The following is a 230,000-nucleotide window of genomic DNA, read 5'->3' as shown; positions in this document are numbered from 1 at the left end:
GGTAACGCATTATTTTATGATCATTTTAAATGATGTTAACATTATTACTGTTAATGCCGCTTCAATGTGATCTGTGAGGAGAATTCCCTTCCCTGCCATAAATCAATGGTCAAATTATTATCTATGAAATTCAGAGGACCTGAAGAGGCTGCTCTTGAAATTTTCATTGAGGTTGGTGGTTATTATGCAGTCATTATAAGGATGAATAATCCCACTTAGCCGTTTGGAATCAGTTTGATAATGTCCAATGGTTAGTGCATTTACGTGTTGAAGGGTAGCATGTAAAAGGTAAAAAACAATACATAAATATTGACCAGCATGGCAGATTTTTGCCATTTGATTCTTATTCCAGCCCACAAGTAATAGTAATGGTTGTTAGTAATATTAGTGTTATTATTAGTCCTTCTATGGTTGCAAGGCAACCAAAGTTAAATCACATCTTTAAACAGAATTATCTCTTCACATAATATGGAATAAGGAATCTGATCGTTCTAAATTGGGATATAAATCAAGCTAAGGTCATTTTTTTAGTATAGTGATTTTAGCTCTATCTTCCTTCCTTCCTTCCTTCCTTCCTTCCTTCCTTCCTTCCTTCCTTCCTTCCTTCCTTCCCTCACTCTCTCCCTCCCTCCCTTCTCCTCCTCTTCTTCTTCCCCTTCCCCTTCTCCTTCCGCTGCTGCCGCCTCCTCCTCCTCCTCCTCCCCCTTCTCCTTTCTTTCCTTCCTTCCTTTCTTCCTTCCTTCCTTCCTTCCCTCCCTCTCTCTCTCCCTCCCTCCCTTCTCCTCTTCTTCTTCCCCTTCCCTTCCCCTTCCGCTGCTGCTGCCTCCGCCTCCGCCTCCTCCTCCTCTCCTCCTCCTCCTCCTCCTCCTCCTTCCCCTTCTCCTTTCTTTCCTTCCTTCCTTCCTTCCTTCCTTCCTTCCTTCCTTCCTTCCTTCCTTCCTTCCTTCTAAGATTACTTCATTTAATCATGTGGGGGGGGAGGGTTTAGTGTTAGCTATTTTGTTGTTATTATGTATTTTGAAAAATATAAAGTTAACTTGGGTTGCCTTGCAACAGTAGAAGAGCCACGGTGGCACAATTTGTGCTCAAGCAGATCAGTTCTAGAAGTTTCTCATGCTTGATCACATTCTGGCCTAGTCACTTCTCCATTGGTCAACCTAAATGCAGAATATTGTCAAACCATACAGTCATACCAATTCCAGGTATCAACCTTATCCCTTTTCAAATGAAAAACGAAATACTTTTTCAACCCACCAGAATTGTAAGTGAATAGGGCAAGAATTCTCCAACTCAGCCAGCACCCCATCAACCATACCTCGCCTTCACTAGCATAATCACTCATTGCTTGGATACCTAGCTGGATCACAAAGTATCTTAAACTACAGATGATGGATGATGATGATAGCTATTCCGTTGTGTCTGACTCTTGGCAATTCTATGGACCAGGTTTCTCCACATCTTCCGATCTTGCACTGCTTCTTTGAGTTGTTCTGTGCTCTGGCTGGTGCCAATTTTGATGGTGTCCATCCATCATGTTCTTTGAGGCCTTGTTTTCTTTTACCTCTAACTCTTCCAAACATAATTGCTTTCTCCAGTAAAATTGCTTCTCCTCCATTGAGGAGGACCCAGTTGTTTTATTTCCTGGAGCTTGTTTTTATTCAGCTTAAAAAAACTCTGTGCAAAGAACTGACTTGGCAAATTGGGGTCAGAAACAATGGAACTGAGATAAGCTTAGCACAATATGGTCGACAGCCCATGCCTTCGATTCTAACAGCTGCTGTGTTTTGTTCCAGCTGCCTCTTTTTCTGGATTCTGTTGTATTATAGCCCAAAGCAAACACACATTACAGTAAACTCCCAATTAGTCTTCCAGCCACTACCAGCTTATAAATCAGCACCTGGGGGGGTCACATGTTTAACAGGTGACTCTAGTTTTAAAGGAAATGGGAAAGAATCTACCCGGATCATCCCACAAAATATCAGATTTTGTTGTGTTTGTATATTTTGTATATTTATTGGGGCTGGAAGGTTTCAGCTCTTTTTCTGTTAGGACGCAGAACCAACTCTGCAGTCTCAAGACCAGGGATGAAATGTAAAATCTGTTACTACCGGTTCTGTGGGCGTGGCTTGGTGGGGAGGGGGGTAATGTGACTGGGTGGGCATGGCCAACTTTTTTTTAAAAAAAACTTTTCAAAGCGTTTTTTTGAATGCTTTGAAAAGCCTCTGCCGATCAGGAACTCAGCTGGGATCGTCAGAGACTTTTCAAAGCAATTTTTTTACCACCTCTTCAGCCAAGAGGTTGCAGAAAAAAATGCTTTGAAAAGCCTCTGATGATCCCAGCTGAGCCGCGCAATCATCAGAGGCTTTTTTTTTTTACTTTTAAAAGCATTTTTTCATCGGAAGAGGTTGTAGAAAAAATGCTTTTAAAAGTTAAAAAAAAAGCCTTTGATGATTGTGCGGCTCAGCTGGACATGGTGGGGTGGGGGTGGGGGGGCGCAAGGATTTTTGCTACCTGTTCTCCAAACCACCCACCACCATTGCTACTGGATTGGGCGATCCGGTCCGAACTGGGAGCATTTCAACCCTGCTCAAGACTAATAACATTGGTAATGTAGAAAATTAGCACCCACTCCTCTCCTAGAAGAATGAAATATTTTGAGAAATATTAAAAAAGGCAGAATATTATATTTCCCTAAAGGAGAAACATGCTCTTGGAAAGCAGCCCACACCTTCCTTAATAGCCCCAGAAGGACTGGGCCAGCCTATCTACAAAACAAAAGACCTTCATCTTGAGGGTGATGGGATTAAGACATGGCCCTTCAGGAAATGCAGAAGACACAGAGCTCACAATCTCCCAAGGATATTACATCACTCAGCAAACTTCAACCAAACCTGGGAGCTCAGACAAACATGACCCCATAGGAATCTGACAACAGCCAATAGAATACATGTTCTTTCACAGGAACAGGAAGTTCACGTTCAAAGCCCAAGAGAAAGTATCAAAAAAAAAAAAAAACCCACTCTCAACTCCATTTTGTCAGCTGCCCAGAACTACAAACCCACATGGTTCTGCTTCATCATTAAACCATCTTTCCAATCACCCTCCATGTTTTCAGTGTCTTTCTCCTGGCTTGGAACTGAACCAGATGGAAATTTCTCCAAACAGTAGTATCTATAATAAAGCACAGCAGTTGTGTGCATTTTCTGTTTTCAGAAAAAAACAGAAATTGTCACTTCTCTCACAAACTCTTGAAGATCCTTCACAGTCCAGGTTAAAAAAAAAAACACTTTTGAAGATTCAGGTGTCTAAAACAAGCAAAATCGATTGCCTAAAAAGAAAGAAGTATTTTTGAGGTATTTTTCACAAAGAGGTCAAACTTTTTTTTTTCTTCCCAAGCTTTAAATTCTGTAATCCTTGTGCTAATGGGGATTTTATTTCCCTGTTACGTCTAGTCCCTTTTCCCCCAAAGGAGCATAACCATCAATCATTTCATCTATGGATTTTTAGTACATCTTCACCACTCACTGAAGAACTTACACTCCAATATTCAATTATTATGAAAAGCATTCACCGATGGGAAAAAAATGTATATATAATGTAAAGGAGGTGAAAAGAAAATTAGTCTAAAAGGAAAATGTGCTGGTAGTCCTTAGAAAGCCGAGAAAACTGTTGTCATAAATATGCTTATTGTTTTCAAGATTGTCACTGAGGGCTAGACTAGAAGGCAACCAAGATTACACAATGAAAGCAATAACTGAAGGTTTGCCTCATCACAATAGGACTACATAATCCTTTGTATCCAGCAGAAATATCTGCAATTGTACATAGACAGATACGGAATAACAGAGTTGGAAGGGATCTTGTAGGTCATCTAGTCCAACCCCCTGCTCAAGCAGGAGACCCTGTCCCATTTCTCACAAATGGCTGTCCAGTCTCTTCTTAAAAGCCTCCCCACAACTGGAGACCCACAACTACTGAAAGCAAGCTGTTCCACTGGTTAATTGTCCTCACTGTTAGAAAGCTTCTCCTTAGTTCTAGGTTGCTTCTCTCCTTGATTGGTTTCCATCCATTGCTCCTTGTCCTACCTTCAGGGGCTTTGGAGAATATGTTGACCCTCTCTTCTTTGTGGCAACCCCTCAGATATTGGAACACTGTTGTCATTTCACCCCTAGTCCTTCTTTTCATTAAACTAGATATACCCAATTCCAGCAACCATTGGTGGCGCAGCAGACTAAAGTGCTGTTAACGCTCTCTACATGGGGCTCCCCTTGGGGTGCACCCGGAGGCTCCAACTGGTGCAGAATGCGGCTGCACAGGGGATTATGGGAGCGACAGGGCGCTCCCATGTGACTCCTCTCCTGCGCGAGCTGCATTGGCTTCCGGTGGACTTCCGGGTGCGCTTCAAGGTGTTGGTGATCACCTTTAAAGCGCTCCATGGCTTAGGGCCAGGGTACTTACGGGACCGCCTTCTGCCACCAATAGCCTCCCACCGGCCGGTTCGCTCCCACAGAGAGGGCCTCCTCAGGGTGCCGTCGGCCAGACAATTTCGGCTGGCGACCCCCAGGGGGAGAGTCTTCTCTGTGGTGGCACCTACCCTATGGAACAATCTACCCCCAGAGATACGAGTGATCTCCGACCTCCGGATTTTTCGTCGGGCCCTAAAATCTCATTTTTTTCAGCTAGCCGGTCTGTCCTGATTTTAGGGTTAGTTTTAAAATTTTAATATTTATTTTAATTGACAAGTTTTAAATTATGGGCCAAATTTATAAATTATTTTAACTTTATTTTTAACTGTGATGTTTGTATAGATGTTTTTTATCTGGCTGTTCACCGCCCTGAGTCCGAAAGGAGAAGGGCGGTATAGAAATTCGAATAAATGAAATGAAATGAAAGTAGCACCAGCTGTCTGCAATTACTGCAAGTTCGAATCTCACCAGCCTCAAGGTTGACTCAGCCTTCCATCCTTTCAAGGTAGGTAAAATGAGGACCCGGATTGTGGGGGCAATAAACTGACTTTGTATGAAAAAGAACACCGCTTAGGGGGAACCGAAAGCCCAACTAAGCAGGTATATACAAAAGTATGAAGGCTATTGCTTAACGCATTGTAAGCCGCCCTGAGTCTCCGGAGAAGAGCAGCATATAAATTGAACCAATAAATAAATAAATAAATAAATTCTTTATATGTTTTAGCCTAATCGTATTTGTTACTCTTCTCTGCACTCTTTCTAGAATCTCAACATCGTTTTTATAGTGTGGTGACCAAAACTGGATGCAGTATTCTAGGTGTGGTCTTACTAAGGCATTATAGAGTGGTATGAGTACCTTACTTGATCTTGATTGTATCCCTCTGTTAATGCAATTTAGGGTTGCATTGGCTTTTTTTTTTTTTTTTTTTTGGTTGCTGCCGCACACCACTGGCTCATATTTAATTGAGTGTCTACTAGGATTCCATGATCCCTTACAGTTACACAAAACAGCATGTGTGTCAGTGTTCCAGCACTGACATATGAAAGGAGAGGAGAAGCTTGAACTTTTGCCTACTTAGTTCCTTTGAAGATTCTGTTTCCTCGGAGATGGGAGGAGGGGGGGACATTCCTGTGGTCTGACGGAGATGGGATGAGGAGAGTGGCTTGGAAAATAGCCAATGAGACGCAGAGAATTGGGGATCAGAAAGGAAGGGCTTGGGGGGCAAAGGTCAGTGCTGACCACAAAAGAGCCAGGGACAGATCACTATGCTCAATAAAGAGAAAATTTCCTCAAAGATCGGCAGTTTGGAAATTCATTTATTTTGAGATAGCATCGAAACCCGACAATGTGGCTTTTTCACAAAATAGTAGTCACAGGAGTTATGATGAGTGTCTAAGCATCAAGATCAGGTGGTCAACTGTAAGGCTGCTCTCTGTCCTCCATTACCTCATCCTGGTCTCCAAAAATGAGAATCTCCATAGAAACCAAGATCAGAGAGCACTAAGCACCCCACAGGAAGATTTACTTCCAAAGTTCTAGTTGGCTCTTTAATAGATCAATGCGGCCATGTTTACTCACTTGTGAAAATTTCTATGGATGCCATAACTGCTGGCCAACAGTTATGAATTTATGGGAAGTAGGCACAAGCAGGAGATCTAGCCCAGACATGGGGCAGGTTGTCCACACATTAAGATAGAAAAAGTCAACACAATGCTCACAATAATGCAATCAAAACTCTGCAATAGACATAAAAATGGACAGAGCTTTGATTGAACATCATGGGTACTATCTTGATCTCTCTTTTTTTTTAAAGCATACCTATTGATGGAAGGAAACAGTTCAATAAAACTGTATCTTAATTGGCTTGCTATAAGTCTGGCTGAGAATTTATTTTTACGGTTTTCAGGATTATATGTTTATCCCTGGCTAGCGTTGAAGCTGCTTTCTGAAAGGGTGTACTCCTCACTTCTTCATCTGACCACTTGCCTAGGGCATGACGAGTGATTAGCCATGCTAGGGACTAGGACATTGCACTGACCGTGTCAAAACATTGCTTACATTTCATTGTTAAAAGTTCTAGAGAGCTTGTGGGCAGCTCAATTGAGAAGAAGACGGTCCCTTCTGAAGTAAGACAGGAGCCCCGCTTGTCTTTCCCTCCTTCAAAATTCCGTTCGGAGCAGTTAAAGTTGTTTGAGTCAATATTAGTTCCCTGTAGCAGATGCCCTTATTAAATATTAAGCACTGTAGATACTGATCGCATCCATGAAACACATCTAAGTCCCTGGAGCCAGGCAGAAGCAAATGTCTTCCAGGCTCCATCTTCCCAAACTACAGAATACTTGATGAGAAACTGGTCCAGTTTCGGTGTTAAATAAACCAAGACCTTGTTGTGGGAAATCTGTCTGTCATCACATCATCCATGCAGCAGAAACTTGCTGCTGTCTTTCCCTAAACTCTTTTCTGCTGCGTTAGTGGAACAGGTTCTCTGGTTTGCAGGCATCATTAAAAACATGTTTGCTGGATTAGGAAAAAGAATCATCTAGACCAGCGATCCCTAACCTTGGCGGCTTGGCTGGAGGGGGAGGGGAACTGGGCTGTGTGAATGGAGGGCCGATATGCCCACACACCCCCGTCCTATTAGCAGGCCAGCACGCATGCGCACGGAGCTCAACTGCAAGCTCAACTTTCTGCTCGCGCAAATGCACTGTGCACACTCGCTCACCCACTAGTTCTACAGCCCGGTTCCGAACAGCTCAAGGTTCTATAATGGGCTTCAACCCCAGAGGTTGGGGACCCCTAGTGTAGAGCACAAATCTTGGTATCCATCTGAGTGGACTTGAAATAGCTTGAAGTAGATCTACACTGGTCTTCCTTGATTTCTTTGTCGGTAAATATAAATTCAACCCAAAAAATAGTTTGTTGCAAAAACGACTACCCTCGAAGGCTCCTGGATTGGGGCTGAAAGGTGAAAGCGGAAGCGGAAGCAGTATGCTTTGTCCCATATTTGGGAAAACCAGATTGCCCTGATAGACCAGTCTAACCAGAAAAAACACTTTATCTCTCCCCTGGTATAGCCAACAAACCGAGGCGAACCTGTGGCTTAGAGGTTAATACATCTACCTAATATGCAAGTAGCCCGGGTTCGAATCCCAGAAGGGCAGGAGTGAAATCCAGCAGGTTCTGACAGGTTCTGGAGAACCGGTAGTGGAAATTTTGAGCAGTCTGGAGAACCGGTAGCGGAAATTTTGAGCAGTTTGGAGAACCGGTAGTGGAAATTTTGAGTAGTTCGGAGAACCAGCAGTACCACCTCTGGCTGGCCCCAGAGTGCGTTGGGAATGGAGATTTTGCAATATCCTTCCCCCTGGATTGGGGTGGGAATGGAGATTTTGCAGTATCTTTCCCCTGCCACGCCCACCAAGCCACACCCACCAAGCCACACCACACCCACCAAGCTACGCCCACAGAACTGGTAATAAAAAAAATTGGATTTCACCACTGCAGAAGGGTAATGGCTAGCTGATGAAAGCTAAGTAGCTTGAGATCTGTACTACTCTCCCTTTATTTCTTTGTCGGAAAATATAAATTCAACACAAAAATAGTTTGTGATGAAAGCTACTGCGTGCGAAGGCTCCTGGATTGGGGCCGAAAGGTGAAAGTAGAAGCAGGTTGCTCTGATAGACTGGCTTCACCAGGAAAAAAAAAGACTTACTCTGAATGGACCAATGATACCACAACACAGCTGGTCCTCTAAATAATTTACTCCCTGCTTTTAAAAGCTAGGAAATAAAAAAAAAAAAAGATGGAATGTAAAAACTTTCCCCTGGTTGATTAAGAGGAGCACGTTTTATCATTCAATCCGTGTCATGATTGAAAATAGGTATGAGATTGTAAGAAGTTAGCACCCACCCCTTTCCTGGAAGAGTGAAATATTTTAGGAAATATGAAAAAGGCAGAATATTATATTTCCCTGGATGAGAAATGGAGAAGCATATTTTGAAGCAGCTCCCACCTTCCTGCCCCCCACCCTTTGTCAATGGGCCATTAAGGCCTGGGCCAGTCTATTCTACATAACAAAGATCTACCTCCTTCAGGCAGAGCCATAGTAGGAATTGCCAAAGATCCAACAAAGATAGGATTAGCCCTCTACCCATCTAGCAACAGAAACTCACCACATGTGACCTGGGAAACACATGTGACCATCAGCCAGCAAGGCTAGCTAAGACCCCCACCCCCTGGGAGTCTGACAACCAATCAGGATACTCTTTCAGGGCCCCAAGAAATGCAGAGCCAGAGAGAGCATAAAACCTGGGGACTCACTGTATCTGCCCCTTTTCTGTTCAGGAACTCAAGCCATGTGATCCTGTCCACCATTAAACCATCTTTCCAAGCAGTCTCCATGTTTCCAGTGTCTTTTTCCCCACTTGGAGCAGAACCCAGAAGGATATTTCTTCCTACAAGATGTAATTGGTGAAACGGATCAAGTATTCTCTTGTAAAAAAAAAAAACATCACTGATGATCTAATTTCACCTAAGAGTGTGGGGAGGGGGTTATTTGGGGAACTGGGACAACTCTTGACAGGAAACATTTTAACATAAAATTTGATGTTTTTGAGATAAGAGAAAAAAGCCTTTTCATAACATTCAAGGCTGCATAAACAGAGGGCTAGAATCAACATGAAGTGTTAATGCCATTTTATAATGCCTTAGTAAGGCATTATAAGGCACTTGGACTACTGCGTTCAGTTTTGGTTGCCACGATGTAAAAAAGAAAGAGTGCAGAGAAGAGCATCAAAGATGATTAGGAGACTGGAGGCTAAAACATATGAAGAACAGTTGCAGGAACTGGGAATGTCTAGTCTTATGAAAAGAAGGACTAGGGGAGACATTTTTTTAAAAAAAAATTATTTATATGCCGCCCTTCTCCGGAGACTCAGGGCGGCTTACAATGCGTTAAGCAATAGCCTTCATACTTTTGTATATTTATACAAAGCCAGCTTATTGCCTCCACAAACTGGGTCCTTAATTTACCTACCTTAGAAAGGATGGAAGGCTGAGTCAACCTTGAGCCTGGTGAGATTCGAACTTACAGTAATTGCAGACAGCTGGTGTTAATCACAATGCTATCAGTCTGCTGAGCCACCAGGGACATGATAGCAGTCTTCCAATATCTCAGGGGCTGCCACAAAGAAGAGGGAGTCAAGCTATTCTCCAAAGCACCTGAGGGCAGGACAAGAAGCAATGGGTGGAAACGAATCAAGGAGAGAAGCAACCTAGAACTAAGGAGAAATTTCCTGACAGTGAAAACAATTAATCAGTGGAACAACTGGCCTCCAGAAGTTGTGAATGCTCCAACAGTGGAAGTTTTTAAGAAGATGTTGGATAACCATTTGTGTAGGGTTTCCTTCCTAAGCAGGGGTTTGGACTAGAAGACCTCCTAAATCCCTTCCAACTATGCTATTTTGTTCTATTCTATTACAACCTGGAGTTATTCAATGATGCTAAAGTGTCCCCAGAAAAAAAAAAAGAAAAAAGCAGAATGAAGGTCATGTTCATATTATATCCATCCAGCCCCACCAGAATGGGGAGGCACGCTATGTTGTAGGACCCATCGATTAGGGATGTACATCTGTTGGGGTCATGAAAAAGGGTCTTTTCAGTGATGGCCTCTTTTCTATGGATCACCATTCCCCATGAGATACAATTGGCCCTCACCCTGTTGTTGTTCCAAAAGGCCCTGGAGACATAATTTGTGGTCAGCAGGGACCACGAATGGAAATGGAGATGATCAAATGATTGATTTCATTGTGTTGCTGCTGTCGTGGGTCGGCAAGGTGGGGTTTTATGGGTTTCCATATTGTGGGTTCTTTTCACATTGTAAACTACCCAAAGGCACTTTGGTGTGAATTGGGCAGCCATATCAATTTGTTGGATAAATACATGCTCTCAAAGTGCAGTATGTGCTATTCATTTGGGGGGAATTGGAGAAATTAATGAAAGATGAAAGATAATGAAAGATAAGGCCAGCTGTGATTAATAACAGAAGCCAGAGGCTGTTAATATTATCATATCCTGCTTCTTGGGTTCTGACAGATATGTAGATGACCCAGCATGGAATTGAAAGCTAGACCAACTAAGCCTTGGGTTGAGTGTTGAAAAGGTTTTCTGATGTCTTCTCTACAAGAATTGCCAGAGCATCTTGAGCCAAGCAAAGAAAAGTGGATCAGATGCCCAAAGCACCAAAATTTATCATTTGACCTTCCAAGGACATTGAAATCTTGGATGGAGCCCTCTTAGTCAACCCCCAGAAGATGATAAACATTGTTTAATGTTACTGGAAGGTAAAATGAATCTACAGAAAATGCTTTTTTTTCCTTTTCAACAAGTTTGATGAAGCTGCTTGGATGAGCAGCAAAACATCTCAAATGAACCAAAAATTAGTCCGGTTCCCATGATTTAACCTTTTTAGATGTTTTAGGCCTGCATGATTAAAAGTCTTCATTGACATATGGCAATGTATTTTGGGGAGGAAAACTCCAATAATGAGAAGGGAAGGGAAGGGGAGGGGAGGGGAGGGGAGAGAAAGAGAAGAGAAGAGAAGAGAAGAGAAGAGAAGAGAAGAGAAGAGAAGAGAAGAGAAGAGAAGAGAAGAGAAGAGAAGAGAAGAGAAGAGAAGAGAAGAGAAGAGAAGAGAATTCTTTATTGGCCAAGTGTGATTGGACACACAAGGAATTTGTCTTTAGTGCATACCGTATTTTTCAGAGTATAAGACACACCTTTTTCCCCCCTAAAAGGGGGTGAAAATTTAGGTGCATCTTAAACACTGAATGTAGCCCCACCCACCTACAAGCCCCCACCCTTTGGCCTCTGTCTCCCAGCAGTTACCACCTTGCAGCAAGCAGCAAGAAGAAACAGCTCGTTTCAGCTTCAGCATAGCCTAATTAGCACAAGTTTATTGTTCCTTGGATCGGCCTCCCGACTTTCAGCTGTTTTGCTCTCAGCTGTTTTGCGCGGGCCTCTGCTGCTTGCTGCAAGGAGGTAAATTGCTGGAGCAGATTTTTTTTTCCCTTGTGCTAATCAAGCTATGCTGAATACGAAAATGAAAGTAAAGCAGGCTATTTGCTGTTTGCTGCAACGAGGCAAAATTGCTGGGAGGCAGAGGCAGATTTCTTTTTCTTGTTTTCCTCACCAAAAAAAGGTAGGTGCATTTTATAGTCCAGTGCATCTTATACTCTGAAAAATACGGTAAGCTCTCAGTGTACATAAAAGATATAAGTGATAAATCATGATCATAGTCATCATTTTGTTGGGACTTTCCAACAACTCGCTGCCAATTTGCTTGCTCTGACTGATGAAGGTGCTTGGATGAGCAGCAAAACGTCTCAAATGAACAAAAAAATAAATAAATAATCCATTTGCCATGATTCAAACCTTTAGACACCATTGGCTGGACGATTGAGACTCTTCAACAACGTAGAAAATGCTCGTATTGGCTGCATTTTGTTTTGTGTCCACGAATGGGGGCTGTGGGGAGGGGATTCCTGAAACAGTAAAATAATGAAATAACTTCATATCCTGAGAGAAGGTATTTCCTTTTCTTTGTTTAAATCAAGTTTTTATTATTATTTTTTAAAAAATTATACATATCATTGTATGAATGGCGTGATGTTTGAGTATCATACATTTCAATACATATAAACATATCCCTAATGATTACATTCCGTTTTCCTTATTTCATATTATTTACCCCTACCTTTTACACAAAATTTTAATTTTCATATAAATATTAACTAGTATGCAATAGCATTGTAGGAAGTTGGCACCCACCCCTTTCCTGGAAGAGTGAAATACTTTAGGAAATATGAGAAAGGCAGAATATTGTATTTCCCTGGATGAGAAATGGAGAAGCATATTTTACAGACCAAGCAGCTCCCACCTTCCTGCCCCCCACCCTTTGTCAATGGGCCATTAAGGCCTGGGCCAGTCTATTCTACATAACAAAGAACTACCTCCTTCAGGCAGAGCCATAGTAGGAATTGCCAAAGATCCAACAAAGATAGGATTAGCCCTCTACACAATAGCAGCAGAAACTCATCACATGTGACCTGGGAAGCACATGTGACCATCAGCCAGCAAGGCCCCCACCCCCTGGGAGTCTGACAACCAATCAGGATACTCTTTCGGGGCCCCAAGAAATGCAGAGCCAGAGAGAGCATAAAAACCCGAGGATTTACTGTATCTGCCCTTTTCTGTTCAGGAACTCAAGCCATGTGATCCTGTCCACCATTAAACCATCTTTCCAAGCAGTCTCCATGTTTCCAGTGTCTGTTTCCCCATTTGGAGCAGAACCCAGAAGGATATTTCTTCCAACAGCATCTAAACCGATGTGCTTTAGCATCCATATTATCTTCCGTTATAGTTTCAATAGGATAGCCCTCAAGAGAAAAAAAATACGAAATTGTCCGTCTGTTTTGTTTTCTCCTGTACACCATATTTCACCCATTTTGACAACATCCCTCTCCTTTCCTCTTCTTTCTCCTCCCTCTCTTCTCTACTCCCCTCTCCTTCTCTCTCCTTCCCTCCTTCCTTCTCCTCTCCTTCCCTTTCTCCTAGAGAAAGTATTTTCAACAGTTCAACACCACTTAGTACTGCGCCGTACCAGATAACGTCTAAATTGCATATCTTGAGATCTTTTCTCACATCACTCAAGAACAGCTTGTAATATTAACCACAATTTCCCCGCTCCATTTCTCTTGGCTATCAACCATATGGTGGGAAAATGAGGTTTAATGCATTCAAAAGCTTCCAAAAATTATAAACTTTCAACAGGGGAGGTAAAATTAAAAAAAAAAAAAATGACTGCTATAGATTGGTACGTTTGTATACTATTCATTTCATTTAATTTTTACTCACTTGGCCTCTGAGGTTAAATCGAGGGTTGTTTTATGCTGGGGCTACCCACATTTTGAATCTGATAGATTAGCAAGTGCCCTACAAGTAGACCTCGATTTACGACTGGTCGCTTAGCAACAGTTCCAAGTTACGACGGATCCCTCAAAAGGGACTTAGGATCTGGTTCTGAAGTTCGGATGGCTGAGCCTTCAACGTCACATGACCGCATTGTGGGAAATCAGCAATCAGCCGGCAATCCTGGCTGTCTGCAGTGTCCTATGGTCACATGATCACAATTCATGACTTTTTTTTTGCAAAAAAAATGACATTTGTTTCCAGTTTTCAGCCAAAACATCCCGCAGCAATGGGTTTACTAAATGACTGCGGCATTCATTTAATGTCTGTGGGTTGACTTAATAACATGGTGATTCATTTAATGACCACCGCAAAAAAAAAGATCATAAAACCACCTTTATGATTGCCATGACTTATGACCATAATTGGCAAGCTTCATTGCGGCCATAAATCAAGGATTACCTGTAAACCCAACTTCACAAAAATACAGTTACCATCTTCAAATAACCTCTGTGCCCAAATGACTGAAATGTATGATAACATAATTACCTGGTTCACACAATATGCTTTGCTAATGCAGACATTCCTACAATATCTTAACAACAAACTATGACACGAGATTTGTCAAAACTTGTCAGAGTATGAATATTCATGGACTGGAATAGATTAGCCAATGGGGACTGAATGGAGACATGGTAACAAGGTCAACCAATGAGGCTTGTTTTGGAAATATAAATTTAAGGAAGAAGTTAAGGCGTGGCTTAGGCAACTGAGTCTGTGCAGAAGCTCTGAAACAGAAACTAAACAAGTCTGGGCTTGCTTACCTGCTCTGAGATCTAAATTAAACTGGCCTTGTCTGCTCTGCTGAAATGAAACTAACTGTTCTCTCCTGCCTTGTGTTCCGCCTGTAACATCTACCACATTGAAGAATCAACTATTGGTATTGTAAAATTTACTTCATCTGTTATTATGTATATAAAGAAGTTAATGAATCCAGCTGAATCAGTTATCTGTGCGTGCTTCTGGATTTGATTTTTGCAAGAAACTCTGATAAAACTTCATGTGAATTGGTTAGCCTGCTTTTTTCTCTCAACTTTTCATACTTTCTTACCTGCTTAAAAGAAAGAAAATGCACATTTTTATAGCCTACCCGTTTGACAGCAATAGCAATTGCACTTAGACTTATATTCCGCTTCATAGCTCATTACAGCCCTCTCTAAGTGGTTTAGTCAGAATCTATTCTTGCCCCCAACAATTTGGGTCCTCATTTTACCAACCTCAGAAGGATGGAAGGTTGACTCAACCTAGAGCCAGTCAGAATCAAACTGCTGGCAGTTGGCAGAATTAGGCTGCAATACTGCATTCTAACACTGTGCAGGAGGAAGGAAAGAAGCTAGGAAGGAGGGAGGGAGGGAGGGTAATAGGAGGGAGGGTAATAGCAATAGCACTTAGATTTATATTCCACTTCATAGTGCTTTACAGCCCTCTCTAAGCAGATTTACAGAGTCAGCATCTTGTCCCCAACAATCTGGATCCTCATTTTACTGACCTCAGAAGGATGGAAGGCTGAGTCAACCTTGAGCCGGTCAGGATCGAACTCCTGGCAGTGGGCAGAGTCATTCTAACCATTGGGGCCACCAGGCTCCTACAATGATAAGGGTGATTATAATGCCCATTCTGATTCTCCAAATTTTTTGTTTTCAAATTTTGCTTGTCTGAGAAGTGTGTGAGTCAGATTAGATTCCTCCCATTGAAACTGGGAGAAGTTGAAGGTTTGATTCCTGACCCCCCCCCTTACTCCTTTTGAGTTCAGATTATAGAAGCCAACGTAACTGCAGTCTGTTCATTTAATAAGGGATCCATTCTTTTCATACAGATACATACACATCTATAGCACAGAACTGCCTTCTCTCCTAAGAACACTCATTTCTTAAATGACACTCAGCAGCTCCAAACATAATATTGCTCGGCTATAATTTTATCTGCTGCAGAACGAGAAAGGCTGAGAGAAACAGCAGTCAATAAGAATATTTAATAAACACAACCAGAGCCGGCAAGAGTACAACTGAATTCTTGCCAACTTGTTATCCTTAAGGGCCCTATTCCATCCAATTTGCGCCCCTTAAAAACTAATTTTCTTTCGTTTTGTTTTAAGTGCTCGCCCTTCCCTGCCGTTTCACAACAATCACCTCTCCAAGCAAACAAGGCAGGGGAAATAATCAACAGGAAAGCAGGCGGGGAGAAACCTGCGAGAGGACACTGTTGAAAGGGGAAAGCCATGTGCAGCACAGAAAAAATAGCAAAGAGGAAAGCAATTTGCTGGAGAGACTCCTTGGAAAGGCAGACTCTGCGTGCGTCGATAAAAAAATCTCAGCGCAGCACTCCAAAACTTTAATAAAACAGCAGAGGGAAATCAAGAGGCCATATCTGGAATACTCTGTCCAGTTTTGGTTACCACATTATACAAAACATGTTGAGACTTTGGGAAGCGTGTAGAGACATAAGCAAAGATGATTAGGGGTCTGGAGGCCAAAACATACAAAGAACGGTTGCAGGAATTGGGTACGTCTAGTCTAGTGAAAAGAAGGACACGTAATAGCTATTTCCTTCCATCAACAGGTGTATCCACCAGGTATGCTTTGAAAAAAATGGTCCAGATAACACAGATTGTACGGTTATAGAGACTAAATCGATTTTAAATTTAATAACTGCAGCTAGACTTTTAGTGGCGCAATATTGGAAGAAGGAAGATTTGCCTACTAGTGAAGAATGGACATTAAAAGGAGCGAATTTGGCAGAAATGGCGAAGATTTCGGCATATTTGAAAGATCACTCACAAGAAAGATATATATCGGAATGGAGAAGATGGATTGATTATATTCAAAAGAAATATCAGATTAAAAAGTATCAAATAGCTTATGAATGAACAGAAAAATTAAGAGTATTGATGCTTAATTAGTAAAAGGGGAGTTAAAGTGTGATGGGGGGGATAGGAATCCTTAGTGTATTAGCTTAGTTTAGCATATGATTGTCAATTGAATACCCTGTATTTTGTTATGGGAAGTTCGGGGGGGAGGGAGGGAGGGAGGGATAGGGAAATACTTGTAAAAAAAAATTTTTTTCTTTCTGTAAAACTCTTTAATAAAAAAAAAATGGTCCAGATAGTACCCATGATGTTCAACCAGAGCTCTGTCCATTTTTATGTCTATTGCAGAGTTTAGATCGCATTATTGTGAGCATTGTGTTGACTTTTTTTATCTTAAGGGGTGGACAACCTGCCCCATATCTGGGCTAGATCTCCTGCTTGTGCCTACTTCCCATAAATTCATAACTGTCGGCAAGCGGTTATGGTATCCATAGAAATATTCACAAGTGGACAAAAATGGTCACGTTGATCTATTAAAGAGCCAACTAGAACTTTAGAAGTAAACCTTCCTGTGGAGTGCTTAGTGCTCTCTGAGCTTGGTTTCTATGGAGATTCTCATTTTTGGAGACCAGGATGAGGTAATGGAGGACAGAGAGCAGCCTTACAGTTGACCATCTGATCTTGGTGCTTAGACGCTCATCATAACTCCTGTGACTGCTATTTTGTGAAAAAGCCACATGCTATTTTGTGTAACTGTGAGGGATCATGGAATCCTAGTGGACAATTTTTTTTTTTTAATTTGATTTATATGCCGCCCTTCTCCGGAGACTCAGGGCGGCTTACAATGTGCTCAGCAATAGCCTTCATCCTTTTGTATATTTATACAAAGTCGGCTTATTGCCCCCACAAACTGGGTCCTCATTTTACCTACCTTAGAAAGGATGGAAGGCTGAGTCAACCTTGAGCCTTGGCGAGATTCGAACCTGCAGTAATTGCAGGCAGCTGGTCTTAATAACCAGCTTAATAACAGGGTGCCTTAGACCACTGTACTACCAAGGCTCTTCATCTTGATTCAATCAATCAAATATGAGCCAACAGTGTGTAGCTGCAGCCCAAAAAGTCAATGCAATCCTAAATTGCATTAACAGAGGGATACAATCAAGATCAAGTGAGGCACTAATACCACTCTATAAAGCCCTAGTAAGACCACACCTAGAATACTGCATCCAGTTTTGGTCACCACACTATAAAAATGATGTCGAGACTTTGGAACGGGTGTAGAGAAGAGCAACAAAGATGATTAGGGTCCTGGAAGCTAAAACATACAAAGAACGGTTGCAGGAATTGGGTATGTCTAGTCTAGTGAAAAGAAGGACACATAATGAACGTACCTTCCGTAAAGCCCTGAAGATGTTTTTATTCCACCAAGCCAGCCTAGCCTAATGGTTTTTAATTGGGATTTTAAATTTTAAGGATTTGGGGGGTTTTAAATTGGGAAGCTAATGATTTAATTCTTTTTTAATTATCTTAACTTTTGTATTTGTATGTTTTTTTAATTTTGGCTGTTCACCACCCTGAGTCCCTTCTGGGAGAAGGGCGGTATACAAATTAAATTAATAAATAAATAAATAAAATAAATAATAACAGTGTTCCAATATCTCAGGGGCTGCCACAAAGAAGAGGGGGTCAACCTATTCTCCAAAGCACCTGGAGGCAGAAGAAGAAGCAACGGATGGAAATCAACGAAGGAGAGAAGCAACCTAGAACTAAGGAGGAGTTTCCTGACAGCGAGAACAATTAATCAGTGGAATGGCTTGCCATCAGACGTTTTGGGGGCACCATCACTGGAGGCTTTTAAGAAGAGATTGGGCAGCCAGTTGTCTGAAATGGTGTAGGATCTCTTGCTTGAGCAAGGGGTTGGACTAGATGATCTCCAAGGTCCCTGATAACCAGTGGTGGGATTCAGCCAGTTCGCACCACTTCGGGAGAATCGGTTGTTAACTTTCTGAGCAGTTTGGTAAACTGGTTGTTGGAAGAAATCATTAGGGCAGAGAACCGGTTGTTAAATTACTTGAATCTCACCACTGCTGATAACTCTGTTATGCTGAGAGAAACAGAGATTTTTTTTAATGAAATTTCCTTTTTGTTTGTGACGGTGGGAGTGTAAATTGTTGTGGTTGTTTTTGTTACTGCAGCTAATGGGTGTTCCCAAGGGATAAGAAGAAGGCCACTAGTAAGCTCAGAATTGGGATGCTCACCACTGGAGTTGGTTGATGGGATAAGAAGACTTTATCCCCATGTTGTCTGTCTCCTTGGTTCTGGGTTTTGATGTAGTTTTAAATTTTTAATGTGCATTAAAATCTTCAAATCCCTCTGTTAACCACACTTTTAAATTTTTAACTGCTTCTCTATTTATCTTTTTAAGCTCTGTAAGACACCCAGATTTGCTCTTTCGGGGAGATGGGTGACATCTGAATTAATTAATTAATTAATTAATTAATTAATTAATTAATTAAAATGTGGTTAATCCAGCTCCAAAAACCTAAAAAGGACACCGAGTTTCTTCTAAACAGTTTCCTTTATTGTTCCTCCCCATAGTCAAAAATCTTGCCAAAGTAAAGCAAATAAGTGCATCACTAAAATATATATTTATAGGGTCCTCCGTGCCCTCTGAAAGCTTGGTAGCTTTTTTGCAGATGTTTCATTACTGAAATGACCAATGGCTATATCTCCCATCACAAATAAGGCTGCAAAACAGAGAAGACCCCCCCCCCCCATTGCAATCTTGCTCTTCTAGCTTCAGATTTTTCCTTAATTATTTCTCTGCAATCTCCTTTCACTCTCCTGCCCATTTTAGGGACATCGCTATGGAACCTATTCGGTGGTGAAATCCAATTTTTTTTACTACCGGTTCTGTGGGCGTGGCTTGGTGGGCGTGGCTTGGTGGGCGTGGCAGGGGAAGGATACTGCAAAACCTCCATTCCCACCCCACTCCAGGGGAAAGTTACTGCAAAACCCCATTCCCACCCCACTCTGGGGCCAGCCAGAGATGGCATTTGCCGGTTCTCCAAACTATTCAAAATTTCCGCTACTGATTCTCCAAACTGCTCAAAATTTCTGCTACCGGGTCTCCAGAACCTGTCAGAACCTGCTGGATTTCACCCCTGAACCTAATACCCTAAACCCCCATCATCACCATCAAGAATCCTTCCCTAAAAACTCACAATCATGTGAGGGCTACAGGCCCCAGCCACTCATAATAAAGATGCTAATAATTGCCAGTAACTGTGCAGTAATTGCATGTTTTGTATGCTCCATAGGGTGACTCCTGGGCCTGCCTTGAATTAATGGAGTTCAATTAGAGGGCAGAGATTCCCTGATTTCTTGTAATTGTTTGCCTTGAGACTCCCTCATCAAGTCTAAAGAGGCAGCGATGCCCCAACATGGCCCAAATTAGATGCAAAATGAGCACTGGTTCGCTCAGTTCAATGGATTACAGCCGTTTACATCATAACTGGGAAGGTAAATTCTAAAGGGAGAATAGATCACATCAACTCCCGTTGTTCGACTGTCCTCCAAGGGATCCTTACAATAAAGTTGAGCATCTACAATACGTTTTTCTTCTGATCCAGTCGCGCGCTCGCATTTGCGAACCGGTAGGGAAGGTGAGTGAATCCCACCTTTGGATTGGAGGCTAAAATATATAAAAGCAGTTACAAGAATTGGGTATGTCTATCTAGTGCAGGGGTCTGCAAACTTAAACAATCAAAGAGCCATTTGGAGCCGTTTCCCACAGAAAAGAAAACATCGGGAGCCACAAAACCCTTCCTGTGCCTGACTATTTCTTGAGCGGCCACAAAACTAGCATATGTAGTTGAAGTAAGCGTTCTGTTTTCTTCTGAAACTTTTCTTTTCTTGGATTTATCCATGGTTGGCCTAAATTGCGTGCCAGCGGCAGGGGTGGGTTCTAAATTTTTTTACTATCGGTTCTGTGGGCATGTCTTATTTTGTGGGTGTGGCTTGGAGGTCATGTGATTAGGTGGGCGTGGCTAGCTGGTCAGAGTCATTTCTGGAAGTTCCTCGCACTTACGACCAGTCCTCGCACTTACGACCCAACTCATTTGTTTGCTTTTAACACTGATCAGCTGTAGGACGGCCCTTTGAAGCCCCGTGGCAAGAGTTTAAACAGTTTTTTTCCCTCTAGTCATCAGCTGAGACTCAGGAGGCAGCAATAGATTGGGGGTGGGACCAAATAAAAGGTAAGAATAACATGGGGGGTGGGAGGGCGGTGGGGGGGAGAATCAGTTCGGTGACGTCATATCGTCACTGCTACCGGCTCGGCCGAACTGGACCGAACCGGGAGGAACCCACCACTGGCCAGCGGGTGTCATACATTGGTGGTTGTGATGCATATTTTGAGTGACAGGGAGGGATGAAAGAGCCACATGCAGCTCCAGAGCCGCAGGTTGCTGACCCCTGATCTAGCGAAAAGAACGATGAGAAGTGATATGATAGCAGCGTTCCAATATCTTAGGGCCTGTCACAAAAAAGAGGGAGGGTCAACCTATTCTCCAAAGCACCTGAAGGCAGAACAAAAAGCAATGGATGGAAACTAATGAAGGAGAGAACCAGCCTAGATCTAAGGAGAAATTTCCTGACAGTTAGAAGCAGTGGTGGTATTCAGCCGGTTCGGAGCGGTTTGGGTGAATCCGTAGTGGCGACCTAAAGGTGGGCCCGCCCACCCACCCCAGCCATCCTATTTAATCACACTTTCTAAGCAACATGCATGCGTGCAAGCTGCGCACGCGATATTTTCGGTGCACGGTGAACCGGTGGCAAAATTATATGAAACCCACCTCTGGTTAGAACAATCCATCAGTGGAACGACTTGCCTCCAGAAGTTTTGGGTGCACCAACATTGGAGGTTTTTAAGAAGAGATTGGATAACCATTTGTCTGAAGTGGTTTAGAGTTTCCTGCCTGAGCAAGAGGTTGGACTAGAATACTTCCAGAGTCCCTTCCAACTCTGTTATTCTGATTTTTGTGAAGGTGAAATGTAAAATACACTGAGTATTTTGCAAGAGAAGTGAGAGTCAGATATAGTGTATACATACATACACGCGGTGACTCAGTGGCTAAGACGCTGAGATTGTCAATCGAAAAGTCGGCAGTTCAGCGGTTCCCTAGTGCCCCGTAACAGGGTGAGCTCCTGTTAACTTGTCCCAGCTTCTGCCAACCTAGCAGTTCGAAAGCTCGTAAAAAATGCAAGTAGAAAAATAGGGACCACCTTTGGTGGGAAGGTAACAGCATTCCGTGTGCCTTTGGAGTTTAGTCACATGATCATGGTGACGTCTTTGGACAGCCCTGGCTCTTTGGCTTTGAAATGAAGATGAGCACCGCCCCCTAGAGTCAGGAATGACTAGCACATATGTGCGAGGGTAACCTTTACCTTTTACCTTATATATGTATACCAATCCAATAGACCCTGCCTTCATTTTCATCAGTATTTTTCAACCTTTTGTGTTGCAAATGGCAGTGTCAAAAGCAGGGAGAGACAGCTGCTTACTCCGGATTCCAATCTATATCTTAAGCCGGCAATCAAAGATTTATTGGAAGCTAATTGTGGGATCATAAGAACTCCAGAAGTGTTGAAGATTCGTATTGATTTATGTAAGGAGATTTAGAGTGTCTTTTTTTTATTATTATTGCAGAAGTTGATAATTTAAGTAGCAGTGACAGACATGGGCGTAAATCTTGGTTTTCCAGACACTGAGTCTTAACTTCTGCACTTGATTTACTCAGCAGAAGATCCGCAGGAGTGACATGACAAGCTCAGTCTCTATTGCAGACAAGGATGAAGGTATATATGCATAGAACATTTGTCTACTGCTCACTGAAGGACACAGAAGTCAACACTCATATAGTATGTAGGTCTACTGGTAATCCTTGACTTACAACAGTTCAGTTACTGACCATTTGAAGTTACAACAGCACTGAAAAAAGTGACTTGTTCATACTTATGACCATTGCAGCATCCCCATGGTCACATTATCAAAATTTGGATGTTTGGCATCTGACTCATATTTATGACAGTTGCAGTATCATGTGATCCCCTTTTGTAACCTTCTTACAAGCTAAGGTAATGCGGAAGTCAGATTCACTTAACAACCATGTTACTAATTTAATAACTGTGGTGGTTCGCTTAACAACTATGCCAAGAAAGGACGTAAAACAAGGCGGGATTCACTTAACAAATGTTTCACTTAGCAACAGAAATGCAGGGCTCAATTGTGGTTGTAAGTCAAGGGCGACCTATATTTGGCCATTCCCTAGACCTGTGACGGCGAGCCTATGGCACGGGTGCCACAGGTGGCACGTGGAGCCATATCGGTGGGCACGCGAGCTCAGCTCCAGCACACATGCATCTGCTGGTCAGTTGATTTTTGGGCCTTCTGGGCCCATCAAAAGTCAGGAAACACACTGTTTCTGGCCTCCGGAGGGCCTCTGGGGGGGTGAGGAAGGCCGCTTTCGCCCTCCCCAGGCTCCTAGAAAGGCTCTGGAGCCTGGGGAGAGTGAAAAACAGGCCTACCGGGCCCACCGTGCCATCACGTGCCAAAAGTGGGGGGAGCATGGGGGGGCGGGGTACATAGAATTATGGATGCGGGCACCACCATGCTCCCCACGCTTTTGGCACGCGATGGCAAAACGGTTAGCCATCACTGCCCTAGACTGTCTTTGACTGTCAACTGACATTTTTGTTACCCTGGGAACCACTGATTTTTGCACGTCCTTTACAATGCAATTATGTACACAATGCAGGGAAAGCTCTACTCATCCAAAATCTTCGTTTCAAGACGACACTGAATGTCAGATTTATTGGAAGCTAATTGTGGGATCATAAGAACTACTGAAGGATTCCTCTCTACCAACTGTTGCAAAGTTCTGCACATTACCAGTTGTAAGTCTTAGGACCTGGTTATCTACGGGACCGCCTGCTACCACCAATAGCCTCCCACCGGCCAGTATGCTCCCATAGAGAGGGGCTCCTCCGGGTGCCGTCGGCCAAACAATGTCGACTGGCGGCCCCCAGGAGGAGAGCCTTCTCTGTGGGGGCACCTACGATCTGGAACGAGCTCCGCCCGGAGATACGGAGGATCCCGGATCTTCGCACCTTCCATCGCGCACTTAAAAAGTTTCTATTTCATCAAGCTGGCCTGGCCTAAATCTTCTCCTTTTTTAAATTTAAATTTTAAACACAAATTTTAATCTGTTTAATTATGGGGTATTTTAAAATTCAGCCTAAATTATTTAATTTGTTTTAATCTATTTTAAATTTCTTATCTCTGTGTTTTATCCTCTGGCTGTTCACCGCCCTGAGTCCTTCGGGAGAAGGGCGGTATAGAAATTTAATAAAATAAATAAAATAAATAAATAAGTCATTTTTACCAATGAGGGTTTAATTTTGAATGTTTGTGGAGATTCTCAGTCATCCAGGTTGTAGTTTTTCTCCAACGGACTTTTTCAAAAGGTAACTGGACTGTTGTTTTGTTTCTCTCCCCTGCGGAAGAAGAAGAAAACGTTTAGCTTCTCATCCAAGAAGCAATTGGTCGTTTCAAATTATTACAGATTTTTACTTTATTCAAATCTGTTCATTTGTTTATTCAAATAAATAAACCATTGAGTATCATTTATTCAAATTATTACATATTTGTAATTACAAATCTGTAGTTTGCGATTTTGAAAAGTCCCTAAATGAATGGTTGTAATTCAAGGACCATCTGTATAGATTGAACAAATAAGAGAACTGTATGCAAGTAGTCCTGGACTTACAAAGTTCATTTAGCGACCATTCAAAGTTACGACCGCACTGAAAAAAGTGACTTACAACAGTGGTGAAATCCTCCTTGGATTTCACTGGTTTTCTGCCCATGCATTTGCAGTGCACGCCAAATGCATGCTGCATGGGCGCATGCACGGTGCACACCAAAAGCACGCTGGGTGTGCATGCACATTGTGCACCAAATGCGTGCTTCACACGGAAAAAAAAAGACTTCACTAGGTAAGTAGAACAGCGAGGGAGGGAACAGCTGTGCCGCGCGATTTAGCTTCACTAGAAAGCAGGATTTCCTGCTTTCTAGCGAAGCTAAACTACGTGGCACAGCTGATCACCAGAAATACCGGTTCGGACGAACTGGTAGCTTTTTTTAACTACTGGTTCAATTGAACAGGTAGCTTTTATCACTACCGGTTCTCCCGAACAGGAGCGAAGCAGTAGCATTTCACCCTTGACTTACAACCATTTTTCACACTTACGAGCAATACGGCATCCTGATGGTCACATGAGCCAAATTCAGATGCTTTGACGACTGACTCACTTTTATGACGGTTGCAGTGTCCTGGGGTCATGCAATCTCCTTTTGCAAACTTCTGACAAGCAAAGTCACCGGGGAAGCCAGATTCACTTTACAATTGTCTTACGAATTTAACAACTGCCGTGATTCACTTAACAACTATGGCAAGAAAGGTCGTAAAATGGGACAAAGTTCCCTGGACTACTGCCTCGCTTAGCCACAGAAATTTTGGGCTCTATTGTGGTCGTACACAATAGACTGACTTTTTTGCCAACCCCTCGACCAGTTTATTCCTCATGTTCCGTCTTTACTATTACCTAATCACAATATTCACACCAATAACCAATCTTTTCTGTATGCCAGTGATGGCTAACCTTTTTGCTGTCGCGTGCCAAAAGTGGGAGCGTGCGGGGAAGGGGGTCACGCATGCGCGTGCCCATACCCATAATTCAATGTGCCCCACCCCCCTGCGCATGCATGTGCAACCCCCCACGATCCCCCACTTTTAGCATGGAGGGCCCGGTAGGCCCATTTTTTGCCCTCCCCAGGCTCCAGAAGCTTTCTAGGAGCCTGGGGAGGGCAAAAACAGCCTTCCCCACCGCCCTGGAGGCCCTTCGGAGGCCAGAAACAGCCCATTTCCCAACATCTGGTGGGCCTGGAAAGCCGGAAAATCAGGTGACCAGCATGCACATGCACGCTGGAGCTGAGCTAGGGCAATGTTTGCATGCCTTCAGATATGGCTCTACGTGCCACATGTGGCACGCGTGCCATAGGTTTGTCATCACAGCTGTAGGCCATTCCACCTCTATTTATTAATTTAGCCTTCTTTCTCTCTCTACTTCTGAAAGTCAAAGAATAAAGACAGAAATGTGCAGGTCTGACTTATTAAAGGTGCTTTTAATAACGGTGTATTTTTTTTTCCCCTCTTTCTTCAAATGTTTCAGGTAAAACTCATTCTGAGATAAAAGTCTGTCATCAGTGAATGAGAATTACAGCGGGCTTAATCGATTCTGATATAATCACATTTCTTTTGAGGCCTTCCTCCCTCACCCTTTTTACCCCCCTTTCTTTCTAATCCTTCCAGGCTTCTGTTTTGGAGAATAGAGGGGGGGGGACCCTTTTTTCAGTGAGGTATCTTGTGGTGACTATAGCAGCAAATGAGAAACTTTATCTTGAAAACTTCCTTTGTCTACAAACCTCTTGAGGGAAGCGGGAGTCATTGGTGGTGGCAGCTGGAAAAAAAAATATATTGTTCCCAGATGAATATTTCCTTCACCTTCAGATTTATCAGCCTAGGAAATGCCACATTTCACAAACAGGGAAATAATTCTGTGCTGTGTTGTGTCCGTTTATGTGTGGGCCTTTTATGGCTGTTTGCAAACCCGTTGGAAAAATACAGGCAGCCCTTCCACGTACGATAGTTCATTTAGTGACTATTCCAACGGCACTCAAATAAGTGACTAACGACCAATTTTCACCCTTACGACCTTTGCAGCAATCCCAGAGTCACGTGATCAGAATTCTAGATGCTTGGCAACTGACTCATATTTATGACGGTTACAGTGCTCCGGGGTCATAGCGATCAGCTTTTGCAACCGTCTGACTAGCAAAATCAATGGGGAAGCCAAATTCACTTAACGACCCTGTGACTAACTTAACCTCTGCAGTGATTCACTTAACAACTGTGGCAAGCAAGATCGTAAAATGGGGTGAAACTCACTTAACAAATGTCTCACTTAGCAACATAAATTTGGGGCTCCATTGTGGTTGTAAGTCAAGGACTACCTGTGTTAGTCTCTTGCTATTCTTACTTCTGATCTGATTTTAATATTACCTGTTTGGTGTTGTGTTTTGCTCTGGTGACTGTAACTGAAATCTCGTTGGCCTATGAATCAACAAAGGTCAACAGGAAATGGTATACATAAAATGAAAAGGCATTTCATTTTAAATTGGCTTTTAAATTGGGTTTTAAAATGTTTTTTAGATAAATTGGATGTTTTAATTTGTTTTCTGAGCCTAAATTATTTAATCTGTTTTTAATAGTTTTTTAACTTTTGTATGTCTTTGTATTTTATCTTGGCTGTTCACCGCCCTGAGTCCTTCGGGAGTAGGGCGGTATACAAATATGATAAATAAATAAATAAATAAAGTTTTATTACTGTGTTAACTATTACTAACAATCTGTATACAGGTAGTCCTTGAATTATGGCCACAATTGAGCCCCAAATTTCTGCTGTTAAATGAGACATTTGTTAGCGGGTTTGGCCCCATGGTACGACCTTTCTTAGAAAGAGAAGTGTTCACTGTAAATATTTTTTCCAGTGTAACAGACTATTTTTAGTAATTTTTAGGAAGATGAAGCTGACTTCCAAAGATAGGAAAAACTGTATTAATTTAAACCTTTTTTTTTATTTTAAGCACACTTTAATAGGTCATAAATAACCATGTTCCCATTACTGCTCACTCCAATGAGATATTTAGATTCTGGCTTTTACCTATTTACCGAACGGATAAAGCAAAAACGTTTTTCATTCACAATTGAAGATGAATGGATTTGACCGTTGACCATTTTCTGGATTATACCCAAAGATGAACAGTAAATTGGTCAGACACTTGGATGAAAGGAAGTACCGTAGATCATGAAATCTACGTATAATTAGTAGTGCCAAGTCCACTTGTTATCAGCCATTTCTGACTCTATAAAGCAATGGTGGGTTTCAAAAATTTTTTACTACCGGTTCTGTGGGTGTGGCTTGATGGGTGTGGCTTGGCTTGGTGGGCGTGGCTTGGTGGGCGTGGGAGGGGAAGGATACTGTAAAATCTCCATTCCATCCCCAATCCAGGGGAAGATTACTGCAAAATCCCCATTTCCTCCCGATCAGCTGGGAATCGGGAGGCAGAGAATAAATGGGGGTGGAGCCAGTCAGAGGTGGTATTTACCGGTTCTCCGAACTTGAACCCCATCCCCTGCTCCCTCTGATGCAGCTGCTTAGTGAACATGTGGGTCATGCTACACAGGGTGCCACAGGGGTGGGGGAGACCCTAGTGACATGTAATAGGAGAGAGAGGTGGGGGCTCACTGTAGCATGCCTGTAGTCAGCCATAAGGGTGAATGACCATGGGGGCACTACAGTGGCTATAACTTCAAAACAGAGTTGTAAGTAGGTTTGGGGACTCTATCATAATTTTGAATGGTTGCTAAGTGACCAATCATTAAGTGAAGACTACCGATAGGTATATTTTGTCTATGTATACTCAAGAGATATAGGTACAGGTAGTCCTTGACTTACAACCACCATTAGGCCCCAAATTCCTGCAGCTAAATGAAACATCAGCTTTGCCCCATTTTATGATTTTTCTTGCCACAGCCCTTAAGTGAATCACTGCAGTTCTGAACTTAGTAGCATGGTTGTTAAGTGAATCTGTCTTCCCCATTGACGTTGCTTGTCAGAAGGTCCGCAAAAGGTGATTGCATGACCCCGGGACACTACCACCCGTCATACATATGAGTCAGTCGACAAGCATCTGAATTTTCAACACGTGACCATGGGGATGTTGCAATGGTCGTAAGTGTGAAAAACCGTCCTGAGTCACTTTTTTTGGTGCTGTTGTAACTTCGAACAGCCATTAAATGATCTGTTGTAGGTCGAGGGTTACCTATAGCTTGTTGTAAAACAGTGGCATCAAACTGGCGGCCCATGGGCCGGATGCGTCGCGCAGAGGCCACGCCTACCCAAACTCCACGGTTGGGAAAAACGTTGTGAAACATCATGTGACAGCAACGTGACACAGTGAATTTGACACCTATGTTGTAAGAGGTAATGTTGTGGCCTGTACGTGGCCTGTGCAGCTAGTAGCTGATTCGAACAGCAAGGAGGCTGGTGTGGTGCTGCGCCACCAGCCTGTGCAGCTGGCACTCAAGTCGGACAATGAGGAGGCTGGAGAAGATGTGGTGCCAAAGGCGGGGATTCAGCCAGGGCCTTCAGAACCTCCAGAAGCTCCTTTAAGTGAATAGGACGAAGAGGAGGAGCCTCTTCTCGATGCACAGGTGCGCAGAGCTGCCAAAAGGCAGGAGTGGCTCCTCAGGAGGAGGTCTCCTCGAGAGTAAGGCTTGGGGCTAATTGGCCACTCCCTTAGCCTATTTAAGGAAGAACACAGAATGAAGCAATTTGCAGGGAACAACTTAGTTCACATACCTTCGTGACTTGATCTTAGTTCTTTGCAAATTGCTTCTGGGCTTTCTGCCAACCATAGTAAGATTAAGATTATTTATTTTTTGGATTCTTGCAGGCTGTTAAGGAAGTTAATTAACAGCCTTTGTTTGAAGAAAAAACTGATTTTATTTTAGTAAACTAAGGTTTAATTTAATTTAATTTAATTTAATATTTAAATTTAATCTCCCGAAGGACTCAGGGCAGTGAACAGCCAGAAGTAAAAAACATCAAATACAAAATTTAAAACAATTTAAAAATATCTTAAACAATTTGGCCCAACAGTTAAAATCCCCCATTTAAAAATTCAAATTAAAATTACACAATTGGATTTTGTACAGACTGTGTGTGTGCTGCGTTCTTTGGGGTCCATAGCTGGGGCAGAACAGGTAAGCAGCTATGGCATAAGTAGATATGGTAGATAGCTTCCACTTATCCACAAATCTTCCCCAGATTTGTAATCTGGGGTATGGATCACACACACACACACACACACACACACACACACACACACACACACATATATGGGTAAGGCTTTCGAAAAAAAATAATGCAAGGATTAATACAAAGGATTTCTTCCAATGTTGTTAAACACTTTAAAAGCTTAGCACGCTTAGAGGGCTGTAGAAGTTCTCCGAAGAACAGCATTTCCAACAAATGTTGAATCCAAGCAAGAGACTTGATTTTTATTTATGTGTTTATTATTAAGTTTATTTGTCACCTGTCAGATCTGCCATCACACCACTTCAGCCCTGATTTATTTTGGTGGCAGTCTGCCATAAAGGATGGGGAGGGTGGAATGGAGGGATATAGAGAGGGGGGTGGGATGACAGGAACCAGAGAGACCACAGTTGAATGATCCAAGGAAACAGGCACGGGAATGGAATAGGAATGCTCATCAAAGAGGTGCCAAACTTTGGGAACTGTTACCAAAACAACCAATTTGAACTTGATTGGACACTAACAAGATGACCCAGGGGAAGGGCCTGAGAGAAGGGAAAATTAGCAGGTTTATGTGGGAATCCCCCAGATCTGGCTTTGCTTATGCTGTAACCACTTGGCTTTTAGTAAAAGTATATCTTTCACTCAGTGGTGAAATCCAATTTTTTTTACTACCGGTTCTATGGGCATGGTTTGGTGGGCGTGGCAGGGTAAGGATACTGCAAAATCTCCATTCCCACGCCACTCCAGGGGAAGGATACTACAAAATTCCCATTCCCTCTCCACTCCAGGGGAAGGATACTGCAAAATCCCCATTCCCTCTCCACTCCTGGGGTAAGGATATTGCAAAATCTCCATTCCCACCCCACTTCGGGGCCAGCCAGAGGTGGTATTTGCCGGTTCTCTGAACTACTGAAAATTTCCGCTACCGGTTCTCCGAACTGCTCAAAATTTCCACTACTGGTTCTCCAGAACCTGTCAAAACCTGCTGGATTTCACCCCTGCTTTCACTACAAATGGAGTCGAGGGTCTTTCTTTCCTAAATGCCCAAACTGGGACAGGCCTGACACCACCTATCTCACAGTTCGAAGCAGCTCTGAGTGTCTTACAATAAGACGTTCAATAAGATTCATGAGAAGTCGGGCAAAGTATGAAGATATAAAGATATGGAAAATATTTGCTACAGATTTCTTTGGCGGACAATTTGAGTGATCCGTTTCCTGGATCCTTCTCACTATCGGGAAGAGATCCACCTTTCTTTTATTATGGATTGAAGATATTCTTCAAATTAAGTAGGGTAGCTAAGACAACATTTTTCAAGGTTTCCCATATCTCTAAAAGAACTGCTGACAGCTGACTGCATTAACCCAGTGGAATAGGGGGATCTTAAAGACGTTAAATAAAGATTTGCACATTTAAATTGAACTGTGCATATATAGCCGTGTTTCATTCATAATTTGATTTTAAAAAATAATGAACGTGTATGCCCAAACAGTCTCCTTCTCCATCCACTCAGCAGTGCTGACCAATGCAAAATGTGACATATTGAAGCAATTTACAGCAATCAATCCTTAATGGATATATATTCCTTCTTGACCTGCCTTTTTATATATACTGTATATACATATTTTCCTACACTGAAGGTTGGAAGCGCAATTCGTCCCCACTGCTGTCAGCTAAACTGTCAATTATTTATTCAGCTCCATCAAGCTTTCTATCAAACCAAATGGCGTTGGTTTACTCTTATCAGAAATCAAATTGCTAGGTTTACAGCAGTGGCCAAAATTGTGGAAACCTTTTGGGGAAAGTGTATTTTTGAGGTTTGATGGTTAATAACACCACTTTTGTTTTGGAGTTTCAAGATAATCCTATTCCACTGCTGGAATAGCCTGGGAATAGCCCAGACCTTAAACCCAATTGAAAATCTAAGGAGCCGACTAAAGAAACTCGTTAGTCAGAAGTGACCCAGCAATAAAACCCAGTTAATAGAAGCCATCATTCAATCTTGGTTTCACATTAGAACAGTTGCAGAACGAAAAGACTTGGTTCACTCCATGGGAAGACATTGTAAGGCCATAATTCATGCTAAAGTTTACCCAACTAAATATTAACTAACATGGTGATCATTTTTGTATATCTCTTTTTTTCTATGGTGATCATTTTTGTATATCTCATTTTTTCTACATGTTTCACTTTTCTTCTTTATACTGTAACTGCTATTCTCATTGCAAATCCTTCATAAAAGTTATCACATTACATTCTTGATTAAATTATCTTTCCATTGATATATAATTTTATGGTACTACTCCCCCCAAAAATGGTGTTATTAGCTGGTTTTACAAAATCCACTGTTCCCAAAACGTTTCCACTACCAATTTTGGCCACTACTGTATATTATAGGTGTTCAATGCCAACTATTAAAAGATAGACAATCTGTAGAAATCTGCATTAGAAAAAGCTACATATATCGCTGAACAAGATTTACTCTGAGGAAAATATGCGTAAGTTTTTAGTTGCATTTACTTATTAGGGGTAGCTTTGGCTTCTGACCACAATTGGGACCAGAATTTCCATTGCTAAGTGAGGTGGTTGTTAAGTGAATTATGTCTGATCTTACTACCTTTTTAGTTCAATTGTTAAGCGAATGACCGCATTTGTCAAATGAATCGTGAGGTTGTTAAGTGAACCCAGCTTCCCCCACTGACTTCGCTTGTCAAAGGTTGGCTGGGAAGATGGCAAACGGTAGTCACATAACTGAGGGACACTGAAACTGTCAGAAGTATATGCCAGGGGCCTGAAATTTGATCATGTGACCCAGTGGTGAAATCCAATTTTTTTTACTACTGGTTCTGTGAGTGTGGCTTGGTGGGCGTGGTGTGGCTTGGTGGGTTTGGTGGGCGTGGCAGGGGAAGGATACTGCAAAATCTCCATTCCCACCCCATTCCAGAGGAAGGATACTGCAAAATCCCCATTCCCGCCCCACTCCTGGGGGAAGGATATTGAAAAATCTCCATTCCCTCCCCACTCCTGGGGCCAGCCAGAGGTGGTATTCACTGGTTCTCCAAACTACTCAAAATTTCCACTACCGGTTCTCCGAACTGCTCAAAATTTCCACTACCGGTTCTCCGGAACCTGTCAGAACCTGCTGGATTTCACCCCTGATGTGACCTTGGAAATGTCTGTAGAGATGTTTCCCAGTGTTTTCTTTTCTGTGGGAAACGAGTCCAAATGGCTCTTTGAGTGTTTAAGTTGCAGACCAGAGGTGAGTTTCAGCAGGTACTGACCAGTTCTAGAGAACCGGTAGCAGAAATTTTGAGTAGTTCGGAGAACCTGTAGTGAAAATTCTGATTGGCCCCGCCCCCATCTATTCTCTGCCTCCCAAGTCCCAATTGATCGGGAGGAAATGGGGATTTTGCAGTATCCTTCCCCTGGAGTGGGGAGGGATTGAAGATTTTACAGTATCTTTCCCCTGCCATGCCCATCAAGCCACATTTTATTATTATTATTATTATTATTATTATTATTATTATTATTATTATTATTATTATTATTATTATTTAATCTTTAGTGAGACTCACAGCCTTTGAGGCTGGTTAATAGCTCAGCAGCTCAAGTCCTAACCAAGGACCTAGGAACTGTTAAGGTATCGTCGGAGGATGTAAGCTGTTCCGAGTAAGGTGGTTTTTTGTAGAGTCAAAATGTTCAAGTCTGGCAAATTTAGAATTTCTAAATAGCGGGGTAGCCCTTTGGGTATTGCTCCAATTATTATTATTATTATTATTATTATTATTATTATTATTGTTGTTGTTGTTGTTGTTGTTGTTGTTGTTGTTGTTGTTGTTGTTATTTCAATTTATATGCCGCCTTTCTCCGAAGACTCAGGGCGGCTTACAATGCATTGCAATATAATGCATATATATGGTATAGTCTTTTAGATCTGCTTTCCATTGTCCTGCATTTAGGCCTTCTTCTTGATATGCTCTTTCCATAACTATTTGTTCAAATTCACTAACCAAATAAATGCTGGGGTTATGATTAAAATTGAATTCTGCTCATTTTAATGACTCTACTTCAAGGGTGACCTTATCTAAATCTGATCTAATACTATTAATTCTGAAAAGATCTGGTACTGCATTTTTAGTGCACAGAAGAAGCGAACGAGAGATCTGAGGAACATAGGGGGACGTTAGAAAGAATAGAGTTACACGCAGTCTTTAATCTGGGTTTGCTGAATTTCACAGGAAAGACTTTCACAGCACTCGTTAAGGAATTGCATTGCTTACATAATAATATTAGCGGACTGAAAAAGTAATTACTTCTGGCTTCTTCTGGAATATAGTACTTTAGCTGGGCTTCTGTGCATCAGCGGCACACACAGATTAGACAGCAATGCAGTCACTTTTAATGCTCCCCAATTGATGCACAACATCTTCCAGTTACTAAACAGTTCATACATTCAGAACTGATCTCTGGAAACCATTAAACTTCCCAACAATGCACCAATTCAAACTCTCCTACTACCAGTCGTCATTGGCATCCTTCAGTCTCAAGAGACTATAGTATCGTGCTCTGGAATGAGGTCCTAAAACAGGTCCTACTACCAGTAGTATATTTGAATATCAACACTTCACCTTGAGTGTTAAGGATATTGGTGTTGTGTTACCAACCAGCAGAGTAAATGCACAAGGAAACGTTGCTGAGAGCAATGAATAAGAGATATGCAAACTGGTTTATCAAAAGCTTACTTTATAGTAGAAAAACAGTCTCATAGTCTTTAAACAAATTCCAAGTCTTTGCCAGTTAAATCAGTCCAGTAGTTACAGAATCTTCTTACCAAACAAACATTAGTTGGTTAGAATAACAAACTCACTCTGGTTCACAAACCACGATGGTTGCAGATCCATCCAACAATGATAGCAGATAGCAACTCCTCACACTATGGTAGCTTATCATATCAGCTTCATCATCAATGGCAGCATATCATAGCAGCTTCATCATCAACTGAATACGTTACAATACCTTGCTTAAATACTCTCACAATCAGTCATTACCTAATTACAGCATGACTCAGCATTAAAGCCTTAAAGTTACAAAATAGATATTCATATTAAAGTCACAGAACACATATATTGCCTGGACAACTTGTTAGGCTCAAACCATATCCTAACATTGATAAATTTTGATGGTTTTAACCATAGTTTTAAAAGGAGGAGGAGGAGAGAGAGGGAGATGGGAAAGGGGGGAGGAGGAGGAGGAGGAGGAGGAGGAGGAGGAGGAGGAGGAGGAGGAGGAGGAGGAGGAGGAGGAGGAAATTATTAATATTGGGAGAAATTATTTTATTTTGGAACAGAATAGCAATAGCACTTAGACTTATACCGCTTTACAGTTTACAGTCAGCCTCTTGCCCCCAACAATCTGGGTTCTCATTGTACCCACCTTGGAAGGATGGAAGTCTGAGTCAACCTTGAGCCTGGTGAGATTTGAACTGCCAAATTTCAGGCAGCCGGCAGTCAACAGAAGTAGCCTGCGGTACTGCACTCTAACCATTGCGCCACGGAGAAGGAGGATTGTAACTGATCAGATGTTGAGCTATGCAGTTCTGCAAAAAACAGATATAAATTCAACATTTAGTAAATGATTTTCACCCACATTACTTGATTGATTGACTGACTGATTATGTGATATCATTTTCACTTCTAGTGACTACATAATTTTCCCCCTTGATATTGTATCCCTAATCTGCTCTTTCAGTTTCCCAAAGACTCACCCATCAACTCTGCCACTTTGTCCCTCTCCTTTATTCCTGCCATCCTCTTCTACTTTTTCCTTCCACCTTTTCTAGCCTTCCACTCTTTCCCAGAGACTCTAACTCTTCAAACAACTCGATTTTTTTCTTACAGACAGAATATTGAACTAACCACCAGAGCCTCTTGCAGTATAAGACCTGAAAGCAAGAAGGGTGTGAGAGAAACTGACACCTCTGTGATGAAAGAACCGGAGACACAAAAATGAAGGTTTGAGGAAAGGAGGCTGCTAACAAGGAAGGAGATACTCAAAGCTGCATCATTATTTTTACAATATTGTTTCTGTTATTCAGCAGGTTATAATCAGCCTTCCACAGCCTTCCAGTGGCAGGATCAATAAATAAATGAGAGATACTCCTTGATATTTTTTATGGAATTCAAGCCAATAAACACACACACACACACACACACACACACACACACACACACACACACACACCATATATAACTCAAGTTTACTGACAAATGGGGAAAAAAACGGAACAGGCAAAATAACAGAGTGGGAAGAGACCTTTGAGGTCATCTAGTCCAACCCCCTGCACAAGCATTCCAGACAAGTAGCTGTCCAATCTCTTCTTAAAAGACTCCAATGATGGAGCACTCACTCATTCCAAAAGGTTAATTGTCCTCACTGTTAGGAAATTTCCCCTTAGTTCTAGGTTGCTTCTCTCTTTGATTCGTTTCCATTCATTATTTCTTGTCTTGCCTTCTGGTGCTTTGGAAAAACAGGTTGATCCCTTCTTCTTCATGGCAGCCCCTCAAATATTGGAATACTGTTATCATCTCACCCCTAGTCCTTCTCTTTATTAAACTAGGTAAAGGTAAAGGTTCCCCTCGCATATGTGCTATTTATTTCCGATTCTAGGGGACGGTGCTCATCTCCGTTTCGAAGCCGAAGAGCCAGCACTGTCCGAAGACGTCTCCATGGTCATGTGGCCGGCATGTTTAAATGCCAAAGGCGCACAGAATGCTGTTACCTTCCCACCAAAGGTGGTCCCTATTTTTCTACTTGTATTTTTTACGTGCTTTCAAACTGCTAGGTTGGCAGAAGCTGAGACAAGTAACGGGAGCTCACCCCATTACGCGGCACTAGGGATTCGAACCGCTGAACTGCTGACCTTTCGATCGACAAGCTCAGCATCTTAGCCACTCAGCCACCGCATATCCAATTCCTGCACCTGTTCTTTATGTTTTAATCTCCAGCTCCTTCTTCTTTTCTGCACTCTTTCCAAAGACTTGACATCTTTTTTTTATAATATGGTGATCAAAATGAGAAGAGTACTTCAGTCCTCTACTCCACTCCTCTACTCTACTTATGCCACCAGACTTGAAATTCTGGGCTTGGACAATCTGGAACTGCGCCACCTGCAGTCTGATCTAAGCATAGTACACAAAATTGTCTGCTACAACATCTTACCTGTCAATGACTTATTCAGCTTCAACTGCAATCATACACGGGCAAACAATCAATACAAATGCAAGGTAAACTGCTCCAAACTCGATTGCAGAAAATACGACTTCATCAACAGAGTGGTCAGCGCCTGGAGTGTTCTACCCGACTCCGTTGTTACAGCCTCAAACCCTCACAGCTTCAACCTCAAACTGTCTACCCTGGACCTCACCCCATTCTTAAGAGGTCCGTAAAGGGGGCATGCATAAGCGCACCAGTGTGCCTACTGTCCCTCTCCTTATGTCCCCATTTATCTGTACTTACTTCTTTTGTGTATATTTATGTTCATACCTATACTTGCTATCTTGTACATTTTTGACAAACAAACAAAGAAACAAAAACAAATAAATAAATAACTGGATGTCAACGAAAAAGTTTTGGATTTGGGGATCCAAAACTACCATGTTTTTCAGAGTATAAGACGCACCGGAGTATAAGATGCACCTTAGTTTTTGGGGAAGAAAATAAGAAAAAAGCTGATTGGCGGGTGGATTGGCCTCCCGGAATACTCCCAATCAGCTGTTTCCAGAGGTGAATTTTAGCAACAGTTTCTTTGGTTGTGAGCTCTGTGCCTTTCGTTTTTTTCTGCCTTGAAACTTCTGAAACTCTGTTTCAGAAAAAACTTTTTTCTGCCTCTGAAAGCCTCCGAAACAGAGCTTCAGAAAAAAAAGGCTTTTTTTCTGAAGCTTCTTTCAGAGGCTTTTATTCTGAAGGACTACCTGTACTCTGTTCAATCTTCTTTCTCTGGTATTGGTATGTAGATTAGCCTCTTCCAATCTGTTGGTTATTGTGTCATTCTCCAGATTTGTTAGCATAGTTTGGTTAGAACCTTTATTGATTCTTCTTTTGTTGCTTGCCATATTATTTTAGATAAAAGGCTTCTTTCAGCCTCTGAAATCTCCATTTGTGAGGCTGGGCGGGGCTACATTTGGAGTATAAGACGCACCCAGATTTTCACCCTCTTTTTTGGGGGGAAAAAGATGCGTCTTATACTCCGAAAAATATGGTAAATTCCAGCCAAAAGGTTGGAAAGTTTTCAATGAGATAAACCTAGTCTATCAAAACCAGTTAAGACAGTGGAGAAGAAGGCGATGTGGCATCATTTTAGAAATTTGGTAGCAAATTCAACAGTTTTGCTCTAGGTTTCCTTTCAATTGGCTTAAAGAAAAGGAGATCAAAGCAATTGGAATGTGATTGCTCCCTTCGCCACTCTGAATTGGCCTAAAAATAACTCTAGAACATGAAATATTGAATGGGCTGTTCAATCGAAGCCTGATTTTAGGATAAACAAACATCCTTAGCGTCCATCATTACATGCTCTAAGGAGGGTTGATTAGGGTTTATTGGAAGGTAAAATAAGCTGCAATTGATAGCCATTCTTAAAATTACAGTGCTGCAAATCCCATTTGTATGGATGAATATACGTAGAGTAAATGTGTTCTCCAGACTTTTCTGTTGATAAAAGGAATAAAAGAAGAGAGAAAGAAAATTTCCACCATAAAATGCTCGTACGCACCAGAAACCAGCAATCCTCAGGTGTTGTTTTCTAATGATTTTTGCACAACATACTCTACGACGTAGCAATACTATTTGGAGATATAAATTGCACAACTCTCCCTTACTGTTCTGCCCCAGCTCCAGATTTCTGAGGATATTGACACACACCAACGGTCCTTATCAAATTTATTAAGTAGCAAGAATAAACCAAAGTCTGGCGAAGGTTGGCAACCAGCCCAGAAAGCAAGATACGATAAGACTTTTCCAAAAATGCTCTGATGATAATTACAAGTTGTTTTCAGCAAGAAACTTACTAACCGTGTGTGACTTAAATAGGCTAAGGGAGTGGCCAATTATCCTCAAGCCTTACTCTCGAGGAGACTTCCTCCTCCTGAGTAGCCACTCCTGCCTTTTGGCAGCCCTGCGTGCTCGAGCATTGAGAAGAGGCTCCTCCACTTCGCTCTCTCCACTTGAAGGAGCCTCTGGAGGTTCTGAAGGCCCTGGCTGAGTCTCTGCCTCTGGCACCACATTCTCTTCAGCCTCCTCACTGTCCGACGCGAGCGGCAGCTGCGTCGGCTGCTGGCGCGACACCACACCAGCCTCCTCGTCGTCAGGATCAGCCACGATCCGTGAAGGTGTTGGCGGGCCACAACACTTTCTCTACCTTGCTTCACATGTACATAGAGATACACCAAAGTATGTGCAACAATTTGGGGTATTCAAGAGTGCACCAGGAGTATCTGTCAATAGCTATTTAATTTCTTTGCCAGGGCCATACAGATTTCCTCCACAGTTGCAATTCACTGCCAGAAAAATTGGATGTAAATAGGGACACTACGTCAAAAGAGACGTTATTATCTCATTAGGAGCCACATTTAAGCCTTGTAGTTTTGGCAAAAAATCAAGCTGTAGACCAGGGGTGTCCAACACTGTTTAACCTAAAAATAAGGAAAATTTTCTGACAGTGAGAACGATCAATGGAACCGCTTGCTTTCAGAAGTTGTCGCTGCTTCATCACTGGAGGTTTTCAAGAAGAGATTGGACAGCCGCTTGTCAGAAATGATATAGTTTGGACTAGGTCTCTTCCAACTCTGTTATTCTGTTCTATTTTATGGACTTCAGCTCCCAAAATTCCCAAGCCAGCATGAAAAACGGCCAGGCTTGAGAATCTGAAATAAAGTCCTCTCAAAATTGCATTGCAATGTTTCTAAACAGGAATGCCTGGAGTCAGGTCTCAACTCTCAACCATCCAAGAGCCTTGGTGGCACAGCAGACTAAGTGCTGTTAAAGTAGCACCAGCTGCCTGCAATTACTGCAAGTTCGAATCTCATCAGGCTCAAGGTTGATTCAGCCTTCCATCCTTTCGAGGTAGGTAAAATGAGAACCTGGATTGTGGGGGCAATAAACTGACTTTGTATAAAAAAGAACACTGCTTAGGGGGGGCCAAAAGCCCTACTAAGCAGGTATATACAAAAGTATGAAGGCTATTGCTTAACGCATTGTAAGCTGTCCTGAGTCTCCGGAGAAGGGCGGCATATAAATTGAACCAATAATAAATTGAACCAATAAACTCAGCACCATATGGGATCTCAGCCTACACACTTGGAATACTGCATCCAGTTTTTATTATTATTTTATTTTATGTATTAATTTTATTTCTATACCGCCCTTCTCCCGGAGGACTCAGGGCGGTATACAGCCTGATTAAAAGCACAAAGACAGACAGAATTTAAAATAAATTAAAATTATTAAATGATAGGCTCAATTTAAAACCGCAAATTTAAAATCCAATTTTTAAAACCCAATTAAAATCTTTACCTTGATAGCCCAGCCTGACAGAACAACAAGGTTTTGAGGGCACAGCGAAATACACAGAGATCAGAGATTTTATGAATTTCTGGGGGCAGCTCGTTCCACAATGGTCTCCACAATGGTCTCCACAATGTAAAAAAAAAAGATGCTGAGATTCTAGAAAGAGTGCAAGAAAAGCAACAAAGATGATTAGGGGACTGGAGGCTAAAACATTTGAAGAATGGTTGCAGGAATTGGGTATGTCTAGTCTTATGAAAAGAAGGACTAGAGGAGACATGATAGCAGTCTTCCGATATCTCAGGGGCTGCCACAAAGAAGAGGGAATCAAGCTATTCTCCAAAGCAGCGGTCACCAGCTGGTGGTCTATGGACCACTGGTGGTTGGTGAGAAAATTTTGGTGGTCCACAGAAAAATTATTTGCATTTTTTATATTGCACTAAGTACTACTTATCTTTTTAAAAAACTCATACTCTGTTTCCCCGAAAATAAGACATCCCCTGATAATAAACCCAGTTGGGCTTTTGAGCACATGCTCAAAATAAGCCCCCCCCCTGAAAATATTTAAACATGTGTGCAGCCAGTCCCTGCCATGTCCTCTGGTTAGGGAGATAGAACTGGAAATCAGGTAAAATGGCAAGAGCCCCATCTTGCTCCACACGCCCCAAAATAATAAGACCTCCCTGAAAATAAGTCCAAGTGCTTATTCCGGGGTTCAAAAAAATATAAGACAGGGTCTTATTTTTGGGGAAACACAGTATTAGTGGTCCGTGGGATTTAAAATTATGAATTTAGTGGTCCCTGAGGTCCAAAAGGTTGGTGACTCCTGCTCCAAAGCACCTGAAGGCAGGACAAGAAGCAATGAATGGAAACTGATCAAGGAAAGAAGCAACCTAGAATTAAGGAGAAATTTCCTGACAGTGAGAACAATTCATCAGCGGAACAACTTGCCTCCAGAAGTTGTGAATCCTCCAACACTGGAAGTTTTTAAGAAGAGATTGAATAACCATTTGTCTGAAGTGGTGTAGGGTTAGGGTTAGGGTTAGGGTTAGGGAATCAGATTTAGGAGAAATAAATGATAATGATTGGAAAAATATTTGGAATAGAAGAGTTTATAAGAATATGTCAGTTAGAGTTAAGGAAAATGGATATAAAGTGATATGGAGGTGGTACTTAACACCACGTAAACTAAATCAAATAGATGGTAAATATACAAATATTTGTTGGAGGTGTAAGAAAGAGGTCGGAACATATAAACACATGTGGTGGGATTGTGATAGGGCACAAAAAATATGGGACTTGGTGTTTAGAGAAATTAGAGCTCTTTTGAATATAAATTTAGATATGTCACTGATAATTGCATTATTGTTGCTGGTGGAACAATGGGATATAAATGGAACAAAAAAAGGAAATGATTGTAAATTTGATAATGGCAGCTAGATTAGTGATGGCTAAATATTGGGGGCGAAATTGGGATATTCAAAGAAATGAATGGTATAATGAAATGTGGAGTATGGCAACAAATGATAAATTAACAACAGAAATTAAATTTAAAAAAGGGATGATTAAAGCAAACAATTATAATGAAGTATGGGGGGATTTTATAAAATCAGTGTTGGTGGAAGGCAAAGGGAATAAACCTACTCAAGAATATATGTTGTTTTGGAGGGGATAAGGGCACAATTAGAATATATGGTATAACTTTTAGCTGTTATAGAAGAAGAAATATAAGGGGGGAAATGGTCTCCAGGGATGTGGGCGCACTGTATTATTTGTATTTTTTTTTCTTTTTTTGTATTTAGATGTGTACGTATATGTTAAATAAATTACTTGTATTTAAAATAAATAAATATTTTAAAAAATGGTACAGGGTTACCTGCCTGAGCAGGAGGTTGGACTAGAAGACCTCCATGGCAGTGGTGAAATCCAAATTTTTTTTACTACCGGTTCTGTGGATGTGGCTTGGTGGGCATGGTGTGGCTTGGTGGGTATGGCTTGGTGGAAGTGGCAGGGGAAGGATATTGCAAAATCTCAATTCCCACCCCACTCCAGGGGAAGGATACTGCAAAATCCCCATTCCCTCCCCACTCCTGGGGGAAGGATATTGCAAAATCTCCATTCCCACCCCTCTCTGGGGCCAGCCAGAGGCGGTATTTGCCAGTTCTCCAAACTACTCAAAATTTCCGCTACCGGTTGTCCGAACTGCTCAAAATTTCTGCTTCCGGTTCTCCAGAACCTGCTGGATTTCATCCCTGCTCCAAGGTCCCTTTCAACTCTGTTATTCTGTTATCGTAATCTCAAATAGTCCATCACCATCCTTTCAAACAAAGAATGTTAGATTTGCTGTATTTTCCTATGCTGCCAACCCTGAACCTCAAGGCCCTTTTCCTACCCGAAGCAATTAACCCCTCCCCGCCAGATATGCTCAATTATATTACCTTAGATATGTCCCCTTACTCGTTGGGGCAAACGCAATTATCTTTACCTTCCAGTAATTAACCAGAAAATGGTTATCGGGGCAGCTTTAAGTGAAGATTCTCAAGGCTCTCCTGAGTCCAATTGAGACCTGTGATATCTCTGCATCACCAGCATAAAGTAATTAATGACAAGCTATATCTAAGCAAAGCACGTTGGGCAGGTACCTGACTAAAAATGAAATTTGGGAGTGGGGACAAACAGTAAACAGGTCTCCTTAACTGCTTCCTGAGTTTGGAATAGAATTAGAGATTTGCCCCTGAGGGCTGCATCTTCTATGTCTTCACAGGGAGCTTGGAGATGAGCAAATGTTTCCTTATGGGAGAAAGCTCATTTTTTTCCCTGTAAGATTTATCTAAAGGTGGACTTTAAAGTTCATTTAAAGAAAGGTATGTAAATGCAGAACCACCTTGATGTACTAGGATGTGGTCTAATGTATCCTACATCTGGGTTTACTAATTTTTGTGTTCCTATGATAGGTTCTTTAACAGATACAGTTTTACAGATTAACAGAGTTGGAAGTGACCTTGTAGGTCATCTAGTCCAACCCACCACCCAAGCAGGAGACCCTACACCATCTCTGACAAATGGCAGTCCAATCTCTTCTTAAGAGCCTCCAGTGATGAAGCTCCCACAACTTCTGAAGGCAACTTCTGTTCCATGGGTTGATTGTTCTCAATGGCAGGAAATTTCTCCTTATTTCCAGGTTGAATCTCTCCTTGTTCAATTTCCATCCATTATTCCTTGTCTGGCCTTCAGGTGCTTTGGAAAATAGCTTGACCTCTTGCTCTCTGTGGCAGCTCCTCAAATATTGGAAGACTGCCATCCTGTCTCCCCTGGTCCTTCTCTTCAGGTTCTATAGGAAGCTTGAACTGTAGTTGAATGTTCTGCTCTAAATCGGCTTGTTCCTCAATCAGACAGTTCTCTTCTTCCGACCAGCCCTAAGGTGTCTAGTCCAGATTTCAGGCATACAAGATTTGCTGAAATGGTCTTAGCGTGCTTGAATAATTATTCTTTTTCTGGGCTCATTCACATTTTTTAAAGATTGAAATGATGATAGTGGTACCCCAATAAATAGAAATTCAGACTGTTTTATAGGTAAAAGGGGGGATGAGTATTAAGGCAATGTAAGAATGCATGGGGGTTTTTTTTGCCATTAAGTGAATTAAGTTATTAAGTGAATCATTGTGGTTGTTAAATGAATTCCATGGCCTTTGAGTGAATATGGCTTTCCTTGGAAAGGAAACTGTCTGGGAAGAATGCAGATGCTGATCACATGATCCATTGCAACCATCATAAATACATGCCAAGCACTTGAATTTTAGTCATGTGACCATGGTGAGGACCAGTAGTAAGACCCTTTCCAGTGCTGTTATAACGTCAAATGCTCATTAAATGAATGGTTGTAAGTCAAGGACTACTTGCATTAGCCACCCCTCCCAGCTTTGTTTCAGAAGTAGAAAGAAGAAGAAAGGAGAAGAAAAGGGAAGAAGAAAGAAGGGGAAGATGAAGAAGAAGAAAGGGAAGATGAAGATGATGAAGAAGAAAGGAGGAGGAGGAGAAAGAGGAGGAGAAGAAGGAGGAGGAGGAGGAGGAGGAGGAGAAGAAGAAGAGGAGGAGAAGGAGGAGAAAGAGGAGGAGGAGGGACAGGAGGAGGAGGAGGAGGAAGAAGGAGGAGGAGGAGAAAGAGAAGAAGAAGAAGGAGGAGGAGGAGAAGGAGAAGGAGAGGAAGAAGAAGAAGAAGAAGAAGAAGAAGAAGAAGAAGAAGAAGAAGAAGAAGAAGAAGAAGAAGAAGAAGAAGAAGAAGAAGAAGAAGAAGAAGAAGAAGAAGAAGAAGAAGAAGAAGAAGAAGAAGAAGAAGAAGAAGAAGAAGAAGAAGAAGAAGAAATCTTAGTCAGAATTGCAGGGAATATATTTAGATTCCCCAATATCACTGCGGGTTTTTTCTGTGATTAGTAAATTATGCCGAGGTCTTAAAAAAAAAAAAACTTATGCAAAATAATGTTATGCACATGAAAGGGTTGTGTTTAATTAGAATAATTTCTAAGGCTAGTTGTTTAGAAAATAAAATTCGGTTCCCTGCAGATTAACAACGCCACCAGAGAGCCATTAAAACAGCAGCAGCGTCGCGTAAAGCAAAAGAGCGCCGAGTGTTTCATTGACGAAATGACTCTTTCTCTGCCTTCCTTCATTTTTACTGCCTGAAACGCTGGACCGCTTGGCCTGCTGCATCGAGAAGCATCGCCTCGATTAGGCGCCAGACATTCACTGTATTAATCATAATCCAGGACACCTTTCAGAGAGCAACCAACGTATGTTAGAGGATCAGATTCGGTTTGAAACGGCATTTTTTCTTATTTGAGCAACTTGGTGCGGAGGGAAATCAAGAGGGGAGGGTTGTGGTCGCTCACAACCAGTAGTGGGATTAAAATCCCGTTGCTACCGGTTTGCTCGCATGTACAGAGACATCCAGGCAGGTGGGCGAAGCCTCCCGCCATCGCTACCAGTTCGTTTATCCGATCCGGGGCAAACCTGTAGCAACCCACCACTGCTCAGAACCACACGGTGGGGGAGAAGGCATCCGTCCTCATCTGCACCCTCGCAAGGAAGAGGGACCGAACGGCCTCCTTGATGGGCAAATGTAAACTAGTGGAGCTCAGCTTCCCTGTTATTGGCCTGTGGGTATTAAAAAATACAAGAAGCGTGGGAGGTTTTTTTACCCACTTCTGATAGAGGCTGCCAAATGGGTAGTATTTCAAACTGAATTGCAAGCAGTGGTGTGTGTGTGTGTTTGTCACTGTGTCTTGTGTTTGTGATATAGCTTCCCCCTCCCCTGCTGTATTTTCTGGCTGTTGCGCAACCAGCATCAAAGGAATCGAGAGAAAATCCATTGAGGAAGTACTAGTCTGTCTGTCTGTCTGTCTGTCTGTCTGTCTGTCTGTCTACCTACAGTATCTATCTATCTATCTATCTATCTATCTATCTATCTATCTATCTATCTATCTATCATCTATCATCTATCTATCTATCTATCATCTATCATCTATCATCTATCTATCTATCTATCTATCTATCTATCTATCTATCTATCTATCTATCTATCTATCTAGCTCTATCTCAATCCATCCATCTCTATCTCTGTTTATCTCTCTCTTTTTTCCCTCTCTCTCTCCATCCATCCATCCCTCTATCTCTATCTCTGTCTCTGTCTCTATCTCTATCTCAATTCATCCATCCATCTCTCTACTTCTCTATCTCAGTCCACCCACCCACCCATCTATCTATCTATCCATCCATCCACCCACCCACCCATCCATCCATCCAACCCATCTATCTATATGTCTGTCTGTCTGTCTGTCTGTCTGTCTGTCTGTAGTCCCTGATTTACGACCACAATTGAGCTCAAATTTTTGGTTACTAAGCGGACAGTTGTTAAGTGAACTTTGCCCCATTTTACAGCCTTACTTGCCACAGTTGTTAAATTAGCTTAGAGAGGGCTGTAAAGCACTATGAAGCGGTATATAAGTCTAAGTGCTATTATTATTCTCCAGTTGGACTCAACCCATTCCAGAAGATGCTTTGGGTGATTTTCAGTGTGAGCTGATGGCTGGTGACGTATTTTCTCTGACTTTGTTTGAATACTGTTCCATTTGAACATAGACTTACTCCATCTTTTATAACTTTCTGGAAATCAGTGAAGGTAGTCTTGTTCTGGAAGACTTTTGATGTTAATTAGATGATGTTCTCTGTCTTTGGAATGAAGCTTTGGAATTGTATATATGGTTCAGTAGTGAATTCCACTTACCTTCGCTACCAGTTTGGAACTGGGGGTGCACGCGTGTGCGGAGTGTCCATGATGATGTCCGGGTGGGTGGGCGGAGTCTCCGAACCGGGGCAAACCGGTAGAAACCCACCACTAATGTGTTTCCTCCCCCTCTTCCTCCTCCTCCTCCTCCTCCTCCTCCTCCTCCTCCTCCTCCTCCTCCTCCTCCTCCATAGCTCCCAGACTTTGTAACTCTTCTTGCAGAGGTCCTTAAATATCCTTCCTTCATGATTCTTAGAAGATCTTGAAAGTTTTATTTCATCAGGCTTTCAATTCTAGTTAAAGTTTACCCACATCCAGCTTGCAAGAAGGCTGATTTCTTATTAGGGTTGCTTTTTCAGAATTTGGATTGATTTCTATTGTTGCTTTTACCATTTTGACTTGTGGGATTTCTCACAGAATCTTTTTGGCCTACAAAAACGGTAAAATCCATCTATCAATTGTTTTTGTTACCATTGCTGGGAAGGTTTTTAATTTAATTTGATTTCTTTCTTTCTTTCTTTCTTTTAAATAATTGTTTAATTTGATTTACCCTGGATATATTTTATGTGCATTTGTGTTGTTAACTATTGGAGAAGTAGCGGAACACGGCATCAGAAACCAAGAAGGAAAATAAATAAACTGGCATTTTCTTGCCGCCCGTGTTTTACAACTAACCTATTGATTGTGGTATAGCGTAGTGTGATGTGATTGTTCTGTGTGAATATACGTGTGGGGAAGCTTATTCATTTAAAGGCTACATCAAGATGAAATGCACTCTAGAATGTACAGGAAGTAAATAAAAACTTCATTTGGCAAGGAATTATCTGCCCCCCCCCTTTAATACTAAACAATAAAAAAGAAAAACACCCTAATTGAAAGATAAATTTGAACTTTTCAGGCAAGTCAGCAAAAGAGCAAACAAGCAACAGTGACAATTAATTAATCTGCCTTTTACTGCTTAATTGTCCCCCATCAGATCTCTATTGGGGGTTCATAATCCGGTTTACTTAATGCAGCTTAAAAATAAAGGGTTTCTTCTTATTAGTTTTTTAATCCCACTTTTATTTTGACTGACTCAAGACAGTCTAGCTCCGTGATGGCGAACCTATGGAACGCGTGCCACAGGTGGCACGTGTAGCCATATCAGTGGGCACGCCAGCTCAACTCTGGCGCGCATGTGCACACTGGTCAGATGATTTTCGGGCCTTCTGGGCCCACCAGAAGTAGGGAAACAGGATGTTTCCTGCCTCCGGAGGGTCTGGGTGGGGGTGGGGAAGGCCCATTTTTCTTTCTCACCTGGCTCCAGAGCCTCTCTATGCATCTGGGGAGGGCGAAAAGAGATGCTCTGGAGGTTGGGGACAGCAGAAAATGTCACTTCCTGTCCAACCAGGAGTTGGGAAATGGGCCGTTGGAGGCCTCCGGAGGGTCTCCAAGGAGGTGGGGAAGGCTGTTTTCGCCCTCCCCAGATGCATAGAGAGAATCTGGAGCCAGGTGGGAAAGAAAAACGGGCCTACCGGGCCATCGTGTGCCAGGAGCGGGGGGCAGGGGGGTTGCGCACGCAGGGCGGGGCACATAGAATTATGGGTGTGGGCATGCATGAGCACGAACCTCCCCCACCCCACCCCCTCCTGGCACGTGATGGCAAAAAGGTTAGCCATCACTGGTCTAGCTAATGTTCCTACTTCCTATTTTCCCCACAACAACCACCCTGTGAGGTGCGTAGGGCTGAGAGAGAGGGGGGGAAGGGGGATGGAGGGAGAGAGAGGGGGGGAAGGGAAGGATGGAGGGGTTGGTCCAAAACCATCCAGCCACCTTTGGTGTCTAAGGGAGGACCTTAGGTACACTGCCTGGTCTTCTAATTCCAATCTTAACTACTACACCAAATTAGCTCTCTTGAGTTATGTTGAATGTTATTGAATGCTGACAGGTGTGTCTGTGTTGTTTTTTTACCAATATTATGGAAGAGGTTTGCTGTTGCCTTGGGTTAGTTGGTTAAATCATGGTTGAAGTAAGATGGGTTTGTGGCTGGTTGCCACCATATGTATGCCCAAGGTTAGTCTTCTTCTTCTTCTTCTTCTTCTTCTTCTTCTTCTTCTTCTTCTTCTTCTTCTTCTTCTTCTTCTTCTTCTTCTTCTTCTTCTTCTTCTTCTTCTTCTTCTTCTTCTTCTTCCTCTTCTTCTTCCTCCTCCTCCTCCTCCGCCGCCTCCTCCTCCTCCTCCTCTTCTTCTTCTTCTTCTTTTCTCCTCCTCCTTTTCCTCCAACTCCCCTTCCCCCTCCTCCTTCACCCCCACCCTACCTCTGCCTCTCCTTCTGCCTCTCCCTCTTCCCCCTCCCCTTCTTCTCCTCCCTCCTTCTCCTTTTCCTTCTCCTTCTCTTTTACTGCTTCAGGTGTTGAAGAAGATACAAAGTTCTGTCTCAACACCCAAATTGGTAAAACAAGAAATAACAAAGAAGAAGAAAAAGTAGACTAATCTTGGGCATGGATATGGTGTCAATCAGCCAACAATCTATGTTAATAGAATAGAATAGAATTTTTTATTGACCAACTGTGATTGGACAAAGAAGGAATTTGTCTTGGTGCATATGCTCTGTGTACATAAAAAGACAAGATACAAGAATCAGAACGTACAACACTTAATGATAGTCATAGGGAACAAATAAGCAATCAAATCATACTAGGAAACAACATAAATCATAAGGATACAAGCAACAAAGTTACAGTCATACAGTCATAAGTGAGAGGAGATCCGTGATGGGAACGATGAGAAGATGAGAAGATGAATAGTAGTGCAGACTTAGTAAATAGTTTGACAGTGTTGAGGGAATTATTTGTTTAGCAGAGTGATGGCGTTCGGGAAAAAATTGTTCTTGTGTCTAGTTGTTCTGGTGTGCAATGCTCTATAGCGTCATTTTGATGGTACGAGTTGAAACTGTTTATGTCCAGGATGCGAGGGGTCTATAAATATTTTCACAGCCCTCTTTTTAACTCGGGCAGTATACAGGTCCTCAACGGAACTTAACTGCAGAGCAAATCAAAAACATTACGAATTTCAACCAGTCACGCACTCAATCAATCAATCAATCACCCAGAAGCTTCCCCTAGAAACTTATTCCCGCATTTTAGAATTTTAGGCAGAATAAGGCCCTAAGATCTATTTTCTTTGCTATAAATGTTACTAAAAATTAAAAAAAATAAAAAAGAACCCCAAAGGAGAACAGTTCATTTAGATAAGAGAAATCCATTTTCACTATTTAAATCTTTGCTTGACTTCCTAAAAAGAGTTAAATGTAGGAATTTTGTTTCCATGGGAAAATGGCAGCTTCGGCTTGGAGAGAGAAAGGAAAGGATTCAGGTTGGGGCCCATAAATCCTGTCTCATCTCCTCAAGGCTTTCTAGTATGAGATGGAGGAGGACTTAAGACTCTCCAATTCTCATCCATCTTTTCAAGGGGACGATCTGCTTTGGCAAAACCAGGTCAGAAACAGAGTAAAAATAGAAAGCTATGAGTAAGCAGGCAGGTGTCTGTGACAATAATGTGACAAGCCTCTTTATGTCCATTTCCTTGAGAAGGCTGGCTGTCACCAACTGAAGCCCCAGATAGGCTGCAAAGCTTCAGAAGGAGACAGTCATTCAGAAAGGGACAATTGAATAACAGAGTTAGAAGGGACCTTGGAGGACTTTTAGTTCAACCCCTGGCTCAAGCAGGGGACCCTATACCAGTGTTGGCAAACCTTTTCGGCACCGAGTGCCAAAATGGGAGCGCATCCGCGCACAAGGGGGAAGGCGGAAACTGCAAGAGCAGTTCCCCGGCGCGCATGTATGCGTTGGGAAGCTCAGTGTTCTGTCCCCGTCCCACACACACACACACCAACAGACGTTCAAGAGTTAAAGACTAAACCAGCCGACAAAATCCTTTTCCTTATGATAACAGAACTTGGCAACAACCTAGTGGCTGCCTGCCAAGAGTTTATTACTTACGAAGAGGAGAGATAACTTCTCCCCACTTCTGGTACATCAAAAGAAACAGCTCAATAATTACAGAGTCAATCAAGTCCAGAGATAATCCAGCAAAGTCTATAACAAAAGTCCAGCAATGCAGAATGGCGTGGAAGCTTTCAGCTTTGTTCGTCACAAGGTTTGACTGGCCACCACGCTCCCTTTTATATCCTGTGGGGTGTGGTCCAGTGACTCAGCCTAATCTCGGGCACGCCTTTTCTTCTGTTGCACGCGCTTATCTCTGTGACGTTGGCGTGGATCCAGCCAAGACTCATTTCCCTCATCACTGTCCACCTGTGGCTGTGTGGACGTGCTTGGCCCCGGCCCTATCTCTTGCCCTTCGGCGGACACCGAAGGCATTGCCAGAGAGGAGGGTCCTGGAGAGGGTGGCCTTGCCAACTCCTCTCCTTCACTCTCGGAGTCCTCTCCTGCCGATGACACAACACTCAGCTTCCTGTTTCTGGCATACGCATGCACGCGTCACCTGGTCTTCCAGTTTCTGGTACACATGCATGTGTGAAGATCAGCTGGCCAGCACGCATGCACATGCCAGAAACTGGAAACTCAGCTTTCTGGTGTGTGCATGCACTCCAGGGAGCTGCTCGTCCAGTTTCTGGCACTCCCGTGCGTGCGAACATCAGCTGACTGGCATGCATGTGTGTGCCGGAACCCAGAAGAGCAATGGGTGATGGCTGGCATGCCCGGAGAGATGGCTCTATGTGCCACTTCCAGCACACACGCCATAGTTTCGCCATCCCAGCCCTATACCATTCCAGACAATTGATTCTCCAATTTCTTCTTAAAAATCTCCAGTGATGGTTCGTGGGAGTTCGAACATTTCCATATTTAATTGCAAAATCAGGTTTGCACTGAGGACAAATCCAGGCCTACTATTAATTTTATTTATTAATTTTATGGACGGTCCTTGGAATTCCATCACTAAGTGATGCATTTGTAAAGTGGGGCAGCAGCACATGACTTAGTATCGCTTAGTAACGCCAGCTCCAGTTCTGGTTGTTAGCTGTGATGTCACGTGATTGCAATTTGCGTTTTCCTGCTGGCTTCCCCATTGACTTTTGCTTGTTGGGAGTTGGCTAGGAAGGTCACACATTACAATCTTGGTACCACTTGGATGCTGTGATGGTCTCAGTTTCATATATCTCGCAGTCATTGAATGAGTGGCCAGTAAGTGAGGGCTACCTATAAAAATATTTATTTAGCTGTTAGCTTTTGGGGAAAAAATAAGGGATGCTTGATGTTTTTTGTTTCCTTATAGACGCAAACATTTTATTCTCTTTTTCTTTTAATTGTTTTTAATCACCAATCTCATCTTTGGAATCCACCTTTCAAAAGCAATAACGTTAATTAAAAAAATGTAAAAGGCCAACGACAACATCAATAAATCGGGGATTATATTGCTACGTATGCAATTATATTATCCGTATTCTATTTCTTCCCTGCTCTGCGTTCACTTTTTCTAATTGTTCTTTTTTTTAACTTAATGAATGAAAATAAAATTGTACCAAAAGAGAGAGAAAGAAAGATGGAGAAAGTGGGATCCTTTAGATTTCCTTTAGTTTTTAAACTAAAGAAAGAGAAACTTCTGTTTTTCTATATTGTCCTGCAAAATGCTTGGGGATTTTTCTAAATATTTTGGAGTTTTTTCAATGATAATGGCAGGATGGAAAGGATTGTTTTCTGCACCTATACAGGTAGACCCAGTGGTGAAATCCAAATTTTTTTACTACCAGATCTGTGGGTGTCACTTGATGGGCATGGTGTGGCTTGGTGGGGAAGGATACTACAAAATCCCCATTTCCTCTCCACTCCTGGGGGAAGGATATTGCAAAATTTCCATTCCCAGCCCACTGTGGGACCAGCCAGAGGTGGTATTTGCCGGTTCTCTGAACTGCTCAAAATTTCTGATACCGGTTCTCCAGAACCTGTCAGAACCTGCTGGATTTCACCCCTAGGTAGACCTCAAAAGGTCATCTAGTGACCAAAGTTACAAGGAACACTGAAAAAAAGTGACTTACGACCGCTTTTCACACTTACAATTGCAGCATCCCCATGGTCACATGATCAAAATTTGGACCCTTGGCAACTGACTCGTACTTATGACAGTTGCAGCGTCCTGGGGATTTTGTGACCTTCTGACAAGCAAAGTCCATTGGGAAACCAGAATCACTTAACAATCGTGTTAACAATTTTGGGGATTTACTTAAGAACCATGACAAGAAAGGTTGTAGAATGTGGTGAAAACTCACTTAAGAAATGTCTTACTTAGCAACATAAACATTGGGGCTCAATTGTAGTCATAAATTGAGGACTAGCTGTATTTATATATGTGTGTGTAAAGAAAGAAGCAGACATCCTGCGAGCTCCGGAACTTAAAATTTTAAAATTTAAGTTCCAGAGCTCGCAAGATGTCTGCTTCTTTCTTTACTAATATACCTGGAACTCGTATTTTTAGCATAGTTTGTTTTATATATATATATATAATTTATATATATATATATATATATATATATATATATATATATATATATATATATATATATATATATATATATTTGCACTAAAGAAAATCGGAAGTCACCACTCTTTATTTTCCTTTTGCACTTTTCTCTTTCTTTTTCTTAGTTGCCTAACTCTTGTTTTTTTCTCTGCTTTTTATTTGATAAGGAAGCTTAATTAAAAAAAAGTAAAGAAATGAATCTTTGCATTTATTAGTCTCCAGATTACAGGAGGGAACAGTTTATAGCTCTGTTATTCCCAAGGCCTGTTTCAAAAATCAAGCAAATGAAAAAGAAATGAAAGTGCTGGAGGGATTCAAAATGAGGATTAGGGACCACCCCTAAACACCTCCAGATTTCATTAATAATCTCCTAATCCCCAGATTTCAAGCACAGTTTGTCCAACTCTTTGTTTTTTGGATTAAAAAAATATAATCAAACTGGAATTAGTTATCATTGCATCCGTTTTGATAACAGCTCAGTAGATTAGTTTTTATATCCTGGCATTGATTTTATTTATTTTACTATTTTAATTTAGTTTAATTTATTTTTCACATTTATTGGTTTGTGTGTAACTTGATCCAGCCTCTTTATCTAACATCTGAGGTTGTGTCCCTAGTTTAACAACTTTCTGTGCTTTCTGCACCCTTAGCATTCTTGAATAACACACCTACACACTCCTGGCCTCCTCTGACTTCTTTGAGATTAGAATATATATTAAAGCAAATTGTAGAAATCATTACCTCTTGTTAATACTAATTATATCTCACCTAAGACATTTTGCTTCTTTCTGTAAATTAAATATGTCCCTCCAGTTAGAAAAGCAGCATATTATGGGACAAAGGCAGGGGTGGGATTCAGCCAGTTTGGACCAGTTCCCCCGTCTAGAGGGCCTTCGGAGCCCGGGGGAGGCTGTTTTCGCCCTCCTGGAGGCTCAAGGAAAGCCTCTGGAGCCTGGGGAGGGTGAAATTGCCCCCTCCCCCGCTGTGGTTCAAGAAGCTGACTAGGTCACACTCCCATGGCCACGCCCACCCAGCAACTGGGCAGAGAACTGGTTGCTAAAATTTTTCAATCCCATCCCTGGACAAAGGTTCTTATCTAGTCCTTTGCTGCTAGTTTTCTACTTGCAGGAGTCTTTTTAAGATTATATCACTTCTCGGTAACCTTAAATGTACTTCTACCTGCATGTGTAGGTATTTCTATACATCTAGTACAGTAGGTTATTTAAAAAAAAAAAAAAACATGCATCACTATTTTGAAATGTGACTTTGGAAGCTGACCTAGCAAAGATTTCTTGACCGTAGAATTTCATGCCAGAATGAATCCGTTCTTGCTGTTCGAAGCCATTAACATCAGATTTCCTGGGTTTCTTTTTCAAGATTCCTCTTGTGCACTCCCAGCCCTCTGAATCTCATTTGATGGAAGCATTTTCTACCAGGACTAAGCAAATGGTGCTTTTATTATTTTATTTATTTATTTATTAGTCATATTTCGATGCCGCCCACTCTCCGAGGACTCTGGGCGGCTTACACCAAAGATAGTATACTAAATAGCATATTGCCCCCTAACAATCTGGGTCCTCATTTTACCCACCTCGGAAGGATGGAAGGCTGAGTCAACCTTGAGCCGGTGAGATTTGATCCGCTGACCTGCTGAACTAGCAGTCAGCTGAAGTAGCTGCAGTACTACAGTCTAACCACTGCGCCACCCCGGCTCTTCTGCTTGCTACAAACTGGAGCATACCAGGCAGGAAAATATCCTTGCCAATCATGGGCAGCTAGTTTTCTAATTGCAGAAGTCTTCTTATGCATTTATGACCAAATTGTTTCTGGGTTAAATTTGCACTTTAACATAAAACAGGCCAGAATTCTCTTCAAAGATCTCTGCAGTTCAATGGTTTAAAAAGTAAGGTTCTACATTTAGGCAAGAAAAACCAAATGCACAGATGCAGAATAGGTGGTGTTTGGTTCAACAGCAGTAACTGTGAAAGGGATTTTGGAATCCTAGTGGATACTCACTTAAATATGAGTCTGCAATGTGCTGCAGCTGCCAAAAAAGCCAACACAGTCCTAGGTTACATTAACAGAGGGATAGAATCAAGATCACATCAAGTGTTAATACCACTTTATAATGCCTTGGTAAGACCACATTAGGAATACTGCATCCAGTTTTGGTTACCACGATATAAAAAAAAAATATGTTGAGACTCTGGAAAGAGTGCAGAGAAGAGCAACAAAGATGATTAGGGGGCTGGAGGCTAAAACATATGAAGAACGGTTGCAGGAATCGTGTGTGTCTAATTTTATAGAAAAAGAATGACTAGTGATGGCGAACCTTTTTGGCACCAGGTGCCAAAAAGGTTGCGTGGAAATATCATGTGCATGCGTGCTCATGCTCGCCGGGATTGCGCTCTGGAAAAACTGAACTTCTGGGTTCTAGCATCAGCTGGCTGGCACGCATGCGTACACGAGTTTTCGGCATTGCAGCGCATGAAGGACAGCTGATTCTTGTGCACGCATGCACACCAGAAACCTGGAAGACAAACAGACCAGGCTGTGCATGCTGGGCGACATGGCTTCACTTGCCACTTTGGGCACGCATGCCATAGATTCGCCATCATGGATCTAAGGGGTCCCCACAAAGAAAAGGGGTCAACCTATTCTCCAAAGCACCAGAAGGTAAGATAAGAAGCAGCAGATGGAAACTAATCAAGGAGAGAACCAATCTAAATGTCAGCTTTCGATGTCATCTCAAATAAATTGCACTCCCAAACAATTAATCTTTGCTGAAATATTCCATTTATTGAGTACGACAGATCTGACCCCGACTTCGTCGTAGCCGATACTAACCCTCTGACCCCCAAACCCTTCCCTTTCCGTTCCCCAGTTCTCATCTTCTCATTGGCCATCTTCCAAGTCAGTCTCCCCAGCTTCTGACCTCATCCCACAGGAATGTCTCCCCTCCCATCCCATCTCCTAGGGGATATTATCTACAGAGAAAATAAGTAGGTGAAAAGTCAAGCCTCGTCTCCTCCTTTTTATGGCAGCATCAGAATGCTGACACTAAAATTAAGGAGAAATTTCAGGACCGCGAGAACAATCAACCAGTGGAACAACTTGCCTCCAGAAGTTGTGGGTGCTCCAACACTTGTAGGGTTTTAAAGAAGAGATTGGACAACCATTTGTTTGAAACGGTATACGGCTGTGATGGCAAATCTATAGCACGTGTGCCAGAAGTGGTACTCAGTGCCCTCTCTGTGGGCACGCGAGCTGTCGCCCCAGTTCAATTCTGCCGTGCATGTGAGTGGACCTCCTGCCAGCCAGCTGGTCTTCGGGTGTCTGCCATGCATGCGTGAGTGGTTGGGCAGGTGAGGGGGGGTGACCATGCATTCATGGGGGTGGGTGGGATGCATGCAGGGGGCCATGCATGCATGCACGGGAGGGCAGGGACCGTGCAGGGGGTCACGCACATATGCACGGGGGTGGGGTGCATGCATGGGTGCATTCATGCATTGCATTTTGGGGGTTCGGGCATGCGCGTGCGCATGTGCGCATGTGCACATGTGTGCATATGCGTGCTTTGGGCACTCGGTCCAGAAAAGGTTAGCCATCACTGGTATAGGGTCTCCTGTCTGAACAGGGGGTTGGACTAGAAGACCTCTAAGATCCCTTCCTGTTATTCTGGTAGCTTTTAAAACCCTTTCCTGGAGGGACTTAAAAGCAGTTGAAAAAGCGGGGAGGGGAACTCAAAGGAGAAAATTCTTTCATTTGTCTGAAAAAGGCAAGATCTGATCCAGGTCTCTCACGAACCTTCAGCAAAGGAATATATTCTCTTCGAGAGTAGATTAAGTCAGCCCCCACTTTTTTTTAATTGCTCAGAAAGAAAAAGTACTTTGGGGGAGGATGCTTTGAAGTTACCGTGGGGGAAAAAAGAAGGAGAAGCAGCCGATTGAAAGTAATTTGACTCTTCCGGCCATCAAAACATCAGCTGATTTGCCCTGAATTCACTTCTCAAGCATCCATTAAATAATGGTTTATTATTATCCTCCCCACCCCCGGAGATGTGGTGGGGAGGGCGAGAAGGGACAGACGGCATCTTAGTTACCTTCCTACCATTAGCAGTTTCTCCACCTTCCTGCTTTCAATCTCTTTGCTTTTATAAGGAATTAAAAGCTCTTTGCCCATCCTAAAGGGAAAAAAAAACACGTTTAACCTTCTGTCATAATTGTCTTCTGTTGATACCGCTTGCAAATGTAGGCAGGAAAGAAACAACAAAAAAAAAGGCTTTAAATCTTCCTTTTATCAAAAGGAGAATCCTTTTGCCCTACTGGAGCTTGGAGGAAGGAAGGAAAAAACAGCCATTTTTTGTGTTGTATTAATTTGTTGGGCTTATTTCTTTCAGGCCTGAAAGGATTATAAACCCTACCGTGGTCCTATTTATTTCATTTTATTTATTTAAAATTGTGCGGGTCAGAAGGAGGGCTGAGAAAATATCTGCAGGCCCCTCACATCCTGGACATAAACTGATTCAATTCCAGACAACCATTGTATGCCAAAACAACTAGATACAGAGACAGATTTTTTCCCCTCACGTCATCACTCTGCTGAACATCTAATCCGCACAGTATTGTTTTATATTTAAGAATATTTAGCCATGTGGTGTGGCTGTGGTATTATTATTATTAGCCTTCTTATTATCTCCTTTACTACCCTCTCTTATTGGTAGTATTAATATTATAATTATTATTACTCTGTTGAATAGAATAGAATAGAATAGAATAGAATAGAATAGAAAATAGAATAGAAAATAGAATAGAATAGAAAAGAAAATAGAATAGAATAGAAAATAGAATAGAATAGAAAATAGAGTAGAATAGAAAAGGAAATGGAGTAGAATAGAATAGAAAATAGAATAGAAAAGAAAAAATAGAATAGAATAGAATAGAATAGAATAGAATAGAATAGAATAGAATAGAATAGAATAGAAAATAGAATAGAATAGAAACGATTTATTATGAAACATGGAACAGATGGTATGATTGGCTGGAAAAGGAATCTAAAATTAATGTATAGCAAAAGAGAAGATATTATAATGGAATGTTATATTTAATGTGTAGTAGGTATGTATTGTATATAAAATGTATTGATTATATGAATAAATATGTAACAAACAAAATGTGTATGTATATTGGCTGAAAGATAAATTGGATATTACTAAAAATGCCAGTATTGGAAAGCTGTAAAAGTATAACTAAGATTTTAAGATGTAAATGTTGAATAAAAACAATTTTAAAACAGAAGAATAGAATAGAATAGAATAGAATAGAATAGAATAGAATAGAATAGAATAGAATAGAATAGAAGAGAAGAGAAGAGAAGAGAAGAGAAGAGAAGAGAAGAGAAGAGAATTCTTTATTGGCCAAGTGTGATTGGACACACAAGGAATTTGTCTTCGGTGCATACATTCATCACGAATAGTAAGATACAACACTTAGTGATTGTTATAGGTAGTAAATAAGCAATCAAATCATATTAGGAAACTAATTAAAGCAATATAAATCATAGAGTTACAAGCAACCTGTCAGGTTATAGTATAAGTAGGAGGAGATAGGTAATAGGAAGGACGAGAAGAATAATAGTAATACAGTCTTAGTAAATAGTTTGACAGTATTGTGGGAATTAAGAAATGTGTCCGACATTTGCCCCAAGAGCCGTCTTCATCTGTTTTGTATTTTGGGGATCAGCTGGCCAGAATAGCCTCTGAACGGATACAGGACAACCAGTTTCATCCAGTCAAATCAATTATATAGGTAGTCCCAAAGATGCTTTTTCAAAAAGCAACTGGACTTTCTGGTTTGTTTGTTTTTTTCTTTGCACTTCTTATCCAAGAAGCTTCTTCACAGCTGAAGAACACCAGGCCAGCTAGGTGGTTGTGCTTTGTATGCTGTTACTCACATTTTATGCTGACACACACACACACACACACACACACCTATCCCCATGCATTTTCAGAAATCTGCCCTGCTTTGAGGGTCCTTCTTCCTGGATATCTTCCCTCTGCCTTCCTTCTCCTCCACCTTGCCCCCAGCCCCTTCCCCAGCTATTTGCCTCCCCTAGAAGGACCACACCCTCATCACTTTATCCCATCCAAGCCTTCCTTGCAGTCCACCCAATAACTTCCATCTAACACCCCTATTTGTACACAGCTACCCTTAGGCCAGTATTTCTCAGCCCTTGGCAGTTTGAAGATGCGTGGACTTCAACTCCCAGAATTCCCCAGTCAGCTATGAATTCTGGGAGTTGAAGTCCACGCATCTTCAAGCTACTAGGGTTGAAAAACTCTGCTATAGGCCATCTGAAAAGTCAGTGGTGCTCCAGATCCAGGCTTTTGGGAAGAGAGAGGACTGGGCCCATCGATAAATTTGTCTATTTATTCATTATTATTTTATTTTTTAAAGGTTTACCTGTTTGCCTCGAATCCTCTTGTGATTCCATATATACCTATGGAGCCAGAGGTGGACTGAAGGCAAATAGGTCATATGTATGTATAAATATTTATAGGAATGTATATTTTTCTGGATTTTTAAACTGCAGGCCTCCATGTTGCCAAGAGGCCTTCTCAATGGCCTGACTAATTCCAGTCAGGAAGGGGCATGGCCTTCCTTTGCAGGAAGAGTTCAATAGGAGAGGGAAGGCCCTCTGCCTCAGTGGCTCCGCCCCTTTTTTCCTCCTGCTGTTCCTGGAGGAACAGAAATAACTGGACATCTGCTAGCTGGCCAAGGCGGTTGGTCATCCTTCTCCATCCAGCCTTGGGTCATCTTTTGGGGATTATTGAAGTACTTCGAAGTGATTTTGGGGTTCAGGTTGCGCCATGAGCATACCATCCAAAGTTTTCTGGTCCGGCCTGGCTTTCTTCCTGGTGCTGGTCTGCTTTGGGGCCTGTCTGCTGGTCTACATCAAACCTACTCAGCTTTGGTTTTACCTCAAACTAAGCCAGGATAATTCTACATCAAAGCAAAATGTGTCCTTCAATCAGGATGAATTTCAAAATAACGAAAGCAACGTCACTCTCGTTCTGCTCTGGCTGAGTCCTTTTGGGTGCAGATCGAGCCCGTTAAATTGTCTGGACCTAAACATTTCTGACTGCCACATCACCATGAATCGGAGCATGTACAATCAGTCCCACGCGGTCGTCTTTCACCACCGAGACATTTGGTGGAATCTCAGAAACCTCCCTCAGCAACCCAGGCCTTTGTTTCAGAAGTGGATCTGGATGAACATGGAGTCACCCAGCCACTCACCCCCCAAGCTTGGATTGAACCGCATGTTCAACCTAACCCTCAATTACCGCCGGGATGCAGATATCCACATACCTTACGGCATGCTCACCTTTAGCCCAAACGCCTCTCGGGCAGAAGTGCCCCCGAAAGACAAACTCGTATGTTGGGTAGTCAGCAACCGGTATCCCCAGGAGAGAATTCGATATTACAAGGAATTAAAGAAATATATTAAAATTCATACTTATGGGAAATTGTTTGGGCGCCGTCTGAGCTGGGAAAAATACTGGCCCATCATGTCTTCTTGCAAGTTTTATCTGGCTTTTGAAAATTCTATCTTTAAAGATTATATTACTGAGAAGATTTACACCACGTTTTTGGCTGGAACTGTACCTGTGGTGCTGGGTCCTCCCAGAGAAAATTATGAAGATTTCGTCCTACCTGAGTCTTTCATCCACGTGGACGATTTTGAGTCACCTAAGAATCTCTCAGAGTACCTTCTGATGCTCGACCAAAATGATACGCTGTACCTAAGTTACTTTGAGTGGAAGAAAGATTTTTTGGTCTACCGTCCTAATTTCTGGAAATCACACTTATGTTCGGCTTGTGACTATGTCAAGAAACATCCGGAATACAAGTCTGTTGGAAATCTACAAAAATGGTTTTGGAATAATAGTTGTGATGATTTTTTTCCTGCACGCTACAAAAAGAAAAATCTGTCAGGATTACCAACCCGAAATAGAGCAGGTATATAAAGAAATACAAATTCTGAGTATGGAGTCTTTTTTTTTCTTCTGAATATGGAAAATTATTTTCCTTAAGGCTTGGACATGTTAATCCAGATAGTACATGGATAACCTTATCTTAGTATGTTATCTTGTGTTAAAAAAATGTTATTAGATAATTTCTGCGTTTTTTTCTTTGAAGAGATGATCCCCAGCTCTCGACTTTGGCTTTCAAACCTATTTTGTTGTAATTTTAAACAGGAATTAAAAGCTGCTAAGATGGCTCTATGTTGTTTTCCCTCATTTAAACATTCCACACCCCATCATGTGATATGGTAGCATTTTAATCATACATTTCCTCTTCAGGGTTGCAAATTTTGCAATGTGTTCAGGTCAGTGGTGAAATCTAAAATTTGTTACTACCGGTTCTGTGGGCATGGCTTGGTGGTGGTGGGGTAATGTGACTGGGTGGGCTTGGCCATTTTTTTTTAACTTTTAAAACCATTTTTTCTACAACCTCTTTGGCAAAGAGGTTGTAAAAAAAATGCTTTCAAAAGGCTCTGACGATCCCAGCTGAGTTGCCTAATTGGCAGAGGCTTTTTTTCTTTTAAATGCCTCTGACGATCAGGCAACTCAGTTTGGATCGTCAGAGGCTTTTAAAAGAAAAAAAAGCCTCTGCCGATCAGGCAACTCAGCTGGGATCATCAGAGGCTTTTAAAAGCATTTTTTCTACAACCTCTGAAGAGATTGTAGAAAAAATGCTTTTTTCTACAATCATTCTGCACGATCATCAGAGGATTTTTTTTTTAACTTTTAAAAGCGTTTTTTCGGCCGAAGAGGTTGTAGAAAAAATGCTTTTAAATTTTTTTAAAAAAAACCTCTGATGATTGTGCGGCTCAGCTGGGCATGGGGGGGGGCAGGGATTTTTGCTACTGGGTCTCTGAACCACCCGCCTCCATCGCTACCGGATCAGGTGATCCGGTCTGAACCGGGAGCATTTCAGGTGATCCTTAATTTACGACCACAACTGGGCCCAAAATTTATGTTGCTAAGCGAGACATTTGTTAAGTGAATTTCTCTCCATTGTATGACCTTTCTTGCCACAGTTGTTCACCGCAGTTGTTAGGTTAGTAACACAGTTGTTAAGCAAATCTGGCTCTCCCACTGACATTGCTGGTCAGAAGGTGGCAAAAAGTGACCACATGACTCTGTGATTCTGCAACCGTCATAAATACAAGCCAGTTGCCAAGCATCCAAATTCTAATCATGTGGCCATGGGGGATGCTGTAACAGTTGTAAAAATGGTTATAAGTCACTTTGCAATTTTTTGATGTAATTTTGCATGGTCACTAAATGAACTGTTGTAAGTTGGGAACTACCTTTACTTAGATGGAATATGAGCAGTAACTCACTCACCTGGTGTTGTGGCCCTTATGCGGCCTGTGCAGCTAGTAGCTGATTCAGACAGCGAGGAGGCTGGTGTGCTACGCCAGCAGCCTGTGCAGCTGGCACTCGAGTCAGACAATGAGGAGGCTGGAGAAGATGTGGTGCCAGAGGTGGGGATTCAGCCAGGGCCTTCAGAACCTCCAGAAGCTCCCTTAAGTGAAGAGGACGAGCCTCTTCTCGATGCACGGGCGCGCAGAGCTGCCAAAAGGCAGGAGTGGTTCTTCAGGAGGAGGTCTCCTCGAGAGTAAGGCTTGGGGCTAATTGACCACTCCCTTAGCCTATTTAAGGAAGAACACCGACTGAGGCAATTTGCAGGGAACAACTTCGTTCACATACCTTCGTGTCTCGGTCTTGCTTATCTTATCAGGTTCCTGCAAATTGCTTCTGGGCATTCTGCCAACCACAGAAAGCTTTCAGTTATTATTCTTTGAATTCTTGGCGGCTGTTAATGCAGTTAATTAACAGCCATTGTTGTAAAAGACTGATTTAATTTAGTAAACTAAGGTTTGAACGGACTTTGTGTGTGCTGCGTTCTTTGGGGTCCATAGCTGGGGCAGAACACCTGGGTGCATTTAAAAGTCACAACCTAGACGCAACATTATTTCATCCTGCATCTCTGGCATGGCATGGTTTTATGCTGCTCTTCTCTGTCAATATTCGCCATCTTGCAACATCTGATTTCCTTTTCAATCTGGTTCCATCATTTTTGCAATGCATCGCGAGCCAATTACACAGTACAACTGTGTTTATATTGATTGGGGGGTTTTGTCCTGGCAGGGCCACAGAAAGAAAAACGAGAGGAAAACATAGGCAGCAGAGATCATGCAATGAGCTCAACGCTATTTATGACCATTTACACAATAGGATGTATTCAAGGGAACTTCCATGCCGTCATATAAACTGCTTTCTAGATTGTCTTCCATTACAGGAGGCTGCTGAAGGCTACGTGGGAAGAACAACATCGATCTATGCCATAGTTACTGGCTTCAGAATGGTGAGCATGAATGCGTCATCAACACTCCATCCCTTTTTATGCGCAGGCAATGCACAGCCAGTTTGGCGCAACGGTAAAGGTGCTGGCTTAGAAACCAGGAGACCGTGAGTTCTAGTTCCACTTTAGACATGAAAGTGATCTGGGTGACTTTGGGCCAATCACCAGGAGACTGTGAGTTCTAGTCCCACTTTAGGCATGACAGCTGGGTGGGTGATACTAGGTCAGGGGTCTGCAACCTTAAACACTTGAAGAACCATTTGGACTTGTTTCCCACAGAAAAGAAAACACCGGGAGCCACAAAACTTGGGTGGGCATGGCCAAGTTGACGTCACTCACTGCCACCAATCACATGACCCCCCCTAGCCACGCCTACCCAGCCGAACATTAGGGCAGAGAACCGGTTGTTAAAAAACACTGGGAACCACAAAACCCTTTTGACATCTCTCCCTCCCCCCCTCTTCCCTCCCTTCTCTCTCTCCCTCTCTCTGCCTCTGCCCCAGCCGCTTCTCCATCCCCCCCGGTCGCCCTTACCTTTTCAGGCCAGGCGAGGAGTGACTGGGAGGGGAGGGCGAGGGGCGGGGCCAGCCAGTGGTGGTATCACCCGACAAGGAGCCACAGCAGAGGGCCCAGAGAGCCGCATGCGGCTCCAGAGCCGCAGGTTGCTGACATCCGTACTAGGTGAATCTCCGGTGGACTGTGAGTTCTAATCCCGTCCTTAGGCATAAAAGCTGGTTGAGTGACTTTGGACTCTCAACCCAACCCATCTCAGAGGATTGTTGTTGCTGAGAAAATAGTAGGAAGGAATATTAAGCATGTTCACCACCTTGAGTTACTTAGAAAGCAATAAGTGCAGGATAAAAATCAACTAAAGGCATACAATGCACAAAGGATGGGAGTGGGCTTTGATTGCCAAGATTGTCAAGAAACTTGTGACTGTCACTGTGGGTGCCTCAATAGGAAAATGATAGTTTATTTCCCATTTTAGGTTAATCCTTGGTTTTAATTGTTTGGACGTAAACCGTTTTTAAATGGTTATCTTTCCCCTCGTTTGAATGGCTGGCGAAATGATTTTGTGAGTAGCAAAGTAGGACATAGTAAAACAACACAATTTTAGGTGGGGTGGAATAGGACACAATTAAACCTGCACTACGGAATTTGTATGGATCAAAGTCTTTATTGGTTTGGGACGGAGGAAATAGTCCAACTATTTGTCTGCTTAACCTATAAATGCAGAGTTTCTGCATTCAAGAGGAAGAGTTATTTTGGCCTTTGACGTGCTGGTTTTGTAAAAAACAAAAAAAAGGTCATTCCATGATAAAAGCTATATTTCATTGTTTTTTTTTAATTTAATCCAATTAACTAGCTATTAGAATTTTTCTGCATGCGTTTCCCCTTATTGCCACATTAAAAATGGTACAATAGTCGTTTAGGGACCGTTCAAAGTTACAACGGCACTGGAAAAAAAGTGACTTATGATGAAATGTTTCACACTTATGACCGTCGCAGCAATCCCCATGGTCACGGGGTTTACAGTCGGATGTTTGACAATTGGTTCCTATTTATGACGGTTGCAGTGTCCCGGGTCATCTTTTGCGACCTCCTGACAAGCAAAATCAGCGGGGAAGACAGATTCACTTTACGTCATTACAAATTTAACGACTGCTTGCGATTCACTTCACAAATGCGCCAAGGCAAGTTGTAAAATGGGATGAAACTCGCTTAACAACTTTCTCACTTAACAACATAAATTCTGGGCTCAACTGAAGTTGTAGGTTGAGGACTACCTGTACTTGGATGACGCTTTTGGAAGCGCTGTCGAGTTTTTATCCAGGATTTTGAGGGATCGCCTACACCAGTTTGGTATTGTGAGGAAGGCCTCAGGCTAGAAACTGGGAGACTGTGAGTTCTAATCTTTTCTTTTTTTTTTTTTTAATTTGATTTATATGCCGCCCTTCTCCGAAGACTCAGGGCAGCTTACAGTGCGTTAAGCAATAGCCTTCATACTTTTGTATATTTATACAAAGTCAGCTTATTCCCCCCACAAACTGGGTCCTCATTTAACCTACCTTAGAAAGGATGGAAGGCTGAGTCAACCTTGAGCCTTGGCGAGATTCGAACCAGCAGTAATTGCAGGCAGCTGGTCTTAATAACAGGGTGCTTTAAACCACTGTAGTACCAAGGCTCTTGGCTAATCTTGCTTTAGGCTCAAAAGCAGATGGATCATGTTAGGCCAATCACACTCCCTCAGCCCTAGGAAGGAGACAATGGCAAGCCAAAAACTTTGCCAAGGAAACTGCAGGGACTTGTCCAGCCAGGAATCAACACCAACCCAAGATACACATACACACACACTCACACACACTCACACACACACACACAAACACACCTTAGGTTATCGGTCCCAGGGGTGAAATGTAAAATTTGTTACTACCGGTTCTGTGGGCGTGGCTTGGGGGGGTAATGTGACTGGGTGGGCGTGGCCAACTTTTTTTAAAAAAAAACTTTAAAAAAAAAACTTTTCAAAGCATTTTTTTCTAATGCTTTGAAAAGCCTCTGCCGATCAGGAACTCAGCTGGGATCGTCAGAGACTTTTCAAAGTATTTGTTTTACCACCGCTTCAGCCAAGAGGTTGCAGAAAAAAAGGCTTTGAAAAGCCTCTGACGATCCCAGCTGAGCCGCGCGAACATCAGAGGCTTTTTCTTTTTTACTTTTAAAAGCATTTTTTTGTCGGAAGAGGTTGTAGAAAAAATGCTTTTACAAATAGGAAAAAAAAGCCTCTGATGATCGTGCGGCTCAGCTGGGCATGGTGGGGGGAGGGGGCGCAGGGATTTTTGCTTCCAGTTCTCCGAACCGCCCATCACTATTGCTACCAGATCGGGTGATCCAGTCCGAACCGGGAGCATTTCACCCCTGGTCGGTCCCCAACTTTGCGGCTTGGCGGCCCGGCTGAAGTGGGGGGAGAAAGTCACTGGGCCGCGCAAGTGGCGGTCCATCACACACACACACACAGCTTGACTCACGCACGCACATGCAGCTTGACTGCAAGTTGAGTTGCACGTACATGTATGCACACACGCGGGCCTGTCGCTCGCATGAGTAGAGTTGTGCAAGCGCACGCACATGCGCCAACCTGCAGCCCAGTTGAGAATAGACCACAGCCCAGTAGTAGGCCGCAGCGCGGGGGTTGGGGACCTCTGCCTTTAGGTCTTCAGAGGATGCCCTCCTCACCTGCCATAGTCACACTACTGTTCTGATTTGGTTCTTTAAGTCAGGAGTGTTCAAACTTGGCAACTCTTATGGCTCGTGGAATTTCACTCCCTGATTTGAATTGAAGTGGCCAAGTTTGGGTACCCTTGTTCTAAGGCAGGGGTGTCAAACTCAATTTCATTGAGGGCCACATCAGGGTTGTGTTTGACCTCGGAGATGGGGGGCGGTGGGCGTAGCTAGGATGGGCGTGGCCAGCTCAATGTCACTCGTGTCGGGAGCACCTGTGGTGGCCAAGTGCTAAGGCAGGACTTCCCTCAAACCCTCCTTCACTCTCATTATAATCTTCCTTCCTTCCTTCCTTCCTTCCTTCCTTCCTTCCTTCCTTCCTTCCTTCCTTCCTTCCTTCCCTCTCTCCTTCCTTTTCCTTCCCTCCTTTCTTCTTCCTTCCCCTCTTTCCTTATTTTTCCTTCCTTGCTCTCTTCCCATCTTCCCTTCTTTTTCTTTCTTTTTCCTCTTTCCCTTTCTCCTTTCCTGCCCCTTTTTGCATGCTCAAATGCAAAACGGGAAACATTTCTCCTTTTGTTTTGTCTTTAGTTTGTTTTGCTAGCCCTTTGCCCGCAAAAACTGATGTCAATAAACTCCTTGAAATAACAATAGTCTTACTCATTTTTTACTCAAAATTTCTTACTCAAAATTTTTGCTGGCAGAGGTCACCCCGAGAATTGTTTTCACCACGATGGCCTCCTACAGCCCTCTGCCAGCAAAAAGGGAGCTCGGGAGGGCTGCGCGTGGCCCTCCCGAGTTCTGTTTTTGCTGGCAGAGGCACCGTGGGCCAGGCCTTTGCTGTTTCCATGGCAACCCCGCTGGCCAGATCTAAGCACTCCATGGGCAGGATCTGGCCCGCGGGCCTTGAGTTTGACACCCCTGCTTTAAGACAATGCTGCTACTATAGTGCAATTGCAGATAGTGGCAAGGAACAGAAGTACCGAAAGCTAAATAAATAAAAGTCAGCCTTAATTTTTTTTTTTTAAAAAAAAATCACAATTCTTTCTAAATTAAAAAACACAAATCGCTTTCCCTTCTCTTGTGTTTTGAGGATGGATTCAAATGTGTGTGTTTTGTTTTTTTTAACCAAAGCACAAAGTTGCTTCCCTTACATCAAATGAACTGCTGGTTGCTACAACTACTGACCAAACTGTTTTTCTCCTGGGGACAGAAGAGGAGAAGATGAATGTAGCTACAGACCCCGAGACCCAGGGGTGAATGGGACAATTTCCCCTTTCCAATTATGTTAGCTCTCTCCGGGCTATAGACCATTTTAATTCCTGTCTTAATGACATTTATTAGCGCAGCACAACCCTACTCAATGCCTGGTCGACGGTGCAGCTTTTAAATTACAGGACAACCATTGTATTCAGCATTTTAGAGCAATGGTTTTAAGGAGGAAGATGAATATTTAAAAATACGTATCCGGGAAGCAGAATCCGTCCTTTGGTTTCAAAAGGCCATTCTTTGGCTCCACATTTTTATGGCTTAATCTTCTAAAAGTATTTATTTAATATTACATAAATATAGAGTGGTGGTGGAGGGAAGGAACTTCTTTAAAGCAAAGCGAGCTGCAGTATAGAAGAGGGTTTTATGCAATCTTTTCTTCCATCTGGTTTTACTGCAGTCAACTGAGGACATGACAGTGCGCTTAAAGGTTTTGTTTTTTTTTAAAAAAAGAATTTCTAGAATCAAGCTGTCTCCTTTAAATATAGCCGAAATTTAACCTGCTATACGAACTTAAACTTAAAAGACTTAAGATCCCCTTTAGGAATACTGTTTGATGCATTTTATGGGGTGTCACTGTGAATAACGGTGCAGAGTTTAAATCTGACACAAATCCAAAAAAACCAGACAAAATAGACAAATGATTAGACTCAAAATGTAGAAATAGCAATAGCACTCAAACTTATATACTGCTTTACAGTGCTTTGCAGCCCTAAGTGGTTTACAGAGCCAGCTTTTGCCCCCAACAATTTGGGTCCTTATTTTACCGACCTCGGAAGGATGGAAGACTGAGTCAATCTTGAGCCTGATGAGATTTGAACTGCCAAACTGCAGGCAGCCGGCAGTCAGGAGAAGTAGCCTGCAGTACTGCACTCTAACCACTGCACCACCGAGGCTCAATAATTTCTCCTTTGTAGGATCAGTCTTTAACAGAGGTCTTCAAACTTGGCAGCTTTAAGACTTGTCGAATGAGGATCAAACTTCTGGCAGTGAGTTCAGTTAGTAGTAGCAATAGAAATAGCACTGGTTGTTTAATGGAGGAACTCTGTCCTAAACATTTAACTAAATGTTTCTGTTATTAGGAGTGCCAGCAGCCCCGGCAAAAAATCTCTCTCTCACAGCAGGCTAACAAGTCTGTCCGGCAGGGAGATGAATAGTTGTCTGCCACACCTATTCATCTCCACCACCTGCCTTTTATTCCCAGAGCTCAGGTGGGGCTTCATTAGCAGTGGTGGCTCTTCCGTCACAAGGACCGGCCCATAGATTTCCACTGCTCTCCTCTCCTCTGCCTTCTGTGCATCCACGCGTCAGGCACTGGACCCATCTGTTCCTCCGCTTCCTCATCAGCCATCTTTAGACCTGGGGGCTGTTGACTCTCCATCTGAGGGCTGATGGATGGCCCAGGCTCTGCCTCTGTCTCTATCTCTGCCACATCCATTCCCTCTTCCCCTTCTGAGCTCTCGGGTTGCCTTGATGCCTTGAGATCCTGACTCCCATGCCTCCTCCTCATCTGATTCGGCTGCTGGAGGGGCTGGCGGCCGACAACAGACTTGCAGAAAGATTACATGGTCCTGAGAAAGGGGAAGCATGAGAAAGAAACTCAAAGATAACTCTACCTACACTTTATTCAGTTTCAGCTGGTAAAATGGGTCACACTTGGGAGAGGCTCTCAAGATTCTGTTATTCTTACAATCAAGGACACTCCTGGAATCTCTGCGGTGTCTCTATTTTGAACTTGCCTATCTCAAGGAGCTGACTATTCCATTGGGAGAATGCAGTCCGAGAACCGTGAATGCAGAAATGTTCAGCACAGTGCAATGTGATATGAGTCCAGACAGGTTAGGCCTAAAAGAATTGACTAGGATTAGACACTCTGTATTATAGAATCACAGAGTTGGATGGGACCTTAGATGTCTTCCAGTCCAACCCACTCAAGACAGGAGACCCTATACCATTTCAGACAAACAGTTGTCCAATTTCTTCTGAAAAACTTGCAGTGCTAGAGCACCTACAACCTCTGAACCCAATGATTAATTGTTCTATCGGAAAATGTTTGCTTCTCTCGATTAGTTTCCATCCGTTGCTTCTTGTTCTGCCTTCAGGTGCTTTGGAGAAGAGGTTGACCCCTTTGTCCTTATAGCAGTCCCTTAGATCAGTGGTCCCCAACCTTTTTATCGCCGCGGCCCGCTGAGCGCGCGCAGGGGTGGGGCCACGGCCCAGGAGCCTTTGCGCAGGCCCATTGCGCACGGCCCAGGAGCCTTTGCGCAGGCCCATTGCGCACGGCCCAGGAGCCTTTGCGCAGGCCCATTGCGCACGGCCCAGGAGCCTTTGCGCAGGCCCATTGCGCACGGCCCAGGAGCCTTTGCGCAGGCCCATTGCGCACGGCCCAGGAGCCTTTGCGCAGGCCCATTGCGCACGGCCCAGGAGCCTTTGCGCTGCAGCGTTCCTGTCCCCTGGCCGCTGCGCGGCCCGGTGCCAGGTACTCCACGGCCCGGCACCGGTCCGCGGACCGGGGGTTGGGGACCACTGCCTTAGATAGTGGAACATTGCTTTCATGTCACCCTGAGTCCTTCTTTTCATTAAAGTAAGGTAAAAGGTAAAGGTTTCCCTACACACGCATGCTAGTCGTTTCCGGTTCTAGGGGTGCTGATCATCTCCGTTTCTAAGCCAAAGAGCCAGCGCTGTTTAAAGAAGTCTCCGTGGTCATGTGGCTGGCATGACTAAATGCCAAAGGCGCACAGAACGCTGTTACCTTCCCACCAAAGGTGGTGCCTATTTTTCTACTTGCATTTTTTATGTGCTTTCGAACTGCTGGCAGAAGCTGGGACAAGTAACGGGAGCTCACTCTGTTATGTGGTGCTAGGGATTCGAACCGCTGAACTGCCGACCTTCTGATTGACAAGCTCAGTGTCTTAGACACTGAGCCACCGTGTCCCTACCACGTCCCTCATTAAAATAGATATGTCCAATTCCTGCAACCGTTCATTGTATGTTTTAGCTTCCAATCCCTTAATTATCTTTGTTGCTCTTCTCTGCACTCTTTCCAGAGTCTCAACATCTTTTTTTTATATTGGGGTGACCAAAATTGGATGCAATATTTCTAATGTGGTCTGACCAAGGCATTATAAAATGGTATTAACACTTCCCATAACACTTCACTGTAACGGAAATGAGTAAGACCATTGTTATTTCAAGGAGTTTATTGACATTATTCTGACTTCTCCTTCATATTAGGAAGACTAGAAGTTCAGAGGTCATTCTGAATTAGCCGGCTTGTTTTTAACTTTAGTTTTCTGAATTAAGGAAGGGGAGGGGGAGAATCTCACATAGCTTCAAACCTTTTCTCGCTGTGAAAGTCTCAGATGTCCGATTCCCATCCCAGAATCATGGGCCACCCATTCAAGGTCGGGTCTTGATCTCCTGACCATAGTAGGGCCATGAAATCCTGGTGCCAGGTTTTGATAAAAATGGTGGAGTTATTCGTTGAGTTTCTGCATGGAACCTAGATCGGGGTCGGCAACCTTAAGCACTCAAAGAGCTACAAAGGTCCTAAGCAGAAGCCCCCCGTTCAATTCTGGAGCCAACTGGAAGTCTAGTTACCCCACCATAGAATCTGCTCCTAGCGTGGCGTTTTTTCCTCTGCCGACCAGAAATCTAGTTCTCCCACCATAGAGTCTCCTCCTAGCATGGCATCCTTTTTCCTCTACCTGTCCTAACTGAAAGCCCTATCAATTGTGGAGCCGACTGGTGACAGGGAGCTGCAGCAGAGGGATGAAAGAGCCACATGCGGCTCCAGAGCTACAGGTTGCTGACCCCTGACCTAGATATTGGGTATTTGTAGAAACTGGCTGGCTATGGGGTATCTTTGCTGTGGTTATTAAGGAGTTCCTGGCAGTTTGTAAGATATTTGAGTATTATTTTGCTTGCTATGTAGATTTTTTACGCTATGCTTTTCAATCAGTTTGCTTGAGCTAATCATAAAGCATCAAATCCCTTTATTTACTGGAGTGTTCATTGTCTCTGGATTCAAAAGAACCAATTCTCAAGACACCCGATCACTGTGTCAACTCTGAAGCTGACCTGACCAGAGCCATTTTGGAGTTTCTGTGTTGCCATACTGGAGCTGAGAGATAGGGAAGGGGGAATATAGAGAGCTGGGGTTTGTAGTCAAAACAAAATACTTTTTCTTGGGAACCAAGGACATTCTCACACCTGGTCAGAGAGAGAGGAGGAGTGAAGTTACCAAGCAACTGGACGGCACCCTGATTGGACCATGTGATTTAATGTTTGGGGAAGGAGAAAAACTTTTACTTTTAATTTGGTGAAAACCATGGGGACCGTCAGAGTTGGTTTTCATCAGATCTGTGCCAATATGATAGATCCAATAAAACTATTTTTTGAGGAATCTACAACCCTCGGAATTTTGTTTGCTTGGAACCCTGACACACTGCTTTTAACACTTGGCAAAACACACTGTAAGTCAGAAGATCACACAATTTGCTACTGAAGGCATCAAAAACGAAGGACATTTTTTTTTTCCACAATCAGGATGAATATGGCCAACACACTATTTGGATACTGCGCAGTCAATGACCAAGTATCAATTAGACTTTGCAGGTAACATTTTAAATAGTACGGCTATCCAAGTTTATGCTCCAACCATTAAAAGGCAGGAGAAGTTTGGAGAGCGTTATGTCAAATTCAATCTGAAATTGACAAAACATGCAAGATATACTGCTTGTGGTGGAGACTGGAGTGCCAAAATTGGAAATAGTCAGAAGCAAACAGTTTGACAGTATGGATTAGGAAGAGAAAAAAAAAATGAAGCAAGACAATGACTTAACAACTCCTATCGATCTAAAGTGTTTTTTCGTTGCTAACACCGTTTCCAAACAAAATGATCCCTATATAATAGACGCTATCAAATCAAATCGAGTGTATTATTGATACAAGGAGCTGGAAGAACTCAATGGTAACAGCAAAGAGAAAGCCGTAGTAAGACCACATCTAGAATATTGCATACATTTTTGGTCACTACGGTATAAAAAAGATGTGGAGACTCTAGAAAGAGCGCAGAGAAGAGCAACCAAGATGATCAGGGGACTGGAAGCTAAAACATATGATGAATGGTTGCAAGAACTGGGCATGACTAGTCTAGTGAAGAGAAGGACCAGGGGAGATATGATAGCAGTGTTCCAATATTTGAGAGGCTGCCAGAGAAGAGTAGCTATTTTCCAAAGCACCTGAAGGCCAGACAAAGAATAATGGATAGAAACTGAACAAGGGGAGATTCAACCTGGAAATAAGGAGAAACTTTCTGACAGTGAGAACAATCAACCAGTGGAACAGAAGTTGTGGGAGTTTCATCACTGGAAGATTTCAACAATAAGTCTGATACAGTTCCAGACAGGATTAAGAAGTTTGGACTATTAGTGGCTGACCGACATGGAAACAAATAGTTGTCAGCTACACCTATTCATCTCTGCCCCCTGCCTTTTATCCCCAGAGCTAGGGTGGGGCTTAGCTAGTAGCGGTGGCTCTTCCATCCCAAGAACTGGCCCATAAAGTCTTGGTGCTTTCCTCTCCTCTGCCTTCTGTGCATCCATGCGTCAGGCACTGGGCCCAGCTGTTCCTCCTCTTTCACATCAGCCATCTTTAGACCTGGGGGCTGTTGACTCTCCATCTGGGGGCTGATGGACGGCCCAGGCTCCACCTCTGTCTCTATCTCGGACAGCTCTATTCCCTCTTCCCCCTCGGAGCTCTGAGATTGCCTCTATGCTGGCCCCCACTCCACCTCCTCATCTGATTCGGCTGCTGGAGGGGCTGGCGGCCGACAAGCCACAACAATACGGAAAGCAACAGAAGATCCAATAAAGGGTCCAAGCAAACTAGGCCAGCAAATATGGAGAACGACACAATGGCCGACAGAAGAGGTCAATCTACCTATCAAAACTGAAGAAAGAAGACTTAACAGAATGTATTGTACAATTCTTAACTTCACTTGCTAGCAAAATAATGCTCGGGATTGTCTGATGGCAGCTTAAGAGTCCTACATGGAAAGGGAGACGCCACATGTTCATGCCAGCTTTAGAAAAAGTCAAGGAACAAGACACAACATTGATGATCCCTGCTGGATGTCTGAGAAAACCTGAGGAGTACCAAAGAGGAATCTGTATTCATATAGAGAAAAAAGATCTTTATTCATATCAATCATGACAAGTTGTAGAAGGTTCTTAGGAAACCAGGAATTCCAGAACACCTTATTGTCCTCTGAGGAGAAACCTTTGCACAGGACAGAAAGTCCTGTGGACTAAGAGCCGAGGTGGTGCAGTGGTTAGGGTGCAGTACTGCAACTACTTCAGCTGACTGCTAGTTCAGCAGATCAGCGGATCAAATCTCACCGACTCAAGGTTGACTCAGCCTTCCATCCTTCCGAGGTGGGTAAAATATTGCCCCCAGATTGTTGGGGGCAATATGCTATTTAGTATACTGTCTTTGGTGTAAGCCGCCCAGAGTCCTTGGAGAGTGGACGGCATAGAAATATGAATAATAATAATAATAATAATAATAATAATAATAATAATAATAATAATAATAATAATAATAATAAAATAATAATAATAATAATAATAATAATAATAATAATAATAATAATAATAATAATAATAATAATAATAATAATAAGTTAAAGTCTAGATGGACATGGCCAAAACAGACTGAGCTCCAGATTGGCAAAGGAGTGTGAGAACGGTGTTTATTTTCCTCTTATTTATGCTGGGTATAGTTTATGGCAAGCTAGGTTGAAAGAAGGTGATGTGGTTTTAAAATTGTTATTAGACAGCTAAACACAAGTGAGCAGGATTTTTGGTTAACTGAATTTCTACCAACAGCATGGCATTAAATATTGGGTTCCCCATCCTTTCTCTCCATGGGATTTTGTATCTAGAAAGCCTGTTGACATTTAATCAAAGTCTTTTCTGCCTCTTGTTTACTTCCTCTGACTGCACCCATAGTAGACAACCACCTTTCTACAATAGGCAAGTTTGAAAGAAACAATATCCCGAGTTATTCTTAAAGAGTCGTTGAGTTGAGTAATGTGAAAATTGAAGTCATCCATCTACGAAAAAGTTTCATCATTGAAGAAGATCCTTTCGCGCAGGACAATTTTTTTTCTAAAAAAACCCGTTTATTTACATCTCTACAAAGGTACAATAATAAGTGATGAAACACTTTGGAGTTAAAACAAAAATCCAGAAAAGCTATTTTGTGTTACAAAGTTTGTGAGGGGGTGGGAAAAGGAGCGGTAACATAAATATCGTACTGGTGTTTCATCTGCAAACTGGCTATAGTTTTGGAGGCACGTTGGTGAAGGAAGGATTTTGAAGCTGTCCGTATCCATGACCGAAATCCCTGGAAAACAGCAGAACAATATAGAAATTAATAATGATTGATGCTTCTCTTGAGACGTTCATGTTGCAAGGATGGAAAATAGCAATTAGAAAGAGTAATAATTTGTTTGAGGAAACTGAGAACGAACAGCAAATTAACACGGGCTTGGCTTTACCGTTTGGCAGAAATAATCTACGACTCAAAGCTTAAAACAGCAGGCTATGCATTAAGAGAGACCTTTAAATATTTCATGCTTCAAATGTAAACAAACGGGGATATGTCAAGAACAGGGCTGTCATTATTTTGACTGCCTGCGACTTGAATTGTAGCGTAACACAGCGGTCCCCAACCTTCCTGGAACCGTGGAGTGGTAGCAATGGCAGCAGCGGAAGGGAGGGGGGAGAGAGGGATGGTTTCGTGGGCGTGTCTGCCATTTACACAAATGGAGCTTCGCGCGTGCGTGTACTTGCCCACCACTCGCGTGGCTCAGTTCTCAACAGGCCACGCTCCAGTACCGGGCCATGGACTGGGGGACCCCTGACATAACAAAATCAGTAACTTGACTTTGACTGGAACTTACAAAGCTGTATGTAAAGCATGAGCTACCTATATGTGCAAAAAATCAATTTACAGTGGTACCTCGGTACTCATCGTTAATTGGTTCCTGGAGGCGCAATGAGTACCAAACAAATTTTTCCCATAGGGAATAATGTGGTGAGTCACAAGGCAGCTGAGACTGACAAGTTCTAACTTGTGCATTGATTACCAAACAAACAATGAGTACCAGGACAAAATTTTCACATTGAAATGGGTTGAATACCAAATTCGATGAGTTTCAAAGCAGTTGAGTACTGAAGTACCGCTGTACTTCAGGTTTTATAAAAATACATACATACATACATGTACTGTATGTATGTTTTCAGAACAATTTCACTGGAGCCAATTTCTAGAAATTAAAAGCCCAATATTTTTTCAGAACAATTTCATTGAAGGCCACTTCTAAAACATTAAAAGCACGGTGGACCTCATTAATTGATACGATTGTTTAACTTCTTCTATGTTTTGCCTTACAATTCGTTTTATCACATTGTTTCGTCCAGAGTATTTGGTTCAATTGGTTAATATTTTAAAAAATATATGCAAGAGAACTCCGCCAATAGGTCAGGCAATCCCTAATTTGAAATTATTTCGGCTTTAAGTTCTATATTCTGTTGCTACCATTTATTAAGCAAAATAGTAAATGAACTACATCATTAATCAGAATAGTGAATGGACTTTTCCTCTTATAGTTGTAACATTCAGACATGCAGAAACGTAAACTCTAAATTCAAGCTAAGCAATCTATTGCTTGCACTCTGGACTGAAAACAGATGAACGTTTTCAGATACCCCCCACCACCCCCTTGTATATCAGGAGCATCCAACTTTGGCAACTTTAAGACAGATAGACTTCAACTCCCAGAATTCCCCAGCCAGCCATCCCTGCTCTAAGACTTCTAAATTATACTTCCTTAAAAAAAAAAAAAAAAGAGAGAGAGATAATATTTTCTTCGGAAGATGATGCATTTGGAAAGAAATATTGCCTAGGCAGAGATTTAACTTTTAATGAACACAAGAAAAAAATAAAGCTATTGTCATTATGAAACAGTATGTATAAAAAATGCATTATTTTCAAGAATCATAAAAACGGAATGCTTTTTCTCGTAAACCTAGACCAATATTGAATAGTTTGGATCTGAGTATATTAGATGTACAGATAATTGATAAACTGAATCAATATCTCTACTTAAATGCATTAAATTAAAATGAAGAATCAATTGGTTCATTTCTTGAAACACTGGTACCTATATTCTGCGCATTAGACAGCCATTTTATTTCCATCTCAAGGGTAAAAGACCATCCTAGACTGCACAGTAATTACGAGTGTTTAATTAACTGACAGACCAAAATAGAAATTATTAACTTTTGGAAAGAGAAAGACCCAAAAAACTACTCAACACAACCTCCTGAAATCTCATACTTCCCCTTAACTTTTATCTTTGCGAAATAAAAAAAAGTTTTTTCAGAAGTTTCAGAGGCTGAAAAAAAGGAAGGCACAGAGTTCACAACCAACCAACCTGTTGCTAAAATTCACCTCTGGAAACAGCTGATTGGGGGTATTCCAGGAGGCCTATCCACCTGCCAATCAGCTTTTTTCTTATTTTCCTCCCCAAAAACTAAGGTACGTCTTATACTCCGGTGCGTCTTATACTCCGGTGCGTCTTATACTCCGAAAAATATGATATTTCGTTCCATGCAGATTTATTAAAGAGTGCTTATGAAATTTTATTAAGTACATTTATACAGGAGCCCAACTGACAAATAATTGGCTCTTGGAGGCTCATATAGCATTCAAATGAAGACATTTGTTCGTTACCCAATTCAAAGGGGTATCCAGATATGGCGTTATTCCTGCTGCCTTAACCTCTATAACGGAAGCCAAAACTGTTATTGTGTTAGCACTTTAACTACTAGGCTGGCAGTTTTACTTTCTGAGAGTTTGTACTTTTCAAAATGACTTTTATTTCTGGAAATTCTGCAACAGGCTTCGATAAAAAACAATAAAATATTCTATAGTGCTCTTAAGGAGCAGCAGTACATCAGTTCGCATAAAATGTGCGGCATTTCATACTTTGAAAACAGCTGCCATTATGTGACTAGGCATTATGTGAGAGAGGAAGCTATTGAAGAAGGAGCTGTCACACTACTATGCCATGGTTAAACACATACTATTTCCCACATGCTATTTTCCCAAATGGTGTAAGAATGATATCACCAAATGCCAAGTAAACAAGCTTTAGCAGATCAAGATTGAAAAGACTTAAGGAACTGATGCTCAAAATTCTCTATAATTGGCTATTATTGAAATCTCATAAATGGATTCTTTGATGTAACTTTGGAAGTGGCGTGATTAGAATGTGCAGAAATGAACAGGTTAACATTAAGAATAAAAGATAAAGAGGGATCGGTGTACTTCAAGACATGGGGACGTTTTTATGATTGGCTAGCAAAGGAATATGAATAAAAATAAATGAGAGAACAAAAATAGAAATCCAGATGACACCTGAGTAAATGAAAAAGGGGGAAGGAGGGGGAAAATGAAAAAAGAGGTACTATATAAATGTACGTTAAGGATGATATATGTCTAACCAGCAAAATAGAAAAGAAATTGAAAGGAAAATGTGGGTAAATATAAGATTGGGGCTGCTCGAATACCATCTTGACAAAATATTGAATTGAAAAGGGACACAACAACAGAGAGGGAAGGGAGAGAGGAGTAGAGGGACAGGTAGGAAGGAGCGAGGAGAAGGGAGGAAGAGAGAGAGACAGAAGAAACGGAAAAGGAGAGGAAGAAAGGGAGGGGAAATAAGAGTAGGAGAGAAGGTTAGAAAGAGAGGAAGAGGGGAGGAGTAGGGGAAAGGAAGGGGAAGGAGAGGAGGAAAGAAGAAAGTTGAAAAGAATAGAAGAAGGGAGGGAAGGGGAAGGATACTGTAAAATCTCCATTCCCTCCCCACTCCAGGGGAAGAATACTGCAAAATCCCCATTCCCACCCCACTCCAGGGGAAGGATACTATAAAATCTCCATTCCCTCCCCACTCCAGGGGAAGGTTATTGCAAAATCCCCATTTCCTCCTGATCAGCTGGGACTCGGGAGGCAGAGAATAGATGGGGGCGGGGCCAGTCAGCATTTTTACTACCGGTTCTCCGAACCACTCAAGATTTCGGCTACCGGTTCTCCAGAACTGGTCAGAACCTGCTGAAACCCACCTCTGGTGCAAAGTCACTGAAATTTGGATGTCAATACAGGATTCATACTGGGCTCTGAGTTTCCAGACCTACCGCAAACATAATTTCTTGCATTCTTGATTTTTTTTCATCTACCCCATAAAAATACCTTCCACCACAAAAATGGAACCACACCTTGAGGTTGGACCAATGCCATAACTGCATTGACGTGAACTGTTTCTGAATTCAGATGCAGTAAGAAGCATCAACCATAGCTTCCAAGTCACCGTTAATGGTGCAATGGGACACTCTGGAAGCGGAGAAAAATTTGGTTAGAAATCTCCGATTTCCTTCCTGATGGGTAGGAAAGCATCAAACAGTCTGAAACACGGGTTAAGTTATTTGAAAGCAATTCTCTGGTACATTATTAACTAAAGCTTAAAATAAATATAGATATAGATATAGATATATAGATACCTACCAAAGTATCAAGAGAAAAAGGTCTCTTTGGCCTCCGTGCGTTCCATGTGACTCCTAATAAAAAGAAGAAAATGGTGGGGGTTTTTTACTAATTCAAGAAACTCCACTTTTCTAAAAATCTAAAATCAGAAGAACAAATCGTAAACCATGAACACCAGAATTAAAAGACACCAAGCCAACAAAAAAGGAATAAGGTTTAAGGGGCAAAAAAAAAACATCTCTTCATGTTTTGAGTTCTTAGTTACATTATTTTGTTCATAAATTCTAGGATTTACAAGTTACTAGTTATGATGTTTTACATTGGTTTAATCATGAAGACTTGGCTCCAATTAAACTGACTAAGGCTTTTTCTTTTTTTTTTTAGGTACTAGTACAAATTAAACTTTTTAAGATGAAATTTTAGGTGGTTGATCTTAAAAGCCTCTCTCTGTAATCTAAAATAAAACGGTGGTAATTGGTAACGCTTCCCTGCTTTTATGGGTTATATTAAGATAAATTAAGTGAGATTAAAATTTTATTTGATTTATTTACCTTTTGCAAATGAAGACCGTTTTAAGGGTTACATCCTCAGCCTCTGACGAAAAGCGACCGCAATTAGTCATGTCAGAAAATCTTTAAAAGCTTTGAGTTTATTGCTTCCGGCACGAAGTGAGGTTGTCATTAAGGTATCAAAACTCTCAGAAAACAACAACAACAAAAAAAAAAAATATTCCAAAGTTGCACTAATGAAGAAATTGCTCAACAAGATGAAAAACTAAGTCACAGGTTATTTTTTTGATTGATTCTCTGCGTTGTTTTTTTAATTTATCTGATTCAGAAAATGCATTAGCTATTTTAAAACAAGAATATATATATATATATTTTTAAAGTTGGAATCCAGCCGCTCAATACCGTTTGGATACTTCCTTTAACAACTCTTTATATCTATATTGTGTGCATAAATGGAAAACAACAGAGAGATAGCTACAGTAAACGTAAGGCACCTTTAGGTTTTTACCATTTTTTTTAAAAAAAAACCAAAAATAGCTGAAACAGATATTTTAAGAGGAACCATTTTATACTGATCGTGGTTAAAAAAAAATCACTCCTTCCCTGTTTACAACTATTTATTAAGGTTTTTAAATAAATAATGCATACTCTCACACACACTGATTTTTCTTTCAAAAGTTTATTTAGTATCAAGCAAGAATAAACTTTGCTTAACACTACAGAACATTTCAAGACTCAAATTACAAAATACCACATTATTTGCATTTGTGATCTTTCCCTTTTTTTTTTACGCATGTTTTGCAAGAGAAAAAACTAGCAAAATAGTTGAAAGGTAAAACTAGAGAAGAACTTAATTGTTGAAAACCTTTAAAATAAAAGGTTACGCTTAGGTTAAAATAATAGATTAACATGTTTAGTAAACCTAGCTGTTTTTAACACTAGTTAAAGGTTTTTTTTTTTTCCTTTTTGTATTTCTTTTTTTTTTTTTTGATCACCTATTTTCCTTTTTTTTCCCCTTCCTTCCCACCCTCTCCCAAATACAATCCAGAAATAAGAAAGCTCATTTCACATGTCTTCCTTCCTGTACAGGTTTTTCAGTCAGCAAAAAATAGATTAAGCTCAGTCCGTCCATTCAGATTAAGCACTTTGATTTTAATAAAAAGGGATTGTTCATAGAAAAAAATTACTTTGAACAGTTTACAGGACTGGTGGAGATTGGGCAATTCACAACATCGGACAGAATAATCAGTATCTTGCATATGGCTGCTCTCTGTAGCTTCCTTTTGTTGACCTGGCCGAAGGAGCCTTGTGTCTTGCGTTGGTCCAGTCTTCCTGTCCTGAAATCACAAAGTTTGGAAAAGGGGGTAAGGCGTTTTCTACCAAGCTTCAAGGTGAACATTTATTTTATTTTTCCCAAGATGGAGCAGGAATGGGTGAGGGGGAAAAAACATTCAACATCTAAAAGGAAAGATTTTTCACCCTTCCACGGTATCTTTTCCTTTGTCCTCATCAACCCCCGAAACACAAATTGCATGGGATTTCTGAACAAAAATTCAAACCTGGCTCAGAATGAGGATGCGGACCTCAACCTGAAGTCTCTGTAAAAGCTAGGCCCAAGCTTCATTCTTGAGTGGCAGCCAAGCTGTAGGCCACAGAATTACACTGGTACTCCTCTCCCCTCCTTAGCAACAGTTAAAAGCTGCCCTTTTTCCTGGTATAGAGTTGCGAGATATCTGTTTAATCCCATGAGAGCAGCATGCCCCAGAGTCCTCCCTTTCCGCCTTCCTTCCTGTCCTTCTCATCTTCCTTCCTTCCCTCTTCCCCTCCCATTTTCCTTCCTGTTCCTCTCACCTTCCTTTCTTCCCCTTCCTCTCTCTCTCCTTCCTTCCCCCTTCTCCTCCCATTTTCCTTCCTGTTCCTCTCACCTTCCTTTCTTCCGCTTCCTCTCATCTTCCTTTTCTTCTCCTGTCTTCCTTCCCCCTTCTCCTCCCGTTTTCCTTCCTGTTCCTCTCACCTTCCTTTCTTCCCCTTCCTCTCTCTCCTTCCTTCCCCCTTCTCCTCCCATTTTCCTTCCTGTTCCTCTCACCTTCCTTTCTTCCCCTTCCTCTCATCTTTCTTTTCATCTCCTCTCTTCCTTCTCCCTTCCCCTCCCATCTTCCTTCCTGTCCCTCTCACCTTCCTTTCTTCTCCTTCCTCTCATCTCCTCTCTTCCTTCTCCCTTCCCCTCCCATCTTCCTTCCTGTCCCTCTTACCTTCCTTTCTTCTCCTTCCTCTCATCTCCTCTCTTCCTTCTCCCTTCCCCTCCCATCTTCCTTCCTGTCCCTCTCACCTTCCTTTCTTCCCCTCTCTTCCTTCCCCCTTCCCCTCCCACCTTCCTTCCTGTCCCTCTCACCTTCCTTTCTTCCTCTTCCTCTCCTCTTCCTTCTCATCTCATCTCTTCCTTCTACTTTCCCCTCCTATCTTCCTTCCTGTTCCTCTCACCTTCCTTTCTTCCCCTTCCCCTTCCCCACCCTTTCTCTCTCTCTCCTTCCTTCCCCCTTCTCCTCCCATCTTCCTTCCTGTCCCTCTCACCTTCCTTTCCTCCCCTCTCTTCCTTCCCCCTTCCCCTCCCACCTTCCTTCCTGTCCCTCTCACCTTCCTTTCTTCCTCTTCCTCTCATCTTCCTTCTCATCTCCTCTCTTCCTTCTACTTTCCCCTCCCATCTTCCTTCCTGTTCCTCTCACCTTCCTTTCTTCCCCTTCCCCACCCTTTCTCTCTCTCTCCTTCCTTCCCCCTTCTCCTCCCATCTTCCTTCCCGTCCCTCTCACCTTCCTTTCTTCCCCTTCCTCTCATCTTCCTTTTCTTCTCCTCTCTTCCTTCCCCCTTCCCCTCCCATCTTCCTTCCTGTTCCTCTCACCTTCCTTTCTTCCCCTTCCCCACCCTTTCTCTCTCTCTCCTTCCTTCCCCCTTCTCCTCCCATCTTTCTTTCTGTCCCTCTCTCCTTCACTCCCTCCCTCCCAAGAAAAGAATAGAAAAAAACCACATAATGGTACCATTCTACTCATCTAAACCACTTCAAATAATGTAAAACATCAACAATAAAATCGTTAATGGGATGGCCCATTTTTTTGCTCATCGTCCAAAAGGAAGCAAAGATGGATGTAGGTGTATCCCCACCTTGGAGAAATCATTCCTGACTGGGGTATCCCAGCCTCAAATGATTCTGCCTGTAACTACACATATGAGTGTGCAAAAATCTGTAATGTAAGTGCATAATAGGAGTCTTGATAGCGCAGTGGTTAAGCTGCAGTATTGCAGGCTAACTCTGCCCACAGCCTGGAGTTCGAATCTTGACAAAGCTCAAGGTTGACGTAGCTTTCCATTCTTCTGAGGTTAGTAAAATGAGGACCCAGAATGTTGGGGGTAATATGTCGACTCTGTAAACCGCTCAGAGAGGACTGTAAAGCATTATGGGCCGGTATGTTAAGTCCGAATGCTATTGCAATAAATGATTCTTGACTCTTTTCTTTACTATTCCCAGCTCAGTCCCTGTGCATGAGGTGGGAGAAGAACAGGAGAACTGAGACTTGAGATGGTGTCAGCAGAAGTAGGGGGAAGACAACAATGACTCACTCCCTGTTTGCACCAAGCACACCGTGAGCTCAGGGCTAAAATGTTCGCCTGCAAGAAGGCAAACAGGGGACAACTCATACTGATGTCAGAGCATGGAACAATCAAAGCTCTGAAGTCTACGAAGACCAATTTAGCATGTTGCAAGGGGGAAAAAAGAGAAAGCTTCAGTAACTTTTCAGAGAATCGTGTAATCAGTTGCTTCCCCCTCAAGGTGATTTAAGAGTCATTTAAACCTGTGACATGGAGACAGCTTGCACGGTAGAATAATTTACTGTATCACGACAAACTCCCCAAGTTAAAGAGGATGGGTGCTTCAGTTGAGAAATGCTGTTTAATCCCCTCTTACCTACAAAGAGCCCCAGGGAAACAGGAATTCAGTCTTGTTTCCCCCAATGTCTAGCAATTAGCAGGGAAATCTGCAGTAACTCCCTCTGACAACAAGCAAAATATGGGGTGTGTGTGTGTGTGTGTGTAATTGTCTTCATGGGTGTGAAGGTGTCACTCTCAGTCCTGGTTGAAATTTCGAGTCCCCGATATCTAGCCACAATTTTAAACTTTTCATCTGTTTCCCCACAACATCTTGGAACATCCTTCATCCGATACCTCTAGTCTATTACAATCTTTAAAAATTCAGCTTTGAGCTCCCCAAATCTTTGCTTTTTGTTTCATTTCATTTCATGGCTGGCTGGGGAATTCTGGGACTTGAAGTCCACACAGCTTAAAATGGCGGAGGTTGAGAAACATTGCTAGAGATGAAGAGGAGTTGTTCCGTATTCCGTCGTACCTACGCCATCCAATTTAGTGGAATGGGCAAATGCCTTGGCCAAAGTTCCTTACATGGTCAGCCATTTTGGTATCCACCTCCCACTCAGGGATGAAATCCAGCAGGTTCTGACAGGTTCTGGAGAACCGGTAGTGGAAATTTTGAGTAGTTCGGCAAGTACCACCTCTGGTTGGTCCCAGAGTGGGGTGGGAATGGAGATTTTGCAATATCCTTCCCCCTGGAGTGGGGAGGGAATGGAGATTTTGCAGTATCTTTCCCCTGCCATGCCCACCAAGTCACGCCAAGCCCACCAAGCCACACCCACAGAACCAGTAGTAAAAGAATTTGGATTTCACCACTGCCCCCCACTCTCCAGTTTGGCTGGCGACATGGTAAATTTAACTTCCTAATCACTCCATTCTGGGACTGACCCCAGAATTCTCTGCGGTATAAAATGGCAAATTGAAAGGATCACAAAGCAGTGTCATATAAGCTAGTCCAACTACAGCTCAGTGGAGGAATTTAAATCCAGAAATCCTGAATTGGAGCAATCTAACCTTTACAATAACCATATAAGATAAAAATAAATCCCACTCACTCCCATATCTGTGTTGGAAACTAACATAGCTAACTTTGTTAGAACTCAGAATCTGCCTTCCTGTAATTTCAAACTCTCCTTTTGCATATACCGCATGCCGGAAAAAAGAGAGACAGAGAGAGAAAACATGCCTTCAATAATTTCATCTCCATGCATAATTAATTCCCATTTTCAATAATAATGACAACATGGGGCATTATTACTCTGGGAAACGTACGGTAGCCATCACCCCTTTTTCTACATCAAAGTAGAATTCCAGAATATTAAAGGTACTCACTGTAAGAATCGTACGTCTCATCGTTCAAGCCATGGGCATAGTCATAGTAATCGCCACCACTGTTTGAAAGAAGAAGAAAATATATTCATTCATCTGGTTACAAGACAGAATGAAGCTGACCCTACTTAGCAGCTACATTTTTTGAAGGTCTTTCAAAAGAGCCTGTAGTACAGTGGACTAAAGCACTGTTATTAACATCTGCTGCTTGCAATTACTGCAAGTTCAAATCTCACCGGGCTCAAGGTTGGCTCAGCCTTCCATCCTTTCAAAGGTAGGTGAAATGAGGACCCAGATTGCGGGGGCAATAAGCTGACTTTGTATAAATATACAAAAGTATGAAGGCGATTGCTTAACGCATTGTAAGCTGCCCTGAGTCTCCGGAGAAGGGCGGCATATAAATTAAAGCAAAAAAAAAGAAAAAAAGAAAAAAAGAAAAAGAAAAAAAGCAGCAAGAAGACATTGGTGAGCATTGCATATTGACACACTGAACTCTGAGAATACCTGACTCAGGTGACCCTAAATATATATACCAAATTTATATTTGCTGATAAAGAAATAAAGGGAGACTTTATCAGCAAATATAAATTTGGTATAAAATGGTTTGTCATGAATGCGACATGTTGGGGTAGACCAGATGCTTCGATAGAAAAACACACACACACACATATATATAAACACACCCTTTGAAGTAGACCATGATGTATAGGCAGACCTGTTGTTTGAACTTGCTGTCCGCCAGATGTTTCTTCACAGTTGTCCCCAAAACCTCACTACACAGGCCAAAGGGTAGGAAGACTTGGGAGGTTTACCCAGGTAAGTATTAAAGAGCTCCAAATTCAGGTGGCTAAAGGTATTCATTTTAAATACTTATAACAGTTCTTTGGTTTTGATTCCAAGGAGAAGCACAACGCCATAAGAGAAATCAAGTTATGATTAAAAAAAAAAAAATCACGTACAAAAAATGTGCTGACTTGATAATGCTTTAAAATGGCCACGGTGCTCAAATAAAGATGGAATTGTCTTTAAAAATAAATAAAGGCAATTCTAGTCCGCAGAAAGATTCCTTAGTGGAAAGTCGAATGCCAAAGTGAGCAAGTAAGCGAGCGAGCAAGAGAAATGAGCGGCTTGTTGCCTGCTTCTTCTCCAAGTAGAGATGAAGGATGAAGAGTTTTCTCCTGCTGGTGTTGTGGTGTAATGTGATGGGGGTTAGTGGCTCATAAAGAGGTGTGTCAGTTGCTGGTCATCATCTCAGAGGAGGCACTAATGGCTCTTCAACTAACTGCACGTCTACTTTAGGCCAACCTGGTCCATGATGCCAGATAACGCCTTGCTCTACTGAATCTTTAGATTCTTTTCAGCAATAAAAAAAAAATTGAATAGGAAGCGATCAAGACTAATCTGCTGTGACTGGTCCCATCCATCACTCCAACTTTGCTGGAGTCCCCATCATATGCTGTCAGGTCAAATGTATCCTCTGACTTGAACAGGCTGGGCCCTCCCTGCTCTACACTTCTGCCTTGTTAACCAAGGCAGATGTTAAAGCCTTGCAGATGGGAACTTTTGAAACTAAGATGTGCCTTTGACATAAGCTCCTGGGTTGAAAAGGTCTTGGACCCCAAGAAGAGTGAGGCCCATATCACATGCAAAAGAATGTGGGTGGGCTTTTCGGGAAGGGGAAGGATCTGAATAAGAGTTTCTTTGTTTTACTAGATTCAGCTAATTTTAAGGATGTAGCTTTCAGGTGGTTCCTCATCAGAAAATAGGAGGAAATCAAGCCACTATATTCAGCAATCAGTTTGGGGTAGTAGTGAAGGTACTGGCTTTGAAAGCAGGAGGTGGTGAGTTGTAATCCCGCCTTAGGTTTGAAAGCCAGGCTGGGTGATTTTGGGCCAATCGCTAGGAGAAAGTGAGTTCTAGTCCTGCCTTAGGCACGAAAGCCAGTGAGTTGGGTCACTTTGAGACAATCACCAGGAGAAGGTGAGTTCTAGTCCCACTTTAGGCATGAATGTCAGCTGGGCGACTTTGAGCCAGTCACTTACTCTCAACCTAACTCACCTCACAGTGTTGTTGCTGTGGGGAAAATAGGAAAAGGAAGGAATATTTTGTGTGTTTGCATTATTTATAACAGGAAGGAAGGAAGGAGAGAAAGGGAGAAAGGGAGAACGGAAGGAAGGAAAGAAGGAAGGAAGAACGAACTGGTCATCTCTGCCTTAACTTTCTCAAGGAAGGAAGGAAGGAAGGAGAGAAAGAAAGAAAGGGAGAACGGAAGGAAGGAAGGAAGGAAGGAAGGAGAGAAAGAAAGAAAGAAAGAAAGAAAGAAAGAAAGGAAGGAAGGAAGGAAGGAAGGAAGGAAGGAAGGAAGGAAGGAAGGAAGGAAGGAAGGAAGGAAGGAAGGAAGGAAGAACTGGTCATCTCTGCCTTAACTTTCTCAAGACAGGAAGGAAGGCAGGCAGGCAGGAGGGAAGGAAGGAAGGAAGGAAAAGTAGACTGCAGGTGGCCGGATGCTTGCAGGTTGCTAAATCCTGCCTTGGCCCATGAGCTCTAAATTAAAGGTAATATTCCCAAATGTCAGTTTGCTCCTCAGGAATGTTCCAGATATTCTCCAGCAGGCTCCTGCCAGATGAATCAGCACTGCATATTTGCAATTTTGAATTTGTAATCAGCACAGTCTACCATTTTCCTCTCTGCTGCAGGAGTTGTGTTTTTTTGAGCAGAAAAGCAACATTTATGGCCCGGGGCCATGAACTGGACGCTTCGTTAGCTCATTAAATGCAACCATTCTCGCTCTGCATGGTAGCCGCCCTCCCCTATGGAAAGCACATGAGATAACTATCAGTACTACAAGGAGGTGGGAGCCCAAGAGACACCGCTGCTAATCTACTCCATAAAGAACTCCCAACCAGAATTATGGAACACAGTCTGAACAGATTTGCAGGAGAAGAAAATGCCAACACTGTTTTTGACTCACAAAACTTTATGTTCCCTCCCCCCCACCCCTTCCCATCACACCAAGATGCTCATATCTTGACGGAGACCTTTGCAGTGACAGTTGCTATTCCTTCCCTACAATATCTTGATTACTTATTGTAGGAGCCATCAAAGCTGGAAGCGTCAAGCAGCTGAGCCCCTCTTCCACTCCCTGTCAATCCTGTCAGAATTATTTTGGCCGGGCTTCGTTTCACAAACCCAAACGCCTGTTAAAGTAAACATGACTCGCCTCTCGTGGGCATGTAAACAGCAAAACCAATAATCCTTGGAAAGGAAGAAAAATCACTTATTTACATTGAAGGTGTATGAAAAAAAGCCCACAAATGTTATTAGCTGACAGACCCTTCACCCACGGTAATCGTATATATATAAAAAAAGAAGTAGTAACTCAAAACGATCGCTGAGACTACATTTTGGTGGGTTCACCTCAGCCTGGAGGGGAGCAGCATCCTGCTTGGGTAACCCTCAGCAGACCGAAGACGACCTGGCTTATTAAATTATAAAACCTCTTTTGCTAAATAGTCTGTAGAGATTCTCAGTCATCCAGGTTGTCCCCAAGGTGCTTTTTCAAGAACCAACTGGACTTTATGTTTTTTTTCTTTGAAGACATTTCACTTCTCATCCAAGAAGCTTCTTCAGCTCTGACTGGATGGTGGGGGAATGGAAGGATTTATATTCCTTGCAGACAGCTGATCATTTGCATCCTTTTAGAGGGTCGTTGAAGCACCTGAGTAGGAATATAAATGCAAGGAATACAAATCCTTCCATTCCCCACTATCCTGTCAGAGCTGAAGAAGCTTCTTGGATGAGAAGCGAAACGCCTTCAAAAGAAAAAACAAGGAAGTCCAGTTGCCTCCTGAAAAAGCACCTTTAGGACTCTTTTTAAATATTAGGTTATTTAAGGAAGCTGCAACCTACATAGGAAACTATAGCTAGGTGACCGATTACTGGATTCAATGACCAGGTGAGAATTCTCTTCTTGCCTAACAGCAGGCTCACAAAATGTATTTGTCTCTTGTATTTTTGCTATCACTTCAGAGCCTCCTGAAATTATATTTTTAAGGAAGGGCCTGTTGCAGAATAAAGCTCTTTGCGCCCTGCTCAGCGAAACTGCGACGTGCCCGCCTGTGACTGCAAGGGCTGTTATCATTTTTCTCGATAAAATAATTTTGGCCAGAGGGAAAAAAAATACTCGGCAGGTAGTTCTGCAGTTTTCGTTGCACAAGGCCGAAAGACAGACAAAAGGTGTAAGCAGAAAGGCTGTTGGAAATTGACAGAATCTGCAAATCCGGAAAGCAGCGTGGTTAGAAGACGTGACTAAGTGCTGAAATCATTTTTTTTTTTTTACATGGGGCATTGGACGTTTCTCTTGTTGTTTTAGTTTCATTTCAGAAAAAAAAACAGAAGTTAAAAGTTGCTGCCATTCTCAGTGGAAAACAAAACTAGGACAGAGAACATACAGGAAGATCTTGACTTACGACGATAGAGCCCAAAATTTAAGTTGCTAAGTGGAACATTTCTTAAGTGAGTTTGCTCCGTTTTACGACTTTGCTTGCCATGGTTGTTTAGTAAACCACTGCATTTGTTAAGTCAGTAACATGGTTGTTAAGTGACTCTGGATTTCCCCATTGACTTCGCTTGTCAGAAGTTCGCAGAAGTTGGTCCCATGACCCCAAGACATTACAATTGTCATAAATATGAGCCAGTTGCCAAGGATGTGAATGTTGATTGTTTGACCATCAGGATGGTATATGGTCGTAAGTTGTGAAAAATGGTCATAACAACTTTTTTCAGTGCCGCTGTAACTTTGAACGGACAGTAAATTAACTGTTGCAAGTCAAAAATTATCTGTATTTATTTACCTAGCAGATTTGCAACCGGACTGTAGATCTTTTGACTTCAAAGCTATCACAAACCTATAAGGTGTTTATAGTTTTAGCTTGGGAAGCAATTGTGCCTATTCCTAAACAGGAGGCCCTTTTAAACTGTCATTCATGCCAGAGTCTAAATGTGATAAAGAAATAAATACATTTTAACTGTGTTCTTTATGTATAATCGAATGAAATGAATTCCAACCTGGCTCAAAACAGAATGACTAAATCAAAGTCACCACTAAGTGCCAGAAATATCACAGGCAGAAACTGACCAGCAAGTGATGAATTCATTTAATTGTCCTAAAACAAGCCAGTAGGCGAAACAAAAACCTGGTTTGGACCTGCACAAAAATGGAAAAAAACGACAGGGTGGCTCAAAGGGTTGGATAAGATTTCTCCAAACAGGTTCGTAATAAAGTTGATCTGAAACCCAGCAATACGTTGGACTTTCCAGATTTCAACTGAAACAAACCAGGGGGCTCTCAATGGAACAGAGACTCCTTGGTCCCTGTCTCCATCCTCCTCTGCGTGGTTGTGTACGACAGGAATTGTGGGAGTTGAGCTCCCCACATCTTCCAGCTGCCACGGCTGAGAAACGGTGACCTAAAGCAACAGCTCGCTTCCATCTTCAGGTTTATCCTCTCTTTCCAATAGACCAGAGGATCGTAAATCAAATTAATCGACACGCGGCACTAAGCAAGAGGAGATATGCTAAAACACCACGGACTCCCAGGGAGCAAAGTTTCCCAGATCAGCTCTTCCATCTCTTAGCGTCTACAAGTCTGCTACTTGCTTGACCTTTGCAAAGGCTTCAACGCAAGAGTTTCCGGCATGGTTCACTTACACGGAGTAACTCGGATGCCCAAAGTGAAACCTTTCGTCTTCTGCATGAATAGCACTTCAGGTTCAAAGCCTCCGGTCAGCTGGAAAGAGAGCTGCCTAATCGTGTTAGATCAACAGTCGTGGAGATCCATATCAGGTTAAACCTTGGGCAAGTCTGGCGGCTCGGTGTAGCGCTATGATTTATGAAATCCTCCTACCTTCCCGTGGCTGAGTAAAAGGTCTTCTCCTACATATATGCAGCAGCTCCTTAGCAAACGAAAGCTTTTTAAAAAAATTTTTTTTAGTGAAGATGCTAAAGGTTCCTTGTGCAACCTTTGCGCTATCCGAAAAGTACTGGCAATCCTCAATCCGTTCAAAGTGACTTGTGACTATTTTTCACACTTGTGAGAGTCGCAGCACCCCCATCCTCGTTCCAAAGATTTTTTTTTTTTTCTTCCCAAGACGCAACTGGACTTTCTGGTTTTTCTTTGAAGACGTTTTCTCATTCAAGAAGCTTCTTCACCTCTGACTGGAATAGAAGGATTTATAGTCCTTGCAGACAGCTGGTCAGAACATAGAATAATAGGTCACAAGAGGCAACTGGACTTTCTGGTTTTCTTTGAAGACGTTTCACTTCTCATCCAAGAAGCCTCTTCAGCTCTGAATGGATGGTGGGGAAGTCAGAGCTGAAGAAGCTTCTTAGATGAGAAGTGAAACGTCTTCAAAGAAAAACCAGAAAGTCCAGTTGCCTCTTGAAAAAAGCATCTTTGGGACAACCATGACCTGGATGACTGAGAATCTTCACAGGCATCACCACGGTCACATGAGCAAAATTCAGACCCTTGGCAAATGACTCATATTTATGACGGTTGCAGTGTTCCTGGAGTCATGTGATTCCCTTTCGCGACTTTCTGACAAGCCAAGTCAATGGGGAAGCCAGACTCACTTAACAACCGTGTTACTAACTCAACAACTGCACTGATTCATTTAACAACTGTGGCAACAAAGGTCATAAAATGGGGCAAAACTCACTTAACAGCCATCTCACTTAGCAAATGACATTTTGGGCTCAATTGAGGTTGTAAGTTGAGGAGCACCTGTATTTTCTAATGGTCTCAGGACCATTTCCAAGGATGTCAGATGAGGCAGCTTGGGTTTTTCTAACAAAAAGATCTTTCCACGTCTTTCCTCTTGTTTGAGATTAGCACGACAGCATCTAATCAATAGCAACCCCGTTTCTTCGGCCGTGGCTTTTTATGCTTTGCTCCTTTGTGCCTTTTTTGTGGTGAGGTAGCTTAACATCAGCAAGAACATCAATCCCTGATTTTCATCCTTTATTCCAGGCTGGCACTTGTAGCCAGCTTTCATCCCCTACAGCTAATGGTTGCTTGGTTGTCTCCCAAGCAATTAAAACAAATATAAGCAGGATAATCTCCAGCTGTAGCATAATCTTAAAATGTCTATTATCTCTTGAGAATAGCATGTCACAGCCCTCACCCTACAAAACACTCTCGGGCTCACAAAGAATAAGCCTTCCGATGATCCCTTTTAAAGTACTAATTTTCCCTTGGCTTTTTTTCACCCCAAGCTGGGCGCCTCTAAACATATTTATTTTTATTGACCGATGGTTATTTTTTTAGGCCACTCATCATCTTAATCCCTGGGTGTTGTACAAAAGGCCAGGTTGGGAGTGGAGTTAATGAGCTGGCTGGAACGCTGGAAGATATTCTACACATCTTGAATGTATTTATTTATCCAATTTCTCTAGCCGCCCATCTCAATCCAATTGATCGCAGAGTAATACCACAGCAATTAAAACCACAAAAAACGATTATGCATTGTCTGGGTGACCAGATTTGGCTAGAGCAAGTAAATGCAATACCCTATATCCAATATTTTTAATTGACAGGCACTTCCATGCCTAAACTGTTTCTACCTTCTACAATTTGCTGCAGATTTGCCGGATGGGGATTTCTGGGAGTTGAAGTCCAGCTTGAAAAACTCTGTTTTACACACTCTTCTTTAGTTGTGCCATTCCTGAACATTTTCGTTCCCTGCCGAAGAATTAAATTGGTTGCAGGTATTGGGTATGTCTAGTTTGATGAAAAGAAGGACTAGGGGAGACATGATAGCAGTCTTCCAATATCTGAGGGGCTGCCACAAAGAAGAGGGGGTCAACTTATTCTCCAAAGCACCTGAGGGCAGGACAAGAAGCCATAGATGGAAACTGATCAAGGAGAGAAGCAACCTAGAACTAAGGAGAAATTTCCTGAGAGTTAGAACAATTAATCAGTGAAATGGCTTTCCTCCAGAAGTTGTGAATGCTCTAGACACTTTTTAAGAAGAGTTTGGACAGCTATTTGTCTGAAATGTATAGGGTTTCCTGCCCTACCAGGAGGTTGGATTAGAAGACCTCCAAGGTTCCTTCCAACTTTATTATTTTGTTAATCTGTCAATCCTTACAAAGCAGAGTGAAGTTGACTTTACATCATCCTCAATGTTGCTTCTGAAACACTGCATGTACACAGGGGACACCAAGAGTTAAATCGGGGCTGTCTCCACAAATTCCTTTCCTGTCCCCCAAAACCACAAAAATAAATTAGCTAATTAATAGCGCCACTGCCTTCTATCCCTTCAGCTAGGATGGGAAAGTGATGATAAGCACCCTCAACTTAAGACCACAATTGAGCCCCAAATTTCTGTTGCTATCGTATTTCTCGGACTATAAGACACACTTTTTTGTCTCCAAAAAAAGGGGATGAAAATGTCTGTGCATTTTATAGACCGAATATTGCCAAAGCCCCGCCCATCCACTGGCCATTTTTTTTGCCTTCACCTCCCCCGTTTTTTTCGGCCCATTTTCAAGGCTTTTTTCGGCCCGTTTTTTCAGATTTTTTTCAGCCCATTTTTGAGGTTTTTTTTCAGCCCATTTTCTGGCTTTTTTGGCCCGTTTTTTCAGATTTTTTCAGCCCATTTTCAAGCCTTTTTTTTGGCCATTGTTTTCAGGAAAAAAACGGCCTGAAAAAAGCCTCAAAAACAGGCCGAAAAAATGGGCCGAAAAAAGTCTCATAAAGGAGCTGAAAAAAGCCTAGGAAACGGGCAGAGAAAAGCCTTGAGAATGGGCTGAAAAGGCTGGAAAACGGGGCCCGTGGAGGCCAAAAACTTTTTTTTGTTGATTTCCTCTTCTAAATTTAGGTATGTCTTAGGGCCAGGTGTGTCTTATAGTCCAAAAAATACAGTAATTAAAACAGCTGTGAAGTGATTTTTACCCCATTTTACAACCTTTCTCCCCTTCCCTTCTTCAGTGACCCACTACAGTTGTTAAGTTAGGAACACGGTTGTTAAGCGAATCCGGCTTCCCCCATTGGACTTTGCTTGTCAGAAGGTCGCAAGAAGTGATCACGTGACCCCGGGCCACTGCGACCATCATAAATACATGCCAGTGGCCAAGCGTCCAAATTCTGCTCACGTGAGCATGGGGATGCTGCAACAGTTGTTAAGTGTGAAAAATGCAAGAATGCACGGTTTCTATAAAGAACCAACGGAACTAGACCAGATATTACTACGGACAGATGAAAAATTAATTAAAAAAAATTACAGCCACTTATTGAGTATTAAAACGGAAGAAGAGCAAGTGAAAGAAACAATTAGTTTCTTTCCCACAGTTTCTAAAACATCTTATCATAACCAAAGCTAAAAACTTTGGTTATTCAATAGTACTAGACCAGGGGTGGGCAACTGTGGCCCTTTTACAACCTGTGGACTTCAACTCCCAGAATTCTTGAGCCAGCTTGGCTGTCTCAGGAATTCTGGGGGTTGAAGTCCACAGGTTGTAAAAGGGCCACAGTTTGGCAGAAATTGTGAGCTAGAAGCTGTAAATTAATAATGTCAACGGCCTATAAGGAAAACCTATACAAAATGTTTTACAGATGGCATTTACCACCAGCGAGGTTAGCAAAGATGTTTGAAAACTTATCAGCTAAATGTTGAAAGTGTAATCAAACACCAGGTTCATATTATCATATGTGGTGGACATGCCCAAAGGCAAAAAAAATAAAATAAAATATTGGACTAAAATATATACTTGGTTAGGAAAAAAGATAAAACAACACATAGATTTGAAACCAGAAATATTTCTGCTGAGGATTCTACCAGAACAGTATAATAAAGAGAATACATATTTAATTCTGCATGTAGTAACGACATCAAGAATAGTGTTTGAACAACAATGGAATAATGATGAGGTCCCAACAGATGAAAGTGCAATAAAAAAAATATTAGAATGTGCTGAGATGGATACCATATTTTCCCGAAAATAAGACCCTGTCTTATATTTTTTTGAATCCCAAAATAAGTGCTTGGCCTTATTGCCATGCATTCAAAAGCTCGGTTGGCCTTATTATCAGGGGATGTCTTATTTTGGGGGATACGGGGTAGATTGACACTTAAAATAAAAGAAAAGGAAGAAACAGAACAGTTCTTAACATGGGAGATATCTTACCAATGGTTAACTAACAAAAACAGAACTTAGTATTTAAAAAGAATTCAAAGAGATAATAAAAATTTGTATTGAAAATATTGAAAGATGGACAAACTAATTGTTTTATTTTTATGATTAATACTGATATATTTATTAAGATTACTAGTATGATGTTTTTAATTAATTAATAATAATAATAATTTTATTTCTATACCGCCCTTCTCCCGAAGGACTCAGGGCGGTGTACAGCCTATTTAAAAACACAAGACAAACATCAATTTAAAATTTAAAATTATTAAATAAATTTGGCTCCATTTAAAACCTCAGAAATTTAAAATACCCCAATTTAAAATTATCATGTCGATAGCCCGGCCTGGCGGAACAACAGGGTCTTCAGTGCACAGCGAAATACCCAGAGGTCGGGGATCTTACGTATTTCCGGGGGCAGTTCATTCCACAGGGCTGGGGCTCCCACAGAGAAGGCCCTCCCCCTGGGTGTCACCAGCCGACATAACTTGGCTGATGGCACCCTGAGGAGACCCTCTCTGTGGGAGCGAATTGTTTGTTATTGTTTTTAATCATGGGGCCAAATTTATATATATCTTTTTAATTGTATTTTAATGTTTGTAGTTTATGCTTTTACTTGGCTGTTCACCGCCCTGAGTCCTCAGGGAGAAGGGCGGTATACAAATTTAAAAATAAATAAATAAATAAGAAATAAATAAATAAATAAATAAATAAATATGGTTATTGTACTTTTACTCAAAATGAATTATGCCCAGACAACACATTCGAATAGACATGGGATTTTTTTATGGTTTTAAAGACAAAATGTACTACCAGTATCTGAAATTTCCAAATGTTTCTTGCTTGGAACTTTTTAAACAGCAAATTTCCTTTCTCAGTTCACACTCTGCAAAGGCTTTAACGCAGAAGACGCACAAAAGGCAAAGCTAATTAAAATGCCTTTCCCGGGGAGCCATTTCGACGGATCGTGCGCACACAATTTCCACGTCTGAACTGAACAACTTTCTGGGAACAAGGCTTGGCTGCTTTGCACATAGAAACCTTGCAGTGCCAGAAGGGGATTAGATCTCAGGCACATCCCCTCCCCTTTTGCTTTCTCAACTAGAGCGCGCAAAAACTTGGAACTTTTCCCCTGAGCCTTCTGTGATCAGGAAAACAAAGTTGCCTGTTTAAAAATTCAAAAGTATTTGTAATTGATGCTGAAGAAGCCTTCCAGATTTGACGCTGTTCGCAGGACATCATCTGCCATGTGGAGCTGAGAAAAGTGAAAAAAAAAATGTGCCTCTCACTTTTAACACAATACGGCTTTATTGGGAACAGACCTGCTTTCAAAGGAGAGAAAGCAGATGCCTCATTAAAACTCACTCTTACCTCCATTATAGTTACTTTTCCTTGTGAAAGTCAAGTAATCCTGTATTTCCGAGCAGTAGATTTTAAGAGACGTCTTCACGTCTGTTCACAGGCAGACAGGAATACATTTTTATGACCTCAACGTGATGGATATCCTTGAGACAGATATATTACAGCTGGAAGCAGCTTCACTTACATAGTGCAATGTTTCAAATGGAAGGCTTTCTTTTTTTGTTCTTTTCAAGAATAATGAGTGTAGAGCTGCAGTTGGTTTTCAGTTCTTCAATGTAGTAATTCATTCCCCACTCCAGCGTTTCATACCAACTCCCAGAATTCCCCAGCCAGGATCCACCCACCTTAAAGGTATCAAGGTTGAGAAACACTGCTACACACTATCTCTTCCTCCTGTTCCTTGTGTGTCTAACCACACTTGGCCAAATAAACTAGAAGGAGATTCTCTTACCATTCCAGGTAAGTGGCCGTCCAATCTCTTCTTAAAAACCAACTGTCAGGGCTCCGACGAATGCCCTAATTAACTCATGAGCCTCAAGCCAAGTTTCAAAAGGAACCCAGCTATTTCTAAGGAGAAACATGTTGGCAGCTTTCCAAGTGTAGTCAACTCTGCTGCACGTAATTTACTGCTCAACTTTGACCCTGTCACCCTCCCCTCCTCTCAGGCTGTGTCATGAATCACATTCTCCAAGGAGGCACTTTCATGGGCTGTAGAAACCACGCCTCACGAACTGGCCCTGGTAATTTGAGATCTAACTTTTGAGGAAGGTATGCATGGAATGTGACTGCTGAATTGCTCCGTCAGTTCTCTCTCCCCCCCCCACCCCTTCTACCTATGTCAACTTGAGAGCAGACTAAAAATGCTTTGCAAGTTGACACCAACAACACCCCCAACTTCTGAAGGCAAGTCATCCCACTGGTTAATTGTTCTCACTGTCAGGAGATTTCTCCATAGTTCCAGGTTGCTTATCTCCTTGGTTAGTTTCCATCCATTGTTTCTTGTCTGCCCTCAGGTGCTTTGGAGAATAGGTTGACTCTCTCCCTCATCTTTGTAGGAGCCCCTCAAATATCGGAAAACTGCTATCATGTCTACCCTAGTCCTTCCTTTCACTAGATACATCCAATTCCTGCAACCATTCTTCATGTTTTATCCTCCAGTCCTCTAATTATCTTTGTTGCTCTTCTCTGCATTCTTTCTGGATCTCAACATCTTTTTACAATATGGTGCCCAAAACTGGATGAGGTATTCTAGGTGTGGTCTTACTAAGGTTTTATAAAGCCTTATATATAAATACTGTATATTATATAACAAATACCATATATAGTATGTAACGTCTTTCTCTGATTTGTGAGTTGAAGAGATATTTCTGATGGTCAACAAAAAGCAAAATTGGATTAGGACATGTTGGGATGGTCCTAAACTCAAATGTGCCGCGTCCAAGTCCAGATCTTTATGTGTGTGTATGTATGGCAAGTTGTGCGGGGGGCGGGGGAGGAAGGGAGAGACAGCGCACACTGTGGTTGGAATGCAGTATTGCACGCAAACTCTGCTCACCGCCAGGAGTTCGATCCTGACCGGTTCAAAGTTGACTCAGCCTTCCATCTGTGGGTAAAATGAGGACCCAGATTGTTGGGGCTGATATGCTGACTCTGTAAATTGCTTAGAGGGAGCTATAAAGCATTGTGAAGCTGTATATAAATGGTATATATACACACACACATATAAAATTTGTGTACACATACATATGTTAGCAGAGCTGATGATGTTAGCAGAGGCTAACAAAAGCTATTTTAAAGTTCCGGAGATTGCAATGTCTGTCTCTTCTTTTATAGCTACACCTGGAACTCATATTTTTAGGATTGTTCGTTCGTTTGTACATATGTATATAAAACAAGTATATGCACACACACACACACAAAGATCTGGACATTGGAGTTTAGGACCATCTTAACATGTCCCAATCCAACTTTGCCTTCTGTTGACCATCAGAAATATCTCTTTGATTCACAAATCTGAGAAAAATGTAACATACTATGCCTCACCTTTAAGCACTTAAATCTTCCGCTTAGCAAAAACAAGAGAAAACTGAGTACTATTTAATTGATATAGCACTGAAGGCTGCATTGAAAAATGGCAGCAAATAATTAGATGTGAAATTTTTATTTCATTTCCTGCCGAGTTGGAAGGCTACTCCTAACTTGTAAATTCAGGATACATTCATGGAGAGAAAAGGCTGCCTTTACCAGCAACAATAGCTTGGCATCCGTGAGAGTGTTTAAAACATATTTATTTGGGTGTGACTGGCAACGTACTGCTGATTCATATAAAATTCAGAGAAACGGCAGCCCGACGGTTAGCAGGTCTGTTTTGAGTACGGTTTTTGAAATCTCAATGCTACCGTTTCAAGATGCAATGCGGGGCCTTCAGACTTCAATGATCCAATTACATCGACTCTAAAGATCCAAGAAGAATGTTGCCGCGTGCCTTCGCAACAATGCAGCATCATTTGTCCTGTGATTGATAACTGCACAGCAACACAAGCACAGCTTGGGGGCTTTCAACCTCTGGAAAGAGGCCCTCCCGCTTTCCCTAAGCAAAAAGAATTTCTCGGCAATACACTTTTTTAGTTGTTGCTGTTTCCTTTCTTATTGGACTCAGGAGTTCAATTCAGTCCTCCGCTGCGGCTTGAGAACATCGTCAGAATTCGAGCGTTTCAGTCAAGGCACTCCTGGCCGCAAAAGTCATAACAAGCCACTCGATTTTGGGAGGAAGAAGGGGAGGTAGGCTGTAACAACAGTAAAAGAGAAATGGCAAAAAAAAAAAAAAGAAAAGAAAGAAAGAAAGAAAGAGAAAAGAAAAGAAAAGAAAAGAAAAGAAAAGAAAACCCTCTGAAAAACAAGGACAAATGATGAAAATAATGTGTAGGAACCCTAGAGATTTGAACAATGATGTCACGCGTTCCAAAAGAAAGGGGCATTCTTTGCATGTAAAGTTCAAAAGTCTTATTTTAGGTGCCTTTTTGCTTTTAATTTTGATTCACAACCACATTGGATCTGACCCCCTAACCTCCACAAATTATCTATGGGGTGGGGGGGGGGAAGGGATGAGGGATGAGTCTGCCTATCAAGATGAGGTGGAACAGTTGCTTTCGAGGTGTGGAGACAATAACTTGGTCCTTAACACAAGTAAGACCAAGGAGCTTATAGTGGACTATATATAGAAGGAATAGATCAGACATCCAGCCCTTGCTTATCAATGGAGACCGAGTGGAGCACGTGGCCAGTTTTAAGTTTTTGGGGGTTATCATAAAAGAGGACCTGACCTGGGTACATTGCAGCACTGGTCAAAAGGGCCTCAATAGAGATTATACTACCTGAGACTTCTCAGGAAACAACAACTGAATGAAAAACTGCTGGTGACCTTCTATTGCTGCACCATAGAGAGTATTTGAACTTACTGCATCTGTGTATGCTTTGCCAATTGCACAATGGCAGATAGGACAGCGCTCCAGAGGGTTGACGTCATTGCCCAGAGGATCATTGGTTGCCCTCTCCCCCCTTTGGAAGAGCTTTATATAGCTCCCGCTGCCTTAAGAAAGTTCAAAACATTCTTAAAGATCCATCTCATCCTTGAGCACCCTTTTTTTGAACTATTACCATCTGGCAGACGGTACAAGACAATAAAAACAAGGACAAATAGGCTGAAAAACAGCTTCTATCCCAGGGCAGTAACTGCATTGAATTCTACTGTATAGTGCAATATTAATGCAATATCGGTTTTCAATTCAACTGTATAGAATGTGAAGGATGTGTGTTTGTGTTTTATTTTTATAATTATAATGTACACTGAAGATGGCATTTAATTAATTTGTACGAGGTGCAATGACAATAAAGTAAACTAAACTAAATTAGCTGGCAGCTTCATTCAAAGATGTGGTGGCAAGCCTATTTGTAATTAGTAAGTGCGCTACTGTGGGAACATAAAAATTTCCTTGAGGTATTGATAAGAAGAGAATATTGTAGCTCAGAGTTGAACTCTAGGCGTCCTTCGTTCTCTTTCATCTTGTTTTCTGGCAGACATTTCACTACCTAGCCAGTTACTGTCATCAGTGCTAGAAGGGAGTGGGGTTTGCTCTCTGTTTATATACGAGCGACTTGCCCCGACGGTGTTGGTGAACCAAGTGTTGTTGAATCACAAACACTCCCACCAGCACTGACAGGGAAAGCTGCTTGTATATAAACAGAAAACAACCCCATTCCCTTCTAACACTGATGTTACCTAGTTGGGCAATGAAACGTCTGCAAGAAAACAACCAAGTTAATGAAACATCTCCAAAGCTCAGAGAGCATCAAGGATCCTTGAGGATCCTGTTGCATTTTTCTCCGTTTTTCCTCCCATCCTTCTCTCCCTCAACCTTATGCCGAAGTGGCTCTCTCTTGATAATTCCAAAACTATAATGTTTGCTTAATATCTTATAAGAGACGGATAAGAAATGGGGATAAAAGCCATCTTTCCTGGGAAACAAAATCCCTTCTCTTTCTGGTCACATCTTCTTGAGTTTTAGTAACAAACTTCATTCTCTGCCATGTTAACTCTCTCTGCAGCATCTGTCACTGCCATGAATGGCTGATCATAAGTATCTTGGTAGTGATCTGAGCGCTATTAAGCAGATGGTAGCGCTAAATCCAAATGATGTAGTACATCTCCCTGGTGGACTCTGTTTCTATACTCCGCCATTATTCCATAATTCCTCTGTGATAAATCTTATGTATGCTGGAGAACATTAAATACTGGGCTGACATCAGCAACAGAATGATCAGCAATGGGTTTGCATTTGCCCCTATATTCTTGCCTCTGCAAAGACTAGTGTGGGAGACGGCAAAAAACCCGCAAGGCTCGCAGCCCAGTGGCCTAATTTTGTGCACAGCAAGTGTTTAAAAAACAACAACAAACAAACCAGGCCACACATACCAGGACTGTTTACAAAATGCATTTAAAGCAGAATTTGTGAGCTACGCCTGTTACAGTTCCGATTTTCCATTTGTTTCTCTGTTCACAGAAGGACTTGATAATGGAATTGTTCTGGACCAGTCAAATTAACAAATTCTTAAGGCTTTGACACTAAGATTAGTGAGATGGTAGTTCAAGATGACTTATAATTAAGGTTATCTGAGGGACCGTCTCTTGTCGGTCACATCTACCCGACACGTTAGAGCGGGGAGGCAGGGGATGCTGCAGGTCCCATCCCTGAGGGAGATACACCTGGTGGGACCAGAAGAAGGGCCTTCTCCGTGGTGGCTCCCTCTCTCTGGAACATCACCCCCCACCCCCGAGATTAGAATGGTCCTCATTGTTATTCTCTTCCGGACGACCTGGTTCTGCCAGCGGGCCTGAGGAACCCAGAGTGGGATGGATCCCATTAAATGGCTCATGTGATCGACTGTCGCTGGGGCGGGAGGTGGGGGTGATTTTATTACATTAATTTATTTGATTTTTTAATTCGTTTTACTGTTTTTAAATGTGGTTTTTATATTCTGTAAGCCGCCTTGAGTCGTCATGGGCGAATGGGCAGCGATATAAATTTAATAAAAAAATAAAATAAAAAAATAATGGAGTTCCCACAATGCTATCTAACATCATGTGTAGCCCAAAGATTAACATAAAGAATTACGTGGAAGAAGTGCAAAGATCAACCAGCCGGTTACTTTAAAGAATAAAAACTCAGCAAGTTACAAAGGGCAGCTTTCAAGAAATGATGGTTTAAAGCAGGGGTGTCAAACTCGCGTCGTCACATGACGTATCACAACCTCCCCCCTTCGCTAAACCGGGTGTGGGCGTGGCCAGTGCATGACACATCTGGCTCACGGGCCATGAGTTTGACAGCCCTGGTTTAAAGCAACCTAGCTACCCTCATTTACAAATATCCAGCCGTTTTATGTCTTCAATTTGGGGGGATCAACATATATAGTTTTGAGTATTAAACAGGTTCTCCCAAAACAACTAAGTTCAGAGTTGTACAGTCTTCAACATCTACACCGCTATTTTTTTTGGAATCTAGTTAATTGTGGCTTTCTTTTTGTGCACTGACTTGTCTCAGTTAAAGTTGTGCAAATTGATGTTAGTTTCCTCTGAACGCTATTGCCCACGTCGTATTTCTCTCTAGTCAGTGGAATTGAGTGAATTTTGCCAGCACAAACACCAGTGGATCTTATATCCCTGCAGTCAGTTGTCAAAAGTAATTCCTATAAATAACTAAATCCCTCTAGCCAGCCATCTCTCTATCCTGCTACAATATCTGTGAATGAAAATGCATTGAATTCACTTCAGGAAGAACGAGAAGAATGGTTAGGCAGTAGCTGCTGAAATTTGCTTCCAGTTTGTAAGATAATCCCTTTAAATCATTTTAAGTCCTCACAATTACATTTTAGCTCAGCATTTTAAAGAAATTCCTTCAATGGCATTTAAAAGCTTACCACACCTGAAATACTGTTCTATTGCTTCAATGCGAATGCATGTAAGACCTATATACTCCCTGGCACAAAATGTATGCAAAGATAGCAATAAATAAAAAAAATATTTAATTGTCATTTTGAAAGAGGACAACACTATTTTGTTATTAGTAAAAGTGCTTCTATGCCATTTCTCATCAAAGAAAAACCCCGAAGTCGTTTTCAATAGCCGTAAAATGAACCCAAAATAAAACCAAGGGAAGGAGAAGGGAAATAAGGTAAATGTTAAAATAAAAACAAGGCACAAGGACAACATTAAAAATATAGAATTCATTATTATCATTATTAATTAATCATTAGAGGAGAAATGATAGGCGGGGTTATACTTAAGACATCCGTGGTGTGAGTTAGCACCACAGGGAGGTGAAGTCAACCATGAATATTGATATTATTGCAAGAAAACTCATATCGCCAGCAGGTTACAGGAAAAGAGAGCAGAACCTCTTCCAAGACCACAGGCACTGTAGGCCAACTTAATTGGACTTTCTGAGGGCACAAAGTCATCATACCCAGATACCTGCACGCTATTTTATTCCAACATGAACATGAACCTTCATTTCTACAATTTAAAAGTTGACATGATGAAAAGGGAAAGGATGCCCTCTGGATAGGCAGGGTGTCTTGAACTCTCCCCAAATGCTTTGGAGCAGGGGTTTCAAACTCGATTTCATTGAGGGCCGCATCAGGGTTGTGTTTCACCTGGGGGGAAGGGAGCAAGGTGGGCGTGGCCAGCTCGATGTCACTCGTGTCGGGGGCGCCTGTGGTGGCCCGAGCATTTTGCCAGTGAAAATGGGCTCCCAAGCTCGGTTTTCGGTTGTGACAGCCTCCTGCAACCCTCTCCCAGTGAAACGGAGCTCCGTTTGTGCTGGTAGAGGCACCCAGTGCCAGTCCTTTGCTCTTTACAGGGTGGTCCCACGGGCCAAATCTAAGCATCGCATGAGCCGGATCTGGCCTCTGGGCCTTGAGTTTGACACAACTACTTTGGAGGGGTCACTGTTTTTCCCTACCCCAAAAACTCCATTAGCTCTCTGACATCTTCAACAGAAGAAACGATCCTTCAACCCAGCCACCTACAGCTGAAACTTCTAACCCTGTTAAAAAGAGGGTGATTCCAGCTAAGTGCGTGAGATGATTATTTTCCTTACCTTTGTGCCGGAGTGCTATAGCTGTTATCATAGGAATCGTAGCTCTGTTCATCATACGAAGTGCCGTATCCATCATCATATTCCTATAAAGAAATGCCCACATAAAGGCAGCATTACAATTCAAGAGTTATACCAGATCATCACTTTGTCTGTCTGGGAAAAAAGATCACTCTTTCCTGGAAACCTAAATTCACAGAGAGATGCTGGCGAGACTGATTTAAGTACTCAGTAAAAGGGAGCCCGTGTTTAATTCAGTGGTCTCAAAAGGAAGAAAATGGAATGGCTGATCCCATGGCAAGCAAAATCTTAGGAACATCTGATGGGAGGACATGGGAAGTTATGAATCAAAGAATTCTTCCATCTTTACTTATGGTCAAATTAACTGCTCTGGACAAGGGAAAATGAACTAAAAGGGGGGTGGGGGAATTAAGCTAAAGAGATGTCTAGGGAGATTCTCAGTCATCCAGGTCATGGCTGCCCCAAAGGTGCTTTTTCAAGAGGCAACTGGACTTCAGTTCAGAACTGAAGAAGCTTCTTGGATGAGAAGCAAAACGTCTCCAAGGAAAAACCAGAAAGTCCAGTTGCAACACTGCAAGATTTTAAATCCAAATCAATTCCTTTTCTTCAGGATGATAGAAAATGATCCTGAATGAGCAAAGAAACAACCGAATCACCAATCAAGATCAATTTTAGCCAGCATTTTGAATGGCAAAATAGCATCCAAACCACTAAATAAATTAATCCAGTTACCAAACAAAATTAAGGCTTGGAAATTCACCAAGAAACGTCCTATAAAAAATTGGACTGGACTTCTTCTAGAAGGACGAATCTGCGAGTTGTGTAAGGGAGAAATAGCTTTTGTTCTGACTCATTTACAGTGGTGGTGATGTAATCACAAGCCCAGCTACAAGTGTTAGCAACTCTATTGGCCAACACAATGACCTCTTCTCCATACAGGTAAGGAATAAAATCCTTGATGTTCAGTTTGTGCTCTACAGAAGCCTTTAAAGTTTCAGCAATGCCTGCAGCTGGCCAGTCTCTTGGTAACCAGGATTGTGCTTGTTTTATCATAGTTGATGGCCAGCCTTCCCTCTCTGCAATCCAAGGCAAGGCCTTGGAGCCTCTGCCTTAAATCCATTTGTTTGCTCAAAAGGACTGCGTAAAGAAGATTGAGACCCAGCTGTTGGGCCGACTCTGGGAAATTCGAGTTTTGCTGAAATGATGGAAAGAATACCGAAACGAAAAGAAGGGGATGCATTTTTGCATGAGAGAAGAATGGGAAAGGCAACATCAACAAATTGCATTGAATCTGCCTTGAATATTTTATGTAACAGAATTAACAGAATAGTAGAGTTGGAAGGGACCTTGGAGGTCTTCTAGTTCAATCCGCTACACATCCAGGTGATCTAGATTATTTCAGACAAATGACTCTCCAATCTCTTCTTGAAAACCTCCAGTATTGGAGCACCCACAACTTCTGGAGGAAAGTTAATTGGTTAATTGCTTCCACCACTAGGAAATTTCTTGTTCTGCCTTTAGGGGCTTTACAATTATATTATTTTTCTAAGTATGTAGAAAATGTTTCTACCATTTTAGCTTTTCCCTCTGTGTCCTCAAAGAGGTACACATCTTCAGCCAGACCCACAGCAAAAGGAGAAGATGGCAATTTACGCAGGAAGCTCCCAGTTTTGCCCAAAGCTTGTTGAGGGATGGAATTGAGTGCTCCCCTTAAATCTATGACTAGTGCTAAGAGACAGCATTCTTTAAAGGTAGTTGGAATACTTTTCTACCAGGTGTTGTAAGTGCTTGTCAAGTGTTGGCTGATACCTCCTGAATCCAGCTTGTGGCTCTGCCAAACAGCTTCCCAAGACAACCAGTTGACTAATCTCCCAAACAGCTGCCTGGTTTACACTTCACTAATTAGATTTAAAGGGTTAATCGGGAAGAGGATTGCTGGATTTCTCCGTTTCCCTTTGTAATAAAATTGGCATTCGAATTGATCACATGCAGCGCTTGGAAATCGATCTGGAATTACCAGTGTAAACCGAACTCCTTAGGCCCAGTAACCTGTATTAGCCTTGGCCACAGCTGGCCAGGGATCAACACTCCCTAAAAGAGGAATTGTACTTTTTTCAGTTGTAAAATGAGCTGCGAGGTCATTAACGAAGTCAAAGCCCCTCAAAGAAAAGGGAAGAAAAAAAAAAATCTTGCCAACTCTGGTCAGTGCAAACAAGTAACTTTCTGGATTGTTGCTCAACAGTAAAGGACAAATCTTAACATGGGAAAAAATATGGGTAAGAAATGTGAAATTTACACAAGCGCAAAACTTAAGGGAGAATTTTTATAAAATGTTTTATAGATGGCATCTAGATCCCAAAAAACTATCTTGTATGTACCCGAATGTACAACCAAAATGTTGGAGATGTGATTGTGAGGATGCTACATGCTTCCATTTTTGGTGGACATGTAAAAAAGGTTAAAGCATTCTGGATAAAAATTTGGTGGATTTTACAAAACATTCTTAAAAAGAGGTTAAAATTTACACCATACTTGTTTCTGCTGGGTATAGTTACGGACTGTACGGTTATAGAGACTGATTTGATTTTGAATTTAATAACTGCAGCAAGATTGTTGGTGGCACAATATTGGAAGAAGCAAGATTTACCTACAATCCAAGAATGGACAATGAAAGTAACAAACCTAGAGGAGATGGCAAAAATTTCGGCGTACTTGAAGGAACATTCAAATGAAAGATACTTAAGGGACTGGAGAAGATGGATAGATTATATCCAAAATAAACACCGGAATAAGAAGTTGCAGATAGGTTATGAATAAATATGTAGATATTTGGTGTGTTTTTAGGTAATTAAGTTAGTAGGGTAATTAGGGAATTGAAGGAATAAGAGATGCTGAATGTTATAATTACTTAGATTAGGATGGATTATGTTTGTTGAATGTTATACCCTGTAATTTGTTCTGGGAAGGGGGGCGGAGATGGGCGGATGGGAAGGGGAAGGGGTGGGGGGAGGGGTGGTGGGGGAAAGGGAGGGGAGGGGGTGGGGGTGGTAGGGAAGGGGGGGAATATGTAAACCTTCTGTAAAACTTTTTAATAAAAAAACCCAAAAACAATAGAGGACAAATCTGAATGGTTGATGAAACTGACAGTTACCCAAAAACTCATTTACCATCGGTTGTGAGTAACCATACCCTATAATTTGTTGAATATCTATTATATAAATGAAAAGGTGCTTACTGTTGTGTCCTTAGTTAAACAAGGAAAGAGGGTGCCAATCATATCCACAGTACTTTCGTGACTTAAGTTTAGTATATTTACTTCTTAACAGCCAATAAATCCTGTTCATTTTGAAAGGCTATAAATTTAAAGCTATTGTCAAAAGGTATCTTCTTTTAACAAAATAGTTCTAGGCTGCATAAGACAGAGGGATAGAATCAAGATCACATAGCATGTTAATACCACTTTATAATGCTGGTTATAATACTGCATCCACTTTAGGTCGCCATGATGTAAAAAGATGTGGAGACTCTAGAAAGAGTGCAGAGAAGAGCAACAAAGATGATTAGGGGACTGGAGGCTAAAACATATGAAGAGCGGTTGCAGGAACTGGGTATGTCTAGTTTAATGAAAAGAAGGACTAGGGGATGACATGATAGCAGTCTTCCAATATCTCAGGGGTTGCCACAAAGAAGAGGGGAGTCAACCTATTCTCCAAAGCACCTGAGGGCAGGACAAGAAGCAATGGATGGAAACCAATCAAGGAGAGAAGCAACTTAGAACTAAGGAGAAATTTCCTGACGGTTAGAATCAGTTGAACAATTTGCCTCCAGAAGTTGTAAATGCTCCAACACTGGAAGTTTTTAAGAAGAAATTGGATAACTATTTGTCTGAAATGGTAGGAAGGGTTTCCTGCCTAAATGGGATTGGACTACAAGACCTCCAAAGTCCCTTCCAACTCTGTTATTCTATATTCTAAAATGCTACTGTACTGTAATCGTCATAACTACAAGCATCCAAATTTTAACCATAGAATCAGGGGGAATGCTGCAATTGCAATCGTAACTGAGCAAAACGGTCGTAAGACACATTTTTTAATGCCTCTGTAACTTTCAACGGTCATTAAGCATGTAGTCAGGGAAGGAGGAAGGATACCAACACATCAGCTTGTCTGATTTTACTGAATTCATTTTTTGGAGACTTCAAGTTAGGAATGTGGAAAGAATGTTCTCCTGGATACTTATTGGGTTAGGGATTTTCTGTCTTCACTGTGAGTTGTTTTGTGTTGGGGTGGGGTGCACTAAGGGAGCACAACCAATCTCATTGTACATATGTTGTGCACTGACAATAAAGGTTTGAATTGAATTTTGAATTTGACACTCTGTCCTCTGCTCAAGTGAAACTCAAAAACACTTAGAAACTGGGCCTTAATTAGGACCAGCAGCTTCATATTGATATCACTGGGTGCTTGAAGTGGTCTCTAGACAAGACGGACAGCAAAACGAATCCAAAAACAGTGCCGCACAAATTGGGCACCTGGAACATAGAATAATAGAGATGGAAGGGAACCTGGAGGTCTTTTAGTCCAACCCGCTGCTTGAACAGGAAACCTTATACCATTTCAGACAAATGGCTGTCCAGTCTCTTATTGAAAGCCTCCAGTAATGGAGGACGCACGAGTTCTGGAGGCAAGCTGTTCCATTGGTTGACTGCTCTCACCATTAGGAAATTTCTCCTTAGTTCTAGATTGCTTATCTCCTTGGTTGGTTTCCATCCATTGGTTCTTGTCTTGCCTTTTGGTGCTTTGGAAAATAGTTTGACCCCCTTGTCCTTGTAGGAGCCCTTCAAATATTGGGACACTACTATCACTTCTCCTCTAGTCCTTCCTTTCATTAGACTAGATCAGGGGTCAGCAACCTGTGGCTCTGGAGCCACATGTGGCTCTTTCACTCCTCTGCTGTGGCTCCCTGTCACTCAAAATATGTGTCACAACCACCAATGTGCAACATCCACTGGCACGCGATTTATTGAGCTTTTCAACCCCCGGTAGGCCAACCATGGATAAATCCAAGAAAAAAAAAATTCAGAAGAAAACAGAACGTTTAATTCAACTACATATGCTAGTTTTGTGGCCGCTCAAGAAATAGTCAGGCATCGGAAGGGTTTTGTGGCTCCCGGTGTTTTCTTTTCTGTGGGAAATGGGTCCAAATGGCTCTTTGAGTGTTTAAGGTTGCAGACCCCTGGACTAGATATATCCAATTCCTGTAACGGTTCTTTGTATGTTTTAGCCTCCAGTCCCCTAATTCAGCCCTCTAATCTGGATCAGTCACCTCTGATCCCAGTGACTCACAGGTTTTTTTTTAACATGAGGTTTTACAGGGTTTTTTTAACATGAGATTTGAAATGGTGCTTTGCTTCTTGTAGTGAAACAATATCTATTCCCTGGATACAAAACCATAATTATAATGCATATGCATAGATATCTCCATGTACCATGTAGGAGGCCTTCAAATATCAGAATGCTGCTATCATGTCTCCCCTAGTCCTTCTTTTCATTAGACTAGACATACCCAGTTCCTGCAACCGTTCTTCATATGTTTTAGCCTCCAGTCCCCTATTAATTTCTGTTGCTCTTCTCTGCACTCTTTCCAAAATTTAAACATCTTTTTTATATTTTGGTGACCAGAAGTGAATGCAATATTCCAAATGTGCTTTTACTAAGGCTTTGTAAAGTGGTACTAGAACTTCATATGATTTTGATTTTATGCCTCTATTAATGCAGCCTAGGATTATATTGGCTTTTTTGGCTGCCGCCACACACTGTTAGCTCATATTTAAGTGATTGTCCACTAGGACACCAAGATCCCTCTCACAATTACTGGCATTAAGCCAAGTTTCCCTTAGCCTGTACCTTTAGTGTTGATTTTTCTTGCCTAAATGTAAAACCTTACTTTTATCTATGTTGAATTTCATTTTGTTAGATAGGGCCCATTGTTCAAGTCCTTCAAGATCTTTTTGGCTCTTGAGCTTGTCTTCTGGGGTGTTGGCGATTCCTGCCAGCTTAGTGTCATCTGCAAATTTGATGAGTTCCCTTCTACTCCTTCATCTAAGTCATTTATGAAGATATTTGAAGAGCATTGGACCCAAAATGAAACCTTGGGGTATCCCGCTGCTTACTTCCCTCCATGTATAGATGTAGTTCTGTTGAGGACAACATGTTCTAGAAGGAACTCTCAACATGTATACAAGTGGATATTCTTTGAATTTTAAATAATTTTCAGGAGAGTGCATTTGAAGAAAAATGAGACTCAGCAGTGTTTTTGGAAAGGCAAAATAATCTGCCATAGGAGCTCAATCTGTTCATGTGTTAGATTGGGCTTTATTTGAGTTTTCTGTCCTTGAACCTTTGATGCCTGAGTTAAAGCGCCTGTGAAAAGCTAGGCGAGCCCTCAATTTTAGTGACAGCCAGTGGGAGAGTGTTTAAGATTGTGGAAAGAATTACAGAGACCCAGGTTTAACTTTAGCCTCCTTTGAAGAAACTCAGCAGGCTATTTGGCCCAATCTCTCTCTTTTTTTTGTTGCTGCACAATGGAGCTCACAAAATTGTTGCTGTAGGGGGAAAAGGGATGAGAGATGCATGAACGCTGATCTGAACTCCTGGAGGGAAGGGAGCATATAACCATCCAGCAAATAAAATGTCTGCATCACATAATCCTTTAAAATGCCCCTGAAACTCTGGGTAATACCTCAAATTACAGTATATTAAAAAAAAATCCTGCTAATAAGAGCTTCTTAGGTGTTCCCTGAGAATTAAATTATTTACCCAATAGAGTATTCTTAAAAACAATTTCTGGATTTATTTATTAAACAAATTTATACAGTCACCCATCTTGTGAAAAGTTGACATTACAAAAAAAGATGTTGAGACTTTGGAAAAAGTGCAAAGAACAACAACTAAATTAAAAGGCCTGGAAACTAAAATATATGAAGAACGGTTGCAGGAATTGGGTATGGCCAGTCTAGAGGAAAAAAGGAACTAAGGGTGACATGACAGCAGTATTCCAGTATTTGAGGGGCTGCCACAAAGAGCAGAGGGTCAACTTACTTTCCAAAACATCAGAAGGCAGGACAAGAAACAATGGATGGAAACTAATCAAGCAGAGAAGCAACCTGGAATTAAGGAGAAACTTCCTAACAGTGAGGACAATTAACCAGTGGAACAGCTTGCCACCAGAAGTTGTGGGTGCTTCATCACTGGAAGCTTTTAAGAAGGGACTGGATAGCCATTTGTCTGAAATTGGATAAGGTCTTCTGTTTGAGCAGGCTGTTGGACTAGGAGACCTCCAAGGTCCCTTCCAGCTCTATTTTATTCTGCTTGATATCATCCCCAAAGTCATGTGATTAAAATTTGGGCGCTTGGCAACAGGCTCGCATTTACAACTGGTTGCAGCGACTTGCGGTCACAATTCACAACCTTCCCAGCCAGTTTCTGACAATCAATGTCAATTGGGGAAGCTAGATATGCTTAATGACTGTGGCAAAAATTGTCATATAAATGGGTCCAGTCATGGAATGACTCGCTTAACCAATGCATCCCTTAGCATCCAATATTCCAGGCTCAACCGTGGACTCTAGTTGAGAACTACCTGTACAAAAACAGGCATTTTAACATTTAAATTTATTAGAAAATCTTCCTCAAAGTCTGTTGCAGTGAGCTTCAAACATCATCCAAGCACAAAGCCTGTGGGATAAATCTATAGGTACCCCTTTCTGATACTTATGAGGGGTTAAAATTCTCTGAAAACTATGCGTCCATTTAGAAAAAAAGATCTTTCATTCTGCTATGCTAAAGAACTCCTTTCACAGAATTTGCAGGCCCCTTATTGCGTTTTTTTAAAGCTAATTTGTATTTGCTAATTTGATAAATTTCTGGTGCAATCGTCCAAGGAAACAATAGAAGATAAATCTGTTACCTTTTTTTATTAAACATTTTACCGTCTGCTGAAAAATAATAGTGTTAGACCTGTAAACTCATATACCTGTCTCTACGTTAAGTTTTCTCCTGCACATCGAAACCCACAGCCAACAAAGCTATTAAAACTCAGGAGGAACTCTTAATATTTATTTACTGCGGACTTAACTTATTTTTTTCTGCTAAGAATTCAGATAGGGACTGTGCCCAAATATCTCCCTTAGAAGCCCAACTTCTAAGTTTAACAACAACATGGGTTTTGACACAAGCCATCCTTTAAATATAAAAGTATCTCATTGAGTTAATTTTGCTCATTTCAGACATGAAGGGAAACATGGAACTACCAGTAATATTTAGGAAAACATGATAAAAACATTACCCTTTGCAGATTCAGCCAGACAGCTCAATGTATGATGCTCAATTATCTCCAGACTTGGAAAATTTCACTTACCAACTTTCAATCATTTTTAAAAGACCTTCCTGAGGTTGTCTTTCTCTTTTATAAATCTAACGTTAGGGCCATTTCCTTGGTTATCTAAGACATTCTTCATCTGGCTAGCAGTACAATGGGGTGTAGCTCTAACGTTTTAATTCTTGCAATCTGTTTTCCAACAGATGCTGCTGTCAACAAGTCAAAATGTGCCACGAGACCACTTTGCAAAAACGGATCTAATGAGAAACAGTTGGTTTGAAGGTTATTAACTAACAACTGCCTGCATTTCAGTCATTGATCGGTTTGATGTAGTAATTATTCAGATCAGAGTTATGATCTGGTGGCGTTTCTTGAAAAATCCCTGCTGCTAGCTGTATTTCAGAAAGTTTTTTTGGGAATTAAGCCAACGGTTTTGTGATCAGAAAGGTTGGCAGTCCCTGCAAAAGGAAGACAAGGGTAGTAAGAGCCAACTCTTGGAAGTTCCTGCGTAAATGGATACTGTAGCATCAAAAGGGGTTGTATTCTGAGAGTAGGTTACACTCTGCACTGAATTTCTACACCACCATCGTCAGGATACGATAAGTCCTTGACTTACAACAATTCGTTTAGCAAATGTTTGAAGTTACAACGGCACTGACAGAAGAAATGACTTACGATTGTCACAGCATCTCCGCAGTCACATGATCAAAATTTGGGCTCCTGGCAATTGCCATGCATCTACTATGTTTACAAGGACCAGGGTCATGTGACACCCATTTGCAACTTTTCCAGTTGGGTCCTGACAAACACAACTCAATGGGAGATGTTGGATTTGCTTAATAACTTTGTGTCAGGTCCACCAGCATGTCCTGCTGTTCTGTTGGGAGGAGGGGGGAGGAAGGAACTTCTCACATGCTCTTGCTTTTGCTGTAACTGCTTGGGAATTAGGGAGGGGGATTGTCTTTGAAGATGGAGCAGAATCCCTCCCAGCTAGTTCCAGCCTGGTTTCAAGGCCGATGTGCCCTGAGATGAACTGTTATCTGCCTAGCACCTCAGCATTCTCGAAACAACCTTGCGGCATCACTTTGGCTACCGATGGACTGGTCAGGGGGATTGGGTTTGGGGAAACGGAAGAATTGCTTTGTGCTTAACGGGACTTTTCAGATTCCGCCTTGTTCTACTGCAACCACTTTCTCTCACTAAAAGTTCTTTCGATTCAACTTAATGGATTCAAGAAGTTTTGCTTTCCTTTTTTTTTTTTTTATTGAAAAAGCTTTTCAAATACAAATTTTCCCCCCCTTTCCCCCCCCCTCCTCCCTAACCCCCCCTCACCAACCCCTCCCCCCTGTGCTCTGCTCTGGAGCCGCATGTGGCTCTTTCACCCCTCTGCTGAGGCTCCCTGTCACTCAAAATATGCGTCGCAACCACCAATGTGCGACACCTGCCCACCCATGATTTATTGAGCTTTTCAACCTCCGGTTGGCCAACCATGGATAAATCCAAGAAAATAAAAGTTTCAGAAGAAAACAGAATGTAGTTTCATTCAACTACATATGCGAGTTTTGTGGCTGCTCAAGAAATAGTCAGGCATGGGAAGGGTTCTGTGACTCCCGTTGTTTTCTTTTCTGTGGGAAACAGGTCCAAATGGCTCTGAGTGTTTAAGGTTGCAGACCCCTGGGCTAGACGATCACCTTGTTGAGCAATGAAAATTCTGGTCCCCATTGTGGACCTAAACCCAGAATACCTGTGTAACAGTATCACCCAACTCCATTAACCGAAAAAGCACCTCAGAAAATGATTAACACGTTCTGCAGCAGCCATGCAAAAGGACTCCCAGAACGCAGAGAGATGCAACTGGTTGTATCCAGCCCAAATGGAGCTCCCTCGCTTCCTATGAGCTTCTGGTTCACGTGGAAATTGTCCAAGAGAATTGGCTAATTTCCTCTTCCACCATATATCTTTCTCCAAGCAGAAAGAGGTGAGGACCAAATATTACCTGTTTCCCAATTAACGGGGAAACGTGCCTCATCTTGAAAGGTTGCAAAGAAATTATACAGCATTATGGGGCTCGGAACTCTGCCTGACCATCAGATTATTTATTTATTTATTGGCTCGATTTATATGCCGCCCTTCTCCGGAGACTCGGGGCGGCTTACAATGTGTTAAGCAATAAGCCTTCATACTTTTGTATATACCTGCTTAGTAGTGCTTTTGCCCCCCCCCCCCCCCCAAGCAGTGTTCGTTTTTATACAAAGTCAGTTTATTGCCCCCACAAACCGGGTCCTCATTTTACCTACCTCGAAAGCATGGAAGGCTGAGTCAACCTAGGCTCTTCGAATTATGACCACAATTTCCATTGCTAAATAAGATGTTTGCTAAGTGGGTTTTGCCCCATTTTACAACCTTTCTGGCCACAGTTGTTAAGTGAATGGCTGCAGTTGTAAAGTTAGTAACACAGTTGTCAAGTGACTCTGGCTTCCCCATTGACTTTGCTTATCAGAAGGTCACAAAATGTTATCATTCACCTGACCTCAGGGCACTCCAAATACATGCCAGTTGCCAAATATCTGAATTTCGGTCATGTGATCGTGAGAACGCTGGAATGGTTAAGTGTGAAAAATGGTCATAGGTCACTTTTTCTCAATGCTGTTGTAACTTTGAATAGCCATTAAACACATGGTTGTTAACCTGATGTCCACCTATATCAGGGGTCTTCAAATGTGGCAGCTTTAAGACTTGTGGACTTCAACTCCCAGAATTCTCCAAACAGCACTGGCTGGAGAATTCTGGGAGTTGAAGTCCACAAGTCTTAAAGCTGCCACATTTGAAGACCTCTGACCTATATCAAGACAGGCATGTAAAAGTGAGCCAGTTGGCATAGGAACTCGATCGTACATCCATTATTTTGGGAGGTCAGTACTCACGTATTCTCCGTAGGTATCTTGTACCGGGAGTGGCGGGAGAGGTCGGTAACCTGCCGATGGCAGAACTCCTCTTGCTCTGGGAGCGATAAGGCTACGACCGCGGCTGACGGGACCTCTGCCAGAGGGGACTCCCCGGGGCGCTGGTGCCCCTCTTGGAATGCTGGAGGGTGGTGGCAGCACACCCCCACGGGCCCTACAGGGAAGGAAAGAGGAAATCACCATGAAAAGTGCACCTTTGGAGTTTTAGGACCTCCCACAAACTCTTCCAAGCTGGACACAGAGATTCAATGCAGAATTACCTAGGAATCATCCCACCTAGCCCCATTTTTAAGTCTGTTAATGTGAGAACAATTAAACAGTGGCTTGCTTTAAAAGGGTGTGGGTGCTTCATCACTGAAGGCTTTTAAGAAGAGACTGGACAGCCACTTGTCCGAAGGGTCCCCTGGATTAGAAGACGTCCAAGGTCCCTTCCATCTCTGTTCTGATCGAATTAATAAGAGCAATGGAATAGCAAATAGCAATAGCACTTAGACTTCTATACCGCTTCACAGTGCTTTTACACCTCTTGCTAAGCGGTTTACAGAGTCAGCCTCTTGCCCCCAACAATCTGGGTCCTCATTGTACCGACTTCGGAAGGATGGAAGGCTGAGTCAACTTTGAGCCAGTCGGGATTGAACTCCTGGCAGTGAGCAGAGCTCACTGGCTTTGCTCACTGCCGGGAGTTCAATCTTGACTGGCTCAAGGTTGACTCAGCTTTCCATCCTTCCGAGGTCGGTACAATGAGGACCCAGATTGTTAGGGGCAATATGCTGATTCTGTAAACCACTTTATATTCATATATATAAACACACACACACACACACACATCTCCTGCTCTTCAACTTAACCCAAATGTAGTCCACGGTATGGCTATGCAGTGCTTTAGGCTCACTGTTCTAGAATATATATATATATACATATATATACATATATATATATCCACGGTATGGCTATGCAGTGCTTTAGGCTCACTGTTCTAGAATATATATATATATATACATATATATATATCCACGGTATGCCTATGCAGTGCTTTAGGCTCACTGTTCTAGAATATGTGGGAGCCCAATCAGTCTGTGACTATTAAAGGAGCCACATCTCTTCCCATGAACATTGATTGCTTAAGTGGAAGTGAAGATTAACAGATATGAAAAGTAGCAAAATGCAGGTAGTCCTCAAGTTATGACCATAATTGGGTCCAAAGTTTCTGTTGCTAAGCAAGACAGTTGTTAAGTGAGTTTTGCCCCATTTTATGAGCATTCTTCCACCACAGTTGTTAAATGAATCACTGCAGTTGTTATAAGTTAGGAGCATGGTGGTTAACTGAATCTGACTTTCCCATTGAACTTTGCTTGTCAGACGGTCACAAAAAGGGACACTGCAAGAGTCATAAATACATGCCAGTTGCCAAGTGTCTGAATTCTGATCACGTAACCATGGGGACGGTCTTTAAGTTTGAAAATGTACTGTTATAACTCTCAATGTTCACTAAACAAATGGTTGTAGCCTGTATCCCTTTTGGTAGAGCACCCTGAGCAACAAATGAGATTAATGTATGAATCTCCTGGATACTTCAATCAGAATAGAGCTGGACGGGACCTTGGAGGTCTTCTAGTCCAGCCTCCTGCTCAAGCAGGAGACCCTATACCATTTCAGACCAATGGTTGTCCAGTCTCTTTTTTAAAGCCTCCGGTGATGGAGCAACCACTTCTGAAAACTTCCAAGCCATAGTCAAAAGCAAATCTGATGTAATAGTTTAGGAAGGGAAAAAATAGATCAGTAACTTGGCGACTGATAATGATCTTCTCAAATGCTCATTAAGAGAATCATGCATTCCCCACCTCCACCCCCCAGCGGATGGTGATATATGCTTCCAGTTTTAGATGATCGATTACAAGTCCTTCCAGCTGTATTTCGTCACATAAATCTCATCCGTGGTGGGCTTCTACTCAAACCCGGCTGAGATGAGAGATGATGCAAACTGCCGTATGAAATGCTTTAATAAAGGTAAAAGCTGGCCTCGTGCACTTAATAGACACGCATGATGAAAGGCATTAGAGAAAGATGCAATCTAATGGGTCAGAGAGCTGTCTGCAACTACCCTTCGGATGAAAGAAAAAAAAAAATCCCTGCGAAAATATTTCATTCGTCTCTTCAAAAGGAGTCTCAACGTACAGACGTGCAGTTACACAAACGTGGATATAGAGATTACGTCACTAAGAAGTACCGCTTTTCTTGCCTGCTTCTAGGAATAGAGGGTTTTTTTTAAAAAAAACAACTCCATAAGATTATTTTAATGCTTCAGAAACAAAACTTAAAGGATTTTAACCAAAGGGGGAGAAAAAAAAATATCTGGTTTTGGAAAAAAAGAAAAATAGGAGGCTAGCAGCAGCTCTGTTCTTGAGTAGCAGATCAAGGGCCCACAGCCTGTCTAATACAAGGAACGGTATTAAAAGAAGAAGAAGAAAAAAAAAATACATTAAAGGGCAAACAGAAGACATAGAAGAATCTGCAGGGGTTTTCTCTCATTTGTTTTCTTCTCTTTTTGAAGAAGTAGCAACCGATAAAGAAGACAAGACGGTGAACAGTTTGAAGATGACTTCAGCGATCAATGCTTCAGACCTTTTGTTTCATGTAACCGCAGCTCAGCTTTCGGTGTCGCGCAGATGGCTAGACAAGGATAATAGTTCATCATCTACAACATGCGCGTGCCCCATCACCCCTAAATGCTCTCTCTCCCAACAAACCAAAGAGGATAGAAAACAATCACATTTTTTCCCTCCAAAAAGCTCCCGATCTTCTTTTTCAAACAGCCATTATTTTGCCAGTCGCTACACAGCTAAGTGCAAAAACCTTTATGAGAATATTTGCAGGAAGATTCGTCAGCAGCCTGTTTGTTTGCCTGATGCATTAATTTATTTCATCCAAAGGATTTATGCGGTGGCCCAAATTGAACAACGGGACTGAAGGCAGCTTGTAGGAGAACAAAAACCCAAGATAAAAAACAAGCCATCGATAAGGATCAATAACAGGCCATCAGGCTCACAGGTGACAGCCGAGAGAAAATTCTTTAAAAATGATGAGTATAGGACTGAGGCAGAGTTTCTGGGTGGGTGGCCCGGAGCGGGAAGGAGGGGGGAAAGGAGGGATGATTTGGGAAGGGGGCAAGCACATGTGCTCATGCGTGCACGAGCGTCCGTACTCATGGCAACACTCGCGTGACAGGGACTATGAGTTTCTGCGATGATGCTCGCACAAGTGGGGCCATGAGCGCCCGTAATGGTTGCGCGAGTGAGGCCACAGGCACTCATGATGCTCACACCAGTGGGACTGCAATCGGCCAAGAGCACCTGCGACAACACTGGCGTGAGAGGGGCTGTGTGTGTGGACTGACCGACCGCCCACACAGGCCAGTGGTGATTAGCCCGTGGCCCAGTAGTGGGCCGTGGACCACAGGTTAGGGACCCCTGGACTGATGTTTCTATACTCTTCATTATTGATACTCCGTTTCCTCTCTATTTTACATTTGAACTATTTTGTCTTCTGGGTTAATAAATTATACACATAAAGATAATACAGTGGTATCTTGGTACTCAACGGCTTTGAAACTCATCAAATACGGGACTCAGTGCAAATGTTGTCCCGGTACTCATTGTTTGTTTTGTACTCAACACAAAAACTAGAACTTGACGTTGTCGACTGCCTTGGGACTCAACAATATTATTCCTTATGGGAAAAATTTGTTTGGGACTCATTGTTTTTGAGACTCATTGTGCCTCTCGGAACTAATTAACGATGAGTACCAAGGTATCACTGTATATATTTGCCTAGCAATCTTGGAAGAGTTTCCAATTTTTCCTGCACCTGTGTTACTCTGGGTACCACATCTGGGTCAGTCATCAGGACCAGAGGATTAGTGTTCTGAGCTTTGGATTGTGCTGGAGCTCCCCCTCAGGCAACTTCTTAAAATCTCTTCTCTAATTAATTCTTCTTACTTTAGACAGTAGAAGTACGTTAGGTAATACTAGGATTTCTATTTATTTATTTATTTTGTCCTCGTTGGCCTCATTCTACGATTGCTTTGATTCTTTTCGCCATCTCTTTCTTCTGGCTAAATATCCTTTCTGAGACCAGAGCAAAACCCCTTTTTGTTTTCAACTTCTTGAAATATCTAGTGTCACCTAAAATTTTCCCCATTCCCCATTTAAAGTCCCCATCTGTAGTGCTAGAGCATTTGTGAATTTAATAAATGTTTATCTCAACACCATGAGATGCGTCTGAGAGGAACTCTTTTATTATGAGCCTCGGTGGCGCAGTGGTTAGAGTGCAGTACTGCAGGGTACTTCTGCTGACTGCCAGCTGCCTGCAATTTGGCAGTTCAATTCTCACCAGGCTCAAGGTTGACTCAGCCTTCCATCCTTCTGAGGTAGGTAAAATGAGGACCCAGATTGTTGGGGGCAATAGGCTGACTCTGTAAACCGCTTAGAGAGGGCTGTAAAGCACCATAAAGAGATATATAAATCTAAGTGCTATTGCTATTACTGCTAAATTTTGAAGGCTTGTTAGGCCGCGAGGTATGAAGGCAAAAGATAGTGGTTAATAGGTAGTCTTCAAGTTACGACTGTAGCCTGGAATTACTGGTGTAAACCATGGTGTCATTAAGTGGCTCACTCATTTTATGACCATCCCTTTTTTGTTGTTGTTGTTTGTTTGTTGTTTTTTTGGTTGTTAAACAAATATTCCGATCATTAAGCCAACTTGGGAAGGGTTTTTTTTATATTTTTGCAGGAAGTAGACTGTAAACCAGAAAAGAAAGCTGAAAATTGCAGTCACATGACCACAGCATGCTGCAAAAAAACCCTTGTAAAGTGAGCTTATTGCCAACAGCCCAAAATTTGATCTCTGCCACCCCCTGCCCCCGCGCTGCATACCTTGCCAAAGCAGGAGATAGGCCTCCCCGTGCCCTTAAGGGAGGCTTTCCACGGACTACCGGAACTTCAGTATTTTCTGAGCCGCCATTCAAGTAAGTTAATTCCTGCAACTGCGCTTGTCGGATTTCGTCATTGTAGTCCTGAACAGAAAAAAAAGAAAAAAAAAGGGGGGGGGGAGGAAAAAGACATCATGCTGTTGAAGATGCACTCATGTCAAAGCCTTAAAAGCAATTTTTTTTTATTATTTCATGGTTCTATGGTTATAAGAACTGGTGGAGGCTTATTTTTATTTTTATTACTTTTTTTGGTACAGGGCCGATTCAACACTTTGATAAAACAAAAACGGTACAAAACAAACATCTGAAAGAAAGTATTCTGTGGGATTTAAGAAATCCAAGCTTGAAAGTCTCTCTTTTTTTTCCCCTTTAAGCTTACTTTAAGCCGGTGAGAAGGTGGAGAAAAAAGGCAAGAAGTGTCTTGCTGGATCAAGCAGGCTTTGAATTTTTTTTTTTCTTCCTCCTGTTTGTCCTCCGAATCTTGTGGGAAGAGATTTAATGTTTCTGTATCTACAGACTTTATTATTTGCCGTGGTCAACAGCCCTTTACACTCAGACCAGCTTTCTTTAAACTGCCTGCTGTCAACTTGTCTGTAACTACCACACTGCAGAAATCCCAGAAATGCAGTCCTCAATCGAATGAAGCCTTAAGAATTGCAGTTGCCAAAGCATAGTCCAGAAGTATTTAAGCATAGCCTGATAAGACAGATTGTAATCATCCAGGTCCTGCATTTGCTCTGTATATGCTGGGACCCAGGCCCACGTAGTTGATATTAAATGCAAAACAGTTCCAAAAACAAACAGATTTTATTAAAACAGCTGAGAATTAACTCATTCTCAGCTTATTCCAAATTAAATGAAAGCAAAAGTTCTCAAAACACCTTCAGTTTATCTCTGACCTTGAAATAATTAGGCAAACTGCCAAAGGCTTTTCTTGGCAACAGTTCAGGAACAGAAGACGCTGACAAGAAAGAAATACATCCAAACACGAAGTAGATCTCTCAACGGTTGTTTTCTGGCAAAGAGGCCAAGAGCCGTTGCTGGTCTTTTAAGCCTTATGGGATCGGCCAATCATCTTTTGGCCTTACTCCTGAGTCGTCCTCTGTTTTAGCTGCTCTTGCCTTCTGGCAGCTCTTCTCGTGCACTAGGAACAGGCTCCTCCTGTTCCTCTGTCTCTCTACTGTCAGCCTCTGGAGGCTTCGAAGTCCGCGCATCACTCCCAGATGGCCCTGGCCCCATCTCTGCCTCTGACGCAGAGCCCTCATCTGGGCCTTCCCCAGCCTCCAGGACTGGCCCATGTTCTTCCTCAGCCTCATCTCTGTCCGACTCCGCTGCCAGCTCCGCAGGCTACTGGCGGACCACAACAGTATGGTCAAGGAGACGGACTTCCCACAACCCAGCAAACAAGTGTGTTCTACCTTACATATCCCACATACAGCTTCCTTACTGAACCCTCTATGTAGTACAGATAGAGAAGGTCCAGTGTAAACAGTAGCATCCGTAAAGAGCGGTTAATGGATGCACAATAGTGTGAGGTTCTTAGTGCTCTCTGAGCTTGGTTCTTTTCTTGCAGACTTTTCGTTATCCAATTAGGTAGCATCATCGGCGCATTGATAATGTTACCTAGTTGGGTAACGAACGTCAGCAAAAAACAGTTCAAGTTCAGAGAGCAATAAGGACCTTATAGTTCAATCCCGAGCTACAAAATATTCTATCGGAGGTCTAAGATTTACTGAGCGTTGATTGTGGAAGACAAATGCATCACAACCCAAGATAATCCATATCACGTAAGGTTCTACTGTCCGTAGCTTATCTCAGCCTAGGGTTTTTTGATGTAGAACAGTGTGTCGCAACCTTAAAACAGGTGTACCTCACCTGTTGGCTGAGGAATTCTGGGAGTTGAAGTGCAGCCATCTTAAAGTTGCTCTGGTTGAGAAACACTTATGTAGAGTGAAGAAGAAAGATCTGAAGATGGGTCAAGAGCTTTGGGAATGGTGTGGTGGGAACCGCCTGTTAGATAATACGAAGGCCACAAACCAGTGGTGAAATCTAAAATTTGTTACTACCGGTTCTGTGGGCGTGGCTCGGTGGGGGGGGTGTAATGTGACTGGGTAGGCGTGGCCAATTTTTTTTCTTTTAAAACCATTTTTTCTACAACCTCTTTGGCAAAGAGGTTGTAAAAAAAATGTTTTTAAAAGGCTCTGACGATCCCAGCTTAGTTGCCTGATCGGCAGAGGCTTTTTTTCTTTTAAAAGCCTCTGCCGATCAGGCAACTCAGCTTGGATGGTCAGAAGCATTTGAAAGAAAAAAAAGCCTCTGCCGATCAGGCAACTCAGCTTGGATGGTCAGAAGCATTTGAAAGAAAAAAAAGCCTCTGCCGATCAGGCAACTCAGCTTGGATGGTCAGAAGCATTTGAAAGAAAAAAAAGCCTCTGCCGATCAGGCAACTCAGCTTGGATCGTCACAGGCTTTTAAAAGTGTTGCTAATTTAACAACTGCAGTGATTCACTTAACCAACGTGACAAGAAAAATCGTAAAATAGGGTAAAATTCACTTCACGAATTTCTCACTTAGCAACATCCATTTTGGGTTCAACTGTGATCTAAGTTGAGGACTACCTGTACTTAATATAATTAATAAAAGCACAGACTGAATTCTTCATTTGTATTCAGACGGAGGTCTATAGTTTTGCTGACAGGTTGATTTTAAGAACCTTGAAAAACCTCCAAGGCGCCAGGCCACAAAAAAGAGGCAAGCAATACACTTTTCTATTCTCCGTTGACCGCCTTTTCAAAAGAACTGCAGGAATTCTTTCAGTTCCCAGAAGGCCTGCCCGTTCTAGAAAAAGATAGTTTAATAATCTTGCATATTAAAAGAAGATGCGTTCTTCCTCATGCAGGATGGAGAGGGGGGGGGGGGAAAAGCAAAATCGATAAATGAGCTGAAGTTAGCTCTTCAGAGCTCCATTTCTCTTGCAGAATATTCTATAATTGAGTTAGAGAACGTTGCGTAAAGGAGGATGAAGGAAGCCAATATGGTTTCTTTCATCTTACTCCCACAGGGACTCTAGATAGGTTTCCTTTCCCACTGAAGAAATGTTACCCCGGATGCTAAATTCATAAATCCTGTCAGGATTGCTAAACACTTCATTAACTGAACAACTGGAAGAACAGATTGAAAACATTAGTCTAAAAAATCCAAAAGACTATTGGGGGTGGGGGGGGAGAGAAGGCATGTCAGCTTTCATATAAAAGTTCATGTCTTTGTTGTGCGTCTGAAAATGCCCAAAAAACATAGAACAAATTGCATTTCTATTCTGTTTTTTATATACATTTGTCGGCTAAAAAATCACAAATTTTAGCTGTAGGGGCATGAATCACAAATCTCTAAAGCAGTGATGGCGAACCTTTTCGGCACTGAGTGCCCAAACCGGAATGCGCACGCACAGGCATGTGCGCGCACGTGCTGGAGTGCCACAAACCCGAAAATCAGCTGGTCTTTGGGTTTCCAGTGCTCCGGCAGGCACAAAGACCAGCTGGCCAGCGCACATGTGCGCATTGGGGCCCGTACACGGCCTGTGCAGCTAGTAGCTGATTCCGACAGCGAGGAGGCTGGTGTGGTGCTGCGCCAGCAGCCTGTGCAGCTGGCGCTCGAGTCGGACAGTGAGGAGGCTGGAGAAGATGTAGTGCCAGAGGAGGGGATTCAGCCAGGGCCTTCAGAACCTCCAGAAACTTCCTTAAGTGAAGAGGACGAAGAGGAGGAGCCTCTTCTCGATGCACGGGCGCGCAGAGCTGCCAAAAGGCAGGAGTGGCTCCTCAGGAGGAGGTCTCCTCGAGAGTAAGGCTTGGGGCTAACTGGCCACTCCCTTAGCCTATTTAAGGAGGAATGCCGACTGAAGCAATCTGCAGGGAATAACTTCATTCACATATCTTTGTGTTTTATCTTATCAGCTTCCTGCAACTTGCTTCTGGACATTCTGCCAACCATAGTAAGTTCAGTTATTGTTCTTTGAATTGTTGGCGGCTGTTAATGCAGTTAACATGCGTTGTTGTTGCAAAAAACTGGTTTATTTAGTAAACTAATGTTCAAACGGACTTTATGTGTGCTGTGTTCTTTGGGGGCCGTAGCTTGGGCAGAACAGTGCGTGCTGGAAACCGAAAGACCAGGTGGCTGATGTGCGGCATGTGCGCCGGAGCACCACAAACCCAAAGATCAGCTAGCTAGCACACACGTGCATTCCGGAAACAGAAAGACCAGGTGGCTGGCACGCGCATGTGCACTGGCCAAATGGCCTTCTGGTTTCCGGTGCTCCGGCGCACACGAAGACCAGTTGGCTGGCATGTATGCTCATGCCAGAACCCAAGGGGCAGCTGGCGGGGACTCACATGCCCACAGAGAGGGCTCTGCATGCCACCTGTGGCACGTGTGCCATAGGTTCGCCATCATGGCTCTAAGGGAAGATCTTGAAGCCCGGATTTTAAGGTAATAAAGAATACATGCATCCATAGATTAATGTTAAACTCTAGTTACACATAATTAGGTCTGTATTTTAAGAAAAAGCAAAGCTTTTAAGTCACAGAAGAATGAATGAAACAATAGCAACAATTAGGGGACTGGAGACTAAAACAAGAATGGTTGCTGGAATTGGGTATGTCTAGTTTGATGAAAAGAAGGACTAGGGGAGACATGATAGCAGTTATCCAATATCTCAGGGGCTGCCACAAAGAAGAGGGAGTCAAGCTATTCTCCAAAGCACCTGAAGGCAGGAGAAGAAGCAATGGGTGGAAACTAACCAAGGAGTGAAGCAACTTAGAACTAAGGAGAAATTTCCTGACAGTGAGAACAATTAATCAATGGAACAATTTGCCCCCAGAAGTTGTGAATGCACCAACACTGGAAGTTTTTAAAGAAGATGTTGGATAACCATGTGTCTGAAGTGGTATAAGGTTTCCTGCCTGAGCAGGGGGTTGGACTAGAAGATCTCCACGGTCCCTTCCAACTCTGTTATTCTATTCTGTTCTGTTCTGTTCTGTTCTGTTCCGCTCCGCCCCGCCCCGCCCCACCCCTATCCCTATCCCTATCCGAAATTTCTGTGCTGAGCGCCTTTGTCTCTAGTTCAGATATTTATTTCATAGGAAGCGGGGAGGTGATTTTTTGTGCTTATTGAGATTTAAAAACACACAGCTTGTTTTCCAAACAAATATTGAAGATCGTTTAGAAGGAAGGTTTTACTACAAAACATTGAGCAAGCACTGAAACACCAGTGAAATGATATTAGTCTAGAGATACTAGAGATTAGTCTATATAGATAGTCCTCAACTTACATCACTTCATTCAGTGACCTTTCAAAGTTACAACAGCACTGGGGAAATAAGTGACCGATGACCTTTTTTCTCACTTACAACCGTTGCATCCCCACGGTCACATCATCAAAAATCAGATGCTCGGGAACTGACTCATATTTATGACGGTGGCAGTGTCCCAGGGTCATGTGATCATCTTTTGCAAAGTCAATGGGGAAGCCAGATTCACTTAACAATTGTGATACTAAACAACTGCAATGATTCATTTAACAACTATGGCACGGAATGTCATAAAATGGTGACATAACTCATTTAACAAATGTCTCACTTAGCAACAGAAATTTGGGGCTCAATTGTGATCATAAGTCGCAGGCTATTTGTATTATTATCATCCTGGAGAATGTTGATTGGTAGACAGGATCTTCAAGACAGCTACAGTCCTGGCACTATTTTATCTTCCTCCATAATTTTAACATAGTAACACACAGCCTTGCCAATGTGCTACAAGTGTTATATAACAAGTAGCTTACATATTTTCAGCCCCCAAACAGCATACTTGGGTTTCAGGCTTCTTCACAACATTGTCATTTTATTGCAAAAGTACAAGAGTTATCTAACGTTCAGAAGATTTAGGGATGCATTCATTTTTGACTAAAATACATAATTTATCATGTCCTCGTAATGGTAAATTCTATTAGTGTTTTTTAGGGAATTACAAAATCTATAAAATCTTGAAATGACTGTATGTATAAGCCCATCCACAGATAAGCTGACCCCCTTTTAACCTAAAAACCGTGAAAAAGTGCCACCTCCAGATAACTCAACCCTCAAATTTTTCATATGTTTTAATTTTTAATAATTGGTTTATCCATGGATAATCCGTGGATTATCCATTTTTCATGGCATTGTAGTTAAAAATTTGAGGGTCAGCTTATCTCCGGATGGGCTTATATGTGAGTATATACAGAATATATGGGTACTTCTTTAAAGTATTATGTGTATGCATAAGAAAGCCCATCTGTGCATAGGCTGAACTCAATTTTGGGGGTGTTATTTTGACACAGAAAATTCTCACCTTATTTGCATGTATATATGTGGTACACTGCATGTCAAATCGTTTGCAACATACAGTAAAACTCAATCTAACATATTCCTGGGTAGAAGGTTAACAGTTAAAACTTAAATGACCATTAGATTCAATACAAATGTACACCATCTGCATAATTTATGTCAATGACATAAATTGGCAGAATTAATGTAAAGTTCAGTGAACCATTTAAACTAGTACGAACACAATGAGTGAAACCCATTATTTTAGAGAAAATGTCCAAATATGTTTATTGTCTACTGAAGCTAAAATAAATTGGAGTCTAATCAAGGGTTTCCTGTACATGCAAATATTTCAATCCTTGAGATAACTATAAAGTGCTATTTCATCTGGTATTCTCTTCTCTTTTTGCTTGGTTCGGCAAAAACGTTTATGCTAGGCCATTAAAATATTTTAATTTTTAAGTATTTTAATGCTTCTATTCTGTAGGCTGCTTTCGATCATCTTAATGTTTTCCACTTTTATGGTGTTTTGAAATTGGCTTTTTTTAAAAATTTATCAGCAATGGGAAAGTAATCAAGAAGTATTTGTCCTAATAATCTACAACATGAACGTACCACACTCAACTGGATTGCCTGCTGCTACAGACTCATTAATTGCAAAAAAATAATAATAATAAAAAAAATAAAAAAATTACCATGCAGGTATTTGGAGAAAACTGCCTGATTAAAGTGATGGTCATGTCAGTGTCTAATAATCAAATCTACTTGTAGATAGCAGGTTGGGAAAATTGTCCAAATCAGCTCTCTACATGGGGCTCCCCTTGAAGAGCACCCGGAGGCTCCAACTGGTCCAGAACGCAGCAGTGCGGGTAGTGACGGTAGCAGCATGGCGCTCCCATGTAACACCGCTCCTGCGTGAGCTGCACTGGCTCCCGGTGGTCTTCCGGGTGCGCTTCAAGGTGTTGGTTATCACCTTTAAAGTGCTCCATGGCATAGGGCCTAGCTATCTTCGAGACCGCCTGCTGCCACCGACGACCTCCCATCGACCCGTGCGCTCCCACAGAGAGGACCTCCTCGGGGTGCCATCAGCCAAACAGTGCAGGCTGGGGACCCCCAGGGGGAGGGCCTTCTCTGTGGGGGCACCCACCCTCTGGAATCAGCTGCCTCCAGAGATAAGGAGAAACCAAGACCTCAGTGCCTTCCGTCGTGCCCTTAAAACCTTCCTTTTCCAGCAAGCCGGGCTGGCCTAATTTTTTAAGTGTTTTAATTGTTTTGTTTATTGTTTTTAATTAATGGGGCCAAATTTATATATATTTTTAATTGTATTTTAATATTTGTATTTGATGTTTTTACTTGGCTGTTCACCACCCTGAGTCCTCAGGGAGAAGGGCGGTATACAAATTCAAAATAAATTAAATTAAATTAAAATTAAATCTGCAATGGTAACAAAACAACAGAGTACCACTTTTGAATAATCATACATTAGAAAGTAAACACATGGGTTAAAATCATGGACTTCATATGCCTGCGTTAACTTAGATCCAGGGGTGGGCTGCTGGGGGTTCGCAGGTGTTCGGGAGAACCTCTAGCTAAAATTCTGTGCAGTTCAGAGAACCCCCAAATCCCACTCCAGGCTGACCCCTCCCATCTCACCCCTCCCCTCCCAGGAGTCCCCATGCGGCCCGTTTTGGATGCAGGTAAGTGCAGGGCACGCGCAGAGGGTGAAAAACGGGCCTACCAGACCTTTGGCCTATTTCCGACCTCCAGAGGGCCTCTGGAGCCTGAGGAGGATGTTTTCGTCTTCCCAGAGGCTCAGGCAAAGCCTCCGGAGCCCGGGGAGGACAACCCGCCCCCCGCCGTGGTGCAGGAGGCTGACTAGGCCATGCCCACCCAGCAACCAGGCAGAGAACCCCTTGCTAAAATTTTTGAAGCCCACCCCTGTTTAGATCACCGAATTAATAATGCCGTAACAGTGTGAGATATGAATGGTAACACTCAACTTAAGTACAAAGGACCATAACTGTACATTTTAATCCACGACTGCAGGATTCACTGATAGTTGAAGATAATGGCAGTTATTCATAGTCATAAATATCTGTATATACAGTGCCTGTGTATCTCTTAAAATGAGGAAATTGGTTCAGGGCAGAAACAATTCTGCATGCATTACAGGTAGTCCTTGATTTACGACCGTTGAGTCCCGAAATTTCCATTGCTAAGCAAGACAGTTGTTAAGTGATCTTTGTCCCATTTTATAACCTTGTCACAGTTGTTAAGTGAACGACTGCAGTTCTTCTTTTAACAACCCCCATAATCCCTTGCAGTTGCTAAGTATAATTTAGTTATTATGTGGCTTCCCCATTGATTTTGTTTGTCAGGAGATGGCAAAAGATGATCACATGACCCGACTGCTGCAACAGTCATAAGTACATGCCAGTTGCCAAGCATCCAAATTTTGATCATGTGACCATGGGGATGCTGCAATAGTGTGAAAAATGGTCGTAAGTGTGAAAAATGGTCATAAGCTACTTTTTTCAGTGCTGTTTTGGCCTCAAGACGGTCATTAAAGGAATGGTTGTAAGTAGAGGGCTACCTGTATACCCTAGTGGCCAAAATTGTGGAAACCTTTTGGGAAAAGTGTATTTTCTAAAACTAGCTAATAACACCACTTTTTTTTAGTACCATAAAATTATATATCAATGGAAAGATAATTTAATCAAGAATGTAACCACAGGTGATGTCGAGCTGGCCATGCCCCCTGGGCATGTCCATCCCGGTCCCCCGAAGTCAAACACAACCCTGATGCAGTACTGCAGGCTACTTCTGCTCATCACCGGCTGCCAGCAGTTTGGCAGTTCGAATCTCACCAGGCTCAAGGTGACTCAGCCTTCCATCCTTCTAAGGTGGGTAAAATGAGGACCCAGACTGTTGGGGGCAATATGATGATTCTGTAAACCGCTTAGAGTGGGCTATAAAGCACTGTGAAGTGGTATATAAGTCCAAGTGCTATTGCTATTGATGTGGCCATCAATAAAATCGAGTCTGACATCCCTGTGTTAGGAATTTTATTTTATTTTTTCTTAGTTGCTTTGCATTTTAACTTTTGTAACATTTTGTAATTCTTTTCATTTCATTTTAATTCTGTCTGCTGCCCAGAGTCACTTGTTGAGGTGGGTGGCCATAGAAACTGAAGAATAAATGAATGAATGAATGAATGAATGAATGAACAAACAAACAAACAAGAACAATGGCAGTGATCGGTACTTACAGGAATGAGAAATTTCTTAATTTCTTCCAGCGCGTGTCCCATTCTGGCATAGGCTTCAGCTGGTGGGGCAAACACTTCGATGAGAACATGCAGATCATCGTTTAGATGGAAATACTTTGCTTCTCCACTTTTCCTCAATTCTTCTTCCTGGGAAAACAGAAAAATGTCACATGAAATCATTGCTTGAAGAAACACATGGCAAGAAATCAGAGAACGATCATGGATAGTTTTAGACATTGCTAGGGGTCGAGGGGTGGGGGTGGGAAGGAATAATTAACCAAAATGAATCTGTAAATAAGTATACCATATGGATTCCCCATGTCATCACTTAACTAAATAATTCCAAGATACCATGGGGCCCACTCTGCTAATGTTTTATGGTATACAGGTAGTCCTTGAAGTATGACAACAATTGAGCCCTATATAACCGGTAACCAAGCCAATTTTATGAATAGAAACTAGGTCTCATGTCTTATAGATAGCAAGTATCTATACCAGGGGTCTCCAAGCTTGGCAACTTTAAGACTTGTGGACCTCAGCTTTGCTGGCTGAGGAACTCTGGGAGTTGAAGTCCACAAGTCTTAAAGTTGCCAAGCTTGGAGACCCCTGATCTATACCGCAGTATTTCTCAACCTTAGGCACTTTAACATCTTTAGACTTCAACTCCCAGGATTCCCCAGCAAGCAATTCTGGGAGTTGAAGTCTAGAGGTGACCAAGATTGAGAAAAAATATTATGTGGTACCAGAGAGAGAATTCTGAATTAGATTTAACTTTGCCAACAATGCTATTCATGGTTGCATCCCATAGCTTGTTCAACAGATCTACAATGGTCTGCCTCTTAATCAAAAATATGCTGGATTTTATACCACCGCCTTTGTAACCGGGGTGAAACAAGATGGAGTTACACATCTTCTAAAGAACTTCCAGTCTTATGGGAATTCTCAAAATCCTGCTATGTTCTTACGAAAAAGGTATATTTTGGATACTCCATTTAAAAGTGCTTATTTGCTCATGGATTCATCCACCACCAAGGCCTACATACCAGGAAAGATCTTGGAAACTGAAGGAAAAAACAAAACAAAACACCATCTCCCAGACTTTCTGGAAATGAAAGCTGAACAGATCCGTTGCCCTTCAGAGCTGTCAATCAGCTAAGTATTTTAATGCTGGCTTTAATATAGGCAACCTGCATCCTCATTCACTCCGCTTTATCACACCAAAAGACGCACCCAACGAGTAAATGGCGTGATTTGATCTTTTTTCCCCCTCCCCAACTACGAAATGCCACCAACTTCTGGCACATAACGTGAAGTCTGCTTTAAGTTTTCGTCTTTGTCACAATACTTTTCCCTCACCAAATGTTCTATTTCTGCTCTACTTCCTCTGTTTTGCCATTCCATCTTATCTCTGTTGCCTGGCAACTGAAATATTGCGATGCTTAGCAGATGCCATTGACCCTTTCAACACATATAGGTAATCACGGATGAACCACAGAGATGGGATAAAAGAGGGGAGGTAAAGGAAGGTCTGGAACAAATATGCCTTTTGGTATTTCGACCCCATCTAACTTACAACCTAGTTGATAAATTAAGTAAGCCACCTCAAAATCTGGATTCTTTCTACCTACCTACCCACCTACCTACCTAGAGCATTTATTAAAATTAAGGCTGTGGCCCACCCCAGGTGTAGTGGAAAATGGAATGTGTGTGTGTTTGTGAGTATATCTACACACACACACACACACACACAAACTTCCATTTTCCACTGCACTTAGGTGAGACATTGCGTTTATTTTATTAAAGGCTTTGGGTATATAGCATTATGCTTTGCAGAGAATTAGATAATAGACTGCTTTGTAAATTAAGATAAATGGGTGTTGATTGTGGAAAAACAAAACTAGAAGTACAGAGCAATATTACTAATGATTTGAAGAGGGGCATTTAAGGACATTCCTTACCCTCAAGTATATCAGAAGCCCCTGGTATACTGAATAGTCAGAAACTCACGGTGGCCTCTTTTGCGTTGCTAGTCTATGTATGTTCTGAAGTGCTTCTATATTATTGTTCTAGTTAGGGTGTATTAAAAATACTCTACGCTAAACTGTTTTTCCAGCAAGGACCTCAGACACACCTTTGACTGCTCTTGTTAAAAGTTCTTGCATCTTGTTTGTGTCGTTAATTATGAGCTACTTAGGCCTGTGTCGCTCAGAAACCACTTCTGGGTAACCATCTTTTTAGTCTGATATTTATAGCAAAAATAATGGGATCGGTTTGACAGGCCCACGTAAATCGGGAAAGCTAACACACGTCAAAAGTACTGGGTAGTTTGAGTCTTGTAAGAAAGAACGGGTAGAAGAAAAGATATATAAAGGCTCTGTTCTTATTAGCCTCTCCGTTTCTTTATTTGTGGCAACGAGACAAACCGTGTTCGGTCCCCTGCCTGCATTCCAGTGCTGTCTTACTTGTAACCTAATGAAGGCGGCTTTCGCACAAGCAGGCTGAAGAACTGTTTTTATCCATGGGCTGTCAGATTCCTGAGTAAGAAATAACACCATAACTACCGTATTTTTCAGAGTATAAGACGCACCGGAGTATAAGACACACCTTAGTTTTTGGGGAGGAAAATAAGAAAAAAGCTGATTGGCAGGTGGATAGGCCTCCCAGGATACCCCCAATCAGCTGTTCCCAGAGGTGAATTTTAGCAACAGGTTCCTTGGTTGTCAGCTCTGTGCCTTGCTTTTTTTTTTTTTGCTTTTTTTCCTGCCTCTGAAAGCCTCCGAAACAGAGCTTCAGAAAAAAAGGCCTTTGAAGCTCTGTTTGGGGGCTTTTTTTCTGAAGCTTTGTTTCTGATGCTTTTTTCAGCTTCTGAAACCTCCCTTTGAGAAGCTGGGCGGGGCTACATTCGGAGTATAAGATGCACCCAGATTTTCACCCTCTTTTTTGGGGGGAGAAAAAGGTGCGTCTTATACTCCGAAAAATACGGTATGTAGTATGATGGACTGCAGGGCCGGCGCAACGTGTAACACGTTCACACTGGTGCAATAGGACTGAGTGTTTTGTTAATATGATTTACTGGGTTAGGGATTTTCTGTCTTCACGGTGAGTTGTATTGTGTTGGGGGGAGTGCACTGAGGGAGCTCAACCAATCTCACTGTACATATGTTGTGCACTGACAATAAAGATTTGAACTGAATTGAATGAAGAGAATTCTTTACATGGCTAGGGCCAGGTTATCTTCGAGACCGCCTTCTGCCGCATAGCTCCCAGCGACCGGTAAGATCCCACAGAGTTGGTCTCCTCCGGGTCCATCAGCTAAACAATGTCGGCTGGCGGGCCCGCGGGGGAGGGCCTTCTCTGTGGCTGCCCCAGCTCTCTGGAACCAGTTACCTCCTGAGGTCCGGACCATCCCCACCCTATTGGCCTTCCAAAAAGCGGTGAAGACCTGGCTTTTCCGGCAGGCCTGGGGCCGTTGATCTCGCTCTTGTGATCTGGTGAGATCCGGCCATGAATGGCATGAATGAGTTTTTAATGTTTTTAATTTTTAAATGTTTTTTTATAATGATTTTTTAAAATGTATTGTGAGCCGCCCTGAGTCTTTGGAGAGGGGCGGCATATAAATTGAATTAATTAAATCAAATTAAATTTATTTTTTAAAGCAATTTAGCAAAGTCCACACACAGAACCGAGTAGGAGCTACGAGTAATGAATTTAATCTGGAAAAAAAGAAGAAGAAGCTAAACCAGCTTTCAAGAAAATCCTTTTTAACAGTGAGAGCTATTAGGCTCTAATAGTCTCCCGTGGGAAACAATGCAAGCCCCGATATCCTGAATAATTTAAGAGTGAACAAAGCAGAGGGGGGATACACAAACAATCAAGCCACCTGGTAAACAACCATCGCAGGGTCTACTAAGATGGGCCAAAGAGCACCCAGGATTGAAAGATAAAAGCGCACATGAAAACTGTAATAAAGATATTGTATGGTAATTGGGTGAGGGGCCTGTCAAGCAAAGTGAACAAGAGGATTACAGATGCTCCTTGCCGGTTCAGACAACAAATAAGAGCAAAGGTTACTGAAATACCAATAGCACTTAAGATTTATATACCACTTCACACTTGCTTTACAACACTCTCTAAGTCAGGGGCGTCAAACTCGATTTCATTGAGGGACACATCAGGGTTGTGTTTGGCCTTGGGGAGGGAGGGGTGTGTGGCCAGAGTGGGCGTGGACTGCTTGATGTCACTGTCAGGGGCACCTGTGGCAGTGCTCTGCCAGGGAAAACGGGCTCCCGAGCTCCGTTTCTGGCTGTGAAGGCCTCCTGCAACCCTCTGCCAGCGAAAACAAAGCTCGGGCAGACCTCCCGAGCTCCGTTTTTCTGGCAGAGGGTTGCAGGAGGCCTTCGCAGCCATCCGGTGTGGTCCTCCCAAGCTCCGTTTTCCCTGGCAGAGGGTTGCAGGAGGCCGTCCCAGCCAGAAGTTGTGAATGCTCCAACACTGGAAGTTTTTAAGAAGATGTTGGATAACCATTTGTCTGAAGTGGTGTAGGGTTTCCTGCCTAAGCAGGGGGTTGGACTAGAAGACCTCCAGGGTCCCTGCCAACTCTGTTATTTTATGATTCTATGAATATGCAATCCTGGTCTGATTTGCTCAGAATTTTCAATCTACATAATAATCTACATAATAAAAGAAGACGTAGAAGAGCAGAGATAATCAAGACCTGTGCTAGACAGTTTGATTAATCATAATCTAAATGGAACTCTTGACAAAGAGAGGCAAATGTGGGTTTTTTTATTTCCTTGTTTTACATACAGAAGTATAAGGGAAACAAATACAAAAACAGAAACGGAAAAAACACATTAGAGCTCAGTTTTTAGAGACAGTATTAAGTCCTGACCTCACTGAATGTAATTGATGAGACTTCCCATTGTGTAGGCAGAATATTGATTCATTGAATGAAAACAGAACACATATTATGTATTCCAGTGTTTTTTTTCAACTTCAACTTGGCAACTTTACCATGTGTGGGTCTCAGTTCCCAGCAAGCTGCCTGGAGAATTCTTGGAGCTGAAGTCCAATTGCCAAGGTTAAGAAATACTGCATCAGCAAGCTATATTTCCACTGCCACAAAACGAGTATCTTTGTTACTCCACTAAATCCAAGGTCACCCAGAGGCTTTCAGGCCTAAGGTGGGACTAGAACTCACCATCTCCTGGTGATTGGACCAAGGTCACCCAGTGTTGTGGCTCTGTTACCTGAGCCTGTGTCATCGGCAGGAGAGGACTCCGAGAGTGAAGGAGAGGAGTTGGCAAGGCCTCCCTCTCCAGGACCCTCCTCTCTGGCAATGCCTTCGGTGTCCGCCGAAGGGCAAGAGATAGGGCCGGGGCCAAGCACATCCACGCAGATGGACAGTGATGAGGAGAATGAGTCTTGGCTGGATCCATGCCAGTGTCGCAGAGATAAGCGCGCGCAACAGAAGGCGTGCCCGAAATTAGGCTGAGTCACTGGACCACACCCCACAGGATATAAAAGGGAGTGTGGTGGCCAGTCAAGCCTTGTGACGAACAAAGCTGAAAGCTTCCACGCCATTCTGCATTGCCGGACTTTTTGCTATAGACTTTGCTGGATTATCTCTGGACTTGATTGACTCTGTAATTATTGAGCTGTTTCTTTTGATGTACCAGAAGTGGGGAGAAGTTATCTCTCCTCTTCGTAAATAATAAACTCTTGGCAGGCAGCCACTAGGTTGTTGCCAAGTTCCGTTATCATAAGGAAAAGGATTTTGCCGGCTGGTTTGGTCTTTAACTCCTGAACGTCTGTTGGTGTGTGTGCGTGTGGTTGGGGACAGAACACCCAGAGGCTTTCAGGCCTAAGGTGGGACTAGAACTCACCATCTCCTGGTGATTGGCCCAAAGTCACCCAGCTGGCTTTCATGCCTAAGGTGGACTACAGCTCACCACCTCCCGATTTCTAATCTACCTTAACCACTAAACCAAGCCTGCTGCCTAAGCGAAATAAAGGTGAAATCGAGTGCCTGTACCATGGTGGTGTTCATGAGGAGGAATTTGGAGGCTAGTTTGGGCAGTCAACAGTCCATTCCAACTATCCTCAAAAGGCATGCAAAAAACCTGAATGTTCTCCGAGGCAAGGGATGCATGGTGGGAAGAGCAAAATGCACGCAGAATGCAAATCGGGATAGGTCATTATGTACACCTTGACTTGTGTTTGCTTTAATTCTCCCCAGGCTACCCTAGGATTGGTGAGGAAAGACACACACACACACAGCAGTACAGTGCACACTAATGATCTTCAGCCAGCAATTTTACCTTTGCTTTATCCCTCATGGATCCTTTTCCCAATATGGACATTTTTGTCAATGTCTCCTCTTGCAAACGCTTCAGAGAATTGCCGCGCGGGCCCAAAAGTTTCCCCACAAAGTTGAACTGAAAGACAAAATAAGCAACAATAAAAACCAATAAAGTATCTACCCACAGTGCTAAGAGAAGCTGTAAGCTTGACTTAAGATTCGTGCCGGGGATAAAATAAAAAAAATGCTGCTGAAAACAGCACTTGTCTATTTCTGGGAAATAAAGAAACACATTAAGCTGTAAATTTTGCTGCTGCTGAGGACGAGTGAAAGGAGGAAGAGAGAAAAAAATTATTACCATAATGTTAGCACTTTTGCTGCTGGCAGCTTTCTCTACATTAAAAAAAAGTTCTCGGGTAACACAAAGGGACATAAGAAGTGAAAAAGGCACAAAATATTTTATAGGGATCTGAAAAAATGTGGAGCTCCAAGTCAGTCAAAAATAATAAAATGATACCCATCGAGTTAATCCATTACAGTGGAAATCAGATCAGGGGAGGCCTCATCTTAGGACCACAACTGAGCCCAAAGTTTATGTCACTAAGCAAGACAGCTGTTGAGTTTTGCCCCATTTTATGACCTTTCTTGCCACACTCGTTACATGAAACACTGCAGTTGTGAAGGAAATAACACAGTTATTAAGTAAGTCTGCCTCTCTCATTGACTTTCCTTGTCAGAAGGTCCCAAAAAAGTGGGACTTTCCTTGTCAGAAGGTCCCAAAAAAGTGATCACACGATCCCAGGACACTGCAAGCATCATAAGAGCCTTGGTAGCGCAGCAGACTAAAGTGCTGTTAAGTAACACCAGCTGCCTGCAATTACTGCAAGTTCAAATCTCACCAGGCTTAAGGTTGACTCAGCCTTCCATCCTTTTGAGATAGGTAAAATGAGGACCCGGTTTGTGGGGGCAATAAGCTGACTTTGTATAAAAAAGAACACCGCTGGGGGGGGGGGCTGAAAGCCCTATTAAGCAGGTATATACAAAAGTATGAAAGCTATTGCTTAACGCATTGTAAGCCGCCCTGAGTCTCCGGAAAAGGGCGGCATATAAATCGAACCAATAAATAAATGTATGCCAGTTGCCAGGTGTCCAAATTTTGATCACGTGACAAGGGGGAATGCTGCAACGGTCGTTAAGTGTGAAAAATTGTCGTAAGTCACTTTTTTAGTGCTGTTGTACCTTCACTGAACGAATGGTTGTAGATGGAGGACTACCTGCAAAGGATTAGATTCCGTGAATGGTGAGCTCAAAGATTTTAAAAAGGGCAGACTTTTCTATCTCTTCCTTCTACATTCTCTAGAAAGTTCCTTGGGAAACCCTCCTGAGCACCCAGGGATCTGTAAGGTGTTCATGAAGCGTGGCCAAAATGGTTGCATCAACTGGAAGAAATGCTCAACCAGTAATTCTTCTAAACAAAAGTGTGGTAGTTGTCAGACATATTAAACCATTTTTTTGTAAAAAACAAAAAAAATCCTCCACATTTGAAAGACCAATTCTAAAAGCGGAGAATAGGACAGTCCTTGAGGTACGACAGTATATGGACCGTTGCTCATTATAGCCGTAAGCTGTAATGTTTATAAAATGATCATATAACCCACCCAGTTGTATGATCACTGTTACAGGTATCGATAAGAGATGGTTGGAACCTTGCATCTGGGTCATAAGTCCACCCTTTTCAGAGAGATCGTAACTTAAATGGTTGCTAAGCAACCAGCTTTGAGTCGAGGACTATTTATAATGGTCCAAGAGGCCACATGGAATCAGGCCTCTGCAACTTATGAATGCTCAAGCGATGGAAATCTTCTCAAGTAAAGCTCATCTGGATTCAAATGGTCTTTGCTTCCGGGGGCAGACAAGAAGCCATGACTTAGAATAACTTCATTGTCACTTTGAATGTACACTAATCGACAGGCATTAAAATGAAATTTCGTCGCGTACCGCTCTCAAAGGGTCACCACCTCCAACATCCACTACTTAAACACGACGTAAAAAATGCAAGTAGAAAAATAGGGGCCACCTGTGGTAGGAAAGTAACAGCGGTCTGTGTGCCTTTGGTGTTTTAATCATGCCGGCCACATGACTACCGAGACGTCTAGCTCTTTGGCTTTGAAACGGAGATGAGCACCACCCTCTAGAATCGGGAACAGATCTAAGCACCCGCCGGGCCACCCTGGAAACGGCAAAGGACCGACTCGCAGTGCCTCTGCCAGTGAAAACGGAACTCAGGAGGGCCACATGCAGCCCTCCTGAGCTCCGTTTTAGCTGGCAGAGGGTTGCCAAAAGCAGTCGCAGCTGAAAACGGAGCTTGGGAGGCCGTTTTTGCTGGCAGAGTGCTCAGATCACCACAGCCCACACACCCCCACCCCCGGTCGAGCTGGCCACACCTATTCTGGCCCCCTGAGGTCAAACACAACCCTGATGTTGCCCTCCATGAAACTGAGTTTGACACCCCTGACATGGAGAAACGACACAGTCTATTTCGGGTGTATACGTGTACATGGTGAGAAAAACGAATCTTGTGAATTTACTAGACAGATGGCGTAAAGCATAAAGCTGTTCCAGAATCTGGTAGTCCTGCTAGAAATACTTTGAAATTCTCCTCCCAGAGGGGAGCAACAGAAACAGACCGTAAAGTGGGTGTATGGGGTCTCTGAAAATGCTTTGAGCTCTAAGTGCATAGCGCTTATATGTAGTATCCCTGAATAACGGGAAGTCAGCTTCCTATGATCTTCTCAGCTGTCCTTACCACTCTCTGTATGGACTTTCTATCTGAGGCATTGCTTAAGGTATGGATGAAATTTCTACTGATCCATTTTCTCCCTTTATCTCACAAAGTATCCGATGACAAGTCAGAGAAAGGCAAGGTCTAGATCAGGGTTGTTCACAGGTGGTTGGGGAATTCTGGAAGTTCAAGTCCACAAGTCTTAAAGTTGTCAAGATTGGACCTCTCTAGTTTAGACACCAAAAAAGCTCATCTCTACTGGGAATGGGCAGAGATTGACAAGAGATGACATTGACATTCTAGGGCAAAACAAGACAAGACTTGACAGAACCAGCCGAGATGTTTTCCAGCAATGGGAAGGCAATCTGTCTCTAATCTGACCCTCAAGAGATAAAACCTAAAAATAAGTGCTCTCTTGAGGAGAAAAAATAGTCCCCTTGAGGACTGAATGGCCTTTTGATGAATGGAAGATGGCAAAAGTACCAGTGATGCAGTGTAAGATGTAGCATTCATGTTCTTTGGACAGATTATTTCAGCTCTTTTGGGCTGGCTCAGAAGGAGCCCCAGAGATTACTCAGAGCTTTGGAATTTATTGTTCTTTTTTTGCCTTTCGAACGCCTGCAGAATTTCTATTGGATTGACTGTTACGGAGTTGGAGAAACCTGTCCAGTTAAAATTCTTAGATGGCAATCACTGCATCCAAGTTTGCCTTACCATTTTGTCGGTTTCCTGTAGTTCTTGGTCCTGTAGCCCATAACTGGGAAAATGTTTAAATGTAGGAAACTCCTGTGTCAGACTGTACCTTAGCATGAACATGTATAACTGCTGAGTTGCATTTGTATTTGGAAGAGCCATGGTGGCACAGTGGTTAGAATGCAGTATTGCAGGCTAATTCTGCTGACTGCCAGCAGTTCAAGTCTCATCAGGCTCAAGGTTGACTCAGCTTTCCATCCTTCCAAGGTGAGTAAAATGAAGACCCAGATTGTTAGGGGCGATATGCTGATTCTGTAAACTGCTTAGGGCTGTAAAAGCACAATGAAGCAGTATATAAGTCTTATTGCTATTGGTATTAGATATATGTACAGGTAGTCCTCAATTTATGATCACAATGGAGGTCCAAATTGCTAAGGCATTTGTCTTAAGACATTTCTTAAGTGAGTTTTGCCTCACTTTATGACTTTCCTTGCCACAGCTGTTAAGTAAATCACTGCAGTTGTTAACTTGGTACCGTGGTTAAGTGAATCTGATTTCCCCATTGACTTTGCTTATGAGAAGGTTGCAAAAGGGGTGTCAAGCCTGAATTTGATTGGGGTGTGGAATTGTTTGTATCATTGGGTATTTGACATGAATTCAGTTTGACACAGTTTGAGGCTGAAGGAGAATAGAGCCTTCAGTCAAAACATCATTCCTAGCCGATGAGTCAACCACATTCCAACAGCTGGTTGACCGGAGAAGTCGCCAAGCAACCAGTTCCCATCTTGGTTGGACAATGTGACAGTTTGTTTTGGGAACTTGAGAAACTGAAACTTATATTGGGGTGAAAAGCCCGGGAACTTCAGTACTGGCTTTTCGCCAGTAACACCAAGATGATGTATCTAAAGAAATTTGGTCTTTGAGGAAAAGCAATGGGTGTATTTGTAATGGATGCATTACTTGGAGCCTGACAGGGGGATCATGCGACTCCAGGACACTGCAACTGTCATAAATATGAGTCAGTTGGCCAAGCGTCTGAATTTTGATCACGTGACTATGGGGTTGCTGCAACAGTCACAAGCGTGAAAAATGGTTGTAAGTCGTTTTTTTTCCAGTGCTGTTGTAACTTTGAACGGCCTCTAAATGAAGTGTTATAAGCCAAGGATTGCCTGTATTTGTATGGTTTTATTGCATTAAATGTTGTAAGCCACCCAGACTCAGTTTGTGGAGAGAGAGAGAAAAAGAGAGGGAGGGGGGAAGGGGGGGAAAGGAAAGGAAGCCAAGAGATATTTCATAGCATCATGGTGATCATTCTTTCCCTGTGCTAATTATTATTATTAATTCCCCTCTGTCTCAAGATAGCCATATTTTTTTGTAGCTAGCCGTAGCACAGAAACAGCAACTTTTCTCAGGAACGCTGACTAGGGAGCTACCAGGATGGAAAGAGGAAGTTAAAACAATTCTGGCTCAGGGAAGATCTGGAGAGAGACATTGTTAAAGCATCTTTCTTTCCCCCAATAATACCGATTGGGGGATTCTCTGTTGATTGCGGGATTCTCGGCAGCGTAAAAGTGGTCAAAAAATACATTCTCTTCCCCTCAGATCAGCCTACAGTCAGGTTGCTCATTTTTTAAAAAAAATCCTGGCTTCTTTCCAATGTATTCTGCCAATTGCAGTCCAACAACTCATTTGGAGGGCAATAGATTAGGGAAGGCTGAGCCAAAAAACTCAACAGAGCCTTTGCTGTCAAAGTTGGGAAGGGAAAGCCAGAAAAGAATCAGCAGCAGGTCAAGCACTTAATGAGAGGAAGTAAAATTAAGAGTTATTCCACTTGCTTTTCCTGGGTGTTGTTTCCTTTTAGCCAATAGTACCCAGAGATAAAGGGTTATGCTAACTTTACGCTAAAAGAATGCGGTGGCGCAGTGGGTAGAGCACGGTACTGCAGGCTATTTCTGCTGATTGCCGGCTGCCTGCAGTTTGGCAGATCGAGTCTCACCAGGCTCAAGGTTGACTCAAGCCTTCCATCCTTCCTCGGTGGGTAAAATGAGGACCCAGACTGTTGGGAGCAATATGCTGACTCTGTAAACCGTTTAGAGAGGGCTGTAAAGCACTGTGAAGCGGTATAAAAGTCTACGTGCTATTGCTATTTTTCAAATTGGGTTGGTAGGTAGATAGAACTCCAACAGATGCAAAAGATTATGTGAGATGCTACAACGGATTTGAACAATCTTTGAGACAGATTGTTGAGGGGCCTCTGGATTTTAGAAATCGATACAGATCATCCTCAACTTAAACGAATTCGCTCAGGTACTGTTCCAATTTACAACGGCGCTGAAAAATGTGACTTGTAACTGTTTTCCACACTTATGACCACGGCAGCCTCCCCATGTTCAGATGATCAAAATTCAGATGCATGGCAACTAACTTGTATTTATGACGGTTGTGGTGTCCCGGGGCCACGTGAGCACCTGTTGCAACCTTCCGTCAAGCAACGTCAAAGGGGAAGCTAGATTCACTTAACAACCGCGTTACTAACTTCAAGAATGGCAGTGGCTCACTTAACAACTGTGGCAAGAAATGTTGTAAAAGGGGGCAAAACTCACTTAATTGTCTCGCTTAGCAACAGAAATCTGGGGCTGAATTGTGGCCATAAATCGAGGATTACCTCTAATGAAATAGTGCTGAAGGCACCGTAGATTTTATTGTAAAAACCTATAAATATAGGGACGCAGTGGCTCAGTGGTTAAGACGCTGAGCTTGTTGTTCGAAAGGTTTGGCAGTTCAGCGGTTCGGATCCCTAGTGCCGCATAACGGGGTGAGCTCCCGTTACTCGTCCCAGCTTCTGCCAACCTAGCAGTTCGAAAGCATATAACAAATGCAAGTAGAAAAATAGGGATCACCTTTGGTGGGAAGGTAACAGCGTTCCGTGCGATTTTGGCATTTAGTCATGCTGGCCACATGACCATGGAGATGTCTTCGGACAGCGCTGGCTCTTTGGCTTTGAAACCGAGATGAGCACTGTCCCCTAGAGTCAGGAACGACTAGCACATAGGTGCGAGGGGAACCTTTATCTTTACCTTTTTATAAAGAAAGACCACCTGTGCTGGTAGGCTCTATCTCCCTCTCTCTATATAAAGTGTCTTGCCTTATTTATGTGATTCATTATTTTCTAGTACACCTTAAAATTATCCCTGGTCTTCTAACCAAATGGACTGCTGAGTTGATCTCTCCCTTCTGCTGTTATTCACAGAGGTTGAAGACTTTATCAGATGAATTTTACATTTTCAGAAAACAAGGTAGAACGCAGACTATTATATTTCCTCTATAGTGCAATTGAATATGACAACAATATCTAAAATTACATTGTTGTATTTGGAAATTCAAGATGTAACTGCAAATCAGGAAATTATCTTACATTTCACCCAAGAATTGTATTACATCCTGAGCAGAGTTTGAACCATCCGGTTTTTTTTTTCATCCTGTCTTCCGCCTTTCTTTTCCTGGAACTCAATCAATTCCCACGTTTGGTTCAGAGTTCTTAGAAACTCAAATGCTTGCAAGCATTATATAATGTTTCACACTGGCTTACAGTCACGTTGAGCTAAATTTTCAAAGAAACCTTTGACAGTCACATAATGTAGACATTCTGAGCAAGCTTAGCTGTCATTGCAGAAGACTAATTCCTTCTTCTGAAATAAATCAGGGATTTTTTTTTTTTTTTAAACAGTGGTGCTAAGTGAGTCAGGGAAGTGCATTTACAACAGCCCTGAAGAAATGATCCAATGGCACATTTGATAGGCATGGCAATAATACACCAAAAAAACCCCCCAAGATTATATGACAGATGTGAGAATTCCAAAAATATTCATCGTATCCTTATAGTCGTTTTCTTTACCCTTTGGTCAAATCTGAACCTGATACCTACCCATTGTTGCAATTCCATTTCTTCCAATCATCATCATCATTTAATGACCCCATCATCCCTTGCAGGGTGGAGTCTGGCCAACTGAATGGAGCTAGTAGAGCGTTTAATGACCGGATGCCTTTCCTGTTGCCAACGCGGAGCTTTGTTCAGCAGATATATTCTCATTGTGCCCAGAGAGAGAAATATCTGTCTCTACCTAGGATCGAACTCACCGCCTCTTGATTGTGAGGTGAGAGCTCCACCTCTAGGCCACCGTACCACTCTAAATCCATTTCTTCCAATGTAGAGTGATATTTCTGTGATCACCTTTTGCGACCCTCTAACAGGCCAAGTCAATGGGGAAGCCAGGTTGGCTTCACAACCATGATAATAACTTACCAACTGCAGGGAAGGCCCTTAAGCACTGTGGCAAGAAAGGTCATTAAAATGGGGCAAAACTCACTTAACAACTCTCTTGCTTAGCAACAGAAATGTTGGGCTCAATTGTGGTCATAACTCTACCTGATATTTCCTCCCACTCCTCCCACATCTCCTCCCACTTATGACTGTATGACTGTAATGTTGCTGGTATCCTTAAGATTTATATTGACCATTTCCTAATAGGATTTGATTCAGGGGTGAAATGCTCCTGGTTTGGACCAGATCACCTGATCCGGTAGCGATGGCGGCGGGTGGTTCGGAGAACCAGTAGCAAAAATCCCTGCCCCTCCCCCCATGCCTAGCTGAGCCAAGCGATCATCAGAGGCTTTTTTTTTAACTTTTAAAAGCATTTTTTCTACAACCTCTTCGGCTGAAAAAAATGCTTTTAAAAGTTAAAAAAAGTCTCTGATGATCGCGCGGCTCAGCTGGGATCGTCAGAGGCGTCTAAAAGCATTTTTTTCTGCAACCTCTTCGGCCGAAGAGATTGCAGAAAAAAACAAATGCCTTTAAAAGCCTCTGGAGATTCCAGCTGAGTTGCCGGATCGTCAGAGGCTTCTAAAAGCATTTTTTTTCTGCAACCTCTTAAGGTTGTAGAAAAAATGCTTTTAAAAGTAAAAAAAAAAAAAGGTGGCCATGTCCACCCAGTCACATTACCCCACCACCACCAAGCCACGCCCACAGAACCAGTAGTAATAAATTTTACATTTCACCACTCATTTGATTGCTTACTTGTTCCCTATGACTATCATTAAGTCTTGTACCATATGATTCTTGACGAATGTTTCTTTTATGTACACTGAGAGCGTATGCACCAAGACAAATTCCTTGTGTGTCCAATCACACTTGGCCAATAAAAAATCCAATCCAATCCTATCCTATCCATTTATTTCAAGGGGCTACTTGAGGAGTCTTAGCAGTTCCACCTAAGACAGCAATCTAGTCCACATCTAGACAGGCACGGTCATTCCAAACTGTCAAAAGGACGCAGTATCTAAGCGTTATAAAGAGCAAATTCAGAAGGATGCTTCAACTTTTCCATGAAGCATCGGTCCCCAATGCTTTACACAACCCTAATAAATAATAATTTAATTAGTATTTAAATTGTGATTCAGGTAAGGCAGATTGGAACTCAACCTAGGTGTATAAATACAGCGTCCTTTGTCTTCTAGGAAGATTCTCAATAATCATGGGTGTCCCAAAAGTGCTTTCCCAAAAGGCAATTGTACTTTGTTCTTCTTGTTGTTGTTGTTGTTTTTTGGTTACATCTGATGTCAGAACTGAAGAAGCTCCTTGAATGAGAAGCAAAACATTTTCAAGGGGGGAAAAAACCCCCCAAGAAAGTCCAGTTGCCTTTTGGAAAAGCACCTTTGGGATGAACATCCCTTCTCAATTTTCTCTCGTTGGCAAGTTTAGTAAAATCAGGACTGGTTAACCCTTGAGTGGAACATCCCTAGGGAATTCGAGGGGCAAGATAATCCTAGTGATTTAACAAAAGCCCAATGGGCGACAACATATTGAGGGACAATCTCTGATACGTAAGAAATACTGTTTACCACCATTGTTACTGCTGTAAATATTGTGACATACAGTTGTACACGCCTCTTAAAAGTTTTATAGAACCAGACGTGGTAGAGGGAACATGCAGCCATCAACTAGCTATTTTCCCTCTGATTTGTATGCAAAGTTTCATTGGGAGAGATCAATTTCCGCAAATTTGTTCATTCTGAGGCCATATTCTCCGCTATCGTGACTAATAACATCTTGACGCCATCATTCAGATCTCGCTAAAATGATTGAAGCCCCAAATTCATTGTTATTACTTTGGCACGTTGTTATTACTTTGGTTGGATGACTTAAAGACGTTACAAACTGCTATCTGGAGAAATGCATTTGCTCCTTAGACCCTGGATTTGATTTAGTTTGTTTTAACAAAAAGAGAAGATGCTTATCGTCGTTTAACTAGCTAAGGAACAAACAGGACGGAGACAATACAAAGAGCTCACAATGGAGGAAATAAAGCTAGAGACACTTCTCCCAAAACTATTTATATCACTGGTCTACAAATTTTGGGAAATTATCAACCTCTGAGATAAAATATGTTAATTTTACGTATTTTGATTAGATGAATTAGAAAAGTGTTCTGATATCTCAGGGACTGCCACAAAGAAGAGGGAGTTAAGCTATTCTCCAAAGCACCTGAGGGCAGGACAAGAAGCAATGGGTGGAAACTAATCAAGGAGAGAAGCAACTTAGAATTAAGGAGAAATTTCCTGACAGTGAGAACAATCAATCAATGGAACAACTTGCCTCCAGAAGTTGTGAATGCTCCAACACTGGAAGTTTTAAAGAAGATGTTGGATAACCATTTGTCTGAAGTGTTGCAGGGTTTCCTGCCTAAGCAGGGGGTTGGACTAGAAGACCTCCAAGATCCCTTCCAACTCTGTTATTCTATGCTAAAACAGGTGATGAAGGTGCTGGTTGGTTAAAGTTTTCAACATATTTCACAATAAAGATTTATACACAGGCGGATATATTTGGCTACGAGAGAGAGAGGTATCTAATGACCATGATCCCTCGTAACTTCTCAACGAAGTATAGTAGAACAATGAAAATGGTACCACATGGAAGTGTATAAATTTATCTTCAGTTTGGGAACAACAAGGCAGATGACTAGGAAAAACACGTGGAGAATTTGCTTAGGTCCTATAAAGCACTTGGTGCAAACATGCCACTGAAAATTCACTCCTTACACTCGCATTTGGACTGTTTCCCTTTGAACTGTAAGGCAGTGAGTGATGAGCATGGGGAGATTCCACCAGGATATCGGCAGGCATGGAGAAAAGATACCAAGGGAAATGGAGTCCATCCATGCTTGCCGATTACTGCTGGAATCTCCCCAAGGGTGCAGTCCACAAGAGAAAAGCCAAAAAGCCCAGTTTAGATACCGAATAAAGATTGAACCTTGTCTTTTAATCTGAGGTTAGAGCTTGTCAATTTTCATGCAAAAATCAGGAAAATGTTACATGAAAAACCAGTAAATGCACGGAAAGTTATGTTATTGGAATCAATAAAAAGATAAATTTATAATGATTGCTGTGGCACCATTCTCATTGCCATATCACATTTTGCAGAAAAATTATGGAGAATAATAGCACACACCCCTCATAATTTTTAATTAGTTGGATGCAATTTTGACCTGAAGCTCTTATCTTGGAAATTGGAACCAATTAATACTCTGGACTTAATTTTCCTTTATTAGTGATCCAATTCTGGACAAATTAAACTACTTTCATTTCCGAGGCTTTCTCCTTGTAGACCAGTGTATTCATCAATGATTTAAACTCTGAATTCGTCACACAACTTCCTCCCCCAATCTGGGAACTAGCTAGGTTCGCTGGGAATTATGAGAGAAAAAGCCCAACCAAACTGAAGGAGGTCAAAGCTGCCTCTTAATTGATAATCTGGGCTGTGGTTTTCAACCTGTGGCCTATGGATCTCAGTGAGGAGGACGTGATGTTGTCACAGGGGGTCCACAAGGGCTTGAAGAAATGTTATGATTTAAATCTTGAGTTAAGTTTTGGTGGTCGATGGCCACAAAAGATATTTAAAGGTGGTTCATGGTGAAGAAAATGTTGAGCACTACAGATCTAGGTAGTCATAATTGAAGCTAACATGGGACTTGGGCAATTTATAGGGAGAACAGGAAAAATTCAGCAGTATTTGCAAACTTTTAATCTTTGAGAAAGCCATGACGGTTACTGGGAAGGGAGTAGGGGAACTGCTATTAAACTTTATTGTATAGATTCAGCCTCATTTAGTAAGAATACTTAAAAAAAAACAACACCTCCAGACATCCGTAATGCCTTGTCAACAATTCCCTCACTTTATTAGAAACGATCATTGCTTGAAATGCGCTCCATAGTTAACATACATAAAGATCTAGTTTTCAGTTTAATGGAACAGTGGTCAATACAATCCAAATCCTGTCATGATTTAATGATTGCAAGGCTTCTTTTTGCAGTAACCGAAGGGCCTGAAATACTCGGCGAGGTACGCTATTAAGGGAAAGCAGGATAAATAAATCTGCAGTGCATTTGTAAAACGAGGAATTACTCATTTACAGTAAACCATGCAAGAAATCTATTTCGCAATGTCAAGCAGCTACTTTAAGATATAAATCTGAAGACTGAGCATGGCAGACTGACCCAAAGTATCAATTAGGAAATATTAAACTCTAGTTTTGTTACTTGATGCAAGCAATTTAGAAAGCCGTTTCCACCCCACTCCACCCCAAATTTTGAAGTTACACAGCAACAGACGCTGTGTTGTGGCTCCGTCCTCCCAGCCTATCTTATCAGAGGAAGAAGGCTCCGAACATGAAGGAGAGGAGGCGGCCAGGCCTCCCTCTCCAGGACCCTCCTCTCTGGCAATGCCTCAGGTGTCTCCCAAAGGAGAAGAGACTGGCCAGGAGCCAGGTGTTTCGAGCCGTCGGATAGTGACAAAGAAACATTGTGGTTGGACCCCGCCAGCATCGGAGAGACAAGTGGGCGCAGCAGAAAAGGAGGCGTGCCAGAGATTAAGCTGAGTCACTGGACCACACCCCACAGGCTATAAAAGGGAGTGTGGTGGCCATTTGGACTCTGTGACGGACAAAGCTAATCTCTGGCGAGTCACTTTGCACCTTTGGACACAACGCCTATTTGCTGTGGATTTAATTACAAACTGGACTATTTAAACTGTGTGTATTTTTGTCTGTGTTATCGGAGTAAAAGTTGTTGGCAGGCAGCCACGGAGTTGCTGCCAAGTTCCTTATCACTGACGTTGAGTGTTTGAAGAGTTTATTTAACCCTCGGCTGGCTGGTTGGGTGTGTGCGTGGTACGGGGACAGAACACGCTGCTCCCTTGAGTCCTCCCGAAGAACAGCAGCATTGTGGCTAGTGTGTCACGGTACAATTAATTGTTGTGACTGAACCAGCCTTCCCTTTGCTATTGGTAAAATAAGCTGTGATCGTTGGCAATTTGAGCAGGGGGTTGGACTAGAACAGGGATCACCAACCTTTCGGACCTCAGGGACCACTAAATTCATAATTTTAAATCCCGCGGACCACTAATATGATCTGTCTAATGACCAGCTGGGTGGGCGTGGCTAGGTGGTCATGTGACTGAGTGGGCATGGCCAACTCAATGTCACTCATGTCGAGGGGCGCCTCAACAGCCTCTACTTGCCCCTCCCCTCCCAACCACTCCTCGCCTCCCCGTTCGGGCTCCTTTGGGCCCCAATAGGCAGCAGTTGTTGGAGTTAAGCAGCCACCATGAGAAAGAGTTGGCAAAACAGCTGGCTCAGTTCGAATTGGATCTGACCAAGAAGGAGGCTCAGCAGAAGCACCTCATTGAGGACTACAAACATAGGCTTTCCAAGCAGAGGGAAGACCTGCGGGAGTGCAAGGCCAGATACCGGTGCCTGGAGGCTCAGGGGGCTGAGATGGTCAGCCAGTTCCAGGCCGTGAGGCAGTCCCACTGGAACAAGGCCCTCTGACTCTTCGCCATCAGTAGCACTTCCTTCCAGCTTTCACCCAAAGTCCCGCACCAGGAGGCTGAAGCAGACCCCAAGTCGGAATTTCTGCCCCCTCTGACCAACACAGAAAGACCCCGAAGGGTGAGAATCTCTACAGCAACACAAGCGTTCACTGCACGTATCCGGCCCAGGGGCTGTAGTCTGAGGACCCCTGATTTAGTGCAATATAAAAAATGCAAATAATTTTTCTGCAGACCACCAAAAAATTTTTTGCGGACCACCAGTGGTTCACGGACCACCAGTTGGTGACCACTGGACTAAAAGACCTCCCAAGGTCCCTTCCAACCCTATTCTGAATTGAATAGGATTCTTATTGCTACAAGCCAACAAATTCTTTTTAAAAATCTCAAACTCTTCCTTTTATAAAAAGGCATACACACACACACACACACACACACACACACATGGATCAGCCATCTTCAGCTGTTTGGTTATATTTAAACTAGAACAGAAATGTAATTAAGGGCATTCTGAGGTATGGCTGGAAACATCTGTCAGAAGTGTCAAAAACCGTGCTACTGCATACATAACCATCAGGATTAAATACCTGTCTACATTCTTAATTCAAATCACCATTTAATTTATTTTCTAGCAGGAAAAGGGATGTGCAGGGATCGACCATCCTATGCTGATGACAATGTTCTGAAGGATTTCTTGTACAGGTAGCCCTTGATTCATAACCATAATGCGACCCAGATTTCTGTCAATTAAGTTATGAAGGTCGTAAGTTACAGCCCCCACATGACCAAATCCAATGTTATGACTCTTTTTTTTGCCATGGTCATTAAGCAAATCCATGTATTCCCATAGACCTTTTTGGGGCCAGAAACCAGCTGAAAAGGCCAGAATCCAGTAAAAAAGCATAATAAATTACAGCAACATGACCATGGAATGCTTCAACCACCTGTAAAGTTGAGCTACTTGCCAAGCTCCCCAAAAATAGTCCTATGACCAACAGTGGGATATGCAACTGTTGGAACTTCAGAACCTGATTGTAAGTAACTTCTGGAGGTGTCCTTCGTAACTCCAAATGGTTGCTAAGCAACCGGTCAGAAGTCAAGAACTATCTGTTGTTTTTCTGGATTTAATCCTCCAAAGCAGAAGCAACCCACAGTCTGAAACGGCACGAATGCTTTGTTTCTCAAAAATCCTGGAAATTCAGATTTCCCCAAATGGTCAGATCAGTTCTCTGTAACATTCAATTCTCAGAAGATTAAGTTTTGCACATACCTATTAATCCTGCTTCAGGTACTGTATCACCTGTTCAAAAATATAATAACTAATACCACAACTTTAGTTAGTAGATCTCTCTCTCTCTCCTTCTCTCTCTCTCTCTCTCTCTCCTTCTCTCCCTCTCCCTCTCTCTCTCCTTTGAAATACCAATACAGGTAACATCTTATGGAAGTCAAGGTACATAGAAGAGCAGTACTGATTAGTAAAATAAAATAGCATTTACTTTGGACATTTCCATTGTTTTTATCATTTTAAAATGTTTCTAGTACAGGTAATCCTTGACATATGACCACAATTGAGCCCAGAAATTTATCTTGCCAAGTGAGAAATTTGCTAAATTAAATGAGTTTTGCCCATTTTCCCAACTTTTCCTGCCACGGTTGTTAAGTGAATCACCGTAGTTACATGGTTGTTAAGGGAATCTGGCTTCCCCGTTGACACTGCTTGTCAGAAGATCACCAAAGGGGATCCCATAAACCTGGAATACTGCAACCGTCATAGATATGAACCACTCGTCAAGCATCTGAATACCTGACAATGGGAATGCTGCAACGGTCATAAGTGTGAAAAATGGTCATAAGTTGCTTTTCTCAGTGCTGTTGTAACTTCAAACGGTCACTAAATGAACTGTTATAAATTGAAGACCACCTGGATTTTGATTGTAATATATATTTTTTTGAATTGAGAATCCTTGACTGAGATGGACAGCTAAAGAAATTGAAGAAATAAATGACAAAACTAAATAATTCAAATAGACAAACTAAATAGACAAATTGCATGGTCTTACAAAAGAGAAAATACCAAAAACCGAAACAGAGTCTTAACAGCTCTTGGAATGACACGGTTATAATGCCTTGGTAAGGCCACACTTGGAATACTGGATTCAGTTTTGGTCGCCACGATGTAAAAAAAGATGTTGAGACTGTAGAAAGAGTGCAGAGAAGAGCCACAAAGATGATTAGGGGATGAGAGGCTAAAACATATGAAGAACAGTTGCAGGAACTGAGTATGTCTAGTTTAGTGAAAAGGAGGACTAGGGGAGACTTGATAGCAATGTTTCAATATCTCAGGGGTTGCCACAAAGAAGAAGGAGTCAAGCTATTCTCCAAAGCACCTGAGGGCAGGACAAGAAGCAATGGGTGGAAACTACTCAAGGAGAGAAGAACTACCTAGAACTAAGGAGAAATTTAGATTAATTGACAGTTAGAACAATTCATCAGTGGAACAAGTTGCCTCCAGAAGTTGTGAATGCTCCAACACGGGAAGTTTTTAAGATGATGTTGGATAACCATTTGTCTGAAGTGGTGTAGGGTTTCCTGCCTAAGCAGGGGGTTGGACTAGAAGACCTCCAAGGTCCCTTCCAACTCTGTTATTCTATTGTCTACTGTTCAACTATTTTGATGATTTTTAAGAATGACCTTATTTATTGATCAAGCATTGGGACTTTGGGGAGAGAAGTTAACTCATTCAGATATATTCATTGTTGTACAAATCATATATGCCTAAAGTATTAAAAAAACTGATCTAAAAAAGGGGAGGGATTCACAAAACACAAAGATTCAAAAAACTATTCAGAATTTCACCCTTCTTCTACTACTACAGTCCTTTTTCAACAATGTTTTGTGCAATCAGAAAAAGTGTTCATTTGCATTGGTTTGTAATGAACGTTTTATTACTACATAGTATTAACTATCAATTATTATCTGATTTAACTAATTAGTGAATATACCCAGGTAATATTTTTTTAAAAAAATAAATAAATAAAACAATCTATCTTTCCTAATATTTGTGAAAAGATTGCATGATTCTTTCAAGCTACACTGTCAAATCTGAAAATCTGTAGAGTTGCAGTGCACTGTATCAAACACAATGACCTGAACCAACAGCTAATCTGTTTGTGTATGCATTGAACTCACCTTAGGAAATTGCTTTACTGGAATTAATACTTTTTGTCCCAGTTTCATATTTTTATTAATCACTACATCGATGTATTTTTCTTCTTCTTTGCCTTCTCCTTTCTGGAACTTATCGATTTCTGTAACAGGAAATGCAAAACTTGTTTTAGAATGAGCTTTCCTAAACCGCAGCAAACATATCTCCATTTAAAACAGCCAAGACTTCATTAGGGCAATTTATTTTCCACCCAAGGCTTCCACTTCCATAACATCAGATCCAGCCCAAGAAACATACCGTGTTTCCCTGTCTTATATATTTTTGAACCGCAAAATAAGCGTTTGGCCTTATTTTCGGGGCGGTCTTATTATTTTGGGGCGCGTGGAGCAAGACGGGGCTCCTCTTGCCGTCTTACCTGATTTCCAGCTGTCTCCTTAACCCTAACCAGAGGAAATGGCGGGGACCGGCTGCACATGCGTTTAAATATTTTCGGGGAGGGCTTATTTTCAGGGGGGGGCTTATTTTAATGCACGCATCCAAAAGCTCAACTGGGCTTACTATCAGGGGATGTCTTATTTTCGGGGAAACACAGTATTGGCAACTCGAGAGCTTGGCTCGAGGCTCCTGATTTAATTAGGGTGTTCTGTTTTTGCTTTGCCCGATTCTATTTTTTCCCCCTCTTCTACTCTAGGAAACGAAGCATTTTTTTATGAAGCATAATTAACTCTTGCCTAAAGATATGCCCAGTGGTGGGATTCAAATAATTTAACAACCTGTTTCCCTAGATTCAGGTTGGCTGTCAGGGGAGGCATGGCTCATCCCCGTCTTCTACTTCCGACATACATGCGGGATGAGCCTCCTGTGATGGCCAAACTGGCCCTGGGCAAACTGGTTGTTAAATTACTCCCCCTACCGTGGCTATCAAAGTGCACTGCACTGCGCTAGAGAAACAGGCAACAGAGTGGCTGTTGGGAGGGAAGGACGACGAGCAGGGAGAAGAAAGAGGGAAAGCGGCCTTCTCCTTCCCTCACACCATCTGCTTCGTTGCCCGTTTCTCCATTGCAGCGTAGCACAGCACCCAGGATCCACTTTGACAGTGGCGGATGGGTAATTTAACAATCAGTTCGCTTGAACCGTTGTGAACCGGCTGAATCCAGCACTGGATATGCCTTATTCCACGGGTGTCAAACTCAATTTCATTGAGGGCCACATCAGGATTCTATTTGATCTCAGGGGGCCAGGTGGGCATGGCCAGGGTGGGTGTGGCCAGCTCAACGTCACTCATGTCAGGGCTCTTGTGGTGGCTCGAGCACTCACGGCCCTCCTGAGCTCAGTTTTTGCTGGCAAAGGCACCACGGGCCAGTACTTCGCCATTTCCAGGGCAGCCACTCGGGCCAGATCTAAGCACCCCGTGGGCTGGATCCAGGCCCCAGGCCTTGAGTTTGACACCCCTGTCTTATTCCATTTATTCCCTGTCCTTTATTGAAACTCATAAGTCTTGCAGGATCCAATCTGGGTTGATTACCGGGATCACAGAGGTTTTGTCTTCTGAGCTTTCAGACTCGTGCTGATGGCCATCTTCAAGAAACCTCTCTCTGAAGATGGGCTCCAGCATGAATCCGAAAGCTTGGAAGACAAAATCTCTGGACCTAGGTAACTGACCAAGTTTGGATCCTGCAACATTATCCTGGGACACATATATGCACCTTCATTCTCAAATGTCTTCCTCACGTTTATCTAAAACACAGAATTCCATTTAAGGAAAGCAGCTTCAGACGTGCATTTTGTACCAATGGGCATCCACACATAGCTAATCTCTTCCTTTAATGCTACAGACTGCCATATATATATAGCTTGGAATGATCATACAAGTTTTGAAGTGTTACGTGCTTTTATACAAATATTTTTTTTCAAACGTTCTATAAAACGGCCGGGCAGAAAAACTTTGGAGTGGTCTAAAAATATGAAGCAAAAAAAATAATAATAATCACAGGGTAAAGTTTTATCAGCTACTTGTTTCAAGCTTTGAATTTGTTGGCATAACAGTCACTTTCTCCTAAAATGAAGTCAGGCACCTCTAATTTATTTAATAAAGAGCCATACTTTAAAAATAGAACAGGCGTGTATACAAATAAAAATAAAGTGACAAGCCAGAAATGCAAACTCCAGCTGTTCGACTCATTATCAAGTTAATTTTTATGGAACTAAAAAAGAAACATGGAGACCAGAAATCTCTTTGCTAGCAATCAACACCCAGATAAGCAAGGATTAACACCAGGATTAACACCAGACAAAGAATCAAACAGTAAACAACACCCTAATCCATGAACTAACAAGCAGGAAACAATATCCTAATCAAGCTACAGACAAGCTAAAGTTATTCCTTGAGTAGGAATTCCTCGAGTATTCCTTGAGTACTGGGAGTAGAATTGCTTAGCAAGCAATAGCAATAGCACTTAGACTTATATACCGCTTCATAGTGATTTACAGCCCTCTCTAAGCAGTTTACAGAGTCAGCATGAGTCTGGGTCCTCATTTTACCCACCGAGGAAGGATGGAAGGCTGAGTCAATCTTGAGCCTGGTGAGATTCAAACTGTCAAATTGCAGGCAGCCAGCAGTCAGCAGAAGTAGCCTGCAGTACCGCTCTCTAACCACTGCGCCACCGTGGCTCGCATAATATCTATTATGTGAGTCACATCAGATTTTATCTTTGTTTTGCTTTGAGTGAAACACTATAGGTTTTAAGTGAATTATGTGAATGTTAAGCAAGTCCAATGATTCCCCATTGATTGCTTGCCGGAGGTTTGTCGGAAAAGTCACAAATAGTGATCGCATGAACCCAGAAAATGCTGCAATCATCATAAATGCGTGCTTGTTGAATGTTGATCATGTGACCAGGGGAATGTTGCAATGATTCTAAGTCCGAAGACCAATCACACGTCACATTTTTCAGTACCGCTGTATCTTTGAGGTATCTGTCACTAACAAATGGTTTTAAATTGAGGACTACTTATAGGCCAGACAAGGAACAATGGATGGAAAATGGTCAAGGAGAGATTCAACCAAGAAATAAGAAGAAATTTTCTGACAGTGAGAACAATTTACCAATGGAACAGAAGTTGCCTTCGGAAGTTGTGGGAGCTTCATCACTGGAAGCTTTGAAGAGACTATACTGCGATTTGTCAGAAATGGTGTAGGCATTCCCTGCTAGGCAGGGAAGTTGGACTAGATGACCTACAAGATAAGAGCCTTGGTACTACAGTGGTTTAAAGCACCCTGTTATTAACACAGCTGCCTGCAATTTACTGCTGGTTCGAATCTCGCCAAGGCTCAAGGTTGACTCAGCCTTCCATCCTTTCTAAGGTAGGTGAAATGAGGACCCAGTTTGTGGGGGCAATAAGCTGACTTTGTATAAATATACAAAAGTATGAAGGCTATTGCTTAACGCACTGTAAGCCGCCCTGAGTCTCCGGAGAAGGGCGGCATATAAATCAAATTTAAAAAAAAAAAAAAAAAAAGATCCCGTCCAACTCTGTTATTCTGTTCTGTTCTAAATACAATGTCCCCCACTGACTTTTCTTCATGGGAGCCTGTAGGAAAGTCATAAACAATCAGGGTGGATAAAAATCAATGATTTTTTTAAAAAAATCAAAAAAATCAGATTTTTTTAATTTAAATCTGATTTTTTTGATTTTTATCGAATTTATTTTAATAAAAAAACTTTTGGGGTAAAACTCTATCGTAAGATAGTTTTCTATTTAAGATACATAAATAATTTAGTTTATTCAGCATGACATGGAGCTTAGTTATGTAGCATGAGGCTGTATATTCTGCAACCCTGGGACTATCCGTGAGTCAACAGTGGGTCAAAGGAGTAGCAGAGATGACAGTTGCTCTTTAAAAATTATGATTTTAAATCGAGTTGATTTAAATCAAGCCTTTTTACTAGTGATTTAAATTGTGATTTAAATTGTGATTTAAATCAACTCGATTTAAATCAAATCCACCCTGTAAACAATGATCGCAGGATGCTTCCAACCATTGTTAATTACAGGCCAGTTGTTAATTACAGTGCCTGAATTTTTGATCATGTGCTCATGGGGATGCTGTGATGGTCATAAGCTTAAGGACAAGTACTAAGTAACTTTACTCAGCGCCGTTGACATTTTGAATGGTCACTAAATGAATGGTTATCAAGTCCAGGGCTACCTGTGAGATTTTTCAAGGTTTCATCCGACAAAAATATTTGAACTCTTTGAAGTTGGTTCGCGAATCCCAAACTACACCAAGTTGCTCTAAACAGCCATAAAGAGCAGCTACCGTTTTATTAATACTGTAGTCAACAGTTAAATCCTAAAAGAGAAGAGAATTGCAACCTGAAAGTTACAAACTACAGGTAGTCCTCGACTTACAACAATTCAGTTAGTGACAGTTTGAAGTTACAACGGCATTGAAAAAAAGTGACGTAATGACCATTTTTCGCTGGTGACCCTTGCAGCATCTCCATCGTCACATGATTAAAATTTGGATGCCGATTCACATTTATGACCGTTTGCAGTGTCCGAGTGGGAGCACCTTCTGCGACCTTTTGACAAGCCAAGTCAATGGGGAAACCTGATTCACTTAACAACTGAATTACTAATTTAACAACTCATTTAACAATTTGCTTAAGTAATGTGGCAAGAAGAGTCGTAAAATGGGGCAAGATTCACTTAACCAATTTCTCACTTAACAACCTAAATTTAGGGCTCAACTGTAGAAGGACTACATGTACTCAAAGTCTGTAAAAGTTGAAATGTATAGCTCATCAGTTCCTCCTTCTCACTACCTGAAGAATCCAGACACACAGGTTGGCTCTTTACTATCACAAAATCAACGCAAGAAGGCATTGTACCTTTCACATTCATCCCTGCTTTCAGAGAAACCGGATGATATCAATGCAACACCCAAAGTCCCCAGTGGACTATTTTCATGGGCAGCACACCGATGGAGTTGTAGATAGAACAGGGCTAGACCAACAAGGGGGAATCTAATCAGATTTCCAAAGTCGAATGAGTAGGATTTGCCTTCTTTAATCGCTAGATTACATCCTGCACTTCTAGGAAGCTTTGTGTTCCGATGTAGTCTCCTAGCTCAGAAATAATAGAAGAGTGTGTGATTAAGGTCTTTTTATAATGCTAAAGGATTAAAACCCCGTGTTCCCAGATCATGGGCACGATACCTCGAAATTCAGGTCAAATAAAGGAATTACTGAATTTTACGCAGAGCACAATAGGCTAAGCCAGGATTGTTTCTTTACTAAACCCCTATTGCGGACCGCCGTATCGCCGAGCGCATTTGGATAATGGATCAAAAAAAGATGACTTCTTTTGATAACCTCAAAGAATTAATCTTCTTCTGAAAGGCCCATCGATGTGAGCCTTGCTATCTTTATTAATGCTCGATGCAAGAGAGCTTTGCCTGCATTAAAGTGATGCCTTTCAAGAGATTGTTTCCATCAATAACCAAGATAAAAAAAAGCGGAACCACCGATTTTAGTAAACATTTAAGTAGAGAAACCGCAATCCCTTTAGTGGTTAGCTTTATCACATGGGCTTGGCAAAGAATGGAAGACCAGAGCCATAATATTCAAACTAGGCATAGTAACAAAGATTTCCATTCTATAGCTTCTATGGGCCCTTTCTGTTAATATAGTAAATGCAAACCCAGCGTTTCCCTTAATCTGAAAAGCATTTTACTCTAATGAAAGTTTTGCTTAAGACATTAATTTCCACATCCCAAATGATTCGTAAAGCTACTTTTTTCCCCCTCTCTCTTTGCAAAGATTTGTAGCGGATAAGTTAAACATCTGCTTAAAGTTCATACAAAGAGCTTTCACAGTGCATTAACCTGCCCCCAACCCTTTTCTATCTAACAAATATCTCTTGAGTCTTTAATCCAATTCAAACGCAATTATGTGTACATGGGGAAAAAAAGATTGGTTTATATCGGGAAATCGTCTTGGGATTCTAGGTAGTTTATACAAGTAAATATTGAAGGAACTTAAAATATAAATGCCAAATCTGGACCATACAATCTATAATGAAGAAAAAAAAATAAGTTTGGAAGTATTTGAATTCAGGTCCAAGAAGCTACAATGATGAAACTCTTATTATGAGATATTGTTTATTGAGGACGGATATGAAAAATCTCAATGAATTACTCAATGAGTAAGCAGCAGCTTTGCACCACTAAGGTGAGCGAGGTTGACTTCCTGTTGTGCATATAAACATGTTCATATAGTTTTTCTCTACAGCAATACAGAGTTTTCTTCTGAGATTCTTTTAATCTTTTCAGTTAACTTCTCCCACCCTATCAGATCCAATCAGGTCTTCCACCTTCATCTTATGAAGATGCTCTCCATGCTCTTTCAGTTTGTCCCAAAGGTGCTTTTTCAGGAGGCAACTGGACTTTCTTGTTGTTGTTGTTTTCTTTTGAAGACGTTTCACTTCTCATCCAAGCTTCTTTAATTCTGACAAGATAATGGAGAAAGGATTTAAATTCCTTGCAGACAGATGGTAATTTGCATCCTTTTAGAGGGTCGGTGAAGCACTTGGAGGTTCATCTGTGTCCTCTTTCAGTTTGGTTTCCCTGCTGCCGGATCCATATTCTTTCCACGAAGTCTTCTCCAGCCAATCAACCTTTCTATTGTGTAAGTCTCAGCATTAACTACATTGAAGGCAAATTGAAGAAGCTGGAAATTCACACACCGGAATGATGATTTATACCACCAATTAATTACAATATTTAGGCTCCCTTATTTCTCTGGGAAGCTTAAGAAATTGGTCCTATCAAGTTATTTGTAAAACAGAATAACACAGTTGGAGGGGGCCTTGGAGGTCTAGTAGTCCTATCCTCTGCTCAAGCAGAAGACCCTATACCCGTGATGGCGAACCTATGGCACACGTGCCGGAAGTGGCACACAGAGCCATTTCTTCGGGCACACGGAGCCGTCGCCCGTTGCTCTTCCGTGATCCGGTGCGCCAGCCATCTGGGTTTCATTCACATGGGCGGGCCGGAAACTGGAAGAGCAGCCCCCCATTGCGTATGCACGCTCGAGGAAGATGATCTTCCTGTTTCCAGAGTGTGCATGTGGTGGTCTGGTTTCTGGCATGCATGTGCGTGCAAAGACTAGCAACAGGCGCGCGTGCCAAAAGACGCGGAGAGGGGATCTTGGCGGTCACTTCCTAAGGGTTAGTTATCACCTTTAAAGCGCTCCATGGCTTAGGACCTGGGTACCTACAAGACCGTCTTTTGCCACCAATAGCCTCTCTGTGGGGGCTCCAACCCTTTGGAATGAACTGCCCACGGAGATACGGAATATCCCTGATCTCCGTGCTTTCCGCCGTGCCCTCAAGACCCTGATGTTCCAACAGGCGGGGCTAAACATACGAACATGTGAATGATTTTTTAAATGTTATCTAATTCTGGGTTTTATTTAATTGACCAAACTAAGTAATAATTTTAATTAGCAATTTTATGATGTTTGTGTGTCTATATTTTTCTTGACTGTACACCGCCTTGAGTCCTACGGGAGAAAGGCAGTATAGAAATATAATTAATTAATAAATAAATAAATAAATAAATAAATAAATAAATAAATAAATAAATAAATAAATAAATAAATAAATAAATAAATAAATAAATAAGCAGAACAAGGTTAGCCGGGGCTTCCCCCCCTCCCTGGCAGTGCGGGCTTTTTGCGCGGCCCCAGACAGTCTGGACCAGGAGCCGGTGAGGGCGGGGTGATGGTGGTGGGCTAACTGCTCAGATGACCCCGTGGCCTGGGTTCCTCCGTGCTGGAAGCCGCAGGCCAAGCAGGTGCAGCTGGCGGGCCAGCAGGCGGTGGGCTCCGAATGTGCGGCTTGCCTGGGCTCCGTCCCACTAGGAGCCGCCATTCCCTGGCCGGTGGCAGCAGTCTCAGCCCCACCAGGGAAGCTCCAAATGTACGGCTTGCCTGAGATCCTGCCCAGTAGGAGCCGCCGTTCCCTGGCTGATGGCAGCAGTCCCGGCCCCGCCGGGGAAGCTCTGAACGTGTGGCTTGCCTGGGCTCCTCCCCGGTGGGAGCTGCAGGCCGAGCAGGTGCAGTAGGCGGGGCTTTGGTGGACCAGCAGCTGGCGAACTCCGAACGCGTGGCTTGCCTGGGCTCCTCTGACGCCACTTAAACAGAAAACCCACAGAGGGGCATCCCCTCGGTGCTTCCCCGACACCTGCCTGCCGCCACTACCGCCACAACTTGCCTGCTTCCTCAGCTGCTCTTCTCTAAGTGAGTGCTCAGCGGCTGGGAAAACCAAAAGCCACCGTTTTCACCCTGCCCGGCACTGCAGATCTACTCAGCTCAAGTTCATGGAAATCATGTGGCGACCCTTGAAACCTCAGGAGGGAACTGGCTGTGAGACCGGGAGGTGGCCTTTGCCGGAGCCAGCCCAATGGGGAACTGAAAAGAGAGGGGTTTTTCCTCTTCTTCCGCCCCACTTGTGGGCTGTGGGGTTGCTCTAGAGCTGGAATTCACTCGGCTGATGATCGGGAAACTCCAAAGCTTCCTGCTAAACGTGTTCATTCTCTCCCCCATCTTCTTTCCCCGTTTAAAAGGGCCACGCTTGTGGGGGGGGGGAGGTATCTGACTAAAGAGCTGTGCTTGCAGAAAACAGGAGGCAGAACCCAGGAACAAATCCTGAAATAGTTTTTATAGGAAATTGCTTCTAGCGTTTCCACTGTCAAATAAAGGGGGCAACTGTTGCTATACTTGAGCGTGATAGTGGCAGGATGGCTGTGTCGTGCTGTCTGAATCTCACCTTTTCATGAAAAGTAACACTCAAGGTACTTTTGCCTGAGCTCCTCTCCTCTCGGAGCCGCCGTTCTCTGGCTGGTGGAAGTGCTCTCGGCCCCACCGGGGAAGTTCCAAATGCGTGGCTTGCCCGGGCTCCTCCCTGCTGGGAGCTGCAGGCTGAGCAGGTGCGGCTGTCAGGACTTTGGCGGACCAACAATCAGTGAGCTCCGAACACACAGCTTGCCTGGGCTCCTCCCTACTGGGAACTGTCATTCTCTGGTTCGCCTGGCAGCGCTGCGGTGGGGGTCGGGTGGGGGTGCCGTGACGCCTGCGGTTGGGCCCATTGCCCAACCTCCACCATGCCCACTGCTGTGCTGCCGGCCAAGCCAATGCCAGGGAAGGAGCAGGGTGGGGCAGCCATTCACCCAGCCAGCAAATGCTGCCCCCTGCGCCTCAGCTGGCCCCGGCAGCGTTCTCGGCCCCGCCATCTCGGCAGCGCCATGCACCTGCCAGGGAACAGTGTCTCACCAGGGAATGGGCCGGTACCTAGTTGTCCTCCGGTAAGAGGCGCGCCGGCCCTCTTGGAGAAAGTGGGGGTCCAATGCTCAGGGCCCGCGTGCATGTACAGTGCAGGGCACTCGCGCATGTGGAGCATGGGGGGTCATGCGCGCATGCGCAAATGGGGGCGTGCATTGTATTGTGGATGCCAGCACGTGGGAGCGCAATAGCGCTCGCGCACTCGCACTTTTGGCACGCAACACCAAAAAGGTTCACCATCACTGCCCTATACCATTCCAGACAAATGGCTGTCCTTCTCTTCTTAAAAGCATCCAGGGATGGATCACTGACAACTTCTGAAGGTAAGTCATTCCACTCATTCATTTTTCTGTCAGGAAATTTCTCCTTTAGGTTGTTTCTCTCCTTGATTAGTTTCCATCCATTGTTTCTTGACTTTGGAGAATAGCCTCTTCTTTGTGGTAGCTCCTTAAAAGATTGGGACACTGCTATATCATGTCACTCCAGTCCTTTTTTTCACTAGACTAGACAAACCCGTTTCCTGCAACTATTCTTCACATGCTTTTGTCTCCAGCCCCTATTTGTTGCTTTCTTCTTCCAGTCTCAACATCTTTGTTATAATATGGTGACCAAAACTGGATGCAGTATTCTAAGTGTTCTTATTACACTTAGACATTATTAACTACACTTACTGCATTTACACTTACTACACTTAAAGATTACTCTCAAAAAGATTGTAGCACCATTCTAGACCTCTACAAACATTATTTGCTGTTCTCGCCCTTATTATCCTTTACTTTTATCTGGCTTCCGTTCTGTAGGAATCATCTCAGTGCTTGTTAAATGTTGTGACCAAGGAAGCTTCCAATTTAGATGGGAATTTTAGGGAATGTCTCTTCTCTGTTCCTTTCCAGTCATTGGCCAATGACACTAAAATGACTTTAGGAAGAATTTGATCACTATTTTAACAGAAAACAACATACAGTAGAACCTCTGGTCACGACCATAATTTGTTCCATAATGATTTGGTCATGACCCGAAATTTGGCGTTTGCAAAAAAAAATGGCGCGGAAGGAGAAATCGCCCATGGCCATGTTTGATCGCTACCAGAGTATGTGTTTGTGACCAGATTCAAAAATTTTGTGACTTTTTTGGTTGGAACCAGATTTGGTCGTTGTCAGAAGCATTCATGACCAGAGGTTCTACTGCACGACTTTTACTCCAATTCTGAACCCTGGTATCTGGTGATTTTATCAATGGACAGGGGAAGAGAATAAAATAAGAGAAATTAAATTGCAATTTCCTTGATTCTCTGGTAAGCAAAGAGATGAAAAAGAACATGAATATTGTTCCAGATACTTGGGGAGTATTAATTTACATGTCTATGTCTATGTCTATGTCTATGTCTGTCTGTCTGTCTGTCTGTCTATCATCTATCTCTGTCTGTCTGTCTGTCTGTCTGTCTGTCTGTCTGTCTGTCTGTCTGTCTGTCTGTCTGTCTGTCTGTCTGTCTGTCTGTCTGTCTATCTATCTATCTATCTATCTATCTATCTATCTATCTATCTATCTATCTATCTATCTATCTATCTATCTATCTGATGTATGACAAAATACCTTGACAAATGTCCAAAATAAGAATATGATATCTGGAACAGAAGATAGAGCTTTAATTTTACTGCTCATCAGTATTTCTCAAGTATGAGACGTGAACTTCTGTCATCAGGTTAGGAAGAGTATAAAAGGGGCCTCGTGTTGAATCCTTTTTATCTTCTAGAAATGAATACATAATTCATTTTTTTTCCATAATTCATAATTCCTCCATAATTGTATGATATTGAGTTTGACCAGGCAGTAAATGCTTTAAAAATGTAAACTAGGAAATAATTGATAAAGTGAATGCTGCCCCTTGTTAATCAACCAGGTAAACTTTGGATAATAATTTTGCATATTTAATCTGTAGCAGAATTGTAGCTAAATACATAGTCAGAAAGGAGGGGGAGGGAAAAAGAAAAGGACAAGATCACTGGCACACAAAATAGTTGGCTTGGCAACAATGAATAATTACAATGGACCTCCACAGGGCTACTTATGACCCAGATTCAAAGTTCCGATAGATGCCCCCCTCCCACGCAGTCACATGATTGCATTTCGGGTGCTAAGCAACAGGCCTGCATTGATGGACTCCTGCAGCGTCCTGCAGTCACAAAACCACAATTTACAATGTTTTGCTGGACACCCCTCGTTCAGGGCAATGGATTTGCTTCAATGACCGCCACAAATAAATAAATAAATAAATCACACGGTGACCTGCTTTATCACGAACGCAACTTACAATTGTAAATCCAGGCTCTACGGTTGTCGAGAACTATCACTTTCAAGCACTTGACCTTGGAATTAGGGGCAGAAATGTCTCTTCTTTTGTAAACTCATCTTATTACAAGTTAGAAAATATTGTGTGCGATATTTGTTATCCTAAATATTTCATTGGAACCCCTTTACTTTTTCCTCAGGAAAACTAGGAAAATGTCAATTTTCCCAAAGGTCTCCCCACCCCCCCCCCACAACTCTCCACATTTCCACTGAGTATTTGCAGCCTTGAAATCCCACCAGAGTTTTTTTAAAAGGGGGGGGGATTATAATCAAATAAGTTCTGAAATTCCAAATATTTCTCACTCTTGGACAGTGACCGACACGTCACCTTATCTCAACCTTGCAAGGCATACACAGACCTCAAAGCCAAGCTGAGCCAAAGAAACAGACTTTTTAAAAATCATCTTAATTTTCTACTCTTAAGAGGAGACATTGCAACGTGGAGAGAGTGTGATGCACCCCATTCTGGAAGTAAGATTACCGGCCATTTCCTGGCCCTAACAGGGTAGACCAGGGGAAACAGCGGGCTGGATACAGCCCGCTGGGTACTTAAATCTGGCCTGCGGAGCCACCCTAGAAACAAAGAAGGACTGGCCCATGGTGCCTCTGCCAGCGAAAACATCCCTGGCAGAGGGATGCAGGAGGCCGTCGCAGCCGAAAACGGAGCTCGCGAGGGCCACGTGTGATCTCCCCCCCCCGGCTCCGTTTTCGCTGGTAGAGGGATGCAAGAGGCCGTCCCAGATGAAAATGGAGCTTGCAAGCCCGTTTTTGCTGGCAGAGTGCTCGGGCCACCACAGGCGCCCCCAATACGAGAGATGTCAAGCTGGCCATGCCCCCCCCTGGCTATGCCCTCCCCCAAGATCAAACACAATCCTGATGTGGCCCACAATGCAATTGAGTTGCATTGGGGTACTCCTGTGGTATTATTTATTTATTTATTTATTTATTTATTTATTTATTTATTTTATTTCTATACCGCTTTTCTCCCGAAGGACTCAGGACAGTGTACAGCCTGATTAAAAGCACAAAGACAGACAAAATTTAAAAATAATTAAAATTATTAAATAATAGGCCCAATTTATAAAACCCCAAATTTAAAATCCCATTTTAAAGGGTAGACTACTAAAGATCAAAAAAATAGAACAGCAAGAACAGTGCAGCCAATTTCACTACCTATCCATGCACATAATCAACTGCTTTTTCCCCCCGTCTTATTTTTGCACAGTGTGCAAAATGTGAGCACAAACAATGAAGAGAAGATCAGGAATGGGATAATTTCAGCCTCCTGCTTGTCACTGTCGTCATCATCATCATTATGTTATCAATATTCCAGTGCGGATTCACGCAAAAAGCTACGCTGCGCACTTGGGAATTTGTTAACAGTAGTTAAGCACTGTTTGTGATCTTGAATAATAACCTGCCAGATGAGACATCTTTGCTGAGCCTAAGATGGAAGTCGTTTCATTCTATGCAGTAATCTTTTTTTTTTTTTGGCTGGTCAATGGTCAATTCAACAATGGTAATCAGCTTCCAATTGAGATGAAATGTAGAAATATGAATATAGGCAAACTAGCTCACACAACAGGAGAAGAAGAAGCTGTGCATGCAGTTCTACACAGAGAAATAATCAAGAATCACCAGCCCCTTCATCAAGGTTTTGATTATTTACGGGCCCCAAAGAATACAGCACACACAAAGTTTGTACAAAACTTAATTTACTAAAATAACTGTCTTTTTCAAAACAAAGGCTGTTAATAAACTTTCTTAACAGCCTACAAGAAACCAAAGATAAAGTAATCACCACCTTACTAAGTTTGGCAGAAAGCCCAGAAGCAATTTTGCAGAGAATCCAAACGCGAAATAGAGTGAATTAAAGTTGTTCCCTACAACTTGCTTCAGTCGGCGTTCCTCCTTAAATAGGCTAAGGGAGTGGCCAATTGGCCCCAAGTCTTACTCTCGAGGAGAGCTCCTCCTGAGGAGCCACTCCTGCCTTTTGGCAGCTCTGCGCACCCATGCATCAAGAAGAGGCTCCTCCTCTTCGTCCTCTTCACTTAAAGAAGCTTCTACAGGTTCTGAAGGCCCTGGCTGAATCCCCGCCTCTGGCACCACATCTTCTCCAACCTCCTCATTGTCTGACTTGAGTTCCAGCTGCAGAGGCTGCTGATGCAGCACACCAGCCTCCTCGCCGTCGGAATCAGCTACAATCCGCACAGGCTGCTGACGGGCCACAACACTGAGCTTCTTCTTACAGGGAATTCTCAACTTGTTCAAAGTTGTGACTGACCTGCTCTAGAGATACTTATGACCTGTTCCAAAATTCTAAGGGACAACTCTCCCTGAACATGCAACCACATTTTGGATGCTGAGCAAGTGGTCCATATTTGTGGCCGTTTGTAGCATCCTGTGGTCACAATGACTGTGATTTATTTATTAAATTTACAGCCCACTATTGAGGCAATTCTGGGCATTTACGGTACTTCTGACTTCTGGCAAAAGCACCAGAGAGTGAACAATTGTTTCACTTAACATCTGCAGATTCACGTAATGGCCATTGTGATTTATTTAACGAACTGCCACAAAAAAAAAAATCAGGTTGGTCACGTGATCACCCACTTTATGACTGTCATAATTTACAAATGTAATGGGCAGGTTCCATTAACTCAGGAACTAGTTGTATTGTAATAAAATGACTAAAACATTTCTATACCTGTATCAAATATAGCATTGGTAAAGGTAAAGGTTCCCCTTGCACATATGTGCTAGTCGTTCCCGACTCTAGGGAGCGGTGCTCATCTCCGTTTCAAAGCCAAAGAGCCAGCGCTGTCCGAAGACGTCTCTGTGGTCATGTGGCCAGCATGACTAAATGCCAAAGGCGCACGGAACGCTGTTAACTTCCCACCAAAGGTGATCCCTATTTTTCTACTTGCATTTTTTACGTGCTTTCGAACTGCTAGGTTGGCAGAAGCTGGGACAAGTAACGGGAGCTCACCCCGTTACGTGGCACTAGGGATTCAAACCGCTGAACTGCCGACCTTTCGATTGACAAGCTCAGCATCTTAGCCACTGAGCCACCACGTCCCTTTTTATATATAAGTATATATATATGTGTGTATGTATAGCATGCATTGAGCAAAAAAGGAATACCGGAGTAACAGAACAATAGAGTTGGAAGAGACCGTGGAGGTCTTCTAGTCCAACCCCCTGCTCAAGCAGGACACCCTATACCTGTGGTGGTGAACCTATGGCACACGTGCCACAGATGGCACATGGAGTCATATCTGTGGGCACGTAAGCATTGCCCTAGGTCAGCTCCAGCATGCATGCGCGTGCCAGCCAACTGATTTCCGGGCCTTCCGGGCCCACCGGGAAACGGGCTGTTTCCAGCCTTCGGAGGGCCTGGGGGGGGAGGCCGTTTTCACCCTCCCCAGGCTCCTAGAAAGCCTCTGGAGCCTGGGGAGGACAAAAAATGGGCCTACTGGGCCCACCATGCCATCGCATGCCAAAAGCAGAGAGGGGGGGTCGCACACACATGCGGGGGGCGGGGCACATTGAATTATGGGTGTGGGCACGCATAAGCGTGACACCCCCCCGCACTCCCCCCCGCTTTTGGCACGCATCAGCAAAAAGGTTAGCCATCACTGCCCTATACCATTTCAGACAAGTGACTGTCCAGCCTCTTCTTGAAAGTCTTCAGTGATGGAACCCCCACAAGTTCCAGAGGCAAGCCTTTCCACCGATTAATTGTTCTCACTGTCAAGAAATTTCTCTTTAATTCTAGGTTGGATCTCTCCTAGATAAACTTCCATCTGTTACATTCCTGCCATGCCCTCTGAGGCATTGGAAAACATAATCATTCAATTAAATTCATCTAGGTATTCTTTTACTGCCTCTGAACAGGTAGTCCTCAACTTACAACAATTCATTACAACGGCACTGAAAAAAGTGACTTATGACCATTTTTCACTCTTATGACCATTGCGGCAGCCCCATGGTCATGGGATCAAAATTCAGATGATTGGCACATGGCTCATATTTACCCTGTTTCTCCCAAAATAAGACATCTCCTGATAATAAGCCCAAACGGGCTTTTGAGCGCTGGCAATAAAGCCGAGCGCTTATTTCAGGGTTCAAAAAAAAATATAAGACAGGGTCTTATTTTCGGGGAAACATGGTATAACTGTTGCAGTGTTCCGGGGGTCATGTGATCACCATTAGCGAACTTCTAACAAAGGCAATGGGGAAGCCACTTAACAACTATGTTATTAACTGAACAACTGCAGTGATTCCTTTAATAACTGTGGCGGAAAGGTGGCAAAATGGGACAAAATTCACTTAACAAATGTCTCACTTAGCAACAGAAAAACGTTGGGCTCAATTACGATCGTAAGTCGAGGACTATCCATACGGTCGTGCTTCCTCCACACAACTCATTTTCAATTTTATCTTCCTTTGACTTCTGAAAAAACATTTCATGGGCCAGTCTAAAATACTCCTGCCTCCTGCTGTCTTCTCTGTGTCTTCACTTCCATTGCTAGGCTCTGCTTGGCCTCCCCCCACCCCCCAATCTCCTCTCCTTCACCTCTGAAAGTTTATTTGCCTTTCTCGCACTCAACAGCCTTTGGCCTTTCCAGAAACTATTTTTATTTTATTTTTTTTACTGCTTCAGCAACTCGGTACAGATCAGTGCTTGCAAACTTCCTGCTCAGAAGACTGTTGTGCTGACTTGTAGTCACCCAAGTACAGAAGGAGGCCGGAAGCAAATCAAGTTTAGGAATGAGTTTAGGAATGTTGACGACCCAAATGAGCCACTTTTCACAGGAGGGTTATGCAAGCTTGAAATTTTCTTGTCATCCTCCAGTAATACTGATAAATCCTTGACTTATGACTACAATGGAGCCCAACATTTCAGTTCCTAAGTGAGGCATTTAAGTGAATTTACTTCATTTGTTTTAAAATAAATTTTATCAAATTTTCTATTAATTACATTTCTTAGTGCTTACTAAACAGCGGGTTGTCTGGCTATTTAATTTGCTTAATACAGATTCCATTCTTACTCTCCAAACACTCGTAAAATAAGTTCTGTGTTTGATAATATTCTGTGTCTTCTTTCTGTTTGATTTTCAAGTCTATCCATTTCTGCACAGTCTAGTATCTTCTGAATTATCTCTTCATCTTGCAGTGTTTCTTCATCTTTCCAATATTCTGCAGAGATAATCCTCACTGTTGTTAAGACATGTATTACTAAATACATACTTTTCTTATCAAATTTTTCTGGTATCATCCCTAATATAAACAGTTCAGGTTTAAAATCTACATGTTTCCCTATTATCTTTTCTAGCCATCTGTTTATATTTGCCCATTTTTTTTTTGTTTTATTTTGCTTTAGCACAAGTCCACCACATATGATAAAATGTGCCCGTATTTTGATTACATTTCCAACATTTGCTAGACATATTTTTAAACATTTTAGCTAACTTAGCAGGTGGTAAATGCCATCTATAAAACATTTTATATACCATATTTTTCAGAGTATAAGACGCACCTTAGTTTTTGGGAAGAAAAACAAGAAAAAAGCTGATTGGTGGGTGGATCGGCCTCTCGGAATACCCCATTCAGCTGTTCCCAGAGGTGAATTTTAGCAACAGGTTCGTTGGTTCTGAGCTCTGTGCCTTGTTTTTTTTTTTCTGCCTCTGAAATGTCTGAAACTCTGTTTCAGAAAAAATATTTTTTTCTGCCTCTGAAAGCCTTCGAAACAGAGCTTCAGAAAAAAATGCTTTTTTTCTGAAGCTTCTTTCAGAGGCTTTTTTTCTGAAGCTCTGCTTGGAGGCTTTTTTTCTGAAGCTTCTTTCAGAGGCTTTTATTCTAAAGGACTACCTGTACTCTGTTCAATCTCCTTTCTCTGGTATTGGTATGTAGATTAGCCTCTTCCGATCTGTTGGTTATTGTGTCATTCTCCAGATTTGTTAGCATAGTTTGGTTAGAACCTTTACTGATTCTTCTTTTGTTGCTTGCCACATTATTTTAGATAAAAGCCTTTCAGCGGCTTTTTTTCTGAGGCTTTTTTCTGAAGCTTCTTTCAGAGACTTCTTTCAGCCTCTGAAATCTCCATTTGCGAGGCTGGGCTACATACATAAGACCCAGATTTTCACCCACTTTTTTGGGGGGAAAAGGCATATTTTATACTCCAAAAAATACGGTAAGTTTTCTTTATAAGAAGTTGCCACTGTTAATCTATAGTTCCTTATCCATAAATTTTGCCATTTCTCTAATTCTGTTATAGCCAAAGTTTTTTTCTTATTGTATCAGTATCACTGTGTCTTTTATTTGTTCACCCTCCATTTTTAAATTTAGCACAAAGTTATATACCTTTGCCCCATTTTACAACAGTTAAGTGAATCGTTGCAGTTGTTAAATTAGTCACTGGTTGTTAAGTGAATCTGGCCTCCCCATTTAATTGGCTTGTCAGAAGGTCCCAAAAAGGGATTGCCTGACCCCAGGACACTACAAACCGTCATAAATATTTGTCAGTTACCAATTGTCTGAATTTTGATCATGTGACCCTGGGGATGGTGCAACGGTTGTAAATGTGAAAAACGGTCAGAAGTCATTTTTTTCAACACCGTTGTAACTTCGGTCACTAAATGAACTGTTGTTGTAAGTCAAGGACTACCTGTACTCCTTGTTCTGAACAATCCCAATGCTTTCCATTTGATTGTGAGGTAATTTATGAAGAGAAAGTGTGGAAGCTGTTGCCTAGGCAAAAGGAGCTACAGGTAGTCCTCACTTAACAACCACCACTGAGCCCAGAATTTTGGTCATAAGTTGTGGATGTTAAGCGGGTCAGGTGACCCTACTCAATGTTACAACCATCATAAAATGACTCATCACAGTCATTAAGCAAATTACATGGCTATTAAGTGAACCATATGGTTGCTAAGTGAACCTATTCTCCTAAATGAATGGGGAGATTCCACCCCCCACCCCTGGACACTGGCAATAACGTTATAAATCATGGTGACATGACCACAGAATGATTCAACCAGTTGTAAATGTGAGCCGGTTGCAAGCACCTCAAATGCGATCACATGATCGCAGTGGGAGAGTAACTCGTAACATGATCACATGATCGCAGTGGGAGATTCATTGAAACGTCAAATGGTCATTAAGCCAGGACTACCTGTAAAATGTTATTTTAAGTCCAGAACTATGTTACAGCATTTACAAGTGGCTCAGGGAAATGTCTTCCAGTCACTCTCTTGGCCCAGCCTTCCTCACAGAGTTGTTGTGTTATGGAAACAGGAGTATTAGTCACGTTTGCCACCTTGAGTTAGTTATAACAAAATAATGAAGGTAGGATTTAAAAAAAAACTTTAAAGAAGGTACTTCAAGAAATCTCAAACTATCCAAGTTTTCATGGTTGGTTAAAACCAAACACATTGAAATGGGATGGGATGATGGATGGATGGATTTCCTTAACCGCCCCAAAAAAGTTGTAACTTTGGATCAGATCACATGATGGATCCACTTTAGGATCATCACAAGTTACATCTGTGATAAACTGGCTCCATTATGGTCATAACTTGAGGACCATTGTAATAGTGGCGAAAAAGCCTCATGAGATTTAATATACAACTCGCATTTCCTAGATGTCTTATCAAATCTTTTTCTCCTTACCACCCAAAGTATCGTTTTATCAACTGTGCAAAAAGAAGAATGACGAAAGTAATTCCTTCGTTCTATCATTCTAACAGCAAATGATGGGCAATTACTACAAAAAGTCAGTAAGTTGTTATACTACTTTGTTCCTTGTCACAAGTGCTGGATGTCTGGTGTGTATCTGAGCTAGCAAACTCCCCTTTAAATCTTCTTGTCAGCCGTTAAATACCCCAAAAAAGATTTTCAGTCCTCGTCGTTATATAATGTTTCCCTCTGGAAATGCAATGGAAAGAGTTTGCCCCTTTAATAATCAAAATAAGAAATTGCATGAAGATACACTTCGAAAGCCCACTGAAGCGAACGGTCCTTTTCACTCTGGTGCCCGGAGTCATACCACACATGCCTAATGGGGACCTAGATAACTGGATGGTATTTTTGAAAATTCCAAGCATTTTGCTTAAAAGCCAGTGAGATGTAGTCAATTAAATGGTAAGATTTCAACCAACGAGTCCCACTCGATCACTGGACTGATAGGAGGGACTCCAAGCTTGACGCTGGACCCAAATATTCCTTAAAGGGTAATTTATTTATTTTATTATTCATATTTCTATGCCGCCCACTCTCCGAGGACTCTGGGCGGCTTACACCAAAGACAGTATACTAAATAGCATATTTCCCCCAACAATCTGGGTCCTCATTTTACCCACCTCGGAAGGATGGAAGGCTGAGTCAACCTTGAGCCGGTGAGATTTGATCCACTGATCTGCAGAACTAGCAGTCAGCTGAAGTAGCTGCAGTACTGCACTCTAACCACTGCGCCACCTCGGCTCAGTGATTACTGAATTACTGCCAGGATGAAGTAGAACCTGTATTTATACTATGCTGGAAAATATAAAGAGCGTGCAGGTAATCCTCAACTCACAACAGTTCATTTCAGTGATCGTTCGAAGTTACGGCACTGAAAAATGTGACTTATGACCATTTTTCACAGTTACGACCTTTATAGCATCCCCATGATCACGGGGATCAAAATTCGGTTGCTTGGCAACTGGTTCATCTTTATAACTGTCGCTGTGTCCCAAAATCATATGATCACTTTTTGTGACCTTCTGACAAGCAAAGTCAACGGGGAAGCCAGAATCACAAGCGGGCTACTAACGTATCAACTGCAGTGATTCACTTAACAGCTGTGGCAAGAAAGTTCGTAAAACAGGGCAAAACTCACTTAACAAACTTAATCTGTTTCTTAATAGTTTTTAACTTCTATATGCATTTGTATTTATTATGGCTGTTCACCGCCCTGAGTCCTTCGGGAGTAGGGCGGTATACAAATATGAAAAATAAATAAATAAATAAATAAACAAATGTCTCACTTAACAACAGAAATTTTGGGCTCAATTGTGGTCGTAAGTCAAAGACTACCTGAAAAAAGTGACTTATGATCATTTTTCACACTTCATGTGATTTACATTCAGATGCTTGGTAACGGACTCGCATTTATGACGGTTGCAGTGTCCCAGAGTGATCCCTTTTTGCGACCTTCGGACAAGCAAAGTCAATGGAGAAGCCAGATTCACTTAACAGCCGTGTTACTAACTTAACAACTGCAGCGATTCACTGAAAGAAAAGTAATCTAGTCCATCGAAAAAGATGACAATACACAAAAAAGTGTTTTCTCCTCCTGGCTGCATTTGGAAAGCTGCACTTCCCATTTCTTAAAGCTATTTCTGTGTGTCAGCGCATCTTGCAAGAAATTGTTAAAATGAAACCAAAGGACGTGAAAAGAAAGAAGCTTAAGGCTTAGCTAGATAAAGTTGCCAGACAGAGAGAGAGAGAGAGAGAGAGAGAGAGAGAGAGAGAGAGAGAAGTATCTTGTTCCCTATAGAGATATATAGAAAAAGCTGCTGCCTATCAAAATAAAAAGAACCTCAGAGAGAAATCCCGATGGATGTCTAAATCTTGTTCAGTTGTTCAACTCTATATAATGCTGATTTCATATCCTTTGAATGCAATCCCACAATTACGATCTAAAGACAGATCTGCTGATGAGCAGAGAGCAGAAAGATGCACTCGGCTCCAGTTAATGTACCCAGGATGCTACATCCATGAATATGACAAAAGAAAATGCAATCTATATTTTTATGTGCACATCATACAGAATGAGGTCTTAGGACGGGCTTCCTGCGCTGTTGCCTCCAACTTGGGATAGCTGGAGATGAGGTCAATGGTGATCCAAAAGAACTGGAGGGGTTTCCCAGAGCTTCATAAATCTGAACAAGTGAAGACAAAATTGTCCCAAATTCCAATTTCAAACCAAACAGCAGTTTCTTTCTAGAAAACGCTTACTGGTGCACCTGGTCTTTTTCTTTTAAACCTGTGCAATTACTCCTCAATTTATGACCACAATGAATCACAATTTCTACTGATAAGTAAGGCGGTTAAGTGACTTACACCCAATTTTACCTTTTTTTCCGTGGTTGTTTATTTAAGAAAATTTATATGGCTGTCCACTCACTCAGTGACTCTGGAAAGCTTACAAAAGTAAAAATCCAACATACAAACAACAGGAGTCATGGCGGCGTAGTGGTTAGAATCAGGAGTGAAATTCAGCCGGTTCTATCTAGATCGCGCGATCCGGTAGGGCCGACTGCGCGAAGCCCCGCCCTCCTGTGCAGACGTCATGACGTCCCTTGAATTTCACCCCTGGTTAGAATGCAGTACTGCAGGCCGACTCTGCCAATTGCCAGGAGGTCGATCCTGATGGGCTCAAGATTGACTGAGACTTCCATCCTTCCGAGGTAAGTAAAATGAGGACCCAGTTGGGGGAAATATAAACTAACTATATAAACTGTTTAGAGAGTCCTATAAAGGACTATACTCTATAAAAACAGTAATTCCCTACCCCCCATTGTTAAACGAATCACTGTAATTGTTAAGCAAATCATGCAGTTGTTAAACAAATCAGGTTTCCCCCTTGTGTTAGGAGCAGGGTGGATAAAAATCAATGATTTTTTTAAAAAAATCAAAAAAATTGGATTTTTTTATTTAAATCGGATTTTTTTTATTTTTATTGAATTTATTTTAATAAAAAACTTTTGGGGTAAAAATCTATTGTAAGATAGCTTTCTATTTAAGATACATAAATAATTTAGTTTATTCAGCATGAAATGGAGCTTAGTTATGTAGCACGAGGCTGTATATTCTGCAACACTGGGACTATCGGTGAGTCAACAGTGGGTCAAAGGAGTAGCAGAGATGACAGTTGCTCTTTAAAATTATGATTTAAATTGAGTTGATTTAAATCAAGCCTTTTTACTAGTGATTTAAATCATGATTTAAATCGTGATTTAAATCAACTCGATTTAAATCAAATCCACCCTGATTAGGAGGGTACAAATGGTGATCATATGATGTTGAAACTTTCATAAGTTATATGCTAGTTGCCAAGTGACCCAATTTTGATCACGGGACTTATAGGCATCCTGTGATGGTCACTATTTGTCACTATTTTCAATACTGTTGTAACTTCAGTTTTTTGTTTTTGTTTTTTGCTTTAATTAATTAATCCTTCTCCGGAGACTCAGGGCGGCTTACAATGTGTTAAACAATAGCCTTCATCCTTTTGTATATTTATACAAAGTCAGCTTATTGCCTCCACAAACTGGGTCCTCATTTCACCTACCTTTGAAAGGATGGAAGGCTGAGTCAACCTTGAGCCTGGTGAGATTTGAACTTGCAGTAATTGCAGGCAGCAGATGTTAATAACAGTGTTTTACTCCACTGTACTACAGGCTCTTTGTTTGTTTTACTAAACAAATGATCGTAAGTCGAGAACACCTCGACTTCTGCCTTGCATCTTTGCCAGGCAGATGTCTTACCCATTAAAGCCTATTCTGCCTGAGAAATATTTGTTCTATTGTTCATTGCTCATTCTAAGAAATCTTTTGTCTCACTAGTATATTTTAGTTCATCTAAAGAATAAATCATCACCTTTTTTCCCCCTAGTGTTAATGTGTCATTTCCCACCACTGCTCAGTCTCTCTTTACTTACTTTTGTCTGCAATCTTATTGTTTTGTTAAGAAAATATTCTAACGGTGGTGAAGTTCACCAAAGGAGCAACTAAGAAAGGAGTAATGCACACCAAAAAAGGTTCTTTTACAATAGTCTATTGTGAAATTCAGTGCTCCACATTTTCGAGTTCAAAGTGTGATACGGTTATTGAAATGAATACTTCCGTTTTTTGGAATGCCAAGCATATATATTGATGACTTGGATCAACAAGGCTGTTCAAGGCTGTTCTTCTTAGTAAGAAGTTAAATTACTTTTTTTTCTTTTTACTTTGAATTGCACAAGCCACTTAAGTGTACTAGCTACTTCTAAAAAAAATAATCTGACTCTGGAGGTCAGCGATTTAAGAGCCTTGCAAGCATTTGAATGAAAGAGGCTTTTGTGATTTAGATAAAGTCATGATCCAAACATGAGATCAGATCTGTTTAGCCCAAAACTGTTTTAAACAAAACCAAAAAAAAAAAAAATTCTTTCTCTGAGGTTGTTTTACACCCATCTGGTGTCATCATATTGTAGACAGCCTAGAAACAACAGACCAACTCCATTTAGGTTATTACCGTATTTTTCAGACTATAAGACGCACCGGTGTATAAGATGCACCAAGATTTCAAAGAGGTTAGCAAGGGGAAAAATAAGGGTTTTGCCCTCCCAGGCCCCCAGGAGCACTCTGCAGGCCTCCCAAAACTTCTGTGCCCATTTTTCACAAAAATGGGACACGTGGGGCGGGGCTTCAGGAGGCCAAAAATGGCTGTATTCGGTGTATAAGATGCACTAACATTTCCACCCTCTTTTGAGAGGGGGGAGTGCGTCTTATACTCCGAAAAGTATGGTAAGTCATGACAGACTTTACCCATCAATGCTCTGATCAAGAATTAGGATCCTGATCACATGAAAGAGCCATGGTGGCGCAGCGGTTAGAATGCAGGCTACTTCTGCTGATCACCGGCTGCCAGCAGTTCGGCAGATCGAATCTCACCAGGCTCAAGGTTGACTCAGCCTTCCATCCTTCTGAGGTCGGTAAAACGAGGACCCAGATTGTTGGGGGCAATAGGCTGACTCTGTAAACAGCTTACAGAGGGCTGTAAAAGCAATGTGGAGCAGTATATAACTCAAGGTCCTATTACTATTGTAGACCACCCTGTCTGAAGATACTTACTAACCTTCTGTTCCTGATGAACGCGAAGGACCAGCTTACTCTAAATAAAATATCCTCACCAAATGCCTTCCAAACGACAACATTTGGAAAGAACTCAGAAGAAATCTAAAGGTTATCTGAGAATAACATCACAACAGCAAATTGGACCATTCCAGTGTTCCAGGTTGTACTGAAAGCTGGTCTATAAAGGAGAATACTTGTAGCTCAAGGTTGACATGAGGAATCCTTGGTGCTGTCTGAGCTTGGTTGTTTTCTCACAGACATTTCGTTACCCAAACTAGGTAACATCATCAGTGTAATGACAAGCACTGATAATGTTACCTAGTTTGGATAATAAAACTCTGCAAGAAAATAAAGAGAGCACCAACGAGCCCTCAGAGTTGGTCAACTCTCTGCTCTGGAAAACAAGGGACTTTTGCATGTGTTTTGACACGAGCGGCTGGCAAGGGAAGCCATTAAGAGTCAACCTTCCCCTGTTCTTCAGAAGGACATCATCCATCAACGGAGCTATGCAACACGGTTATACAAATCAACGCAACATGAAGATTTATAGGCCCCACGGGGGAAGCAAGATGAAGAACTCCAAAGCAGAAATCTCGTAAGATGAAGAAAGTATGAGCAGGTAAATTATAAAACAGCAGGCTGAGCGTCATTATTTTTCATACTATTTTAATTCTAAAATCACCTTCAGCTCACTAAATCAATATCGAAACACAGGTAGGCGATACACGACATCGTTTTTCTTCTAATCCTGACAAAACATCTTTTTTTTTTTTCCTGGTATTTCGGAAACCTTTGCTTGCCAAGGTAGAACGAACAAGCCCCAAATACAATATTTACTTTTGTTTATTACGGTGGCTTTTATACTGGGTAAGTTAACAATTAGGATTATTGAAAGTACTATGTTTAAACCTTTCCAGATCTGAACAGCAACAAAAGGCCACCCGATTTGAAAGAACATTATGAGGATACAGCTATCACAGCCTCAGGGAGGACGGGAGATTGTTTCTGCTCTTGTATTCACGTTATTGTTTTTATTATATTGTGAACTTCACAGCTTACCGCAGCTGAATTTCAATCCTCATCACTGACCCACAACCATGTTGACAAAAACTAAAGAAAACCTCTCTTTTCAGAAGAATTTGCCCTGCCTAAAATGGAGGCACGTGCATGAAATTAGAAAAAGGGCAATTTTTCCTCATTGAAATTACAGGTTAGCAATAGCAATAGCACTTAAGACTTACATACCGCTTTACAGTGCTTTGCAGCCCTCTCTAAGCGATTTACAGAGTCAGCCTATTGCCCCCAACAATCTGGGTCCACATTTTACCCATCTTGGAAGGATGGAAGGCTGAGTCAATCTTGAGACGGTCAGGATCAAACTCCAGGCTGTGGGAAGAGTATTGCCTGCAATACTTGCTCCTTAACCACGGCGCCACTTAGACCAATAAACTGACTTCGCTACACAACTGGCACCAGACTGCTCCCTGTGAGTCACCTACAGAAGTGGCACCAGTTCAGTCCCTTAATAGCAATAGCACTTAGACTTATATATCGCTTCAGTGCTTTACAGCCCTCTCTAAGCGGTTTACAGAGTCAGCCTATCGCCCCCAGCAATCTGGGTCCTCATTTTACCCACCTCGGAAGGATGGAAGGCTGAGTCAACCTTGAGCCTGGTGAGATTTGAACTGCCAAAGTGAAGGCAGCCGGTAGGCATCAGAAATAGCCTGTAGTACTGCACTCTAACCCCTGTGCCACCGTTGCTCAGGTTAGTTGACTTACAATCGCAATGGAGACCAGACTTTCTGTTATTAAGGAAGGATGATTGTTAAGCGAGTTTCCTCCCATTTTACAAACTTTTTTTTTAATCGCGGTCGTTAGGCAAATCAACTGGAGTTGTTAAGTGAATCATCTGGGTAATTAAGCAAATGTGGTTTTCCCCAATGACTTTGCTTGCCAAAAGCTGAGCTGGGAACATCCTAAATGGAGACCACACGGCCCCAGACTCCTGGAGATGCTGCACTGGATGGAAGCCCGAAGACTGGGCTGTAAGTCACATATTTCAGTGCGGCTGTAACTTTGAACGGCCACTAAAAATGAATGGCTCTAAGTCGAGGACTGCCTGTACTCCAATGCAAACAGATGAAAAATGATAACGTTCTGTTGAAGAGAGAGGTTGAACAAATAGTTCACATGAACAAATAGTTTCTGGAGAGGTTGCCTGGGGCAGGAAGTCCAAACTCAAGAGCTGTTATCGCCTCTTGAATCGCTATTTACTCAAACTACCTTCATACCCCTACATGGATCAAGAATAGCAAACATTTCACAACAAAGATGAAGGAGACAGTAGATGCAAACCTAGTACATGTAGTCCTCGACTTACAACTCATTTGGTGACCGTTTGAAGTTACATCATTATTGAAAAAAGGGACTTATGACCATTTTTTCAAACTTACCATCATGGCAGCATCCCCAGGGTCAAGTGATCAAAACTTCAGACGCTTGGCAATTGATTCGTATTTATGACGGCTGCAGTGTCCCGGGGGTGGGGTGGGGGGTGTCATGTGATCAACTTTTGTAACCTTCTGACAAGCAAAGTCAATGGGGTAACTAGATTCATTTAACAACCGTGTTAGTAACTTAACAAGGGTAGTGATTCACTTAACAAGTGTGACAAGGAATGTCGTAAAATGGAGCAAAATTCACTTAACAGATGTTTCACTTAGCAACAGAATTTTTGGGCTCAATTGTGGTCGTAAATCGAGGACTGCCTGTATTCCAACTGACACACTATGCTCGACAATTTTTTTCCTTCCCAACCCATCTCTTACACATTCCCCATCTAGGTTGTAACTGTCAGCTCCCACTCTCCCAGTGAACCAGTTCCCATCTCTTTCCTCCTTTCTCTGTTTTCCTGACTGTATTTTTCTCCTGCCTCCTTCATCCAGAAACACCTATTTACCCCTAGCTGTTAAAGGAAATATACATTTAACCTTGTGTTGGAAGACTAATTCGCTGTCCCCGTTCTGCCTTAACTAGCCGGACAACATTTGTGGAGCTGGAACATAATGTCACTTTTCAAAGACAAAAGAAACAAAAATCAACCCTGAAAGTCAAACAAAGGAAAGGGATAATGCACATTTTTTTAATAACCTGGTTTCTTTGAGACGCATTTAAACACGGCATCTTGAAGCTGTTTTGAACAGAAAGAATGGTGGTCAGGCTGTTGTAAAGACTGCTATTATCTCCATCTTGTTTAGGTAGGGTAGGGTAGGGTAGGGTAGGGTAGGTAGGAAGGTAGGTAGGTAGGTAGGAAGAAAGGAAGGAAGGAAGGAAGAGAAAGAAAGAAAGAAAAAGAAAGAAAGAAAAAGAAAGAAAGAGAAAGAAAGAAAGAAAGAAAGAAAGAAAGAAAGAAAGAAAGAAAGAAAGAAAGAAAGAAAGAAAGAAAGAAAGAATGAATTCTTTATTGGCCACGTGTGAACACACAAGGAATTTGTCTTTGGTGCATATGCTCTCAGTGTACATAAAAAGACAAGGTACACTCCTCAAGAATCATAAGGTACACCACTTAATGATAGTCATAGGGTACAAATAAGCAATCAGGAAACAATCAATACCAATATAAATCATAAGGATACAAGCAACGAAGTCATGCCGTCATAAGTGGGAGGAGTCTACAATAAAAGGCAAAACCTCCAATGTTATCTTACTGCAAGGAACATGGGTATGATTTCAACTTCAAGTGGCTTTAATACTGAATCTAGCAACTGCACACTTTTTAGAAAGCAGTGTTGTTTGAAAGGAAAAAGTCAGGCTCACTTTTCCAGTTGGGAAAATGGACGCAAAAAGGAGCAAATGGGGACACGAAGGCAGCTGCTAGGAAGGAGGTCCCTTTTAATTGAGTTCAGAAGCAAAGTGATGTTCAGCAATCGGTTCTGGGACAGCTAACAAAATAGTCTGGTGAATGGATGGGGTTTCTATGTGGTTTTAGCTGCCCAGATTCCTTGTGAAATGTACAGGTAAGTCCTCAACTTACAACAGTTCACTTAGTGACAGTTTCAAGTCACATCAGCACTGAAAAAAACTGTTTTCCACACTTACGACCGTTGTAGCATCCCCATGGTCAAGTGATCAAAACTTCAGACACTTGGCAACAGGCTCATTTTTATGACCTCTGCGATGTCCCAAGATCATGTGATCCCCTTTTTTAACCTTCTGACAAGGAAAGTCAGTGGGGAAGACAGATTCACTTAGCAACCAGGGTACTAACTTATGAACTGCAATGATTCACTTAACAACTGTGGCACAAAAGGTCGTAAAAGGGGGCAAAACTCACTTAACAAATATCTCACTGAACAACAGAAATTTTGGGCTCAATTGTGGACGTAAATCGAGGACTACTGTACTTTGATCTATGCTTGAGTGTGCCCTTTTAATTGTTGTTCCTTGACTGCCACGTGCCCTGTCCTTGGAGCTGGTTGGGGGGGATGTAGATTTTAGGTGTCTTTGGTCTCTCTTCTTTGATCAATTCTTCTGATTTTCAATTTAATCTGATCTCCGCCTTCTGTGAAGGGTGTAACTGAAATAGTTTGTTTTAGTGAATGGAAACTACCTATTCACAGCAGGGGTGAAATGTAAAATGTGTTACTACTGGTTCTGTGGTTTGGGGGGGTAATGTGACTTTTTTTTTTACTTTTAAAAGCATTTTTTTGTCGGAAGAGGTTGTAGAAAAAAATGTTTTTAAAAGTTAAAAAAAAGAAGCCTCTGATGATCGTGTGGCTCAGCTGGGCATGGTGGTGGGGGGGGCGCAGGGATTTTTGCTACCAGTTCTCCGAACCACCCGCCACCATCGCTACCAGATCAGGCGATCCGGTCCGAACCGGGAGCATTTCACTCCTGATTCACAGGGGCCAACCACTTGAGTGGTTTTATTTCAGGGAAACCTTTTCTTTGGGGAGGGGGGATTTCTTTGTTAATATGACAGCTTTCTTATATTAAAAGGGGGGGGGGTTCTCCCTACAGCGGCTCCCCTCTTCTTTGACAAAAGACAATTTGCAAAACTACAGTCAGCCATAAGATCAGCTTACTCCTGAAGATTCACCGTCTTTCCGCTTTTACAAGAAAGAATGTGAGATACTCTCTGTCTCAGGCGTGTTTCTACATGAGCAACTCTAAATTTAGGTGCTTTTTCTTCGGCTTGGCACTGTTACCCAAACAGCAAGAAAACCGTGCCTTCTCCAGATCTTTCATTGCTTCATTCTTAGTCCACGTTTTCTCTGACAATGTCCTTCTTGAAGTTGGAAGAGCACAATTGGCTCCGAATCACCCAGAGCCCAGGGGTGGTCAAGCAAGGTTTTAATCCTGGGACTGCTATCATCTTAAAACAAGTCTGGGAATGCACTCCCTAAACTTGATCTTGACTCACACCCTTTTACGGGGGGTGAACTTAGGCCCCAGGTAGAGTTGGATATACTCAGGTTTAACTAAGGCCAGTACAAGGACATAAGACCGTGATGGCGAACCTATGGCCCACGTTCCAGAAGTGGCACACAGAGCCATCTTTCCTGGCACGCGAGCTGTCGCCCGTTGCTCGGCCAGCTAGTCTTCACTCATCTGGGAGCCCTGGAAACTGGAAGAGCAGCCACCCAGGCATTTGTGCTCCGGGAACAGTGGTGGGTTCTAACCGGTGTTACCACCGGTTCACTTCGCGCATGTACACTGCGTGCGATCAGCGTGAAAGTGCTTGCTTTGCCTGCACGCATGCCAAACTTGAGCTTCGCGCAGGCGCACTGAATTACCTAAACAGTTGAGGCAGGGCAATCCGCTCTGCCGCGCCTTTCAGCTGGGCTAAAAACGAAGGAATAAAGGTAGGAATAGTGCAGGGGCGGGCGGGCCCAGCTGACGATAGGAACGAACTGGTTCACTCTCACATCATAATTTCTGCTACCGGCTCTCCCGAACCGGGGAGAACCGGCAGCAACCCACCACTGTCCAGGAAGATGATCTTCTGGTTTCCTTTCTGCTTTCTGGAGTGCATGCTCGCGCGAAGGCCATGGCCGGTGTGCATGCACGTGCCAGAAACCGGAAGATCATCTTCCCGGCCTGTGCATGCAGACCGGGCAGCTGCTCTTCTGATGTCCGGTAAATGCAGGCACGCGTTCCTGTTTCGGCACGTGGTGCCAAAAAGGTTCACCAACACCGACCTAAGAGGAAGCATATTAATTTATTTAAAGAAAACCTATAAAAGAAAAACCAAGACGAACTGAGTGAACACGATCTATTCAATTCAAACAACATTACACAAATCAAAGCACAGGTACTCCTCGCCTTACAACCTCAATAGAGTCTAAAATTGCTGCTGTTAAGTGAGGCATTTGTTAAATGAATTGTATCCCACTGAACTACTTTTCTTGCCACCGTTAAGTGAATCGCCGCAGCTGTTCAGTTAGTGACAAGAGTTGTTAAGCGAAGCTGGCTTTCCCCATTGGCTTTGCTTGTCAGAAGGAAGTGATCACATGGCCCCGGGACATCGCAGCCGTCATAAATATGAGTCAGTTGCCAAGCATTTTGAATTTTGATCACGCGACCGTGGGGTTGCTGCGATGGCCATAAGTGTGAAAAGTGGTCATGAGTCTTTTTTTTTTTCAGGGCAGATATAACTTTGTCATTAAATGAACTGTCGTGAGTCGAGGGCTACCGGTATTGCTACCTGAACAAGCTGTATACATGATGCACAGGGATGTTTGGGAGATTGCGCAAAGGGGATTATGAACCAAAGGCACCCAGACCAGGGCCCTGCATTTTAGGAGATTTGTTTAGACTGCATCTGTTTGGTTTGGTGGCTGCAGTGCCTCAGACAGAAAGTCCATACAGAGAGTGGTAAGGACAACCGAGATTATAGGAAGCTCGCTTCCTGTTATTCAGGATACTGCTTATAAGCGCTATGTGCTTAGAGCTCAACGGACTGTTAGAGACCCCACACATCCACTTCATGGTCTGTTTCTGTGGCTCTCCTCTGGAAGAAGGTTTCGAAGTATTTCTAGCAGGACTACCAGATTCTATAACAGCTTTGTTCGCTAATAAAGTCGCAAGATTCGTTTCTCTCACCATGTATACATCCAAACTAGACCGTGTTGTTTCTCCGTGTCATATATGTGGGTATATGCATAATTTTTGCATTTATTTTGTCAATGTTTATGTAGTGTATATTAGAGGTGGAGACCCTTTGAGAGCTGTATGCAATGTAATTTCATTTTAACGTATGCTGATTAGTGTACATTCAGAGTGCCAATAAAGTTATTTTATAACAGTCTCTGGTGACACCATGGAAAAGTATTATTAGTGACATCAGCTCTTACTGGCAATCATCCATACAGGAGACTATGAAAACTTTCCCAGCCTGGAAATGCCACCAAAAGAAGACAAGGAGCAGATTGGCCACAAATCCAGAAAGAATGCATACTGAAATCTGCACTTTGCCATCCTTACTAAGTTTGCAAAATATTCCTCCAGCAGTCCCTTTTGGGAGGAGCAGAGACAAGGAGGACTTCCTGAAAGGTACGTAGGCCAGGGGTCAGCAACCTGCAGCTCCGGAGCCACATGCGGCACTTTGGGCCCTCTGCTGTGGCTCCCTCAGGTGATCCCACCACTGGCTGGCCCTGCCCCTTGCCCTCCCCTCCTAGTCACTCCTCGCCTGGCCTGAGAAGGTAAGGGCGAAGGCGGGGAATGGGAGAAGCGGCCAGGGCAGAGACAGAGAGAGATACAGGGAGAGGGGGGGAGAGACAGAGAGACAGAGAGATACAGAGAGAGAGGGAGAGGTGGGAAGAGAGGGAGGGAGGGGAGGGAGAGATATGTCAAAAGAATTTTGTGGTTCCCGGTGTTTTTTAACAACTCTGCCCTAATGACTGGCTGGGTAGACGTGGCTAGGGAGTAATGTGACTGGTGGATGTGAGTGACATTGATTGGCCACGCCCACCCTGGTTTTGTGGCTCCCGATGTTTTCTCTTCTGTGGGAAACGGGTCCAAATGGCTCTTTGAGTATTTAAGGTTGCAGACCTCTGACATAGGCAGTCCTCGATTTACGATCACAATTGAGCCCGAAATTTATGTGGCTAAGCAAAAGTTAATTTTGCACCGTTTCACTTCCTTTCTTGCCACACTTGTTAAGTGAATCACTGCAGTTGTCAAATTAGTAACATGGTTGTTAAAGGGAATTTGGCTTCCCCATATCTTGTTTATCGGAAGGTCGGAAAAAGTGACCATGTGACCGTGGGACACAGCGACGGTCATAAATAGGAATCAGTTGCCAAGCAGGGTGGATAAAAATCAATGATTTTTTTTACTAGTGATTTAAATCATGATTTAAATTGTGATTTAAATCAACTCGATTTAAATCAAATTCACCCTGTTGCCAAGCGTCTGAATCTTGATCATGTGATCATGGGGATGCTGCAAAGGTTGTAATTGTGAAAAATGGTCATAATCCGCTTTTTTCAGTGCCGTCGCAACTTTGAAGAGTCACTAAATGTACTATTGTAAGTCGAGGTTGTATACTACCTGTATACCGCTTCATAGATGCTTTACAGCCCTCTCTATGCAGTTTATAGAGGTCAGCCTATTGCCCCCCAACAATCTGGGTCCTCATTTTACCGACCTCAGAAGGATGGAAGTCAGCCTTGAGGATCAAACTCTAGGCTGTGGGCAGAGTTGGCCTGCAATATTTGTATTGGAATTTGTCATATTGCAAGCCGCCTTGAGTCCCTAGGGAGAAAGGCGGCATATAAATCACAATAATAAATAAATAATAAATAAATAATAAATATTGCATTCTAAACACTCTCCACAAATGTTCAAAGCATTCTGCCCAGACCGGTGTATGTTAGTCAGCAGAATCAGGCCTTAGACAGTTTTTCCCCTTTCCAAGAGAAACAACTATTGTCATATTTTGAATGACGCATCCCACCTATTATTATTCTTGCCTAGGATCTTTTCAATTGTGAAACAGCTGTTGGATTGACCAATCTGTTTGTATCAATTACTCATTATAAAGACGGTTGACACGGGATGTGCTGTTTGCTAACTTTGCAATAGGCAGGTAATTATTTTATGAAATGTTTTCTTGATGCCAAAAGATAAGATAGAACACAAAGTGCAAACTGAAAAAAAACAAGAGCAAAGGATAACAAAAACTACAAATGAGGCAGGAACAAAAAAATTAGGGATTCGAACCGTTGAATTGCCGACCTTTCTGATCGACAAGTTCAGCGTCTTAGCCACTGAGCCACCGCGTCCCTTTTTATATATTGAATATACAACATTAAATGTCCAACCTGCCTGAATGTTCATAAATATAATTCGAACAAATCTCGTAGATTCACCCTCTTGCTTAACAGGTCTATAAATGCAGGTAGTCCTTGACTTACAACAGTTCGTTTAGTGACCGTTCAAAGTTACAATGTCACTGCAAAAAGTGACTTATGACCGTTTTTCCCATGACCACTGTGGCATCCCCATGATCACAGGATCAAAATTCAGATGCTTAGTAACTGATTCATATTTACGACGGTTGCAGTGTCTCTGGGTCAGGTGATCCCTTTTGTGACCTTCTGACAAGCAAAGGGAATGGGGAAGTCAGATTCACTTAACAACCATGTTACTAACTTAACAAATACAACGATTCACTGAACAACTGGGGCAAAGTAGAGTCATAAAATGGGACAAAACTCACTTAACAAACATTTCAGCATTTATTAGCTGAACAGAAATTTGGGGCTCGATTGTGGTCGTAAATCGAGGACTATCTCTGCAGTGGCAAATTTTCCTGTCTAGACTTACTAAATTAGTATTTCAAATTGCAACCTCTTAACAAATACCCCAAATATAAAATTCTATTGTCTAATAATCAAACCGACCCAATCTCTGCGCGCTGTAAAAAGCTGTTAATTGGTAATCCAAAAAGTTAAACCAATCGTCAAAACTGTTAACTCTTGAATTGAACACGCAAGAACTCCACTAACAGCCTCCAATCTTTTATAAACTTGTCCAAACCACTGTCTCTAAATTATGCAGGCAATTTTAACACTTATATGCAACAGGTGGCAAGCTGCATTCTGCAACCATTAGGAATCTCAAAGCCACAAGCATGCATAGCCCCAAACTCCCAATTTTCATAATGCTACACACTTTTTATAGCTGTTTTTTTTTTTTTTTTTTTGGACCTCAGGCACATACAATTTTTACCTACAGGAAAGGCTCTTCGAAAACCTGTTTTGTAGACGTGTCAATCATATGCTGCAAAGCCTCTGAGGTCAGAGATCGGCTTCTAGAAAATCCACGGACGGAACTGGGTTGCTTAATATGTTAAAAGGGCATTGCGATTCCTCTTCTGTGCACGATTTTTATACTCTTTTTCACTTGGGCAGTCAATGAAATCCAGGAATGGAACATGGAATGATCTTTGAATGCATGGACTGCTGTATTTATTTATTTGCACCAAGAATTTTGCATTCAGCAAAAGGGAAATCAGAAGGAAAGAAATGTAAAGTTATGAAATATGACTCTTGACCTTTTCTTCAACAGATAATTACAATCTTATCATCCCCTCCTCCTTCTTAGATGTTATACAAGTCCCTTCAGCTCCTCACTTAATCCACCTCTTTTTTTTTTTATCTTCAAAGCCATAAATGATTTTATCATTTAATTTTTTTGCAGCAAAGAGTCAAGCCTTTCAGTGCACAGGTTACCAACACCCGTTCTCAGTCCTTCATGTAAGCACAAACTTATGCATTATAATGTAACTGCACAGAAAATGCAAGAGAATTTTTTTAAAAAAACTGAAAACAAGGAACTGTAAGTTTCGACTTTGAAAGAGGCAGCTGTTATGATGGAGCAATTCCCACTTGTTCCATCACTCTCTTTATGGAAGGAAACAGTATCTTTTTCAAAAAAAGAGCTTGGGAAATAATGTTGGCTCTAGTGGTTTGGTGTTCTGGTTTGTTTAAAATTTCTGCCGCAGACGGATTATTGAATCTACTTTTTTCACTGTGCAATCATTAAAATATTTTCCTCTAAAACAATTACTGGAAAAACATGTTGGCAAGTGAAATAAAATACCCCAACAAATAATAGCAAAACTATAGCAGTTTCCAGCTTCTCCCCTTGAATTCTATGACTCAATAGGATGGATGGAAATACAGAATTGGCATTATACAATTCGAAGCAGGGCATTGGTGTAAGTTGGGGAATACCTGTATTTCGATTGACTAGTCACTTTCCAGTGATTTTTTTAGAGGAAAATATTTTAATGATTCCACAGTGAAAAAAACTGATTCGATGACCTGTCTGTTGCAGAAATTTTAGTGCCCATTTAATGACCTTTCGAAGTTACAACAGCACTAAAAAAATTACAATTTTTCACACTTATGACTGCTGCACCGTCCCCCAAGGTCACGTGATTTACATTCGGGAATGCCCGACAACCACCTCATGTTTATGATGGGGTCATGTGACCATCTTTTGCAGCGGACTGACAAGCAAAGTCAATGGGGAAGCCAGATTCACTTAACAACCGTGTTACTAATTTAACAAAGGCAGCGATTCACTTAACAAACACGGCGAGAAAAATTGTATAATAGGACAAAAGTCACTTCACAAATTTCTCACTTAATAAATTCTGGGCTCAATTGTGGTCATAAGTCGAGGGCTATCTGTATTACATAAAGCAACAGGATACTCATCAGAAGAATCTAGAGCAGGGGTCAGCAACCTGCAGCTCTGGAACCTCATGTGGCTCTTTCACCTCTCTGCTGCGGCTCCATCATTCAAAATATGGGTCACAACCGCCAATGTGTGACACCCACCAGCACGCGATTTATTGAGCTTTTCAACCCCTGGTAGGCCAACCATGGATAAATCCAACAAAAGAAAAAAGTTTTAGAAGAAAACAGAACATTTAATTCAACTACATATGCTAGTTTTGTGGCCGCTCAAGAAATAGTCAGGCACGGGAAGGATTTTGTGGCTCCCAGTGTTTTCTTTTCTGTGGGAAACGCATCCAAATGGCTCTTTGAGTGCTTAAGGTTGCAGACCCCTGATCCAGAATACAGATTAAATTAGCGTAATACATCCACTCAAGAGTCAGATGCAAGTTCACGCTTAGTTCAACCTTTCATTTATGGAGAGCTGGGCAGAGCCCGCAGCACAAGGCTTCCCCCATTGCATGTTTTCATCTCTTTTCTGGTAAACATCTATATTCCCACGATGCCACGTCATTCCACGTTCTGTATTAACATCTGCTGCTCATAATAATAATAGGCATTACAAGCCTAAACTTGGGACATTGCCCGAGATGGCAAACATCAACAGCTGCCCAAAGCGACATACGTCATTCGGCCTCCAGATGAGTTACAGCTGTTAGGCACAGTGAGGTTATTTAGAGCTTCGGCGTCCACCTTTTTTCACCCTGGACCTGTTGCAGTAGAAAGAAGCAGAAATCCAGAACGCAGTCCTCGACTTAAGACCGTAATGGAACCTCATAAGTTGCAATCATCGTAGAATGGATTGGTCACGTGATCAACTCAATCTTAGGACTTTTGTGGCAGTCATTAAGCCAACTCGGTAGGTGTAAAGATGCAGTCTTGCCGAAAACTGAAATTGTTCTTTTTCATCAAAACTATTGTAAACACAACTGCACTCATAATAGCTGTAAAGGCAGCTCGATTGCTGTGCGCCTGAAATTTGGTCATGGGGGGGGGGGCGCAGACTGTCGTAACTTTGAGTCGTAAGTAGCTCCAAGATTGGTTTGTAAAAGGCGAAAGATTTATACGATCTGAAGAGAATCCAGAGAAACTGCTATTAACAGTTGGAGGCGTTCCAATTCTCCACCCCATCGGACTGTAAACTATCGCAGCTCAACTTCCACCTTTTGTATATCAGGCCCTATTCAATAATACTGAAATGACCTTTATATATATTTATATCCTTCCACCAAGATCTTTTACTCTTAAATACCACCATGCGTTTTCTTTGAGAAGACGCCGACCCAGAATCGTTTAGAAGGTTACAAACTGATGGAAATCGTTCTGGTCAGCAGCCAAGGTCTGTTTTTTTCTTCTTCTTCTTTTTTCTTTGAAGAGTCACTCTATAATTACAACAAATAAATACTCCCCGAAGACAATAATGTTGAATGTTTGCTGCATAAGCTATTAGCGGTTAAGTGCCATCTTTAAAACAAATAAGCATTTGCCCACTGCTGTACATTTAAGCTGCACTCTTTGCTTCCCCCTTCTTGGCTTACAGCTTAGAAAAACGAAAGGCCTTTTGTTCCTCTCCTCTGGAAAGAGACGCCTGTGTCACTGTTTGTTTTATTTTCAAACACCTCCTATAATTTACAGCCAAGACCTTGAATTTGCGAAGTGCAGTATGCCAAAAAAAAAAAAAAAAAGAATAATAATTTTCAGTATTTATTCTCCATCCTCATTACAGGTAGTCCTCGATTTACAACCGCAGCGGAACTACAAAATATCTGCTGTTAAGTGAGACGTTGGTTTTTTACGACCTTTTTTGCTACAGTTGTGAAGTGAATCGCTACACTTGTTAAATTAGTAAACACGGTTGTTAAGTGAATCTTGGCTTCCCCATTGACTTTGCTTGTGGGAAGGTCGCCAAAGGGAATCATCACTGCATTATGACTGGACACTGCAACCGTCATAAATATGAGGCAGTTGCCAAGCATCTGAATTTTGATCACATGGTGCTGTAACCATGATAAGTGTAAAAAATGGTCACTTTTCTGAGTGATGCTGTAGCTTCAAATAGTCACTAAATGAAACTTGTTAAGTTGTGGACTACCTGTATTATATTTCTCATGATCATACGTAACAGTGAAAGGTCCGTGAACATCCCAAAGTAGCTCATCCTTTTCCTGCAGGTAGGACAAGCTCTTTAGTTTTAATTTCACAGGTCAACGTTTCTTGCGGTTCAACGGCTCGGTTTTAGGACATAACCTGACTTGAGTTGGTGCAGGCACACCTTTCCAAATCAGCCTCTAGTCCTTTCAAAAATACAAGCAAATTGTAAAGGTAAAGGTTCCCCTCGCACATATGTGCTAGTGGTTCCTGACTCTACGGGGCGGTGCTCATCTCCGTTTCAAAGCTGAAGAGCCAGCGCTGTCCAAAGACGTCTCGGTGGTCATGTGGCCGGCATGACTAAATGCCAAAGGCGCACAGAATGCTGTTACCTCCCCGCCAAAGGTGGTCCCTATTTTTCTGCTTGCATTTTTTTACCTGCGTTCGAACTGCTAGGTTGGCAGAAGCTGGGACAAGTAACAGGAGCTCATCCCATTACGTGGCACTAGGAATTCCAACCGCTGAACTGCTGACCTTTTGATTGACAAGCTCAGCATCTTAGCCACCGCATCCCTGTAAACAAATAGTATGATGGGTCGTTTTTCTACCCCAAGTTTAAGGCAGGAGCGCCAAGGTTTTGGCAGAAAACAGAAGAGCATGCTAACATAAATGTAGGACAATGATTTATGCAGAATTTATCGTTGTATGCCTGTTCTTTCTAAAGGATTTCAAAGTACCCAACCTGCACTCCCCTCCTCCTCCTCCTCTTCCTAAGAACCTGCATTGTGACACAGCTTGGGCCCCAAGTTAGTGACTGGCCCAAAACAGCCAGTGAGTTTCTATGGTTGAACATGGCCTAAAAATAACTACAGTGTCTATCTTTAGCTACTACAGTAGTCCCTGACTTATGACCATAATTGAACCTGGAATTGCAACTGTAAGGCGTGCTGGTTGTTAAGCAGGTCCACCATGTTATGAGCAGATCCTACACAATCTTTCTTACAGCAATCGAAAAGCAAATGCCGTGATTGTAAAGCAAATCCATTGTCCGCGATGGATGGTTTTTATTGGAAAACGGAAGTAAATGCTTGTTTCCAGCAAAGAAAACCTTTGTCAATTGTGGTCATGTCACTGCAGGTCAATGGAAGCGTTCATAAATGCAGGCTAGTTGCTAAATGGGATAAACATCATGCCAATTGAAAACCAGGATCCACGAACACCACGATCCCAAATTCTTAATCTCTACCCACACCGACATCAAACAGCAACTCAAAAATCATGGGCCATGCTACCTCCTGCCACGCTCTTGAGTTCATCGAAGCCTGGCACGCCACAAGCAATACCATCAACAGACACATTGACTTACAACCAGTTTATGAACCCCTCAGAATCCAAATCAACCACACAGCCAACCAGACACAGCACTGACTCTCAACCAACCCATGTTAGCCCACCCACCAGTTCACCTCCCAATGATCCCCTCTCTATCACAAGACCCATCACAAGACCCTCACTTGACACACCCATACCAAAGCCCTTATAAACAGAAGAACACAGACACTGACATCTCCTAAAATCTGCTGAAGATGTTACCTAACCTGTTAATGAAACGTTCAGAAACCAACTCACAAGCTCAGAGAACGAACCTTGACCCTCATAGTTGCTAAGTGCCCAAAATGCAACCACATATGATGGGGGAGTGTTCAGGATTTCAAATAGTCCTTGAGAGGTTGATCGTAATTTTAATGGGTCTTTAAACGACCGGCCATAAATGAAAGACTACTAGTATATCTCACCATTGTTCTGACCTAGGCTTCCCAAGAGCATGAAGCAGACTCCTTGTCCCCACAAAGAGGAATGTGAATTCCTCTCATTCACATCCAGCAAAGGGAGAATTTACAGTCACAGAACTTATCTGGCTTGGAGAGCTGCCAGGCCGATATCTTCAAAACTTGGCAAGAAGTCACGAACCAATTAAGCGAACTAATTGTCTCCTGCAAACTCCACACCCCTTTCGCTCTTCTTTATTCCCTATGGGAGGAGCCATTCATTGTCCACTTGTGGCTTTACTCCTGAGTTGGCCCTTGTTCCTTAGCTGTTCCCTTTTCCTGGCAGCTCTGCGAATGCGCACACTGAGAACAGGCTCCAGCTGTTCTTCTGCCTCACTGATGTCCAACTCCGAAGGCAGCTGACAACTGTCAGACGGCCCTGGCCCCCTCTCTGCCTCTGACGCACAGCACTCATCAGAGCCTTCCCCAGACTCCAGGACTGGCCCATGTTCCTCCCCAACCTCCTCACTGTCTGAGTCTGCCGCCAGATCTGCTGGCGGGCCACAACAACCACCTCTAAGTATGGGCAAAACAAGCTGAAATCAGAATGAAATCATTTAAGATGAAACTGTACTGATACCTTCACCCCATCAGCAAGCAGTTACCGGAAAAGCATGAAAAATGGCAATTTTCTGATACTATGATCCAAGGATATAGTGCAAACATTTATGTAAGCTAAAGTCAGGGCTGTATAAACAGAAGTAAGTGACAAACTACATTTCCTGTAAGGATCTCTTTTCAGCAAGTGCAACGCAAGCCTAACTATTAAAGAATGTAATTCTAACACATGTTCTACAGCGAGTATTTTTCTGGAACACCAAGAGTAAAAAGCACGTAATTGCTGTTGTTTCTGCCTGTCTGGCAGATCGCTAACATTTGCGAAGCCAAACAGAAGCACCGTATTGGAAAATGAATTCCTTAATTTTTTGAGTCATTCAGCACATGGTCAAGGAAACTTCGATAGAATTCCATTTGAGGTCAAGCTGGCTGCCCAGAAAGATTGGTGTAAAATCTTAATGAACTTAAAAAAACTATATGGATCAGCATCTTTATTGGCTAGCTTCATTTACTGTATATTCGCATTCTTTTCTTAAAACTTCATGTCAGCCAGTTTTCATACTTCAGTAGGAGTCTAGCCTTATAAAGAGCCATGGATGGGTCAAATCCCAAGTTTGAAGACCACGGTGGGAGACCCTCATCCGGAAAGCATCTTTTCTGCCATAATGAGAGGAGATTGATGGTTTTGTTCCCAGCAATCCTCTTGGGCTATTCCAGGATCTCGGTTCTTTTCTCGACAACTTTTAGGGCCCTGCATGGCTTATTTATGTAGTTTGGGAGAAGCAAAAATAATTGACACTATCTTGAGCAACTGTTGTCTGCTCAGCAGATATCTAAGTAAGGTCTATTAGCTAAGGACATCCAAGGTTCAGGGCCTCTTTTGCTCTAACTGGAGAGCCATGATTAGCTTTGTCTCGAATGCCTCCTTAAATTCTCTGCCCTGCACAAATACGATGGCTATTTCTATTCTGCTCTGCCAGCAGACTAATTCATGTAGAACACGCTTTTTTTCTGACAGTAGGATGGCTGAAAGACAACGAGGGGAGTTTAAAGCGTTTAAGTCATGCTTGGGGGGGTCAAATCTAAGAGTAACTACCAGAGGGTTGTGTTTCTGAGACAGCGTGTTGCTTTTAAAAAAAGGAAATGTATTTTACTATTTATAGAAAACTCAATTTCCTCCATTTTTGTGCAACTATATATACATGGTTTCCATTAAGCTTGAGTTTGGAATATTTGCTTATGAATCTATCTGCAATTTACAATGGCTTTTGTCAGTTTCTAGAACTAATGCTCTGTTTCCAGCAAAAAAGAACAAATCTTATTGGGGAAAAATTGATTTGCTTAACCACCACCATAAAAAAATCCAAAAAATCCGATTCTTTCTGTCCACACCCATAATTCAATACCCCCACACACCCTGTGCATGTGCGCATGACCCCCCTTGGGCTCCCCCCGCTTTTGGCACGCAGCAGCAAAACGGTTACTGGTGGGCCTGGTAGGCCCATTTTTCGCCCTCCCCAAGTTCCAGAGGCTTTCTTGGCACCTGGGTAAGGCGAAAACAGCCTTCCTCATCCCACAAAGGCCCTTTGGAGGCCGGAAATGACCCGTTTCCCGACTTCTGGTGGGCCCGGAAGGCCTGAAAATCAGCTGGCCGCGTGCCCACAGATATGGATTCGCGTGCCATAGGTTCACTATCATAGGTATAGACAGTCACTTATCTGAAATGCTATAGGTTCTCCTCAGAGGTGGTATTCAGCCAGTTCACACCGGTTCACACCGGTTCGCCCCAACCGGTAGCGAAGATCATGGGTGGGCCTGCCCACCCAGGCGCTATGCCATCCTATTTAGCTACGTTTTCGTGGCTGAGCGCATGCGTGGAATGTGCACATGCATGTGCGGGGCAAACCGGTGGTAGCAATATTTGTAACCCACCTCTGGTTCTCCTGCTTCAGCAGGGGGCTGGAGTAGACGACTTCCAAGGTCCCTTCCAGCTCATTCTATTCTAAGTTTGAATTTGTCAAGGTTGAACAATTCTGACGTACGTTTGTATGATTCTGTGCAAGGTAGACAGAGACCGATACAAAAAAAAAAACCTTACCTTTTCCTTTTTGTCTATTACCCCCTAGTGGTTTTTGCATTCAGAAAGCCAATAGTTTAACATTTCAATCATGGACATTTTATCATTTCGAGGTTGTGCTAAGCAAATGCATCTTTTGCAATGTTTACACTGTAACTAGCAAAATAAAATTTGATATTTTCCTACATATAATTGGTTCATGCTTGCTTTCTCTAATAATATTTACTGCTTAATATACTCAGTCCTACAACCAAACATTACAGTATTTTGTGGGGATTACTAACAAAAATGATAGTAAAGCAAAGTTTTATTCAATACTGTCCCCCCAAGAACATGATGTTCTAGACAAATGAAGCTGTATTCAAGTATCAATCAATGCTTAAGAAAATATGAATGCCCCATATGTCTCACCTAATTATGGTAATGCGTAACTATATCAGACGAAGTTTTTAAATTTACAGGGGACCTCCCAAATCGCACGTGGCCATTATTTGTGTAGTTTATGACTAAAGTATCGAAGAACCAATTATTTTCTCAATGCATGTCAGTCTTGTGAGATAGACCAGATGAGAAATGCGGCCAGATAAGCTAATTCTACTTTACTTTGAAGGTTACATTAATGGATTCTTCAGAGTCTGAAAAGTACAATTCCCCCTTCCAAAACGTAACTTACAGTCCAAGACAATAGAGAGGGGGGTCCCTTCCAATCCACTTGCCCATCCACCCATATACCTGCTGCAGGCTCAGGTACCTTTTATCAGACTGTCCCTTTGGAGAAAAAAACTAAACAACTTTATGTTTGTAAGACTGACAATCTAAATCAGGGGTCAGCAACCTGCGGCTCTGGAGCCGCATGTGGCTCTTTCACCTCTGCTGTGGCTGCATCACTCAAAATATGCATCACAACAGCCAATGTGCAACACCTGCCAGCACGCAATTTATTGAGCTCTTCAACCCCCGGTAGGCCAACCATGGATAAATCCAAGAAAAGAAAAGTTTCAGAAGAAAACAGAACGTTTAATTCAATTACATGGGCTAATTTTGTGGCCGCTCAAGAAATAGTCAGGCACAGGAAAGGTTTTGTGGCTTCCAGTGTTTTCTTTTCTGTGGGAAATGGGTCCAAATGGCTCTGAGTGTTTAAGGTTGCATACTCCTGATCTAAATGGTAGGTTTTGATTTGTTTCTTCGCTTTGGCATCTTTAAAATGTGTGGCCTTCAACTCCCAGAATTATCCAGGCTGCTTGTCCAAGTTGAGAAACAATAGTCCTGCTGTCAGATTATATGGAGTTCTTGGTGTCCTCAGAGCTTGGTTGCATGCCTGCTGCAGATGTTTCATTACCCAACTAGGGTAAATCATCAGTGCCTTCATGTGTGGGGGTTTGCTCTTCATTTATATATAATAGCCTGCCCTGCCACAGTGGATGGGAGTTTGGTTTTCTTGATGGCATCTAGATTAGAATATTGTTTTCTGGCAGATTCTTTGCCTTGTATTAATTCTCGCCAGGCTCAAGGTTGACTCAGCCTTCCATCCTTTCTAAGGTAGGTGAAATGAGGACCCAGTTTGTGGGGGCAATAAGCTGACTTTGTATAAATATACAAAAGGATGAAGGCTATTGCTTAACGCACTGTAAGCTGCCCTGAGTCTCCGGAAAAGGGCGGCATATAAATCAAATTTTTAAAAAAATTCCAGTTTATCTGACTGTTGGTTGCTGGAGAACTGTTCGGATATTTTTGTTTCCTTAACCTTAATTTCCTTAGCATTTAAATGAGAGTCATCTCTATCTATTAATGGATGGGTTGTCTAATCCCAAACTTCCAGGAATTCCCTGGTACCTGGCTTGGTCCAGGACCTTATAATTTTCCAGTTGAAACTATGGCGAAGTCTATCCATATGCTGTGAGATTGAGGAGTTTTCATCATCTCTTCTGACAGCTGGCTGGTATTCATAGATGTGCTCTGTTAGTCTTCTGCCCATTTGTCCTATATAGTGGCTGTTACAGTCCTTACCCTGATCAAATTCTAGCCTACATTGCTGAAATAGGTCCATGTTTCTGTAGAACTGACTACAATGAAAACAGATGTTTTTAAGACCGGTTACTGCATCATTTCAAACAGATCACTTGCTCAAAGGGTTCACATGGAATGATTAAAATCAGAATTATTTGCTCTGCTATGGGACGTTTCTAGGAAAAGTGTATTCTTCTTTAGGTTGTAACCTTAAACATAGATTTCATTCCCAGAACATTAATCTTCCATATAAACTGTCAGATTTTTTTTCAGATTTCCCATTTAAAAACACTTTTTAAATAGCAGGTACTTTCTGTAACGTCTCAAATTCATCTAAATCAGAGCATATTTTTGCCCTGATGGAAAGCATCCACATTTCTAATACAATTTTGCTTGTCTTGAATGTTGGTTTAATAAGCAGGAAGTATAATTACTTAAAACCAACCACCTACTTTAAAAATCAATTATGTCGGTGATTTTTTTTTTAAAAAATGGGACAATTCAGTAAAGACAGCATAGCAGGATGATCGTACTGCATTCATGTGCATCTTTATTCTATTTCTGGAATAATTTCCTAACCTTCCAATCTGCACATTATTTCTCAATTTAAAATGCATTACTCAAAATGAAGAAAACGCTATTTCCACACCAGAAGAAATTACCATTATTAAAAATTCAGCTACCAAAAAAAAAAAAAAAAACCCGTTTCTTTTCACAGACTTTTTTTTTTATTATTCTCCCCTCAGACAAACCCCTTAATTCATACAAACATGCAACATAGCGATGTGGAGACAATTCAGATACTATGCAGAACTTTCCCTAAACAAGAGCTTCACTGCTCTTCCCTCACCTGAACTTTTCATTCAGACACCTAAATTTCAAAAAATTATCAAAAGCCATTTCATAGGGGCACACTTCTAAAGATAATATGCACCCCGTTCCTTTTGATTCTGTATATTAATATTAATATGCAGGTTAGTATCTTTAATATACGATTCAGGAATACTATGGAGCTGGACAATCTTAGAAGCCTTATAAGACAAAAACTGAGATAGTACATTTGATACTACAAGGGCTTCCTTACATTAGGCGAAACCTTGGCAATTTATCTTAGCAAACCTGTTCCTGCAGACACTTAAGACAAATTAACACTGCAGAGCTTTCTACAGTTTAAGATTATCTACAGTATAAAGATACATAACCTTTGACAGCAGTTTAAATGCTGGCTATCAGCCCATTCCCAAAGAGGTCATTCTCAATTTGAATTAATAAGCATCTCACCAAAGATGAACGTTAAGCCCCGAGATTGATGTTCAGGCATGCATCACTTAAAACAAAGTGGTCTGGGAACTTGAGCATGGAATGCAAATTATTAACCACAGCATACACTGTACAGTCGTCCAACTCATTCAGCAATAGGATATGGTACTGCTAAAAACTGTAATTACAAAGTGGTTTTATGGTAATGTCAGTATTTTGTAATACAAAGATTTAAACTGTACCTTCTTATGTGCATCTCTTCTACCTGGAAACATTAATTTGATTATACTTATTTCATCATTCAGATTTCAAAAACAAAACCGCATGGCACCAAATTTCAAAATCCGAGTGCTCCCATCTGAGCCAGCAAACACCTCAACAGAAGGTAGAGAATAACCTTTTCTCATTGTTTACTCCCCAAATTAAATTACCCAAGAATCCTGTTTCTGAACATTTAAGGATTCTCTTAATCATGATTGCTAGTACCCCATACTGATTTACAAAAAGTGAGGATTTCTGGTATTTATTACTTATTCATCGCTTGGGCTGGCAGGGTGTTTAATATTTCCTTCTAGTATTTTTTTTACACTCTACACAAACAAGAAACTTAGCCAAAAGATCCTGGCTTGTGCTCCTTTAAATATTCTCTTGTGCGAGAGTATTTAAAAAGCCTGTATTTTCATTGCATTCTTGAATGAGCAGAATTAAAGTTGCAGCAATCAATATTAGGCAAGCTGGATTGTCAGAAGTGAAGTTGCAGGGCTGCGTTTACCTTTTAAGAAAACAATTCAAAAAGTCCTTTACCCCTAAAATATACCAATAATGTCCATACAACATCCAGAATATTTAAGCAGTCTGTTAGAAAATTCACTCCAATGTTTCCTTTGCATCTGAAGATCGAACAGGAGACTCCCTCTGCAGTGTCAAAATAGGACTACGAAGCCAAACAGCCTTCAGTTTTAGCTGCCCATGGTGGTTTATGAAGTTTAACTCTGTATATAAGCTATTCTGACATAAGAATACTTCCATACCACATTGTTGATCCACCTAACCAAGTTCTGCTGTGATGCAAACTACACTGAACACCCCACCCAAAAAAATGTTCAATGCTTTATGCTTCCAAATATGTAGTTATTAACTCTAGTGGCAGCCCACAAGACCCAATTTCAACAATACTCAAGTATTTGCTACCAAAACTTAAGGTATACGATTGCATAAGACAAGCATCTCTTAGAGGACTCTCGTACGTTTAACAGCTCCTATTCAGACACCCAAAAATACACAAAAGCATTCCACCAATAGGTAAATGTAAAGGTTCCCCTCGCACATATGTGCTAGTCGTTCCCGACTCTAGGGGGCTGTGCTCATCTCCGTTTTAAAGCCGAAGAGCCAGCGCTGTCCAAAGACGTCTCCATGGTCATGTGGCTAGCATGACTAAATGCCAAAGGCGCACAGAATGCTGTTACCTTCCCACCAAGAGTGATCACTATTTTTCTACTTGCATTTTTTACACGCTTTCGAACTGCTAGGTTGGCAGAAGCTGGGACAAGTAACGGGAGCTCATCCCATTACGCGGCACTAGGGATTCAAACCGCTGAAATGCCGACCTTTCAATCGACAAGCTCAGCGTGTTAGCCACTGAGCCACCGCGTCCCTTATTCCACTAATAGTGACATTGAATTTTGTTTAATGCTGAACTGTTCTTAGAATTCCTCCAACTATAACTCGATTGATAAGGAGCTGCCCCAAGTAAAAATACTGGGGAGGGGAAGCTTATAATGTTGATGCCATCTCGTATTAAAGATGCAGTAACAAGTGTTTCTAAGCTTGCTTGAGGGTAAAATTAGTGCTTCTCACCTGTTGAGTCAATAAGATGAATTTGTTTTAATGGGACCATGGAAACAGGACACCACCTATACCAGACTCCCTGGGCAACTGCAAGCCTACCTGCTGATTATTAAAAGCACCATCTGTTGTTTTCAGTTTCCCAGATAGCAAAAGCCAGGTTAACCTTACAAGTGCAACCACTGAGAGAGAAGATTGTCATGTTTTCTCATGTTCGTGCTCAAAGAACATCGAGTTCTCCAAGAGGGAAATAAATTTGCAGGGCAGCCAGAAATGAGAACACAAAATTCCATTGTTTGGGGGGGGGGGGGAAATAAAACAAGCCATTTACAAGAGGAACGTTTTCAAAGAGTGGCCCTTCCAGATTGCAAAAGATGCCACAATGATTAACTTGAAGCAGAGGAGATGCTTATTTCGTGGAATACAGACAACCACAAAACAAAAGCTATTAACACGGTAGCCAGTCAATACCATAGATTCTTTACTTGTCCTTGCTCTTAAACTGGGAACAGGAGGTCTTTTTTCCTCTCCGCTTCCTGCCCTGAAGGGAAGACAGGCTTCCTTTTAGTATAACAATCCATACCAAAACAAGTCATTCACTCAAGTTGTGTAATTACAACACCTGCATTTCTACACACTTAGAGCGTTAGAACTTCCACTCCACAGAAATTAGAATTGTCTCAGACAGATAAGGCAACCACTTAGGAAGGAAGAATTCCTGTGGAGCAGCTTTTGATTCCTTCTGGGGATCAGCTGAATTTTAAGGACATCCAATCTTCATTTGGCCTTTGCTTCCAGATTCACAACTCGCGACCCTTTTCTATATACATTCCAGACTCCAGGTTTCCAAAAGAAACCTTTGCGTGCCCCCTCAATTTTCCTTCAAAGTCTCTACATCCAATTTCCATAAAGCCCTCCATGCATCAAACCCCACTACGTCAAAAAAAAAGCCCATCTTCTGAGTAAACCCACAATCCGCATCCCCTTCATAGGACATGGGCAGCTATCACTTATAGGCAGAAGGGAACTTCTCAAAAGCTGAAGGCAAAGTCCCGAATGAGGAATCCTTGGTGCTCAAATCAAATCTTTACTGTCAATGCACAACATGCGTACAATGAGATTGAATGAGCCTCCCTTGGTGCAGGCTCCCCCCAAACACAGAATACATCTCAATAACTCAAAATAAACTCATAAGAAAAGAAAATCCCTAAACCCAAATAAGTAATAACACACATTCCCATATATATATATATACACACACACACATTCTGTGCTCTCTGGACTTGCTTGTTTTCTTGTGGACATTTCATTACCCAAAACCCATCAACACTGAGCTACAAATATTCTCCTTTTATTAATAAAGTCCAGAATCTCTTTCCTTAATAGTTCCTCCACCGGATTTAAGGAGCCCTAAGGAACCTCATGTGATCTCCCCCCCCACCCACCCATTATAATGCAGCCTCAATTAAGAAAATAACTCTGACCCTCCACGAACCACTTTTCCTTAGAATCCATCCTCCTTCAAGCAGCTGGAGGTTACCAAAGGTCATCTTTCCGAGCCCAAAGTGGCCTTGGGGGGGGAGGGAGGGAGGGGCAATCTTCAACCCTGCAGGCAACTTCCAACCTGAAAGCCTCTCTTTTATTCTAACTCCGGCATTGGAAAACAAAAGCAGCCCCTCACTCAAAAAAAGGAGGCGGCTCGGTTTAACAGAGACACCCCCCCTCCCCATTCTGTCCTTTCCACCCAGCGGAATCCAAGCCGGTCAAGACAAAGCCGAGAGACAGGAGGAGGACCCCCAAATTCACTATATACCATCACCCTCTCTTTGTTTGGGGAGAAAAAAAAATATGGTTTAAAAAAAAAGGGGGGGGGGGGCAATGTTGAACCGCCCCGATCCGTCTTCCAGCGACATCGCATTTCACCCTATATTTCCATCTGCTGGGCAATACGAAGGAGTTAGGTGGGATTTTTGGAGGGAGGGTCGGTTAATCTTTAATTTTTTTTGGGGGGGGGGTCGCTCCAGCAAGGCCACCCCATTTAGAAAAAGCTGCCATGCCAGCCATCCCGGAGTTTTAAGCCAATTGGGGCTTAAAAGGGGGGGGGGGGAGACTTGAAGACAAAAGGCCCGGGACGGAGGAACCGGGATGACGCGTGTTTGCACCCAGCCGGTGTTCACACGTGTTAGGAGGACCCGGGAGAGGCGTGCAACCCCAGTTAGTATCACCTCCATCCTCTCTCCACCCCCTTTTCCGCTTCCCGGGCTGGAATTCCCGTAGAAGGCATTGCAAAGCGGCGCCTCCGCCCCACCGGACCTCGGTTTGCGACCCCGACCCAGACACCCCCCCACCCCCACCCCCACCGGGCCGTTAAGAGCCACGCGGACGCCGCACCCCCCCCCCCCCCCCACACACCTTGGTTGACCAGTCGCAGCGCGTGGGTGAAGGAAGGATCCAGGGAGTCCTTCTCCGCCATCAGCTCGGGCAGGTACTTTTCCTCCATGGCCCGCCCGCCTGCCCTGCTGGGGGCGACCACCGGACTACTCGCTTCGACACGCCGGGAAGGGAAGAAAGCCCAAGCAGGACGGCTGCGTCCACAGACGGTAAATCCTCCTTGGGGCGAGGAGCCGAGTTCCTTTCCCGGACAAAAAAAAAAACACAAGCGCTCGTTGTCCCCGAGGCCACGGATCCAAAGGAGCGACGCCTCCAGCGACACCACAATATCGGCCCCTCCGGCGGCAAACCGCGACTGAGCGTGCCAACGGCGGAACTCGCCTTATATAGTCGGCTCCGCGGCCACGCCCATTCCCTCCTCGCGAGGCCACGCCGCGCCCCCCCTCGCTCCCTCCCAACGCCCGGCAAGGAAAGGCCGAGCCGTTCCCTTCCGCCCGCCTCCCTTTGTTTGCCATTGGGTACGGAAGAGCGTTGTGACGCCAGGAGGCATAGCTCCCCCCCCCCACACACACACACCCCACCCCCAGTGAGATTGGCAGCTTTTCTCCCCGCCTTCCTATTCGCGAATGTTAAAGGTGAGGGGGGTAGGTCTCACGGCCCCGCCCCGCTCGCCGGAGAGCAGCGCGCCAAAAAAGCTAGCGCGCGCCCCGAAGAAGCCGTTAGGGGGCGCGTGGCCGGCGGACGGGCGCGCGCTGAACGGTTTGGACGCCTTGAGGCGGGTGGCGGCACCTGCGGGGCGTTCAAACACCCGTCGGGAGCGCGCCTGGTTGATGATCCTACAAAACCCGTCAGACAAGAATAATAATAAAGATAAAAAAGATTACAGAACGATATCCCATTTGTGTTCCTAAGGGCTTCCTAGTATAGGAATGAGCTCTTCCACAGTGGGGCTGTAAGACTCCAAATGGCCGCTAGGGGGCAGCAATGCTGGGTTTTGTTTTTCTTTCTGCTGCCCCCTGGTGGATGCTTCAGGTTTTGCATGCCACACATGCTTTCCCCAATGATTTCAGCTGAATCCAGAGCTTTTGAATAACGATTCCTATAATTCCCAAGGTGGATTATGGGGGTTTAGGGCCATCTTTGGGAAGAAATTACTGAGGATCAGAAATCTGAAAATTTCTTCTAGTGATTACAGAAGGAAGTGGAGGAGGACATTAAATACCTACCATGTCCTAATATTCTTTTTTACTTACTCCTTTCATGTATTCAAATTATGTTTATACTTTTACCTGTTATCTTATATATGCTTGACAAATAAAATATGACTTATGACTTATAAAGGGAGAAAATTGAAATAAAGATACACAAATACAAGTTGTATCACATTTTTGGGAAGCAAGCGTGCATTTTTTCTCTCTGAAAAGAGAAGAAGTTGAAAGCTTTTTTTTCTCACAATTTATACCATTTTTTCTTGGAAAAAATAAAGGAAAAAAACCTTAAAAAGAGGCAAATCTGAAAGAGGTCCATAAGTATAAAGGAAATGTTCAACCAGATATTTACACTGGATTTTATAAACCGAGTAGTAACAGTTGGTCTACTTCTATTTGTAGATTTTTGTATTTTGTGATTTTTTTCCAGGGTGTTTTTTTTGTTTGTTTGTTTTCTGCTGCTTCCAGGTGCAACCTCCACTTTCCAGATTCTTTCTCTTTTCATCCACAATTGTTAAGTCTGGGGTGTTATGTGGCAATTGTTTGTTTGAATTCTAAAGTCCTAGCACCAGTGGTGGGTTGCTCCCGGTTCGGACCAGTTCTATAGAACCAGTAGTAAAACCGGTGGGAGTCTCCGCCCACCGAATCCGACATCATCTGGATGCTTCTGCGCATGAGCCTCGATGGTGCAGCGGACTAAGTGCTGTTAAGTGCTAGCATTTAGCTGCCAGCTGCCTGCAATTAGTGCGAGTTCAAATCTCACCAGGCTCAAGGTTGACTCAGCCTTCCATCCTTTCGAGGTAAGTAAATTGAGGACCCAGATTGTGGGGACAATAAGCCAGTTTTGTATAAAACAACACCGCTTAGGGGGGCCGAAAGCCCTAATAAGCAGGTATATACATAAAAGTATGCAGGCTATTGCTATCATGCATTGTAAGCTGCCCTGAGTCTACGGAGAAGGGCGGCATATAAATTGGACAAATAAATAAATAAATAAATGTGCAGAAGAGTGTGCGTGCGTGAGTGAAGCGCACGGCCCCGTTGAGAACCAGTAGTAAAGGTAAGTAGAACCCACCCCTGCCTAGCACATCTTAGCTTCTTCATTTTCTGACACTTCGTCTATTTTCTGATACTACCAGTTCTTTCAAATGGTATTTCTTGCAGATATGCCAACGCAGCATTGTTGCTACTATCATTGTTAGTAGTCGACCTGTGTAATCTTCTTGCAGCAGCTAACTAGGTGGCTTTCTGTTTATTATTTATGTATTACTATTCACTAATTAATAGTAAATACTATTTACTATTAATAAATTGATAGTTAATAGTAATCACTTATTACTATTGTTACATTATTTATGTTTATAATTTTAATAAGGGAAAATTCGAGAGCAAAACCAAGAAAATAAGTAATCAAGTAATTCTAAAGGCCAGCATTCTATGATAAAGGCTGTAAGGCCATTATAGGTTACAACCTAGTTGAATGTGTCACTTAGGAACAATATAGATACCCATTTTCTTGGCAGTTATCCTGAAACTGATTTGTGTGGCCTTCTTTCAGGATATTTGTCAACTTCCCAAACCATTCTGTAGCCCTAGATTGCTTAGTGGTCTCCCATCCAAGCACTAGTCAACTCTGATTAATGGGCCAAGATCAACTAAGATTTACTGGACGCTGCCAGATGCCTCCTCTCCATTGCATGAGATGTTTAGACAGTCCTGACTTGATTAATAAAAAAAGCTAAACCTCCATTTGTTGATGGGCTGTATGCTAAAATAAAGCCAGGTCATGACACACACTTGAAAGTAAATCAGGAAGCCTGTAATTGCGGAGTCTGTCTGGGAAAAACAAAGAATGTTTATCTACAGGAAATATTCATGTGTAAATCTTGTAACAATTCTGGATAGTTAGAAAACTGATAAAAGTAACAGCAGATAGACAACTTGCAGGCCTCAGCTAAAAATTAGGAATAGATGGCCTGCAGCCAATAAAATGTGTATTAGATAACTCCTGGGGCATTCATTAGCCAAGGCTTAGGAATAGGGACAGCTAGAGACCAATAGAACAAATTGTAGAATTATTACTAAAATGTTTATTAGATGATATTTCTTATTATCTTACATTGTTCCGTCTTCTCTTTTAGTGAAAATGTATAAAGCTTTTTTAATCCTTTTGGCCTCCTTGGAGTACTCCAATAAAAAGCAATCAGAAAACCTGCACCTCATGTCTAGCGTCCATCATTGGCTTCGGTACCAGGCTCAGACCCGAATTGGGGACAACAATCAATCAAGTTATATTCGTTTGTTATTTTAATGCCATACTTTTTTCAAATGTTCAGTTCCCGAAGTTGCTAACCTACATATTAAAACCTCCGTTCTGGGTCTGTGGGTATGATAAGTTTAATTGAACTGATCTGTAAACCAGTTAGTTAGGATAAACTACCTTTTTTCTCACTTGAGCAATTGGGCTGAACTCCAAAGAGATTTAGGGCAATGCAGCCACAAATTTATACATACAATGCTAAGGTATAATTCCTTGTCTTAATGTGTTGACTAAACAAAGTCCTTGAAGGGATTTCAATAGTCATTCTCAAAAAGATGGCAGTACCTAAATTTGCTTAATAAATAACTAAATAACTATTTTAGCTGGAAATGGCAGTAGAAGAAAATATCTGTAATTCAGGGCTGAACTGTGGAGGCCTTGGTGATCTCTGAGCTTGATTGTTTGCTTGCAGACATTTCATTACCCAACTAGGTAACATCATCAGGGCCAGTGAGTGCAGGTTTGATCCTTATTTATATACTTTGTTTGCCCTTCCAGTATTGGTGGGGATGAGTTTTTTTTCTCCTTAATAATCAATAATTAGGATATTGTCTTCTTTTGAATGGTGTTCAACTGTGCTTTATCTCTATGGGTGATTTGCAGCCGGAGAAAAAGAGGAAGGCCAAAGAAAACCAAAGAAAAGCTGGCGCCAAACATTTCAGGAAGATCTGAAAAACATCCATCTTAAGTGGAAGGATGCGAAGACTGTAGCTGCAGACCGAGAACTGGAGCGGAGTACGCTTTTGTGCTTGGCACTAGACATGATGAAGTTCCTTCGTTAAGTTATTGCTTTCTGCTTGGTGGTTTGTCTGGTGTTAATCCTTGCTGCCGGGAAAGAGGGGTTTTGATCTCGGTGTTTTCTTCTTGGCTTAGTTTTGTTTTTTTTTAAGAAAAAAAGAATTAACCTAAGGAAAGCTTGAAGCTAAGTTTAGCAAAGAAGGAGTCAAACTAAGTTAAGCTAAACTAAAAAGAAAATAAAAAGGCCAAAACAAATCCTCATAGGCAGCCCACTCCCAGATAAGCACCAATTAAAATGAAATGCAAAGCAATCATTAATAGGCACTTTGTAGCACCTAGTGATGCTCTGCATCCATAAAAATTGAGTTGAAGGTTATATGTTCATATATTTAGACTAAACTACGGCGATGCACACTCTAGAAGAGGCTGCCTTCAAAACCAGCCAGAAGCTTCAGTCGGTGCATATATTGCAAGGCCTATAGCTCAAAACTGGATTAATATGCCCACCAATGACACATCCTTCACTAGCTTCCTATCAGCTTCTGTGTCAAGCACAAGAAATCAGGAAATCCAGGAAGTTCAAATGAAAACAAAGATTTGTCGCAAGCTTAAATTCTCTACAATAATCGGAACTACTAACCATCAAAGCAAATTGGTGGTAGATAGGAGTCAATGGAAGCTGAACTTAAATCTCTTGTGGGCGCAAAGCAGGGATGAAATGCTACCACTTTGCTCCAGTTTGGGCGAACCGGTAGTGATAAAAACTACCGGTTTGGGCGAACCGGTAATAAAAAAAAAAGCTACCAGTTCAGGCGAACCGGTATTTCCAACTATCAGCTGTGCAGCGGGGTTTAGCTTTGCTTGAAAGCAGCAAATCCTGCTTTCTAGCAAAGCTAAATTATGTGCCACAGCTGGTCCCCCCCTCACTTCTACTTACCTTCCCAAGCTTCCTTTTGGTGCGCACTGCGCATGCACACACAGCATGCGTTTGGCGCACAGCGCACATGCGCAGCCAGTGAACCAGTAGCAAACCGTTTTGGATTTCACCGCTGGTGCAAAGGGACTTGAGACTGATGATGCATTTGACCCCTTCCACAGGCTCAGCCTCATCATTCCAGAATGATGCAATTTGAAGTGCTAGTCTTAACTTACTCTTATTTATTCATTTATTTACATCCTGCCTTTGTTATTTTTCACAAATAATTCCAGGTGGCAACCATATCCAACCTGTCTTCCTCTTCCTATTTTCTGCACAACAACCCTGCGAGGTGAGTTAGGCTGAGAGAATGACTGGTCCAAGGTCATCCAGCTGGCTTTCATGGCTAAGGCAGGACTTGAACTCATGGGTCTTTTGCTTTCTAGCCTGGTGCCTTAACCAATAAACCAAGCTGGCTCTTATAAACTTATTAAGCCTGTATGGTTGGTAAAGGATTACCTGCAGGACAATATCTTTCCCACCAGAGCAGGCCTGGCCACTTCACTCCTGCCACTAGAAGCAGCTGGCTGTTCCCCATTCCTGAAAGACAGAAAGCTCCCAGAAACACTGTTGCCCAAGTTGGGACTGGCCCTCTGAAACAGCTTCCCCTTAAAAGCTAAAAATGATAAGCAGAGTTTTTGCATAGATTTTTGGGCAATAAGCTGCCATATACTGTAGTTTGGAAAGTTCTAATTCTATTTCTGTTCTTATGCAAGACTTGAAGGACCAGATTGGGGAAACAGAACCTCCTGAAAAAAATCTAGACCCAACATTGACTTGATGACACATGATGTAAAGGACATGACCTTGATGTAGTTATGTAAGCTCTGTCGCCAAAACACCTAAAAACAGCTAAAGCAATGAGTGCCAAAGATGGCCCAATAATTGTTATAAACTCCACTTTCATGCCAATGCAGTGGCAATAGCCTTGATAGTACAGTCAGTCAAGAGCCTTGATAATACAGTGGTCTACGCACCCTGTTATTAACACAGCTGCCTGCAATTTACTGCTGGTTCGAATCTCTCCAAGGCTCAAGGTTGACTCAGCCTTCCATCCTTTCTAAGGTAGGTGAAATGAGGACCCAGTTTGTGGGGGCAATAAGCTGACTTTGTATAAAATATACAAAAGTATGAAGGCTGTTGCTTAACGCATTGTAAGCCGCCCTGAGTCTCCGGAGAAGGGCGGCATATAAATCAAATTTTTAAAAAAATTAAAAAATATAAGAGCAGTCCATTTTCCTCCATTCTTCCTGCATCTGTAGATTCCTAGCTGTGTTGAGTATGTTAAACCCTTTAATGAAAAGTTGGGTGGGACAAATCACGTACAGGTATGCTGGAGGATTCTATAGTTTTCTTAGCAGATAGTGTCTCTCTTATCTGTTGCGGATTGAATGCCAGTTGGAACAGAGTCTAGAATGACGAGTGAAGTGGCATCTTGCATGTTATTTGGGATATTTGGAATCTGAGTAGCTGCAAGAAGTAGTTGAATACTTTTCTTGGGAAGGCATGGTTTCCAAGGTTTAGTTGAAAGGTTTGCCCTTTCTTGAAAAAGAGCTCACCGGATCTGGCTGTATTTCATAACTTTTGCCTAGTTGCCAACCTTCCCTAGAGAAAATCTGGAACTTTTTCAGTCCAGATTCAAGCTTAGTCAGAGAAAAGAAATTGCACTGGTTTGCTTTGGTAGATGACCTACACTTGAAGCCAGATTGGCAGGTTATATATCTTCTTAGTCCTTCAATGGCATTGAGGGTCATTGACACTCATGTCCTTCTGACCCATTTGAAAGAAGAAAAAAAACCCTTCCCTGTTTGCAATATGCACGTGGTAGTTTACCTTACAGGTTAAGAATGAGTTCCATTTGCTAGCTCTGTCTTTAGCCTGAATTTCTTTTTAAGTCAGAATTCATGCTTATAAATGGACTGCCTGTTAGTAAAATGGCAGCCGGCATTATCCTTCCCCCTGCTGACGAAGCACTGAAGTCGCACAATGCTTTCAGGAACTGCTAAAAACAGCCTGACTAGGTGGCTCAGTCACTAAGACACTGAGCTTGTCAATCAGAAAGGTCAGCAGTTTGGCGGTTCGAATCCCTAGTACAGGTCTCCTGCGTGAGCAGGGGGTTGGACTAGATGACCTCCAAGGTCCCTTCCAACTCTGTTACTGTTACTTTAGTCCAAGGCTGTACATTCAAAATGAAAGCACTGTGTGGCTTTGGTGCTCTGCCAGCTTAAGGAAGGACAATGTTGTCTGCCATTTTTACTAATAAGCAATCTCCTTAAGTTGGCCATTTGTAATTCAGGAACTGCCGGTCCAAGATAATTATTGGCCACGTTAGACCTATAGTCCTAAAGTAGTTCATAAGAATGCGTCTAGAAGAAGGAGCATCTATGTTAGTTATGTAAAAATGAATATAGTTAAAATTAAACAGAAAATGAGGTCTGCAAATGGGATCACAGGAGTGGTGTAGAAAGAATAGGATTTCCCCCACTGTCCTTGTACTTCTCCAGAGGAGAAATAAAATCCTGTGGGATGTCCCCTGTAACATGTTTACCATAAGCAACAGATACTGAGGACTTTATAGGTCCATAAGTGCCTTTAGGGAGTTTGCTAATGGTGATTAAGGAAAAAGCTAAGTATCTCATCCTTCTATCAACCGTCTAGAAACAGTTATTTTCTTCAGAAAACTCAGGAGACTTCCAAAAGAGCTTAGAAACATCAACAGTAAGACTATCCTTGCCCTTAGGGTTATTTTTCTGAAACATTGACCCAGATAGAAAATTATTACAGTTCTGGGACAGTTGGAATTATGGGATGGCTATGACTGTGAGAAGGTCATATCCGGCTGAGATCTCAGCAGAAGCGATGGAGCAGCCTCTCTGCATCCCAACTAACTGAAGTAGCTGCTAGGAGATGCTAACCTCCATTTGGAGAGTCAACTTTAACCTGAGCAGTACTCACTTGTATACATTCTGTGAGCTGCAAGAGGAAATCCCCTAGTACCTCCCTGATAAAAGAAAGGGGGGAAAAAAGAACATAATGTCGAGAAGAAAAACACACGGATGAAAGCTTGAACCTTTGCTATTTCAGTACAATAGAATAGCTTAATCCATGTGATGATTAGCTCCAGTGGGGAAGAAGAAAACAATTGTAAGAGACTGTCAAGATACTACCATTATCAAGTATAAGTTTAAGAGTACACTTATACAGCCAAAGTACATTCTTCTTACTTCATCTACACGAACCCATTTCAAGATTAAATAGTGGAGTTCTGGGGGGGGGGAGGTTTATACTTTAGCTTGTAGTTGTGAAACCCCTTGGAAATCTTCTCCCATAGCATCTGTTAGTTGCACCAAGGAGCTAGGGTTTACTGTGGTCTAAAGAGGATAAAACAGAAACGTCCTTGCACGTCACTGTTCTGACCTAGGCTTCCTGAGTCAGTAAAACACACGAGTAGTCCCAAAAACCTCTTTTATTGCAAAAGCTGTGTATTCTGTTCATTCACAGATGAGTCCCAAATAGTTGTAAAGAGTCCTTCGGGATAAGACTGATAATCACCCACCTTTATTTCCCTTGACACGCTGCCAAAGACCTAATTGGCAAAGCCACACGGAGTCCAGAATCAAACAGAGCTTCAGACTTTAAACTGCACAGAATTAACAACGTTGCTTCCTGCAAAGGCCCACGTGCCTTTACTCCTCTTTTAAGTCTTATGGGAGGGGCCAATCATCTCCAAGCCCTTCTCCTGAGTCGTCCCTTTTGTTTTAACTGTTCTTGTCTTCTGGCAGCTCTGCGCATGCATGCACTGGGAACAGGCTCCCCCTGTTCCTCTGCCTCGCTGAGGTCTGACTAGAGGCTCCGGAGGCAGCATATACAGTACCTCCCAGATGGCCCTTTCTCTGCCTCCGACGCAGAGCCCTCGTCTGAGCCTTCCCCAGACTCCAGGATTGGCCCATGTTCCTTACTAACCTCCTCACTGTCCGACTCTGCTGCTAGCTCCACAGGCTGCCAGCGGACCACAACAGTCACATTTCCATAGCAATAGTGCTAATCCCCAGCTGATTGCAGTCAAAAACTTAGTAAACTGGTCCCCAAAGGCAGATACAGTGTGATTAATTGTTGATTTGCACAAACGAACACGTCATGTGAGGCACCCATAGGAAGGATGTTCATAACGGAAGAGGTCGTGGGGATCTCCATATCACGGTCCTTTGGAAATCTCTGCACACAAGCATTTCTTCTGTTTTTCATGAGCACGTTTCTCCTTCCATTGACACTGGCCATGAGCAAAATAGAACTGATCAAGCTGGACATTTGGGTTACCTGTCGCTTTCACGGAGATGAAAGGCCAAATGCCATGGTGTTTCCCAGAGGCTGATCATCCAAATGGTTTTTCCAGGCTCTCTTGGAGATTTTCCTACAGATTTATCCACTGCTTCTGCCAGTATTTATTTAAAAGAAGCAGATTATTCAAGTTCAGTGGATATGTTCAGTGGATATGTGTCCTTAACCCAGCCTAGTAGTATAATACCTTTGCAAGATTCCACTCTTTCCCTCTTATAGTAAAGGGCTTTTGAGGAATTCCCCCCCCCCAAAACAAACATCAATAAGAATGCATATTTGAGTTTTACTTTACGGCCACAATCCTAAGTTTCCACCACCATTAGGACATCTGCCTCACTGACGTGCAACAGAGGCTTTGAAGATCTTCCAAAATTGTGTAAGAGCTGGAAATCCCACTGAGTGAGAAATTGTAGGGAGGGATTGAAGAGATAGCAAGTCATTTGACAGCTTATCACATCAACTTCAGCTCAGCCCAGGTGAGGAGAAACCTTGGGAACAAGTGTCTCAAAATATTCAGAGACGCTCTGCCTTAATTAACTCACTCTAAATTTCTCCCTCGGGCCCTGCTCGTTCCTGCTGAGTCTTCGAGCTGCAGATTTCTCCTCCATCTGCAGCTTGATGCACTCAGTACAGCTAGTCCTTGGCTTACAACAGTTTGTTTAGTGCCCATTCGAAGTTACAACGGCACTGGGAAAAAAAGTGACTTATGACTATTTTTCACACTTATGACCGTTGCATCATCCCCATGGTCAGGTGATTTACATTCAAATGCTTTGACAATGGGTTCATTTTTATGACAGTTGCAGAGTCATAAAAGGAGTCATGTGATCCAGTGGTGAAATTCAATTTTTTTTTTTTACTACCGGTTCTGTGGGCATGGCTTGGTGGGCATGGCTTGCTGGGTGTGGCAGGGGAAGGATACTGCAAAATCCCCATTCCCACTCCACTCTGGGGCCAGCCAGAAATGGTATTTGCCAGTTCTCCGAACTACTCAAAATTTCCACAACCGGTTCTCCAGAACCTGTCAGAACCTGCTGGATTTCACCCCTGATGTGATCCCCTTTTGCAATCTTCTGACAAGCAAAGTCGATGGGGAAGCCAGATTCACTTAACAGCCACGATTTTAACTTAACAACTGCAGTGATTCACTTAACACATAGGTAGCCTTGGTAGTACAGTGGTCTAAAGCACCCTGTTATTAAGACCAACTGCCTGCAATTACTGCAGGTTCGAATCTCGCCAGGCTCAAGGTTGACTCAGCCTTCCATCCTTTCTAAGGTAGGTGAAATGAGGACCCAGTTTGTGGGGGCAATAAGCTGACTTTGTATAAAATATACAAAAGGATGAAGGCTATTGCTTAGCACATTGTAAGCCGCTCTGAGTCTCCGGAGAAGGGCGGCATATAAATCAAAATTAAAAAAAAAAAAAAACACATATGGCAGGAAAAGTTGTAAAAGGGGGCAAAACTCCCTTAACAAATGTCTCACTAAGCAACATGAATTTTGGGCTCAATTGTGGCTGTAAATCGAGGATTATCTGTATGCAGACCTGACTGTGTATTAAATATAGGAGTAAAAGTGGTGATGTAAAACTTTATCAGCTAGTTCCAGAGCTGGTATTCAGCCGGTTCGGACTGTTCACCTGAACCTGTAGTGGAAATCGTGGGTGGGCCCAGGTGGAGCCCCAGCCCTGTTCCTTGCATCACCCTCAATGCTCATCCTCCAGGGAGAGCAACAGAAAATCCAGACCCATCTGACAGAGCTATGTACCCATCTGGGCCAAAGATGTTTACAACTGTTGTGCAAGTTGGTGCAAAACGTTTAGAGATTTTTCAATGAGCTTTACGCCCTGATCTAAATCACTTTAATTTTAAAGTAAGATAAACCTTTTACAAGGGTGCCACTGAAAAAGAAACACACCATAAGTGAATTAGTATCTTTATCCGACATCGCAGCTTTGAATCACAGCAGTTCGAATAATTCCACTGAACTGGCTGTACCTGAATTTCTGCCCAAGTGACTTTTGAAAAACAATTTTTGTTCTTTACATTCATGTCGTGCTTTTCTTCCAGGACTTCAAGATGAAGGGCGGGGAGGGGGGGGGAGGGGAGAAAGAGAGAAGGAGAGAGAGAGAAAGAGAAAGTGGGCAAGAGACTGATTCCTATCACTGCACATGGACTTTGGTTCCCATTTTTTTTTTTAATTTGATTTATATGCCACCCTTCTCCGGAGACTCAGGGCGGCTTACAATGCGTTAAGCAATAGCCTTCATACTTTTGTATATTTATACAAAGTCAGTTTATTGCCCCCACAAACTGGGTCTTCAATTTACCTACCTTAGAAAGGATGGAAGGCTGAGTCAACCTTGAGCCTGGGGAGATTCGAACTTACAGTAATTGCAGACAGCTGGTGTTAATCACAATGCTATCAGTCTGCTGAGCCACCAGGCCCCTGACCATTTAACCACTACATTACCCTAGCATTGCTTCATCTGTTGTTATGTCCAAGTAGAAACAAGGATATGTAATGATTAGGCCCATGGAGCAATTGAAGTTCAAAAAGCAAAGATCTAGTTTAGTGTATGCAGGTATTTAGCTTTTGATAGTAAGTGCTGAAGAGGTGAATAGCTTTTACCCTTTAGGGTCAACTGTCAACAGAAAAGGAAGCAGCAGTCAGAAATGTGTTGCAGATTAGCATTCAAGAGTAGATAGATAGATAGATAGATAGATAGATAGATAGATAGATAGATAGATAGAGGATGGATAGATAGGTAGATAGATAGATAGATAGATAGATAGATAGATAGATAGATAGAGGATGGATGGATAGATAGATAGATAGATAGATAGATAGATAGATAGATAGGTAGGTAGAGGATGGATATTTAGATAGATAGATAGATAGATAGATAGATAGATAGATAGATAGATAGATAGATGATGGATGGTTGGATGGATGGATACATGATAGATAGATAGATAGATAGATAGATAGATAGATAGATAGATAGATACATAGATACATAGAGGATGGATAGACAGACAGACAGACAGACAGACAGACAGACAGACAGACAGACAGATAGATAGATAGATAGATAGATAGATAGATAGATAGATAGATAGATAGATGATGGATGGATACATGATAGATAGATAGATAGATAGATAGATAGATAGATAGATAGATAGATAGACAGACAGACAGATAGACAGACATCTCAGCTTGATTCAGGGAATGGTTTTCCTTGTGACACTCTATAGAAGCAAAAGTTGGACTTTGAAAAGCAGAAAAGGAAGAGTATTCATGCTTTTGGACTTTGATGTTGGAGAAGACTCCAGAGAATACCGTGGACAACCAAGAAAACAAACCGATGGACCACTGAACAAATCAACACATGTTCTCATTCAAGGCGCAAGTGACCAAGCTCAAATTGTTATACTTTGGACACCTAACTCAAAAGATCTAACTCTCTTGAAAGGTGCAGAATCCTAGGAAGGGAAGAAGACAACCAACCAATAGCAAAATGAATGGATTTGATTATAGCATCAGTGAGTGCCTTTTGGAAGACCAGACTGGGGACAAGACATCCTCTAACTTGTCTATTTATATGGTCACAAAGAGTCATGTTGGTACAAATCAATCAGCCAATCAAAGATATATCATTTGTCTGCAACACCCAAAGGCAATTACATGTTTTCCAAAGATCACATGACTACTGTTTAAAATTGTAAACTGGAAAAATGTGTTTGGTTTTAAGAGTTGAAGATAAGTGCTAGTTTTGTTCTCTTGTACTCTCAGAAGACTTTTTCTGTTGTTGCTGAACTCCTCATAATGACTTAGTCTTGGGCTAATGCACCTGGTTATGGCTTATTTATTTGTTTGCATATTTACTCTGAAAATAACAACTGATTTCTCCTGGAAATACTTTTAAACAACTTAGCCGATAACCATGTGTGAGAGTAAACATCCAAAAACAGCTGCAGACATCCAGTCTTTCAAGTTACCTCATGGAATCTCCTTGGATCAAGGGTGTAACACGTACTCCAGATCATAGCAGATACTCATATAACCTGCTGGCATCCACTAATATTAAGTCAACTTCATTTGTTTAACTTCTGCAGTCCCAAGAATTATTTTCTCTGAGCACTGGTCTAAATGCATCGTCAAAGTCACCACAATAATTTTCTCCATGCAAATTCAACCACAGGAAGAGTTAGATGTCAGGGTTTCAAGTAACACCACCAACGAAAGAAGATTCCGAGGCCAGAAGTTCCTCAAAGTTCCATTTTATTAGAGATAAATGTCATATTGGCACATCTGGGAAAACCCGAATCTGAAAGCTTCCAGGTTTTCCCCACCCAAAGGAAAGTCCAAGTCCCTTCCCCCTGCATCCACATGTCCATCACATGGTCCAATCAATGCACTGTCCCAATTGGAGATACCTCCCAGTCACGCCACTCCAGGTGCAGGCTGGATGTCCTTGACCCTCAGCAAAAAGAATATTATTATGGCTAGGTATCTGTTCGGCCCCAGCTCCGGATTCCCGAGGATATTGACACACACCAATGGTCCTTATCAAATTATTAAGTAGCAAGAATAAACAAAGTCTGGCAAATGTTGGCAACCAGCCCAGAAAACAAAATACGGTAAGACTTTTCCAAAAATGCTCTGATGATAATTATAAGTTGTTTCCAGCAAAAAACTTACTAACCGCATGTGACTTAAATAGGCTAAGGGAGTGGCCAATTATCGTCAAGCCTTACTCTCGAGGAGACTTCCTCCTCCTGAGTAGCCACTCCTGCCTTTTGGCAGCCCTGCGTGCTCGAGAATTGAGAAGAGGCTCCTCCACTTTGCTCTCTTCACTTGAAGGAGCCTCTGGAGGTTCTGAAGCCCCTGGCTGAGTCTCTGCCTCTGGCACCACATCCTCTTCAGCCTCCTTGCTGTCCGATGCGAGCGCCGGCTGTGCAGGCTGCTGGCGCGACACCACACCAGCCTCCTCGTTGTTGGGGTCAGCCACGATCCGCGCAGGCTGCTGGTGGGCCACAACAATATCCCTGCAACTCCCTGCAATCCCCCCTCCCAATTTCCCACAGCCCTGAAGATCCAAAGAAAAAGATGGCCTCCAGGGCTGACATTAGATCTCTTGGGTGGCGTTTTTGAGCATTTGAACTTGCCCTGACATGTCAGGAAGATGCCAACTGGATGTGGCTACCAATTCCCAGGACAACTAGTCTGTGTTAAAAGATGACAATTGATAATTTCCAATTGAGTTGCACCTGGTCGCTGAATCCAAATCAGAGCCAGTAGATGGCCCACTCAATTCAGCTAGCAGAAATATAGCTTGATGGTTGTTGATTAAGTATCAACAAACATTAAAAAAACTACCTAACAGCAAACATTAACAGAAGGGTATGAAAGATAAGCAAAAGGAAGGTGAAATAGAGGTACGAACATTGGTCAACAAAGTGACATTCTCTGCTTCTCTCTGTCTCTCAAGGCATGGAATTTTCCAGAGCCTTTTGAAGTACCGTAATACAGATGATAATTAACACGGAAACTAATGTGATTATTCCAGTTTAAACCTTTTTATATGCATAAGAGTAGTAGAATAGAGAAGGAAAGTAGGTGTTCTACACCATAAAAGCAGCACTTTGGTGGATGGGAATCAGGGTTGGAATCCAGCAGGTTCTAACAGGTTTTGGAGAACAGGTAGCAGAAATTTTGAGCAGTTCGGAGAACTGGGAATACCAACTCTGGCTCGCCCCCAGAGTGGGGTGGGAGAAGGGATTTTGCAGTATCCTTCCCCTGGAGTGGGGAGAGAATGGGGACTTTGCAGTATCCTTCCCCTGCCATGCCCACCAAGCCATGTCCACCAAGCCACAACACACCCACCAAGCCACGCCCACAGAACCGGTAGTAAAAAAAAATGGATTTCACCACTGATGGGGATGATAGATTCAACAGTTGGACGTGGTTGATCAGTCTTGCCTGGCTCTTCCTAAAGTGGCCGACCGTAGAATGAAATTGCTCAAGACTTAAGATTACAGAATCATAAAACTTATTAAGCCTGAAATTAAATATGTATGATCTAAATTAGCCCAAACAGTGCAAACTGGAAGTCTTTATTTATTCAAAGTCTTTTTTTTAATCTCAGCTTTATGGTCAGTTAAATACCTCTTGAGTTTCCTGTCTGTATTACCAGATGACTCTTCGTACATTGGAATTTACACATTGAACTTGGAGATCTGCAATCTTAAAATACAAAATTAAATTTAAAAATATCTGAAACTTATTCCAATCTCCTTACAATTTAACCATGCACCATAATTAATTCAATCTCCCTCATTCCAAGCAATAAAAACCAATAATTATTATTTCCCCTCCAATCTTCTTCAAATGGTGTTTGCAATGTACCGTGTTAAGCGGCTCGTAGGTTACAGTTGCTTATAAATATTTCAATAAAGAAAATAAATCATTCTGAATTCTTGTCTCTTTATCCTGATCGCTTTGCACAGAGGGAAAGTTTCAGCTAGTAACAAGGAATGCTTGGCTGAAGTATCAGTCGGCTAAGAGACCTTGGATTAAATTTGAGGTCTTTGAATCATTTATAAGTAGAGCTGGAAAACATGTTTGTTTCATGCTTTGATAAGTTTTGGGTGCTTCAGAAGAGTATCTCCTTCAGCTATGGAATTCATAGCACAATATGGATTGATTAATTGATTAATTGTTTGTTTGTTTGTTTGTTTGTTTGTTTGTTTGTTTGTTTGTTTGCTTGCTTGCTTGCTTGATTGGTTGGTTGGTTGGTTGGTTGGTTGGTTGGTTGGTTGGTTGGTTGGTTGGTTGGTTGGTTGGTTGATTGATTCATTCATTCATTCATTCATTCATTCATTCATTCATTCATTCATTCAAAGGACTAGAGGTGACATGATAGCAGTGTTCCAATATCTAAGGGCTGCCACAAAGAAAAGGGGGGGTCAACTTATTCTCCAAAGCACTAGAAGGCAGGACAAGAAGCAATGGATGGAAACCGATCAAGGAGTGAAGCAACCTAGAACTAAAGAGAAATTTCCTGACAGTTAAAACAATCAATGGAACAACTTGCCTGCAGAAGTTGTGAATGCTCCAATACTGGAGGTTTTTAAGAAGATGTTGGATAGCCATTTGTCTGAAGTGATGTAGGGTTTCCTGCCTAATCAGGGGGTTGGACTAGAAGACCTCCAAGGTCCCTTCCAACTCTGTTATTCTGTTAATCTTGGCAACTTGAAGATGGCTGGACTTCCAGAATTTCCCAAATGCATGGACTTCAGCCCCCAAATTCTGAGACTTGAAGTTCACCCATCTACAAGTTGCCAAAGTTCAGAAGAGAATATGTTCAGAAGAACTAGAAAGTATATTTCTAGGTTCAAAGGACATCCTACATATGATATCAGCAATGATAGTAGCCAGGCACAATTTAAACCTCAGTAGGATTGAAACCAGGGACAAAGCAAGCCAGATTGTGAATATATAAATATTCATCCATAAGTAGGGAGATATGGATCAATATCCGGTTCGTTTATTTAACATCTATATTAGAAAGACAGAATTCCCTCTTTTCTCAGACAAACCCCTACTGCTTTTCATTCATGAAGAACTCCTATATTTAGTGCACTCTAATTACTTCACATTTCAAGTTAGCCTTTTGCATAAATTAGCATTTTTTATCGTGTATGTTCTAAAAATCCTTTTTTTTAAAAAAAAAAAAAGCGTAACCTTTCCCAGTGTAATTCTATCTTGTTTGGATTATATTGCATACCATGTGTCGGATTCCAATGCTACGTTGAAAAATAAGCTTTTCTTTTTAACCATAAAATGGCACAGGAATTGGGTATGTCTAGTTCATTGAAAAGAAGGGCTGGGGGTAAACTGATAGTGTTCCAATATTTGAGAGGCTGCCTTCTTTTAATTAAAAAAAAAAGAGTTTAATTGGACACTGCCATATAGTGAAGCCAAGGACCAGCTTCGTGCAACACCCATTTCCCAGAATGCTTGGGGTGTTATAAGATCCCAGAGATTTTAAGGAGAAGAAACCAAAATGAAAGTTACTGAAGCTCAGTGTCTTCTTCAGAAGTCTTCCCATTTGCCCAGAAAGAGAGAAAATGTAACCTGGAAGGATAGAAAACAGTGTAGGAACCTGAATCCACCAGTGTAGGGAGTGAACCACCTGCTTGCCAGCAATCAACACCCGGATAAAAAGAGATTTAAACCAAGATTAGTACTAGACCAATGTTGGAAAAAGTCGGGGAGACATGATAGCAGTGTTCCAATATCTGAGGGGCTGCCACAAAGAAGAGGGAGTCAAACTATTCTCCAAAGCACCTGAAGGCAGGACAGGAAGCAACGGATGGAAACCAGTCAAGGAGAGAAGCAACCTAGAACTAAGGAGAAACTTCCTTACAATGAGAACAGTTAATCAATGGAACAGCTTACCTACAGAAGTTGTGGGTGCTCCATACTGGAGGCTTTTAAGAAGAGATTGGACAACCACTTGTCTGAGATAGTATAGGGTTTCCTGCTTGAACAGGATGTTGGACTGGAAGACCTCCAAGATCCATTTCAACTCTGTAATTCTGTATCTTGGGCTACTTCCTGTTCAATGGGCGCAAGCAATTTTAGTGTCTCCCAATGTCCATGTCCTTCAAAATCCATAAGGAGCTTTAGTCTGTGTCTTTAATCACAGCTTTAAAAATGTTTACCCAGGTAAGATGTGGTGAACCCTGAGGTGGGTTTCAGCAGGTTCTGACCAGTTCTGGAGAACCAGGAGCGGAAATTTTGAGTAGTTTGGAGAACCGGTAGTAAAAATGCTGACTGGCCCCACCCCCATCTATTCTCTGCCTCCCAAGTCCCAGCTGATCAGGAGGAAATGGGGATTTTACAGTATCCTTCCCCTGGAGAGGGGTGGGAATGGAGATTTTACAGTATCCTTCCCCTGGAGTGGGGTGGGAATGGAGATTTTACGGCATCCTTCCCCTGCCACGTCCACCAAGCCATGCTCACCAAGCCACACCCACAGAACCGGTAGTAAAAAAATTTGAAACCCACCACTGGATGAACCATCAATATGCCTTACACACACACACACACACACACACACACACACACACACACACACACACACACACCAGGGGTGGGTTCTAAATTTTTTTTACTACCGGTTCTGTGGGCGTGACTTATTTTGTGGGCGTGGCTTGATGGTCATATGACAATTATTTAGGATTTAGCAGAGGTACTGGTCTACCAGGCTTTTAACTGCTTGCAGACCTGTACCGATCTACCCATTTATTTTTGCAGGCACTGATCTACTCATGTATTTTTGCAGGCACCGGTCTACTCATTTGTTTTCTTTTAACGCTGATCAGCTGTAGGGCGGCCCTTTGAAGCCCCGCGGCAAGAGTTTAAACAGTTTTTTTCCCTCTAGCCATCAGCTGGGACTCAGGAGGCAGCAATAGATTGGGGGTGGGGCCAAATAGAAGGTAAGAATAATGCGGGGGGTGGGTGGGGGGGCAGGGAGGCCCCAGAACCTGTTCGGTGACATCATATTGTCACCGCTACCGGTTCGGCAGAACCGGGCCGAACTGGGAGGAACCCACCACTGACATACACATACACATACACAAACACACACACACCATCCCGTGATATGAAAGAGAACACTGTTTCCTCTCTTCAAATTTATAGCCTCATCCCAAAGGCTGTTAGTCAACCCAAGGATGAATAGAATAGAATAGAATAGAATAGAATAGAATAGAATAGAATAACAGAGTTGGAAGAGACTTTGGAGGTCTTCTAGTCCAACCCCCTGCTCAGGCAGGAAACCCTATACAATTTCAGACAAATGGTTATCCAACATCTTCTTAAAAACTTCCAATGTTGGAGCATCCACTACTTCTGGAGGCAAGTTATTCCACTGATTAATTGTTCTAACTGTTAGGAAATTTCTCCTTAGTTCTAGGTTGCTTCTCTCCTTGATTAGTTTCCATCCATTGTTCCTTGTCTGGCCTTCAGGTGCTTTGGAAAATAGCTTGACCCCCTCCTCTCTGTGGCAGTCCTTCAAATATTGGAAGACTGCTATCATGTCTCCCCTGGTCCTTCTCTTCACTAGACCAGCCATGCCCAGTTCCTGCAGCCGTTCTTCATATGTTTTAGCCCCCAGTCCCCTAATCATCTTGGTTGCTCTTCTCTGCACTCTTTCTAGAGTCTCCACATCTTTGTTTACATCATGGCGACCAAAACTGAATGCAATATTCTAAGTGTGTATTCCAAGTTTATCAAGAAAATGACTTCTTGATAAAAGTGTACTCTCCCTTGCACCAACACAGAGAATTCTGCAGTAGCCTTTCCTTTCCTACAAACTCTGATTGCCGTAGTTGGAATGCAACACATGTTGGCTCCGTGTGTAGCCAGGGGCAGCAGCACAGAGGCCGTATGCTTTAAAAAAGGGCGATAAATAGATACCACATTCACCATGGGAAGGTGAAGATGAAGGTCAAAGCAAGGTAGGCCTCCTTTCATGGTCAGAAGACAGCCCAAAGAAAGTATAATCAGGTCCTCCTGTGTAAAGCACAAGAGATGACGTAACTTTTTTTTTTTTAGTGTCGCCTTGACCTGATTTAAGTTTTAAATTGAGAGTTGTGGAATTTGGGCTTTGCAATATTCATTTCCCACATCTACCCCCATCATCAAAAATGAAATCACTCTCTCTGAAATCTCTCCATGGGATCTGAAAGAGTCAAAGTCCTTTAAATCATGGAATATTCACAGAAGGAGAGCAGGTCCCTGCAGGAACTGGAGAAACATACTACAAAGAAAGAAAGCTAGCTATCAATCAACAAGCGGGACAAAGCTGATTTTAATACATTCGTATCTTTTTCTTCTTCTTCTTCTCTCAATCTCTCTCCCTTCCTCACTCTCTCTCTCTCTGTTTAAGACTCCTTAAAACATTAATATTAATATTAAACCTTAATAGTGTTACCATTGAGCAAACTGGTATTTTTGCTAACATTTCATCTCCAAGTAATAGCTGGCCTCCATTACCACAAAGGTGTCCAACCTTGGCCATTTTTGTGGACTTCAACTCCCCGAATCCCCCAGCCAGCCTGGGTGTCCCCTCCTCCTCCTCCTCCTCCTTCTCCTCCTCCTCCTCTCACTCTGTGCATCTTTAAAATTCAGAAAAGTAAAAAAAAAGCTAAGAACTGGTCAGTTGATATTAAAATGTGAACTATACTACTTCAAACCTACTTGGTGCATTTTGCTTGCCATTCTCACTTGCCCAAAGTCTTTTGTAGTAGACAATCATATTAAAGTGAATTCTTTCTTTCTTTCTTTCTTTCTTTCTTTCTTTCTTTCTTTCTTTCTTTCTTTCTTTCTTTCTTTCTTTCTTTTTTGTTTCTTTCTCTTTCTCTTTCTCTTTCTCTTTCTCTTCTTCTTCTCCTCCTCCTCCTCCTCCTCCTCCTCCTCCTCCTCCTCCTCCTCCTCCTCCTCCTCCTCCTCCTCCTCCTCCTCCACCTCCACCTCCACTTCCCTTTCCTCCTTACTCTCTGGGTACATTGCAAGCATAAGCACCAGAGCCCAACATGACTGCATGGGCACTGCAGAGGAATGGCAGGGAAATGGTAGTCTGGGCCTCTATTTATCTTTGCACACATAAAATGGATTTGTGTAGAAAGGGTTATTTAACCGCTGAACCGATCTGTTTGCCCCTCAACAAGCTATGTTTTGTAAATTTCTCCACACAAACACTTAGCCAGCTTTGTAAATTGCATCACTGCATTGTAAATCACTCCTTTGGGCCTTTTGCCTTTCTCCCTATCTGTAACAATTAAGATAAAGAGGAAAACACAAGCTTCATAATTTAAGATTGCGAAGGAGACGGTGAGCAAGAAAATATTACCCAAGAAAATATTCTCAGCCAAGAGTCACTTCTTTCCGTTCCCAAGTTATTGGCTAAATATGTCATCAGACCTATCCTCAAATCTGATCTGCTCTGAATCCATCTTACTTCAAAATATTCTTGGCGGAAGCTCCAGTTTCTGAAGATACAGCCCAGTCATTGATAAGATCTTGTGAGAAGGAAATCCGGTTTGTTCCAAGATGGGACAAGAAACAGAAGGCAGGAGATAGGAGGTGGCCACCTTGAGCTCTCTCTCATGAGTTCCTGACATGGGAAAATCTTTTTTTCTTTGTTCTTTGAAGTTCTTTAGGAATCCTTAGAAAGTGCACTTAGTTCTTGCCACCTTCAAGAGCACCATCTGACTGGAAGGATGTGATTGAAAGTTGGTCTTTATTAGCAAGCTTCCAATGAATTACACTTGTACAATATGTTGTCTGTACGATATGTAATGCTCAAGCGTGTCTTGCACAAACCTGTTCTGCCCCAGCTCCGGATTCCCAAGGATTGTGACACACATCAACGGTCCTTATCAAAGTTATAACGTACCAAGAATAAACAAAGTATGGCAAAGGTTGGCAACCAGCCCAGAAAACAAGATACGATAAGACACTCACTCTTCAAAATGCTCTGTAATAATTACACATTGTTTCCAGCAAGAAATTACTAACTGCATGCGACTTAAATAGGCTAAGGGAGTGGCCAATTATCTTCAAACCTTACTCTCAAAGAGACCTCCTCCTCCTGAGTAGCCACTCCTGCCTTTTGGCAGCTCTGCGTGCTCAAGCATTGAGGAGAGGCTCCTCCACTTTGCTCTCTCCACTTGAAGGAGCCTCTGGAGGTTCTGAAGGCCCTGGCTGAGTCTCTGCCTCTGGCACCACATCCTCTTCAGCCTCCTCGCTGTCCGACATGAGTGCCGGCTGCGCAGGCTGCTGGCACGACCCCACACCAGCCTCCTCGTCGTCGGGATCAGCCACGATCCGCGCAGGCCGCTGGCAGGCCACAACAAAACCTGGTGTGGTAGGCCTATTTGCGCAGAAGTCATTTTAGCATGATGTAGTAGGACATAGACAGATGTTAGCAAAGAGAGACTTAGGGTTCCATTGCATTTAGATTTAGGAGAGCCAGTGTGTTTTGTTGCTCAAGTGTGAGGTAGGTTACACTAAATACTTGTAACTTTAGCCTACGGAAACTGTTTCTTTTTGCTTTTCCCTGTTTTTTTTTTTTTTTTAAATTTGATTTATATGCCGCCCTTCTCCAGAGACTCAGGACGGCTTACAGTGCATTAAGCAATAGCCTTCATACTTCATACAAAGTCAGCTTATTGCCCCCACAAACTGGGTCCTCAATTTATCTACCTTAGAAAGGATGGAAGGCCGAGTCAACCTTGAGCCTGGCAAGATTCGAACTTACTTTAATTGCAGACAGCTGGTGTTAAATTACAATGCTTTAGTCTGCAGAGCAGTTTTTGAATTCTGAATTCCCTGCATTTTCTGGTTGTATTCTAATAAGGAGGCCCATGTATAATTATATATGGTCATTATGCCATTGATGGGGTGACATAATGGCTCAGCAATTAAGACCCTGGGCTTGTCAGCTGGAAAGTCGGCACCCCAGGCTTGAGATCTGAGCACCATGTGAGCTTCCATCCCAGCTCCTGCCAACCTAGCAGTTCGAAAGCATGAAAATGGGAGTAGATGAATAGGCACCATTTCGTGGGAAGGTAACAGCGCTCTGTGATGTCATGCTGGCCACAGAACAGCAGAAATGTCTTTGGACAGTGCTGGCTGAATGGCCTTGAAATGGAGATGAGCACCGTCCCCTAGAGTTGGCAATGGTTAGAGGAGTAAAATCCACATGGACTCCTTTACCTTTTTATACTATTGCTATAACAACAAATCTAATAGTAGCTTAAGACTTCTGCACAGAACTGTGTATGTATGTATTGTCTATAGATATAGATATAGATATATAGATATAGCGAAAGAGATAGATAGATAGATAGATAGATAGATAGATAGATGGATGATAGGAGAGAGAGAGAGAGATGGATGAATGATGGATGATAGATAGATAGATAGATAGATAGATAGATAGATGATAGATAGATAGATAGATAGATAGATAGATAGATAGATAGATAGATAGATAGATAGATATAAACACACACACAGGTAAAGAGGAAGAGAGACACAGTAGGAAGACTTGAGAACTTCACAAATCAGAAACACCTTTATCCAGCCCAATGGCAAGATCTGCGATGGTGGAAGAACGACTGAATAATAAAAAGCTTTCCCCCCAAATCGACAAGTCCGATTAACATCCCTCTCCCCCAAACATGTCGAAGTTCTATTCTTTCATCTTCACGATTCCAGTGGGGCCTTTCCTGGTAGCAACCGTAAAAAAAAAAAGAAGAAGAAGAAGAAGAAACTTTCACCCCTTCGTCTTATTGATAAACTCTTTGTCAACCCTTTTTCGTAATGTTCCCCAGGAAGCTCTCTGAGAAGAAATCATTGGCGACTCTTTGAAAAAAAAAACAAAAAACACCATGGCCCGTTCGATCAACTTTCCCAACCGTTCCCATTTCGCACTATGCCAGTGGAAGCAGGCGGCTCGTGAAAAATAGGATCTAAACGAGCCTTTTAAATTAGCAGAAAGAGCTAAGGATATCTTTATAGCATCAGTAGTTAGCGGTTGATACCTTCCTCTTAAATCTCAACTTTGCTGCTGTTGCAAGTTGCCCAAATTAGCATAACAATCCTTGGGTAAAAAAAGGAGAAAAAAATGAATCCCAAGTTGCAAGCTTGGTGGCAAGCAAAGATCCTTTTCACATCCATTACACGGATGCCTGCCTGGGATTTGCCATAAATGTTCTGTTCACAAGATAAAAGGCAACACTTAACATCCTTCTTCCCGCCCCTCACCCCCCCCAATTTTCCTTCTCCCCAAACTTCATCCTGCCACATTAATGCACTCCAATGCCAACAATGCTATAAAGCCAATAAGGACTCTATAAATGACGCATCCCATTATACTGGGTTTTATAGATGGATAGATAGATAGATAGATAGATAGATAGATAGATAGATAGATAGATAGATGCTTTTTCGGCTCCTACCCTTTGAAGCAGTCCTTTTCAGATCACGGGAGAAGGATAATTTTGCAGTCATTCAATTCACTTTTCTGAGGCATATATTACAGGAGCAATTTCCACCTCGGATTATGAAACAACTGCGTAAAAAAACCCTCCCACCATTTTGTCTTGATTTATTTGGCTGCTTTAGCGCAAATATAATTTTATAGGCACAAGTCAAGGCTGAATAACGTGCAATTACTGTCACTGCTTTGGCACGATTTCAGGCGGAGATAGAGACACATATCCGGTATTGGGCCCTCTCTCTATTAATCCTTTTCTCCTCCACCATCCCTGTTTCCACACCCTCATTCCTACTATCAAACCAATTATCATATCAAGTTAACTATTAAAGAATTAGTATTTGTTCATCGGGTACAATATGATCCAATAGCAGGAACATGCAGATGGATGAAGGATTCCAGAGTTAGCATCATTAATTTACTGGTCCAGGGTCCTCTGTTGGTTAGGGAATCTTCAGTCTGAAGATTTACCTTTATCATAGGTAAAGGTAAAGGTTCCCCTCACACATATGTGCTAGTCGTTCCTGAGTCTAGGGGTGGTGCTCATCTCTGTTTCAAAGCTGAAGAGCCAGCGCTGTCTGAAGACATCTCTGTGGTCATGTGGCCAGCATGACTCAACACCAAAGTGCATGGAGCACTGTTACCTTCCCACCAAAGGTGGTCCCTATTTTTCTACTTGCATTTTTTACGTGCTTTTGAACTGCTTGGTTGAGAGAAGCTGGGACAAGTAACGGGAGCTCACCCCATTATGTGGCATTAGGGATTTGAACCACTGAACTGCTGACCTTTTGATTGACAAGCTCAGCATCTTAGCCATTGAGCCACCATGTCCCCTATGTTATTATATGAATCTTTAAAAAATTAAACCCTGCGGTTCTTCTGATGCTTTGCTTAACCGTATGGTTTCAGTACCAGTTCAGAAAGTAGGTTGGATAGAAGTGAAGGTGTCTGAAAGTGCTTCCCATATACGAAATTTAGCAGGTCTGGTTTAGGCATCTTTGGTCAAACTGTGCTTTTCAATGAATCCCTAAGGGAAGCAAAGATGACCCATCTATTACATCACTAAAGTTACTTCTAACCATGGACTGGAATTTTCCCTACGCTTATAACATCAGTGGTCCCCCACCCTTGGACTGTTTCCCCTTGATAGCTATATGTATTCGGTGTCGGAACTCCTCGCCCTGCGAGATTCTCCCCTCTCGCAGATTTGGCCCCCCACATTATCGAGGGCCTATCTCGATGACGGACTTTGGAGTCCGGAGAGATGGCATGGAGCAAGGAAGAATTTATGGGGCTTTTTAGGGAAATTTTTAAAGATTTTAAGGGGTTCTGGGGGAGGGGGTTGTAATTATTCTTTTAAAGATATTGGGAAGACGACTAAGGCGGATTGGGGGGGAAATCCACCAGGGTCAGAGCCGTGCCCGGCACAGGGTAACGATCCGGGGGGCACCGGACGAGGGATTGGGAAAGGGATGGGGGACGATATCTATGAGGGCTGTACCATCGGCACGGTGAATGGGAGGGGCAGATATGGCGGGAGCAGGGGACCACATCAGGTGCTGGGGGCTCGCACTTGCTGTCTGAGAGCAATTGCTTGCCCCGGTCCCCAAGGCTCTGCTCGGATACTAGGTGGCTTAGATACTCAGGAGCTGGGCCTTCGGCTGATGTTGTGCAATGCCAGGTCCGTGGTCAATAAGGCCCCCCTCATTCACGATCTTATACAAGAGGGAGGAGCGGACCTGGCGGGTATTACGGAGACCTGGTTGGGCCCGGAGGGTGGCGTCCCTCTGGTTGAAATGTGCCCACCAGGCTTCAGAGCATTCCATCAGCCGAGGGCTCAGGGGAGGGGCGGGGGGGTGGCGGTTATTATTAACGAGGATCTGGGTCCGAGGGAGACCACTGTGCCTCAGATAGCTGGATGTGAGTCCCTCCTTGTGAGGTGGGGCCGTGGGGTTCAGATGGGCTTGTTGCTTACGTACCTGGCTCCCTGCCGCGTGGCAACAGCC

At 42.3% G+C, this 230,000-nt stretch overlaps 2 protein-coding genes across 6 annotated transcripts; one reads left to right on the top strand and one right to left on the bottom strand.

Annotated features, from left to right (window-relative positions):
- Positions 1 to 59,185: 59,185 nt before the first annotated feature.
- On the top strand, positions 59,186 to 60,937 carry LOC117675804 (4-galactosyl-N-acetylglucosaminide 3-alpha-L-fucosyltransferase 9-like). The gene has a single exon (XM_034434802.2). It carries the CDS (start codon positions 59,523 to 59,525, stop codon positions 60,681 to 60,683), a length of 1,161 nt encoding a protein of 386 aa, XP_034290693.1. The 5' UTR covers positions 59,186 to 59,522; the 3' UTR covers positions 60,684 to 60,937.
- Positions 60,938 to 74,736: 13,799 nt separating this feature from the next.
- On the bottom strand, positions 74,737 to 204,077 carry KHDRBS3 (KH RNA binding domain containing, signal transduction associated 3). 5 transcript variants are annotated; one of them, XR_015733454.1, is made up of 11 exons: positions 203,352 to 203,776; positions 152,966 to 153,084; positions 136,441 to 136,557; positions 130,121 to 130,267; positions 120,444 to 120,583; positions 115,474 to 115,666; positions 104,153 to 104,235; positions 84,945 to 85,003; positions 80,882 to 81,031; positions 79,207 to 79,259; positions 74,737 to 74,982 (listed from the first exon to the last, which is right to left on the bottom strand). XR_015733454.1 is itself a non-coding variant. In XM_034434830.3 (9 exons), the coding sequence occupies exons 1-9, from the start codon at positions 203,437 to 203,439 to the stop codon at positions 80,940 to 80,942; spliced, it is 1,038 nt and encodes a 345-aa protein (XP_034290721.1). In that variant the 5' UTR covers positions 203,440 to 204,077; the 3' UTR covers positions 80,358 to 80,939. The 5 variants fall into 5 exon arrangements, 3 of the variants coding, with proteins under 3 accessions (XP_034290721.1, XP_087747040.1, XP_087747039.1); XR_015733453.1 differs by lacking the exons at positions 152,966 to 153,084; positions 203,352 to 203,776 and having other exon boundaries at positions 136,441 to 138,264; XM_034434830.3 differs by lacking the exons at positions 74,737 to 74,982; positions 79,207 to 79,259 and having other exon boundaries at positions 80,358 to 81,031; positions 203,352 to 204,077.
- Between the last annotated feature and the right edge of the window lie 25,923 nt (positions 204,078 to 230,000).

This window comes from Pantherophis guttatus, chromosome 3 (assembly GCF_059756535.1).
Source record: "Pantherophis guttatus breed Tessera chromosome 3, ASM5975653v1, whole genome shotgun sequence".
NCBI classification, from domain to species: domain Eukaryota; kingdom Metazoa; phylum Chordata; class Lepidosauria; order Squamata; family Colubridae; genus Pantherophis; species Pantherophis guttatus.
This window is presented reverse-complemented; position numbering and strand designations above follow the sequence as displayed.

Coding starts and splice junctions, on each gene's coding strand:
- LOC117675804 (XM_034434802.2), top strand. CDS start 59,523: ATGAGCATACCATCCAAAGTTTTCTGGTCCGGCCTGGCTTTCTTCCTG.
- KHDRBS3 (XM_087890913.1), bottom strand. CDS start 136,854: ATGTCCCTTTGTGTTACCCGAGAACTTTTTTTTAATGTAGAGAAAGCT. Junction 130,268..136,440: donor CCATGAGGGATAAAGCAAAG/GTAAAATTGCTG, acceptor CTGTTTTCCCAG/GAAGAAGAATTGAGGAAAAG. Junction 85,004..104,152: donor TATAGCACTCCGGCACAAAG/GTAAGGAAAATA, acceptor TCTTTCAAACAG/TGGTGGCGATTACTATGACT.